Raw genomic sequence first — 223,488 nt, forward strand, 5'->3', positions numbered from 1 at the left:
TGTTACCTGAAATAAACAATACGTAAATGTAACTGGAAGGGATATAGACAGTAATATCATAGGACATTTCGGTGGCCCATCTCCTTGTTTTCATAGGCCCATTTCTGTCTGAATATCCCCCGTTATAGTGTAGTGTACCTCTCTATAACAACACGACCACAGCTGCCTGTCCCAATTTACATAATGACTCGTTGACAAACATATAATAGTGATAATTATCCTGATTAGTTTTGACTTTTTTAAAACTCTGCAGCTCTAAGTATGTCATTGTGGAATCTGCATAGCTGTTGATATCATCAATCATACTTACCATAGTTGGGCAATAACTAAAGAACTTTCTCGCCATAGTTCAAATACCATCGAGGTTTACCCAGAGTTAGGGAATTGCCCCTGCATCTATTTAACGAGTCAGGAACCTATTCGCAAACTGATGCGTAAAATCAAGTTAAAATATTTGTTTAAAATGGTTTGTTTGTCCCCAGTTTGAACAAATGTAAATATTTATGCAGAGAAAAAAGTCGCGTCTTAACTATAGGATAACATTCAGAAGTGGCAAATAATAATGGATGACACGACATTAAGTCAATCAATTATCATTTGTTTTCACGTGGAATTGTGTCAGCAGCATTCCAGTCATTGTTAAACATCATAGGATAGTACACTTGTAAGACTGAAAGCGCACGAGCTCTCGTGTGACCGCATTACAAGTTCGGGGTGTGTCCCGCCGGAGATCCAGCCTCGTCTTCGTGTATCTAGGTCACATGATCCCGGCACGAGGAAAGAGATGGCGGCTGCAAACGATTCTCCATGTAAGTAGCGTCTTTATCCCAGCAGTTTCTATTCTGTTGAACATATCATGATTTCAGAGTGTAGATTTAGTCTTCTGTATCTTCTCTAACCACGTGGCAAAAGAGGTAAATTTTCTCTCACGTGTAAAGAAGTTAAAGGGAAATCCGCATTTGACAGATTGTCGGCGGCGCACGTTTGTTTATTATAAATAGCATGCATATTGTCTGCCGGTCTAAGCTGAATTATAATATCACGTAACCGTATGTGTCGGGTTTTTATGTGAAAGGTACGATGAAAATCCACTTTTAATTTGAAAGTGGTTAGGATATTTGTGGATAAAATCTCCAGTTTGGTCATTTTCTACATTTGCATAATTTGACAGGCGCATTGAGTAATCGTGCAGTAATAATGGATTCAGCGGCTACATGCATTAACTTAGAGCGAGATGTCTGGAAAGTACGATGTAGTCATAGCTGGCAGAAAAATTGAAATAATAACCTTTTCGCATTTATTTGAGTTAAAGATGTCGGAAACGAAGGTTTCCAGACAATGTGCGCTTTTGCAGACGATGAAAATTTCCGTGAATTGTTGAGCCGAAAGTGAGTCATGGGTCGGCGCTGTGTCATTATATTATAATTATTTGTAACATCATCGCTATTAACTGATTACGTACATCATGCTTGCATCTGGTCCAGAAGATGCTATTTCTTTTTCAGCTTAGATGATAAATCATTTAACAGGTGTAAGACATGTGAAAACGCTTACAAAGGGGTCAAAGTCGGGATTCGGGTCTTCCTGAAAATTTTGACAGATGGTCTTTCGTCTTGTGTCACAAACTCATTGTGCGTGTTAAAAAGCGATTCCTAGATTTTCAATAGCTTTCTAGCGCCACTCGATGTTGACAAATTTGGTTATTTTGTGAGGTAGGGTTTACTTGGGGACACCCTAGCATCGTCCACTGTTTGACATACAGCGGAGGAGCAAACAGAAGCTGAGAAATGGTATTTCACAAGCCTTTGTCTCGCTTCATCGATAGGGCTTTGTCCAGCGATTGCGTGCCCAGACCCTCTCGCTCCTTCATAACCCCCTCTCTCTTGTTTATTGCTAATAGGGGGTGTAGTTTTAGAGCCAGCAAGCCTGGAAACCCCGGTGTCATTGTTGGGGGTCATCACTCCGTTGTGTATGACTTGTCAAATTCAACCTGGCATTGCCAGTATCTAGTTTCTCCTGTTGCCTAGGCTACGAGAGCCTGTGGTTTCTCTCCAGTGGTTGAGTATGAGAGTCACAGTTGCGATCTACACTGAGATAAAGTTCATGGGATGTTTGGAATAGTTGGATTGCAGTGAGGCCCAGGGGTCCCAGTGTGCAGGGATTGGCATGGGGGATGAAAACTGACACTCCACTGCATACAGTGCTGGGGCTAATTCTTTGGAGTGTCACAACTTGAAGTTATATATGTTGGTGAAAAATAGTGTAGAAACTAACATTTCAAGAATATTATTATTCAATGTCATTATGAAAAGAAACAAAATGATACCTTTACAACAGCATGAAACTTTTGCAGTAATTTTAAGAATGTGAAGTTTTAATGAAATGTTAACTTGCAAACATAGTGTCACCTTTTTACAAAGACCACTGGTTATTTTGAATCATGTTATTCATTTAGGTAAAGAAATGTCAAGTAGCAGTTTAACCACAATTGACTATGGTATTCGCTGTATTGGGTATAAACTAGACTGATGACCATGTACCTGGTATTGTTGGAGGGGTGTGATTAGACAGGGTGAGTTGTATGGTGTAGGGTGACAGCAGAGGAGCCTGTCCCCGCCAGGTAGTTGACAGCCACCTCCACAGTGAAATGCGTGACTCATGAGTCATTGACATATGCCATATTAACAATGCTGATGCATCACCAACATTGCTCACTGGCTGTGCAGGTTGTGTTGATCACAGTATAATCTAGATATGCCAGTAGTTTTGAATGTGTTGATTAAATTCTATTGCTTCATACAAGGAAATGAAAGGAGGAAAACTGCCTGCACTATGTAAAACATGCGGCAGTTTTCAGTATAACACTGCATTTTTTTTTTATCTCAATCAACAGATTTAATTACTATGTTGTGTGGTATATCAACAATTCCTAATGCCATGTATGGGTGTAACATTAGATTTCATACCACTTGCATTGCTGCACATGTTTAGCTGTTGATAAAACTACAACAATGTTTAAACTTGCAATAGTGTGCTGTGCAAGCATGAAGCAAAGAGTTAATGTGTATTACAATGTTGATGAAGTAACTCTTTTTTATACACTGAACGATTTTGTAAGTTACAAAGACTATGGTATATTTTTTTTTATACTGTCAATAGTTGTGTTTTCATGGTAGTCTGTGTTGGTTGGTTTTTTGTTTAACGCCACACTCAGCAATATTCCAGCTATATGACGGCGGTCTGTAAATAATCCAGTCTGGACCAGACAATCCAGTGATTAATATAATGAGCATCAATCCACGCATAGGGGTCGATGACATGCATCAACCAAGTCAGCGAGCCTGACCACCCGATCCCGTAAGTCACCTTTTACGACAAGCATGGGTTGCTGAAGACCTATTCTACCCCGAATCTTCACGGGGTTTGGTAGTCTGTGTATTGGGGGCAGTAATTATTATGTTTCTTTTCTGTCGGCAGTAGCTTCAAAAGCATGTTTCTAAAACTACATTAATAAAATGTTAATATGCATCTACTGTACTTATTAGCAGGGCTCATTTAGTTTGCTTAACTATAAGATAAGATAAGATAATATTTATTGCAGAAATGTTCCATTACGGGACAGATGCAATTTTAAAAGACAAGACATTATGATTCATATTTACATATATACAGACATACATAATTTACATTCCTGTAGACACATACAAAAACAAAATAATCAATATTACATATTTGATGATATTTTTATACATAAACTGTCAACGGTTGATTATGAAGGGGTATTTATTGTTTGAAATTATAGATATGGAAACAAATGCAGTTGGTATTGACTGCTTCATTATTTGACAGGATGTAGTGAAATAATTTATCTTCATGACTGTGGACATTTACATTTACATTTTGTCTGGATAATTTTTCAAAGAGTATATTTCTTTCTTGAGTGTGTTTAATACAGTGAAGTAGGTAGTGTTTTTCGTCAATAATGGTTGAACATGTAGAGCATAGCCTCTGATGTAGTGGGGTTGGTGGCTTTGTATGTCTTCCAAGTTCAATATTTAATTTATGGTTACTTAAAATTAGTTTAGAAAAGTGAACCCGATATTTTTTTACCTTACAGTGACTGAGATAGGGTTCTAATTTTATTTCATTTTTAACTTCCTATATGTCCTAAATTGTTTCCTGTGCCTCTTTTTGCATTTACATCTTGAAGAGGGAGTTGAATTTAGATTTGATTGTCTCTTTGAATATTGGTGATAGGAAAGCTGAAGGACTCAAATTGTGTTTTCCTAAGAAAAGATTTAGCTGGTAAACCCATCCCAATCGTTTTTTCACCAAATATGTACTTTCTGTAAAAGCGTTCTGAAGTATTATGTTTTGGGAAGAACATACATGGTGATAAAAATTTGCTATTTTGCTATTATATTAACTCAAACATACAAGCTGTTGCTGATGGTATGAAAGGTCAGAATAGGCCCCTAGTACCCAATATTTGTCATAATGGCTGAGGAAGATGAATTGTGTGGTTGCAGTGTTTGTGCTGATTGATTGTGTCATCATATCCTGATGGTGGCTTTGTCTAACCTAGATTAGTTACAGACTGCCATGATAGATAAACCTGCAATATTCTTGTGTTTGACTTCACACAACATTCACACACTCCCTTACTCAAAGCTCACATGCCAATAAGTTACAACCACAACCATTAATATTTGTTTTGCTCCTTTGGGAATATGGGTAGAAATAGATCCCATCAACCTTTTCTTGTCTTAAGGGGCTACAAATTGATTGGGTGGTCAGGCTTGGTTGATTGTGTGTCATTGTACCCTGACTATGAGGGAAGTTGCTTACAATAACAATCACTGGATTGTCTGGTCCCGACCACTGTCATACGGCTGGAATATTGCTATGTGCGGAATCAGGCAACAAACAAAACATTGTCCTTTCCTCCAAGGTGCATCAGAGCTATTTCAATATATCAGCAACATATTTGCCTCGTATACAACTTAAATGTTATTGAAAGTGGTTATGTTTTCATTGATTAAATTAAAAGAAATAATCAAACTTAGTTGTGGGTACCCTTTGTCTGCACCAAAAGTTATGAGCCTTCAAAATTTATGTCAGTCCGCTACCCTGAGCCAACAAAAATATGCCAGGAACAAGTCAAAATCCAATAATGGTTGTCCTCACACACGCATACCCACATGCACGCACACACACACTGCCGAAATTTGCATCCACTACACACTATACCATTTCATTACTTTACACGACCCTCAAAGTGCTGGTAAGGACCTTGAAAATATTTGTTGAAAGGACCCTAGTCTTGAAGATCAAGGTTGTACTCTGTGCTCATGAGCATGCCTGGCTTACATCCACACCTTGTATCATGGTGTATGGTGCATGTATCTCTCCATAAACTATTGTAATGTGATAGCTGAGCGAGGGCTTGATATAGGCTTGCTACTGTTGCTCAGATAAAGAATGAATCAACTTAGCTGGCAAGATGAGGTTTATTTGGTTCATGAGTCATTTAATTTCAAGTTTGGAAACTCCTGTTCCAAATATTTGAAATATGTGTATGACTGGTATGATAAGCAGCTGATGCCCTAATCATGTGCTAGCAGGTAATAAGATGATGTCATGTTGTATGAAACACAACTTCAAGTGATGTATTGTTATCGGGAGTGATTGTGTCCGTTATATCAGTATGGGGAGACATGTGCTGTTGTCTGCTTCAGATACATACGTACATCTTGTCAATCACCGATTGTGATCTTGAAAACTCTCGTGCAGTAGTAGTTAGTACTTACTGAATCCGCTAGGTCATATTGATATCATGAGCAGGATACGAGATAGCTACACGATAAAGCGCAAAGAATGATAAAGAACCAAACTTGGTTTATTTCATGATGAACATTGTTCTATCATAACGCCATTTCTGGAGATCCAACATGCGCACGCCACTTGATGAAGTCGTGTATTAGACGACGTTATTCTTGAGAGGGAAGTGTCTAGTAAGTTGTTCCCCAGAGATGTAGCTGTGCAATGCAGAAAAAACACGATGGCCGAACGATCACATAAAAAGGCAGGAGAGAAAAGGGATAGGTAATCGACGTGAGGATTGTGAGAATGTGCGGAAAATACCCACCTGTGCATAAAATGGACTTGTCCAACATTGCCGAGGTCAAATTCTATTGAAGGGGATCATTGTTTAAATACAGGTAAATATTTTTAAAGCTTGTACATTATATCATCATCCTTAAAGAGGGAGTAAATAATGTTAATATATCATATAAGAAATAAACGACTCGTGGTTGTTGTTTATCGTACAACAAAACACTGCAAGGAGTAGTGTTTTCCCTGTAGTGTTTTCTTGTATGGTAATTAACATCCACTTATCCGCTTATTTGCTTATTTCTTAAATAGTGTTTATAGGAATATAGTGTATATGGGATTATAATGTATATGGGAATATACATGTAGTGTTTATAATTGAATATTGTGTATATAGGAATATAGTGTGTAATGGGATATAGTGTGTATAGGAATACATTGTGGATAGGAACAGTGTTTATAGGGATATAGTGTGTGGAGGAATATGGTGTGTATAGGAATACATTGTGGAGAGGAACAGTGTTTATAGGAATGTAGTGTGTGGAGGAATATGGTGTGTATAGGAATACAGTGTGGATAGGAACAGTGTTTATAGGGATATAGTGTGGAGGAATATGGTGTGTATAGGAATACAGTGTGGATAGGAACAGTGTTTATAGGAATGTAGTGTGTGGAGGAATATGGTGTGTATAGGAATACAGTGTGGATAGGAACAGTGTTTATAGGGATATAGTGTGGAGGAATATGGTGTGTATAGGAATACAGTGTGGATAGGAACAGTGTTTATAGGAATGTAGTGTGTGGAGGAATATGGTGTGTATAGGAATACAGTGTGGATAGGGACAGTGTGTTGAGGAATATGGTATGTAACGGAATATAGTGTATATAGGAATATAGTGTATATGTGAATATATAGTGTAATGGAAAATAGTGTGTATAAGAATATAGTTTATATGGACGTATAGTGTGTATAGGAATATAGTGTGCAGAGGAATACATTGCGGATAGCAACAGTGTGTAGAGGAATATGGTGTGTATATGAATACAGTGTGGATAGGGACAGTGTGTAGAGGAATATGGTTTGTATATGAATACAGTGTGGATAGGGGCAGTGTGTAAAGGAATATGGTTTGTACGTGAATACAGTGTGGATAGGGGCAGTGTGTAGAGGAATATGGTTTGTATATGAATACAGTGTGGATAGGGGCAGTGTGTAGAGGAATATGGTGTGTATATGAATACAGTGTGGATAGGGGCAGTGTGTAGAGGAATATGGTTTGTATATGAATACAGTGTGGATAGGGGCAGTGTGTAGAGGAATATGGTGTGTATATGAATACAGTGTGGATAGGGGCAGTGTGTAGAGGAATATGGTGTGTATATGAATACAGTGTGGATAGGGACAGTGTGTAGAGGAATATGGTTTGTATATGAATACAGTGTGGATAGGGGCAGTGTGTATATGAACATGGTGTGTATATGAATACAGTGTGGATAGGGGCAGTGTGTAGAGGAATATGGTTTGCACATGATTACAGTGTGGATAGGGGCAGTGTGTAGAGGAATATGGTGTGTATATGAATACAGTGTGGATAGGGGCAGTGTGTAGAGGAATATGGTTTGTATATGAATACAGTGTGGATAGGGGCAGTGTGTATATGAACATGGTGTGTATATGAATACAGTGTGGATAGGGACAGTGTGTAGAGGAATATGGTTTGTATATGAATACAGTGTGGATAGGGACAGGGTAGACATGGTGGAGAAATATGGTGTGTAAAGGAATTCATTGTGGATAGAAACAGTGTGTAGAGGAATATGGTGTGTAAAAGAATATAGGAATTTAGTGTGTAGAGGCATATGGTGTGTATAGGAATACAGTGTGGATAGGAATAAAAAATGCCTATCAAGGACCTTCCACTTTTTCTTCGTAGAGTTGTTTTTGGAAAGAGTCATTTGTCTTATGGTTGTTTTTGGAAAGAGTCCTTTGTCTTTGGGAAAGATGGGTGGAATAAGAAATTGACAAGATATTAGTCTGGTTACTGGGGAATAGCGAGGAACCTAAAACCACTCGTCTTGGGAGGATGTATGGGAACTGCCAGAATCCTAGATTTAATTCCACGCTAGTATTTTAATTTTAAAGAGTGACCACGTAATTTATATCTGTTCCAGGGCTTAATTGTTACTGACCTCCAGTATAGAATGTTGTAGGTTTATGTAGCCACAGTTCATATGTTGAGAAAATCACATACATCACATAAATCAAAGAGACAAGTTTATCATTCATCGGAAACATGTATTCTATTAAGATACAATCTTTCAATATGCAATACAATGTTGTTATTTAGACATCCTAATTATGTGTATTGATTGAGTGAATGTGCATAAAGATAACTGTTCTGATCTGGGATAGCCCTTGAGGACTGGCCTGCTAATAGTAATACTCTGGGTACAGTTTAATCCAATGACAGCTGATGGAGGACGTAGTGGTTAGGGAGGCCTGATATTGCTGGCCTTTATGAATTATTGATGTCAGAGATGGAAACTGTGTGAGCTTATTCCATTGTTTAGTGTCTTAAACATCCAGACTAACAGTTGGGCCAGATGGTAGAGGATTATATTTTGGGTGGTGTTAGTTCAGGCAGCCATGTGATTCACTGTGAAGGAGTGATCCATAGTGTTTGGCTTGCTTCTTCTTGTGGCACTTGTAGTTGCCTGTCACATTGCTGCTATATCCCAGCATTTACATATGGGGAAGGCTACCGATAGAGGGACCACATGGGCGGTTTTGAGTAAAGAGTGGATTAATAATCTACAATGTCATCCCTTCAAAATAAAAAAAACTGAATATCTTTAAAACTGAAAGTGTAGTGCCTTGTCAAAGAATGGTATGATTAGAATTTGAGAAATCTGTTTAATGGAGAAAACGTGTGCTGACATTGTTGTGTTTTCTTTTTACTGTATGACAATAATTTTGAGGAAGTTACCCTGTGCTCATCTACATATATCTTGTTATTAGCAAAGGTATAACCTTGCTATATAGAAAAAGTATAACATTGCTCAAACAATGCATGCATGTGTAATACTGGAAGTGCTCCCTTTATACCAAAGACAGTCAGGTTTGTATAAAACGTAATCGCCAAACATGTATCATTGACAGAAACCACAGGTATCCGGTATAAAAATTGTGATATTTTGAATGATTATTGAAGAGAAACTATCTATACAACAAAATTGTATTTTTTTATACAGACAAGGATGCCAGAGACAAATTTAAATCTAAATTTAATTTAGAAGAACGTTTATTATAAAATTAAGCATAACTGTCTTTATTTTGGACAATAATTGACAATACATTCCCTTTCTCAACATACAAACACAAAAATACTGTTTTCTAGTGTATTCTTCATATTCCAATGTTGCGTCCCATGAGCCTCCACCGGCAGCTTGGCCAGACCTTATGTGGGGCAGTAAGAAACACATCGCGATCCCTGTTATGCTGTGAGGAAGGATGAAAGGTGCCTGATAAAGTGAAACTTTGCTTTCCCTGCGTGTTCTGTGGTACCTTTATGATATCGCATATTTTTACATACTGTTTAAATTTTAGCTGATTCCTCCTAAACGGTGATCGACCACGGGATCCCTTTGCCAGTTGTCTTCCCCATATTACTTTTGTGTTTCATTTATGCTGTCATTTCATAATCTATATTTTTGATAAGACTTTTTCCTCTTCATATAATATTCTGAATTGTTAAAACATTTATTACATTAATACTCTTTATCACAAAACCTTGTTAATGATACCATACTATATCACAGGAACACAAGTAACAAAGAATATTTGAGATAGGAAATTTGTATCAAGTGATTTGTGTTACACCACAAACACTAATACTGTCAGCAATTTCATTGTCGCCAATAAGTGTAGTGTGAAAATTGATAGTATGAACAATATTCCATGTTATCATGGTGTTGTGACATAATCAACACCATCCACACTATGACCGCCTTATCCCAGGTTTGGCCAGTCAAGCTTTTGACACTGGATAGTGATGATATGATAACATATAACAAAACCCTTAATAAAGGCAAATGTCTATTTTTGACACCTTAACACTTGGGCAGCTTGACAAGGAGGTGGTGCCAATATCTGATGCTGTCTTTGGTCATGTGTCAGCCAGGAGAACATCAGTACAGTACACTACATTTAGTACGAACACGCTTATAACAAACTGACGAATATAACAAACTGTTTTTTGGTCATGTTTATTTGCTGGTTATGTTTGGTCATGTTTATTTCCACGGTTATGATGAAGTACAATTAGTGGTCCCTTTTAGTTCATTATAACCGTAGTTTACTGTACTTGGTCACACATTATAAACCCAACATGTGGAATGCTACCAATTTGTGGATGCTCACATTTATATGTAGCAGGTTGTTATTGAATGCAGATAATAAAATTCAAAAGTTATATCTTGGGCATATCAGGTATCCTACTGCTGAGAATATTAATGGGATACACTTAATAGCTTCAATAATGCCATGACATTCTTTGATGCCATTCATTTCAGTTTCTGAAAATAACAGGAATGTGTCAATGTATTGGTGATTGCAATATATTTTGCCAGAAACAATGTATTTCAATATGACACAGACATATCAAAAGGATTTGTTTTATGCATATACACATTACATTTCTTGTTCGATCCATGTCACCAGTGTAAGGCTCGAGATCTACACTTTGTCATTTATTCCTGTCATTTATGCCTGAACTAAAATGTTAAAATTCCTAATTCCTTATTCCTATTACTATGATTCCTGATGCTTCTGGCTAATATGTTTAGCCTAAGGTGACTTGTATTTAAGTTGTTAACAATTCATCATGAAATACCTCTGAACTTTGGAGCATTTCCATTGTGAACCATAGAACGCTTCTCCTGTTTGCCTGGAACTTGAAGCTGTATGACTGTGTTAACTATGCACAACATTGACATACATTTTATTTCACTGCCACTCCTTCTACCAGTAAATGATTCGGGCCTGCAGTTCATTGCAGCTTCAGAGGCGTCAGATAGTTCATCATTTGGGCCATGTTTCCAGTGATGATGGACTTCCTGTGCCAAGTGTCCACCTTAATCTGGCCCTGGTGCCATCAACTGACACATGACCTTCAGCTTGTGTGCGAGTGTAATGTATATGTGCAACATGCTGTTGTCCTATAGATACAGTACATAATCACTTGCTGCAGTATTTTTGCCGTCCTACATGTCCTATCGACCCTTGAAGATCCAGGGTAGAATATGTGTTCAGCAACCCATGCTTGCTGTAAAAGGCGACTATGATTGTCGTATGAGGTGACTATCCTGATCGGGTGTCAGGCTCGCTGACTTGGTTGATTCATGTCATCGATCCCAATTGCTTGGATCGATGTTCATGATGTCAATCACTTGATGGTCTGGTCCAGACTCGATTATTTACTGACCACCTTCATATAGCTGGAATATTTTTGAATATGATGTTAAACAACAAACAAAACATGTCCTATCTGTTGGCGATAGAGATACAGTAGAAGTGTTCAGAAAGAGGTAGGGGCAGTGGGGTAGCCTAGTGGTTAAAGCATTGACTCGACACGCCGAAAGGCCCAGGTTCAATTCCCCACAGGGGTACATTGTGTGAAGGCCATTTCTGGTGTGATATTGCTGGAATATTGCTAAAAGCGGCATAAGCTCACTCACTCACTCACTCACTCACTCACTCACTCACTCACTCACTCACTCACCTTTACCGGTGATGTTAATCATTGTTTGCTGATGTGGGAGAGTAGTTTGGAGTAGCTATGTGATCCTCTGAAGTTATAAATCCTGCTGAGTATCTATGGAATGTGTTAAGGATTGACTGTGTATTTTTTTTGGTTCATTGAGGTATGAATGATGTGCAAACTGTATGAATCAGCGTAGCGGATTCTTACAAAAGTTTGCACAATGTTATCTCAATGAACTGAAGAATATACACAGTCAATACTTATAATTAAATTCGACAATGTAAAACATGTTTTATCTACAGTTGTATATATCAAAACAGACAAAAATGGCAAGATTGATAAACATTCCAGGTGTAGGAATACATACTGTGGCGTGACATGAATCAGGTGATCGTTTAATTTATGCACATAACTTGACACACCGAGAGAGTAGGATCAAAACAATGTTATTGGACCTGTCAATTAAGGCAAGAGGCGAAAAGAACTGCAACAGTCAGACTGTAACGAATTGGAAGAAATTTGTCCGGGAGAAGGCGGCTGTTTCAAATAACATGGTCAGTTACCACCAGATTCAAACATTACTTACCTGATTACGGTAAAACACAGTAGGAAAAATGCTATTCAGAAATGAAACCCAAAGACATGAAAGTTGAACTGAGGCGAGCGGGAAAAAAACAGGGGAGCAAGCCTGCACGTTTGCTGTTTCATTCATTCTTGGCCTTCGGTTTCAAAGGGTAGTTTGGAATATGAATATGCATGAAAGTCGCTAAATGTCCTGTGCATGACGGTACACATGAGTAGAAAGGGAATTCCCTCGACTGTAATATTGGGATTCCACAGTAATAAAAGTAGTGCGCCTTGGTGGGCGTGGCTTAATTTTTACATTCATTGGGAAATGAATGCAATAACACGTGACCAATTCAGCTAATCAGAATACAGGAACTTCAATGAACACAACGAAAATTTAATTATTTGATGATAAGCATGATAGTGAAGGTTTTGTGTTTAGAATCCTGTTTTATGAGGAAATATTTCTGCTGTGTTTTAAGTGTTTTTAGTTACATATGTTGCCAGTTGCTGATTGCCATATCAATGTCACTAGATCATGTTTCCTGATTATATTGACAATTGATTAGGGTGGAATATTTAGAGATCGAATTACTGTTTGTCACACCTGCCATGCCTGTGACACTAGTAGGTAATAGGTTAATACAGTGTAACACTGTGTAATGTGATGCTTGCCAGTACACCCTGTGGGACACTCTCCGTGGAGCAATTGTAGCATGAACAAGATCATTACTCCAAAACTTATGTCACAGATTCACAACAATTGTCAACATATGCCCCAGTGATATCACTGAATTGTATGCCACAGAAAATGCTGCATTATCATACCTCAATGTCAGAATGATGAGATCTGATTGGTCCACGTGATCTTGATAAAATAGTGTGTATCCTGCCTTAGAGGGGAATAAAGTTCTCAGCGGGAAAATAAATCTCTTATACCCGCCACGAGCATGTCAGGCTGCACACAGATTTCTGAGAGGCAGAATAAATACCCGTCTGCAAAGCAAAAAGCTGCACGCTTTTTATGAGTCAATGGAAGTCACATGACATAGTGCATGCTTTCCTCAGCTCATTCAAACAGCTGTTTTCTATCAATTGTGAACTTGGTTGAATTCTTTTACAATGTAGCAGGATCACGAGGGATACTACAACTTCTATTGTATTCGATGCCACAGTCATATCATTTCTTTGTATACCCCAGTGATATCACTGCATTGTTGGTGCCTGCAGTACACGTAGTCTGTCACTTGTGGACACACACATCAGTACTCAGATGCCGATGGCATTCCACACAAAGTATAAGCATCTGTTTGTTTCAGGCAGCAATTCAAGCAGTCATTATATTACTTCTGTTGCTGTGCCTGGCATACAAACAAAGTTGTACAGATATGTCATTCATAAGATAACATGCAGACCTCTCCATATGTTGTGTATTGTTTGGCTGTATTTATGGACTGTTTAAGGTACGGGTTGTTGTCAGTGTGAGTGTTGAGGCTGACAGCAGACAAGTGATACCAGGGTGTGGAATGTAGCAGCGTTCCAAGATGGACCTCACCTGTGACATTCTTATGTTAATGAACACATTCCTTTTCTAAGTAATGTTATGAATGTCTTACCTGATGCAGTATATCTTGTCCTTGATAAAGCTCATTGTAGATATTGATTCCTCAGGTAACTATTGAAAAACATTTACTGTGCACAGAAATTTATCATAAAGTTAAGCGAGTATTTCTTTTGTTTATTTACTTAATTACCTACCTGTTGATGAAAGGTATGAGCTATGAGATCTCTTCAAGTAACTTTCATATCAGTCATTTTAATCTGATCTGACAGAGATGTCCACTTTCTGCCCATGTTAAGTGTACTGTCTTGTGATTTGAGTCAGCGGTGAATGGAAATGTGTCATTGAATTTGGTTTTTGTGGTGCATTATACTGATATGTTGGTTGGTTTGTTGTTTTATGCCCCACTCAGCAATATTCCAGCTGTATGACGTCAGTCTGTAAATAATCGAGTCTGGACCAGACAATCCAGTGATTGACATCGTGAGCATCGATCCACGCAATTGGGATCGATGACAGCAAGCCTGACCACCCGATTCCGTTAGTCGCTTCTTACGACAAGCATAGTCGCCTTATGGCAAGCATGAAGAGCTATTCTACCCTGGATCTTCATGCGTCGCTTTGTACATGTCAGAAATCAGGGCTTGATTGAGCTATATAAAAAATGCACAATAATTTCACTTGGCAATTTTTTATTCAAACTTGGAAATTGTTACTGATATTTGCTTCAAACTTCAGGACATATTTGGCATCTGAGCAAGTCTAGATAAATCCATGATATGATACTGTTTGCAGTAGAGGATTGATAATAGGTCAAGCTTATTGTAAACATGGACTGCCTCCGTGGTCCAGTGGTAGAGTGTCTGCCCGGAGAGCGGAAGGTCCGGGGTTCGATCCCCGCCAGCGTCATACCAAAAGACGTTAAAAGATGGTACTTGTTGTTACCCTGTCTGGCGCTCGGCATTAAGGGGCTAAAACAAGGACTGGTCGGCTCGGAGTCAGTGTACTGTGTCTGAGTGGGGTATTCATGTTAAACTGCGGCATGGTATCTCAGTGAGCTAGCACTATAAATCGGCATCAGTCCGGACTAGTACAAGCAGCCACACACACACACACACACGTGCATGCACGTCGCTATATAAGTGCAATAATCTTGGACGCGACGTTAAAACCAATTTCACCTCACCTATTGTAAACATGGCGAAGAAGAGACAAAATCGTTATGTTCAATTAATCACTGTTCACTGGTGTTGGAAGGGAAAACATCACCTGGTTAGAACATTAATCTATTCCGATAGTGGTACTGTTTGGAGTAGTCATTTGTTGGTAGTCATTTGTCTTGATAATTATTTGTTTGCAAAGTAAACATCATTTTCTGTGCTGTAGATTTTCTAGATCTTGTAATTAATGGGTTAGTATGGTTAGTAAGATGTAACATTTCTCATGTCTAGAATTCCTAAAGGTCAATGAAATTATGATGGTCTGCGTCAGACTGGCAGGGTCGGTCAGGTTAATGGAACCATGCTATTTTTAAAGACTTGTCCAAGGGAAACTACATGATTGTATGGTTTAACCCAGCATCCTTTACAGATGTATTGCTGTCAAATTTATGATTGTATGGCAAAGTAATTGAGCAATAGTTTTTAAAAACTTTTTTCAGCCAGTTAATAATTGGCATTAGACAATAAGTATAAGTAGCTAGTTCCTTCACAGTCGGGGCCAATCCTGCACAGGAAAGAAAACACTTGCATCTAACAGTGTCTAATAAGGAAGATAAACCTTGCACACAATACTAGGCTCTGACAGCCCCTTGTGATAAAAGTGTCGGCTTGTTTTTCATTTGATGCCTCAAGATAAACATGGTGAAGTCAAGTAGTTGAATAATTAGCTCACATTACACAGTTCATATACTTTAGTCTAGTCTGTTCCAACATCAAAGTAGCATTCGTGGCAACATGCTGTGAGAGTGACAATACATTGGTTTGTAGTCAGTGGTGTGAAGGTCACAGTCCAGTCCATGTACTCTGGGCTGCCCTTCATCTATCATGTATTAGTGTGTAGAGTTTGAAACAAACTTAATGAGGAACATCGATAGCTCTGTACAACTTCTGATCCTGTTGTGAACTAAGGTCTGTTTGCAACCAGTGTCACCGTCTTAATGCTAATCTGCACAAGGATTGTATAGCTTCAGTTGACCCTTTCAGGCTGTCAAAATTAATTGGATGTTATGTCTTTTGAATAAGCCTGAACCAAACAATATATGCTTTCAACCAACTCACGCGCCCATTCACATATCTTCAGACACAGGTGACACTTTCCTGCAAGTTGACAACTTCTACCACGCAGCTGACACTCCACTGACGGGGTCACAATATGCTCCCACACAGGTGATATTCTACCGGCAGGGTCACAATATGCTCCCACACAGGTGACACTCTACCGAGGGGGTCATAATATGCTCCCACACAGGTGACACTCTACCGAGGGGGTCATAATATGCTCCCACACAGGTGACACTCTACCGAGGGGGTCATAATATGCTCCCACACAGGTGACACTCTACTGGCATGGTCACAATATGCTCCCACACAGGTGACACTCTACCGAGGGGGTCATAATATGCTCCCACACAGGTGACACTCTACCGAGGGTGTCATAATATGCTCCCACACAGGTGACACTCTAGCGACGGGGTCATAATATGCTCCCACACAGGTGACACTCTAGCGACGAGGTCACAATATCCTCCCACACAGGTGATGCTCTACTGGCAGGGTCACAATATGCTCCGAAACAGGTGATGCTTTACAGGCAGGGGGGTCAGGGGTGGTATCACAATATGCTCCGACACGGATAAGGTTGTTTCTTGTACATTAGCTGTTCCAGAAATCCTGGGTGCGTTGTGTAGAAAATGAATTTTGATCTCAAGGCTTGAATAAAACATATAGTAGATTACCATGACAACGTATCTTATAATGCAGGTATGTTGGCATCCTGCCTGGCATGCCCTGTCCTGGACATAGATTGACTGCAAATCACATTACGACATGTGAAAGCTCTCCAAAATTGCTGTAACGCCATTGATTTCCTCTGGATAACATCCCCTTGGCAACAAATCACGGCTTTTCTGGTGTGACTACCTTTCCAAATTGAGTGCGTATTTTCCCCCATGGGCATATTGTACGTTGGGCTTGCAAAGCAGCTTCATGCATATTGTACTGCAGACCTCTGCCCACGTGAAAGACCAACACAAGCTGTGTCTTTTATCTTGGTTGTGGATTAAGGTGCATCAGCTCTAAAAGCTGATGTGATGACCATGTCTTACCATAATGTGATTGATAATGTCACATATATTGATCATTATTGCTGTCAGGTACATCATTAATGGCTCATGATGGTTCTGGGGAAACCTGTAACATTCGATTAAACAAGGGTGGAATGCAGAGGTCTTTGCTGTTCATGCTCTGGAAGTGAAGTTCATTAATAAAGATATTTCTGATTACTTCTGATGAGCAAATGGACCTTTTGCTTTGTATATAGTTATGACTTTAAAATGTTGCCAGAGGCAATGCATATTTTTAATATGTTTAATTATTGCTTTCATGTCCTGGTATGGATGTGGATGGTGAATGAGTAGTGTGAGTCCATGTTTGAGTCGTGGTGCCTGCACTCCTCCCTCCTCATGTGATGCTGATGTCAGAGAGATGGGCCTTAGCTGGCTGGTATTGATTGATCTATTGGCGATATGGTCTGTCTGAGCATGTGCGGCCTGGTCCTTGGGTGTGCAGGTGTTAAAGAGGACGCGGTGACATGCTTCAGGCCGCTTGTGTCACCGGGTTCATCAGCTCACTGATGCAACCAACATCAGGCAGCTTGTGTCACCGGGTTCATCAGCTCACTGATGCAACCAACATCAGGCCGCTTGTGTCACCGGGTTCATCAGCTCACTGATGCAACCAACATCAGGCCGCTTGTGTCACCGGGTTCATCAGCTCACTGATGCAACCAACATCAGGCAGCTTGTGTCACTGGGTTCATCAGCTCACTGATGCAACCAACATCAGGCAGCTTGTGTCACCGGGTTCATCAGCTCACTGATGCAACCAACATCAGGCCGCTTGTGTCACCGGGTTCATCAGCTCACTGATGCAACCAACATCAGGCAGCTTGTGTCACTGGGTTCATCAGCTCACTGATGCAACCAACATCAGGCAGCTTGTGTCACCGGGTTCATCAGCTCACTGATGCAACCAACATCAGGCCGCTTGTGTCACCGGGTTCATCAGCTCACTGATGCAACCAACATCAGGCAGCTTGTGTCACTGGGTTCATCAGCTCACTGATGCAACCAACATCAGGCAGCTTGTGTCACTGGGTTCATCAGCTCACTGATGCAACCAACATCAGGCAGCTTGTGTCACCGGGTTCATCAGCTCACTGATGCAACCAACATCAGGCAGCTTGTGTCACCGGGTTCATCGGCTCACTGATGCAACCAACATCAGGCCGCTTGTGTCACCGGGTTCATCAGCTCACTGATGCAACCAACATCAGGCAGCTTGTGTCACCAGGTTCATCAGCTCACTGATGCAACCAACATCAGGCCGCTTGTGTCACCGGGTTCATCGGCTCACTGATGCAACCAACATCAGGCCGCTTGTGTCACCGGGTTCATCAGCTCACTGATGCAACCAACATCAGGCAGCTTGTGTCACCGGGTTCATCAGCTCACTGATGCAACCAACATCAGGCCGCTTGTGTCACCGGGTTCATCAGCTCACTGATGCAACCAACATCAGGCAGCTTGTGTCACCGGGTTCATCAGCTCACTGATGCAACCAGCATCAGGCAGCTTGTGTCACCGGGTTCATCAGCTCACTGATGCAACCAACATCAGGCAGCTTGTGTCACCGGGTTCATCAGCTCACTGATGCAACCAGCATCAGGCAGCTTGTGTTCCATCAATAATCTCAGGCCCCATGGAGGAAGTAGGGCTTGAAAAGAAATGTACAACATCAAGGTAATGTTAAGATATTGTAATGTAATGGAAATACAGATTTTTGAATAAAGAGACTGCTTTGCATTTTTATGCTCAGTCCATCCCGTATGTCTGGGGATTTAATCATTGCGATCTTTCAAAGTTTCTCTGGTCTGTGTGTATTGAATGTTATTGTTCTTTGCTAAAAAATGCGCACAGTAACATTTGTGTTTTTAGTACACTGATACAGCTAATTGTGGTATTATACTAAGACATCTGAACTTCAATAACAGAATTCAATATTTCTCTATCATGTTGGTATTCTTAATATGATATATTATTAGCTAACTAGGTCATAGGCACATTAAACTATTTTACTCACATACTGTTAAAACAAAAAGCAGCAGGGTTAAAAGTAAAACAGTATTTCATTGATTGTAGTTTCAATTTTTAGAACTTTACCTCAGAAATCTTGTTATATCCATGATCGACATGATCAGTACAGTTTACAAAGAGTGTTTTGAACAGATATGTAGAAAAATGATGTCGTCGTGTATTCTGGACTGTGATGTGCTGATTTACTTAGGGGACCGCTGGCCCTGTACGAAAATAATATTCTTGAGTCCTTCAATGGGATGTCCATATCTGGTGTCCTGTGTAGTGATATTACTGGAATGTTGGTAACAGCAACGTAAAACCAAACCCACTCGCTCATTACGATGCTCTCTTTCTTGAATAGAGGAATGAGTAAGAGTTATTTTATGCAATATCTTGCAAATGACACAATTTTTCTCACGAGTTTTTTCCCCTTAGTCATTTTAACACCGACTGCTAAATAATGTTCTCAATACTGTCAAGTTTTTTAAGGTTAAAGCAGCAGGGGGTCCAACAACAGCATGTAGGTAGCGGAAGGGCCGACAGCAGTATGTAGGTAGCAGCAGGGCCAACAGCAGCACGTAGGTAGCAGCAGGGTCCAACAACAGCATGTAGGTAGCAGCAGGGCCAACAACAGCATGTATGTAGCAGCAGGGCCAACAGCAGCACGTAGGTAGCAGCAGGGTCCAACAACAGCACGTAGGTAGCAGCAGGGTCCAACAACTGCATGTATGTAGCAGCAGGGCCAACAGCAGCATGTAGGTAGCAGCAGGGGTCCAACAGCAGCATGTAGGTAGCAGCAGGGCCAACAGCAGCATGTAGGTAGCAGCAGGGCCAACAACAGCACGTAGGTAGCAGCAGGGCCAACAACAGCATGTAGGTAGCAGCAGGGCCAACAACAGCATGTAGGTAGCAGCAGGGCCAACAGCAGCATGTAGGTAGCAGCAGGGGGTCCAATAACAGCATGTAGGTAGCAGCAGGGCCAACAGCAGCATGTAGGTAGCAACAGGGGGTCCAACAACAGCATGTAGGTAGCAGCAGGGTCAACAGCAGCATGGAGGTAGCAGCAGGGGTCCAACAACAGCACATAGATAGCAGCAGGGCCAACAATAGCATGTATGTAGCAGCAGGGCCAACAGCAGCACATAGGTAGCAGCAGGGTCCAACGGCAGCATGTAGGTAGCAGCAGGGGGTCCAATAACAGCATGTAGGTAGCAGCAGGGCCAACAGCAGCACGTAGGTAGCAACAGGGGGTCCAATAACAGCATGTAGGTAGCAGCATGTAGGTAGCAGTAGGGCCAACAGCAGCATGTAGGTAGCAACAGGGGGTCCAACAACAGCATGTAGGTAGCAGCAGGGTCAACAGCAGCACGTAGGTAGCAGCAGGGTCCAACAACAGCACGTAGGTAGCAGCAGGGCCAACAATAGCATGTATGTAGCAGCAGGGCCAACAACAGCACGTAGGTAGCAGCAGGGCCAACAGCAGCATGTAGGTAGCAGCAGGGCCAACAACAGCATGTAGGTAGCAGCAGGGCCAACAACAGCATGTAGGTAGCAGCAGGGCCAACAGCAGCATGTAGGTAGCAGCAGGGGGTCCAATAACAGCATGTAGGTAGCAGCATGTAGGTAGCAGCAGGGCCAACAGCAGCATGGAGGTAGCAACAGGGGGTCCAACAACAGCATGTAGGTAGCAGCAGGGTCAACAGCAGCATGGAGGTAGCAGCAGGGGTCCAACAACAGCACATAGGTAGCAGCAGGGCCAACAGCAGCATGTATGTAGCAGCAGGGCCAACAATAGCATGTATGTAGCAGCAGGGCCAACAGCAGCATGTATGTAGCAGCAGGGCCAACAACAGCATGTATGTAGCAGCAGGGCCAACAACAGCACGTAGGTAGCAGCAGGGCCAACAGCAGCATGTAGGTAGCAGCAGGGCCAACAGCAGCACGTAGGTAGCAGCAGGGTCCAACAACAGCACGTAGGTAGCAGCAGGGCCAACAACTGCATGTAGGTAGCAGCAGGGGTCCAACAGCAGCATGTAGGTAGCAGCAGGGGTCCAACAGCAGCATGTAGGTAGCAGCAGGGCCAACAGCAGCACATAGGTAGCAGCAGGGTCCAACAACAGCATGTAGGTAGCAGCAGGGGGTCCAACAATAGCATGTAGGTAGCAGCAGGGCCAACAGCAGCACGTAGGTAGCAGCAGGGTCCAACAACAGCACGTAGGTAGCAGCAGGGCCAACAATAGCATGTATGTAGCAGCAGGGCCAACAACAGCACGTAGGTAGCAGCAGGGCCAACAGCAGCATGTAGGTAGCAGCAGGGCCAACAACAGCATGTAGGTAGCAGCAGGGCCAACAACAGCATGTAGGTAGCAGCAGGGCCAACAGCAGCATGTAGGTAGCAGCAGGGGGTCCAATAACAGCATGTAGGTAGCAGCATGTAGGTAGCAGCAGGGCCAACAGCAGCATGGAGGTAGCAACAGGGGGTCCAACAACAGCATGTAGGTAGCAGCAGGGTCAACAGCAGCATGGAGGTAGCAGCAGGGGTCCAACAACAGCACATAGGTAGCAGCAGGGCCAACAGCAGCATGTATGTAGCAGCAGGGCCAACAATAGCATGTATGTAGCAGCAGGGCCAACAGCAGCATGTATGTAGCAGCAGGGCCAACAACAGCATGTATGTAGCAGCAGGGCCAACAACAGCACGTAGGTAGCAGCAGGGCCAACAGCAGCATGTAGGTAGCAGCAGGGCCAACAGCAGCACGTAGGTAGCAGCAGGGTCCAACAACAGCACGTAGGTAGCAGCAGGGCCAACAACTGCATGTAGGTAGCAGCAGGGGTCCAACAGCAGCATGTAGGTAGCAGCAGGGGTCCAACAGCAGCATGTAGGTAGCAGCAGGGCCAACAGCAGCACATAGGTAGCAGCAGGGTCCAACAACAGCATGTAGGTAGCAGCAGGGGGTCCAACAATAGCATGTAGGTAGCAGCAGGGCCAACAGCAGCACGTAGGTAGCAGCAGGGTCCAACAACAGCACGTAGGTAGCAGCAGGGCCAACAATAGCATGTATGTAGCAGCAGGGCCAACAACAGCACGTAGGTAGCAGCAGGGCCAACAGCAGCATGTAGGTAGCAGCAGGGCCAACAACAGCATGTAGGTAGCAGCAGGGCCAACAACAGCATGTAGGTAGCAGCAGGGCCAACAGCAGCATGTATGTAGCAGCAGGGGGTCCAATAACAGCATGTAGGTAGCAGCATGTAGGTAGCAGCAGGGCCAACAGCAGCATGTACGTAGCAACAGGGGGTCCAACAACAGCATGTAGGTAGCAGCAGGGTCAACAGCAGCATGGAGGTAGCAGCAGGGGTCCAACAACAGCACATAGGTAGCAGCAGGGCCAACAATAGCATGTAGGTAGCAGCAGGGCCAACAGCAGCATGTAGGTAGCAGCAGGGCCAACAGTAGCATGTAGGTAGCAGCAGGGCCAACAGCAGCATGTAGGTAGCAACAGGGGGTCCAACAACAGCATGTAGGTAGCAGCAGGGTCAACAGCAGCATGGAGGTAGCAGCAGGGGTCCAACAACAGTACATAGGTAGCAGCAGGGCCAACAATAGCATGTAGGTAGCAGCAGGGCCAACAGCAGCATGTATGTAGCAGCAGGGCCAACAACAGCATGTATGTAGCAGCAGGGCCAACAACAGCATGTAGGTAGCAGCAGGGCCAACAGCAGCATGTAGGTAGCAGCAGGGCCAACAGCAGCACGTAGGTAGCAGCAGGGTCCAACAACAGCACGTAGGTAGCAGCAGGGCCAACAACTGCATGTAGGTAGCAGCAGGGGTCCAACAGCAGCATGTAGGTAGCAGCAGGGGTCCAACAGCAGCATGTAGGTAGCAGCAGGGCCAACAGCAGCACATAGGTAGCAGCAGGGTCCAACAACAGCATGTAGGTAGCAGCAGGGGGTCCAACAATAGCATGTAGGTAGCAGCAGGGCCAACAGCAGCACGTAGGTAGCAGCAGGGTCCAACAATAGCATGTAGGTAGCAGCAGGGTCCAACAATAGCATGTAGGTAGCAGCAGGGGTCCAACAGCAGCATGTAGGTAGCAGCAGGGGCAACAGCAGCACGTAGGTAGCAGCAGGGTCCAACAACAGCATGTAGGTAGCAGCAGGGGGTCCAACAACAGCATGTATGTAGCAGCAGGGCCAACAGCAGCACGTAGGTAGCAGCAGGGTCCAACAATAGCATGTAGGTAGCAGCAGGGCCAACAGCAGCATGTAGGTAGCAGCAGGGGGTCCAACAACAGCATGTAGGTAGCAGGGCCAACAGCAGCATGTAGGTAACAGCAGGGCCAACAACAGCACGTAGGTAGCAGCAGGGGTCCAACAACAGCATGTAGGTAGCAGGGCCAACAGCAGCATGTAGGTAACAGCAGGGCCAACAACAGCAGCATGTAGGTTGCACCAGGCGTCCAACAGCAGCATGTCGGTAGTTGAAGCTATATTCCTTTTTGTTGTTTACAACTACGTATACAGCTATTCATGTATCTCACAAAAGAGAGGTTAACATGTTAACCTTTAATCACAATGAAGGTGTGTCCATGTGAGAAATTGGGGAGTATCCTTATTATAAATAACTACAGGGCTCAATGTAAGGAACTTGAATTAACTTGCAGCAGGTGTACCAGACAAAATCGACCCGTGAAGATCCAGGTAGAGAATAGGTCATCAGCAACCCATGCTTCCAGTAAGAAGCGACTCTTGGGATCAGGCGATCAGGCTTGCTGACTTGGTTGATTCATGTCAGCGTATCTCAATTGCATAGATCAATGCTCATGATGTCAATCACTTGATTGCCTGGTCCAGACTCAAATATTTACAGACCAAAGTCATATAGCTTGGGATGAATGAACATTCATGATCTGTAATTACTGAGATCACTAAATGATGAGGCTAAATAATGTAGTGAGATGTTTTCTTTCACTTCACAATGGTTATGTACAATTGGAAATTTGAACTGTGAATTTGTGAATGTGAATTTTTACTTGTCCATATTGTCTATTGTCTATTTGTCTATTGTGTTACATATCAAATTGGGCAATTCCAGCAACGTGTTTCCACATCTCTCCACTGTGATTCTTGGGGTCATGGGTGGCCCAGTCGTCTAAAGCGCCGCAATTTGCTGTCCCTTGGACATGCCAGAAACCTATGATTGTTGGTTTGAATCCCGGATAGCCCATATTATGTTTCTAGGTTTGTCAGCACCATACCTGTGCTCGTGGGTTTCACCGAAGTGATAAACGTCTAAGATTTGTGTCACTTTGTGCTTTCCTCCCACATTAAGCTGACATGCTGCGATATAACTGGAATGCTGTTAAAAGTGGCATTAAACCCAACTCACTCACTCACTCACTCACTCACTCACTGTGATTACTGTATAAAACTGTGATGTTCCGTCTGATACTTTCTATTTCCAACATGTCTGACTCAGGTGGTCAGATTTAGCAGAGGAATACAGTTGAAAAAGTGGTGGCTGTGTAGACATCATTCGTAGCAACCAGAAGGAAAGCTTTTAGCTTTTCTCAATCAATAAGCAGAGTTGTTGAAAACAGGTCAGGGTTGTCATGAATACTGTATTTGTTTTGTGTTAAATTGTAAATGTTAATTACTGATCCCTGCAGTGAAGAACAAGATGTATGACAGCTATGTCAGTGTCACACATACTGCAGTGAAGATCAGATGTATGACAGCTGTGTCAGTGTCACACACACTGCAGTGAAGATCAGATGTATGACAGCTGTGTCGGTGTCACACACACTGCATTGAAGATCAGATGTATGACAGCTATGTCGGTGTCACACACACTGCAGTGAAGATCAGATGTATGACAGCTATGTCAGTGTCACACATACTGCAGTGAAGATCAGATGTATGACAGCTATGTCAGTGTCACACACACTGCAGTGAAGATCAGATGTATGACAGCTATGTCAGTGTCACACACACTGCAGTGAAGATCAGATGTATGACAGCTATGTCAGTGTCACACACTCTGCAGTGAAGATCAGATGTATGACAGCTATGTCAGTGTCACACACACTGCAGTGAAGATCAGATGTATGACAGCTATGTCAGTGTCACACATACTGCAGTGAAGATCAGATGTATGACAGCTATGTCAGTGTCACACATACTGCAGTGAAGATCAGATGTATGACAGCTATGTCGGTGTCACACATACTGCAGTGAAGATCAGATGTATGACAGCTTTGTCAGTGTCGCCCATACTGCAGTGAAGATCAGATGTATGACAGCTATGTCAGTGTCACACATACTGCAGTGTCATAAAGCTACTGCTTCCCCAGCCAGATATGGCACTGTCAGTACTTTCAGGCAGAAGCATCACAGCTGTTTGAAACACAGACACAAGATCTATTAGAGTATTGATTTTCTGGTAGCCATGCAACAAGAATCATGAGAATAGCCGCAGAGCTGCAGTTTTATATAGGTGATAGTCATTTTAACCAGAGATATGCAGACTGCTCTGCAATGGCATCTCAAGGTAAACAGGTTAAGTCTAAGAGGGTCATCATGGTCACTTCAGTTAACACTGTTTATTATATTTGAGTTTTGTATTTTTTTGTAAGGCTTATTTGAATGAAGATTTTGGTAACATACAACATGTACAAGGATAGTTTGTGGTTCAAAATAAAACAAATTAACCATTCAGCCTTGGGTAAATGATTTTAATGATCCTTGGCACCACTCCCTGTGATTAACCTTTTTGTTTGCACACCCTCTTGTTTGAGTAGATCTGGTTGAGGCTACCTTACTAATTCACTGATACATTCTCCTTACAGTGGTGGTGGTCACTGGCGCCTCAGGCTACATTGCAACGCATGTGGTGAAGCAGCTGCAAGAAGGCGGGTACCGAGTAAGGGGCACTGTGCGGAGCCTGCAGGATGAGAACAAGGTGAAGCACCTTCAGGACCTGTGTCCAGATGCTGCACACAAACTGGAACTTGTGGAGGCTGACCTCACCAAACCAGAATCATGGGAGGCGTAAGTTGGTTTGAAACTTTATGATTTAACAGTACCTCAGTGCTTAGCCATCTCCAAACTATAATGCTGAAGTCATTTTATGATAGACCGGGTTTTGTCTAGATTTTAGTATGTGTGTGACAATGATTTGAAACATATATTGTGAGCCAAATCAAAATGATGGGCAACAAAAGTAATCAAGGGCAAGAGAGAAACTATATGTTTGCAGTTTGTCATCTGAATCAGATGAAAGTCTTCAGTCTTTCAGAGCTGTCTTTTTAAAGCAGCATCATACGTGAGCCCGATTCTGTGAACTTTCCACTGCCTGACGACCTCTGTTAACAGAAGAAGATTAATAGTGTGGGATGTTAAATAAATGTATGTGCAGAATATGTTGTTGAATGGTTGTGTGTATGTGCTGAAATTGAAAAATGTGCTCATGTCACTAGGGCTGTGAAGGATGCAGAGTTTGTGATTCATGTGGCAAGCCCTTTCCCTGCCCAGAGCCCCAAGGATGAGAACGAAGTTATCCAGCCAGCAGTTGATGGCACACAGAGTGTGCTGAAGGCTTGTGTCTCCACCAAGACAGTCAAGAGGGTGGTCCTCACCAGCTCATGTGCTGCTATTTCCTGTAAGACAATCATCACAGTGCCATCGCATATTTTGTTCTCATTTCCAAAAATGTTAAGAATTTTTTAGGTAATTTCATTTTTCAGCAACCAAGCATTTTGTCAGTCTTAGTTCCTGTACAAGCATAAGCTAGTAGCTTTTGAGGGCTATAATACTGAACTAGTTCTCAATACTATAATTTTGATACAAATTGAAACTGAATAAAATAGTAAACATTTTTGTCTCGTTCAAGCAGGACTATCTTCAAACACTGAGGACAAGTAGAATAAGGTTTACACTAGTCCTCTGGACAAGTCTTTTAAAAAAACAAACCTAATATCTAAGGCTGAATTCCAAGACACATCTGTCACCAGTAAGGCTTCTGACAACTCTATTCATTCTGTGCCTGCAGGGGGACCATCAGCCAATGCTGACAAGGTATGCACAGAAGAGGACTGGAGTGACCTGGAGAAACTGGATGCCTATGCCAAGAGCAAGACGCTGGCAGAGAAAGCTGCCTGGGACTTTGTAAAGGAGCTACCAGGTTTGTGAGATTTCACAGATTATCTCCCCTAATGATGAAGTAAGACAAGTTCTATGGATGAACAACTTCTTTATTACAATTAGTGCGACATTTTGGTGTAGATCCTAACACCTTTATCAAGCAAGTGATGATCACTAATTGTAAGAAAGAAGTTGTTCATCCATAGAACTTGTCTTATTTCATCACACCAACTTCTAAATGCCACTGAAAGAAGTTCCCCTAATGATGCCTAATGAATGGATAATGTCTGTGAACACCATATTGAGAGATGCAAATCAATATGATGTTGGCCTTATCATTCCAATATTTTTGACCATACATGTTAAAGTGAAATATTTAAGATCCAATATCCTAACAACATTGGCTGTATTTTAAACCACATATTGACCTCTCTCCAGTCATTGTCACATATACACAACTTACTAATCATCAACGGGGGCACGGGTGGCCCAGTCGTCTAAGGCGCCGCGATTCGCTGTGCAGAGTTGCGTCCCTTGGGCACGCCAGAAACCTATGATTGTGGGTTCGAATCCCGGTTCGCCTAGATTATGTTTCTAGGTTTGTCAGCACCATACCCGTGCTCGTGGGTTTCACCGAAGTGGTAAACGTCTAAGACCTGCATCACTTCAGGCTTTCCTCCCACATTAAGCTGACACATTAAGCTGATATAACTGGAATACTGTTAAAAGCGGTGTTAAACCTCACTCACTCACTCACTCACTCACTCACTCACTCACTCACTCACTAATCATCAACAAATAGTCACTTGTTTAACCTCATGATGGGAAGGTTTATGGATTTTGAGTTTGTATGGTCAAATTAATTGCATGCAATCATTTATTGTCATTAAAACCATGCAGTCAGACATGCTAATGATTGTTAGGAATTGTTCTATGAAATTACTTCTATTCAGTGCCAATTATCCCAGACATTCCTATTTGGTTCAATTGTGGGTTGGCATCTCTGCATATGCTGTCCCTCGGCTTCCTGGAGCCTAGTAGATATGCACCCCTTATTGCTTACTGAAGAATGAATATGTATATACATGCATTGAATAAAAACAGATTATAGGAGCTTTCAGGCTGTCATGAATATGTTGAAATGACGCTTTCCGTCTCCTGTTTGCAGACTCGGACAAGATTGAACTAGCAGTTGTGAACCCTGCCTATGTAATGGGCCCAGTTCTTCATGGATCACAGTGCACCAGTATGGAGGTAGGTGTTTTACATGGATGGTTGTGATGCTCATTACAAATGTAAGTCTTGGCAGAAGACTAATCTGCAGAAGGTTACAGAAGCTTTCAGGCTATTGCCTACTTGGTGACAGTGTAGCAACAATCAGGCCATAGGATCATACATTCTGCTTGTAGGTGTGTCCGTAATGTTGGCATGTGATGTCAGGTCTACAGTATTCCTTTGTCTAATCAAGGAATGTAACTGGTATTTGCAGGTTGTCAAGCGCCTAATGGAGCGTGCCATGCCCGTTGTTCCCAAGCTGAACTTCCCGGTGGTGGATGTGCGGGATGTTGCTACCGCCCACATCAAGGCCATGGTCACCCCTGAGGCTGCAGGTGAGTGCCAGTATGACAACCAAGTTGGGGTGTGATTATCATTGCAAAGTCATGTGCAAAAAGAAACTACTTAAAAATATTATAGGTCACATTTGCTAATAAGGATGGTTCTTTGAGAACTGGGGGCGGTGGGGTAGCCAAGTGGTTATAGCATTAGCTTGTTTCGCCAAAGGCCTGGGTTCGATTCATTAAAGGGTGCCCTGTCATGATCTGTTGCTGGAATATTGCTAAAAACTGGTATTAAACCGAACTCGCTCGAAAAGAGGTGAAGCTTGGAATGACTTGGGCAGATAATGTGAACCAATTATATTTGCTCATTGTGATAAACTGTATGTTTAACTTTGAGGAAATAGATTGCAAAGAGAATTGGAATGTAATCTCCGATGGAAATACTGACTTTAGATATGGATCATGTTTCCCTGTCAGTGAATGACTTGGTAATAAGGTAACATTGGTTTATTGAGATACATACCATAATTGAAACTGTTATTTATTATATGTGGTTTCCTTTTTTAGGCTATTTTTCAGAAGGTGAATTTTAAGCAAAACTCCAATTTCCAGATGATGGTCTGTCTGCAAGGCCCTTCATTGTTCCCAGCTCATTATGTTCCCTATAGCAGTGTAAACATGCAAGACTGATCTGTGATTTTGGCTTCAGGACATCTCAGCTGTTACAGTTATTGGCAGTCAACATACTGATTCTGTTAACACATAATGATTCTTTGTAGGACATCGTCACCTTGCTGTTAATGTTAACATGTGGATGAAAGAAATGGCGCAGGCTCTTGCTAAAGAGTTCAAACCTCAAGGTGATGTTTCCGCAGGCTGGACTGAACACTGGCAGCATGTCACTGTGTCAAGCATGTGCTCATGATGATGTCTTGTGTGCTGCATGTATGTGTCAAATGTTTGTCATTTGTATTTAGATTGCAGTTTTTTCAGTTTACTACTTTTAACAAATAACCACCACAACTCTCCTTGAAGCTACTCCCTGTCACTTACCACAACATTGACTGTACACAGGGTTTTACTTGCCCCACATAGCTAGGGGTCCAGGGAACCTACAATAAGTAATTGCAAGGCCCTTACAGGAAAAAGGTGGGTCCTGTTTGGTGGTAATCAACTGGTGTTGTGTAGTGTACTGTAAGATTTGATAATTACTTTAATTACAGCACCTTTATATTTCGTGTCAAGAATTTGGTACAATGAGTATTACTTATGTGTCCCTGAGGATGCACTATATGTTATTTTTCTATGTCCATTCTATTCGTTTGTGCTTACTGGATGCACATTTCTGCTTCATGTAAAACCCTGTGGTACATCTTCAGGAAGAAATTGTAGGATTCTTTCTGATAATTTACAAAGCACTGATAATTTGGGTGAATTGTTTAATGTCTGTTCACAATATTCACAGTTACAGTGGAAGGCACATAAAGCAAGACTGATTTTTCTTTTGTCCTTTACAGATGTTATTCCAACCTTGTTTGTGTTTAATTGTGTTGTGTTGCGTTGTATTGTGTTGTGGTGCGTTGTATTGTATTGAAGATTTGCAAACAGTTTCCATGGAGCATAATAAACAAGTAATGACATGACAGTATTAATACTAATAGGATGCTTTTTATCACGTTTCCACCTTGAGTTAGGTTTGCTGGTTTCAAGCAATGTATTCTGTGCAGCTGTTTGCAAGTCTGATACAGAACTGGCCAGGCCACCTCGTCCGCAAGGGGCTTGGACAATGCTAGTGGTTTCATTAACAGTTACTTGTTGCTTTCTGCTTTGTATTGACTTGCATGATTATTTGTATGTTTGCTTGCATGTTTTGTGCAGGTGGACGGCACATTTGTTATGCTCAGAACATGTGGTTTAAAGAAATGGCTCTAATTTTGTCCAACAAATTTGATAGCCAAGGTGAGTTTATGCAGGATTACCACAGATAAGTAATCATTATATCAATCACTGGATTGTCTTGTCCAGACCCGATTATTTACAGACCGCCTTCAAACAGCTGGAATATTGCTGAGTGCAAATGAACAAACCTATATATACATGTATATATATATAAGATAGCTATGGGATAAATCGCAAAGAACAATGAAGAACGGAGCATGGTTTATTTCACAATTAAAACATTGTTCTATCATGACATCATTTATAGAGATTAAACATGCGCTTGCAACTTGATGAAATTGAACATTATTTTTGAGAGGGAGGTGTCTAGTGAGTTGTTCCTCGTAGACGTAGCTGGGCAATGTAAGATAAATGCAAGGGCCGAACAATCGCATCCAAAAGTTGGAGAGATATGACAATTGGTTTTGGGAGAAAAGGTGCAGAAAAACGACTACATATTGTAAGAATATCTGGGAAACACCAAATTTATCCCTCCCCCCCTCCCCTGTTCATAATATGGACTTGTTCGACATTTCCGAGGTCGGATTCTATTCAGGGAGTCATCATTATTTAAATACTAGTATTATTTAAAGCTTGGACGTTTTATCACGTTTTTTTAGGCTGAACATAATATTGATATCTCATATAAGAAATAAACGAATTGTGGTCGAAGTTTATTCTCCTTGCAATGTTTTATTCTACAATAAACAATTCCTACCCGTCATATATTTCTTAAGTATGATGCAATGATTAAAGCGCCCCCTTGTCGTATCAAAGAGTACTGATTCTGATCATGGAAACAAAGTTGAAATACTTCATGTTCCCACTGTTATATTGCTGAAATATTCCCGACATGGGTACAATGTGTGAAGCCCATTTCTGGTGTCCCCCGCTGTGATATTGCTGTAATATTGCTAAAAGCAGCGTAAAACCATACTCACTCACTATATTGCTGAAATAAGTCAGTGCAAAACATTTTGTCACCGCAAGAACTCGTAGGCCATACAATCACCATTAGCATAGTGAAGGATGCCCTGACCTCAGTCCTTCACAGTATCAGAGATAAACAGGTTGTTAGAGGACTAACAATAAGTGAAACATCCAAGTTACAAAGATTGACTGTCACAGTGCAGGTGATTGTGAAACAGTTATTGTTGATATGTCTTTATATTAGTTTAGAGTGTGTAATGTCTGCTTGAAATCATTTAAAGTTTGCATGATCCATGTCTGCATGTCTGAAGTGAATGTTATGTTTATCACAGCACTCAAAACTGCTTATTTGTTTTATCTTTGTTGTTGTATGAAAGTTGTTTCGTAACTGACTTTGCAGGAAATGGTATGCATGTACACTGTTAGAGTATCAGTACCAAGTAGTAAACAAACACATCTTTAAGCTCAGTCCTTCACTTTGTAATTTGTAGTTCCTACTGTAAGCATCATAACTTCACCAAGCAACAAGTTTATGCCAGCTTCATAATGAAGTAATGTAACTGTCATCCTGCATAGCTGTGCGTTCAGTTAGTGTACTCAGAAGAGTGATATGAAGCATTATAGTGTATCCCTAAAGCATGGTAGTATTTTCTGTGGAAGTGGTAGGTTAGTGATGTTGTGTGACTCTGGCAGTGTTTGTAACGTGTGGATTGTGTGTACAGGTTACAACGTTCCCACCATGAACTGCCCCTATTTTGCACTGTGGATGACTAGCCTATTTGACAAGACCATCAAGATGATTCTACCCAATGTCAACAAGGTCTACAAGTTTGACAATACAAGGGTAAGCCCTGTTTTCATAGAAAAACCTTCTGGCATTTCTAGCCACCCAACATTAAGACAACAAATCGAAGTGAGCCTTGGCCCATCTGTCTGTCTGTCTGCATTCCACTGAAACTACTCTCCCAATCTGTCTGTCTGCATTCCACTGAAACTACTCTCCCAATCTGTCTGTCTGCATTCCACTAAAACTACTCTCCCAATCTGTCTGTAAGCATTCCACTGAAACTACTCTCCCAATCTGTCTGTATGCATTCCACTGAAACTACTCTCCCAATCTGTCTGTCTGCATTCCACTGAAACTACTCTCCCAATCTGTCTGTCTGCATTCCACTGAAACTACTCTCCCAATCTGTATGTCTGCATTCCACTAAAATTACTCTCCCAATCTGTCTGTCTGCATTCCACTGAAACTACTCTCCCAATCTGTCTGTCTGCATTCCACTAAAACTACTCTCCCAATCTGTCTGTATGCATTCCACTGAAACTACTCTCCCAATCTGTCTGTAAGCATTCCACTGAAACTACTCTCCCAATCTGTCTGTCTGCATTCCACTAAAACTACTCTCCCAATCTGTCTGTATGCATTCCACTGAAACTACTCTCCCAATCTGTCTGTCTGCATTCCACTAAAACTACTCTCCCAATCTGTCTGTCTGCATTCCACTAAAACTACTCTCCCAATCTGTCTGTCTGCATTCCACTAAAACTACTCTCCCAATCTGTCTGTCTGCATTCCACTAAAACTACTCTCCCAATCTGTCTGTCTGCATTCCACTAAAACTACTCTCCCAATCTGTCTGTAAGCATTCCACTGAAACTACTCTCCCAATCTGTCTGTCTGCATTCCACTAAAACTACTCTCCCAATCTGTCTGTCTGCATTCCACTAAAACAACTCTCCCAATCTGTCTGTCTGCATTCCACTAAAACTACTCTCCCAAACTGTCTGTATGCATTCCACTAAAACTACTCTCCCAATCTGTCTGTCTGCATTCCAATGAAACTACTCTCCCAATCTGTCCGTCTGCATTCCACTGAAACTCCTCCCATTCGGTCTGTCTGCATTCCACTAAAACTACTATCCCAATCTGTCTGTATGCATTCCACTAAAACTCCTCTCCCAATCTGTCTGTAAGCATTCCACTGAAACTACTCTCCCAATCGGTCTGTCTGCATTCCACTGAAACTACTCTCCAAATCTGTCTGTCTGCATTCTACTGAAACTACTCTCCCAATCTGCCTGTCTGCATTCCACTGAAACTACTCTCCCAATCTGTCTGTTTGTATTCCACTGAAACTACTCTCCCAATCTGTCTGTCTGTGTACATTCTACTGAAACTAAATTCCATCTGTCTGTATACATTCTACTGAAACTACTCTTCTGTAAGAGTTCAGGGCAAATAAACATTGAAAAATCTATATCTGGCTGCAAAAAAGTATATGTTTTTCACTTTGTAAATTTTAAAATGAGCACTAAAGCTCTCAGTTTTAGTTTGAAAAACAGACTGATAATTCTAAATGGCTGCCAATGCAGCCACCTATAAAGTGTCTGAATACTGTGAGTGTAAACTCTTCTATACTATGTGTTCACTTTACATGCCAGGCAATTCATGTGGTATTAATGCTCTCTGTAAGACCAGACCTGGTTATGTACAAGCACCTGGGATATAGCTGGAACGTTGCTGACAGCAACATAAAACAAGGAAGAAGGAAAACTCCATTTGGGTAAGATGATGGTTTCTGAAGTAAGTGTACCTTCTCGTGTGTTGCAGATGAAGGATGTCCTGGGCATCACTCCACGAGAGACAAAGGAGACCTTGACTGATATGGCCTACAGCATGATAGAGGGAGGCTTCATCAAGAAGTCCAAGAAGTATAAGGGCCCCAATGCTGGAGGAGATGAGGAAGCAAACAAGGAGGACGAGAAGAAGGAGGAGGAGAAGGAGGGAGATGAAGAGAAGCCGAAGGAGAATGGAGAGATCAAGGAAGACAAGGGAGATGATGATCTCAAGAAGGAAGATGGAGAGAAGGAGGAGGAAAACAAGGAGGAGGAGAAGAAGGGAGATGAGATCAAGGAGGAGGAGAAGACTGAGGATAAGAAAGAAGAAAATACTGAGGAGAAAAAGGAAGAAAAGACTGAAGAAGCTCCAGCAGAGAACAAATAAATGGCTTTGTCAGGAATTCTGTGTCATCTCTACCTTCAGTGCTGCAGCCAGGTTTATGAGCAACCAATCTATTTCATCACATAAGAATCATCTAGTCTTTCGAGGGAAGAGGGATGGTCATCAACACAACATGCTTGGAAGTCAGCATCTACACTAGCTGCTTGTGATTTCTGTAGGGAAGTTTCTGCTGTGGCCTGGCTGCAACATTGTTCCATTGAAGCATTTACTGGACTAGAAAGGAGGGAGGAAGTTATCACAATGTGGCCATATTTTTGTGCAGCTTTGGTTAGTGTGACTTTTAATTCAATCCATCTCTTCATATAATTAATGAAGCATATTTGACTACTGTGACCGTAGCTGCTATCACAACTTCACAGGCGGTCGTTCTTGACTGCGGTGACACCACTGTACCAGCTGTTTCGTGCCTCCAGTATTCTTGAATAATATTCATGTACATCATCCTGTATTACATATGTCTAGCTCTGCTGATGATAATTGCTGATATTGCTTAATATGTCGGTTTTGATGCTTATTCTGTTTTTGTTTCATAACAAAGGTTGTTGAGCTCAATTCTAAAAACCAGCAGCATGGACAACATCAGGTTTGATGTACCTGCTCAATCTACCAATGGTACAGATTTACAACCATTACAATGAGTGGATTCTAGTTATTGCCACTACGTGTCAGTGCCATACTGTTGCTAATCAAGTATGTTGACGTTAAGAACTCCCTAACATTTGTATTAAGGTGTGGTTATCCACTAACCTCTGGCTAATGTCAGGTCTCTACACCACTGTGCTTGGGTTGTGTCTTTCAACAAGTCACTAACATGTCTATGTTAGTGTTTAATATTACTTATGATGCTTGTGTCCAAAGTGATATGAAATTGTGCCATTGATGTCTTGAACGGTATTAAGATATGGGTGTTCCAGCTGATTGTGCTTGAAGGTAGCAGTAGTAGTAGCCAGTAAGACAGTGTGTACTAGATCTACATCATGCAGTGGTCTGAAATCCAATGTTATGTTCATTTCAAGTTATCACAATTTAGGGATCACTTTGGGTTCACCTTTTGCAATGTTGGCAGCATTATGATAAACCAGTGCATTGTATAGACATAGCTGTACTGCAGAAAACCTTCCATTGCTGTCCTCCTGTGTTCATTTGTCTTTGATGGTGAAACATAGGTGGGCAGGCACAGACAGCAGTCTGGCAAGGTAGTCTTTTGTGGATAAGGAGAAGGGTAGCTTATGATTCGGGGTGATCACCTCTAGAGTGTCCAGTTTCATGTGGGACTGCCCAAAGCTTGTGTGGAAGGCCTGTTCTGTTGAGTCAGATCACCTTAGACAGAAACGCTTTCCCTGGCCTGCAGGTTACCTTGGTGATGTCAACATGCTCACTGTCAGTGGAAGGGTTTCTAATGGGTTGCATTCCCTAATGAACAAATTGACCATGTCATGTGACCCCTAGTATTTTTAGACAACAGTGACTTACTCCTGGATCTGACTTACTGGAGCAGGAACTTCCTCAATAGAAGGTTTTCTGTGCGTAGGTGTTCTACTCCCTGGAGCCACCCACCTACACGACTCAGAGGAGCTTTCTCAAGATGTTTCGCAATTGTTCATCAGATCATGCAGTAACTGTCCTTGTGGTAATCCTGTCTATTGGCATATAATGCTTTGAACTGTGGTAGGGATAATGAAAGCTCCATCATCAAGCTGAATCTACATCTGTTTGTGCTGTTTTTCCTATTGTGCATCTTGAGAAGCTTGTGTAGCCACTGACGTGACTCTATGGAGCAGGCAGGGACCAAGATAGGGTGTTAGGTAGTTCATAGCAGGCCTAACTAGCAATCAAGCATTTTCACTGGAGGTGCATAAGCTCTACATGCATCCCTATTCTACTTAGCTTATTTTTTGTTTTACATATTTTCATGCGGTATTTTGTACAATATATATTCTCATGTTTCTTTACAACATGACACTTTTTCTCTTTCACCTGTAATGATGTTGATATATATATTTTTTTTATTTGCTATCTTTTGGGCTCAATGTTGCCAGAATTTGTACACCAAACGTCAAGAGTGTCATAATTCTGGACAATACCATTTTCTACTTAAAGGTCCCTGATTCATTATTGCAATTAAAGGTTCTTAAAACCATAATGGAAAGAGTCTAAAAATCCTTCTGGCTTTACATTTGCTCAAAGAAAGCATATTTTATCTGAATATCTTTCATCTATAACATCTCAGTAGATGTGTAACCTGGGGACATGTAGAATGGATATATCAAGTTAGTGTAACTAGTTACATCCACTCCTTGCTTTTTTCACATTACAAGTGGCCTTTTCCAAATGTCGGAGATGGCGTTGGAGAGACAATCGTGGTTCCATGACTGTTACATGATGGTGGGGTGAGAGATACGTGCCCAGAAGGTGCTTAGCTATAACATATGTACAGTGCTGTTACGGTAGTGACTACATGGTTTAGTAAGTGCTGTTGCTAGTAGTCCGCCACAACTAATATCATGCCAAACAATTGCGTTGTAGAGCTCAGCCCTCAACTACTTATAGAGGTGCCATTGACTGACATGTCATCAGGTCTCATCTTCAGTCAAGCATGAACCTGAATATTGCAGTTTCATGTACCATTGACAGCCTTAACATTTGGTTGTGGCATAATGTGGCCTACCCATGTATCTCACCTGCTGTAGGCGGGACCTGATGACTGTCTTCCTGCCGTGTTGTAGTGCTCAGAACAGTTGACAGTATTGTACTCCTATGTTGATATTATTGTAGCTTTAGTTAGTGATATTCACCCATATAACCCACTTCTGGTCAGTTTTGTATCCATGCCATTATTTTGCTATTTATTTTATCAACTTTGCATATACCTCTACTTCTAAAGAGATTTTGGACTTGCCAATACATTTTGATAATTTTAAGCATATTTTTATGATGTCATCAAAATATCAATGTGCTATCTTTTTATACATGTATATCATCGTTTGAAGCATTTTGGTATTTTGTATAAATTGCATTACATTCCAAATCAGGCACCAGTAGGTATTCTCATGTCCCTCGCCCAGGTGGATCCCTGGCATAAGCCAGAGAACCACCAGGAGTAGACCTGTTAGTATACAGACGGTGTATATAGGGGGTGGAACATTCATACAATACTCCTGAGAGTTTACAGAATTAACATTTAGAATCATGTTTGAGAATTCTTCTTCTGTATAAAATAAGAATGGTCAGTAGCCTGATCTCCAAACCAGGACAGAGAACACCTTTTGTGTGTACCTATAGTCCTCTGTTATTCAGCATAATGCCTGGCTTGTGCCCAGCTGTTGAGGGTTAGGTTGAGGTAACAGTGGTTCCACCTGGGTTGGAGGGGGGCATGCAGGGTGTCCACACACCTGGTTCAGGGTGATGTATCTTGCACTGCCAAAATGCCTTATTTGACTGGCCTCTTGCTTCCACTGTGTCGGCTTTCAGCAACTTTCTCTACTGCTCAATCAAATGTGCATATTTGTGAAATAAAAATTTCTGATTTGGAAATCATTGTTCTCTTTTCTGTACAGTTGGAGCTATTCAGGTTGCAGTGTGTTGCATCTAGATGTATGTTGAGCTCAAGAATTATTGGAATTCTCGATTAATTCTATAGGATAGTAATTTCAAATGTGTGTGTAATATATATATATATATATATATATATATATATATATATATATATTATAATCGAGTACACACATATTCATAAAGGAATATGGTATCTATTGCAAATGTGATGGATTGTGACATTATTTCTTTTTCTAGAAATAGAAAATACATTGAATTTTGCACATTATGTATTTCATATTTTTGGTTAGGCATCATTCCTGTTGCTTTGGTGTAATATTGCCATTAGGAGTAGATTGACTTAGGAAGACTACTTCTAGTAAAGTAGTGGCCGACTGCTAAGGCAGAGAGCCATACAGGGAGTGGCTATATGACCTTCTCCATGCAAGTCCTGCAACACTGATATGACTAAAGTATGGATTTATGAAACGTAAGACTAAAGAACTGTTGGCAATGAAAATATATAGATTTTTGGCCTTTTCTTGTGATTACTTAAAGAAAGGCAATGATTTTAGAAGCATATTAAAATACATCTTACTAATTGGAGCGTGGCCTAAGGCATCCAAGTGTCTATGAAAAGTAACTTTTACTCATAAATATATTGTCAACTTTGTAAAGACTTGACTCTGCTATGAAAAGCATGAAACAGATGATACTCTGTTGTGAGGGGTTGCCAGGTGATGCGCATTGTGTGACACTGCTTAAATCCTGACAGCGCAAGTCAATAGACATGTTTGTGGTTTCAAACACATTCTCCATGAATCGTAGGAAACGGACGTAAAATATCTCTTGCTGGCCTGTGTGTACAAAAAGATATTCTTAAAATCCTTGCTCAGCGTCTGTAGCCGAGTGGTTCACTCACTAAGCTCTATGTACGAAGATTACTACCTTGATTTCACTGACACAGACTAACATCTAGTCTGACATGTGACACATACTGGTGTGTATCTTGGGAGCAGATTAGCCAATTAAAATCAACAGTAGCAAGCACCCCTGAAATTATACATTTCCGAATGTTAACTATGAATGGGTTCCTCAGGAAATATAAAGAATAATTTACCAACCTAATTGTGGCAACATATATACTACTCAAAAGGGGTTAAGGATCACCCGATTCTTTCATAATGGTAATGTTAATCTGTCAGGACTACTCTTTTGAGTAGTATACTTTAAAAAACCCAGGTCTTCACTTGTACACTCCTGGTACGAATCACCCCAGGGTCTGTACAATATGTTCAGATATGGCGGTGATGCACACTGCTGTCACCTTACTCCATACTGTATCAGGGTGTCCAGTTGGTGGGGATTGACACAATTTTCACCTGACTTCATCCTCTGTATCAAGGTTTGTTTGTTTGTTGTTTTACCCCGAACTCAGCAATATTCCAGCTATATGACGGCGGTCAGTAAATAATCGAGTATGGACCAGACAACCCAGTGATTGATGTCTAAAGCATCGATCCACGCAATTGGGATCGATGACATGCTTCAACCAAGTCAGCGAGCCTGACCACCCGATCCCGTTAGTCGCCTCTTACGACAAGCATAGTCGCCTTTTACGGCAAGCGTGGGTTCCTGAAGACCTATTCTAGCCCGGGTGTATCAAGGTGTCCAGTTGGTGGTGATGGACACTGTTATCACATTACTCCTCTATCAGGGTGTCCGGTTGGGCGTGTGATTATAGGTGATTTTCTCACACGTGTAAATCGACTGGTGTTTCTTGTGATAGATGAATTGTCTTCTGTTCACTTCTCCATTGCATGGTATGGTATTTGTGTTTTGGGGCAACTAGGATCATGAAAGGTCTATTTGCGCCCAAAACATCAATTGAGATGATTAACCAATCTACCTCATGATACAGTTTAGATTTTATAACCGCAAGTAATCACTATTTCTTTTCTGAAAAAAAGAAGAACTCATCCCTGAGTAAAAGCAGATCAGACAAAAAGGAAGCGACTGACAACACACTTTCGACCACGCCGCTAGCCAGAAGCGGTCTTCCTACACTTCTCGAGAAACTAGCCAGAGTTGCTTCCCTTTTATCATTCTTATACTGAGTTCTTCTTAGGTGACACACAACCAAATATTTTCCCATAGACTTCTATAGTAACGTTATATTTAAAAAAAATAATTAACTAAGCAATTCAACAGCTATAACGCCTGTACGTGTGTGCACAGTTTGGCCTTAGAGCAGCAATAAAATCAAAATAAATGACGAGCTCAGCCATCTCCTTTTCCGAGTACAGGAAGCTGAACACACCACCCCCAGTTCCGCATCAAATGTCATCTACTAGAAAACATTTCTGTGGTCACATTCAGAAAAAGCCATCATGTTGAAAATGACAGTACTAAATATAGAAAAAACATGGTCAGTTTTAATAACTGGATGGATGTAAGTGAGGTGAAAGTTTAACGTCGCGTCCGAGATTATTGCACTTATATAGCGACGTGCATGCACGTGTGTGTGTGTGTGTGGCTGCTTGTACTAGAACGGACTGATGCCGATATATAGTGCTAGCCGACTGAGATACAATGCCGCAGATTAACATGGATACACCACTCAGACACAGTATACTCACTCCGAGCCGACCAGTCCTTGTTTTAGCCCCTTAATGCCGAGCGCCAGGCAGGGTAACAACAAGTACCTTCGCTCCCCGGGCGGGCGCTCTACTACTAGCCACTACCTCTAAACATGAGTATAGGCTAACAGTATTTTGCACATTGTTTTTTTTGCTGAATCAAGTAACGATCTACCTCATCGGTTGGGCGATGGGTAATCAGCTACGTCACCACGCCTTACCGCCCGATCTTCATTTGTCGGCTCTTACACCAAATATATGTGTCGGCTACTCAGAACATATTCTACCCCGAAGCCTCAACGAAGAGACAGAAAACAAAACAAGACACAATGACAATATATCTCAAGTTTAAGTTAATATACAGCTACAACATAACAACTGGAATTCCACACCTTAGAGAACCGTTACAACGCAACAACATGGCTTAACGGTGAGTTGGCTGATCAGTTAAACTCTTGGCTTAAATAATGTTTGATATGACAACATCACAATACATATAATTATCACAACTATGACAAGATTAACTGAGACATGTTTAACCCGACATAATACATGTCATTGTAGCAAAAACAAAGAAAATATACTTCAAATGAACATATCATATTAACATGTCTCTTAGTCGTGCCAGAATCGCCTGATGATGAGATGGAATCCCAGTTTCGCCCTGATGATGTTTCTTGGCGATAAATGTCCAACCGTTGCATCAGTTCGGGTTTTCCTCACACTCAAAGCGGTGACATAACGGAAATACTGCTAACAGCAACGAACAACAGAGCTCATTCATGACACATCCCTCACCCCACCCCGCACATTCTGCTTGTGTTTGGCCCATGACGAGGCATGGAGGAGATCTGTACACCGTTAACATCACAGATATCTTCACAGCCAAGGCTGACTAAACTGGAGAGTAAATTATCCACGTCACTTGCCCGTTGTCGTGCACACTTTGATTTCATTTGCTGTGAAAAAATAAATGGTATTATAAATCATATTGTGTGGTATCACAAAATAAGCTTAATGTGTATTGATTATTGATTATGTAATTATTTTCTATTGCATTTAAAATCAGAAAGCGTTAAAATATTGTTATTGTTGTTATATTTTAAAAAAAAGTATGCCTAGCAGGAAAAGAAACGCATATTCTGAAAAGTATTAAAGTCATTCAGAGATGGGTATCATTAGAGATGAATGGTTTCACAACGTGCACATTGTTGGTTTTCATCACCATCCTTTAAAGCAAAAGACGAACAGATTAAAACGTCAAAGAATCTGAAGAAAAAATAAACATGTTAAAGTCCCACGAATCTTACAAAACGTTGGACCAACATGACAATGCCCACCCACCCTCAGCTCGACTCACAGCTGATTCCCAAGTACAGAACAACACCCCTGTTCTTTAGCGCCCACATATATCCACAGACCTGACCTCAGCTGAACATTTGTGGGGCGAACTTGATGGGTGTTTATGACGCCGTAATTCTGAGCCCTAAACATTGTAGAACTTATCGTTTCATGCGAACTCGTGTGTATATTTGTGAATTCTTCTGACACTGACAATATTAAAAACGTTGATGTATCTTTGTAACCATATGAACAGCTCTTTACCTTAAAATGTCGTTGAATTCAGGTATGCGTTTCTTGTTTTAAGTGGTATATGTGATTAATAAGTATCAGTGATAGTTTTTGAGACGCAATTGGTGGCTTGCGTTAAGCATATCATTTTGTATATGTTGTAACCCTGGATCTAGGTCAATGGCCATAGTTGCACTCTTTTAATTTCACTATTTCTTTCACATTTGGGGGCTGTTGGGTAGCCTAATGGTTAAAGCGTTCGCTCGTCACGCCGAAGTCCAGGGTTCGATTCCCCACATAGGCACAATGTGTGAAGCCCATTTCTGGTGTCCCCCGCCGTGATATTCCTTGAATATTGCTAAAAGCGGCGTAAAACAATATTCACTCACTCACTCACTCTTTCACATTTGAGAATTACTTTTTATCACTGTTGTATTGATCCTTGTTGTAATTCGTTTTCATCAATACACCACTTATATAATAAATAATGATAATGACTCGGTGGTATTATTTATGATATCGTTATTATGTGATAACATTTAAAGCTTTGCACACCTTTGACCTTGGCACAATAGCTGTCATCTGGATTGGCGGTACACGCCTGCTTGCTGGGGTCGGCAGTGAAGTCACTTCCGGTACACGTGGCGTCCTGTTTGACACCTCCACTACACGTGTAGTACAGGTTACAGTTGTCGGGGTATGTGGTGGGTCTGGGGACTGCCACACGGTCAGCCGTACAGTCACAGGGAGACACGTCTGTAATTATTACAACCAGCAGGGCTTTGTTAACATATCTTGTCGTATACACAATATAAATAGCCAGCTCTGGAAGGAAATAAATCGGTATCAATGAGGGATACATTCTAGTCAAGTGATTTACAATGCACGTCGTACCTACTTTGTGTGTACATGAACATTCTAGTCAAGTGATTTACAATGCACGTCGTACCTACCTTGTGTGTAGATGAACTTCTAGTCAAATGATTTACAATGCACGTCGTACCTACCTTGTGTGCAGATGAACATTCTAGTCAAGTGATTTACAATGCACGTCGTACCTACTTTGTGTGTACATGAACATTCTAGTCAAGTGATTTACAATGCACGTCGTACCTACTTTGTGTGTACATGAACATTCTAGTCAAGTGATTTACAATGCACGTCGTACCTACCTTGTGCGTAGATGAACATTCTAGTCAGGTGATTTACAATGCACGTCGTACCTACTTTGTGTGTACATGAACATTCTAGTCAAGTGATTTACAATGCACGTCGTACCTACCTTGTGTGTAGATGAACATTCTAGTCAAATGATTTACAATGCACGTCGTACCTACCTTGTGTGTAGATGAACATTCTAGTCAAGTGATTTACAATGCACGTCGTACCTACCCTGTGTGTAGATGAACATTCTAGTCAGGTGATTTACAATGCACGTCGTACACACCTGTTTTGAAGGTAAATACAGCGCAGCCTTCCAGGTTCAGTGTCATCCCTCCGGCATCTGTCAAGTAACAGCATATCTCGGCACCATCCCAAGGCCGCGTAAAACGTTGTGTGACTTCGGATATCACAGACGATGAACATCCCTCTTGAGTCGTAATGTTTGACTGAGCGCTGAAAATGTTTTCCCTGATCACGCCAGTGTTGAACAGCACTCTCCAGCGGAGGGAGGTCGCTGGTTGCCCAAGTGTTCTCTCACAGGACAATGTTGCCTGCCACGCGTCCTCGATCAGTTTTTCTTTTGTAATTTTTAGAGTTGGCTTACTGGGTTGAACTGTAAGAAAACCATTGGAATCTAGAAATCTGCGGGGACAGTTAATGTTTCCTGTCAGAAGAAGCCATACGAAGTTCAGGGACTTGTACACATCACCAGGGTTGTGTCAAAAGAAACTGGTGAAACTAAGTTGGGGACAGAATGTCCATTTATTCTATTTACATTGGTTCCATTGAAAGGAGTCGAATTGGCAATATGTGATACTAAAATGAGGTCACCATTTGTTTGAATTTGATTGAATATTTTTAGAAAGAGTCAGCGTTTATCCAAACCTGTGCTCATCGAAAACACAGGGTTATACGTGATATATGATTCGAAAATATAGTTTTAAGGCTGGATGTTGGATGCCCTGAGATTTATCATGTTTTCACAAGAATTCTAATTATTGAATACTGTAGGAAGACCGATTTCTAACCACATTTGATTGATATAATATCCTAAACAGAATCAATAGTAGCTTCCCTGGCGTAGATTTATGAATGTTGAAATTGTCGTTCAAAGAATAGTCTATCACACGTACTTACCAAGTACTTTAACCGTGGATGTAGTCTTGACAGTTCCAAACTCACCACTTACTCGACACTCATATTGTCCCGAGTCCGAACACGTGGCTCCTTTCTTTGTCAGGGAGCATTCTCTCCCATTGACGTCAATGCTGACGTCGTCTTTAAGTTGAACCCCATCTTTGAAAAATAGGACATTAATAATTTTGGAGTCATCAGATATTGTACAAAGGAGATACAAGTCATCCTCGCCCTCATTAAAGGTTATATCTGGCATTGTCAAATATGGAAGGGACGTAGTTGTAGTCGTCACCGTCGACGTGGTTATCGTCGTTTCGGGAAGGGTTGCTGTGGTAGTTGACTGGCTTGTTAACGTTGATGGTGTTGAAGTCGATGTTGATGATGGAAACGTTGTTGATGAAGCAGGTGAAGTTGTTGTTTGTGAGGAAGTTGTTGATGTTGATGGAGAAATCGTTGATTGTGGTGAAGACGAAACTGTAGATGGTGATGTTGTTGTAGTAGTAGACACTGTTGTTGGCGATGAAGATGACGATGGTACCGATGGAGAAGTTCTTGTTTGCGACAAAGATGAAGTTGATGGTTCTGTTGAAATGAATGTTGTTGACGATGGTTGTGTTTTCGATGTTAAATCAGTTGGTATACCAGGTTTACTGGATGTTTCTGGATGTGTTGCTGGTCTGGTTGATGAAGCTTGTGGCGCTGAAATTACCACAAACAATAGTCTGTATTCATTACAGATGTCTGTATACAGGAACCAGAAAAATGTAATGATTTTGTTTTAATTATATACAAAGTGTGTCTTCACATTTCTCAGTAAGAGCCAGCCATGCACAGATCTATCTTTAAATTATTTTGAAGACGTCAAGCTATTGTTGTTGCAGTTGATTTTGGACATTCCGAGTGTGCATTATGTACAAATTCATCTAATCTATAACATTATAGAGAAAGCATACATCAAACATTTAAGTTAGATTTAAGTCAGAGCTAGATGATTAAACTGCCGGAATCAACAGATTCTTATGATTTCCACATTAGTGAATGTGAGTGAGTTTGGTATTACGCCGCCTTTAACAGTATTCCACTTATATCGCGACGTATCAGCTTAATGTGTGAGGAAAGCCCAAAGTGATGCAGGTCTCATACGTTTACCACGTCGGTGAAACCCACGAGCACTGGTATGGTGCTGACAAACCCAGAAACAAAATCGGGGCGAACCGGGATTCGAACCCTCAATCATAAATTTCTGGCGTGAAAGGACGCAACTATGGCGACTGGGCCACCCGTGCACCCGATGTCTCCATTACAGATATGAACGAATCAAATAGAAAAATGCGTACCTGTCTTGTTGCTAGCTAGGACACCACCTACAACTGCGCATGCCGCTCCAACGACAACGATGACGACGACAACTACTGCAACAACCAGGAGACGTTTATGTTCCAGAAGAAAGGGATGTTTCAGTGGACGGGTGGAGGAGCGAGTGGTGTCTGTTTCGTAGGCACTTCCTCTCGTGTAGTTCTTGTATTCCGGGTTGAGTCTTGTAGCTCTCTGGAGATAGACATGGACACACTTCAATAGCATTAACAATAAAATTCCAGAAGAGGTCATGTATTCCGGTCTAGATACCTGTGTCTATAAAACCGCCATCCTACAAGAACACTGGAACAACATGACTAAACCCCTTCCTTCACATACCTCTTGCTCAGAAGTTGTTTGATCAAGAACATTCAAGGCCTCAGTAAAGCTTTCAAAACGTGTTTATGGTAGACATGGAGACGCATTACAAAATTTGTCGCATCAGTGACCCAATAATGTCCGATGTAATGGCCTGTTTTGGGCTTGTTTACGTGTTTTTTTCAGGCGAACAACTGACCTGCCTGTGTATGTGTGGGTGACGGGTGCCACCGATGTTGTAGGATAACGCTCACCTTTAGAATAGTCTATTAATTTCTCCAGGCAGCGTTCAAGACACATCTTCAAGATCAGTATCACTCCAGTGTATGAATTTGGAGAGATAACTTTCTTACTATGAGAACGAGCCATTGCTCGGATGTTTTCACCGATTGTTAGCATGTGCTTCTTTCTTGCTAAAATGGATATGATTATCGTAAAGTTCGCTGTAATTTGAAAATTCCATGTTTGGGTCAGCGACGGGACATTATCAGTCATGTTGCCATGTGGATTTAAAGAATAATGACGTACATTACTGTATGGGTGCAGCTCTAACGACATGATTATATAGTGTATATATGTACTAGGAAAAGAGACAGCATGTGACGTTCTAACAGCATGCAAATGACCTTCTCCAGTGTTGGGGGAATCGAAGGTCCAGGTCAAATGACGCCTCGCGTACGTGACGTTTTTCTGGACAAGGTCACATAGACACATTGACGTCTGTTTTCGCCATAACAACGGTAACGCATTTTCAAGGCATTATTATCCCTCTGTGTGCTCTACCATTAGTGGCGGACATCGCACTTCTCCAAATCACAATGCCGTAGAAAACAGAGCTACCCTAATATCACCATGTGTATATATTTATACCATCACCAAAAGACACACCATCACCACACATCACCATGACTATCACCACATGCCACACCATCACCACACATCACCATGACCATCACCACATGCAACATCACCACATGTCACCATGACCATCACCACATATCACCATGACCATCACCACATGCAACATCACCACATGTCACCATGACCATCACCACACATCACCATGACCATCACCACATGCAACATCACCACATGTCTCCATGACCATCACCACATGTCTCCATGACCATCACCACATGCCTCCATGACCATCTCCACATGTCCCAATGACCATCACCACATGCAACATCACCACATGTCTCCATGACCATCTCCACATGTCCCCATCATCATCACTACATGTCTCCATGACCATCTCCACATCTCCCCATGACCATCACCACATGTCCCCATGACCATCACCACATATCACCATGACCATGATCACATGTCCCCATGACCATCACCACGTGTCTCCATGACCATCACCACCTGTCTCCATGACCATCACCACATGTCTCCATGACATCACCACATGTCCCCATGACCATCACATGTCCCCATATTCATCACCACACATCACCATGACAATCACCACATGTCCCATGCCCCCATGTCCATCACCATACATCACCATGACTATCACCACATGCCGCATCACCACAAGTCACCATGACCATCGCCACATGTCACCATGACATCACCACATATCACCATGACCATAACAACATGCAAGAACACCACAAGTCACATGACCATCATCACATGTCACCATGACCATCACCACATGTCTCCATGACCATCACCACACATCAGTATTACCATCCTACATGTCCCCGTGACTATCACCACATGTCTCAATCATTTAATGGCCCCATGACCATCACCACATGCAATTATCACCACATATCCCCATGACCATCACCACATGCCATTATCACCACATGTCCCATTGACCATCACCACATGTCCCTATGACCATCACCACATGTCCCCATGACCCTCACCACATGTCCCCGAGATCATCACCACATGCCATATCACCACATGTACCTATGACCATCACCACATGTCCCCATGACCATCACCACATGTCCCTATGACCATCACCACATGTCCCCATGACCATCACCACATGTCCCTGAGATCATCACCACATGCCATATCACCACATGTACCTATGACCATCACCACATGTCCCAATGACCATCACCACATTTACCTATGATAATCACCACATGTTCCCATGACCATCACCACATATCACCATGACCATGATCACATGTCCCCATGACCACCACCACATGTCCCAATGACCATCACCTCATGTCCCTATGACCATCACCACATCACATGACCATCACCACGTTACATGACCATCACTACACATCACCAAGACCATCACCACAACCAACATCACCACTTATCACAATGACCATGACCACATGCCACATGACCATCACCACAACCCACACCACCACATATCACCATGACCATGGCCACATGTCACATGACCATTACCATGTCACATGACCATCACCACCCTTATCCCCATGACCCTCACCATATGTCTCCATAACCATCACCACACGTCACCATCACCATGACCATCAGCATATGTCACCATGACCATCACCACATGTCACCATGACCATCACCACATGTCACATGACCATTACCACATCAAATGACCATCACTATACATCACCATGACCATAACAACATGCCACATCACCACAAGTCACATGACCATCCTCACATGTCCCAATGACCATCACCACCAGCAGCATTACCATCCTACATGTCCCCATGACTATCACCACATGTCACATCACCACATGTCCCAAAGGACCATCTAAACATGTCTCAATCACCAAATGGCCCCATAACCATCACCACATATCCTCATGACCATCACCACAAATCAGCATTACCATCCTACATGTCCCCATGACCATCACCACATGCCATATCACCACATGTCCTCATGACCATCACAACATGTCCCTATGACCATCACCACATGTCCCCATGACCATCACCACATGTCCCCATGACCATCACCACATATCACCATGACCATCACCACATATCACCATGACCATGATCACATGTCCCCATGACCATCACCACATGTCCCCATGACCACCACCACATGTCCCAATGACCATCACCACATGTCACATGACCATCAACACATGTTCCCATGACCATCACCACGTTACATGACCATCACTACACATCACCAAAACCATCACCACAACCAACATCACCACATATCACCATGACCATGACCACATGTCACATGACCATCACCACAACCCACACCACCACATATGACCATGACCATGGCCACATATGACCATGACCATCACCATATGTTTCCATGACCATCACATTATGTCCCCATGACCATCACCACATATCACCATGACCATCACCACATATCACCATGACCATCACCACATTTCACCATTGCCATCACAACATGTCAAATGAATAATCACAACATGTCACCATGACCACATGTTACCATGACCATCACCATATGCCTCATGTCCACATGACCATTACCACGTCACATGACCATAACCACATATCAACATGACCATCACCATATGTCCCCATGACCATCATCTCATGTCCCCATAACATCACAACATGTCCCCATGACATCACCACATGTCACCATGGACATCACCACATGCCTTATGTCACCATGACCATCACCACATATCACATGACCATTACCACGTCACATGACCATCACCACAACCCACATCACCACATATCACCATGACCATCACCACATGTCCCCATGACCATCACCACATGTCACCATAACCATCACCACACGTCACCATCACCATGACTATCAGCATATGTGACCGTGACCATCAACATGTCACCATGACCATCTCCACATGTCTCCATGATCATCACCACATGTCATCATGACTATCAACACATGTCCCCATGCCACATCACCACATGTCCCCATGACCATCACCACATGTCCCTATGACCATCACCACATGTCACCATGACCATGACATGTCACCATGACCATGATCACATGTCCCCATGACCATCATCACGTCACATGACCATCACCACGTGTCCACATGACCATCACCTCATATGTCACAATGACCGTCACCACGTGTCAGCATCACCACCTTTCACAATCACATCACCACATGTCACAATCATCACACGTAACTATCACTGTGACCGCTTTTCGCATTCACCACATATCACCATGACCACATGGCACCATCACCATCACAACACAATACAACATAACATATAACCGACACATTTTAGAAATCTTCAAAATGGCGACACTCGAATTACCAGCTGATTTATATTTCCGTGTTCAACACGAGCCTTCTCTGCATTACCTGAGATCTCGCGCATGTCAACCTGACGCTAGCATGAGACTACATTCACCTACCTTTGTCCATAGATACTTCTCCCCTTTCCCAGAGGATGCCAGCGCTTCATTTATGATGGGATTGGCATCATCCTGCCTCGGCTCCATGCTCCCAGTACGAGTATGTCTACCCCGGATACATCTGTTTTCCAGCACAGTGTACCCGGAGTCTTGGTCCACTGCCCTCACAATGGGGAATGTAGACGCAATCATGAACGTGTATGTCGCAACAACATACCCGTGTGCCGTATCAGTCACAGTCACTGCATTTGTGTGGCGTTCTGTCCGGCCAAGTCATTACGCAGTGAGTGTTGCTCATTCCCTGGTTTGGGCAACTAAGTAATCTGCATAATCCACTACTTATCATCACAGCTTATTGATTTATATGGTAATTTATTAGAGCGTTTCACATTTCGCATTCATCTTGCGATAAACCTCAATCCACTGCTTACTTCATACTGGAATGTCAAGACCATGCCCCAGCCGAACCCCGTTAAAACAAGAATTACAGTTAGGTCCGCTATCTGTCATAGATCGCCTAAAGCCAAGAGATGCAATAGCGAAGGCCAAACTAACTCTATTTCTGAGAGATTGACAGCTACTCGAAAGTATATAAACAGAGCAGCCAAAGATAAAAATGAAATTATCTCAATATGCGAAAATAGAAATCATATCAATACAAAAACAGAAATTCTGTGAATACCAAACTCGCAATAGATTTGTGTACCCCACTCACACACACGAGTCTCAAAGAGGGACAGGTCAGCCGAAATATCTGAGGCAGAAGGCGGACCTCTTAAACTCCTAAAGCAACAACAACGTTTCACATTTACATTGAATGATACATTTTGAAGGAACCAGGTTGAACCTTGCAACAGAATGTGGCAGCCTGATTCTGTCATATCGGTAAGATCAGCTAACAAATTTGACAGTACTGGTAGCGGTCACGGCTACGGCAAATGTTACTGTATTGGTCAATGCTCAGTAGATGCAAGAAGTTGCCATCCATAATTCTCTTCCCAATAGATGCAAGTCTGGAAACCTGTTCCAGTCACTGCCACCCATCACAACATGATATGACAGATGAATGTTTTAATCGTTTATATTGCCACAATAACGTATTTTATTGACGTACTTTTGAACAGTTGTCGTTTACGTCCAATGGAATCTGTTTTCGGTGGAAAATCGAGACTGTTTATTCTCTTAAGTTGACGAGATACATTTTATATTGCCATTTACTGAGTTATTGTTATATTAATCGGCGTATTATCCAATCTATGAAGGTATGGTATTTTAGAAGTTTGACTTGTGTTACACCTTCATGTAAACAGATGCCCTGAACTATTGAAATAGAACAATGTTTGATTATCAAAGTAAGTCGTTACTCATGCCAAGGGATTATGCACTGACTCCTGCCCAATTCGCGGATTACGCAAGGAGGGACGCTGTTCCCGGGAATGAGGCAATTTCCTTGCGGAATCAGCACGCACATATACACTTACCACATAAATAGTTCACACATTATATTTCGAAATACATAATGAGAGTAAGATTGTTGTAGCAAGACCTTACACTTGGTACAATATTCATTTTCAAGATCAACGTAATCTCTAAGGAGATGATGTTTTGCCTCAGTTGTTGAACATGTACCCTGCTGCATATTGATTTCATGACAACTCGATTTAAAATCCTATTTCGATACAAAACCACAATGGTTCATAGATCCATCACTGACAAGTAAATAAAAACAATATTTGACAGCGATCCACCGTAAACTTTTGTAACCATAAATGACAGTATTTCCACTCGCACTTTAATAAAATGTGTTGTGAAATTGTCTTCTTATCCAATTCAACTTTTTTATTATACTACATCTCATTTACTAGAACACTTGCACTAACGTCTGTATTAAATATTTCGATCCAGTGTTTATTTGATGCTCAAAAGTAGAAAATAGTCTGACATATCATATATAAATTACAATCTTCTCAGTCAAAACTATTTTTCTATCAATAATAATAATAATAAGCCTGGAATTTCCATACCTTCTGTGTATTCAATCGTAATATTTGTCTGGTGAATGCCTCTATACATCTATTTCCCCTGAATTTTGATCTTCGCAAAATATGGTTGGTAAGACAGTTTGTACTCTATTTGACATGGTTAGGAAACACATATCTTATATGATATAGATCTCCAATGAAAAACATTAAATACTTTTTACTTTGATGGTCATTCTAAAACTGTAAAACACAAGTACAACAAACATGTGTGTGATGCATCTTCTCTTCACTCACTGAGACATTCGTGTATACGCTGTTCCAGTACAATGGAACGCATGGAGTACCGTGATCTTCTTCAATTTAATAGTCTATAAAAATACATTTGATTTACCTGGGAAGTTCATTTGATGGCCATATACATAGTAGTAACACAGCGACTCACAAATAGCTAGTTATCCATTCATGCGTTTTGTGAATTCACTTGTGTATGCCCCACACTTGAGAATTCTATTTGCTTTGTATTCTGCCCTATGAAGCTGTGGTTCACTCACCCAGAACCTACTTCCTACTTGGTGGGTTTCAATTATAGCCTTAACACAGTATGTGGTTTCAAAGAAGCCGCTACGTTTTCGTGGACTTCAATTGAAGTGGTTAATCACTGAACATACAGCATAGGTTTTTGTAATTGGTTTATTTGTTGTTTTTTAAAACTTACATTCAATTCAATTCTTCATGTCTGTACTTAAGGCTAGTGGCCCATATACACAAATAATATGATAAAATAACAATGAGAGATGAGGTTGGTGCACGTTTAAGGTATTAATAATCTTTATACTTATTTCTTTTCGCAGAGGAAGGCATGTTCTATTTTATTACATTAAGTTTTCAAATATCCTGTTAAGACATGTGTTGTTGCCTCACATTTAGGACTTACGGACAAATAACTGGAACCTTTAAATAAAACACTTCTTTTGAGAAGAACTAAGATTACTAAGGATTATAAAAAAAACAATGTTCGATATAGTTTACAGGGATATAATGTTTCAAGACTTCTATCAACTAGACAAAATCATAAGAATGAAACACGCCCTTTAGCAAATGTAAGTCACATAGGGCACATGAGTGCAGACTTTATTCCACCGGCATATTGTCCTTGTTCCACAGCTAACTTGGACATACATGCCCGAAATGTGGCAACTCACTACGATACAAAACAAATAAAAGATCTGTCATATACCATCAGGTTCTTACTTAAACTTAAATGCTGAATATAAATCTTGAAATGAGAGATCCGATTGGTACATGTATTGGTACTCCTCATGTACTAATTGCCTTCACAGAGGAAAGCATGTTGCATTTAATAACATTAACTGTCCAAATATCCAGTTTAGACTGGTGTTGACGCTTCACCTTTAGGGCTTTATGGACACATAACTGTAACTTTTCAATTATAGACGTCTTTGTGAAGACATAAGATTAAATGCTAAAACAGGAAAAAACTTGGGTGCAGAAAGACTCCCTCGCCAGGTCAGATTCAAATGCCAAAACACAACAACCTAGTGCACGTGAAAGTCAGAATTCCCATGCAGTTGGTGGCAACTTTTCTTTATAAAGAAGCTTCAGACACTGTGAAGTTACACATTTCCTTAAACATGCCCCAGAGAAGACCGTTAAGCATTCGCGACAGGAGTAGGGCCATAGCGTGGCTACAAGATGGTGCATCCATAAGGAATGTTGCCCTTCGTCTTCAAGTGTCACCGTCTGTCATTCACAGACTGAGGGAACGGTTCCAGACAACAGGGAGAGTGCAGGAAAGACCGCGTTCTGGTAGACCCAGAGTAACATCTAGGGCAGATGACCGATACGTTGTGCTGCAAGCCCTTCGGAACCAGCTCACAACAGCCAGTGCTTTGAGACTGCAACTACGACAAGCAACACACACCAACGTAAGCGTATGGACCATCAGGGACCGCCTCAGAGCTGCTCCTTAAAGGTCACGTCGTCCAGCTGTACGTCCTCATCTTCGTCCTCATCACCGAGCTGCAAGACTTGCCTAGGCCAGGGCACATTTGAGATGGGATAATCAACAATGGTCCAGAGTTCTCTTCACTGACGAGTCCCGTTTCTGTCTTGAGCATAATGATTGAAGGGTAAGGGTTATGAGACGTCCTGGAGAACGTTATGATGATGCCACTGTACGAGAAAGAAACAGGTTTGGCGGTGGCTCTGTGATGGTATGGGGAAGCTTCAGTTTGCATCACCGAACACACTCACTATTGACATTGTGATTTCCAATTTTGACCCCCAATTTCTTGTAAACCTGTAAATGTTTTTGTTTTGAAGCTTGATAATCTGCTAATGCACAATTGTAATGATACGACCACATGTCATTAAATGCTCCTTTTTATAACAGAATATTTTGGTGTTCCCATAATGTTTGTGTGTAGTTATATAATTTACAGGGTGACACTGTTCTCTAAGACTCTATAAACTGGACAAATCATAAGAAAATGAAAACCAGGCTCAAGTAAATGTAAATTACACAGGACACATATGCGCTGACTCTGCATTAACCGGCATATCGCCATTGTTCCACGGATAATACATGTACGTAATTTTGTCAACTCGCGACTATATAAAGCAAATGAAGGAACTATAATCTACAACTCAGGTTCTAACTCAAACTTACATTGAGTTACCATGTCTCTAATTCTTTGTTTAAAGTCTATCAGAAATATTGGAACACTGCCCACTTCCTGGAAGATCAATGCAAAGCCAAAACCGAATCGAAACAACACATTCTAGATAGAAGTAGCCTCGTATAACGATTAGTCAAAGATATAAATCATTTTATAAACCTTACAAGTCTATTGCTAGGCAATATGCATAAACCTTATCCGAAACTTAATGCATGTCGGTAGAGAAATATCATATATAGGGTATCTTCCACATTCTCCCAAAACCATAGCATTGGGAGTAGTCTCACGTTTATTCAGAAAACGTTCACAAGCAATATAATGTACCCTCTCTGTGCACTCCTGTCTTAGGTATCCCTACATTTACGAACAACAATGTAAAAGTGGCATTATTTGAGAATCAAAACTCTTACAGTAAACGTTGTATGAACATTGGTCATAACAATACATTGTCCTCAGCACATCAAATAATGCTTTCTTGTCATTTATTGCAACGTATGTACAACTTTGAGAAAGACTAACTGACTTGTGTGGACTATCATAATACCAAGATAATTATATTGGTTCACAACTTAAGAAATAAGAACCACATCGTCGGCAAAGAGTGATAGAAATAACGCCAATAAATCTGGTAATAACTGAACACCCCTATCACTGTACCAACTCCTTCTGAAACCAATTCATTTATAAATAGAGAAAATAGAATTGGACAATCCAATAAATCTGTAAATCCTTCATTTGTCTGAACAAAAGATTTTAATACTGACCATATACTCTTAATAATCCGTAACATCTTCCAAAATATGTATTTTTAAGAAGGTATTAAAGTTTGGTCCTGTCCTCGGAGTCGAACAAAAGTAACATATAATGTACCTATTTTCTTAGAATTATATTTTTTAATAACTGCATGTAGTGTGAATACATTATAAGTGGTTGCATATCTAGTCCTAAATCCCCCCTGTGCCTCAGTAATCCTTTCACTGACGCTAGCCCACTTCGTGATTCTCTTGTTCAAAATACCAATATATATTTGACTAAATATCGACAATAAAGTAATAACCCTATACTTGTCGATTGCCCCACTTTTATCAAGCGGTACAATAATACCTGTTAAGCACTGGCTTGGGACAACACCTTGACAACAAGATCAAATACAGATGACATCTCCACAATAGCCAATACCTGATCATCATGTCCAGTCACAATATCACAATCATGTTGTGTGTGGAAATCGAGATTCTCACCAGAGGCTTAATTACTTTCATTTGACCTAGTAACCCAATTACCTAACAGACCACTTCCGGCGACGCAAGCGTTTGCAATAAGACCAAACTGTTTAAAGTCAGAGTCCTGTGCCAGTAAATATAAATAACCCACTTCTCCTTTATTAAAAAAACTCCTTTTTCTTTCTTAAAGTAGATATATATTTATTCAAAATAACTTTATATTTGCTAAAACCACGCCTGGTTTTACAGTGCCTATGCATATGGTGTCTAAGCATTCTGCTACTCTCCCTTTCCAACATCCGACATTCTTTATCATACCAGACATAAGTTTTAGATTCTTAACTAAACATGCATTGGATTTATATAAAACAGAGTTAAATATACACACAGATTTGTTAACATCCACACTAAGCATATTTGTAACATCTTGTTGATGTTTCTGAGCAGTAATACCAGAAAGGTTGCTAATATATAAATCTCTTTTTAAATCGCCCCAAACAAATGTATCTGACTCTATATATTGAGCTGTGATGCACTCCTGACTCCTTGTAGAAAATGTTAATGGCAGGTTCTTATACTCCTCTTGTTACCAAGCTCGAGCTCTGATATATTTTTTAATTGTTCTTTAAAGTAAAATAGAAAAATTCATCGCAATAAAAAATAGTAGTATTAAGAGATTCGACAGAAAATGGAAGGAATTATCAGCCTACTTATTATAATTTCTCAGTCAATCAATAGATGTACTTACCCATATCGGATCATGTTTTAAGATTCAATGAATTGCTACATGTATATACCTCATGTACCAATGTTACATATATGTCTACTGAATTGAAATAATAATATCTAAAAAAAATTTCTAATTGTTCCTCAGAAAATGCAGTATCCTATGGTACAGGTACTAGTCTCAGAAAAGAAGTAAATCCACCAGAATCGAATACTGTAATGCTAATTCAATATTGACATATTCTAAGGCTGACAAAGCTCGACTAATCTGGATAATAACAGAATCTTCATTACATCTATCAGCTAAGCCATGATAATCGAAGATATCTACTTCGTCCGCGTGCCCGTTTCTTATGATGCCATCTTACAACTTCCATGTGCGTGAATTAAATCACCCCATGACATGATAGTAGGGTCAGTTCTAAATCGTCGGAGTAACACTTACATAACGATACTATAATTCATACATATATTAAACTGGTCTGCATTACTTTTGTGACAACCAATCAATGGAAAGTAAATAATCCCTCAAAGAACTTGTAAAGCGTAAATTAACTGATACATTGATACACAAGTGTTTGTGAAACAAAAATGTTTCCTCTAGAGATGTCTCATATAACGGTGTGATAAATCTTCTTTATTTTGAATGTTAACAATTACTTTTTAAAACCCGTCATTGGCGTAATCTTCTCAAAGATATCCTATTCACATAGAACAGATATCATCAACAGAACAGATGACACAGCAACGTGCCATCAAATCACGAAAAGAAAAGATAGCACAGCATCTCACCATCCAATCACCAATAGAACTGGTTACACAGCAACACGCAATCAAATCACCAATAGATCTGGTTACACAGCATCTCACCATCCAAGCACCAATAGATCTGGTTACACAGCAACAAGCCATCACATCTTGAACAGAGCAGGTTACACAGCAACACGCCATCAAATCTTGAACAGAGCAGGTTACACAGCAACACACCATCAAATCTTGAACAGAGCAGGTTACCTAGAAACACGCCATCAAATCACCAATAGAGCACGTTACAGAGCAACACACCATCCAATCACCAATATAACAGGTCACACAGCAACATGCCATCAATTCACCAACAGAGAAAGTTACACATCAACACGTCATTAAATCACCAACAGAGCAGGTTACAGAGCAACACGTCATCACATCACCAACAGAGCAGGTTACACATCAACACGTCATCAAATCAGCAACAGAGCAGGTTACAGATTAACACGCCATCAAATCACCAATAGAGCAGGTAACACATCAACACGTCAAGAAATCACCAACAGGGCAGGTTACCCAGAAACACGCCATCAAATCACCAACAGAGCGAGTAGACGTCAACACACCATCAAATCACCAACAGAGCAGGTTACAGAGCAACCCACCATCAAATCACCAAAAGAGCAGGTCACACAGCAACACGCCGGCAAATCACCAAACGAGCGATGACCTTGGTTAGCGGACGTCCAGTGCCATATTCGTGTAAATAGGCTGAATCACAATTCAGATAATTTCATGTTCAGTATGCGGGCACTATACTAGTACATACCTACTTTGAAGGTGAATATCTCTCATCCTTGCACGGCCAGGCCCCCTCACACTTTCAGGTAATAAAACATCTCAGCATCTTCCCAAGTTGGATAAAAAACCTGCGGTACTTCGAAATTCTCAGGGGAGGAACAGATTGAGTCTTGAAGATATTTTCCCTGCTCTCTGCAGTCTTGAACAAGACACTCCAATGTAAGGATTGACTACTTTCCTATCACCAGACAATATTTAATGCAATGCATCATCAATAAGTTTTCTTTCCTGATTTCCACTATAGGTGTACTTGGCGTTGCTGTAATACTGACACTGAAACAAAACAGTTGAAATCCATACACCTGATGAAGGTCTTGGACAGGACGTTTTAGCCGAAAGAATGTGTACTAAATTTTGATATTAATCCATCTAACAGGTGATAATGTTTAGAAGCATTTACCCTATCGTTTCAGAAGGTCCAGTCCAGTATATCAATGTCTTTTCAATTTTGAAAGAATATCTGGCATTGACAAAGATGGGTACGCGTCTTATAGTTGTGTGTGCTAGGAAATCATTTGGGAATCGTGAGTGTGGGTGGGCAGTGTCATTTAAGAAAAACAACGTTTCGTTGGTTTTATGACTTGAATTACGTGTGGCCGAATGGTCTGCTGTGTTTCTTGGTATGTGCACAATGATCGTTCTTCTTCCTGAGTAAGAGCCACATTTACAGGGATAATGATTCCGCATTGACAGGGCTACAAATGCTGCCAGCCTCAAAACGGTTCGAATGCGTTGTTCCTTGATGTATCATAGCAATATCTTGTACTCTTTGTTGTAGTGTTAATCTCAGCATGATATAGTCACTGTTCAGGGGTTTGGGTGTGAATGAACAGAACACTGTTCCTTTTATACCCATATCTTTGTTGGTTGCCATACTGTAAGTGTAGCTTCAAATTCAAGTTCAACTGAACTTTTTTTCTTTCTTTTTTTTAAATATTTTGTTTGTAATGTGCATAACTGAGCAAATTGTTTTGGTTATTGATTATTTTAGGCGATTTATTCTCATCCCTGTTGTTTGGTATTTTCATTATTTTGTTTTAAAATCACCCATTTCTGTAATGCTTTAGTGAACATTCTTTCCACAGATTGAATTGGAAATGTGATTTAAAAATATCTCAGCCTCCTTTTATGAAACGAAAAATAATGTCGCAGACCCCACACAGTCCCTCTCATAACGGTGCCAATGTCGTCCTCTGGTGCTCTGTTCAGTAGCCTTGCCTGACAGAGAGTCGATAATCCCCAATGGCCAAATGGCATTGCTTCGTTGAGCATGACTTTTGTTTTTTGGGTATGTGATGAAATATATCTAGACCCTTGCACTTTTATCAACACACGGGGGTGTGTAGCACGGGAGTTGGTGGGATTCTTGGGACTTGCATTCTGCTGTTCATTTCATTTTTAGCGTCCTGTGGATAACGCGCAGTATCCGGGTTGCAATACAAAACCAACAATATGCACATTGTGAAACCGTTTATTGACAATAGTACCAATTGCTATTCTACTTTGCATAATCTACATTTCATATTTAAATTTTGATGCAAAATCACATTTGATTATTATTATTATTATTGTTATTATCAACATCATCATAATCTCCATCATAAAGTGATATTAGTTTTGTAAACCAACAATACGACATGATAATAAATATGCCACCTGTAAACATTGCGTATGAGTGTTGTCACGTGTGTGTGCTTGGATGTCAACCATGGTAATGCTATAGGTGTGTTCACATCTGATCTGACGCTAGTTGGACGTCTCACTCTGTGTCACTCTGTGTTAACCTGTCCCACTCTGTGTAAGACGGTGTTAGCCTGTGTCACTCTGTGTTAACCTGTCTCACTCTGTGTCACTCTGTGTTAACCTGTCTCACTCTGTGTTAACCTGTGTCAGTCTGTGTTACCCTGTCTCACTCTGTGTCAGTCTGTGTTAACCTGTCTCACTCTGTGTCGCTCTGTGTTAACCTGTCTCACTCTGTGTCACTCTGTGTTAACCTGTCTCACTCTGTGTCACTCTGTGTTAACCTGTCTCACTCTGTGTTAACCTGTGTCAGTCCGTGTTACCCTGTCTCACTCTGTGTCAGTCTGTGTTAACCTGTGTCAGTCTGTGTTACCCTGTCTCACTCTGTGTCACTCTGTGTTAGCCTGTGTCACTCTTTGTCACTCTATCTCACTCTGTGTCACTCTGTGTCACTCTATCTCACTCTGTGTCACTCTGTGTTAACCTGTCTCACTCTGTGTCACTCTGTGTTAACCTGTCTCACTCTGTGTTAACCTGTGTCAGTCCGTGTTACCCTGTCTCACTCTGTGTCAGTCTGTGTTAACCTGTGTCAGTCTGTGTTACCCTGTCTCACTCTGTGTCACTCTGTGTTAGCCTGTGTCACTCTTTGTCACTCTATCTCACTCTGTGTCACTCTGTGTCACTCTATCTCACTCTGTGTCACTCTGTGTTAACCTGTCTCACTCTGTGTCAGTCTGTGTTAGCCTGTGTCACTCTGTGTCACTCTGTGTCACTCTATCTCACTCTGTGTTACCCTGTCTCACTCTGTGTCAGTCTGTGTTAACCTGTCTCACTCTGTGTTAGCCTGTGTCAGTCTGTGTTACCCTGTCTCACTCTGTGTCACTCTGTGTTAGCCTGTGTCACTCTTTGTCACTCTATCTCGCTTTGTGTCACTCTGTGTCACTCTGTGTCACTCTATCTCACTCTGTGTTACTCTGTGTTACCCTGTCTCACTCTGTGTCACTCTGTGTTAACCTGTCTCACTCTGTGTTAACCTGTGTCAGTCTGTGTTACCCTGTCTCACTCTGTGTCAGTCTGTGTTAGCCTGTGTCACTCTTTGTCACTCTATCTCACTCTGTGTCACTCTGTGTCACTCTATCTCACTCTGTGTCACTCTGTGTTACCCTGTCTCACTCTGTGTCAGTCTGTGTTAGCTTGTGTCACTCTTTGTCACTCTTTGTCACTCTATCTCACTCTGTGTCACTCTGTGTCACTCTGTCTCACTCTGTGTCACTCTGTGTTATCCTGCGGGCGATGAGCATGCCTTGATTTCACCTGCTGTGAAACAAAAGTATTATCTCATCAGTATTTTCGCAGGTTGTAACAAATATCTACATACAAACCTTGAATCGCTGGCTTTCAACCATTGTTTCTGTTCTCTATGATGTATTGACCCGATTGTAATTCATTGTTAATCAATAAACCTAATTCAACAATAACAGGAACTTGGAGTACATACGATAACGTTAGAGCGTTATGTCCGTTAAACCTCTGCACACCTTGGACCTTGACACTATAGGAGTCATATGGATTGGCGGTACACGCCTGCTTGTTGGGGTCGGCACTGAAGTAGTCACTTCCATTTCTGGTGTCCCCCGCCGTTTTCCTGGAATATTGCTAAAAGCGGCGTAAAACCATATTCACTCACTCACTCACTCTTTCACATTTGAGAATTACTTTTTATCACTGATCCTTGTTGTTATTCGTTTTCATCAATACACCACTTATAACATATATAATTATAATGACTCGGTGATATTATTTATGATACCGTTATTATGTGATAACATTTAAAGCTTTGCACACCTTTGACCTTGGCACAATAGCTGTCATCTGGATTGGCGGTACACGCCTGCTTGCTGGGGTCGGCAGTGAAGTCACTTCCGGTACACGTGGCGTCCTGTTTGACACCTCCACTACACGTGTAGTACAGGTTACAGTTGTCGGGGTATGTGGTGGGTCTGGGGACTGCCACACGGTCAGCCGTACAGTCACAGGGAGACACGTCTGTAATTATTACAACCAGCAGGGCTTTGTTAATATATCTTCTTGTATACACAAATATAACTATTTTTTAACTGGTGCCGTCGATACTTACCCCCAAACATTAGTCAACAGCTATAACAAAGTGAATATTTTATGAAAGGTTATTGACAAGATTCAGAATACTAATATTTACCATTTTAAAGTGCATAAATAGATATTGTTACGATACTGTTATGTTAAGTGTTGTACTGACATTACCAAGTAAGTACCCGTAAGTAACCGGGGTAGAATAGGTCTTCAGGGACCCATGCTAGCATTGAAAGGCGACTGTTATTGTCGTAACCAAGTCGCTGACTTAGTTCATGCGTGTCATCGTATCCCAATGCTCATGATATCAATCACTGGATTGTCTGGTCCAGATAGATAATTTACAAACCGCCGTCATATAGCTGGATTATTGCTAAATGTACTGTTAAACAAGCAAAACAGCTAAAGAGCTCATAAAAACAGTATTAAGGTTCGGATGAAGTGGGGGGTAAATAAATATATGTGGGTACGAATAATATGCTCACTGAATTATGAGTGAGTGAGTGAGTGAATGACTATGGTTTTACGTCGCTTTTAGCAATATTCCAGCACGCCGATATCACGCCGAGGGACACCAGAAATGGGCTTCGCACATTGTATCCGGGAATAGAGCTCGGCGTGACGAGCGAACGCTTTAACCTTCTTGGCTACCCCACCGCCCCCACTGAATAATGGTTGAGAAAACACTTGTTAAAAGTTATAAAAAATCAAGTACGGTTGTAGGACGTGACGGATTTTGTCAGACTACACAATTGCAGGTACCTTAGACGTTCCAGGCCACAATAATTTTCCCGGACGTTTATTTATTTGGTAATCAAAGACTGGAACTCGTTCCAGTGACTACATGCTGGTTGTAAGAGGCGAGAAGATTGGGTGACTACACGGGCTTCAGTGTAAGAGTGATGGCTGATTCCATGCTTCATCATAACCTGACGGCGGCCTTCAGTGATCAAGTTTGGGCTACGTCCTGTTTATACTTCCAGGTTGCTGTGATATCATTGCTGCTGAGGACTTAAGCGTACGGCGTTAAACAACAAACACACAAACAAACAAAAACTTAAACGTAAACCTCACTGTGTCGCGCATCTACTGGTGTTTTGAATTGTGGTCAGTCTCAGTACTCTACAATATTTACCTGCCGTGAAGGTGAAGTTCTCACATCCTTTCAGATGCAGAGTTATCCCCCCATTGTCTATGAGGTAACAGCATCTCTCAGCGTCGACCAAAGTTCCATTACACGCTTGTGGCACCTCAAATCCCTGTTGATTCATACTGTTTGGATTACTTGAAATGTTGTTCAAAATGATCTGCCATGCATCTTTTAGCGTAGGTTTACATGGCTTCGCTGTAAGAGAAGCATTTAAATGAACTTGTTTGATGCTATTCGTATGGCCAATGAATAGGACAGGAATTAGAAATATTTTAGGCCACATTTATTACATAAAAAATAGAGACAAATAGCGACCAACAATATATTTTTTTTTTTATAAATGTAACATGCCCATCATTGATGCAGAGAACATGAGCAATATTTTTTTGCTAGAACATTTTGGAGTTGACATATATCTGAATAGGAAACTTGATCGGCAAGCGTCAGGAGATAACGCCATTAAATTGATTTTTAAGGATATCTAATTCAGGAAATGAAAGCAAACCGAATGGCCTGTGGTGAATAGTACTTCAATCGTATGCATAATATGTTGCTCATGATATTTAATTAATTGCCTTAATTTAATGACCATTCAACTTCAAGACAGTAAAAGATCGTAATCCCGGGCTTGTCCAATGCGTGCTTACCAGATATATTTACCGTGGATGCTGTGTAGATGGTTCCAAACTCCCCAGTCGCCCGACACATATACTTTCCCGAGTCCGAGCACGTGGCTCCTTTCTTTGTCAGGGCATATTGCCTCCCATTGACGTCAATACTATACCCATCCTTCAGCTGAGCGTCATCTTTGAAAAATAAGACCTCGGATATTTCTTCGTCACCAGATATCGTGCACAGGAGATACAGATCCTCTTCTCCCTCAAAGAAGGTCACATTTTGCATTGACAGAGATGGAAGCAGAAACGTTGTAGTTGTTGATGTCGTTGTCGTTGTTGCTGTTATCGGTTTAGTGTTTCTACTGGCTAGAATACCTACGACGGCAGCCAGTGCAACAACAGCACCGACTGCAACGGCAGTACCAACAATGACACGTTTGTGTTTCAAAAGAAGGGGAGTTATTTCCCGTGACGTCCGCTGTGTGCGTAATCGCCGCCTGGCTTTGCTTTCGGCAATCTTCCTGCGTTCTTCAAACATTCTAGAGTAAGAAATACAGTTGGACACATGATTGATGGATATGAAGCCACAGATAGCAATCTACAGTCCTTCAAACTTTCCTGAGATATAATTTTCTTTTCTTTAGGCAAGCTGAGGAAGGATGCCACTGAGGCTTCGCGACTATGTCTATCTCCCAGTACCACTCACCGCCTTGCTGTTCTGTCAGAAGCCTCATCACGTTGCTGCTCCCTAAGAGAACAAACAAAGATTATTCTTTTTTTCAAAATTATAGCTCATAGCTTTAATTAGAAAATATATATCTAGTCTCCAACACTCCAGCATGCATTACGCATGTGCGATAGAGCCAACATGGGGACGGTCGTGTCACGGGATGTGTAATGACCAGACCTGTATTACACCTTGCTGAAGGTCTGATATGGCTTGTCAATGCATTTTCAATGGATGATCGATAGCAGCCCGGGGTATTGGGTATGAAATGAATACTGCCATTTATTAACCACTAAGTATGTATGTAATAAGTATCACAAACATTATCAAATGCAACGTTCCAGCCGTTGTATAACGCCGATGAATATGGAACCCAAACTGTCATTTTCGAAGAACAAGCTGAAGTAAGTTAGTTATTAAAGGTCATCCTGAATGGAACTCATCGCCTAAGGATGGTGTCACTTGCATCCCCGCCTTCCTGCAGCTCTCAGGGGGAAAACATGAACCCATTAAAACATACAGAGTTATGTATGGATATCAAGACAAAGAGGGGCGAATTCATTTCTTGCGATAGTATGGTGTTTTCGATAAGCAAGCTGAAGTAAGTAAGTGTTTAGAAGTCATCCTGTGTTGAACTCACCGTCTAGGTCCGGTGTCACTTGCATCACTGCCTTCCCGTAGCTCTCTAGAGGAAAACACGATCCCATTAAAATATATACTATTAATTATGGTGTCAGCAGAAAAATATTGGGAAAGACGTCAGGGTTAGCAGCAAAAATATTGGGAAAGGCGTCAGCCGAGCCCAATATGTTTCTGCTAACCTAATATGACACCGTATACGGCAACTCAAGACACCATAACGAATTTATTATGCCGAAAGGTTTACACTATTTGGTATCTTTGTCGCACATGTCATGTCAAAACTTAAAACTCAAAACTTAACACTTACAACCTAATACGCGAGGGGTCTAAGGGAGACTACTCTTCAAACCTCAGAGGCGAAACCGTGTTGATAATTTTAACTTTATATAATCTTATTAAAGTCACGAACGTGATCTAAAAATCATGAACGACCTTGCACATCAAAATTAATTATATTAAAACACAAAATAGTGTCGAATAACGAATTTCTGTACCAGAATTTTCATGTGAAATATGTGCGGTGGGTGTTTGAAAATCCAAGATGGCTGTTACTGACGGTATGCGGTCTCATTTTGGTCAGTATCAACCATCTTGGATTTTTACTGACGGTACGGGCTCATGTGGGGTCAGTAGTTCTACTCTCTGATTGGCCAATCTCACTTTGAGGCATAATAAAGTCATGTATGGATATCAAGACAAAGAAAGGCGAATTTCTTTCTCGCGATAGTACTGTGTTTTCGATAAGCAAACTAAAGTAAGTTAGTGTTTAGAAGTCATCCTGTGTTGAACTCACCGTCTAGGTCCGGTGTCGCTTGCATCCCTGCTTTCCTGCAGCTCTCTAGAGGAAAACATGATTCAATTAAAACATATACAGTCATGTATGGATATCAAGACAAAGAAAGGCGAATTCATTTCTCGCGATAGTATTGTATTTTTTGATAAGCAAGCTGAAGTAAGCTATTGTTTAGAAGTGATCCTGTGTTGAACTCACCGTCTAGATCCGTTGTCACTTGCACCCCTGCTTTCCTGCAGCTCTCTAGAGGAAAACATGATCCCATTAAAACATATACAGTCATGTATGGATATCAAGACAAAGAAAGGCGAATTCATTTCTCGCGATAGTATTGTATTTTTTGATAAGCAAGCTGAAGTAAGCTATTGTTTAGAAGTGATCCTGTGTTGAACTCACCGTCTAGATCCGTTGTCACTTGCACCCCTGCCTTCCCGTAGCTCTCTAGAGGAAAACATGAGGCCACTAAAACATATACTATTAATTATGGTGTCTTTAGTTGCCGTATACCGTGTCATCTTAGGTTAGCAGACAAATATTGGGAAAGACGTCAGGGTTAGCAGAAAAAAATATTGGGAAAGGCGTCAGCCGAGCCCAATATGATTTCTGCTAACCTAATATGACACCGTATACGGCAACTCAAGACACCATAACGAATTTATTATGCCGAAAAGTTTACACTATTTGGTATCTTTGTCGCACATGTCATGTCAAAACTTAAAACTCAAAACTTAACACTTACAACCTAATACGCGAGGGGTCGAAGGGAGACTACTCTTCAAACCTCAGAGGCGAAACCTTGTTTAATCTTATTAAAGTCACGAACGTGATCTAAAAATCATGAACGACCTTGCACATCAAAATTAATTATATTAAAACACAAAATAGTGTCGAATAACGAATTTCTGTACCAGAATTTTCATGTGAAATATGTGAGGTGGGTGTTTGAAAATCCAAGATGGCTGTTACTGACGGTATGCGGTCTCATATTAGGTCAGTATCAACCATCTTGGATTTTTACTGACGGTACGGGCTAATGTGGGGTCAGTAGTTCTACTCTCTGATTGGTCAATCTCACTTTGAGGCATAATAAAGTCATGTATGGATATCAAGACAAAGAAAGGCGAGTTCCTTTCCCGCGATAATGTTGTTTTTTCGATAAGCAAGCTGAAGTAAGTTAGTGTTTAGAAGTCATCCTGTGTTGAACTCACCGTCTAGGTCCGGTGTCACTTGCATCCCTGCCTTCCTGTAGCTCTCTAGACGAAAACATGATCCTATTTAAACATATACAGTCATGTATCGATATCAAGACAAAGAAAGGCGAATTCATTTCCCGCGATTATATTGTTTTTTCGATTCGCAAGCTGAAGTAAGTTAGTGTTTGGAGGTCTTTCTGTGTTGAACTCACCGTCTAGATCCGTTGTCACTTGCACCCCTGCCTTCCCGTAGCTCTCTAGAGGAAAACATGAGGCCACTAAAACATATACTATTAATTATGGTGTCTTTAGTTGCCGTATACCGTGTCATCTTAGGTTAGCAGAAAAATATTGGGAAAGACGTCAGGGTTAGCAGAAAAAAATATTGGGAAAGGCGTCAGCCGAGCCCAATATGATTTCTGCTAACCTAATATGACACCGTATACGGCAACTCAAGACACCATAACGAATTTATTATGCCGAAAAGTTTACACTATTTGGTATCTTTGTCGCACATGTCATGTCAAAACTTAAAACTCAAAACTTAACACTTACAACCTAATACGCGAGGGGTCGAAGGGAGACTACTCTTCAAACCTCAGAGGCGAAACCTTGTTTAATCTTATTAAAGTCACGAACGTGATCTAAAAATCATGAACGACCTTGCACATCAAAATTAATTATATTAAAACACAAAATAGTGTCGAATAACGAATTTCTGTACCAGAATTTTCATGTGAAATATGTGAGGTGGGTGTTTGAAAATCCAAGATGGCTGTTACTGACGGTATGCGGTCTCATATTAGGTCAGTATCAACCATCTTGGATTTTTACTGACGGTACGGGCTAATGTGGGGTCAGTAGTTCTACTCTCTGATTGGTCAATCTCACTTTGAGGCATAATAAAGTCATGTATGGATATCAAGACAAAGAAAGGCGAGTTCCTTTCCCGCGATAATGTTGTTTTTTCGATAAGCAAGCTGAAGTAAGTTAGTGTTTAGAAGTCATCCTGTGTTGAACTCACCGTCTAGGTCCGGTGTCACTTGCATCCCTGCCTTCCTGTAGCTCTCTAGACGAAAACATGATCCCATTTAAACATATACAGTCATGTATCGATATCAAGACAAAGAAAGGCGAATTCATTTCCCGCGATTATATTGTTTTTTCGATTCGCAAGCTGAAGTAAGTTAGTGTTTGGAGGTCTTTCTGTGTTGAACTCACCGTCTAGATCCGTTGTCACTTGCACCCCTGCCTTCCCGTAGCTCTCTAGAGGAAAACATGAGGCCACTAAAACATATACTATTAATTATGGTGTCTTTAGTTCCCGTATACCGTGTCATCTTAGGTTAGCAGAAAAATATTGGGAAAGACGTCAGGGTTAGCAGAAAAAAATATTAGGAAAGGCGTCAGCCGAGCCCAATATGATTTCTGCTAACCTAATATGACACCGTATACGGCAACTAAAGACACCATAACGAATTTATTATGCCGAAAAGTTTACACTATTTGGTATCTTTGTCGTTATGTCATGTCAAAACTTAAAACTCAAAACTTAACACTTACAACCTAATACGCGAGGGGTCGAAGGGAGACTACTCTTCAAACCTCAGAGGCGAAACCTTGTTGATAATTTTAACTTTATATAATCTTATTAAAGTCACGAACGTGATCTAAAAATCATGAACGACCTTGCACATCAAAATTAATTATATTAAAACACAAAATAGTGTCGAATAACGAATTTCTGTACCAGAATTTTCATGTGAAATATGTGCGGTGGGTGTTTGAAAATCCAAGATGGCTGTAACTGACGGTATGCGGTCAGTATCAACAATATTTTGCTAAAATATTGATACTTTTACACGATACTTTAACTAATTAACCAAGCTATTTGGTGTTGTAGGCACTTGGTGGCGCTAATTATGAATGTGTCATTGAATCAAATAGCCAATGCCACTCAATATTGTGGAAACACTATATAAGCAGTCCATTTGATTGTTAACTGTTCTGGCATTTATCTGGCATTTTACCTGACTTTCAGTATGGTTGAACACACCGCAAAGATTGGACTTAACCAGAAAAAACCAAACCATAACCAATAGATTGAAGATTGAATGTTTTCTGGTTGTTGACTTGCACTGTCTTTGTATATTTACGTATTTACATAACGTGTTTGTCTGTGGACTTTAACTATTTCAATGGGGCGAAACGAGATGTGATTACATTGACTTACTCATGCTCCTTTTACAAAACAGGATTATGGATAATGCCTGCCAGGACTTTTTTTTGCACTTTTACAAATTTCTGATTTTGCACATTTCTAACAATTAACACTTTGTTTATACAGCCTGTTTGAGATGGGTAACCATTAAGATCTGGTCTGGTCAAGATCGTGCAATATACAAGAGTCAGACTGAGACACAGAGTAATCAGGGCAATCATTATCTGGTTAATATACTCATTGGAGAAGAAACAGATGTAGACTACTGTTTTGAAAACTTGAATGTTACGTACTGACGCTTTCGATTCGTTTGTTTATTTATCTTCATTACTCATAGTAACTGGTAACTGGGGTGGTACAGACGACGTCCCGGGTAACTAGACTCATTGTTCATGTACTCATTCCCCTGACTGAGCATCTGTTTCTATAGATGGGTGTGCTTCAAAGGGACATGGATGGATGTTCAAGGTGTTTGCTGCTCACTGACTGCCGCTGGTGTACTTAGTAAAATACAATAGTTAAATGATATGCAACGAGTTACTAGGGATTATTGTTTTGATGTGTTTATAAGTGTGTATTTAATAAATATCAGCATCGTCCTTGTGATATATACTCTCTCCATTATTAAGACGTAACAGTTGCTGTTTTTGTGTTAGTCAGAAACAGATCCACTATACATTTACTGATCAGGATTAGGCAGCCTCTGTCAACCATAGTCAATGCGACGCCATATTGTGGATACACTGTTTTAACGGCTATATTTGTCTCTTGGAGAACCAGTTCTAAAGCACGATTTGGTTTAACGTATTGGGAAGTCAGTGCCCCAATTTCATATGACAAACCATGTTATTGGTAAATAAACAAGAACATGTATTTCCAGTGAGTCTGTATGGTTTATTCCGCTTTTAGCAACACTCGAGGAATATCACGGCGGGGGACACCAGACATGGGCTTCATACTGGCAGTGTTTTCCACAATATATATTACGATCCAACTATGTTGAGTAATCATATTCTCAGTCAGCAGAATGCAGCAATCCTGTCGTAACTCATAAACTGACGGCTATTTTAACCACTGTTACGATCTCCTATTTTTGTAATCCTAGAAGGGACATTGTCCTTTCTTACGTGCATATTTTGAACATGTACCGCTATTTTAGTTGTGATTGAGCAGAACTATTTAAAACGAATCCAAACCTAAAAACTGGCGTTTCCACTGGTGTGCAAGGGGGTCCATCGTGTTGGTGCGTAACTGCGTTACCGTCTTGCAGCCTTCTGGAAGGAAAACTAGATTTGCATACATTTCTATGAAACAGGACCATGAGGTAAACTGTCCACTGTTTAAAATCACATCTTGACAATTCTACTTATTTCTTTCACTTTTGTGTTCACCCAAAATACAAATATAATATTACATAAGAAATTATTACGCGAGTGAGTTAAAATATAATACTTATTTGACACACATTATGCCCTAGATTAGTCAGTCATCATGGGCAACATTTAACAGTCTTAACGCAGTATAGCATTTGATCACTTTCACGAATCTCTGTTATGCCGAAATGTAATACATAGTACTCAGTTAACTTGTGTGCGTTGTTGCAATCAATCATTTGGTGTGTAACATGTTTCAATGTACTCATACCTTAAGAAAGACATTTTCACGGATGTGTATAGGTGTTCCCTGTGTTGACAAGCCTATATGTTCTGTGTTTCCGGTATGCTCACGGCGTTCTTGTAGCTTTCCAGAGGGAGAAATATAATTCGACACATTTCAAGAAACCTTAATCACAAAAACTTTCCCTCTCGCTGTCGATTTGTCAAGAACATAAGGAACATCAGAAGATCATCACCAACACTTTACATGTTAGATAATCCGTTCTGTATATATGATATAAGTCACTAGTCGATGTTTACTGCGAGTACTCGTGTAGGTGGATACGACGCACTTGTCATGACAAGTATGTACTAAAACGTATAGAGCTTGCAGTACGTATTACTATGCCATTGGCTAGACAAGAGAACAATGAAACTGCAATTAGTCTAAATCCTATTCGTCCGATGATTAAGTGAAGAATTTATCACGCGTGTTTTAATAAACTGCTGACGTAAGCATTCTATTTCGAACATCAGTATTGTAAGGCTCTGGAACCGTAGATAAAGGAGTGGGGTTTGCAGTAATAAGATATCTTGTAATAAAATTAAATGGTTCGAGAACCGACCTACCAATGAAAACTGACAGATGCAACACTAAATGTCATGTGTCTGCAATACACAGGGAATCGCCAACGAAACGAGAACGTAACCACAAACAAAGACTGAGCATCGTAAATCGGAGGCCACACTGCCGAAAACATGGAAAGGGCCGCAGATACTGACCTCAACGTTACAAACTGGGCATGCGCAGAGCAAGAGGGAAATCGATTGCCATGTCACAGGGATCAACAAACTGCGAGTAAATTTACACATTACAGCGGAATATACAATATTCTAGATGATGATAATTATATAAGCGCTGTAATATGTAAATTTAATCGCATCACATCACATACATTGTAACGCATGGATAAATAAAGATTTTTTCCAAAGCTATTTACTGCAGACTTTAACTGAGTCCACATAAACATCAACATAGGATCATAAGCACTTTGGCCTCCTGCCAAGACTGCATCTGTTTATTATCTTTCGAATCGTTTACTTTACAATTTTTATTACCAGCTCAGTGAACATCATTGCACGTGGTTTCAATTTACAAACACAAAGAATTCATTTAACAAGTTTGTAAATGGCTGTATGAGTAATAAAGTGTGGGTTCGTAGCTCATTGGGTGCAAAAAATCTTTTATGACTTTTTGATAAATTATCTATCATGTGTGATAGCTGGATTGTATTACTGTGTATACATATCTATGAGATATCTTACTACAAGTGAACTAAAGTCTTTACTGTTTGTGTTTGTACTATTTGAAATCAAATATTCATATGTTTGAGAGAATCCCAAACACAAATATGCGGTAACAGTCGATATGGTGAACACCTCACGAAGCCCTTGTCTGTTAGTTAAGGAACTTAAGGGATGTTAGAAACAAAGAAGAATAGATTGAATATTTGTTATAAAACGTGTATAATATATAAATTGCATTTCATTTTCATAATTTGTCACGATATCACTAAATAACCAAGCAACTAGCTATGTTGCCTTTCACAGGATTTTAATATGTCCTCTGCATAAACCTTTCCAGTCTCAATGACATATTCTCTCCCCGTGCTTCAGTTGAGAACAATTTGACTTTAAATTAGTTCATAAAGGGACGATTTGATTAATGTGCCAGCTTAATTATTATAATGAGCATTGCATTTCATGCTGGAAGGACACGCCTTTTAGCATCTTAATACTTAGAAGTTAGGGCATACCATGCTATTGTATATTTAATGAAGACGGGCAACATGCCTATACGTGTATGTTTTCTTAATTGTAATACAAAAGCATATGTATAAATGAGTAAAACAATAATTCATTTCCTAAAAGGAAAGATTGATAGATTTTGCGAAGTTGTTAAACAACCTTGTTTCTCTATGTTCGTCCGCGGATTTTTCAATTACCACACTAGGACTTCAACATTTAAAGCGAGATGAATAATTGTGCTGTATTCACTAATGACACTGACAATAGATTGGTAACTTTAGTGAACTACTCATGTCTCTATGCCTTTCTTATTGATAACAATCCTTTGGACTTCTAGTAAAATTCTATCATGAAAAATATCTTTAGTACCTACATCTAGGGACATTAACAATACCCTGAACCATGTCGGAAGAAAATATTCTTCAAGTCAGTGATTGTTTTGATCCAGTAACTGATTGATTTCTCAGCGGGATACATGATCGGGCTACATGGAAAATAATTGCCCACTCCCTCGCCTATCAGGAGCTAGTATTTTTATGTAAGGTGATATAAACATCCTTGTACCAGTAGGACAGTCAAAGAACCGCGTAATACTTTGATTGTTACGATTGCTGTGCATATCTCTAATTACAGTTAGATCCTTCAATATAATGCAAGACTTGTTTAGAGACGGTGATTAAAATTAGTGTCTATGGCCTACAGCACATATAATCTAAATTACATCAGACATAGAGACGTTGAAACTGGCGTTTAGGGTCACATTGACTACAACAAACAAAGTGACACTGACGAAACTGGTGTTTAGGGCCACATTGACTACAACAAACAAAGTGACACTGACGAAACTGGTGTTTAGGGCCACATTGACTACAACAAACAAAGTGACACTGACGAAACTGGTGTTTAGGGCCACATTGACTACAACAGACAAAGGGACACTGACGAAACTGGTGTTTAGGGCCACATTGACTACAACAAACAAAGTGACACTGACGAAACTGGTGTTTAGGGCCACATTGACTACAACAGACAAAGTGACACTGACGAAACTGGTATTTAGGGCCACATTGACTACAACAGACAAAGGGACACTGACGAAACTGGTGTTTAGGGCCACATTGACTACAACAAACAAAGTGACACTGACGAAACTGGTGTTTAGGGCCACATTGACTACAACAAACAAAGTGACACTGACGAAACTGGTGTTTAGGGCCACATTGACTACAACAAACAAAGTGACACTGACGAAACTGGTGTTTAGGGCCACATTGACTACAACAAACAAAGTGACACTGACGAAACTGGTATTTAGGGCCACATTGACTACAACAAACAAAGTGACACTGACGAAACTGGTGTTTAGGGCCACATTGACTACAACAAACAAGGTGACACTGACGAAACTGGTGTTTAGGGCCACATTGACTTATGTTTCAGTTGTAGGCGTGGGGAGCCAGAGAGACGAGTGGTGTTATGTATCAGTTAAAGCCACGGTGAGCCAGAGGGACGAGTGGTGTTATGTTTCAGTTGTAGGCGTGGGGAGCCAGAGAGACGAGTCGTGTTATGTTTCAGTTGTAGGCGTGGGGAGCCAGAGAGACGAGTCGTGTTATGTTTCAGGTGGAGGCGTGGGGAGCCAGAGAGACGAGTCGTGTTATGTTTCAGTTGTAGGCGTGGGGAGCCAGAGAGACGAGTCGTGTTATGTTTCAGTTGGAGGCGTGGGGAGCCAGAGAGACGAGTCGTGTTATGTTTCAGGTGGAGGCGTGGGGAGCCAGAGAGACGAGTGGTGTTATGTATCAGTTAAAGCCACGGTGAGCCAGAGGGACGAGTGGTGTTATGTTTCAGTTGTAGGCGTGGGGAGCCAGAGAGACGAGTCGTGTTATGTTTCAGTTGTAGGCGTGGGGAGCCAGAGAGACGAGTCGTGTTATGTTGCAGGTGGAGGCGTGGGGAGCCAGAGAGACGAGTCGTGTTATGTTTCAGTTGTAGGCGTGGGGAGCCAGAGAGACGAGTCGTGTTATGTTTCAGTTGGAGGCGTGGGGAGCCAGAGAGACGAGTCGTGTTATGTTTCAGTTGGAGGCGTGGGGAGCCAGAGAGACGAGTCGTGTTCTGTTTCAGTTGGAGGCGTGGGGAGCCAAATAGACTTGTCGTGTTATGTTTCAGTTGTAGGCCTTGGGAGCCAGAGAGACGAGTCGTGTTATGTTTCAGTTGGAGGCGTGGGGAGCCAGAGAGACGAGTCGTGTTATGTTTCAGTTGGAGGCGTGGGGAGCCAGAGAGACGAGTCGTGTTCTGTTTCAGTTGGAGGCGTGGGGAGCCAAATAGACTTGTCGTGTTATGTTTCAGTTGTAGGCCTTGGGAGCCAGAGAGACTAGTCGTGTTATGTTCAGTTGGAGGCGTGGGGAGCCAGAGAGACGAGTCGTGTTATGTTCAGTTGGAGGCGTGGGGAGCCAAATTGACTAGTCGTGTTATGTTTCAGTTGGAGGCGTGGGGAGCCAGAGAGACGAGTCGTGTTATGTTTCAGTTGGAGGCGTGGGGAGCCAGAGAGACGAGTCGTGTTATGTTTCAGGTGGAGGCGTGGGGAGCCAGAGAGACGAGTGGTGTTATGTATCAGTTAAAGCCACGGTGAGCCAGAGGGACGAGTGGTGTTATGTTTCAGTTGTAGGCGTGGGGAGCCAGAGAGACTAGTCGTGTTATGTTCAGTTGGAGGCGTGGGGAGCCAAATTGACTAGTCGTGTTATGTTTCAGTTGGAGGCGTGGGGAGCCAGAGAGACGAGTCGTGTTATGTTCAGTTGGAGGCGTGGGGAGCCAAATTGACTAGTCGTGTTATGTTTCAGTTAGAGGCCTTGGGAGCCAGAGAGACGAGTCGTGTTATGTTCAGTTGGAGGCGTGGGGAGCCAAATTGACTAGTCGTGTTATGTTTCAGTTGGAGGCGTGGGGAGCCAGAGAGACGAGTCGTGTTATGTTTCGGCTGTAGGCGTTGGGAGCCAGAGAGACGAGTCGTGTTATGTTTCAGTTGTAGGCGTGGGGAGCCAGAGAGACGAGTCGTGTTATGTTTCAGTTGTAGGCGTGCGGAGCCAGAGAGACGAGTCGTGTTATGTTTCAGTTGTAGGCGTGGGGAGCCAGAGAGACGAGTCGTGTTATGTTTCAGTTGTAGGCGTGGGGAGCCAGAGAGACGAGTCGTGTTATGTTTCTGTTGGAGGCGTGGGGAGCCAAATGGTCTTATCGTGTTATGTTTCAGTTGTAGGCGTGGGGAGCCAGAGATACGAGTCGTGTTATGTTTCAGTTGAAGGCGTGGGGAGCCAGAGAGACGAGTCGTGTTATGTGTCAGTTGTAGGCGTGGGGAGCCAGAGAGACGAGTGGTACTATGTTTCAGTTGAAGGCGTGGGTGGTAGGATCAGTTGGACATGTAGGTGATTGTGATCGTAAATCAGTGTGTTACAAAGCCTCCTTCTGAGTATTGTTTGGGAAGATGTCTTCCCCAGCCATGTCTGGTGTGTGCTTGATATCGGAACCATCGATTTATCCGAATAGAGAGCACATTTCTCTTCATGAGGATACATAATTGAATCAATACCGATCACATACATTGCTAGCCGTGATATACTTATGCATGCACACACACACACACACACACACACACACACACACACACACACACACACACACACACACACACACACACACACACACACACACACACACACACACACACACACACACACACACACACACACACACACACACACACACACACACATGCACGCACACACGCGCGCACACACACACACGCGCATACACGCACGTGCACACAGAGGTACAGTAGTCAGCCTTTGGTCTTGATCGATGTTCACACTGTACATCATTTGATTTTTGAAGACCCAACGACAGTGGTAATGTGTTTCTGCCATTATATTTCACCTTACAATGTTAGGCGTGGCTGAAATGTTCTAACTATGATGGACGTGGTGGCCTTGCTTGCGTATTATGTTTCAAAAAATACTGTGCCAAATCTGGTGAAAACGTAGGGGTTTCAATGAGAGCAAAGCCAAAGTCATGAAATACAGCCATGGCAACAGCGCAGGTGCCTTTTGTGAGCTTTTAATGACATTTAGCGTTAATATTCTCACGCAGCATGATCAGCATACTATTGGTCATTAATGGTCGATCTTTTGGGGGGCAGTTCACGAGTAGAACTCATTTGGAATTCCAGAAAACTGAAGCTGTCTATGGGCGGCCATTCGGTTGAAGAATACAAACTTGAAATAAAGGACAAAAAGTTCGCAATAAGAGTCAAATGTTGCTTATTTACACACAAACAATGAACTCAAAATACAAAACAAATAGCGAAAGAAAAATCGTCCTATGTAAAGAACGAACAGTGTACTTAAGAACTTGGAATTGTATATAAATAACATGGTCAAGGAAAGGTTAAGTGATCCTAATGAATTTCCAGCGGTTGCTGAAAACCTCTGAGCCTAACTATGAAGGGTGTACAGTACGCCTTAACAGTTTGCGTGTATTATGTACAGATTCCGAGGACTCAATCTGTCCACTGTCGTAGGATACCTTACTTTACTTTTGTGAACGATTTGTGGTTGTATTGAAATACAATACTTCCCTCGGTTTGATTAACTCGCACGTACATCCGTGTACTCGTGACGTTTGAGATAATGTTCGAGGTCTGCTCTAATGCCCTTCAGATGGTTCGTACTGTGAACTGTCACATTTACGTGACGAAATGAAACAAAACAAATTATTTAGTTCATTTTGTATAATTTCTTCAATTTGCCTTTGGGGGCACGAGTGGCCCAGTCGTCTGAGGCGCCGCGATTCGCTGTGCAGAGTTGCGTCCCTTGGGCACGCCCGAAACCTATGATTGTTGGTTCGAATGCCGGTTCGCCCCGATTATGTTTCTAGGTTTGTCAGCACCATATTCGTGCTCGTGGGTTTCACTGAAGCGTTAAACCCAACTCACTCACTCACTTATCTTGCCTTTGCCATTTTCACTCTGTAGGAACTTGTAGAAAGATTCATATCAATATGCATGAGTAAGTGCAGTTTTCACCATCCACTTTGACAAGGGCATTAGCTTACATATTTGTTGTGCACTCAACCACCTTTTCTTTACAAACAAGGTAGACATACGTTCAGTTTGTTTTTATAACTTTATTTACCGGATGACTTGAATGGTGATATGTTGGTACCAGTACAAAAGCTTTAAAATTTAATTATGTCATCTTCTGGATCTACTTTGAAGATAAACACCATGTAGTGAGCGCTGTATCCATCAGTCATCTATATAATCAGTAAAAGGTAATGACATGTATATACACATTACTGAAAAAGGCATCTTTGATACAAACAATTACACTTTAAAACTGAACATGCACATTAGGTCAGCATTTGCTGCAATAGCTCGTAAAATATATACACACTGGTCGTTTTAGTTGTATAGAATGGTGAGTAAACTCAATCAATTTTTTTTTACTCGTTAACAGAACACCAGTTTATGGGAGTATACCAAGCTCTGTTCAATCATATGGAACCATTTTAGCACTGCAGTATTCAGGAAACAATACTTTAATTTATATACACCTTTATCTTTTTTTTCAGATCATTAGATGAGTAATCACTGCATACTTAAACACAACATATAGCAGAATAGATATGAAATACACATACAATATTAATATACATATTACAATCATAAAACAGGAACAATATAAATAGACGTTAAGCTGCCAAGAACGTGACAATTTTCCCCTATACTGTATAAGTTCCTTCCTTACCATAACGTGGCGATTTTATTCCTCCGTGTTTTTTAACCACCCTTTTATATATATTTTAGAAATCTCTCGTCGTGATTAAGCTCATACACAATATTATCAGTCTCTATCAAGGTTAAACGTAGGTTTAATATTTACCATCATCATTTTTGTCCAAACATAATTTCCGACAAGAAAACATGTCATAAATACATTAACAGATAATTTATTTGCACAGTAGTCTTTAGTGAGATGACATTTATACATGACACTTTATACAGCTTTTGCCTATTTCAACAGTTACACTGCCGCTATAGATCAATGCATTTTGTACTTTTAGAGAGGGTTCTGTTATTTTCTATCGAGACGTAAAATATACGGTAATTCTTTCGAAACATGAAATTCTCTTCGCTAACTACTTGTGAGAGATATTGTTTTTCACTAACCACTCGGCCCATATCGACCCAAACGTATCGACCCATTGCTTGCACATACACCTTTAAAAGTCAAACGACAAAGATCGAAATAATATGCATGCATCACTCATTATTACGGCAGTAAAGCGGGCAGCATGTCACTGTGAGATAGTCCCGAAAGGTATTGGATATAGCTTACAGATACACCAGTGAACCTTCGTGGTAGCAGATGACGTATACTTTGGTGTGCTGATATGGCGTTGTGATAAGTTAGGTGTTAACATGTGCATGAAATATGTATATTTCACCTATACAAATTTCCGGAAATATAAAAGCAACTTCAGTAGTAGTTCCAGGTAATAACAGTTATAGAAGTATATTTGTCCTGACACGTCCACCAGTGTGTTGAACCAGTGCCTGCGCATTATGGTAATGGAAATGCCTGCATTATCCATGTGTCGGGCCTCTTAAGATGAAAGCAGAAAAATCCCGATGAGTGTTGATGTCCGTCCACTGTCCATTAAACATCCATCCGTGTCATTAATCTGTGTATCCTGCGTCTTGCGCGCGCATGTCTGTGAGCTTATTGTCTTCATAAGCAAGGTTCGAGTGTACCATCTGAAATATATCATACATAAATGGTAGTTGTTTTGACATATGATCAGCTGCGGGGTTCTGGTAAAAATGAAACCTAGTGCGTGAATATGTTGACGATGCCTCAGCTATCGTACAGCTATTCACTACATAAATACAAAAAAACTCGTGAGTCTTTCGTTGAACAAAAACAGCGCGTTACACTTTAGTCAGCAATATGAACGCTGTTGATATCACTATGAAACAGACAGTAGCTAGTGCAGCTTACCTTCTACATGTTGGCAGTAGTAGTCTGCGGGTATGTTTGTGCAAGGTAAGATGGCCTCTGAAATGTTGAAATACACCTGCTGTCCAGGACCACATTCCCGAGGAAGCTTCCCACCATTTACACACCAGTAGTACTGAGTGCAGTTGCCAGGGTAGGTGCTCTCTCTGGCGATGTAGGCGTAAACGCTGCAGTCACACTTGGAAGGAGGAGCTGTAAAATCACCAGGAAAGTTGCCATGACGGAACAGTTGCTCTGCACCCTTTTACCACATCTATTTTCCTACCTTCACTATGGATGGACGTAGGAAGCCCACTCGGAAAGAGTCCATGGTCCCTAGCCTGTCGTACAGACCCTGATACAAATATATCAAATACAGCCCATGCAAGTCTATATAATTTGGCAAGCCTAGATTACTGCAGTATCATAGAGAGTTTCTGGGCTCCTTTTTATTACATTTTTATTAAGATAATGGAACAACTGTTTTTTTCTGTACGATATGTTCATTTCAGGGACAAGATGTTAGTCTACATGGTCCCCTACTATACAAGGTACCATACGCTTTCAGGCAAATGTGTATACTTTGTAGAAAAATATGTAAATTCAATTGTAAAAGCTGCAAAGATTTATTTCTACTTTTTTATATATATTTCTGATTTAATGTTTTGATATTGTATTGTACAATACGAAACAATCTTTAAATAGTTATAGTATGTGTTTCATCTTGATATTTCAGTTGGCTGCACCGTTTTCATTGAAATATTATCATTCTCTGTCTCTCTCTCTCTCTCTCTCAAACACACACACACACATTCTCTCTGCATAATCATCATGACGTAGTTCACATGTTGTACTATATATTTTGAGGTTAAACTATGAAAATAGCCAATGACAAACCTCAAACCTTTAAGGAGTTGTTATGTAACCAAAGTTATATGCAGTTTTAGTTACATCAATTGATATCATGAACATAGTTTGTTGGAGGGTAGCGGTGCCATCTCCTTTCCTCATCCTGGTCTTGTTAGTTGTAATTATTTCTACTTTGTAATGACTTGTGTTAGTTTAAACTGCACGTACATAATTACTCGCATACAAAAAGTTAATATAGAGAGGTTAGCACCGTTAATGATATGTCACATTTCGAAAAAGAAATCTTAATTAGTCACTGCATTTATACATACAATATTTTCTACGTGTCGTCAAAGCACATGTTAGTATAAAACAATACACATAGCAATGAGAAAAAAAACATTATAATTACACACATGTTCATTTACGACTTGTTTTCGGATGGTTTGTGTTAAAACATAAATGCACAGCGAATTTAAGGTATGCTATACCTGACGTGGTGACGTCTGCTGGATCTATTTAACGAAAGACAATACATTGTTGAACGACGTTTGCTGTGTTCTAAAACAATATTAACGTGTACACTTGTATTATTAGAACTAAATATTATCATTTCATATCACTAGATTGCTACCGACTTGTGTGTCTCAGTTCTTGAACAAGTTTCATCCTCAATGAAACCGAGACAACTAAACGTCATTATTACCCCTAATAGTGACTGTTGCATTTGCATTTTAGTTTAAACTGCACGTACTCTATAACAAATTACTCGCATACAAAAAGTTAATAGAGACAGGTTAGCACCGTCGATTATATGTCACATTTCGAAAAAGAAATTTAGATTAGTCACTGCATTTATACATACAATAGTTTCTAACTGTCGTCAAAACACATGTAAGTATGTAACAATACACATTGCAATGATTTAAAAAAACCATCACAATTACACACATGTTCATTTACGACTTGTTCGCGGATGGTTTGTGTTAAAACATTAATGCACAGCACATTTAAGGTATGCTATACCTGACGTGGTGAAGTCTGCTGGATCTATTTAAGAAAAGACAAAACAATGTTGACCGACGTTAGCTGTGTTTTTAAAACAATATTAATGTGTTCATTTGTATTATCAGAACTGAATATTATCATTTCAGATCACTAGACTGCCACTGACTTGTATGTCACAGTTCTTCGCAATGAAACTGAGACAAATAAACGTCATTCTTACCCCTGGTAGTGACTGTTGCATTTCCAGTTGTATTACCATCAACAGCTGAAAGGGCAGATACAACCGAATTATTGGTGTGATTTAAACGGCAGTTTATGAGTAGTGTATATAAAGAAAACGCCAAAAAAAGTTGTGTTCTGAAACAGGAAACAAGCATGAAACATATTTATTGTACGTTTACCACTCAAATTCTAGTTATTAAGAGATCTGAAAAAGTGCAAGACTTCGGGATGATAAAAGTCATACTCACAGGATGGGGTTCTTTTCTGTTCACAAAATGAAAGTGCATAATCGCTGGTACAGGCCAAAGCTTGTGTCGCATTAGCGATGAAAAGGGAACTTCCCGGGCATGTTCTGTTGATGGGAGCCCCGTTTACACACCAATAATAATCCCTGCAGTGGCTTGGGTGAGTGTATTCACGAGGTATGTTGTCGCCAGTTGCTCTGCTTTTGCAGGAGAATGGATCTGGAACAAACAACGGACATGGAACATCTACCTAGTTAACAAAACGACCGTGAAACATGCTCAATATGCTACTTACAAATTTGGTTTAATTTGTATGACATTCTACACTGTCACTATTGCCAATGTTGTTGCTGTCCGATATAGTTTACATACCCCTCAGTTCACAAATGAGTGACTGGCGTTGTGTATCATTTCTATGTATATATGTTATATTGTTCCTCATATCTATACTATTTGTTGAGGCGCATGAAGACATGAAATCGATTTGGTTGCAAAAACACTCAAACAGAAACAAGTTGTCGACACTTTACTGACAAATATGTAAATCACAAGGTTGATGACGTCATGGCTTTGTGATTCTTAGTGCCTAGTAGTAGCTAATTTCTTAAGCATAGACACATATTAGGAGATCAGATTAGGTTTTGACATGACTAAGAAATTCACCTTTAATAGACCTTTGATAGAGTAATGAATAAAAATGTCAACAGAAATAATTGAAATAACATTAATCATTATCATATTGGTTGCATTGAAACAAATATGTGTTTTCATTTATATTACCTGTCGTAGTTGTTTCAGCTGGCGCTAATCCAAACAAAGAAAACGTCGTGATAAGCATGTTTTGACAAAAGAAAACATATTAAATTCTTATCGTATCTTTGATACCTATATGGACAAAAATGCAGTAACAAAATGCATAAAAGTATTCGATGATTGAGTGCTCTACGTTTTATAATTTGAATCGCAGGGCGTTATCATACATTGTATACACACAACGTCTTACTCACCGTGTCAGACCTTACTTTGCAACACCGACATTACAAACAAGAGTGAACCAGGAAAACACATTGCCCCTCCAACGTCATCCAAAACATTGCTAAGAAAAATAAACTAAATAGATAATCAGGTCTGGAAGACAATTACTTGTACGTGTGAGGTTTGGGCAATATTGGATTATACAGTTTAGAGGAATAACAAAATCAAAAGAAACATGGTTCTCACCCACGGTCGTCACTGTCTCATTTCCATTCACAGTTTCATTTGCAGCTGAAAAGTCAAATTTAGGTTGGGTAGGACACATTTAGGGTATAGACCTTGTACAGTCTTGATTATTGAAAATACGGCACATTCACTGAGAGCACAAATACCAGAATATATTCAAAGTAATTTTCAGAGTTATGATAATCCGACTAAAACCAAATCTGCACAGATAAAATTAAACCTAAACCGTGATGATGAGAAGGTATAAAGCAGATTACATAATACACGTACCCAGAATTCAAGGATTAGGATTACCTTTAAGTGCACAATATGAAAGAGCGTAATCCTCGGTACAGGCCGTAGTTGGTGTGGCATTCCCGATGAAATAGGAACTTCCAGGACATGTGGTGTTAACGGGAGCTCCGTTTACACACCAGTAGTACTCTTTGCAGTGACTGGGGTATGTGTCACCACGTGGTATGCGGTCGCCACTCACTCTGCCTTCACAGGAGAATGAACCTTGGTGAAAGAGTTACATCTATGTAGTGACTTGCTGTTTACATGGATCACCTTTATACATCCATATCAGCCACAAATCTTTTACTTTTACTTCAGTATGGCAGCAGATGTCACAGAGTCAATATTCAAATAAATATTGTTGTTAAATGTCGCAGAATGTCTGTTTGAAGATCCATACAAAATTACATACCATTTATACAAACGAATCTTCCCGATTTAACTAATCGTTGATTTAATGCTTCTAGTACATTCATGTCTTTACGCAGAGCCATTACACTAACACTTTCAACGCCAGTCAGCGTCGATCCTTCATAATAGAGCCAGTTTCTCTCAGAACCGGTACCCCTGTATAGAAATCAACATTGTTCCACTTGTCGGGTGTACACCCAAGAGCACGAATAAAGGCGCCTAATATAACGGCGTTCAAAACGGCGTTAAACGCAACTCGCTCACTCCTCTGCTACGGTTTAAATTCTTGCTTCAGTGGAACTCGTAGCAAATAATTTCTATTGAATGTATTTCAATAAGAAACATAATCGATCAAGAATGAACTATGGTTATCATAAACGTATACTATGATCAGATTACAGCAACCATCAAGGTAACAGGGATATGGAGTTTGGAATACTGGACAATGAAACAACACGCAACACATCTTAAAGTTGTTTTCAATGATTTGATAATAGAAAATGTGCACAAACGTTCATGACAATCTATCTGAATTCTTTTTAGTTGTTGTCTGGTGTTGTCTTGAAATGAATAAAATAATGCAGTTTCGAAATATATATATAGTGTCAGTATTCTGGAATATCGTTGATTAAACAGGTTACTTGTGAGGTATAGCTATTACAATAACCTATTGGAATGCGTCTGTTTACATCACATGGAACTCATTAACATACACATGTGTAGGTGTTACACAATCGTAATGTGGCTAACGATTGTATTAATCATTCATATCATGGAAATATGACCTTGGACTTTAGCAACATTATTTTCCAGAACTGGGGTTGCCTATCAGTGCACAGTATTAAAGAGCATATGAATCGGTACAGCCCAAAGTTGGTGTGGCATTCAGAAAATTTGAAAAATAAAAATGAATCCCCATTGTTTACCCCATAAAGTGTTTAGAAGTATTGTTTTTAAGATAAGTAAATAGATGAGCATATCTTCATCTCTCAAGTTTTGTAGCATTGATAAAGATGAGCTTCTGTACCTTTTGTACTTTGTTGTTTTCTATTACGTGCATATTATGTTTACTCGCGAGTCATAACGTTCTGTTGTGACGACTTCCATACCTGTTGGACCATCACTAGGTCCTGCCACACACACATCGTTCTGCAGATCAATGCAATATCCCTTCTGGCATGTCGCGATGTACACTACATCAGAGACACATTCAATCCAGAGTTGACAATTGTAGGGATGCTCAAACTTTCCAGTCTTGTTCATGCACGTGTCCGCTGAAAACAAATGACAACATAAATACATAATTATTCCTTACAACAAACATAATCGTTTTGACAGTTGAGAATATGATTGCAACGTTGCTGATAAATATTGAAATACAGTGTCTATAAAATGTATTCGAGTATGTTAAATTGTTCAATATTAATTTTCAACCACTTACATGGAATAACATAGACATCCCCACAGGCTGTTGTAGCATTTGCTCCTTCTTTGACGTTACAGCAGACGCTGGAGGCATTCCACGCCATGCTGAAGCCATAGTAAAACTGGGAGGTTGCTTCCAGGGCACACACGTCAGTCTGGTTCTCGACCACAGACTCCTGCGTGGTGAAGTTCAGTCTGTCTAGTGTCGTACCATTGGCCAGTGTAGCACTCCAGTACACCTCAGCTGGAGGGATACCCTGTCTGTAGGAGCACACAAACAGTGACGTCTCCTTCCATCTGCCTTCAACGATCTCAATCGGCAAGGTCAAGGTCGGCTTCCCTGAATGATCTTTTATAAAAGAATCCGTAAGTTGTACATTGAGCCACTAACAACTTAACATGTGTGTACATACAATAGATTTATGTAATAATGTTAAATATATCGAGTTTTAGTGGCATCTTCTTTAATATTCAATATATGTTTATAGCATGCTGTTGTAATTGAGATTAAAATGAGAAGTATTGACTACTTACCAAGAACTGTTAAATTAGCCGCCGTTGTGAGATTCCCTTCCTCGCCCACTACACGACATTCATATTCCCCAGAGTCAGTGCAACGTGGATCACTTATCATGTACGTGAACTCAGTCCTGTTCTCGCTGATGTCTGGAGACTGACCCAGGAGAGCGTTATTCTTGAGGAAGTGCACACTGCTGAATGTGTAGTTCCTGTCCATATGACAAAGGAGAACCACGTTCCCGCCTCCTTGGTGGACACTGACATCGTCCATCATCAACGTCGGCGGAGGAAGTGATATTGTTGGAAGGCCGGTGGATGAGGCGTCGTATGATGTTGGGGAAGGATATATCGACGCAGATGTGTAGTCGGACATAACAGAACTTGTCATGAAACTTAAATCTGTGTTTAGGCTTGCTGATTCGACAGCTGAACCAGTGCTAATCACAACAGAACTTGATGTTTGGACAACAACATCCGGGCTTGATGTTTGGACAACTACATCTGGGCTTGATGTTTGGACAACAACATCAGGGCTTGATGTTTGGACAGCTTCATCCGGGCTTGATGTTTGGACAACTACATCAGGGCTTGATGTTTGGACAGCTTCATCCGGGCTTGATGTTTGGAAAACAACATCCGGGCTTGATGTTTGGACAACAACATCCGGGCTTGATGTTTGGACAACTACATCCGGACTTGATGTTTGGACAACTACATCCGGGCTTGATGTTTGGACAACTACATCTGGGCTTGATGTTTGGGCAGCTTCATCCGGGCTTGATGTTTGGACAGCTACATCTGGGCTTGATGTTTGGACAACTACATCCGAGCTTGATGTTTGGACAACTACATCTGGGCTTGATGTTTGGACAACAACATCCGGGTTTGATGTTTGGACAACTACATCCGGGTTTGATGTTTGGACAACTACATCCGGGCTTGATGTTTGGACAGCTTCATCCGGGCTTGATGTTTGGACAACAACATCCGGGCTTGATGTTTGGACAACAACATCCGGGCTTGATGTTTGGACAGCTACATCCGGACTTGATGTTTGGAGGACAAAATCCGGACTTGATGTTTGGACAACAACATCCCGGCTTGATGTTTGGACAACAACATCCGGGCTTGATGTTTGGACAGCTACATCCGGACTTGATGTTTGGAGGACAAAATCCGGACTTGATGTTTGGACAGCTACATCCGGGCTTGATGTTTGGACAACAACATCCGGGCTTGATGTTTGGACAACTACATCCGGGCTTGATGTTTGGAAAACACCATCCGGGTTTGATGTTTGGACAACTACATCCAGGCTTGATGTTTGGACAACTACATCCGGGCTTAATGTTTGGACAGCTACATCCGGGCTTGATGTCTGGATTTCTACATTCTGGCTTGATGTTTGCACACCTACATCCGGGCTTGATGTTTGGACACCTACATCCGGTTTTGATGTTTGGAGAACTATATCCCGGCTTGATGTTTGCACACCTACATCCCGGCTTGATGTTTGGACACCTACATCCGGGATTGATGTTTGGACAACTACATCCGGGCTTGATGTTTGGACAACTACATCCGTGCTTGATGTTTGGACAACTACATCCGTGCTTGATGTTTGGACATTTACATCCGGGCTTAATGTTTGGACATCTACATCTGGGCTTGATGTTTGGACAACTACATCCGGGCTTGATGTTTGGACAACTACATCCGGGCTTGATGTTTGGACAACTACATCCGGGCTTGATATTTGGACAACTACATCCGTGCTTGATGTTTGGACAACTACATCCAGGCTTGATGTTTGGACATTTACATCCGGGCTTAATGTTTGGACATCTATATCCGGGCTTGATGTTTGGATTTCTACATCTGGGCTTGATGTTTGGACAACTACATCCGGGCTTGATGTTTGGACAACTACATCCCGGCTTGATAGTTGGACAACTACATTCAGGCTTGATGTTTGGACATTTACATCCGGGCTTAATGATTGGACATCTACATCCGGGCTTGATGTTTGGATTTCTACATCTGGGCTTGATGTTTGGACAACTACATCTGGGCTTGATGTTTGGACATCTATATCCGGGCTTGATGTTTGGACAACTACATCTGGAGTTGATGTTTGGACAACTACATCCGAGCTTGTTGCTTGGACACCTAGATCCGGACTTGATGTTTGGAGAACTAGATCTTGGTTTGAAGTTTGGAGAACTACATCTGGACTAGATGTTTGGACATCTACATCCGGGCTTGATGTTTTGATTTCTACATCTGGGCTTGATGTTTGGACAACTACATCTGAACTTGATGTTTGGACAACTATATCCGGGCTTGATGTTTGGACAGCTACATCCGGGCTTGATGTTTGGACAACTACATCCGGGCTTGATGATTGGACAACTACATCCGGGCTTGATGTATGGACACCTACACCAAGGCTTGATGTTTGGAGAATTACATCCGGGCTTGAAGTTTGAGTATTTTCGGCCACTGGAAAATAACGTAATTGAACAGTGCTTAATGTGAGTTCGACCAAATGTTGAAATGGTCTTCTTAACTGGATTTACATAAAATAAGACTAGTATAAATAGGATCACTTGCAGAATTGCGGAACACTGAGTTGAACTTAATATCCTTTGAATTCATTTTCAGTTATGATAGTTCAGATGATGATAAGATAATTGCTGTAAACAGTACACTCCTGGCACATTCCACAGTGTACTGTTCCTGCTGGATCACAGTATTTGCCAAGCATTAATGTCCAGTAGCTTACACAGTAATATAAAGATAGGTTAAGTTGACTTATAGCCCCGCTATTATAATTTTGACTCACCGTGACGACAATGCTGATTTCATTATGAAAACTATATTTAATTCAGATTTAAATTAAGACGTCATACTCCAAGTGTAAACTAGTAAGCGTAAGATATCCTAAATTAGTGAAGTTAAGGTCTATCGAAACATCATCTACACTTTCATAAGATTTACAATTATTATTACATATGCAACGATCAGCCCCAAATTTTCGTCCACTGTCACCCGCCTCCGTGGTAAAGTACATAGAGCGTCTGCCCGGATCGGTGGTTCGATCCGCTGGCTGCGTCATTCCAAAATACTTTTAAATATTTGTACTTGTACTAATGCCTGGCGCTCGGCATTAAGGGTACAGCGTAAGAACTGATCGGCTCGGAGTTAGTATACCATGTCTGAGAGGGATAACCATGTTAAACTGCAGCTTGGTATAACAGTGCGAGAGCACTATAAAACAGACATAAGTTTGGGCTGTTACAATGTAGCAGATACACAGACGTGCATGCACGACGCTATTTAAGCGGAATGATCTTGAAAGCGACGTTAAACTACATTTCACCTCAGACCCCAGGAGACCAAATTCGACTTTAGCCGAATATATTATTATTATTAATAGTTTTTACAAATCAAACTTGTTAATCACAAGGCTCGGGTCAACATTCTTCTCTATGCATTCATGTCAGGGGAACGCTTTGTCATCAACCTGTCTTACCGGGCTTTACTGCAGGTTTTTCCTGACTCGTCTCGTCTACAGTGGCAACAACAACTGTCACAGACTCTGAAGCGATGACGTAAATAGATATTCTCGTAGCTGAGGATGAGGATGTGGATGAGGGGGGTTTGAAGATGTTTGTCACTGCAACCTGCACAGGAGCTGAGTTTTGGGCAGTGAAGTAGAATAGAGCCACAATGACGACAGAGCCGTTTCTGCAATACAAATTGAGTCAGTGTGAAGGCAGTATGTACAACAGCACGCATTTTAAACAATGCCGAAACATTCATGTGTTGTATGTTTCCTGTTACCAGAGAACATTTGCACGAAATATATTTGTAAAAATATGCTGTTTGGTTTCGGTATGGTACCGGTCTTTACCGTTGTCATGTCATATACCGTTGTGGATATGTGCTTAGCAGCGGACACATGTAATGCCAAATGGACAAGAACAGACTCAATACTGGTACATTACATCATGCAATGAAATGTAAGCAACTACGAGTGTCACAATTTTATAACAGTTATAATGTATATATGTTTGTTTATCATCTTGTTTGGGCACATTATAGTTTCATTTTTATCCTTGGTCTCTCTTCTTCATCACTTAAATTAGCCGAATTGTCAATATGGTCAAATGAAGTTTGAATAGGTGTTAATTGCCATCATCTGGTTCTCATAATAAACCTTTACTGAAGAATGAAAAGGGTATATACTTTTTTAATTAATCGAGTTTTCTACTAACCAACATTGCATATTAGTTTAGACGTCTCTAAGGCCAGGTTTACACAAATCGTTCCAATAAACGTAATCAACAACTTTTCCTCCCACTTCTACTACTACTACTTCTCCTCCTCTGCAACTACTACTACTACTACTACTACTACTACTACTACTACTACTACTACTACTCTTGCTACTACTACTACTACTATTAAAACTACTACTACTACTAACCACCCTGCTACTACTACAACAACAAAAACAACAACAACTACTACTACTACTACTACTAAAACTACTATTACTGATTATACTTCTCCCCACTACAACTACTACTACTCCCCTGCTAACACTACTAACCCTGCTACTACTACAACTACTACTACAACTACTACTCCTACAACTACTACTACTCCCCTGCTAATACTACTAACCCTGCTGCTACTACTAAAACAACTACTACTATTACTACTTCTCCCCGTGCTACTACTACTATTACTACTAAAACTACTACCACTAACCCTGCTACTACTGTAACTACTACTACTACTACTACTACTACTACTACTACTATTTCTACTACTACTACCAAAACTACTATTACTAATTATACTTCTCCCAACTACTACTAGTACAGCTCCCCTTCTAACACTACTAACCCTGCTGCTACTACTACAACTACTAATACAACTACTAATACTACTACTGCAGCTGCTACTACTACTACTACTACTACTACTACTATTGCTACTACTACTGCAACTACTACTACTACTACTACTACTACCTACTCCCCTGCTAATACTACTACCCCTGCTGCTACTACTACTACTACTACTACTACTACTTCTACTACTTCTACTACTACTACTTCTACTACTACTTCTACTTCTTCTTCTATTCTACTTCTCCTCTGCTACTACTACTACCCCAGATACTACTACTTCTACTACTACTACTGCTGCTGCTGTTGCTACTACTACTACTACTACTACTGCAACTACTACTACTACTAGTACTTCTCCCCCTTCTACCAATAACCCTGCTACTACTACTACTGCTATTACTACTGTTACTTTCCCCCCTGCTACAACTACTACTACTACTACTACTGCAACTACTACTACTACTACTCTTGCTACTACTACTACATATATTAAAACTACTACTACTTACCCCCCTGCTACTACAACAACAACCAAAACAACAACAACTACTACTACCACTACTAAAACTACTATTACTGATTATACTTCTCCCCACTACTACTAGTACAGCTCCCCTTCTAACACTACTAACCCTGCTACTACTACAACTACTACTAAAACTACTACTCCTACAACTACTACTACTCCCCTGCTAATACTACTAACCCTACTACTACTACAACTACTACTACAACTACTACTCCTACAACTACTACTACTCCCCTGCTATTACTACTAACCCTGCTGCTACTACTAAAACAACTACTACTATTACTACTTCTCCCCGTGCTACTACTACTATTACTACTAAAACTACTACCACTAACCCTCCTACTACAATAACTACTACTACTACTACTACTACTACTACTACTACTACTACTACTACTACTACTACTACTATTTCTACTACTACCAAAACTACTTTTACTAATTATACTTCTCCCAACTACTACTAGTACAGCTCCCCTTCTACCACTGCTAACCCTGCTGCTACTACTACAACTACTACTACAACTAATATTACTACTACTGAAGCTGCTGCTACTACTACTACTACTATTGCTACTACTACTGCAACTACTACTACTACTACTACTACTACTGCTACTACCTACTCCCCTGCTAATACTACTACCCCTGCTGCTACTACTACTACTACTACTTCTTCTACTACTACTTCTACTACTACTTCTATTCTACTTCTCCCCTGCTACTACTACTACCCATGCTACTACTACCCCTGCTACTACTTCTTCTACTACTGCTGCTGCTGTTGCTACTACTACTACTACTACTACTACTGCAACTACTACTACTACTACTACTACTACTACTACTAGTACTTCTCCCCCTTCTACTAATCACCCTGCTACTACTACTACTGCTATTACTACTGTTACTTTTCCCCCTGCTACAACTACTACTACTACTACTACCACTACTACTACTACTATTACTACTACTGCTCCCTCCGTTTTGATGTTCTTTCTGTAAAACTTAGGTTACCAATAGATTCAACCAAGCACATACCTGGCACTTTTAACTGTACATCCCTGGTACCCGGTTGTAGTTTCGTCTTTATCCACAACGTTGCCCATCTATAGAACAAATAAAAACCTGAACTCAAGATACACAAATACTTCTATCAGCTACCCGCATACTTCTGTCAGCTACCCGCATACTTCTGTCAGCTACACGCATACTCCCGTCAGCAACATGCATACTCCTGTCAGCTACTTGCATACTCCTGTCAGCAACATGCATACTCCTGTCAGCTGCATGTATACTCCTGTCAGCCACATGCATACTCCTGTCAGTTACTTGCATACTCCTGTCAGCTACACGCAAACTTCTGTCAGTTACTTGCATACTCCTGTCAGCTACACGCATACTCCTGTCAGTTACTTGCATACTCATGTCGGCTACTTGCATACTCCTGTCAGCTACTTGCATACTCCTATCAGTTACATTCATACTTCTGTCAGCTACACGCATACTCCTGTCAGCTACATGCATACTCCTGTCAGCTACATGCATACTCCTGTCAGCTACATGCATACTCCTGTCAGCTGCATGTATACTCCTGTCAGCGACATGCATAGTTTTGTATGCTCTACATTATTCATGACACGCATAATCCTGTCAGGTACATGCATACCCCTGACAGCTTCATGCATACTCCTGCCAGTCACATGCATACTCCTGTCAGTTACATGCATACTTCTGTCAGCTACACGAATACTTCTCTGTCAGCTACATGCATACTTCTGTCAGCTACACGCACGCCTACTGCTGTCAGCTACACGCCTACTCTTCTTTACTACATGCATAATCCTCTCAGCTACACGCTTACTCCTGTCACCTACACGCCTACTCCTGTCAGCTACACGCCTACACCTGTCAGCTAAATGCCTACTCCTGTCACCTACACGCCTACTCCTGTCAGCTAAATGCCTACTCCTGTCACCTACACGCCTACTCCTGTCAGCTACACGCCTACTCCTGTCAACTAAATGCCTACTCCTGTCACCTACACGCCTACTCCTGTCAGGTACACGCCTAGTCCTGTCAGCTAAATGCCTACTCCTGTCACCTACACGCATTCGCCTGTCAGTTGCATTCATACTCCTGTCAGCTACATGCAGACTTCTGTCAGCTACATGCATACTTCTGTCAGCAACATGCATACTTCTGTCAGCTACACACATGCTCCTGTCACTTACACACATGCTCCTGTCAGCTACATGCATACTTCTGTCACCTACACGCATACTCCTGTCAGCAACACGCATAGTTCTGTCAGCTACATGCATATTCCTGATAGCTACACTTACACGCCTGTTAGCTACATGCATACTCCTGTCAGCTACACACATACTTCTTTGGGCTTCATGCAGACTTCTGTCAGCTACATCCATACTCCTGTCAGCCACATTCATTCTCCTGTCAGCTACATGCATACTCCTGTTAGCTACACTTACACGTCAGTTAGCTGCACGCATACTTCTGTCAGCTACATGCATACTCCTGTTAGCTACACTTACACGTCAGTTAGCTGCACGCATACTTCTGTCTGCTAGATCCATACTCCTGTCAGCCACATTCATTCTCATGTCAGCTACACGCATACCTTTGTCAGCAACATGGATACTACTCAACTACATTCTCACAAGACATGTCAAGTCCATCACTTCTAAACGTACACAGGCTCTGTTTTACCGTTACGGCATACCGTCACGGTGTCTCGTTTATGATAAAACGCTTGTCAGAATATTGAATGTTAAACTGTACATTGGAGAAAAGAAACATTTTGTTCAGACAGTATTACAAAATCATTACATTTGCACTTAGTGTTATTCTGTTTTCAAAGCAATTACAGTTATTGAATTGTCTTATATACCACTTACATTTGAACAGAAACTATTTTGAAGTGCTGTAAATTCGGGAGACGTTTTATCCGACAGTGCCTCGGTATAGTTGACATTCAATACGCGAAGCTTGACCTCCGCTCTTGCTGCAATCATAGAAGAAATGTACATGTATCACCACTGCATGTTATGCATCTGAATATACAGTCCCGAGAACCTTCTGTCCTTACAGTCACGTGTTTGTAATGACCAGGTATTTACATGTGGACTGATCGTCGAGATAGACCTGGTATATTATTTATGTGTGCACAGAACGTTATGGCAGACCAGGCATTTTTCTTCACATGTACACTGTATAGTGAACTATAGTATATCATTTCCATGTACAGTGAACGTTATGATAGACCAGGCATTTTATTAACATATACACGGGATAGAGCGTTATGATAGACCGGGCATTTTATTAATATATACACAGAATAGAGCGTTATGATAGACCGGGCATTTTATTAATATATACACAGAATAGAGCGTTATGATAGACCGGGCATTTATTGACATATACACGGGATAGAGCGTTATGACGGACCAGACATGTTATTACCATATACACAGGATGGAGCGTTATGATAGACCGGGCATTTATTGACATATACACGGGATAGAGCGTTATGACGGACCAGGCATGTTATTACCATATACACAGGATAGAGCGTTATGATAGACGAGGCATATTATTGACAAGTTCAATGAATGTTATGATAGACCAGGCATATTATTGACAAGTTCAATGAAGGTTATGATAGAACGATGATATAAACTATTATCATGAAATGTTTACTTACTGTACTGATACTTGGCACCTGAAATATTGACCAAATAATTTCTTAAGAAGTATTCTAGAGAAAGCTTCCAACGTGCACCTTTTCATGACATGTACCAGTGTCCCGGTGTAAGGTGCCAAAATCTACCCCCCTTCAGAGTATACCCGGGTAAATTCTGGGAGCTCCCAGAATCTACCCCGGGGTAGATTTTGGGGACTTCCCAGAATCTACCCCCCTTTCCCAGAATCTACCCCCAGGGGGTATAATCTGGGCGTTCCCAAAATCTACCCCGGGGTAGATTCTGAAAGGCCCCAGAATCTACCCGGGTATACTTTGAAGGGGGTATACTTTTAGACTTTACACCGGGTTAGAATACGCTCCTTGCAGACCCTTTGCTTCTTGTAAAAGGCGATTTGTTGGTTGATTGCGGGTCATCGTATCCATACGTTCTCCATAATGATTTGACCATACTATGGACGAGATTATTAACATGGAGTCGTGATATAGCTGGATAGTGCTGTCAGGAGCAAAACAAGAAATATATAACTCAAACCATTACGAATGTACAAGTGCTAGACTAACTATATGTGATGTTTAGAGGATGGGTATTTATGCATGCTAACTATGTGTTGCTGTTGCATAACTATGAAGTCCTGGAAGGGACTCTGTTACGTTGTCGCCCTTATGAAGACAAGCAAAATGTGTCAAAATTAACCTAAGTGCGACAACGAAAAAGTTTAACCTGTTGCCGCATTGTAGAGTTTTGTGAAAAAGGGGAGACGTTTTTCAAAGTTAAAATGTGTCTCGTTGTCGCATTGCCGCCGCATCAAAAATGGCGATTAAATGAGCCATACTCGTATTGTCGCCGTATCAAAAATGAGCGATGGTCGCATTGTCGCATCTCCGTTTCCTGTTCATAATTCCAGTTTATTCAGAGAAAACAACTAAACGTCATCACATCACTGCTCACTTAGGCCTTTGTTCCGTGTGAGATTAAAAGATGCAACACAAAGAAACATCTTCATTGATTATTTTGGAACGGTAGCAGCACTTGTTATGGATGCCAGGTAGGGCTTGTTGTGCGATCAAGCGTGTAGTTTGGGATGAGAATTACCTCCACCATTATATATCCGTCGACTAAAATGCAAATAAACCTTATTTAGGCGCCGCTTTCAATGTTTTAATAACGAAATTTCCATTATCCATGTTACGATCTATATATGCAAAGTTGCATATACCCATGAGACTTGCATTTAAACATACTGTTATAAGGTAAAAATGCACCCCAAACCTTGGAAAATTATAACAAACAGTTCCAATAGCGATTGCTTTCGTGAGCGTTTCGTGATTGCTTTAATGCTGACATTGCCATTTGATGAATCTACAGGGACAAAATACATACCAGTCGGTTTGGCTCAGAATTTTCAAAATAACTGAAAATCGGGGATAGTCTTTAAAATGTCATAATTGTTCACAACAATGAATACCCTGTACCCAACAATATCTGCTATTTGTTGTTTCTATTCCCATCACTGGACAAAGTTGTTTAAGAAACTATCAATTTGTTATGTGTCAAGTTGACATCTTGAACGAAGGGGGCACAACGGTAGGAGGAACAGCGTGAGCATGTGATGAGAATGTACTCTAGGAGTTCCGGTGTCTGTAAGTAAGTCACAGTAACAAGCAATAATTGACAGAAAAAGGTTTCGCAATTACCCCGAAGATGACCTTGGGGTGGTAGGATGTATAAGATACATGTACATATTATATGGCATGCCTGTAAAGGTAACTATGGGTGTGACGATGACAATGATGTTGGCTTCTTGTGCAAACTCTTGAATGGCGGGTCCTGGAACCTGACTTATTTCGACCCAAATCTTGGCCCCATCCCAAAGAAGGTAAAAGACTAAATCTAATGAAAACTGCATTGATATTTTTTGGAGAAGAGTAACCAGAAACTGTTCAGTCCAGAAGAGAATTCCCTAGGCTCATGCGGAATAAATCCACGTCACCTCCTGTCTATCATATTTGCACCTTATTTAAGAGAAACTACTTTAATTGCCTGTCGTCACGTTGTCGTACTTGTATTAATTTCACCATTTTTCAAATGTTTACAAAACTCCACAACGACATCAAAATGGGACGTTGTGTCCATATGGTGCTTCTATTAATTTCTGCATTTTTCAGTATTTTAACAAAGTGTCCCAGTGTGACACACATAGATTTTCCTTAAAATATCCGCTACGCCCTTATTCATTTCTATTGTATACATATAGTAATATAGGATCGTGTCAGTTGTAGTCTGTTCGCCAGAAACGCCCGGAGATTGAGGTGGAGCACCCCTCCCCATCAATGGCTGGGCATGAAACTCCGGTCAACGTTGAGTTTTAACTTTGTAATGTTAGACGTTTCGGCACAGTGATGCTGATGTTGTCCTTCATTCCCCCAGTATTGTCTTATTGTCCTGCTTATATTGGGTACTGCACACGTACAGTACTTTAACAAAGCGAAGCAGTGCGACATTTCATCATATGTCGCATTGTTACAAAGTCAATGCTTGAGGAAAGTCCGAAATAAGGCAGATCTGAGACCTAACTACTTTGGTGAAACACACAAGCACAAGAATGGTGCTGACAAACCAAGTAGCATTCTCAGGACGAATCGGGGATTCGAACCAGCGATGATAGGTTTCTGTCACACCCCAGAGACGCAACTATACACAGCGAACTTCGCCCCCTAAGACGGCTGGGTGAACCGTGCCCCCTCGGCGAATTGAAAAATTGTTGGAAACTGGATACAAATGATTTGTTTGTTTGTTTGTCGTTTAACCCCCCTTTCCAGCTATAAAACGGCGGTCTGTAAATGATCGAGCCTGGGCCAGACAATCCAGTGATTGACACCATGAGCATCGATCTACGCATTTGAGATACGATGACATGCACCAACCAAGTCAGCTAGCCTGACCATCTGATACCGTTAGTCGCCTTTTACGACAAGCATAGTTGCCCTTCACAGCAAGCATGGGTTGCTGAAGACCTATTCTATCCCGGATGTAAATAAAAAGCAAATGTACAAAGAGTTTGTTTTTCACCGTGAAAACACTTAACTTTATAAACACGACACCGACTACAAAGATGCATGAAATAATTTCTGAGGATACGTACTTTTGCTTCAGTATCAAGGAACTAAAAATAACCACTGGAATTTGATATGGAGTATAACCATGTCTGCGCATGCGTAGAATAATTCACTTACAACGCCACTAATGGAGAAGGACAACAACGTCACAATGCGACACTATCAATGCTCAATATTGTGTGCATTTCAACGCCCTTTTATTCAGTTTAAAGTTATAGAATTCCACATACATGTATGCAGCACATTTCCACATATAACTAAACATCCCCATTTTCACTCTCTTTGTGGTGTTCCGAGGCGGCTGTGGGATGGGTGGTAGTTCCGAACCTAAACCTGAATGCGACAGTGTCATCACTTGTACATACAATAGCCAGAAGCGTATATAAAAAACATTAACACAATCATGTACATGAGATATATATTGTCTGGCTATGCGGCACAAAGTAGCATGTCACCTCCCTACAGGACAATACAGCTGTGATGTCGTGATGGCCCAATGCACACCGCTGTCTGTAACGTATCATACTCGTGGTGAATACCCCTGCTGTGTGTTTATGCTGTTTTAACTGCCATCCCTAAAGCATGAGATATGTTAATCGATATGTACGTATGTCCTTTGTGGCCATGTTCACTTGAACACAATGGTTGCCGTGGGACAGGGATTTGAAGAGACTCATATATTCTGTAAAATTCTTTTCACGAAGCATGAACGTTTGTGACATTGCCCTGTTGTTATTCTCATTTGATCGACACAGATTACCTTTGAATAATTTAAAATTCTTTTCACATAAATTTTCATATATGTGTAGATTGATATATTATGTTAATATAGCAGTGTTACATTTATCACAGGTATGTGTTTTTTGACGAAAGTTAGATGTTCGTGACGCGGAATGTATATGTAAGGTTTTTAATGCATCTATATCATGTATTTATATCTTAACGCTTTTCATTTAAGCTGCACAAACACTGCTGTTGGATTGCGCAAGTCTAACTGGTCCCGTTAAAACACTTCAATCTGAAGAGGTTCTGCAAATAGATTCGCGTGTACATGTCGCATTGATCTTGGTCGTGCTCTGTATCACTGAATCGCAGGTTGCGTGAGACATTTCCAGTATGAGCTGGCAATAGCAAAATCTTCTTGAGGGATCAATTTTCAACTACAGCCTTGGGTCTGTCCGATATGGGGATCTATCCCACCCATATGCATTTCCATACGTACGTAGCTTCCATGTTGTCAGACAAGATTTATTTCCTAGGCTATTTGGGCACTTTATGTATTAGTGACTATCATACCGTCGCCTTTAAAACTACATTACAATTCACCTGTCGCTAGAGAGGAGATACCCACGACCTCACCAATCATGCTAGATATAGCTTCTGACGTATTTAACCTGTACACTGCTAATGGAATGACATGTTACATTTACCGAAATATTGGTGTTTTCCACACGAGTGACGATATCGAATGTGTTTTGCCTGCATTTGTGTGTATCCATAGTTCTTGATTCATGTTTGAACCCAGTCAGTTAAAACTTCTTCTATCTTTCATGTAATGACATACACGTTTGAAATGTTTAGATTTATATGTGATGGTAATTGCGCCATATAAAGATATAATAAAAACAACACTGTCCTGAAAGTTGACCTAAAAATATCTATCACCTTGATAACAATCAGACTAGTTTGAAAGTTTCAAATAAAATGGACGATTCTCACTTAGAATTTTCTGATCAGTCAATCATTTTGTTGGACTGCCATGTTGCTATAGGTTCAATTACCAGATTTAACATGATCCTCAAAGTAGTCTGTGTTCATGTACGTTGTCTGCCATTGGAATAAATAAACTGATCACTTATAGGAATTGCCTCTTCTTCAATACTCTTAATGTTGTGCTATATGTCGCGTATGTTCGAAAATATCACCTAGAATGTAGGATAGCCAAAATAATGAGGAAACAATTCACATGATATCAATGTAAATCGCTTATTGTTATAAAACTTACATGTATGGTGATGGGTGATATGTGTCGATCCCACAAATCTAGGTATATCATTGAGAAGCATAAATATATACATATATATGATATTTAATTGAATTATCTATGTAAATGGCTTGTTATGACGTAAATTGTAATAAAAAGGTAAATTGTTATACTTGCAGCAAATTGTAATAATTTTGACGTAAATTGTAATAACAACGTAAATTGTAATAATATTTGACGTAAATTGTAATACGCAAATTGTAATAAAAATTGACGTTAATTGTAATAATCTCAACTTGCAGTAAAATGTAAAAAAATCTTACGTAAATTGTAATAACCTTACTACCGTAGTGTCCAAGACGCCAACTGACTAGAAATGATCTTTGTCGGTTGAGCTTGCGTTTCACATGATGACAAACGTACAAATCTGTTAAGTTAGGGATGGTTGGTATATCGGATGGTTGGTTGGACTTTATCGTACATTCGTCATTAAAGGGTGGTGTCAACATCGATAAATTTAAACGACTGAAAGATCCATCCTCGGGTTCAAAATGATGGGTTTCACAATAACTTAATTGTGACATATTGTTCAATACTCTTATAAGGCTATTCAAGATGTTTTTTGCATGACTTGCTTCAACAGTACGTTGACCAGTTCCACACGATTGAACGAGTGATGACGAAGGGTACAAACACAGGCTGGTCAACCAGTGTGTCGATTTGCAGTGGAAACTCTATACGAGTTGATAAGGAGTATATGATCCTTTTCTTGAAACAAACGAGGGAATTTAATCATAGTTATACAATTCATTTTATTTTGACAAAGAATTCAAATACAACAAATGAGTTGACAGATCCCGTGCATACACAAATAACATCCGGTATCTTCGGATAACTCTTGTACAGTTTCAAAGAGTATACGAATTATCATAAATTTCTTGCAACCAATTGCTGAAATATATCTGCTTGTATACAAATTTATTATACATTCTGATGCTCTTTGAAACTCAACAAGACACGCCCGAAGATACTGGATATTATTTGTGTATGCTTTGAATTATGCTTTCGTGCCGTTATCATGATGGATTCTGTTTTTGTTGTTGGGGCAAGGAGTTATTATCCCAGCAAAAGTTGTCAGTAAGTTGTTGTTAGTTCTTCATGACATATAAAAGGAATCCAGACAGTTACATTTATTCATTTATTTCATAAATATACTTCTTCCTATGAAAGGAAATATTTCATGTTATATTAATTATCCATATGTGAATCATACATTGCTAAAAATATTGTCTGTTAACATGGTTTGCATTTATTGATTATTATTTCTTTATCTGTGAGAAGTTCACAGAGATCGAGAATACACAATATCTAATAGTATATGCAATGTAGGTAAAGAATATCCACGCCCCTCTTTTGATATTAATACAAATATTGTATATAATGCTATTTATCATATAATGGGTAGGTTTCTCGGCAGGATAAAGCCAACGGATAAAAACGATATCCGTTGGGGTCATATGCGGATAGAGATGCAAATATCAAAGGTCAAGTAGGGACTACTTTCACTGTTTATAAACAAACATGGCGTCGCCCTCATCATTCGGGGATCGAGTCAGAATTAACCAATGGGAATCTGGATAAACTACAGGGATAATTGCTATCATTATCAAAAGAACAGTCTAATATACTGAAATTCAGTCTCTAACTGTGACGTAGCTAAGGCATTTTATAAGTTTGGGCAACTTTAGAGATATAAATTTCGAAACAATTTTTCGAGGGCACGAGGCCTAGCCAAGCGGGATCAGTAGCCATATCTGTGCTTGTAGACCTCTGCGGCTTGAAACCTTCTCCACAAATTAAAATAGTTGGATTGGGCCGAAATATGTTTGAATTGTTACCTTGTTTCGTTTTGTCGCTGTGTGTACATCTGACTATACTTCTTAACGTTATGACAGGACAGACCGACTGTCAACAACGACTGACCGTGGCCGTGACGTCTCATAGACTAGGGTTAGAGTAGCTTCCCTTTGACAAAGGTCAGTTACTCTAGCGGACAGACAGATGGATTGCCGCGAAAGGCAATTAAAAACAATTGTTGTTTTGCGTATATGTTGCTTCGCCACTGTATAAGAAACAGATTTCAGTTGGAACTATATTGGGTAATGTCACTGTCCGACTGACACATCACTTACCCTGTGACGTAATAAATATTAATGCGCGCATTCCAGAAAAAACTCGCAATGTTTCGGTTATGTATGTGAGAGAGGGAAAGCGATTTTGAAGCACAGAATTAAAGAATGACATTATATGATAAAGAGGTTATCACGCTTGTGTGTTTGGGGATGGTAAATATCCTGTATTAGGAATAAACACTATGTATTTAGCTCGCCAAGGCTCGCTAAATACAATGTTTATTCCTAATGCAGGATATTTACCATCCCCAAACACACTCGCGTGATAACCTCTATGTATTAAGTATTCTCCTTTCCCATGCATGGGAAATCTATACTGCATTTGCTGATGACTGGTTTTTTTCCTTTGACATTGCACAGGAGATCTGTCACTCATTTGTTGTATTTGAATTCTGCGTCAAAATATAATGTATAAATACGATTGAATTGTCTCGTTTGTTTCAAGGAAACGGTCATGCGCTCCTTATCAAATTAAGTAAACCTCCAATGCAAATAGACATAATTTCAGGGTCCGGTTGCACAGAGCTCTCTTTGGTAACTCGTAACTTAATGTTATTGCAATGGACTCCTAGCTAAGCTACTATTGGATGATAAATCAATTAAGCTATTTGTCGAATAGACGTACCTAATTTAATACATCATTTTTAACCCGAGGATGGATCTTTCAGTTGCTAGAGTGTCATTCTAACAATACAGACAGGACACAAGCTGCACGGAAAATAATTGATAAAGGTAGTCCTTGCGGGTTCACATACCTACATGTACATCGCCCAGGACATTGTCATTATTTGCTTTACATCCTCCGAGCAACGTTAAAAAAATTGAAACTTGAATAATAATAATAAATTGATAATATGTATATGAACATGTATAATTCAGCTTGCACACAGACTACTGCAGAATGACATGTCATCCATTTGCTATTTTAGTTTAGTTTAAACATATTTCATTCACAGAACAAAATGAGAATTGTATTGGGGACAAGTTCTTGCAACTTAGTAAACCCCTCTCCGCATAAAATATGTACAAATATACAGTTGCAAAATAAATAAATTTGCTTCAGTCAGTAAAAGTCAGACTTTCCACATTTACAAATCAATATATTTGTGTAAGTTTGTTATGTTATAAATATTCCATTGTGTATATTACTACCTACTTTACCAAGTGAAATATGATTCCATTAGGTTAAATATGAACAATTATGGTGAACATCGTCAATAGGATATATTACAATTAAGTAAAAAACACTCAGAGTATTTCTCAAATAAATAAGAAAACTAAGTTCATTGTAATAATTAATCCTCTTCTGGACAACCATAACGTTTATATATACATATAATTATACAACAATGTACGATAACGACCTCAATCCTCCCCCACGCCCATACTTTAATGACGATTGTAGGATAAACCCTGTACCAACCCTGACAAGTTTAGGTTCTAGTCATTTAACGCCTTTGACACTAAACTTATAAGGTTATTACAATTTACCGCAAGTTGAGATTATTACAATTTACGTCAATTTTTATTACAATTTGCGTATTACAATTTACGTCAAGTTTGATTACAATTTACGTTGTTATTACAATTTACGTCAAAATTATTACAATTTGCTGCAAGTATTACAATTTACCTTTTTATTACAATTTACGTCGTAACATGGCTCCTTTTTTGTCAGTTTTTGTTTTATTGATAAGTCCTTTTGTTTTCATTCAACACAGCTATTTCTTTCAAAAGTATGTAGAATCTCCTGAAATAAATGTACATGTATTATGAACCGGGCTTCAAATATGACCTCGAAGCAAAATGTGAACCCGGGCTAAAGATAGTGGCAGGTATTATATAGGAATATAGACAACAATAAGCTGGAGTTACCATTGGTCAAGAGGACAGCGGTGACGATGGCAACGACGACGCCAGCGACAACAAGGATGACCAAGATGCAGATTACAATGTAGACAGTGCGAGGTGTAGAGCGTGATGGTGCTTCTGACGTGGCCTCACTGTATGACCCCTGCATGCTGGGGTCAAGGTCGATGTCCTTGGACGTGTAGCGGGTTGCATGCTGAAATTAGACAGAATATCTGTATTTCCGCCGACATTTCAAGGTCACATGGTTGATTAGAATGTTAAGGAAAAAAACATGAAACAGGGTACAATTGCACGAAGGTATTTTCACGAGAAAAGACTGCATACCAGTATATAAACACCCACATATCTCCCTAGAGGCAGTGTAGGATTGCTGCTTAATTCATTTACTTTACACGCCATATGTATATGATGGACCCTGGGACACAGGTTAGTGAAGACACCCTTGTCATATCAATGCAACTCCTACAAGATCAATCAATAGCTTCACGACATGGATCATTGCTCAGGCTGCCAATCGTTAGTTAACCTGGCCTATTATCAGATAAAGACATCTGTGAAATAGGTGCAAATATTCAGTATACCTAGACAGCGGCTTAAACAGCATTCTCACTCTTAAACTGCTCTGTATATATTTTTGTTTAAGAAGTTACTTCAACACACTGTGTGCTGCGTTTCGCTCCTTTTAGTAGATATGTTTTTCTGAATATGGAAGGGGTTTTGCCGCTTTTATTTTCACACCGCTAAGTCCACACCGACTTTTATGTTACAAATACCTCCGTAAACGCAAACACATATTGAAGTCAATTCTATCAATAAGTACATCAGCAATATTAACTTCCTAGACTGCTCATTACCACAAAGACACTGTAGAGAACAGTACGAAATCAATGACATGGTTCAGAGCAATAATGCAACACAAGCCCCGCCCATTTTATTAACCGACAATAGAAAAACAGTAGACAATTAGTGATCGTGGCCTAAATCTTTTTTCGGTCTAAAGAGATATAAACAAGCAAAATTCGCCAGCTTATTCTTAAGAAATATCACCCGTTAGCTCACTGACGATCCGTGACTACAGACGCCTCTTTCAGCTCTTCACTCTTCATAGATTTTGAAAACATTATTTTGCATGAAATTATTCCACCAATAACCTTGACCCCGGCAGTCATATATCTGAGCGTAGAACCAGGAAGTGTGTAAAGGGTTTATTCTTCTCCGCTGCATCAGTGTCAGAATGATAAGCATCATCCAACCAACTTGTGTGGAAACACTCATGCAAGCCTTGAAATTTCTATCGCATACTTGACACGCGTGGCACCCTTATAAAGCCTCCTATTCAAGATAGTAAAGATCCATACGCTGCACACCCGTATGCTAGCCTCGAATAGACTATTGGTGGTCGTGATGGAACATGGGGTAGCTGGAGTCGGTAGGACTATGGTTATCCGCCCAAGTGAAATAAAAAGCAGTCACAGAAGTCTGTATGAGAATTAGACACCCGTCACTGCTTGCAAATTAACTGCAACCAAGTTAACGTTTTTAACGAAACGTCGCAACGTTGTGCAAGTAAACATATTTTCTCTCCTGTTGAAGTGAGGCAATAGTATTGTTTCTACTGAAACGGCAATGGCGGAATGATATCGCTTCCAGTAAAATCTTTACACGAGATATTCTCTATAAATTAGCACATTGTGCTTCGATTTGATACTTGTCTCTGTGGAAACCGCTTAGTCCAAATGTGGGTAAGGGGAATAACTTGATGATTGTCAGCTGTACTTGTATGGCCGATGGTACTTTATTGAGTGCTGGGTTACTTGTGTTCTTATGTTATTTGTATATAAACTGGCGTCCAAAAGAAACTTTACCAGAGTTTGAAATCACTCTTGCTCAAAAACAACAAAACATACATGCATGAAGTAAAGTGTATTGAGAAGATCAATATATCAACATAATCAACACTGAAAATGACAACCATACCGCGACCGAGAATGACGTCAGAGGCCCCCAAAGTTGGGTGTGGTACAAAACTCGAGCTTTCAGAATCATGGACAATAGGCAGAGTACATAAACAATCGCTCACGTTCAATAACAAGTCATTAGTAGCGTGTATGACCACCAAATGCCTCCATACACGCAAAAACTCTTCGACGCACAGAAAAAGTCAGTCGTCTGATGAGGTCACATGGGATTTGACGCCATTCTTCTTGGAGGTCCAATATCAGTTCTTGCCGACGATCCATCAAGTCCCAGAGGTGTTCTATGGGGGACATGTCGGGTGAGCGTGCAGGCCACGGCAGGGCGTTGACGTTGTTGGCTGCGAGGAAGTTAGTGACAATTCTGGCTGTATTGGCTCTAGCGTTGTCATGCTGATAAATGACACCACGTGGCTGCTGTTGGAGAAATGGTAGGACAACTGGACGAATAATGTTATCCATGTAACGCTGAGCTGTCAAGTTTCCGCCAACGATGACCAGCGGTGTCTTCTCCTGCCCACAGATCCCTCCCCACACCATGACATTCCCTCCACCATATGGTACGACCTCCTGCACACACACGCCGCCGTTCGTTCACCCCTTCGGCAGTAAACACGTTGTCTTCCATCAGCCCTAAACATACAGAATCGACTTTCGTCAGTGAAGACAACCCTTTGCCAGTCACGTCGTTGCCAACGTCATACAGTCCGGGCCCATCTCAATCGCAGACGACGATGTTGCGCTGTCAATAGCTGTCCTCTGTATGGTCTTAAAGCCCTGATTCCATGAGCCCTGAGTCTCCTGGCCACTGTCTGTCGAATAACCCTGTGACCTAAGGCATTTGTCGCCGATGATGTCACTGTCAGGAAGCGATTTCGGAGGTGCAAGGTACGCAAGGACCGGTCATCATGGGGTCTGCCTGTTCTTGGCCTGTCAGCGGTACGCCCTGTCTGTCTGTAACGTTGCATCAAGTTGGTAACGGCAACACAGGAGCAACCGAAGGTTCGTGCAATATGGGCGTGGGTGGCTCCCGTCTGTACCATACCAAAGGCTCGTTCACGTTGTTCGACTGTGAGTCGTGGCATTTCTTTTGTGTTTTTTTATCACTGTGGATGTCTGACTTGCCGTTGCAATCGTTTTATACCCTTACCCGCACGTGCATTTGCAGTTGTCCGTGGTGCACGTGTTTTTCACTTTTTCGCGTGTTATCTCGCAAACATGTAACAGACGATTAACATTTCCTGCATACACTATTGTTGTATTTAGATAGACTTCATCGATTTTTTTTATACTTTATCTGAAATTTATATTTTCAGTTGGTAAAGTTTCTTTTGGACGTCAGTTTATCATATTCGATCGATTGGCGGGAGGAAGGAGATATTTTCACGAGACGAGAGAAACATGATACTTCATGAGAAGGAAGTCAACAGTGTAAGGGCGAGACACTTACGATAAAGGGAGATAAATGGCAATAGTTCCGTCAAAGTGTTATGTTCAGTGCAGTGAATATCAAGTGTTATGTTCACTGCAGTGGAAATATCACTTTCTCAGAAAACTCATTTTTTCACTCTGATGTATATAATAAGTACTAATAAGCACTTTTTTATAAGTAACTGACCAACACATCTGTGTGCGACCCCAGGCCGCGGCAGACCAAAACACGTTAAAAGATGGTACAACGTTGCATATAATATGTTGAAAGTGTGAAATTTACATTCAGTCAAACTGCACAACCTTCAGTATCTCAATGAATTTGTGTCCGCCTCCGTGGCCTAGTGGTAGAGCGTCCGCCCGGAGAGCGAAAGGTCCCTGGTTCGATCCCCGACCGCGTTTTACCCTGCCTGGCGCTCGGCATTGAGGGGGTAAAACAAGGACTGGTAGGCTCAGGGTCACCATACTGTGTCTGAGTGGGGTATTCATGTTAAACTGCGGCATGGTATCTTAGTGGGCTAGCACTGTACAAAAATGCATCACTCCGGACTAGTACAAGCAGCCCCAAAAATTGATTTATATTATTACAGTTATTCGAATATGTTGCTTTTAACAATAGAAACGGTCGACTGATTTAACAATTTCCATGATGACTGAGTCACTACATGGAGAGTTGTATAAAACCGTTTTCAGGTTATATCCATGGGTGTAAAAATAAATCCTTATTGTTTCTAATATTTGCAGAGTTTCTGCATGTAAATAGAAGCTGTAAAGCACGATAACCACATTTGCTGTCTGAACTGTCGATTGAACTGATGAGCCTTTCATTCGCTGCAGCCGAGCCTGGGGTGACAATGCAAAATTTGACAGAATCCACACCAAAGCTCATATTTCTATTTGAAGTGCTGATTAAAGTGTTAAAATCTCTTAATGAGCAGGCGTTAATATTGTCCACTGGAAGAGCGTCCCACAGTTTAATCGTAGTTCGAAGACACGAGTTTGCATACCTTTGGGACCTTCATTTGATTGTTTATAAATCTTGAACTGATATTAATACCCCCATTCCACTAGGCGGCGATCCACGGCGCTCCGTAGGGGGCGCCATAGAGCGCCATATAAAGCGCCAAGATCGCCAAAAGCGCTAACGGATCGCTAACAGATCGCTAACTGATCTCCATGATCGCCAAGGTCGCCGCCGGTTGACTCCCCTGCCCAAAGATCCGTGGCGCTCTGCCCAGAGCGCCATCAGATCGCTAACTGATCGCCTAGATCGCCATCGGAGCGCAACTTTATCGCCAAGGTCGCAATCGGAGCGCTATCGGATCACCATAGAGCGCCGCCGATCGCCACAAAAGCTGGCCTACCGATCTTCGGCGCTCCATGGCGATCTGATGGCGCTCCTCGGAGATGCATTGGCGCTCCGATTGCGCTCCGATGGCGCTCTGATTGTGCTCCACTGTTTGGTTCACGATTTAGAGCGCCACCCTGTGGGTCTCCAGGGTCTCACCCCAAAAGCCTTCCTTCTCCTTCTTCTTCGAGGCTGCTGGGCCAGAATGGCAATCTGCTGGTTAACGATGGCATGGTGCACGAGATTGTAAATCACTTGTCATATGGCAGCATCTCTATGGTTCATGGTGATACCCGTCTGCTGCAAAGCACAGAACTGAAGAACGCGGCTGAACGCCACAGGTTTTTATGGGATCGGGCCCCTTTGCGTCGATCAGGTCGCAATCGGATCGCCTAGAGCGCTACTTGAGCTCTAGAGGATCTTCATATATCGCACTCGGTCGCTATCGGATCAGAGAAGAGCGCCATAGATCACAATGATTGCCATCGGATCGCCAATAAAGCGCCATTGGAGCGCAACCTGATCACATCGGATCGCGAATGGAGCGGGAACTGATCGTGCAAGATCGCCACATTTTGGGGTGGTTGGGTGGCGATCAAGCGCCATCAAGTCGCTGTCGCTGTCGCTATTGGATCGCTAATGGATCGCTATCTGATCGCAATCGGATCACAAGTACCCCTATATCGCCTCATTATATGGCGATCTATGGCGCTCCTTCAGATCGCTTAGATCACCGTGGATCGCCGCCTATAAGGTGCAATACCGGCATTTATTTTATTAAAGGTTTTCAATTTGAATCAATATCTTCTTTCTTTTAGAGATTTGAATTTGTTTTTGACTCGTGCCATGAACCGCAACGCAAATAGACATTGGAGCGCGAGGTTGTTTTGCTGGCACGATAACGTTTCAAGAGTGAGTGGGTGAGTTTGGTTTAACGCCGCTTTTAACAGTCTCCAGTTATATCGCGGCGTGTCAGCTTAATGTGGGAGGAAAGGCCGAAGTGATGCAGGTCTCGGACGTTTACCAATTTGGTGAAACCCATGTGCATGGGTATGGTGCCAACAAACCAAGAAACAGAATCGGGGCGAAACGGGATTCGAACCCACAATCATAGGTTTCTGGCGTGCCCAAGGGACGCAACTCTGCACAGCGAATCGCGGCGCCTCAGACGACTGGGCCACCCGTGCCCAAGGAATGCTAAGTATGCGCCAAAGCCCCGCACCCCTAATACTGTTGTTGGATCTGCGTGTATGAAGTGATGTGTTAATGACATGTTAATAGAAATGACTTTCACCATATCATATTGCTTCAACAATGAACCTGTTATTTTTAGCTTTAATGTCAAGACCGCTTTAAACACATTTATAAGCATAAACACCATTTGTATGTGTATGTTTTGCCTGTTGCTTCACTAGCTATTCATCTCGCCAATAAAATATGAGTTTCTTACATGTATGCAAGGTTAAGCTTTATTAAGTGTTTATGCATGTTCTGGTTAATACAATGTTCTGGTTTATACAAGGAGATGTTAAAGCCCAGGTGGTCCCCTGTCACCACCATCATGGGACACATCATGCAGTAACACATTATACAGGTTATCATTGTGTCAGTCTGTGCTGGGTATTATACGTCGGTATTTCATATATAGAGATTACTACACGAGTATCTGTCAGATACCATTGATCTTACAACGAGTTGTTTCAAAACGTATCTAACGAGCGAGTTAGATACGCTTTGTAACAAGGAGTTGTAAGATCAATGGTATCTGACAGGCACGAGTGCAGTAATCTGTTTCTTACACACCCTAAAATCGCACCTTTTTAGCATCGAACCGAGGCATTTTGTCTATTCTCATGATTGCAGTTGCGCATTAATACATAACACCACTGTCATAAGTGACGTCATTCTATGTACTGCTTACTACTCATAGATAATGTGACTCTACACAAAAAGGTTTCCGCCATATATGTGGATTATCAAGGCGATGATGATAATGCAAACTAGACAAAAAACAAAGAACACGCTGGGTGCCGAGTTAAAAGTTTACGCCTCAAAGAAATTACCAAATATGTACAAAAATGTTACTTCTGTATGACGGCACTACGAGTGACCAACTTTTACAAAATGGCGTGTTCACTGACAGCAGTACGCGCGATTTCCAGAGGTGGCTTTTCGTTGATTGAGGGAACGTAGATACATAAATGTGTCACGTAAGTAATAAGGAGACATTCTGACAATCTGTGAACTGTTATTTGTTTCCTATGTAACCAAGAGAATTAGTCAGAAATGCAGATAACTACCGTCGTCGTGCGTGATTGAGCGTCAGTCATGGCGTCACACAGGACAGAAACTTTGACGGCTTCTGTTGAATTTACCACATCATTGTAATGCATCTATGTGGCATTCCATTATTAGCAACGGTACTCTTCCCATTAATATTCTCAAACGCGTGTCGAGCCAATGTATGCAACAATTAGACGAAAGTGCCTTTTACACAGTGTAAAATCTGAATTTTGCTTTGTTTACATTTCAGCAAGTACAGTTTTCCGAGCACAGTTTTCGTTTCCATACCTAATCTATTTCGCATGATTTCATCTAGATAATTTGCATTGGTGACAAAGACCATTTTTCATTTGTTTCTGAAATGTATGAGGAATTTAGGGATGCATGTATAGCAGGTGAGTTTGAAATATACCTGATCGAATAGGCGTCTCATAACCGGCATTTTGTAAACACAATCCAATATGACGGAACGTACACGTCAGCGTTCGTGTGTGCGTATTTTCCAAAACATTCTAAACGATTCTAGCCTTATCAACACTTTAACCTGTATTTAAGTCATATGTCTGTCTGTTGTTAAAGATGATCGGTATATTGCGGCTTTGAACGATATTCCAGTTATATGAAATCGTGTCTGCCTATTGTGAAAGAAGTTCGGTATATCGCGGATTTGAACGATATTCCAGTTATATGAAATCGTGATTGCCTATTGTGAAAGGAGTTCGGTATATCGCGGATTTGAACGATATTCCAGTTATATGAAATCGTGTCTGCCTATTGTGAAAGAAGGTTCGGTATATCGCGGATTCGAACGGTATTCCAGTTATATGAAATCGTGTTTGCCTATTGTGAAAGGAGTTCGGTATATCGCGGATTTGAACGATATTCCAGTTATATGACATCGTGTTTGCCTATTGTGAAAGGAGTTCGGTATATCGCGGATTTGAACGATATTCCAGTTATATGAAATCGTGTTTGCCTATTGTGAAAGGAGTTCGGTATATCGCGGATTTGAACGATATTCCAGTTATATGAAATCGTGTCTGCCTATTGTGAAAGAAGGTTCGGTATATCGCGGATTTGAACGGTATTCCAGTTATATTAGATCGTGTTTGCCTATTGTGAAAGGAGTTCGGTATATCGCGGATTTGAACAATATTCCAGTTATATGAAATCGTGTTTGCCTATTATGAAAGGAGTTCGGTATATCGCGGAGTTGAACGATATTCCAGTTATATGACATCGTGTTTGCCTATTGTGAAAGAAGGTTCGGTACATCGCGGATTTGAACGGTATTCCAGTTATATGACATCGTGTTTGCCTATTGTGAAAGAAGGTTCGGTATATCGCAGATTTGAACGGTTTTCCAGTTATATGACATCGTGATTGCCTATTGTGAAAGGAGTTCGTTATATCGCGGCTTTGAACGATATTCCAGTTACATAACAGCATGTCTGCCTATTGTGAAAGGTGTTCGGTGTATCAAGGCTTTGAACGGTATTCCAGTTACATGACAGCATATCTGCCTATTGTGAAAGGAGTTCGGTATATCGCGGCTTTGAACGGTATTCCAGTTACATGACAGCATGTCTGCCTATTGTGAAAGGAGTTCGGTATATCGCGGCTTTGAACGGTATTCCAGTTACATGACAGCATGTCTGCCTATTGTGAAAAGTGTTTGTCTGTATCGAGGCTTTGAACGGTATTCCAGTTATATGACAGCATGTCTGCCTATTGTGAATATAACAACACATATGTTCCAGATGAAGGGGTATATACATTAGACACATGTTCCAGATGAAGGGTATAAAACTTAATTGTTCTTGTTTGTTAAGTCTATCCATTGTTTTGAAAGGTATTTGTTATCATGTCAAATAAATTTGTCTTCCCATAAATAATTTTGTTTTTTTGGTATCAAGTTTGACCATTTAAGAGCCTCGATAGTAATTTCAGGGAATATGTCTAAAAAACTTGATGTTAAATCAGGGAATATGTAAAATACCTGAAAAGTTTAGGGATTATGTATATTCCCTGAGTGAATCAGACATTAGATATATTCCCTGAAAATTTCAGGGATTATATATATATTCCCTGATTATACATATTCCCTGTAACATATACATTAGAAACATGTTCCAGGGGATGGGCCTATATACATAAGACATATGAGAGACGTCATTGACTTACCCCATTAAACACATAATCGGTAGAAGGAAACCGGTGCTGCCAACTGAAATGCAAAGATGAAATACATATTGTGACTATTTCAGGATTGTATCGTATTGCACAATACAATATCAAGATATTCAACCAGAAATGTATAAAAAGTAGAAATAGATCTTTACAAGTTTCACAAATGAATTTTCATATTTTTCTACAAATTAAACATAGCTGAAAGTGTAACGTACCTTGTATAGTAGGCGTCCATGGAATCTTTCCGAGAGGGCTTCCTACGTCCATCCATAGTGAAGGTATTCAATCAACAAGTGTCTTGTGGTGGGTAAGGCGGCCACTGTAACTCTACAAGCAATGGGCGTGAAATGTGCTCTCGGACCAGGAAGTTGTGTACTGCTGAAATGGAGATATTCAATACAGGAGACAGTGAACGTTTCACAGTTACACACAGACTCTTTAAACCATTCAAATTATTGTGCATCATCATTCATGCGAATATATTTTTTCTCTCTATAAAGGCGTTCAAGCTGCATAGTATTTCTCATGAGACACTTTATGGTATGAAGCATGGTATCTTCCACTGAAGTATGTAAAACCATGCGGATCGGGTGTGGTGGCGAGGTGACTTCCTGCTTAACAAACTGCATGCACACTCTTTCAGATTGGCAGGGCTCCTGGTGCGCCTAAGATTTTGACATGAATCACCCATGCCGTTGTGACTAACCATGCTTGTTGATATACAGGATATGCTTGAACAAAAATCAATGATTGCCCTGAGCAATCTGCAAACATGACACCCAAGTTATATCTTGGGCTCCAATGAGTATGTATGTTTTAGTTTAAATATATAGTTGTCTCAAAAAATTAATTGGGCATGTTATCTCAATTGAGAACGCCATCTCCCATAAATTTACATGTATGAATATTTACAATTAATGCATAAATTGACAGAAAGGAAAGAAGAGAAGTAGACAAATGTATGAATATTTATTTCTCACTCAAACCTTTTTGTTTTCTTATATATGTATGTACATTCTAAATATCTTGTCGTTCATATGATCTGGTAAAGCTACATTGTCAACTAGCATGAAAATATTATTTGAATGTTCACATGAGTTGCCACATTGGTATTTTGCATTCTCGTTTAAACCTTTTCTAAATAAATATTTTTTTAATTCACTATCGCAATGTCTTAATTTTGTATGTATGATGGTTTTGTCTGAGACCACATGAGAAATATGGTGGAACTGTTGATTTATCTGTTCTTAAACTGGATCTAAATCGTGAGAAGGTTTTGATATTCTTTTGTTGAATGGGTAGTCTTTTCAACGATGTAATAAAGGACGGTATAAACGAGGATTCAAAAATCTTTGTACGTAATATAGGCATGGTTATATTATATTTTATTTTGTCACTGACAGAGATAGGTCCTAGATCTTTGAAGTATGACGGTGTTATATTGTTATATATTTTATAAAATAAACACAAGCGGTTTCTCCTGCGCTTAGAAGATTCCTAATATAATCTTTTAACATAAGTATCGCTTGGTAAACAAATTACAATTCATGCTGCTTCTAGTTGATGTTTTTTTCTAATCTGCCACTCTGCTCTTTGGTAGGAACATCCCAAACCTCACATGCATATTCAAATGTGATCTCATATACAATACATAAATCTTGTTCAACCCACTACGACTGAGCATAAACTTAAGCTTTCTCACTTAGTGGAAACGAGAATTGATTTTGTTTTGCTGGGGTTATAAAAACTTAACCAATATTGTTAAGTTTGTTTACTTTGCTATTCATACTAGTCATTATATATTCAATGGTATTAGATGATATGCCCAGTGATGTATCGTCGGCAAATAATCTTGTTGAAGAGTTCACTTATATCATTACTGTACACAATGAACAGGAAAGGGCCTAGTGCCGATCCCTGTGGTGCACCAGCACTTTCAACTCTTCCGTATCAGATAATGTGCCGTTTTAAAAAAAAGATTGTTTGCAAGCTGTAATCAGCCAGCAACTCTAGTAATTCATCGTTTATACCATAACATTTCACTTTATACATTAGCCAAGTATGCCATACTCTATCATACGCTCTTGATATATCACAGAATATCATACAATAGAACTCTGTGCTATCGACTGTGTGGCACACTTGATTATATAATTCCACTTGTTGGTGGACGGCATGGAATCCTGATGGGTATTTGTATAGCAACGAATTCCCATGAAAGTAATTGTCTCGTATAATAATGTATGTCTCGTGTTTTTAATAACAATAATACATACACATATAGTTGAGTATCGGTTTGAAAGTTCGTGTACATACACCGTGAAAACAATCGTGACGAGTGTTACACGTTATTTAACTAGTACATTTAGGAAGAATATGTTCCCAGGGGAGGGGGTATATGCTGAAGAATATGTTTCCAGGGGAGGGGGTATATGATGAAGAATATGTTCCCAGGGGAGGGGGTATTTGCTGAAGAATATGTTTCCAGGGAAGGGGGTATATGCTGAAAAATATGTTTCCAGGGGAGGGGGTATGTACTGAAGAATATGTTCCCAGGGGAGGGGTATATGCTGAAGAATATGTGCCCAGGGGAGGGGGTATATGCTGAAAAATATGTTTCTAGGGAAGTGGGTATATACTAAAGAATATGTTCCCATGTGAGGGGGGTATATGCTGATGATGATATGTTTCAAGGGGAGGGGGTATATGCTGAAGAATATGTTTCCAGGGAAGGGGTCATATGTTAAAGAATATGTTTCTGGGGAGGGGGTATATGCTGAAGAATATGTTTCCAGGGAAGGGGGTATATTCTGAAGAATATGTTTACAAGGGAAGGGGTATATGCTGAAGAATATATTTTCAAGGGATATAGACTGAAGAATGTGTTTTAAGGGAAAGGGGTACACACTGAAGAATATGTTTCCAGGGAAGGGTGTACAGACTGAAGAATTCGTTTCCAGGGAAAGGGGTAAAACTGAAGAATTTGTTTCCAGGGAAGGGTGTACAGACTGAAGAATGTGTTTCCAGGGAAGGGGGTACAAACTGAAGAATGTGTTTCCAGGGAAGTGGGTACAAACTGAAGAATATGTTTCCAGGGAAGGGTGTACAAACTGAAGAATGTGTTTCCAGGGAAGGGGGTACAGACTGAAGAATGTGTTTCCAAGGAAAGGGGTACAAACTGATGAATGTGTTTCCAGGGAAGGGTGTACAGACTGAAGAATGTGTTTCCTGGGAAGGGGGGTACAGACTGAAGAATGTGCTTCCAGGGAAGGTAGTACACACTGAAGAATATGTTTCCAGGGAAGGGGGTACAAACTGAAGAATGTTTTCAGGGAAGGGGATACAGACTGAAGAATATGTATCCAGGGAAGGGGGTATATGCTGAAGAATATGTTTCCAGGGAAGAGGGTACAAACTGAAGAATGTGTTTTCAGGGAAGGGGGTACAGACTGAAGAATGTGTTTCCAGGGATGGGGGTACAAACTGAAGAATATGTTTCCTGGGAAGGGGGTATATGCTGAAGAATATGTTTACTGGGAAGGGGGTATATGCTGAAGAATATGTTTCCAGGGAAGGGGGTATATGCTGAAGAATATGTTTCCAGGGAAGGGGGTACAAACTGAAGAATGTTTTCAGGGAAGGGGGTAGAGACTGAAGAATATGTATCCAGGGAAGGGGGTATATGCTGAAGAATATGTTTCCAGGGAAGGGGGTACAAACTGAAGAATGTGTTTCCAGGGATGGGGGTACAAACTGAAGAATATGTTTCCTGGCAAGGGGGTATATGCTGAAGAATATGTTTACAGGGAAGGGGGTATATGCTGAAGAATATGTTTCCAGGGAAGGGGGTATATGCTGAAGAATATGTTTCCAGGGAAGGGGTACAAACTGAAGAATGTGTTTCCAGGGAAGGGGGTACAGACTGAAGAATGCGTTTCAAGGGAAGGGGGTACAGACTGAAGAATATGTTTCCAGGATAGGGGGTACAGACTGCAGAATGCGTTTCAAGGGAAGGGGATACAGACTGAAGAATATGTTTCCAGGGAAGGGGGTACAGACTGAAGAATGTGTTTCTAGGGAAGGGGGTACAAAATGAAGAGTGTGTTTCCAGGGAAGGGGGTATATACTGAAGAACATGTTCCCATGGGAGGGGGGTATATGCTGAAGATGATATGTTTCCATGGGAGGGGGGTATATACTGAAGAATATGTTTCCAGGGGAGGGGTATATGCTGAAGTATATGTTCCCAGGGGAGGGGGGTATATACTGAAGAATATGTTTCCAGGGGAGGGGTATATGCTGAAGTATATGTTCCCAGGGGAGGGGGTATATGCTGAAGAATATGTTTCTAGGAAGGGGGTATATACTGAAGAATATGTTCCCATGGGAGGGGGGTATGTGCTGAAGATGATATGTTTCCAGGGGAGGGGGGAAATACTGAAGAATATGTTTCCATGGGAGGGGGTATATATCCTGAATAATATGTTTCCAGGGAAGGGGTCATATGTTGAAGAATATGTTTCTGGGGAGGGGGTATATGCTGAAGAATGTTTCAAGGGAAGGGGGTATATGCTGAAGAATATGTTAACAAGGGATATAGACTGAAGAATGTGTTTCCAGGGAAGGGGGTACAGACTGAAGAATATATTTCCAGGGAAGGTGTTTATGCTGAAGAATATGTTTACAAGGGATATAGACTGAAGAATGTGTTTTAAGAGAAAGGGGTACAAACTGAAGAATATGTTTCCAGGGAAGGGGGTACAGACTGAAGAATGTGTTTTCAGGGAAAGAGGTAAAACTGATGAATATGTTTCCAGGTAAGGGTGTACAGACTGAAGAATGTGTTTCCAGGGAAGGGGGTACAGACTGAAGAATGTGTTTCCTGGGAAGGGGGGTACAAACTGAAGAATATGTTTCCAGGGAAGGGGTACAAACTGAAGAATGTGTTTCCAGGGATGGGGGTACAAACTGAAGAACATGTTTCCAGGGAAGGGGGTATATGCTGAAGAATATGTTTACAGGGAAGGGGGTATATGCTGAAGAATATGTTTCCAGGGAAGGGGGTATATGCTGAAGAATATGTTTACAGGGAAGGGGGTACAAACTGAAGAATATGTTTCCAGGGAAGGGGGTAGAGACTGAAGAATGCGTTTCCAGGGAAGGGGGTACAGACTGAAGAATATGTTTCCAGGATAGGGGGTACAGACTAAAGAATATGTTTCCAGGATAGGGGGTACAGACTGAAGAATATGTTTCCAGGATAGGGGGTACAGACTGAAGAATGTGTTTACAGGGAAGGGGGTACAAACTGAAGAATGTGTTTCCAGGGAAGGGGGTACAGACTGAAGAATGCGTTTCCAGGGATGGGGGTACAAACTGAATTATATGTTTCCAGGGAAGGGGGTACAAACTGAATTATATGTTTCCAGGGAAGGGGTATACATGAACTCAACCTTGTAGAAGTGACAGCGGGTAACTGAGATGGCCAACACCCCTCCCCTTGTAAAGTTCTTGAGAGTAGAATTGGTGTCTCTTGGGTACGTTAAATTGATTAGTAAATCAGGTCACATGCGATTCGAGCATGATACCGTCACCCAGATTGAATTGTTGTTGAAATACGTTTTGAAGATTAAACTCAAACTTCGTTATATAGATAACATTCAAACAGGAAATTTCATCTTCTATTCAAAACATATGGCACAATTAGATCATATATCCTGTGAGAATTGCACCGGTTTTGTATTACGGTCTTGAAGTTTGGAGATTCACTTATAGAAAATCTATTTAAAAGGTTCAAAGTATATATTTAAAAAGATTTCTTAAAATAAATATATATTGTTCCACAAATGTAGTTCTGGGAGATGTTGGCAGGCATTATTTGTGTGCGCACTATTTTGCTAAATGTATACGCTATTGGCGTGGAATATTCGTATGGACCCAAAACGGTATCCCCTTGCTTGATACACTATGCTTCAAACACATGATGATCAGGATGGTATAAAGTGGGTTTCATAAGTTAGAACTATGTTGTTGTAGACCCGCTTTGCCTATGTCTAGATTACCCAAGATTGTTGGCATATGAAACAGTTGTGTCTATGTCTAAATAGCGATTTGTAGATATATTAATGTAAAACTGGTACAAGAAAATTGGTAATTCATCATTTCTGTCTCAGTATATATCCTATTAGTACGTGTTCGTCCATAATTGTATCTTACGTCACCTTTCATTAGAAAATATTTGGCACATATTCAAACCAAATATCGTAGTATTCTTCTCATAACTTAAAAGTACAAAAATGAGTTGTAGCAAAGTATATTAATAGTCAACACTGTGATTATATGGTTATCGATGAGTACCATTTTCGTCTGGTTTGCCCTTATTTTACAGAGAGTAGAGATAAGTTTATCCCCAATTATTACCACAACTACCCTTCCCACTAAAAATTTACTGAATTGATGTCGTCAACAAAAACACACATATTGAAATGAATTGCCTCGTACTTCAAAAGAAACCTGTATCAATGGAAATGTGTACTTTATGATAATTGTATTTTAAACGTTTCCCACATACTGTAAAAAAATGGTTATATATTGTAATCTTGGCCACGCGGCCTCCAATACTGAAATAAAAGAGTAAGAGAAAGATATGCATGGCATTAAACTGATCAATATTCTGACTGTGTACTCTGTGTAAACCTCCTACCAAGGCAGACCAGAGTAATCGGGTGACGTTCTGTCCAATACTCGTTTGCTTTCGAACTGCTGAAGACCCTTAGGGGTTCACCTTCAGCCCAATACGAAGCAGAGAGTTGTATACTTCTGAATCATGTTCACAGTTAGTGTTGCCTTTAATTTAATTTATGCAACTTTGTAACACTTATATATTGTTGTCACTCATTGAGGCACAAACACAAGTGGGTATGTCAGAATCGTACACAGCGTACAGGGCAACACAATGACGTGATAATACTACCCAGGCGGTCTCTGTCTCATATCAACTGACTCCTACAGAGAAGAATAATTCATTCAGCCTTGGTTTTCAGTGCTATTCAGTGCACCTATTTGTTATTCATGAATGAGGAATGTTCTGTATTACTTGTTTTAAGCGGGTTTCACGACTTTTGGTGGCCAAATATACGAAATCATTCTCCTTTAGAAATTATGCCAGTATATGACAAGACATGTTTCAATGGGTATATTAAAAGACACGTACCTGCTTTAGTGATATATTGTCCCTTGTCATGTCTGTATAACTAGTCTTGTTATGTATGCATATAGTAGTTGACTACGCCTCTCGACGGGGACGCTCTATCTGTCAGTAATCTGATCGGTTCTCTTTCTGCAGGCTGTTCTATCAACTGGAACGCTATGCTGTTTTACTACTGTTACAAAGCTCTAACTAGTGATTAGGAGAGTTCTTATGTACATCGTGTCTCTGCTATTCTGTAGATGCCGAGCTTGAATGTCTAGCCTGTCTGAATTAAATGTACACATGAATACAAACATGAATATCAACATGCATATGTAATAAGTATTAGTCGGTCACTCTCACGAAGTGGTTTTTGGTATGCTCGTCAATTGAGTGTATAATGATATTTGTCTGTGATAAAGGGACGGATTTATCTCACAGTTTATGTACAATCAAAGTAATTTGTAGGTTAATTACAATAAAATATCATCAACCTAATGTATTGGTTAATTACAATAAGGTATACATGATTCTGGTACTTGTGACGGTTTCTCTGACCTTGTTACTATAGAAGTGTATGTGTCTCACGCCTGGAGGACATGCAACAGTTGAGTATATACTTAAACATATGAAAGGAGGATGAAAAGTCTAAAGCTCTGAGCCTCAGTACAAGACTATATAGTATACCCTTAGCAGTTCGCCTGTATTAAGTACAATACTTTTCATGCTTACGGGCTCCATTTGAACCAGTTACACAATCAGGCAGCATATTTCTGCATCCATAATAGTGTCAAGATGGTTGTTGATGAAAACAAACAAAGGTGACAACCGGACTGTCATCAAATATTTTCAACTGAGGGAGCTCCAACCCCAACACCCAGCCATGCCGGCAACATTAGGGGACGATGATCCTTCCTTTGTCATTGGGGAAGAGAAAGAATGGAAGTAGATACAAGATCAGGGAGAGAAATGTGGGTCAAATACATGATATGATTATGGATGATCGACGACTTACCACGCGTTACATAAACAATACAGTGGGTATCTCTCATCTCTCATGAGTTGAGAACAGTCTGAGGAAAGAACTGGGCATGATAAAGGTTTCAGCAAGCTGACAACTGACCAGAAACGCTCCAGGTTCATCATCTCTCGTCAGAATAATCAGGGAGACCAGCTGATTTTGTTGAGTAATGTTTTGGGTTCACCACTATCAGCCAGAGACAAAACATCAGTCAAAGCAGTCTTGTGACGAAAAGGCAAAGTCCTTCCACTAATTGTCAGTATTGTTAATAAAGGTGTTTTGTTCCACCAGGACAAAACTGTTAGTCGCCATTTATGCAATGCATGACTGAGACTTTGAACTCATTGAACAGCCTCCATATTAACCAGATTTGGCTCCGTCAGATTTCCATCTCTTGCCAAACTGAACTTCTGGTAAGAATAATGCAAATGATGATGGCGCCATTTCTGCTTTGGAAGAGTATTAAAACACGAGGAAGAACGCCTTCTCCGCCAGTGGGACCCAAGCAGTGCAGCAACGTTGCCAGAAGTGTGAGCACCTTGGAGGGGATTATGTTGAAAATAGCGCCATCAAACGCAGTCCATCATATGCTACTCAAAGTTTGCTAAGGATCAAGTTTTGATTATATATTAATATACAAATAAAGATACACAATGATTGGGTAACCCCTATAGAACCTCAATTTCATGATGAACGGACAGAGGCATGCAATCATGGGCAGGATGTGCACGGGGTGCTTGAAAACCTGTGTTTGGATGTGTCGTGACATAATCGTTGCACATCATTATCAAAGAGCACTACAACCTTTGCTACTGAGGATTGACGTCAAAGTAGCGTCAAAGACAGGCAGATTCATGGCAATATTTGAAACTGGGTCACCACAATGTCACGTTGAAAACATCTTTGGCGTTAGCCAAGGGGCGTTGGGGTAGCCTAGTGATTAAAGCGTTCGCTCGTCACGCTGCAGACCACATGGGTACAATGTGTGAAGCCCATTTATGTTGTCCCCCGCCTTGATATTGCTTAAATATTGTTAAAAGCGGCGTAAAACCATACTCACTCACTGGTCACCATACCATCAACCCTATCGAACGCCCTGTCCTTCCGGCAACTCTACAGGCACTCGGCAATTATTTTACTGAAGAATGGAACCATTTTCCCTTGGCGACCATCCAGACACTAACTGGGAGCATGAGACGACAGTGCCAGGCATATCATGCACGGTGCTGGGGGTTGTTTTGAACAGTGAATTTGTTTTCGTCATGTGTTTAGGTTTTAATTTTGGTCAGATACTCTCATTTTGACAGGTGATCTGACTGACCATCGGTCACATTTTGTTTGTTGGCATTGTGTGGCACATTTACAACGGACTTTTGTTCATTAAATAGCCTTTCATCAATTTTTGACTTTTGCTATTTCAACAGATACTCACAATTTGACATATTACCTTTAAATGTTTGAGTTTGAGTAATATGTAGTTAGGCTCAAACTTGCCTGCCAACCCTCTTATATTGTAACTTCAGAGGTGTTCCTGTTATGTGAATAGTGTTGTCAAATATCAAATACGCCTTATTTGCTCAGGCTATATTGACATATGCCACATGCCACATTCTTACAGCAAAGCTGTTGCTGGTTTAAGATTAGGGCGCATACCACCAGCACCTGTGTATCCAGAATCAGTTTCTTTTGATGGTGGTGGTGGTGCATAAGTGGACAAAGAATATAAATAGCGACTCTACATGTCATCCAACATCTTTCTTCCAACTTTTGTCAGTTTGTAAACAATAATAACCAGAGTCTCCAGCATACAAAGTAAGCTAACCAGCTTCAGTGGCAGACAGGTGAGTGATGTCATTTGATTGTGGCGTCCGTGGTAATCGATGACGTCACCATTGTCTGCAAAGCAGTTTAATTACAGCGATATCTCCTAGGAGATATTGTTTGATCTGATCCAAGCGATATCTCCCGTAGAAGGCAGTTTTGAATGATTTATACCTGTATTGTGTATACATCCAGAACGTTTGTTGATGTGTCAGACGGAGTACATGTTGGATGAAAAACATCCTACATCACAACTTTCAAATGTGCTCATTGTTCTTTATTCATAGTTTTAAACATATTTTATAACAGGTATGTTCTTAACACGTAGATATCAATTTACTCAATCGTACCTGTTTGTGTACAGTTTCATCTTACTTTGAAAATAAAGGCGCGCCCATAAGCTTTTTAACTTTAAATATGATACCTTACGGGTAGAAATGTTGGCCTTTCGTGTTGACAGCTCTCTTCTGCTAAACATGACATTTGACTTGATCGAAAGCAGGTGTCTAAAAACTTCATCTTCATTTCGTCAGCGATAAAAAGTGTACGCGGTGAACTAAACTTTTAAGAAACATTGTGAGTAAGTACTAAATACATTTATATGGCGTGAAAATAATGTGTTCATACATTTATTTGATCTGAGTGTTAATTTCAAGCGATTACTCACTTGAACACTCTGTGCTACTTGATACATAATTACTGTTTTGTATCTGGGAAACATATTTCATTACTTTAAAATCTCTGTGAGTTAAAAAATCAAATCATATTCTGAATAACCAGACTTATTCTGTCTGTACCATAAATCGCCCCACACGACTTTTGAAACAGATGATGCATTTCCTACACACCGTTTTTCCGACTAGAATGTCCGTGTAAGATCTCTTGTCCTCACCCAGAGGCCAGTTCCACTCCACTGACCTTGAGGTATGGTTTAGCCCATTGAAAACCGTTGTTCAACACAGTGTTGCTAATCTTCAGTCTCTCACACACAATTCAGCTTTCGTTTAATACATTATGAACATATATAAATGATTATGTTTCAACTTCTCATTTCATCATTTCATAAATATGAACATTGAAAGCATTTCCTTAAAGCAATAAATTGTAGTTCAGTAATTTGAATGTTATTTCATGTTGTACATAACACGATCAAGATACCTGTTTTAGACAATTATATATGGTGAAATATGCCGTGCATATTTAATGTTAAACGTTACTCTTTTATCATACTGTGTCTTAATTCCTTGAAAGGTTACATATTGATCATATTGGCAGGGTAAAGAAAGCCTTGTGGTGGAATAGATGATTGAATGAACGAATCTACTGAGTATCTTTCTGATGGTTTCCGCCGGTAGATCTTTACAAGGAGAGAGAAGCAGAGAATGAGACTGATAAGGGATGAAACCCTACTTCAGACTTCCGAATGTTCTGTTACATGTTTCAGTGTATGGAATAGGTAGACAGTTTCACACCGAGAAACGTTTGTTTTGGACAGCAGTTTATTTTCCACATCCAACCCTCTGTACGTGTATCGGGGGAAAAAGGACCAGCTGGTGCAGAAATAACATAAGACCCCCCAGTGTCTGACGAAGTGATTACTGCAGTGAGAGGGAAGCAATGAGCCATATCGCACATTAAACACACTCGTTTGAAGACAAACATGGTATGCATTTTAATAGAAATAAGCGATGACTCAATAATTATGACATGCATATATAAATAATTCTGTGCCGATATTATGCAAGATGAATATACTTGTTCTCTTATTGAAAGATTGATGTGGAAGCAAAGCCTGAAGTGATGGAGGTCTTAGACTTGTTCCACATCGGTGAAACAAAGGAGCACGGGTATGGTGCTGAGAAACCAAAAATCATAATATGGTGTATATATATATATATATATATATATATATATATATATATATATATATATATATATATATATATATATATATATATATATATATATATATATATATATATATATACAACATGACCATGAACACACAAATTATTTATAGCAGTTTAACCCTTCGCACTGAGGAATGGGAACACTCTATTGTACATGAACAGGGAGTAATACTGTTGGTGTAGACGAGAACGAGGAAGTTCTGCTTCATATGTCATAGATATTATGAGCTGGTCGTGAATTACGAGTACATCTTCTGTTATGTATATGTGTGTTGACCATAGTCCCAGCAATCGCCCCAGTTTCAATCGATATAAGCCGCCTGACACGTCCAACCACTTCAGCTCACAATGTTCTATTTGAATATGCAAACTATAAACTTACACTTGTACGGATAGATCCAGTCTCGAGTGACTGAGCGCACCCGGAAGCCCTGCCTGTAGCCTATACTGGAGTGTCTGACTCTTTCCCATTAACTCTACACACACAGATATCAGTGTCAATAGGTAGCGTGTGCCGATAATACATTGTGATAGATTTACCTTGACTAAATATAGTATTGATAACATGTATTTACCATGCAGTGCCGCCCGTGAAGATCCGGGGTAGAATAGGCCTTCAGCAACTCACGCTTGCCGTAAAAGGCGACTATGCTTGTCGTAAGAAGCGACAAACGGGATCGGATGGTCAGGCTCGCTGACATGGTTCATGCATGTTGGCTCGATGTTCATGATGTCAATCACTTTATTGTCTGTTTCAGACTCGATTATTTACAGACCGCCGCATTATAGCTTGAATAGTGCAGAGTGCGGCGTTAAACAACAAACAAACAAACCAGGCAGTGCGTAAGGACTTCAGTTATTATGATCTACACGCTCTACGTGAAACCACACACACGTGCATGCACGTGGCTATATAAGTGCGATTATCTTGGACGCGACGTTAAAACAAAAAATCACCCCACCTTATGACTAACCCAGATGTGTTGATGAATTGAAATGGATTGGATAAGTACAAAGATTTGTGGGTATTACTAAATTGTGTTCCTGAATAAAAGCTAATTAATAAAATAACACAAAACACATTAGCGTTCAACATGACGTAATCATGTACAGGTGACCATCGCTGTGTCGAACTAGATTTGTCAGGGGACATAGTTCGACACAACCGCCGCCCTCCAACACCAATGAGTGAACCAGGTTTACAATAGCATGTACTTTCTCGTCATACCGTCACCAAAAACACATGCCTGTTTCCGTTTTTGATGATAATCTATGTGTAACACATATAGACTCAATCATTCTTTCAGTTTGGTGAAAGTTTAATTTGCTTTTGTATTTGAAATATCAGTTGTAACTTGCTATCATTTGACATCGACGCCACCAGAATACGAGACACACAATTCGAGTGACATGACTACTGAGTACACTGACTGGCAACAGAAAGTATACACTGGTAATTGGATGTGACAAAACATTACAAACCTTTTTTTACAAGTTAAAAGGCAGAAAACAATCACAGAACTATTGTAAACTTAGGGTCCAAAGGACAGCTATGATACCCGTATCAAATGTATAACACATCGAATAACCATTTCTTGTGAACCACCATCAAACATGGGTGACAAACTTTCATTGTCCCGGCAGTTTAGTTGACTTGGACTAGACATTCACTTCGAGGTCAAAGATTAAATCTGACATAACAATGTTCGAATAATAAAACGAAGCGCATTTTAAACGACCACTTATCCTACCCATATCAACACTTGACCAATCCCTGACCAGAAAGGTCAGGTCAAATGCAGCCTCAGCAACTGATCAGCTTTATACAGATAACTAGTGAAGGGAGATATCTAGGTCACTAGGGCAATAGTTATAACATATCCCAAGTCGCACAATAGTTACACTCCGTTTGGCTCCAAATGAGAACAAAGAATTTCAAAATAACTCAAACTCGGGAATAGTCTTTCAAATGTCAATACGGTACACGGCAATGAATAGCCTGTACCCAACAATATCTGCTGTTTGTTATTTTTATTACCATCAATGGAAACAATTGTTTAAGAAACTATCACGACAAAACCGTAGGAGGAACAGCCAAACACGCGCTGTACGTGGTACATAGTATAGGTCGTTGTTGACTGACAAGATTGGCTCCTCAGCTGAGGTGAAACAGTTTAATTTTAAGGTGCATGATTTCTTTTACTGTGAAGCAGAAAGAGGAAACACATGTTATGGCATAATAAATACTTGAAAGGAGCTTCTAAAGCACTGGAATCTGAACATGATTAAATGGTTACAAAATACAAGCTATGGCAACTTTTGCATACATTTGGATACAGATAAAATTCGGGCTGTGTTATGTGAACGATCTGACGTCATTCGTCTCATTATCATCGAACCATCAAGCAGAAACGTGAAGAAGGACATGGGCCTGTTTTCCCAGATGAGACGAGGGTAAGTGCCTCTCACACTGACAGCAGTCAGCGGGTACCCAGTGGGGACTGTAAGGAGTCTGTGAGAAGGTTACCAATGGGAAAAGGTGAAAGACTTATCGTTCTCCATGCTTGCTGTGCTAGTCAGGATTTTCTCCCAGGCTGTGACCTTGTCTTTCGATCCAAGGCCAAGGACAGGGACTACCACACAGAAATGAAAGGCACGGTATTTCTGGGTATAGGCGAAAATTAATGTTGTCCCTTATTATCATGGACAATGCACCGTATCACAGTATGCAGGATTCAGAGAGCAAGGCGCCGACGTCTAATAGCCACAAACAGCTATAAAATCACAACTCTATGAAATCAGCAAATCTAACAAACCTGAGCACTGTATATATATGCTTGACAATTACATCAAAAGTCAAGGTCATGCCGTCTTACGACTTCCCGGTTACCTCTGCGATCTGACCACAGTAGGGTTGATATGTTGTATCGTCAAAGGCGTTCCTCCTACCGTTTTGCCCCCCTCCGTTCAAGATGTCAACATGTACACAAAACAACATCATAGTTTCTTAAACAACTTTTTCCAGTGATGGGACTTTGGACCCTAACGGACTTCAGCGCGTGTAATGATATAAAATACAACAGGTTTTTTTCTTTGATACATGCAGTTTGTTTGTTGTTTAATCCCGCACTCAGCAATATTCAGGCTATATGACGACAGTATGTAAATAATCGGATCTGGACCAGACAATCCAATGATTGACATAGTGAGCATTGATCTACACAACTGGGACACGATGACATACTCAGGCAAGTCAATATGCCTGACCATCCGATCCCGTTAGTCGCCTCTTAAGACAAGTAATGATTGCTGAAGACCAATTTTAACCGGATCTTCAAGGGTCTCTTGATGTTATGCCCACCCAAGCCAGTGCACAAACATGCCTGTAAGTTACATTATGTTCGCCCATTGAACCAGATCAGGGTGCGAATGAGTTCCAGAAATGAGTTGATGTATGAACAAGTCTGTATAAGCAACGCCTCCTGTCCACCACGGCGCAACATGTCACCGTGACTCCATCAGGCAGGGGAAATTGACGTCATTTCTGCTTCCTCTTCTTTTGATCTCGCTTCATCCAGAGCTCGGAGGTCGGCTTTACAGAACCGGTACGTCACAGCCGCGTTGAAAGTATGGCTAACAATGTTGGTTGGTGTACGAATGCGGTCCCTAGAAAATACAAAAAGCAAAGCTCGCGAAACTTTAGAAATGTCGGAATCCAAGCGCAGCGTCCCTTAGATGTTCACCTGTTGTGTGATGTCGTTATTGGATGCTGTATATATAATGGGATGGATGATACACGTACGACATAACGCCTTGTTTGCGCCGCCTAATAGGGGGATTACTTACAGTCATATATACTAGTATTCTGGGGACACGTGGCGCGGGATTAACCAACTGGTTCGCCTTTATCCAGACATGCACGCCTTCTTATGGGCATTAGCTATGACATGACATCAGGTAATCATTACACAACTTATCTGCACGTCGCTAAATGGGGGAACGGGGTCTAGTACTCTCAGAATGTGCGGAGTTTCGTCCCTTATCTGTTCCAGGATCTGTATGTTATTGGTTCACATAAAAATTATGGCCAGGTTTCTGACCCAATGTTTGCCAGCACTGTACCTGCGCTCGTGGTTTTGTCCAAAGTTGTAAAGGCCAACAATCAATGAAGTTCAAGCGTCCTACATTCAGTTGATACGCCGCGATATAATTAAACATATATTCAATGTGTCGTTAAACGCTATCCCCTTTGTTTAGTGTTCTCGTGTGATCACCTAAGAGGTCGGACATCTACTTCTTCTGACTGTATGTTTAAGAAAAACTAAACTGACAAAACAGAGGCACGTGCTGTATCCTGTCACGCCCTGTTGTAGCTGATATACTGTTCCAAGCAGGATGATACCTCAGTCACGGTACGTCAAAGGCATGCAGCACCCATTGCTTGGCAATTGTCTGTTTGTGATGCTAAGCTGACATGTACAGTCGGGAATTACAGCGTTCTTACACAGTATGGCTGCGTGGATGTTCCATTCAGACACTAGTACTTGAGTAACTGCTCACACACTCGTGAGTATCCGACTACGCGGAACACGGTATGTACTACGTCCATTAACAAGGGAACTAAAACAAACGGGGAAAAAGAAGAAAAAAACTCTAAAGAAAAATGTCTAAACTCGGACGACGGATGTCTTCAGTCAACAGAATGGTATTGCCATTCAGTCCATTCATCGTTTTTTATGTAGTGTGTATATAATTTGTGTATTTGCTTTTCATTAGATTGTGTCGTTACTGGGAATTTGAGATGCATAGGTTCTTTTTGTTCCCTATAGCGTCACACTTTCAAGAACCACTCGACTGCAAACAAAAGGGCGATGGTCAACAGGTATGTTGGCGGACGTCAGTATGATGACCAAGGTGACGATGCTGGAACTAGGGACGGATGGAATTGCCATTGCTGCTACAGCCGTTAACACTCTGAAACATGGAGGAGGGACCGATACAGTGTTATCATACTGAAACATGGAAAACGGACTGATACAGCCGTTATCACACTGAAACATGGAGGAGGGACTGATACAGCCGTTAACACTCTGAAACATGGAGGAGGGACTGATACAGCCGTTAACACTCTGAAACATGGAGGAGGGACTGATACAGCCGTTAACACTCTGAAACATCGAGGAAGGATTGATACAGCCGTTATCACACTGAAAGGTGGAGGAGGGACTGATACAGCCGCCTCACACTGAAACATGTGAGAGGGACTGATACAGCAGTTATCGCACTGAAACATGGGAGAGGGACTGATACAGCAGTTATCGCACTGAAACATGGGAGAGGGACTGATACAGCAGTTATCGCACTGAAACATGGGAGAGGGACTGATACAGCAGTTATCACACTGAAACATTGGAGAGGGACTGATACAGCAGTTATCGCACTGAAACATGGGAGAGGGACTGATACAGCAGTTATCGTACTGAAATATGGGAGAGGGACTGATACAGCAGTTATCTCACTGACACATTGGAGAGGGACTGATACAGCAGTTATCGCCATAACATGGGAGAGGGACTGATACAGCACTTATCGCACTTAAACATGGGAGAGGGACTGATACAGCAGTTATCACACTGAAACATTGGAGAGGGACTGATACAGCAGTTATCACACTGACACATAGAGGAGGACTGATACAGCAGTTATCACACTGAAACATGGGAAAGGGACTGATACAGCACTTATCGCACTGAAACATGGGAGAGGGGCTGATACAGCAGTTATCACACTGAAACATAGAGGAGGACTGATACAGCAGTTATCACACTGAAACATGGAGGAGGGGCTGACACAACCGGTATCACACTCGAACATTGAAGAGGGGCAGATACAGCCGTTTTCACACTGAAACATTGGAGAAGGGATGATACTTTGATATATGGTTGAGGGGCAGATACAGCCAGTATCATACTGATCCATTGGGGAGGGACTAATACAGCCGTTATCACACTAAAACATGGAAGAGAACTCCCGAGGGGAAAGGGGCTTAGGGTTATATTAGTGTGTGAGTGTGTTGGGTGCTTCTAACAAATAGGTTCCGTAAAGCACTTTCATAAAACACAAGGCATGACTCTTAATATTTCCAAAATCACACTCTAAGTGAGGTTACTGAAGGCATGTTAATTGTTAATTGAAGGCATGTTAATGCCATCGGGTACACAGTAGTGTATTCCTTCAGAAGCTAAGGTGGGGTACAGGTTGAAATGAATTCCCTATTATTCATTCTGAAGTTCCAAGAACACATTTGAATGTTGTCTACGACATGCACAGACTTACTCACCCTATAATAGCCACGACGCCTGTTGTGACCTCCACGCCACTAAGATTGGCTATGAATAACGCTGCTGACGTAATGTAGAGGGCGCTGCCATCGGCGTTCAGCGTTACGCTAAATGGAATCACGAAGCGACTCACTCGGGAATCAATACCGTTTTTAACTTCACAGGATTCTAGCATCTCAGGAATAGCCACCGCACTAGAAGAAGAAAAACAGGCACACATAGACCCAGTTTCATGTATAAGACGTTCAACAATGACGGTCTAGTATTCACCATTTGACCCACATACAAACATTAATGTAGCTTATAAACATTTCCGAATACAAATCAGCGCGTGTACAAAACATGGCCATGTGCATAGCAAGAGACTGGTAGAAAGCTACACGAAAGATATCTGTTTGTAAGGGTGACACAGGTTGGAAAGTGGTACAAATGTGGTTGTTTTTTACAATGTTTAAAGTAAAGATTGGGTTATGAACACGCACGCGCGCACGCACGCACACACACACCCACGCTAAATTACATACAAAGTCACGCACGCAATCATAGACAAACACGCAGACACCCACACACACACCCACCCGTCCCCACCACACACCATACCGCACACATGCACACACACAAATACACGCACAGAAAAACACACGCACGCACACACACACACCAATACGTACATTACACCATACACACACGTACTCACGCACACACACACACACACACAACATACGTACAATATACCTCCCCCATACAAGCACGCACGCACTCTTGCACACACATCATACGTACATTATACGCCCACACACGCCCCCCCCCCCCCCCCCCCCCCAAACACACACACACAGACACACGGACGCACGTAAACATACACCATACGTACATATCATATGCCCCCCTCCCCAACCCCCCAAACCCCCCAGAAACACACACACACGTACACGCACACGCACACGCACGCACGCGCGCACACACACACACACACACACACACACACACACACACACACACACACACACACACACACACACACACACACACACACACACACACACACACACACACCATACGTACATTTTACCTCCCCCCCGCACACACACACATACACATACCCATCACAGAGGTGCATTTATCCTCACCGACACTCAACATAAACATTACAAGTATAACATTGATCACAAGTAGAAATACTACTATTCGCAAGCACAATACCATACATGCAGAAAAGCGCACACAGAATTAAATGAGTGACAAGCGTCTTTGGAAAATTTCATCAATTAACTTACAAAGAGTATAAGAACCGTGTTCACATATGAGTAATGTTATAAATTGTTCGGTTGAAGATAAGTTTATGAAATCTGGCATACATTCACACATATCGTTCATTACACCATAAGGTAAATCGTCATCCATGTTACAATCAATTAAGAAGTGGACCTTAGTCTCTACTGAGTTGAAACAAAAAGGGCAAGTTCTATCCTGAAGGGGGACAGGGGGACGACTGTACCTCATTTTTTAAATGTTAATGGGAAGTCTGCCACTACGTGAAAGTGCCAAATATTTTCTGCTATTTCTATGGATATAATTTGAAAAGACGCTAGGCGCTAGATCCTTCTTAAGCAATCTAAAGGTCCTCAGCTTATTACCATAAGGGTTATAAGCATCATTCCACAGCTCTGAAAACCAAGCAGTTTCATCCACTTGAAATCTATTTTGCCTAATGAGAGTGAACTGACCACGTGTCATCGAATGGACATCGATCAAGCCGACGACGTTTAGGTTTCTATCTAGCTTGTAAACCTCCTTTTCCCATGAGCGCCCTCTTTTACTTGACCAAGCATGAATGACACTGGGCAATCTTGCAATTTCCATACTGTTAAGGCGGAAGAATAAACGAAACACTTCTATGCGTTGCTCAGTGACACATGATTTCCAACCCATGTCTCCCTTGGCGGCGACATTTGACGCATTACGTCTAAGGCCGAGGAAATATTGACATGCTTTGTTTTGCAGAGTGTTTAACTTTTTATGTTCATACAACCCCCAGAAGGAAGCACCATATTGCATAATAGGCTGAACCAAGGATTCATACAATTTAGTATAAATTGCATAAGTAAAACCACCAGCATCAAAATATTTTGTACATAAAACACCAAAAGCTCGACTTGCCGATTTAGCCAGTTCATAAAAGTCCATGTGTTCGTTGAGCCACATTATGATATTTGGGTGTAGCTTATCTACATGCAAGTAAAAGTAACGTCCCCTTGCTCTGTGACGGGAGGCAAAGGAATACATGGTACACCATCTTTGGTGGAAAACAGCACGTGAAGACCCCCAAGCCCAATAGATTTGCGATGATTAGCTATTGATGGAATGTAAGATGTTCGTGTACAACTCACAACTCTCGTGAGCGAGATGGTTGCCTTCGGGGACTGAGGTGCAACTCCACAGAGTGTAAGGGAGGCTACTCGTGATGGCTTCGCACGTTTCTGGATCAACTTTGCTATTGCGTGGTGGGGGTTTGGTCGGCCATTTCATAGTCTAGGCTGTCACATGATGATTATAGTCACAAATTTGATGTTTTCCGTTCAGACAGAAGTGTAAGTTAAGTTACAGAAAATATGATTCTTTTTATGCTGAGTGCGTGAGTAAGTATGGTTTTAGGCCGCTTTTAGCAAAAATCAGGCAATATCCCGGCGGGGGACACCAGAAATGGGCTTTACGCATTGTACCCATGTCGGGAATCGAACCCGGGTCTTCGGTGTGACGAGCGAACGCTTAAACCACTAAGCCACCCCACTGTCCCTTTTCAGATGGAACTCCTTATTCTCATGTGTGAAAAACCTCAAACCTGAATATGACTATCAATAATATATTTTGACGTGAGTGAATACGTTGTTGTTGAACGCCGCAGTCAACGATAGACTAGGTGTACCACGGCGGACTGTAATTAAACTAGCCTGGTCCAGTCCAACTATTGACTTAACTATGAGCACCAATCAATGGAGCATGACAACACGCCAACAGCTAGCTCACTGAGTCTAACCATTCAGTCCTCTACAGTTGACCGTTATATGCGTGGGATGCTAGGGACCTCAGCCTCCCCGCATCCCCGCTGGGTGTTTAACTCATACCGACTCTCACGTGCTCGATTAGGCGACGATGAAGGAATGAAACAGAATGCCAACTGTAGCAGCGACAACAAACATCCCCAGTTGTGAGAAGGTCCCCGTGATGTTGTTCACCCCAGCCACCGACACTGCGATGAGGCTCCCGATCCCCAGAGGTGCTATCCTGAACAACAGAGGGAGAGCGTGTATAAATTACGGTGGCATCATGCCAACAGGCGAACAGCATCGCATTCAAACTTACATTATGCACATGCGCATCAGATCGGAAATGTGTAAAGCCCTTTTAAACATTACACATTTCACTGTCAACGTTTGCACAATAAAGCATTTATGATTTATTACCCACGTGGTGAAGATACAGTCGGTAAGATACTAAATCCGTACGTCACACATGTGTCGTACAAGTTTGACCTTGTTTTATTCGTTTTGATTGGATAACCGTGACCTATGTCACACCAGGGCTACTTTTTTCATTCATAGAAAATCGCGAGACATCATTCATTTTGCAACTACAAGGCAGAACTGAAGCAATCTCATGTGAGCGAGATATATTAACAAACAAATGAAGCCAGTTTATCTGGACAGATATCTAGACTTACTTGGGATGATCTGGTTGTGCCATCAGTGTCCCCTTCAAAGCGTATTTTGTTGCACTGTTTCGGGGGTTGTTTGTTTACGACTGCACGACCATATCACTCAAAGTGAACATTTCCGATACAAATCATTCGAAAACTCAGTAGAAGTGTGCCTGTTTTCTGATTATGTGGCCCAAAATATCCGAAAGGTGAACAATAACATTCCATATCTCTAGCGTAAAACGCTGAGTAGATCACAGTTGTCTTTCCCTATTACGGTGGTGACTTTGCTCTTCGTTCGAAGCTGTCACTGACATGAAAGCAGACTTGAGCATGTTGATTTTCACGTCTTCAGTAAAAGGTGGTACAGTAAACATGAATGTCTTTGGTGAACACTCTGATTTCCCTCTTCCAAAATGGTACGGACATGATATAAATTCAGCTGATAGATCAAGGAAACCGAACCATTTTGAATGCACAGACGAGACCCCGGCAGTGCGAGTGACCCGACTGTTGGCCCGATATTCAAGGCGCGGCGCCAATGACTTTTCAAATTTTCTTATAGGTGTCCTGCGTATTAACAACTAGCGCTCGTATTATTATAAGTTGACGAAATTCTTCCAAAAGGATCTTGAGCGTCGGTGCTGTTATGTTTGCAAACACAACTGCAGGCGCGTGTTGGTAATGCGTATGCATAGGAATGTCAACAATGCGCATATTTGGGCATATATCAATATTCACGCGCAACCAGATTTTGCAACCGGTTTCAGTTTGATCTGTCAACGAACAAAAGTTGTTATGTATACATACATATTTAACGTGGGTAATATATAAAATACCACACTCCTTCTCGTTAGATACTCATACTCGTTTTCGCTCGGTCAGATGCCAAAGAAAGTCCACTCGTTTCGTAAAGATGGTATCTAATTAACGAGAATGAGTGTAGTATTCTCTATGTATGAGCCTTTACATGTGACCGGGTACCATGGATATTCAATGATAGTTTCTCTTTTCTTTGTAAATGTAAAATTCACTCACAGGTTTACCTGTAGAAGTCATTACACGCGTACCCGTCAGATATCGGTTGTATTACAACAAATATTTCACTCCCTACCCAACAAGTGAAAGTGATATTTGTGTAAATGTTGAAGTAAATGTCGTGACAGTAAAACAGCCGAGTCACCAGTGATTAGTTTTGTACCATCGTTGTGATGGTACGTCCTGTTGTCCACGCTTGATTCCCGACACAGAGCAAACGACAGAGATGCCCTCCGATATACATTAAAACTGTATTTCAAATGTGTCTCTCGTGTTGTAAGCTCAACATTTCTATAATACATGTATATGAGTGCTACAAGTATGGGCTATCTTGAAACAGGTACAGGTAAAACGTATGTTCTCGTATTTAACACAAATTATATGATCCCAGCACGTGTGTACTGTGTTCACGTTTAAAGTAAGAACTCGACCCTTCTGAAAGAAAAGAACGATGCTTGTACATTTAACACAGGAGGGTTGATGATAACACCCGTTAAGGATCCACCGATTGATAGTCACTGTCAATGGGAAAATACAACAATGGAGAATGTATATTGTATAACTGACTGATTCATTTGTGCATGTGATTACGAATGAGTCATAACTTATGCCACTTGTTATCCATGCAGTGGTTGACATTGCTGAATACAATATTCGTTTTAATATTCCCTGGAAATACATCCACGTTTTCGCGATGGATACATCCGTTTGCCAAGTTTACGTTCGTGTTGTTTTCTTACCAAATTAAAGCCTTATCTGTTAGTGGAGTAATGTTTGATTATTGGAAAGGGAGCACACTTGTCTGAATGTTGCTTCCACCACATTGTCCGGCACAATATTCCTGCAACAGAAGGTCAGACAATGGTCAGAAATGATAAAATATCCATTCATAAACAATTTTCACATGTTCTTTACAGTTCTGCACAAGTAACTCAATACATTCTTGATAATTTTCTTATTTTTCAGATACAGTGGAGATTGAACTTCAGTGGGATGAAATCAATCGTGGAAGTTTTGAGATGGTACTTAAACGGCATATCTCCAGTGTAATTTGTTATGTGTGAGGACATTAATACCTTTCTGTTCTCAAAGGGTATTGAATATTTAAATGTCTACCTTTTCATACGAAAATCACATAAAGAGTTGCATCCCTGAGGGATTATGTCAATTGAAGTGGATTTCACTATCACGTTTTCTTCACAAATACAAAAGATAATTGAGTCTTTATTTACAAATGATCTTAATCAGAATGCTGACGACAGATACCCTGTGTATCGGCCATGATAGAAGTTAGTTACAACAGTTGTTGTTATATTCGAGGGATGGCACGATACAGTTACCCCGAGAAGGTGCATTAATGCACCTGCATACAATGCCTGTCAAGATACATGTGCGGGTGCGTTCGGTATTATAGAAGGAAGTGGAAATATCAGTGCGCGAATGATGTTTATGCCTCAGGCAGCAGTCAGGAAGGCAAAGAAATAATCGGACCTAGAGAGACATTGCCAGGTCCCATGTTTGAATCACCTGGGACTCGTTTGACCAATGTATCGTGGTGTATACATTGCCAGGTCCCATGTTTGAATCACCTGGGACTCGTTTGACCAATGTATCGTGGTGTATACATTGCCAGGTCCCATGTTTGAATCACCTGGGACTCGTTTGACCAATGTATCGTGGTGTACACATTACCAGGTCCCATGTTTGAATCACCTTGGACTCGTTTGACCAATGTATCGGGGTGTACACATTACCAAGTCACATGTTTAATCACCTGGGACACGTTTGACTAATGTATCGTGGTGTATACATTACCAGGTCCCATGTTTCAATCACCTGGGACACTTTGACCAATGTACCGTGGTGTATACATTGTCAGGTCCCATGTTTGATTCACCTGGGACACGTTTGACCAATGTATTGGGGTGTATGCATTGCCAGGTCCCATGTTTAATCACCTGGAAAACGTTTGACCAATGTACCGTGGCGTACAAGGCGGCCCACTTCTGTAATGTCTTAAACATCACATACATTGTAACGTATGATCACATACATTTCATAAATGAAGATCTTTTCCAAAGCTATTTACAGCAGACTTTCACTGACTCCACATAAACATCAACATAGGATCATAAGCCCTTTGGCCTCCTGCCAAGACTGCATGTGTTTATTACCTTGCCAATCGTTTACTTAGCAATTTTTATGACTGGACCAGTTAACATCACTGCACGTGGTTTCAATTTACATACACAAAGAATTCATTTAACAAGTTTGTAAATGGCTGTATGAGTAATAATGTGTAAGTTCGTTGCTCATTTGGTGCAAAAAATCTTTTATGATTTTTTAATAAGTTGTTTATCATGTGTGATAGCTGTATTGTATGACTGTATATACAAATCAATGATATCTCTTAATACAAGTGAACTGAAGTCATTATTGTTTGTGATAGGTTTATACTATTGTGAATTCAAATATTTATCCAGCATCAAAATACTATTGGAACATCAAATATTCATATGTTTGCGAGGTTCCCAAACACAAATATGCGGTAAAAGTCGATATGCATCACGAAGCCATTGTCTGTTAGTTTCGGAACTTAAAGGATGTTAGAGACAACGAAGAATAAATTGAATTTTTGTTATAATATATGAATTGCATTTCATTTTCATCATTTGTCACGATATCACTAAATAATCAAGCATTTAGCTATGTTGCCTTGCACAGGATGTTAATGTCCTCTGCATAATCTTTTCCAGTCTCAATGACATATTCCCTCCCTGTGCTTCAGTTGACAACAATTTGACTTTAAGTTGGTTAATAAAGGGACGATGTGATTAATGTGCCAGATTAATCATCATAATAAGCATTGCATTTCATGCTGCAAGAACACGTATTTAAGCATCTTAATACTTAGAAGTTGTTTATTTATTGAAGACAGGCAGCAGGCCTATACGTGTATGCTTTCTTAATTGTAATACAAAAGTATTTGTATAAATGCGTCGAATAATAATTTCCGCCTGTGCATGTGTTTATGATGGATATATTTTTTTAACACCATCCCTATCTGATAGTGATTCATTATGTAGTCATACAATGGACACTGCTTTTAGCGAGAATTCGTATGAGTAAGGAAATAATTTTTGTCGCTTTTATTTATATTTGCAGAATTTTTCACACCCTTGAATTGTTTCTATATTTTCGTCCGTGACATTTTTCAATTACCATTGACATTGACCATAAAATTTTGGTAACTGTAGTGAACTACACACGTCTCTGTGCCATTCCTATTGATAACAATCCTTTGGACTTCTAGTAAACTTCTTTCATTTGGGGAAATTTAACAGTATCCCGAACCATGTCGGAAGAAAATATTCTTTAAGTTAGTGAACAAGGATGTTCTTCAGATTTATACAACTGTTTGCTTCTTCTACCGACCTAAAATTGTTTTGATCCAGCAACTTAGATCTACACATCCGTGGTTGAGATAAGCAAGTTACCTAAGGTGTGTTCTGATTAATTTATAAGCAACATACATGATCGGGCTACGTGGAAAACAATTGTCCACTCCCTCACCTATCAGAAGGTAGTATTTTAATGTAAGGTGATATAAACATCCTTGTGCCAGTAGGACAGTCAAAGAACCGCGTACTACTTTGATTGTTCCGATTGCTATGCATATTTCTTATAACAGTGAGATCCTTCAGTATGATACAAGACTTGTTTAGAGACGTGATGGAACAAGTGTCTGTGGCCTACAGCACTTTAATCTGCAGCAGACAAGGTGACACTGACGAAACTGGTGTTTAGGGACACACTGACAACAACAGACATTAGTGTCTGTGATACAACCAGTGTCTGTGGCCTACAGCACCTATCATCTGCAGCAGACATAGATGAAGATGAAACTGGTGTCTGGCGCCACATCAACAAGAGTAGACATGGAGAAGATGATGAAGCTGGTGGCCATCGCCTACCTGCCATGATGTGGGTATGCTCCATGATGTGAGTATCATGTTTCAGTTTAAGGCGTGGGGAGCCAGAAAGACGAGTTATTGTGATGGCCATCACGAAGAATATATAAATATTAATGTCTTTATTATAAAATATGAGAGTTATGACAGCTTGTAAAAATTAGAAATATTTCCTAAATATTTCCCTGTTGTATTTTTGATGGTTGTATGACAGTGCACGAATTATATCATAATTATCCTGAGAACTGTAATTAGTTTTGCAGGTATATATCAGTATATTTTTGCCAACCTCGTTTTCACGTAATTCAATGTTTTGAATCCCGTTTTGGTAAGAAATCTATCAGAGGATCATAGCATGCTTTTATAGAGCTTCATGGCACACTGTTATCTCGTAAAAATAATCATATGTCCATGCCATCATGTTACGCATATTGTTTAGGATGTGCCAGTACCTCATAAGCATCGATGTCAACAACGTGCCTGTCAAAACGATCTTGTTTACTTGTTTCAAGAGTTTTGCACTGACCGTAACTTTTGAAGAATTCATCGTTCTAAGCACACAGTTACGCAAATTAACAATCAGATACAGATTAATCATACCTTTGTTCTTCAACAAACAGATCACAATCACTTGGCAGCTTGATATTTATCCATATTTGTGTGAATTTGTGATCAGGGCTGAGCTACGTGTTTCGCCGACGCCCGCCATTTTAACTTTGTGACAGCTAGCCTAGGTCGCGATGAAGTTACTGAATTTGGCTAATGCTTAGCATTTGCATTATAAAGTTTATTTAATCTAATGAACTATGTCCAGAGGAACCCAGAATCGTATTTGATGATATGTCAAGACGTGTATTAAAGTTCCTGTTAATTCTGACATCAGGAACTATGTAATCTTCGCTGATTTATTCATGCGCAGTATTTAGCATCACTATTTATGAACATGTTTCTCATAAATATGACATCCAGTGCTTCTGTCAAAGTATACCAGTGGCCAATTTGTGTTATTAAACGTCTTATGCATCAGATAAATTCCAATTGCCTCCTGACATTTGTAATCTTCCTCTTTGAATTGTCCATCGTAATTCCCAGTCGATGTTGCTTGTTGTTATTACGTCCTCTCGGCAGGCAGCAAGGACGTAGCTTCGACGTAGCAGGACGTAATTGTTTATCTTGTGATATTGGAAGGCAATTAGTGAATCAATTAGACAGAATTCATTGATTGGTATAAATACTCATTTTTATACCAAATTACCTCCTGAGATGGTTTGCCTTCCTCTTTATTTCAGTGTTTTTACATTGTGAAAGTAGATCCCTCAAAGGAATAAGGACGTAAAGAGACGTAATTTCTCGTAATTTGATTGGTCAATAAGAGACATGTGACCATTTTCTCACACCTATAAATACGATGAGATCCATTCTGGGTCATTCTGACTTTGGCAGTCTAAAGGTCAGTTTCAATCAAAGGGCAGATAATTCAGCCCAAAAGTTCCCCTTGTCCTTATGTAATCATTTCTATAAAAAGACTGCATTTTTGAACACAGACACAAATTGCTATCTGAGTAACTGTAAAGTTATTCAGATAAAGAAGTCATCCATATATATGTATATAGCAGTAAACTACCATTATAGTCACAGGCAATAATTATTTTGCCCTGAAACTGGTCCTTACAAATAAACCTTAAAGCTCAGAGGGATCTACTTATTTGGAAGCATTGTGTTGTCCATATAAGGCATTGTTATACCCACATGAATAAAAACTAATTATTCATTGAAAAGAAGTGTTTTGACTCTCAGTTACATCCAGACTTGAGGTTTATCAGAAGTTCGGGTCCGGGCCGCTACAAACTGGTGTCGGAAGTGGGATGTTTATATTTTTAAACATCCTTGATACGAACCAAGGGACTTACAGTTAGGACCAGTGACAAGATGGCTACAGTTTCATCTCCAGACGCAGAAGTTTCTTTTGACAAGTGTCATCAAACCACAGCAGAAGAAGGACAAGGGGACATATCTTTTGAAGAGGAGACACTAGATGAACTGTATGAAGAGGCTGAATCACTTGATGAAGAGCCAAGCAGATCCAATGGCGAGGTCAGAGTACACCATAGAGATGATGCAACACCTAGGAGACCAATGGTCATACCTAGAAGAAGAGTACCCTTCACAATCAGGCCAGATTTCTATGATGGGACAACAGACTGGGAGGAGTACCTGTCACACTTCAAGAATTGTGCAGAACTCGGTGACTGGCCTATGGACCAGCAACTCTTAGTTCTTGCTGCCAGCCTGAAGGGGGTTGCTAGGACATTCTACATGGGACTGGCCCCACACGAGAAGAGGTCACTGCACATGCTAGTTAGGAACCTGAACCACCGATTTGGGAGTGAGAGACAACAGAGCTTATGGCTTTCAAGGATAGAAGTCAGACAGAGACAGAATGCGGAGTCAGTTGCTGCTTTGGCCGATGACCTAAGACAGATGACCCAAAGGGCATACATTGACTTAGACAGCAGGGCACAGGAAGCTATTGCCCTTAATCAGCTATACAAGACAGTCTCACCAGAGCTTAAATTTCATTGCATTGACAGAGGATGCAGGACTCTTTCAGGAGCGGTGGAGGTGATTGAAAGGTTCGAGGCATTGGTTGGTGACCATCGAGATAAGAAGAGACAAGTCAGGGCAGTAGGGAACAGAAACGAAGGAGGGCTTGCTCCCTTGGAACTTGAGAGCGCACCCAAGCCGAATGAAGATCTTCAGGGTGAAGTGCTGCACAAGATCATGGGAAGGTTAGAGAAGCTTGAAAAGGGCAACAACTTCAGATATGAGAAGAGAAATGACCGACCTCAAAGTCAGAGAACTTGTTTCATCTGCAAATCAAGGGAACATTTTATGAAAGACTGCCCGATATACAAAAGGTGCCAGGAACAGATGTCCACCTTTCATGCTGGATCTGCAGGGACGCAGGGAAAAGCCATCCTGTCGACTCAGTAGGCCATGGGGAGACAGGGAATTCAAGGCCTGAAGATGCTGCTATCCGAGTTGGACTGACTGGGAACTCTAAGGGGGGTTTGGATAATGGATTCTACATTCAGGGTGTCATATATGGTGTAGAAGCAAACGTCCTTGTTGACAGTGGGTCAACCATGACAATATTATCAAAGAGGATATTTGACCAGATCAAGTTGGAAGATGCTCCTTTTCTCCAGCAAGGGACCATTAAAGTCGCAGGAGTGGATGGAACAGGTTTAAAGATTGAAGGGCATGCTGACATGGACATTATTCTTGATGGACAAAAATACACACATCCTATCTTTGTGTGTGATGTAATTCCGGATGCAATCCTGGGTCAAGATTTCCTCTTGAAGCATGTGAGTGCCATCGACTACAAACGTCTAAAGCTCAATTCAGGGATTCTTCCTTAAGTTGTTGGATTTCATCCGAAGCTAAAATGAGTTGTCGTGTTGAAGTGAGTGAGGCCACAGTTATTCCACCTCATTCAGGAGCCTGGATAACGATGAAGATACCCAGGGCAAATAAACTTGCTCCAGCTGGTATTATAGCAGGGAAAAGGGATCTTCCGCCTGGAGTCCATGTACCAGAGTGCGTAGTAGATACATCTGAAGAGGTCCAGAAATTCAATGTTTTTAACTTCAGTCCTGATGAAGTCACGCTCCACTGTAACATGGTTGTGTGAGTAGCAGAATCACTGTACATGCAGCTGGAAGAACAAGACAGATGTGCCTCAGTCCATTGCAACGTCAATGCTGATATTTCAAGCTAACAATGTACACCTATTCCTGACCACCTCAAGGACCTTTGGCAAAGAAGCTCCCAGCATCTCTCTATGGATGAGAGTGTAGATTTTGCAGTTCTTCTTGCAAGATACCAACAAGTCTTTGCAACTTCATAGGCCGACCTTGGCAGAACTTCAAAGGTGGAACATCGCATTAACACTGGAACAGCCTGTCCCATTAGACAACCTCCAAGACGGCAACCTTTCGGAAAAAGGGAAATTGAAAAAGAAGAGATCCAGAAGATGCTTAAAAGGGGAGTAATTGAACCTTCAACCAGTGCCTGGGCATCCCCTGTGGTCCTAGTACGAAAGAAAGATGGATCTATGCGCTTTTGCGCAGATTATCCCCGTCTGAATGATGTCACATTAAAGGATGCTTACCCTCTACCAAGAACTGATGATTGCCTTGATGCCTTGGCGAATTCAAAATGGTTCAGCACAATGGACTTAAACTCAGGGTTCTGGCAGATAGGTTTGGTGGACGAAGACAAGGAGAAAACAGCATTCACGACTGGACTCGGACTCTATCACTTTACAGTGATGCCAGTCGGTCTCGCGAATGCACCATCAACTTTTGAAAGACTAATGGAAGAAGTGCTCCGGGGACTGCAATGGGAGGAATGTCTACTTTTCATAGACAACATTATAGTTGGAGCAATAGAAGTGCCACAAGCTTTGCAAAGGTTGGAACATGTCTTTGAAAGACTACTAGGGGCTGGTCTGAAGCTGAAACCATCAAAGTGCATCTTCTTCCAGAAACGAGTGCCAAAAACAGCCAAGCAGATGAGGAGTTTCCTTGGATTATGTTCCTATTACAGGAAGTTTGTAGAGAAGTTTGCCGAAATAGCCAAGCCGTTATACCAGCTGGTAGAAAAGAGGGTGACATTTTCCTGGACAGAAGAGTGCTCGAATGCTTTCCAACACCTCAAGGAAGCACTGACTTCAGCACCAATTTTGTCGTACCCTATACCTGGAACCAAATTTATTTTGGACACGGATGCAAGTGACAGGAGCTGTACTTTCTCAGGAGCAAGATGGTGCAGAGAGGGTCATTGCTTACATGAGCAAGTCCCTAAACTGTCATGAAAGAAAGTATTGTGTCACTCGTAAGGAACTTCTTGCTGTGGTGAATGCTCTTAAGCACTTTTATTCCTACTTATATGGACAGGAGGTTTTACTCAGAACAGATAATGCAGCTGTCAGCTGGATGCGCAGCCTGAAGAAGCCAACAGGACAGGTTGCCAGGTGGCTTGAAGAACTCGGAACTTACAACCTCATGGTCATCCATAGGCAGGGCAGAAAACATCTAAATGCTGACGCTCTGTCACGAAACCCTTGTAAAGCATGTCTCAGACAGGAAGTAGAGCAGGAGCTGGGAGACTCGTCAGATGAAGAGGGAAATCAGATGGTCTCAGAGGGCAGCAGCCCACAAGCAGATATCTTCACAGAATTCAACCGAGCAGTTACTAGGAGCCATATGAACCAACCCAGTGAGCCATTGGTTTCTCTTGAAGGCTGGACACTCCCGGAAATCAGGCAGAAGCAGTTGGCTGATGCAAACGTGGGGATTTTGCTTGCTGCCAAAGAAGAAGGAAAAAAGCCAGAGTGGAAGGAAATCTCTCATATGTCATCCACTATCAAGACTCTCTGGAGACACTGGGATCGGCTGAATGTTTACTCAGGAGTGCTTTATCGCTTATGGATGGAAGATGATGAATCCCGACAGCAGATGATTGTTCCTCAGAGCCTGAAAGATGACGTTTTGAAGTACTATCATGACATTCCATCCAGTGCACACTTGGGCAGAGAGAAGACTCTGGAGAAAGTCAAGTTCTCTTTCTACTGGCCAGGTCTCAAGGGTGAGGTGGAGAATTACTGTCAAACCTGTGACCATTGCACAGCAAAGAAACAACCTAAGGAACCCCTTAAGGCCCCACTTGGGGAATACACAGTTGGAGAGCCTATGGAGCGAGTTGCTATGGACATCTTAGGACCTCTCCCGCTGACAAAGTCAGGACATCGCTTCATCCTTGTTATAAGTGATTGTTTCACTAAGTGGACTGAAGCTGTTGCTATCCCTAACCAGGAAGCTGTCACAGTCGCTAAAGCTTTTGTGGATGTGTTCATCAGTAGGTTTGGCGTGCCTATGCAGATACACACTGACCAAGGCTCTACATTCGAGTTAAAGCTTTTCAAAGACATCTGCGACTTCTTACAGATCCACAAGACCAGGACAACTAGCTACAGGCCACAATCAAATGGAGCTGTGGAAAGGTTCAACAAAACCCTTGCACAGATGCTCACAATGTATTGTGAGAAGGATCAGAAGCGGTAGGACGAGTACTTACCTCAAGTAATGATGGCCTACAGAGCTTCAATGCATTCCAGTACCAACAAAATGGTCTTCGGAAAGGAGATAGTTCTGCCCATGCAAGCAGTCATTGGGAGGCCAGAAGAGCTTCGGGATCAGGCTGATGTTGAAACATATCTCTTAACATTGGAAGATAGGCTGAAACGAGCTCACGAAGCTGGCAGGAGATCCCTGAAACAGACAGCAGAATATCGGAAGAAGAATTATGATCTCAAGACCAAGGGAAGATGTCTTAAAGAGGGACAAGCTGCATGGCTCCACAACCCTGTACGGAAACGTGGGGTCTGTCAGAAGCTCACTTCAAGTTGGAAAGGACCCTATCTCATTGAGAAAAGGATAGATGATGTCACCTACCTTGTGAGAAGGTCCCTTAAGCAACCTTCTAAGGTGTTTCATGTGGATCGGCTGCTACTCTACAGAGGGAAGAACCTTCCCTCATGGATCAAAAGATGTCAGCAGTCAACTTCAAGGAACTAGAAGATTAGGCCTTGAGAACCTGTCTTAACAATATCTTAAAGAAAAGTTGAACTTCAGAAGTTTGTGTTTATTGTTAACAATGTTGGAGTTTTATTACGATGTAAATAGTTGGATGGGATAATCTATGTCCCGAAGAAGGATCTTGAGCTTCAGTGCTGAAGCTATTGCTTGCATGGGTTGCTCTGGTAAATCTTAGGGAGCTGTACAAGGACTTGAAGCTTTGTTGGGTGGGACCTCAACTTGTGTCATCATACAGCGCCAGATATCTGCAAACAGAAAGAACATGTTGATGGAAGTGCTGCAGCGAACGATGATGGATCCACCATGTAACGCAGTAAGACTAGGCCTGATCACCCTGGAACCTGCTGACTTGATGTTGTTTACATTCTTTCTGTGGCATTTGATCTGGGCATCGTGTGAGAACGGAGTACACAGAACCGATGGAGGTGACCCGTGTAAAGATAGAAGCTATGATTGTCCTGTGAGGCTAAGATATTTATCAGGGATCCATGCAAACCAGTGTCAGGGTTGTAGAGTATTGACCTTAAGACATAATCAATAGTATAATTACACATGATGGCATTTAAGTTGGAATAATATGCTGCATTGTTGGATGTTTAGGCGAGTCTAAAAGAAAACATTTGTGTTACAGAATACACATAATCGTTGAAGATGGCTCACAAGTATGTCTGTGGACTCGGAACATGTGACAATTCTTTTGCAACGAAGAAAGAATTGAAGAATCATTTGGCAGCAGCACCACATCGTAAACTCAAGGTAGCCTGTATCCTGTGTCCTTCATTCCAGTCCTTTTCGAGAGTTTCAGAGTGGAAGAGGCACTGTGATGCCAAGCACAAGCTACAGCTGCAGGAACTTGATGCAGACTTTACGTCAGAAAGCAACGCCACATGGTTTTCACTTAATCCAGAATCGTATGTGAGGGTGGTACCAGCTCCAGGTTGGAATGCGGCACTTTCAGCAAAGACAAGGGAAATGGTCCTTCTTTGGGTCTCGACACAGGGCAGCATGCCAAGAACAGAGGAAGAATGGGAGGAGGTATGGCAGACGATTAAAACGGTTACAAAGACCCTACCAGTGGAGGTGCAGGAGGTACATGATGATGCTCTGTCCATATTTACAGATGGAATCATAAGTCTTTAACCGGAAGTTAACACACCACCAGAATACGACCCTTCAGAAAGCAAGTGTGGCGCCTCTACTCAACTAGAGATTAAGGACATCCTCCTCCAGAGGAATGGTGCTACTGTCCTGTTCTATACGCCTGGGGGTGGGCTTGTGTACGAGGCGGGCATTTCAGAAGAAGCCATGCAGAGTCCGAAGTCGTTCGACAACCTCACAAGGCGGATGAGGACTCTTGGCAGGGCCGAACCCAACTCCAGGCCAAGTGGATCGGGGCAGAAAATGGAGGGACCTCAACTGGAGACAAGGAAAGCCACCTTCGCATCACTTCTGGGGATAGAGATGAACCTGATCGACTCCGTTACACACTGGACATCCCCTTTTTCATCAAGGGAACCTTCCCCCAGGCCCAAGAAAAGATCGAGTAACTCCAACATGTCTCCCCATAAGGATTCCGCATCAAAGATCCCAAGAAGAGAGGAACAGAAAAGATACCATCAAAGGCCCAGCTCTCCCCCAAGGCCAAGGGAAGTGGACACCATGAGGGATGCCAAGAAGATCTTGACAACAGGTTGCATGCCACTGCTTCCCCCAGCCAGGAGGGACTGGACACACCATCAGATCCGCCTCTCTGCTGGTGCAAGGAGCATCACCTGGCCTCCTAGGAGCTGGGAGACCCTCAGTGCAGATGAGAGACTCCTCCAGTGGGAATTTGCTGCCATGACCCTGGAGGAGGGCCTCCAAGGACGAGTCCCTCGGATTGAAAGGAGCTACTTGCATGACAGATGGAATATGCTTGCCCTCCCTGGTACCCTACTGCATACAGAGGACCACTCACCATCAAGGAAGGCCCGTCTTTACGATTACCGGACCTTGGTTGACATCTCCTTGGGCAAGATAAACGGCCAGACTGCCAGGGCCATAATCCTCATGCATCAAGCCGCCCAACGCCATAGGAATACGGAAACAGACAGGATCATCAACTCTATCGATGCAGCAAGGATCGGTCTTCGCCTTGAAGCGGATTAGCAGATCAGGGGACCTGATCTTTGAAGAGGGGTATGATGTGATGGCCATCACGAAGAAGATATAAATATTAATGTCTTTATTATAAAATATGAGAGTTATGACAGCTTGTAAAAATTAGAAATATTTCCTAAATATTTCCCTGTTGTATTTTTGTTGGTTGTATGACAGTGCACGAATTATATCATAATTATCCTGAGAACTGTAATTAGGTTTGCAGGTATATATCAGTATATTTTTGCCAACCTCGTTTTCACGTAATTCAATGTTTTGAATCCCGTTTCGGTAAGAAATCTATCAGAGGATCAAAGCATGCTTTTATAGAGCTTCATGGCACACTGTTATCTCGTAAAAATAATCATATGTCCATGCCATCATGTTACGCATATTGTTTAGGATGTGCCAGTACCTCATAAGCATCGATGTCAACAACGTGCCTGTCAAAACGATCTTGTTTACTTGTTTCAAGAGTTTTGCATTGACCGTAACTTTTGAAGAATTCATCGTTCTAAGCACACAGTTACGCAAATTAACAATCAGATACAGATTAATCATACCTTTGTTCTTCAACAAACAGATCACAATCGCTTGGCAGCTTGATATTTATCCATATTTGTGTGAATTTGTGATCAGGGCTGAGCTACGTGTTTCGCCGACGCCCGCCATTTTAACTTTGTGACAGCTAGCCTAGGTCGCGATGAAGTTACTGAATTTGGCTAATGCTTGGCATTTGCATTATAAAGTTTATTTAATCTAATGAACTATGTCCAGAGGAACCCAGAATCGTATTTGATGATATGTCAAGACGTGTATTAAAGTTACTGTTAATTCTGACATCAGGAACTATGTAATCTTCGCTGATGTATTCATGCGCAGTATTTAGCGTCACTATTCATGAACATGTTTCTCATAAATATGACATCCAGTGCTTCTGTCAAAGTATACCAGTGGCCAATTTGTGTTATTAAACGTCTTATGCATCAGATAAATTCCAATTGCCTCCTGACATTTGTAATCTTCCTCTTTGAATTGTCCATCGTAATTCCCAGTCGATGTTGCTTGTTGTTATTACGTCCTCTCGGCAGGCAGCAAGGACGTAGCTTCGACGTAGCAGGACGTAATTGTTTATCTTGTGATATTGGAAGGCAATTAGTGAATCAATTAGACAGAATTCATTGATTGGTATAAATACTCATTTTAATACCAAATTACCTCCTGAGATGGTTTGCCTTCCTCTTTATTTCAGTGATTTTACATTGTGAAAGTAGATCCCTCAAGGGAATGAGGACGTAAAGAGACGTAATTTCTCGTAATTTGATTGGTCAATAAGAGACATGTGACCATTTTCTCACACCTATAAATACGATGAGATCCATTCTGGGTCATTCTGACTTTGGCAGTCTAAAGGTCAGTTTCAATCAAAGGGCAGATAATTCAGCCCAAAAGTTCCCCTTGTCCTTATGTAATCATTTCTATAAATAGACTGCATTTTTGAACACAGACACAAATTGCTATCTGAGTAACTGTAAAGTTATTCAGATAAAGAAGTCATCCATATATATATATATTTATAGCAGTAAACTACCATTATAGTTACAGGCAATAATTATTTTGCCCTGACACTGGTCCTTACAAATAAACCTTAAAGCTCAGAGGGATCTACTTATTTGGAAGCATTGTGTTGTCCATATAAGGCATTGTTATACCCACATGAATAAAAACTAATTATTCATTGAAAAGAAGTGTTTTGACTCTCAGTACTAGTTACATCCAGACTTCGAGGTTTATCAGAAGTTCGGGTCCGGGCCGCTACATTATGTTTCAGTTTAAGGCGTGGGGAGCCAGAAAGACGAGTTGTGTTATGTTTCAGTTTAAGGTGTGTGGAGCCAGAAAGACGAGTTGTGTTATGTTTCAGTTTAAGGCGTGGGGAGCCAGAGGGACGAGTCGTGTTATGTTTCAGTTTAAGGTTTGGGGAGCCAGAGGGACGAGTCGTGTTATGTGTTAGTTGTAGGCCTGGGGAGCCAGAGGGACGAGTGGTGTTATGTTTCAGTTGTAGGCGTGGGGAACCAGAGGGACGAGTGGTGTTATGTTTCAGTTAAAGCCACGGTGAGCCAGAGGGACGAGTGGTGTTATGTTTCAGTTGTCGGCGTGGGAAGCCAGAGGGACGAGTGGTGTTATGTTTCAGTTGTCGGCGTGGGGAGTCAGAGGGACGAGTGGTGTTATGTTTCAGTTGTAGGCGTGAGAAGCCAGAGAGACGAGTCGTGTTATGTTTCAGTTGTAGGCGTGGGGAGCCAGAGAGACGAGTGGTGTTATGTTTCAGTTGTAGGCGTGGGGAGCCAGAGAGACGAGTGGTGTTATGTTTCAGTTGTAGGCGTGGGAAGCCTGAGGGACGAGTGGTGTTATGTTTCAGTTGTAGGCGTGGGGAACCAGAGGGACGAGTGGTGTTATGTTTCAGTTGTAGGCGTGGGGAGCCAGAGAGGCGAGTCCCAGCCATGTCTGTTGTGTGCTTGATATCAGAACCATCGATTCATCCGAATTGAGAGCACCTATCTCTGTATGCGGATAAATGATTGAATCAATACCGTTCACATACATTGCTCGCCGTGATATTTTTATGCACACAGACACACGCACGCGCGCACGTGCATACACAGAGGGAGGGTATAGTCAGCCTTTGGTCTTGATCTATGTTCACGCTTTACTTTATTTGATTTGTGAAGACCAGACGACAGTGTTAATGTGTTTTTGCAATAATGTTTCAACTCAAAATACAAAACAAATACAAATGAACAACCCCAAAGAAAAGACGTCATATGTAAAGAACGAACAGTGTACTTAAGGACTTGGAATTGTATATAAATAACATGGTAAATGATCATGAAGGGTTACGTTGTTGAAAACCTCTGAGCCTAACTATGAAGGGTGTACAGTACGCCTTAACAGTTTGCGTGTATTATGTACAGATTCCGAGGACTCAATCTGTTCACTGTCGTAGGATACCCTTACTTTACTTTTGTGAACGATTTGTGGTTGGATTGAAATACAATACGTCACTCAGTTTGATCAACTCGCACGTTAATCCGTGTACTCGTAACGTTTGACACAATGTTCGAGGCCTGCCCTAATGCTCTTCAGATGGTTCTTTCTGTGAACCGTCACATTTCCGTGACGAAATGAAACAAACTGTGAAGCAAAATATTAAGTACATTTTATAAAATATCTTCGATTTGCCTTTTGCCATTTTCACTCTGTAAGAACTTGTAAACAAGATTCATATCCAGATTGGTCTTTTTCATTATATTTTCATTCTTGTTAAATGTCAATGTCAGCATCGGAACTGTGGGGTATAAAATGAGTATCATGTAGCAAATGTTCGATACCAAAGCTGGGCAAAAGGGCGTGTGCATATGCATGAGTAAGTGCAGGTTTCACCATCCACTTTGAAAAGGGCATTAATTTACATATTTGTTGTGCACTCGGCGACGGTTTTTTTCAAACAAGGTAGAAGTATGTTCAGTTTTTTATAAGTTTATTTACTGTATGGCTGGAATTGTGATATGTTGGTACCAGTACAAAAGCTTTTAATTATGTCATCTTCTGTATCTACTTTGAAGATAAACACCATGTAGTGTGCGTTGTATCCATGAGACATCTATATCATACATAAAATGTAATGACATGTATATACACATTTCTGAAAAAGGCATCTTTGATAAAACAATTAGACTTTAAAACTGAACATGCACATTAGGCCAGCACTGGCTGCAATAGCTTATAAAATATATACACACTGGTCGTTTTAGTTGTATAGAATGGTGAGTAAACTCAACCAGTCTTGTTTTGTTTTACTCAGTAAAAGAACACCGGTTTATGGGAGTATACCAAGCTGGGTTCAATCATATGGAACCATTTTAGCACTGCAGTATTCAGGAAAGACATTACCGTCTTAATACCCTAATTTATAAACTCCTTTTTTTCAGTTCATTAGATGAGTAATCACTGCATACTTAAACACAACATATATCGGAATAAATATGAGATACACATACATCAATAATATACATATTACAATCATAAAATAGGAACAATATAAATAGACGTTAAGCTGCCAAGAACGTGACAATTTCCCCCTATACTGTATAAGTTCCTTCCTTACCATAACGTAGCGATTTTATTCCTCCGTGTTTTTTAACCACCCTTTTTTATATATCTTAGATTGTCGTGATTAAGCTCATACACAATGTTATCCGACTCTATCAAGGTTAAACGTAAATTTAATATTAATCATCATCATTTCTGTCCAAACATAATTTCCGACAAGAAAACATGTCACTAATACATAAAAAGATAATTTATTTGCACAGTAGTCTTTTGTGAGATGATATTTAAACATGACACTTTGTACAGCTTTGGCCTATTTCAACAGTTACTCTGCCGCTATAGAGCAATGCATTTTGTACATTTAGAGATGGCTCTGCTATTTTCTATCGAGACGTAAAATATATGGTAATTCTTTCGAAACATGAAATTCTCTCCGCTAACTACTTATGAGAGATACTGTTTTTCACTTACCACTCTACCCATATCGACCCAAACGTATTGACCCATTGCTTGCACATACACCTTTAAAAGTCAAACGACAAAGATCGAAATGAAATGCATGCATCACTCATTATTACGGCAGTGTAGCGGGCAGCATGTCACTGTGAGATAGTCCCGAAATGTATTGAACATAGCTTACGGATACCCTAGTGAACCTTCCTGGTAGCAGATGACGTATACTTTGGTGTGCTGATATGGCATTATGATAAGGTGCATCATGTGCATCAAATATGAATATTACACCTATACATATTTCCGGAAACATAAAAGCAACTTCAGTAGTAGTTCGAAGTAATAACAGTTATAGATGTACATTTGTCCTAACACGCCCACCAATGCGTTGAACCAGTGCCTACGCATTATGGTAATGGAAATGCCTGCATTATCCATGTATCGGGGCGCTTAAGACGAAAGCAGAAAAGTCCTGATGCGTGTTGATGTCCGTCAACTGTCCATTGAACGTCCATCAGTGTCATCAATCTGTGCATCCTGCGTCTTGCGCGCGCATGTCTGTGAGCATGTGTCTTCATGAGCAAGGTTCGAGTGTACCATCTGAAATATATTATACATAAATGGTAGTTGTTTTGACATATGATCAGCTGCAGGGTTCTGGTAAAAATGACACATTGTGAGTGAATATTTTGACGTTGCCTCAGCTATCGTCCAGCTATTCACTACGTAAATACGAAAACACGTGAGTCTTTCGTTGAACAGAAACAGCGCGTTACACTCTATTCAGCAATATGAACACTGTTGATATCACTATGAAACAGCCAGTAGCTAGTGCAGCTTACCGTCTACATGTTTGCAGTAGTAGTCTGTGGGTATGTTTGTGCAAGGTAGGATGGCCTCTGAAATGTTGAAATACACCTGCTGTCCACCGCCACAATCCCCAGGGGTCTTCACACCATTTACACACCAGTAGTACTCAGTGCAGTTGCCAGGGTAGGTGCTCTCTCTGGCGATGTAGGTGTAAACGCTGCAGTCACATTTGGAAGGAGGAGCTGTAAAATCACCAGGAAAGCTGCCATGACGGAACAGTTGCTCTGCACCCTTTTACCACATCTATTTCCCTATCTTCACTATGGATGGACGTAGGAAGCCAAATCCGAAAGATTCCATGGTCCCTAGCCTGTCTTACAGACCCTGATACAAATATATCAAACACAGCCCATGCAAGTCTATAAAATTTGGCAAGTCTAGATTGCTGCAGTATCATAGAGAGTCTCTGGGCTCCTTTTTATTATATTTTTATTAAGATAATTGAACAACTGTTTTTTTCTGTACGATATGTTCATTTCAGAGAGAAGATGTTAGTCTACATGGTCCCCAACTATACAAGGTACCATACGCTTTCAGGCAAATGTGTATACTTTGTAGAAAAATATGACAGATACAATCCAAATTATTGGTGTGATTTAAACGGCAGTTTATGAGTAGTGTATATAAAGACAACGCAAAAACCCGCTGTGTTCTGAAACCCGCGATCGAACAGGAAACAAGCAAGAAACATATTTATTTTTACTTTTTATATATATTTCTGATTGAATGTTTTGATATTGTATTGTGCAATACGAAACAATCTTAACATATTTATAGTTTGTATTTCATCTTTATATTTCAGTTGGCTGCACCGTTTTCCTTGAAATATTATCATTCTCTCTCTTTCTCTCTCCCTCCCTCTCTCTCTCCCTCTCTCTCTCTCTCTCTCTCTGTGCATAATCATCATGACGTAATTCACATGTTGTACTATATATTTTGAGGTTAAATTATGAAAATAACCAATGACAAACCTCAAAACTGTAAGGAGTTGTTATGTAACCAAAGTCATATGCAGTTTTAGTTACATCAATTAAAATCATGAACATAGTTTGCTGGAGGGTAGCGGTGCCATCTCCTTACCTCATCCTGGTCTTGTTAGTTGTAATTATTTCTACTTTGTAATGACTTTTGTTAGTTTAGACTGCACGTACATAATTACTCGCATACAAAAAGTTAATATAGAGAGGTTAGCACCATTAATGATATGTCACATTTCGAAAAAGACATTTTAATTAGTCACTGCATACATTTTCTACGTGTCGTCAAACACTTGTTAGTATTAAACAATACACATAGAAATGAGAAAATAAACAATATTATCGCACACTTGTCCATTTACTTATTTTCAGATGGTTTGTATTAAAACATAAATGCACAGCACATTTTAGGAATGCTATACCTGACGTCGTGACGTCTGCTGGATCTATTTAACGAACGACAATACGATGTTTAACGACGTTTGCTGTGTTTTAAAACAATATTAACGTGTACACTTGTATTATGAGAACTGAATAATATCATTTCATATCACTAGATTGCTACCGACTTGTGTGTCACAGTTCTTGATGAAGTTTCAACTTCAATGAAACTGAGACAACTAAACGTCATTCTTACCCCTTGTAGTGAATGTAGCATTTGCATTTTAGTTTAAACTGCACGTACTCTATAACAAATTACTCGCATACAAAAGTTAATAGAGACAGGTTAGCACCAGCGATTGTATGTCACATTTCGAAAAAGAAATTTAAATTAGTCACCTCATTTATACATACAATAGTTTCTCACTGTCGTCAAAATAAATGTAAGTATGTAACAATACACATAGCAATGATAAAAAAACCCATCACAATTACACACATGTTCATTTACGACTTGTTCGCGGATGGTTTGTGTTAAAACATTAAAGCACCGCACATTAAAGGTATGCTATACCTGACGTGGTGAACTCTGCTGGATCTATTTAAGAAAAAGACAAAACAATGTTGACAGACGTTTGCTGTGTTTCTAAATCAATATATATATATATGTGTACATTTGTATTATCAGAACTGAATATTATCATTTCAGATCACTATAATGCCACTGACTTGTATGTCACAGTTCTTCGCAATGAAACTGAGACAAAATAAACGTCATTCTTACCCCTGGTAGTGACTGTTGCATTTCCAGTTGTATTACCATCATCAGCTGAAATGACACATACAATCAAAATTATTGGTGTGATTTAAACGGCAGTTTATGAGTAGTGTATATTAAGACAACGCAAAAAACGTTGTGTTCTGAAACAGGAAACAAGCATGAAACATATTTATTGTACGTTTACCACTCAAATTCGAGTTGTTAAGAGATCTGAAGAAGTGCAAGACTTCGGGATAATAAAAGTCATACTCACAGGATGGGGTTCTTTTCTGTTCACAAAATGAAAGTGCATAATCGCTGGTACAGGCCAAAGCTTGTGTCGCATTAGCGATGAAATAGGAACTTCCCGGGCATGTTCTGTTGATGGGAGCCCCGTTTACACACCAATAATAATCCTTGCAGTGGCTTGGGTGAGTGTATTCACGAGGTATGTTGTCGCCAGTTGCTCTGCTTTTGCAGGAGAATGGATCTGGAACAAACAACGGACATGGTACATCTACTTAGTTAACAAAACGACCGTGAAACATGCTCAATATGCTACTTACAAATTTGGTTTAATTTGTATGACATTCTACACTGTCACTATTGCCAATGTTGTTGCTGTCCGATATAGTTTACATATCCCTCAGTTCACAAATGAGTGATTGGCGTTGTGTATCATGTCTATGCATATATGTTATAACGTTCCTCATATCTATAATATTTGCTGAGGCGCATGAAGACATGAAATCGATTTGGTTGCAACAAATCTAAAACAGAAACAAGTTGACGACACCTTACTGACAAACATATGTAAATCACAAGGTTGATGACGTCACGGCTTTGTGATGCTTTGTGATTCATAGTGCCTAGTAGTAGCTAATTTCTTAAGCATAGGAGATTAGATTAGGTTTTGACATGACTAAGAAATCCACCTTTAATATTGATAAAATAATGAATAAAAATGTCAACAGAAATAATTGAAAAACTTGAATCATTCTCAGATTGGTTGTATTGAAACAAATATGTGTTTTCATTTATATTACCTGTCGTAGTGGTTTCAGCTGGCGCTAATCCAAACAAAGAAAACGTCGTGATAAGCATGTTTTGACAAAAGAAAACATATTAAATTCTTATCGTATCTTTGATACCTATGGACAAAAATGCAGTAACAAAATGCATAAAAGTATTCGATGATTGAGTGCTCTACGTTTTATAGTTTTAATCGCAGGACGTTATCGTACATTGTATACACACAACGTCTTACTCACTGTGTCGGACATTACTTTGCAACACCGACATTACAAGCAAGAGTTACCAGGAAAACACATTGCCCCTCCAACCTCATCCAAAACATTGCTAAGAAAAATAAACTCAATAGATAATCAGGTCAAGAAGACAATTACTTGTACGTGTTGGGCAATATTGGATTATACAGTTTAGAGGAATAACAAAATCAAAAGAAACATGGTTCTCACCCACGGTCGTTCCTGTCTCATTTCCATTCACAGTTTCATTCGCAGCTGAAAAGTCAAATTTAGGTTGGGTGTGACACATCTAGGGTATAGACCATGAACAGTCTTGATTATTGAAAATACGGCATATTCACTGAGAGCAGAAATACCAGAATATATTCAAAACGATTTTTCAGAGATAATCCGACTAAAACCAAATATTCACAGATAAAATTAAACCTAAATCGTGATGATGAGAAGGTATAGAGCAGAATACACGATATACATGCACATACCCAGAATTCAAGGATTAGGGTTACCTTTCAGAGCACAATATGAAAGTGCGTAATCCTCGGTACAGGCCGTAGTTGGTGTGGCATTCCCGATGAAATAGGAACTTCCAGGACACGTGGTGTTAACGGGAGCTCCGTTTACACACCAGTAGTACTCTTTGCAGTGACTGGGGTAGGTGTCACCACGTGGTATGCGGTCGCCACTCACTCTGCCTTCACAGGAGAATGAACCTTGGTGAAAGAGTTATACATCGATCACCTTTATATACCATATCAGCCACACATCTTTTACTTTTACTTGGTATGGTGCCATATTTTACAGAGTCTAATATTCATCTAAATATTGTTGTAAAAAATCGCAGATTGTCTGTTTGAAGATCCATACAAAATTACATATAATTTATACAAACGAATCTTCCCGATTTAACTAATCGTTGATTTAATGCTTCTGGTACATTCATGTCATTACGCACATGCATTTACACAAACACTTTCATCGCCAGTCAGCGTCGATCCTTGATACTAGAGCCAGTTTCTCTCAGAACTGGTGCCTCTGTATAGAAATCAACATTGTTCCACTTGTCGTGTGTACACCCAAGAGCACGAATATAGGAGCCTAATATAAAACCTAAAATCAGAATCGGGCACGCCTGATGGACACCAACCCCATGCAACCCCCTTCCTCTTCTTCCTCCCCTTACACCCATTCAGTATTCTGGAATATCGTTGAAAAAACAGGTTACATGTGAGGTATAGCTATTACAATAACCTATCGGAATGCGTCTGTTTACATCACATAGAACTCATTAACATACATATGTATGGGTGTTACACAATCATAATGTGGCTAACGATTGTATTAATCATTCATATCATGGAATATGACCTTTAAATATGTACTTTAGCAACATTATTTTCCAGAACTGGGGTTACCTATCAGTGCACAGTATTAAAGAGCATATTAATCGGTACAGTCCAAAGTTGGTGTGGCATTCAGAAGATTTGAAAAATAAAAATGAATCCCCATTGTATACCCCATAAAGTGTTTAGAAGTATTGATTTTAAGATAAATAAATAGATGAGCATATCTTCATCACTCAGGTTTTGTAGCATTGATGGGGGCACGGGTGGCCCAGTCGTCTAAGGCGCCGCGATCCGCTGTGCAGAGTTGCGTCCCTTGGGCACGCCAGAAATCTATGATGGTGGGTTCGAATCTCGATTTTGTTTCTAAGTTTGTCAGCACCATGCCCGTGCTCGTGGGTTTCACCGAAATGGTAAACGTCTGAGACCTGCATCACTTCGGGCTGTCCTCCCACATTAAGCTGACACGCCGTGATGTAACTGGATTACTGTTAAAAGCGGCGTAAACCCAACTCATTCACTCACTCACTCATAGCATTGATAAAGATGAGCTTCTGTACGTTCTGTACTTTGATGTTTTCTGCATGTTTTGTTTACTCGCGAGTCATAACGTTCTGTTGTGAAGGCTCCCATACCTGTTGGACCATCACTAGGTCCTGCCACACACACATCGTTCTGCAGATCAATGCAATATCCCTTGTGGCATGTCGCGATGTACACTACATCAGAGACACATTCAATCCAGAGTTGACAAGTGTAGGGATGCTCAAACTTTCCAGTCTGGTTCACGCACGTGTCCGCTTAAAAAAATGACAACATAAATACATAATTATTCCTTACAACAAACATAATCGTTTTGACAGTTGAGAATATGATTGCAACGTTGCTGATAAATATTGAAATACAGTGTCTATAAAATGTATTCGAGTACGTTAAATTGTTCAATATTAATTTTCAACCACTTACATGGAATAACATAGACATCCCCACAGGCTGTTGTAGCATTTGCTCCTTCTTTGACGTTACAGCAGACGCTGGAGGCATTCCAGGCCATGCTGAAGGCATAGTAAAACTGGGAGGTTGCTTCCAGGGTACACGCGTCAGTCTGGTTCTCGGCCACAGACTCCTGTGTGATGAAGTTCAGTCTGTCTAGTGTCGTACCATTGGCCAGTGTAGCACTCCAGTACACCTCAGCTGGAGGGATACCCTGTCTGTAGGAGCACACAAACAGTGACGTCTCCTTCCATCTGCCCTCAACGATCTCAAACGGCAAGGTCAAGGTCGGCTTCCCTGAATGAACTTTTATAAAAGAATCCGTAAGTTGTACATTGAGCCACTAATATTGTAAATACAATAGAACTATATAATAACTGATGTTACATATATCGAGTTTTAGTGGCATCTTCTTTAATATCCTATATATGTTTATAGCATGCTGTTGTAATTGAGGTAAAAATGAGAAGTATTGACTACTTACCAAGAACTGTTAAATTAGCCGCCGTTGTGAGATTCCCTTCCTCGCCCACGACACGACATTCATATTCCCCAGAGTCAGTGCAACGTGGATCACTTATCATGTACGTGAACTCAGTCCTGTCCTCGCTGATGTCTGGAGACTGACCCAGGAGAGCGTTATTCTTGAGGAAGTGCACACTGCTGAATGTGTAATTCCTGTCCATATGACAAAGGAGAACCACGTCCCCGCCTCCTTGGTGGACACTGACATCGTCCATCATCAACGTCGGTGGAGGAAGTGATGTTGTTGGAAGGCCGGTGGATGAGGCGTCGTATGATGTTGGGGAAGGATATATCGACGCAGATGTGTAGTCAGACGTAACAGGACTTGTCATGAGACTTAAATATGTGTTTAATACATCAAGGCTTGCTGATTCGACAGCTGAACCACTGCTAATACCAACAGAACTTGATGTTTGGACAACAACATCCGGGCTTGATGTTTGGACAGCTACATCCGGGCGTGATGTTTGGACAACAACATCCGGGCTTGATGTTTGGACAACTACACCCGGGCTTGATGTTTGGAGGACTACATCCGGGCTTGATGTTTGGACAGCTACCTCCGGGCTGGTTGTTTGTAGAACAACATCCCGGCTTGATGTTTGGATAACTACACCCGGGCTTGATGTTTGGACAACTACATCCGGGCTTGATGTTTGGACAACAACATCCGGGCTTGATGTTTGGACAGCTACCTGCGGGCTTGATGTTTGGATAACACCATCCGGGGTTGATGTTTGGAGAACTACATCCGGGCTTGATGTTTGGACAACTACATCCGGGCTTGATGTTTTGACAACAACATCCGAGCTTGATGTTTGGACAACTACATCCGGGCTTGATGTTTGGAGAACAACATCCGGGGTTGATGTTTGGAGAACTACATCCGGGCTTGATGTTTGGACAACAACATCCGAGCTTGATGTTTGGACAACTACATCCGGGCTTGATGTTTGGACAACTACATCCGGGGTTGATGTTTGGAGAACTACATCCGGGCTTGATGTTTGGACAACTACATCCGAGCTTGATGTTTGGACAACTACATCCGGCCTTGATGTTTGGACAGCTACCTCCGGGCTTGATGTTTGGATAACTACATCCGGGCTTGATGTTTGGACAACTACATCCCGGCTTGATCTTTGGATAACTACACCCGGGCTTGATGTTTGGACAACTACATCCCGGCTTGATGTTTTGACAACAACATCCGAGCTTGATGTTTGGACAACTACATCCGGGCTTGATGTTTGGAGAACAACATCCGGGGTTGATCTTTGGAGAACTACATCCGGGCTTGATGTTTGGACAACAACATCCGAGCTTGATGTTTGGACAACTACATCCGGGCTTGATGTTTGGACAACTACATCCGGGGTTGATGTTTGGAGAACTACATCCCGGCTTGATGTTTGGACAACTACATCCGAGCTTGATGTTTGGACAACAACATCCGGCCTTGATGTTTGGACAGCTACCTCCGGGCTTGATGTTTGGATAACTACATCCGGGCTTGATGTTTGGACAACTACATCCGGGCTTGATGTTTGGAGGACTACATCCGGGCTTGATGTTTGGACAGCTACCTCCGGGCTTGATGTTTGGACAGCTACATCCGGGCTTGATGTTTGGAGAACTACATCCGGGCTTGATGTTTGGACATCTACATCCGGGCTTGATGTTTGGACAACTACACCCGGGCTTGATGTTTGGATTTCTACATTCGGGCTTGATGTTTGGACATCTACATTCGGGCTTGATGTTTGGAGGACTACATCCGGGCTTGATGTTTGGACAGCTACCTCCGGGCTTGATGTTTGGACAGCTACATCCGGGCTTGATGTTTGGAGAACAACATCCGGGGTTGATGTTTGGAGAACTACAACCGAACTTAATTTTTGGACAACAACATCTGGGCTTGATGTTTGGACAACTACATCCGGGCTTGATGTTTGGACAACTACATCTGGACTTGTTGTTTGGACAACTACACCAGGGCTTGATATTTGGACAACAACATCCGGGCTTGATGTTTGGAGAACAACATCCGGGCTTGATGTTTGGAGAACAACATCCGGGTTTGATGTTTGGAGAACTACATCCGGGCTTGATGTTTGGAGGACTACATCCCTGCTTGATGTTTGGAAAACTACATCCGGGCTTGATGTTTGGACAACTACATCCGGGCTTGATGTTTGGACAACTACATCCGGGCTTGATGTTTGGATAACTACATCCCGGCTTGATGTTTGGACAACTACATCCGAGCTTGATGTTTGGACAACAACATCCGGCCTTGATGTTTGGACAGCTACCTCCGGGCTTGATGTTTGGACAACTACACCAGGGCTTGATATTTGGACAACAACATCCGGGCTTGATGTTTGGACAACAACATCCGGGCTTGATGTTTGGAGAACAACATCCGGGCTTGATGTTTGGAGAACAACATCCGGGTTTGATGTTTGGAGAACTACATCCGGGCTTGATGTTTGGACAACTACATCCCGGCTTGATGTTTGGAGGACTACATCCGGGCTTGATGTTTGGACAGCTACCTCCGGGCTTGATGTTTGGACAGCTACAACCGAACTTAATTTTTGGCCAACAACATCTGGGCTTGATGTTTGGATAACTACATCCGGGCTTGATGTTTGGACAACTACATCCCGGCTTGATGTTTGGAGGACTACATCCGGGCTTGATGTTTGGACAGCTACCTCCGGGCTTGATGTTTGGACAGCTACAACCGAACTTAATTTTTGGCTAACAACATCTGGGCTTGATGTTTGGAGAACTACATCCGGGCTTGATGTTTGGAGAACAACATCCGGGTTTGATGTTTGGACAACTACATCCGGGCTTGATGTTTGGAGGACTACATCCCGGCTTGATGTTTGGAGGACTACATCCGGGCTTGATGTTTGGACAGCTACCTCCGGGCTTGATGTTTGGAGAGCAACCTCCGGGCTTGATGTTTGGACAACTACATCCGGGCTTGATGTTTGCAGAACAACATCCGGGGTTGATGTTTGGAGAACTACATCCGGGCTTGATGTTTTGAGAACAACATCCGGGCTTGATGTTTGGACAACTTCAACCGAACTTGATGTTTGGACAACTACTTCTGGACTTGATGTTTGGACAACAACATCTGGGCTTGATGTCTGGACAGCTACATCCGGGCTTGATGTTTGGACAACTACATCCGGGCTTGATGTTTGGACAGCTACATCCGGGCTTGATGTTTGGACAACTACATCCGGGCTTGATGTTTCGAAAACCACATCCGGGCTTGATGTTTGGACAACTACATCCGGGCTTGATGTTTGGACAACTACATCCGGGCTTGATGTTTGGACTTCAACATCCGGGCTTGATGTTTGGACAACTACATCCGGGGTTGATGTTTGGACAACTACATCCGGGCTTGATGTTTGGACAACTACATCCGGGCTTGATGTTTGGACAACTACATCCGGGCTTGATGTTTGGACAACTACATCTGGACTTGATGTTTGAGCAACTACATCTGGACTTGATGTTTGGGTAACTACATCCGGGCTTGGTGTTTGGACAGCTACATCCGGGCTTGATGTTTGGACAACTACATCCGGGCTTGATGTTTGGGTAACTACATCCGGGCTTGATGTTTGGACATCTACATTCGGGCTTGATGTTTGGACAACTACATCCCGGCTTGATGTTTTGACAGCTACATCCGGGCTTGATGTTTGGACATCTACATCCGGGCTTGATGTCTGGACAACTACATCTGGACTTGATGTTTGGAGAGCTACACCCGGGTTTGTTGCTTGGACACCTAGATCTGGACTTGATGTTTGGAGAACTACATCCGGGCTTGATGTTTGGACAACTACATCTTGGCTTGAATGTTGGAGAACTACATCTGGACTTGATGTTTGGAGAGCTACACCCGGGCTTGTTGCTTGGACACCTAGATCTGGACTTGATGTTTGGAGAACTACATCTTGGCTTGAAGTTTGGAGAACTACATCTGGACTTGATGTTTGGAAAACAACATCCGGGCTTGATGTTTGGACAACTATATCCGGGCTTGATGTTTGGACAGCTACATCCGGGCTTGATGTTTGGACAACTACATCCGGGCTTGATGTTTGGAGAATTACATCCGGGCTTGAAGTTTGAGTATTTTCGGCCACTGGAAATTAACATAATTGAACAGTGCTTAATGTGAGTTCGACCAATGTTGATATAGTCTTCTTAACTGGATTGATATAACATGTATAAAATAAGACTAGTATGAACAGGATCACTTGCAGAATTGCGGAACACTAAGTTGAACTTAATATGCTTTGAATTCCTTTTCAGTTATGATAGTTCAGATGATGATAAGATAATTGCTGTAAACAGTACACTGTAGAATGTGCCAGAAGCAGTATTCCCACATAGTTTTCATGTGCTCCTGGCACATTCTATAGTGTACTATTCCTGCTGGATCACAGTATTTGCCAAGCATTAATGTCCAGTAGCTTACACAGTAATATAAAGATAGGTTAAGTTGACTTATAGCCCCGCTATTATAATCTTGACTCACCGTGACGACAATGCTGGTTTCTTTTTGAAAACTATATTTAATTCAGATTTAAATTAAGACGTCATACTCCAAGTGTAAACTAGTAAGCGTAAGATATCCCAAATTAGTGAGGTTAAGGTCTATCGAAACATCATCTACACTTTCATAAGATTTACACTTATTATTACATATGCAACGATCAGCCCCAAATTTTCGTCAACTGTCACCCGCCTCCGTGGTATAGTAGCTGGAGCGTCTGCCCGGATCGGTGGTTCGATCCGCTGGCTGCTTCATTCCAAAATACTTTTAAATATTTGTGGAACTTGTACTAATGCCTGGCGCTCGGCATTAAGGGTAGAGAACTGATCGGCTCGGAGTCAGTATACCATGTCTGAGAGGGATATCCATGTTAAACTGCAGCTTGGTATAACAGTGCAAGAGCACTATAAAACAGACATACGTTTGTGCTGTTACAATGTAACAGATACACAGACGTGCATGCACGTCGCTGTTTGAGCGGAATAATCTTGAAAGCGACGTTAAACTCCATTTCACCTCAGACCCCAGTAGACCAAATTCGATTTTAGCTGAATATATTATTATTAATATCTTTTACAAAACAAAACTTGTTAAGCACTAGACTCGGGTCAACTTTTTACTCTATGCATTCATGTCAGGGGAACGCTTTGTCATCAACCTGTCTTACCGGGCTTTACTGCGGGTTTTTCCTGACTCGTCTCGTCTACAGTGGTAACAACAACTGTCACAGACTCTGAAGCGATGACGTAGATAGATACTCTCGTAACTGAGGATGAGGATGTGGATGAGGGGGGTTTGAAGATGTTTGTCACTGCAACCTGCACAGGAGCTGAGTTTTGGGCAGTGAAGTAGAAAAGAGCCACAATGACGACAGAGCCATTTCTGCAATACAAATTGAGTCAGTGTGAAGGCAGTATGTACAACAGAACGCATTTTAAACAATGCCAAAACATTCATATGTTGTTTGTTTCCTGTTACCAGAGAACATTTACACGAAATATATTTGTAAAAATATGTTGTTTGGTTTCGGTATGGTACCAGTCTTTACCGTTATTGTGTCATATACCGATGTGGATATGTGCTTAGCAGCGGACACATGTAATGCCAAATGGACAAGAACAGACACAATACTGGTACAATGACATGTAATTAAAGGGAAGCAACTACGAGTGTCACACTTTTATACTTGTCATAATGATTATATGTTCGCTTATCGTCTTGTTTGGGCACACAATAGTTCATTCTTATCCTTGGTCTCTCTTCTTAATCACTTAAATTAGCCGAATTGTCAATATGGTCAAATAAAGCTTGTAGAGGTGTTAATTGCCTTCATCTGGTTCTCATGATAAACCTTTACTGAAGAATGAAAAGGGTATGAAGCTCTTTTGTTGTTAAAATATATCACCATTAGCAAATATGATCATTGCCAATCAATCGAGTTTTCTACTACCAACATTACATATTAGTTTAGGCGTCTCTAAGGCCAGGTTTACACAAATCGTTCCAATAAACGTAATCAACAACTTCTCCTCCCACTTCTACTACTACTACTACTACTACTACTAACCCTGCTACTACTACTACAACTACTACTACTACTACTATTACTTCTTATACTTCTACCCACTACTACTACTACTACTACTACTACTACTCCCCTGCTAATACTACCTACCCTGCTACTACTACAACTACTACTACTACAACAACTACTACAACTACTACTACTACTACTACTACTACTACTACTACTACTACTACTCCCCTGCTAATACTACTAACCCTGCTACTACAACTACTAGTACTACTACTCCCCTGCTACTACTAACCCTGCTACTACTACTACTACTACTATTACTATTACTACTTCTTCTTCTCCCAACTACTACTACTACTACTACTTCTTCTCCCCCTGCTACTACTACTACTACTACTACTACTACTACTACTACTATTTGTACTTCTCCCCCTGCTACTACTACTACTGCTACTGGTACTTCTCCCTCTTCTAGTAATACCCCTGCTACTACTACTACTACTTCTACTACTATTATTACTACTTTTACTTATCCCCCTGCTACTACTTCTACCACTACTACTACTACCACTACTACTACTACTACTACTACTACTACTACTACTACTACTACAACTACTACTACTACTTCTCCCCTGCTAATACTACTAACCCTGCTACTATTACTACAACTACTACTATTTCTAATTCTTCTACACTCACTACTACTCTTACTACTTCTGCCCCTGCTACTACTACTACTAGTACTACTACTACTACTACTACTACTTATACTACTATTACTACTATTACTACTATTACTACTACTACTACTACTACTAATACTACTTCTATTCTACTTCTCCCCTACTACTACTACCCCTGCTACTACTACTACTACTACTACTACTACTACTACTACTACTACTACTACTGCTACTACTACTACTACTACTACTACTACTTGCACTTCTCCCCCTGCTACTACTTCTATTTTAACTATTACTTCTCCCCCTGCTACTTCTACTACCACTACTACTACTACTACTACTACTACTTCTACTATTACTATTACTACTACTGCTCCCTCCGTTTGATGTTCTTTCTATAAAACTTAGGTTACCAAGATTCAACCAAGCAGATACCTGGCACTTTTAACTGCACATCCCTGGTACCCGGTTGTAGTTTTGTCTTTATCCACAGCGTTGCCCACCTAAGAACAGGGGAACAAATCAAAACCTGAACTCAAGCTACACAAATATTTCTACCAGCTACTTGCATACTCCTGTCAGCTACCCGCATACTCCTGTCAGCTACTTGGATAGTCCTGTCAGCTGCTTGCATACTCCTGTCAGCTACTGGCACACTCCCGTCAGTTACATGCATACTCCTGTCAGCTACCCGCATACTCCTGTCAGCTACTTGCATACTCCTGTCAGCTACTTGCATACTCCTGTCAGCTACTTGCATGCTTCTGTCAGCTACATGCATACTCCTGTCAGCTACTTGCATACTCCTGTCAGCTACCCGCATACTCCTGTCAGCTACATGCATACTTCTGTCAGCTACCCGCATACTCCTGTCAGCTACATGCATACTCCTGTCAGCTACCCGCATACTTCTGTCAGCTACTTGCATTCTCCTGTCAGCTACTTGCATACTCCTGTCAGCCACACGCATACTCCTGTCAGCTACACGCATACCCCTGTAAGCTACATGCATACTCCTGTCAGCTACTTGCATACTCCTGTCAGCCACACGCATACTCCTGTCAGCTACACGCATACCCCTGCAAGCTACATGCATACTCCTGTTAGCTACATGCATGCTCCTCTCAACTACACCAATACTTCTGTTTGCTACACTTATACTCCAGTCAGCTACACTTATACTCCAGTAAACTACATGTATACTCCTGTCAGCTACATGCATACTCCTGTCAGCTACACTTATACTCCAGTCAGCTACATGCATACTCCTGTCAGCTTCATGCATACTACTGTCAGCTACATGTATACTCCTGTCAGCTACATGCATACACCTGTCAGCTACATGTATACTCCTGTCAGCTACATGCATACTCCTGTAAGCTACATGCATGATCGTGTCAAATACACACATACTCCTCTCAGCAACACGCATACTTCTGTCAGCTACTTGCATTCTCCTGTCAGCTACTTGCATACTCCTGTCAGCCACACGCATACTCCTGTCAGCTACACGCATACCCCTGTAAGCTACATGCATGCTCCTCTCAACTACACCAATACTTCTGTTTGCTACACTTATACTCCAGTCAGCTACACTTATACTCCAGTAAACTACATGTATACTCCTGTCAGCTATATGCATACTCCAGTCAGCTACACTTATACTCCAGTCAGCTACATGCATACTCCTGTCAGCTTCATGCATACTACTGTCAGCAACATGTATACTCCTGTCAGCTACATGCATACACCTGTCAGCTACATGTATACTCCTGTCAGCTACATGCATACTCCTGTAAGCTACATGCATGATCGTGTCAAATACACACATACTCCTCTCAGCTACCCGCATACTTCTGTCAGCTACTTGCATTCTCCTGTCAGCTACTTGCATACTCCTGTCAGCCACACGCATACTCCTGTCAGCTACACGCATACCCCTGTAAGCTACATGCATACTCCTGTCAGCTACTTGCATACTCCTGTCAGCCACACGCATACTCCTGTCAGCTACACGCATACCCCTGTAAGCTACATGCATACTCCTGTTAGCTACATGCATGCTCCTCTCAACTACACCAATACTTCTGTTTGCTACACTTATACTCCAGTCAGCTACACTTATACTCCAGTAAACTACATGTATACTCCTGTCAGCTACATGCATACACCTGTCAGCTACATGTATACTCCAGTCAGCTACATGCATACTCCTGTCAGCTACATGCATACTACTGTCAGCTACATGTATACTCCTGTCAGCTACATGCATACACCTGTCAGCTACATGTATACTCCTGTCAGCTACATGCATACTCCTCTCAGCTACATGCATTCTCTTGTCAGCTACATGTATACTCCTGTCGGCTACATGCATACTCCTGTAAGCTACATGCATGATCGTGTCAAATACACACATACTCCTCTCAGCAACACGCATACTCCTGTTAGTTAGATGAATACTCCTGTCTATAAGCAGACTCCTCTCAGTCTCAGGCAGACTCTTTTCATCTACAAGCACATTTCTGTCAGCTTCATGCATTATCCTGCCATATACAGGCATACTCCTATCAGCTACATGCATCCTCCTGTCAGCTGCATGCATAGTTCTTTTTGCTGCACGCATACTTCTGGCAGGTACATGCATACTTCTGTCTAAATGCATGCTTCTGTCAGCTACACGCATGCTCCTTTGTGCTACAAGCATAGTCCTGTTAGCTACATGCACACTTCTGTCAGCTACATTCATACTTCTCTCGCCTACACACCTACTCCTGTTTGCTTCATACATATACCCTCTTAGCTACATGCATACTCCTGTCAGCTACGCGCATACTCCTGTCAGCTACATGCATAACCCTGTCAGCTACATACATACATCGGTCACCAATACTCACACGCCTCTTAGCTACACAAATACTTCCGCCACTTACACGTATACTTCTGTCAGCTACACGTATACTCCTGTCAGCTACACGCATATTTTCCTATCACCTATACCCATACTCCTGTCAGATACACTCACACGCCTGTTAGATACAAGTATACTTCGGTCAGCTACCCGCATACTCCTGTCAGCTTCAGAAATACTTCTATCAACCACATGCATACTCCTGTCATTTACATGCATACTTCTGTCAGCTACACGAATTACACTGTCGGACACTTGTACTCATGTCAGCCCCACATAAACTCCTGAATGCTACACGCATACCCCTGTCAGGTGCAAGCATATTCCTGTTTGCTACAAGCATACTCCTGTCAGCTACATGCATTCTCCTGTCAGCTACTTGATTACGCTTGTCAGCTACAGTAATACCTCTATCAGCTACACGAATACTCATGCCAGTTACACGAATACTTCTGTCAGCTACACGAATACTTCTGTCAGCTACACGAATACTTCTGTCACCTACACGAATACTTCTGTCAGCTACACTCATTCGCCTGTTAGCTGTATCCATACTCCTGTCGGCTACATGCACACTGCTGTCAGCTACATGCATACCCATGTTAGCTACACGCATACCCCTGTTAGCTACACGAATACTTCTGTCAGCTACATACATACTCTTGTCATCTACATGCATACTCCTATCTGCTACATGCATACTCCTATCTGCTACATGCACACTCCTGTCAGCTACATTCATACCCATGTTAGCTACACGCATACCCCTGTTAGCTACACGAATGCTTCTGTCAGCTACATACAAACTCTTGTCACCTACATGCATACTGCTATCTGCTGCATGCATACTTCTGTCAGCTACGCGCATATTCTTCTCACCTACACACATACTTCTGTTAGCTACATACATACTCTTGTCGGCTACACGCATACTCCTGTCAGCTACATGCATACTCCTGTTAGCTACACTTACACGTCAGTTAGCTGCACGCATACTTCTGTCTGCTAGATCCATACTCCTGTCAGCCACATTCATTCTCCTGTCAGCTACACGCATACCTTTGTCAGCAACATTGATACTCCTCAACTACATTCTCACAAGACATGTCAAGTCCATCACTTCTAAACATGCACAGGCTCTGTTTAACCGTTACGGCATACTACCACGGTGTCTCGTTTATGATAAAACGCTTGTTAGAATATTGAAAGTTAAACTGTACATTGGAGAAAAGAAACATTTTGTTCAGAGAGTATTGCAAAATCATTACATTTGCACTTAGTGTTATTCTGTTTTCAAAGCAATAACAGTTTTTGAATTATCATATATACCACTTACATTTGAACAGAAGTTATTTTGAAGTGCTGTAAATTCGGGAGACGTTTTATCCGACAGTGCCTCGGTATAGTTGACATTTAATACGCGAAGCTTTACCTCCGCTCTTGCTGCAATCATAGAAGAAATGAACATGTATCACCACGGCATGTTATGTATCTGAATATACAGTCCTGAGAACCTTCTGTCCACACAGTCACGTGTTTGCAATGACCAGGTATTTACATGTGGACTGATCGTTGTGATGGACCTGGTATATTATTTACATGTACTGAATTTATGATAGACAAGGCATTTTTATTCACATGAACACTGTATAGTGAGCGTATAGTGTGTTATTTCCACGTACAGTGAACGTTGTAATGGATCGGGCATATTATTACCATATACACGGGATATAGCGTTATGTTAGACCAGGCAGTTTATTAACATATACACAGGATAGAGCGTTATGATAGACCAGGTATTTTATTGATATATACACGGGATAGAGCGTTATGATGGACCAGGCATGTTATTACCATATACACAGGATAGAGCGTTATGATAGACCAGACATTTTATAACCATATACACAGTAGAGAGCGTTATGATTGACCAGGCATTTTATTACCATATACACGAGACAGAATGTTATGATAGACCAGGCATATAATTACCATATACACGGGATAGAGCCTTTTGATAGACCAGGCATTTTATTGACATATACACAGGGATAGAGCGTTATGATAGACCAGACATGTTATTAGCATATACACGTGATAGAGCGTTATGATAGACCAGACATGTTATTGACATATACAGAGGATAGAGCGTTATGATAGACCAGGCATTTTATTGACATATACACAGGGATAGAGCGTTATGATAGACCAGGCATGTTATTGACATACACACAGGGGTAGAGCGTTATGATACACCAGGCATATTATTGACATACACACAGGGATAGAGCGTTATGATAGACCAGGCATGTTATTGACATACACACAGGGATAGAGCGTTATGATAGACCAGGCATGTTATTGACATACACACAGGGGTAGAGCGTTATGATACACCAGGCATGTTATTGACATACACACAGGGATAGAGCGTTATGATAGACCAGGCATATTATTGACAAGTTCAATGAAGGTTATGATAGAACGTTGATATAAACTATTATCATGAAATGTTTACTTACTGTACTGATACTTGGCACCTGAAATATTGACCAAATAATTTCTTAAGAAGTATTCTAGAGAAAGTTTCCTACGTGCACCTTTTCATAACATGTACCGGTGTCCCGGTTAGAATACGCTCCTTGCATACGTTCTCCATAATGGTTTGACCATACTATGGACGACATTATTAACATGGAGTCGTGATATAGCTGGATAGTGCTGTCAGGAGCAAAACAAGAAATATATAACTCCAACCCTTACGAATGTACAAGTGCTAGACTAAGTATATGTGATGTTTAGAGGATGGGTATTTATTCATGCTAACTATGTTTTACTGTTGCATAACTATGGAATCCTGGAAGGGACACTGTTATGTTGTCGGCCTAATGAAAACAAGCAAAATGTGTCAAAATTAACCTAAGTGCGACAACGTCAAATTTTAACTTATTGCCGTATTGTGGCGTTGTTGCGCTTTAAATACTATTGTAGAGTTTTGTGAAAAAGGGGAGACGTTTTTCAAAGTTAAAATGTGTCTCGTTGTCGCATTGTCGCCGTATCAACAATGGCGAATGAATGAGCGATAGTCGCATTGTCGCCGTATCAAAAATGGCGATTTCATGAGCGATAGTCGCATTGTCGCCGTATCAAAAATGGCGATTTCATGAGCGATGGTCGCATTGTCGCATCTGCGTTTCCTGTTCATAATTCCAGTTTATTCAGAGAAAACAACTAAACGTCATCACATAATTGCTCACTCAGGCCTTTGTTCCGTGTGAGATTAAAATATGCATCACAAAGAAACTTGCATTTAAACATACTGTTATAAGGTAAAAATGCACCCCAAACCTTAGAAAATTATTACAAAAACAATTCCAATAGAGATTACTCTCGTAAGCGTTTCGTGATTGCTTTAATGCTGACATTGCCATTTGATAAATCTACAGGGACAAAACACATACCAGTCGGTTTGGCTCAGAATGAATACAATGAAGTTTCAAAATAACTGAGAATCGGGGATAGTCTTTAAAATGTCATAAAGGTTCACAACAATGAATACCCTGTACCCAACAATGTCTGCTATTTGTTGTTTTTATTCCCATCACTGGAAAAAGTTGTTTAAGAAACTATCAAGTTGTTATGTGTACAAGTTGACATCTTGAACGGAGGGGACACAACGGTAGGAGGAACAGGTAAACGACTAAATCTAATGAAAAATGCATTGATATTTTTTGGAAATGTGTAACCAGAAACTGTTCAGTTAAGAAATGGGCTTATGCAGAATAAATCCATTGTTGGATGTCAACTACTGTCTATCATATTTGCACCATATTCAAGAGAAACTACTTTAATTGCCTGTTGTCACGTTGTCGCACTTGTATTAATTTCATCATATTTCAAATGTTTACAAAACGCCACAGCGACATCAAAATGTGGCCTTGTGTCCATATGGTGCTTCTATTAATTTCTGCATTTTTCAGTATTTTAACAAAGTGTCACAGTGTGACACACATAGAATTTCCTTAAAATATCCGCTACGCCCTTATTCATTTCTACTGTATACATATAGTCATATAGGATCGTGTCAGTTGTAGTCTGTTCGCCATAAACGCCCGGAGATTGAGGTGGAGCACCCCTCCCCATCAATGGCAGGGCATGAAACTCCGCTCATCGTTGAGTTTTAACTTTGTAATGTTAGACGTTTCGGCACAGTGATGCTGATGTTGTCCTTCATTCCCCCAGCATTGTCTTATTGTCCCGCTTATATTGGGTACTGCACACGTACAGTACTTTAACAAAGCGAAGCAGTGCGACATTTCATCATATGTCGCATTGTTACAATGTCAATGTTTGAGGAAAGTCCGAAATAAGGCAGATCTGAGACTTAACTACTTTGGTGAAACACACAAGCACAAGAATGGTGCTGACAAACCTAGTAGCATAGTCAGGACGACTCGGGGATTCGAACTAGCGATGATAGGTTTCTGTCACAACCCGGAGACGCAACTATACACAGCGAACTGCGCCCCCTAAGACGGCTGGGTGAACCGTGCCCCCTCAGCGATTTGGACAGTTGTTGGAAACTGTTTGTTTGTTTGTTTGTCGTTAAACACTCCATTCCAGCTATAAAACGGCGGTCTGTAAATGATCGAGTCTGGGCCAGACAATCCAGTCATTGCCACCGTGAGCATCGATCTACGCAATTGACATACGATGGCATGCACCAACCAAGTCAGCGAACCAGACCATCCGATCCCGTTAGTCGCCTTTTGCGACAAGCATAGTCGCCTTTTACAGCAAGCGTGGGTTGCTGAAGACCTATTCTATCCCGGATGTTCAGGGAAATAAATCAGAAGCAAATGTACAAAGAATTTGTTTTTCGCCCTGAAAACACTTAACTTTATAAACTCGACACCGACAACAAAAATGCATGAAAGAATTTCTGAGGATACGTACATTTGCTTCAGTATCATTGGAACTAAAAATATCCACTGGAATTTGATATGGAGTATAACCATGTCTGCGCATGTGTAGATTAATGCACTTACAACGCCACTAATGGAGAAGGACAACAACGTCACAATGCGACACTATCAATGCTCAATATGGTGTGCATTTCAACGTCCTTTTATTCATTTTAAAGTTATAGAATTCCACATACATGTATGCAGCACATTTCCACATATAACTAAACATCCCCATTTTCACTCTCTTTGTGGTGTCCCGATCGCGAGTCGGCTGTTGGATGGGTGGTAGTTCCGAACCTAAACCTGAATGCGACAGTGTCATCACTTGTACACACAATAGCCAGGAGCGTATATAAAAAACATCAACACAATCATGTACATGAGATATATATTGTCTGGCTATGCGGCACAAAGTAGCATGTCACCTCCCTACAGGACAATACAGCTGTGATGTCGTGATGGCCCAATGCACACCGCCGTCTTTAACGTATCATACTCGTGGTGAATACCCCTGCTGTGTGTTTATGCTGTTTTAACTGCCATCCCTAATGCATGAGATTTGTAAATCGATATGTACGCATGTCCTTTGTGGCCATGTTCACTTGAACACAATGGTTGCCGTGGGACAGGGATTTGAAGAGACTCATATATTCTGTAAATTCTTTTTCATGAAACATGAACGTTTGTGACATTGCCCTGTTGTTATTCTCATTTGATCGACACATATTACCTTTGAATAATTTAAAATTCTTTTCACATTAGTCTGCATATATATGTAGATTGATATATTATGTTAATATACCAGTGTTACATTTATCACGGGTATGTGTTTTTGTGACGAAAGTGAGATGTTCGTGACGCAGAATGTATTTGTAAAGTTTCTAGCACATGATGTAATGCATCTATATCATGTATTTATGTCTTAACGCTTTTCATTTAAGCTGCACAAACACTGCTGTTGGATTGCGCAAGTCCAACTGGTCCCGTTAAAACACTTCAATCTGAAGAGGTTCTGCAAATAGATTCGCGTGTACATGTCGCATTCTGTATCACTGAATCGCAGGTTGCGTGAGACATTTCCAGTATGAGCTGGCTATAGCAAAATCTTCTTCAGGGATCAATTTTCAACTACAGCCTTGGGTCTGTCCAATATGGGGATCTATCCCACCCACATACATTTCCATACGTACGTAGCTTCCATGTTGTCAGACAAGATTTATTTCCTGGGCTATTTGGGCACTTTATGTATTAGTGACTATCATGCCGTCGCCTTTAAAACTACATTACAATTCACCTGTCACCAGAGAGGAGATACCCACGACCTCACCAATCATGCTAGATATAGCTTCTGACGTGTTTAACCTGTATACTGCTAATGGAATGACATGTTACATTTACCGAAATATTGGTGTTTTCTACACGAGTGAGTGTGGTTTGCCTGCATATTTGTGTATCCATAGTTCTTGACACATGTTTAAATCCTGTCAGTTAAAGTTTCTTCTATCCTTCATGTATTCAAATACACGCTTGAAATGTTTAGATTTATATGTGATGGTAATTGCGCCAAGTAAAGATATAATAAAAACAACACTGTCCTGAAAAATGACCTAAAAATATGTATCACTTTGATAACAATCAGACACGTTTGAAAGTTTCGAATAAAATGGACGATTCTCACTAACAATTTTCTGATCAGTCAATCATTTTGTTGGACTGCCATGTTGCTATAGGTTCAACATTAGATTTAAAATTATCCTCAAAGTAGTCTGTGTTCATGTACGCTGTCTACCATTGGAATAAACAAACTGATCACTTATAGGAATTGCCTCTTCTTCAATACTCTTAATGTTGTGCAATAAAGAAGCCTAATTCGGACAACGCGTATGTCGCGAAATATCACCTAAAATGTAGGATGGCCAAAATGATGAGGAAACGATATCAATGTAAATCGCTTATTGTTGTAATACTTACATGTATGATGATGGGTGATATGTGTCGATCTCACAAATCTAGGTATATCATTAGGTAGCTTAAATATATACATTTATCATATAATGGGTAGTTTTCTCGGCAGGATAAAGCCAACGGATTAAAACGATATCCGTTGGGGTCATATGCGGATAGAGATGTAAATATCAAAGTTCAGGAAGGACTACTGTCACTGTTTATAAACAAACATGGCGTCGCCCTCGTCATTCGGCGATCGAGTCAGAATTAACCATCGGGAATCTGGATAAACTACAGGGATCAAAAGAACAGTCTAATAATATACTCAGAATCAGTGCTCTAACTGTGACGTAGCTAAGGCATTTTATAAGTTTGGGCAACTTTGGAGATATAAATTTTGAAACGATTTTGCGAGGGCACGAGGCCTAGCCAAGCGGGATCAATAACCATATATGTGCTTGTAGACCTCTGCGACTTAAAACCCTCTCCACAAATTAAAATAGTTGGATTGGGCCGAAATATGTTTGAATTATTATCTTTTTTCGTTTTGTCGCTGTGTGTACATCTGACTACACTTCGTAACGTAATGACAGGACAGACCGACTGTCAACAACGTCTGACCGTGGCCGTGACGTCTCATAGACTAGGGTTAGAGTAGCTTCTCCAGGAAAACTCGCAATGTTTCGGTAATGTTTGTGAGAGAGGGAAAGCGATTTTGAAGCACAGAATTCAAGAATGACATTATATGATAAAGAGGTTATCACGCTTGTGTGTTTGGGGATGGTAAATATCCTGTATTAGGAATAAACACTATGTATTTGGCTCGCCAAGGCTCGCTAAATATAATGTTTATTCCTAATGCAGGATATTTACCATCTCCAAACACACTCGCGTGATAACCACTATATATATGATATTTAACTGAAATTTATTATCCAAACTGGCTCCCACAGGAGCATTATCAACCGGGTTTCAAATATGACCTGGAAGCAAAATTTAAACACGGGCTACCGATGGTGGCAGGTATTATATAGGAATATACACAACAATAAGCTGGAGTTACCATTGGTCAAGAGAACAGCGGTGACGATGGCAGCGACGACGCCAGCGACAATAAGGATGACCAAGATGCAGATTACAATGTAACCAGTGCGGGGTGTAGAGCGTGATGGTGCTTCTGACGTGGCCTCACTGTATGACCCCTGCATGCTGGGGTCAACGTCGATGTCCTTGGACGTGTAGCGGGTTGTGTGCTGAAATTAGACAGATGATCTTTATTTCCCCCGACATTTCAAGGTCATATGGTTGATTAGAATGTTAAGAGAAAAAAACATTAAACAGGGTACCACTGCACAAAGGTATTTTCACGAGAAAAGACTACATGCCAGAATATAAACACCCACATATCTCCCTAGAGGCAGTGTAGGATTGTTGCTTAATTCATTTACTTTACACGCCATATGTATATGATGGACCCTGGGACACAGGTTAGTGAAGACATCCTTGCCATATCAATGCAACTCCTACAAGATCAATCAATAGCTTCACGGCATGGATCATTGCTCAGACTGTCAATCGTTAGTTAACCTGTCCTATTATCAGATAAAGACATCTGTGAAATAGGTGCAAACATTTAGTATACCTCGACGGCGGCGTAAAACAGCATTCTCACTCTTAAACTGCTCTGTACATATTTTTGTTTAATTTTGGTAGATATGTTTTTCTGAATATGGAAGGGGTTTTGCCGCTTTTATTTGTACATCGATAAGTCCACACCGACTTTTATGTTATAAATACCTCCGTAAACGCAAACACATATTGAAGTCAATTCTATCAATAAGTACATCAGCAATAATAACTTCATAGACTGCCCATAGTCACAGAGACATTGTAGAGAACAGTACGATATCAATGACATGGTTCAGAGCAATAATGCCACACAAGCCCCGCCCATTTTATTATCCGACAATAGAAAAACAGAAGAAAATTAGTGATCGTGGCCTAAATCTTTTTTCGGTCTAAAGAGATATAAGCAAGCAAAAGTCGCTAGCTTATTCTTAAGAAACGTCACCTGTCAGCTCACTGACGAACCGTGACTACAGACGCCTCTTTCAGCTCTTCACTCTTCAAAGATGTTGAAAATAGTACTTAGCATGAAATTATTCCACCAATAACCTTGACCCCGGCAGTCATATATCTGAGTGTAGAACCAGGAAGTGTGTAAAGGATTTATTCTTCTCCGCTGCGTCAGTGTCAGAATGACAAGCATCCACAAACCACCTTGCGTGGAAACATTAATGCAAGCCTTGAAATTTCTATCGCATACTTGACACGCGTGGCACCCTTATAAAGTCTCATATTCAAGATAGTAAAGATCCATACGCTGCACACCCGTATGCTAGCCCCGAGTAGACTATTGGTGGTCGTGATGGAACATAGGGGGTACCTGGAGTCGGTAGGACTATGGTTATCCGCCCAAGTGAAATAAAAAGCAGTAAGAGAAGAGAATTAGGCACCCGTCACTGCTTGCAAATTAACTGCAACCAAGTAAACGTTTGAAGCGAAACGTCGCAACGTTGTGCAAGTAAACATATTTTCTCTTCTGTTGAAGTGAGGCAATAGTATTGTTTCTACTGAAACGGCAATGGCGGAATGATATCGCTTCCAGTGAAATCTATATACGAGGCATTCTCTTTAAATTAGCACATTTTGCTTCGATTTGATACTTGTCTCCGTGGAAACTGCTCAATCCAAATGTGGGTAAGGGAATAAATTGATGAACTGCAGTGAAAATATCCCTTTCTCAGAAAACTCATTTTTTTCACACTGAAGTATGTAATAAAAAAAATTAAGCATTTGTTTAAAAGTAACAAACTAACTCACCTGTGTTTAATACCAGGCCGCGGCAGACCAAAGTACGTTAAAAGATTATACAACGTTGCATACATGTTGAGAGTGTGAAATTTACATTCACAGTCGAACTGCTCATCCATCAGAATCTTAGTGAATTTGTGCCCGCCTCCTAGGTCTAGTGGTAGAGCGTCCGCCCGGAGAGCGAAAGTACCGGGGTTCGATCCCCGACCGCGTCATACCCTGTCTGGCGCTCGGCATTGAGGTGTAAAAAACAAGGACTGGTAGGCTCGGGGTCAGCATACTGTGTCTGAGTGCTGTATTCATGTTAAACTGCGGCATGGCATCTCAGTGTGCTGGCACCATTAAAATATGCATCAGTCCGGACTAGTACAAGCAACCCCAAAAATTGATTTACATTATTATAATTATTCGAATCTGTTGCTTTTAACAATAGAAACGTGGACTGATTTAACAATTTCCATATTGACTGAGTCACTAGATGGAGAGTTGAATAAAACGTTTTCAGGTTATATCCATGGGTGTAAAAAAAAATCCTTATTGTTTCTAATATTTGCAGAGTTTCTGCATGTAAATCGAAGCTGTAAAGCACGATAACCACATTTGCTGTCTGAACTGTTGGATACATGTCGATTGAACTGATGAGCCTTTCATTCATTGTAGCCGAGCCTGGGGTGACAATGCAAAATTTGACAGAATCCAGATCCAAAGCTTATATTTTTATTTGAAGTGCTGATTAAAGTGTTATAATCTCTTAATGAGCAGGCGTTAATATAGTCAAGGGGAAGAGCGTTCCACAGTTTAATCGTTGTAGAAAGATACGACTTTACATACCTTTGGGAACCTTCATTTAGTTGTTTATAAACTTGAACTGGTGCAATACCGGTATTTATTTTATTAAAGGTTTTCAGTTTGAAACGATTTCTTCTTTTGAGATTTGAATAATTTGTTTTTGACTGGTGCCACGAACCGCAGCGTTATTGGAGCGCCGCGAGGCTGTTTTGCTTGCACGATATCGTTTCAAGAATGAGTGAGTGAGTAGGTGCGTTGGGTTTAACGCCGCTTTTAACAGTTTTCCAGTTATATCGCGGCGTGTCAGCTTAATGTGAGAGGAAAACCCGAAGTTATGCAGGTGCAGATGCATAAACATAATCGGGGCGAACCGGGACTGGAACCCACAATCATGGGATTCTGGCGTGCCCAAGGGACACAGCTTTGTACAGCGAATCGCTGCGCCTTTGACGACTGGGCCACCCGTACCCCCTCGTTTCAAGAGGCCAGGTAATGCTAAGTATGCGCCAAAGTCCTTCACCCCTAATACTGTTGGATCTGATGTGAAGTGATGTGTTAATGACATGTTAATAGAAATCACTTTCAACATATCATATTGCTTCAACAACGAGCCTGTTATTCTTAGCTTTAATGTCATGACCGCTTTAAACACATTTCCTCGTTTGTATAAGCATAACACCATTGGTATTCATGTGTGTAGCTTATATGAAACCTGATCAAGCAACTTTCATATTAAATCGCAAAACTCAGTTCACTGTTTTCTTCGCTGTATGTAGATTAAAAGTATATGTGTATGTTTTGCCTGTTGCTTCACTAGCTATTCATCTCGCCAATAAAATCTGAGTTTCTTACATGTATGCAAGGTTAAGTTTTATTGAGTGTTTATCCATTTTCAATGTTCTGGTCAATACAATGGTCTGGTTTATACAAGGAGATGTTAAAGCCCAGGTCGTCCCCTGCCGCCACCATCATGGGACACATCATGCAGTCACACAATATCCAGGTTATCATTGTGTCAGTCTGTGCTGGGTATTATACGTCGGTATTTCATATTTGTCCACGACCTGATATAACTGGAATACTGTTGAAAGTGGCATTAAATCCAACTCACTCGCTCATATTTATCGTTACGGTCTGTTGTATGTGAAAAGTGAAAAGAGTTCGATTTATCAACGCTTTAACCTGTATTCCAGTGGGCATCGTATCTGTCTGTTGTAAAAGATGATCGGTATATTGCGGCTTTGAACGATATTCCAGTTATGTGACATCGTGTCTTCCTATTGTGAAAGAAGGTTCGGTATATCGCGGCTTTGAACGGCATTCCAGTTACACGACAGCATGTCTGCCTATTGTGAAAGGAGTTGGGTACAACCCGGATTTGAACGGTATTGCATTTATATGACATCGTGTTTGCCTTTTGTGAAAGGTGTTCGGAATATCGCGGCTTTGAACGGCATTCCAGTAACATGACAGCATGTCTGCCTATTGTGAAAGGAGTTCGGTTTATACGGATATTGAATATGTTACAGATCATGAGTAACATTAGCAATATGTTCCAGATGAAGGGGCATATACATCAGAAACATGTTCCAGATGAAAGGGCATATACATTAGAAACATGTTCCAGATGAAGGGGTATATACATCAGAAACAAGTTCCAGATGAAAGGGCATATACATTAGAAACATGTTCCAGATGAAGGGGCATATACATTAGAAACATGTTCCAGATGAAGGGGCATATACATTAGAAACATGTTCCAGATGAAGGGGTATATACATCAGAAACATGTTCCAGATGAAGGGGCATATACATTAGAAACATGTTCCAGATGAAAGGACATATTCATCAGAAACATGTTCTAGATGAAGAGGCATATACATTAGAAACATGTTCCAGATGAAGGGGTAAATACATTAGAAACATGTTCCAGATGAAAGGGCATATACATCAGAAACATGTTCCAGATGAAGGGGTATATACATTAGAAACATAATCCAGATGAAGGGGTATATACATTAGAAACACGTTCTTGATGAAGTGGTATATACATTAGAAACATGTTCCAGATGAAGGGGTATATCCATTAGAAACATGTTCCAGATGAAGGGGTATATACATTAGAAACATGTTCCAGATGAAGGGGCATATACATTAGAAAAATGTTCCAGATGAAGGGGTATATACATCAGAAACATGTTCCAGATGAAGGGGCATATACATTAGAAACATGTTCCAGATGAAGGGGTATATACATTAGAAACATGTTCCAGATGAAAGGGCATATACATTAGAAACATGTTCCAGATGAAGGGGCATATACATTAGAAACATGTTCCAGATGAAGGGGTATATACATTAGAAACATGTTCCAGATGAAAGGGCATATACATTAGAAACATGTTCCAGATGAAGGGGCATATACATTAGAAACATGTTCCAGATGAAGGGGCATATACATTAGAAACATGTTCCAGATGAAGGGGTATATACATCAGAAACATGTTCCAGATGAAGGGGCATATACATTAGAAACATGTTCCAGATGAAAGGACATATTCATCAGAAACATGTTCTAGATGAAGAGGCATATACATTAGAAACATTTTCCAGATGAAGGGGTAAATACATTAGAAACATGTTCCAGATGAAAGGGCATATACATCAGAAACATGTTCCAGATGAAGGGGTATATACATTAGAAACATAATCCAGATGAAGGGGTATATACATTAGAAACATGTTCTTGATGAAGTGGTATATACATCAGAAACATGTTCCAGATGAAGGGGTATATACATTAGAAACATGTTCCAGATGAAGGGGTCTATACATTAGAAACATGTTCCAGATGAAGGGGCATATACATTAGAAAAATGTTCCAGATGAAGGGGTATATACATCAGAAACATGTTCCAGATGAAGGGGCATATACATTAGAAACATGTTCCAGATGAAGGGGTATATACATTAGAAACATGTTCCAGATGAAAGGGCATATACATCAGAAACATGTTCCAGATGAAGGGGTATATACATCAGAAACATGTTCCAGATGAAGGGGTATATACATCAGAAACATGTTCCAGATGAAGGGGCATATACATTAGAAACATGGTCCAGATGAAGGGGCATATACATTAGAAACATGTTCCAGATGAAGGGGTATATACATTTGAAACATGTTCCAGATGAAGTGGTATATACATCAGAAACATGTTCTAGGGAATGGGCGTACATGTATACACAAAAGAAATATGAGAGACGTCGAACAATAGATATTTAAAGTCATTGACTTACCCCATTAAACACATAATCGGTAGAAGGAAACCAGTGCTGCCAACTGAAATGCAAAGATGAAGCACATATTGTGACTATTGTATCGTTTTGCACTATACAATATAAAGATATTCAACCAGAAATGTATAAAAAGTAGAAATAGATCTTTACAAGTTTGACAAATGAATTTTCATATTTTTCTACAAATTAAACATAGTTAGCTGAAAGTGTAACGTACCTTGTATAGTAGGCGTCCATGGAATCTTTCCGAGAGGGCTTCCTACGTCCATCCATTGTGAAGGTATTCAGTCAACAAGTGTCTTGTGATAGGTAAGGCGGCCACTGTAACTCTAGAAGCAAGTGCGTGACATGTGCTCTCGGACCAGGAAGTTGTGTAATGCTGAAATGGAGATATTCCATACAGGAGACAGTGAGCGTCTAACAGTTACACACAGACTCTTTAAACCATTCAAATTATTGTGCATCATCATGCATGCGAATATTTGTTTTCCCTCAAGGTGCATAGTATTTCTCATGAGACACTATATGGTATAGTATCCTCTACTGAAGTACGTAAAACCATGCGGATCGTGTGTGGTGGCGAGGTGACTTCCTGCTTAACAGGCTGCGTGCATTTTCAGATTGGCAGAGTCCCAATCACTCATGCCGTTGTGACTAACCATGCTCGTTAATATACAGGATATGCTTAAACAAAAATGAAAGATTGCACCGAGCAATCTACAAACATGACACCCAAGTTATATCTTCGGCTCCAATGAGTATGTATGTTTTAGTTTAAATATATAGTTGTTTTATGAAAATGAGTTATCTCAACTGAGAACGTCATCTCCCATAGGCTTACATGTATGCTTATTTACAACTAATACATAAACTGACAGAAAGGAAAGAAGAGAAGCAGACAGACATATGTACATTTACATTTCTCACTCAAACCATTTTGTTTTCTTATATATGTATGTACATTCTAAACATCTTTTTGTTCATATGATCTGGTAAAGCTACATTGTCAACTAGCATCAAGTCAATATCAACATCACGAGTAGCTTTCATTATTAACAAAAGCCAGTGCATCAATTCGTTTCTAGCTAATTTAAAAAAAAATGGACATTCAATAAAAAAATTATATGGCAAAGAATATGTTTCCAGGGGAGGGGGTATATGCTAAAGAATGTGTTACCTGGGGAGGGGATATGTGCTGAAGAATATGTTTACAGGGAAGGGGGTATATGCTGAAGAATATGTTTACAGGGGAGGGGATATAGACTGAAGAATATGTTTCCAGGGAAGGGGGTATATGCTGAAGAATATGTTTGTAGGGGAGGGAATATACGCTGTAGAATATGTTTCCAGAGGAGGGGGTATATGCTGAAGAATATGTTTACAGGGAAGGGGGTATATGCTGAAGAATATGTTTACAGGGGAGGGGGTATATGCTGAAGGATATGTTTACAGGGGATATAGACTGAAGAATGTGTTACCAGGGAAGGGGGTACAGACCGAAGAATATGTTTCCAGGGAAGGGAATACAGACGGAAGAATATGTTTCCAGGAAAGGGGGTACAGACTGAAGAATATGTTTCCAGGGAAGGGGATACAGACTGAAGAATGTGTTTCCAGGGAAGGGGATACAGACCGAAGAATGTGTTTCCAGGGAAGGGGGTACAGACTGAAGAATGTGTTTCCAGGAAAGGGGGTACAGACTGAAGAATGTGTTTCCAGGGAAGTGGTATAGATGAACTCAACCTTGTAGAAGTGACAGCGGCTAACTGAGATAGCCAACAGCCCTCCCCTTATGAAGTTCTTGAGAGTAGAATAGGTGTCTCTTGGGGACATTTAATTGATTAGTAAATCACGTTACATGCGATTCGAACATGATACCGTCACCCAGATTGAATTGTTGTTGAAATACTTTTGAAGATTTAACTCAAACTTCGTCATATAAATAAAATTCTAACAGGACATTTCATCTTTTGTTCAAAACATATGACAACAGCTAGAAAATATATCCTGTGTATCTTGATCTTCTTTTCATAAGCTATTCTAAACAGTTTATCTAAGGAATATATACAGCCACTTCGTAGCTTCGTACTTCATCTTTTATTATTAGTATAACTAACATGGGGAGAGTTTATGAAGTAACCAGTAGTATGTTAAATACGAGTTATCACCGTCACATTGCAAACCATAGGCAATACCTGTCATTGTACGATTCCCACTATAACATGAGTGTGGGTTTATGATTCACTTTAAAATTATGATGATACCATGTCTCCACGAAGTCGGAATTCTGAGGAAACAGATCAGCAGGGAGGGGACCAAAAGTGGTGCCCATGGGGATGCCTTTTTCTTCTGAAGGTAGAGATATAACTATATTTATGGTCACCACGTTGAGTAACAGATACCCTACGGATCAAGGAGTGATGTTTTTTCCTAAGTTTTATCGTTTGGCGTACAAAGTTGAAAAATCACATGTTTTGTCATAATGGAACTTAGTTTTCTGAGAATGCAAAACATCAAGAAAATTCTTTGAGCTTTTGAGAATCCACTCGATATTAATTCCTCTTGTCTCAAATACGTTCTGTGAACATAAAGAAAGTCCTCCTATGATTGTATTTAGGATTATCGTTAATCTTTGAGACAGGGATTTGGTGGTACATATATATCAGCAATATATCTCTCTTTGTGCCGATTGATATGGATCTTTATAATCCAGTACAAAAGATGTAAAGACACCTCAGAATTGAGAGTCGAATCAAACGGTGATAATGATGCGTCGTTTGGCAAATCTTTTCCTCAGTTAACATATTAGGTTTATATGCGGAATTATTTATGTGTTCCAAGTTCTTTGATCAAACAACTAAGGAAGAACTGCTAACATATAATGGTTATATCATACTCTCTTGTCGATACTGTGGGCTCTTACTGTTTGTTGTTGGAGTTGTTGGATTTCCTTCAACGACAGAAAGAAGAGTACAGCCTTGTTACTGTGTGCAGTCCTTATGGTTCCTGAAGGGGCAACACATCTTCCAAATCAATTGTATCATTTGGTCGTCTTCAACCCATTGCCGTTGACATTTCGATGGTCGTTGGCATTTTATCTGTACATCCATATGACATCAAACAACAATCGAATCTAATTATTTTCTCGGGAAATCCTTTAGGTCGACTGCATTTAATGATTGAATATGTTCTCTATTATCATAACGTTCATGCAAAGGATGTAGTGATTACCTTGATTGGACAATTATAATTTCTTCTTGTGTACATAAAATCGAAAAAATGGTTAACAATAACCTATTTAATGTATATGAACAGAATAGTAATAATAATTATGACGATAGTCTATATACATGAATATAGAACTCTTGCTACACCAGCAAGAAAAGCACGTTTCCGGGTCTTCAAATTAATGAAGCATTTTCCGAATATGTATTTAGAAACGGATGTTACTATATTTGATTTGAGAATTGCACCGATTTTGTATTACGGTTGTGAAGTTTGGAGAATCACTTATAGAAAATCTACTGAAAAGGTACAACGTATATCTTTAAAAAGATTTCTTAAAATAAATACATATTGTTCCACAAATGTAGTTCTGGGAGATGTTGGCAGGCATTATTTGTGTGCGCCACTATTTTGCTAAATGTATACGCTATTGGTGTGGAATATTCGTATGTACCAAAAAAGGTATCCCCATGTTTGGTACACTATGCTTAAAACACATGATGATTAGGATGGTATAAAGTGGGTTTCATAAGTTAGAACTATGTTGTTGTAGACCCGCTTTGCCTATGTCTAGATTACCCAGGATTGTGGCCATATGAAACAGTTTGTGTCTATGTCTAAAACTGGTATAAGAAAATTGGTAATTCATCATTTCTGTCTCATCGTATTTCCTATTCATGCTTCGTCCATAATTGTACCTTACATCACCTTCATTAGAAAATATTTGGCACATATTCTAACCAAATATCGCAGTATTCTTCTCATAACTTAAAAGTACAAAAATGAGTTGTAGCAAAGTATATTAATACGTCTACACTGTGATTATATGGTTATCGATGAGTACCATTTTCTTCTGGTTTGCCCTCATTTTACAGAGAGTAGAGATAAGTTTATCCCCAATTATTACCACAACTACCCTTCCCACTAAAAACTTACTGAATGATGTCGTCAACAAAAACACACATATTGAAATGAATTGCCTCGTACTTAAAAAGAAACCTGTATCAATGGAAATGTGTACTTTATGACAAAAATGTATTTCAACGTTTTCTACATACTGTAAAAAATGGTTATATATTGTAATCTTGGCCATGTGGCCTCCAATACTGAAATAAAAGAGTAAGAGAAAGATATGCATGGCATTAAGCTGATCAATATCTGACGGTGTACTCTGTAAACCTCTTACCAAGGCAGACCAGAGTTATCGGGTGACGTTCAATGTGTATTAGAATAAAACAAAGGAAAATCATCTGTCCAAAACTCGTTTGCTTTCGAACTGCTGAAGACCCTTAGGAGTTCACCTTCAGCCCAATACGAAGCAGAGAGTTGTATACTTCTGAATCATGTTCACAGTTAGTGTTGCCTTTAATTTAATTTATGCAACTTTGTAACACTTATATATTGTTGTCACTCATTGAGGCACAAACACAGGTGGGTATGTCAGAATCGTACACAGCGTACAGGGCAACACAATGACGTGATAATACTACCCAGGCGGTCTCTGTCTCATATCAACTGACTCCTACAGAAAATAATTCATTCAGCCTTGGTGCTTTCAGTGCTATTCAGTGCACCTTTTTGTTATTCACGAATGAGGAATGTTCTGTATTACTTGTTGTAAGCGGGTTCTTCACGACTTTTGGTGGCCAAATATACTAGATCATTTTCCTTTAGAAATTATGCCAGTATATCACAAGACATATGTCCATGGGTATATAAAAAGACACGTACCTGTTTAAGTGACGTATTGTCCCTTGCTATGTCTGTATAACTAGTCTTGTTGTGTATGCATATAGTAGTTGACTACGCCTCTCGAGGGGGACGCTCTATCTGTCAGTAATCTGATCGGTTCTCTTTCTGCAGGCTGTTCTATCAACTGGAACGATATGCTGTTTTACTACTGTTACAAAGCTCTAACTAGTGATTAGGAGAGTTCGTATGTACATCGTGTCTCTGCTATTCTGTAGATGCCGAGCTTGAATGTCTAGCCTGTCTGAATTAAATGTACACATAAGTGTGTGTATGGTTTACACCGCTTTTAGCAATATTCCAGCAATATCACGGCGGGGGACACCAGAAATGGGCTTCACACATTGTACCCATGTCGGGAATCGAACCCGGGTCTTCGGCGTGACATGCGAAAGCTTTAACCACCAGGCTACCCGACCGCCCCTAAATATACACATGAATACAAACATAAATATATCAACATGCATATATGTTGAGTGTTAGTCGGTCACTCTCACGATGTGGTTTTCGGTATGCTCGTCAAATGAGTGTATAATGATATTTGTCTTTGATAAAGTGACGGATTTATCTCACAGCTTATGTACAATCAAAGTCATTTATTGGTTAATTACAATTTAATATCATCAACCTAATTTATTGGTTAATTACAATAAGGTTTATATGATCCTGGTACTTGGAATGGTTTCTCTGACCTTGTTCCTATAGAAGTGTATGTGTCTAGCGTCTGGAGGACATGCAACAGCTGAGTATATACTTAAACATATGAAAGGAGGATGAAAAGTCTAAAGCTCTGAGCCTCACTACAAGGATATATAGTATACCCTTAGCAGTTCGCCTGTATTAAGTACAATACTTTTCATGATGACGGGCTCCATTTGAACCAGTTACACAATCGTACAGCATATTTCTGCATTCATAACAGTGTCGAGATCGTTTTTATGAAAACAAACAAAGCTGACCACCGCGCTGTCATCAAATATCTTCAACTGAGGGAGCTCCATCTCCAACACCCAGCAATGCCGACAACATTAGGGGATGATGCTCCTTCCTTTGTCATTGGGGAAGAGAAAGAATGGAAGTAGATCCAAGATCAGGGAAAGAAATGTGGGTCAAATACATGGTATGATTATGGATGATCGACGACTTACCACACGTTACATAAACAATACAGTGGGTATCTCTCATGAGAGAGTTGAGAACATTCTGAGGAATAAACTGGGCATGATAAAGGTTTCAGCAAGCTGACAACTGATCAGAAACGCTCCAGGTTCATCATCTCTCGTCAGAATAATCAGGGAGACCAGCTGATTTTGTTGAGTGATGTTCACCACTATCACCCAGAGACAAAACAACAGTCAAAACAGTCTTGTGACGAAATGGCAAAGTCCTTCCATCAATTGTCAATATTGTTAATAAAAGTGTGTTATTCCACCAGGACAAAACTGTTATTCGGCATTTATGCAATGCATGACTGTTGCTTTGAACTCATTGAACAGTCTCCATAGTTACCAGATTTGGCTCCGTCAGATTTCCATCTCTTACCAAACTGAACTCCTGGTAAGAATAATGCAAATTATGATGACGCCATTTCTGTTGGAGGAGTATTAAAACACGACGTAGAACGCCCTCTCCGCCAGTGGAACCCAGGAAGTGTAGCAACGTTGCTAGAAGTGTGTGGACCTCGGGGGAGATTATGTTGAAAATAGCGCCATCAAACGCAGTCCATCATATGCTACTCAAAGTTTGCTGAGAATCAAGTTTTGATGATATCAAAAAATCATCCAACAAATAAAGATTGAAATATTCCGGTACAAAATGATTGGGTAACCCCTATAGCACCTCAATTTCGTGATGAACGGACAGAGGCATGCAGTTATCGGCACCATGTGTACGAGGTGCTTGAAAACCTGTGTTTGGATGTGTCGTGACAGAATCGTTGCACATCATTATCAGAAAGCACTACAACCTTTGCTACTGAGGATTGAAGTAGCGTCAATGACGTCGTTTGACGACCGAATATTAGGCAGATTCATGGCCATGCTTGAAACTGGGTCACCACAATGTCACGTTGAAAACGTCTTTGATGTTAGCCAAGGGGTGTGGCGTAGCCTAGTGCTTAAAGCGTTTGCTCGTCACGCTGCAGACCACGCCTTGATACCTGTTTTAGACAATTATATATGGTGAAATATGCAGTGCGTATTTTATGTTAAACGTTACTCTTTAATCATACTGTGTCTTAATTCCTTGAAAGGTAACATATTGATCGTATCGGGCAGGGTAGCGGAAGGTCATGGGTTCGACCCCATGCGTGTCATACCGAAACACATTAAAATATGGTACTTGTTGTTACCTTGCCTGGCGCTCGGCATTAGGGGGCTAAAACAAGGACTGTCAGTATACTGTGTCTATCTAAGTGGTATCTAAGTGGGCCATAAAATCAGCATTAGTCCGGACTGTACAAGAAACCGAACATACGTGCATGCACGTGGCTATATAAGTGCAATTATCTTGGACGCGACGTTAAAATAAAAAATCACCCCTCCTTATGACTAACCCAGATGTGTTGATGAATCGAAATGGAATGGATTAGTACAAAGATTTGTGTGGATTACTAAATGGTGTTCCTAAAGAAAAACTAATAAATAGAATAACACAAAACACATTAGCATCCAACATGACATAATCATGTTACAGCTGACCATCGCTGTGTCGAACTAGATTTGACAGGGGACATAGTTCGACACAACCGCCGCCCTCCAGCACCAATGGGTGAACCAGGTTTACAATGACATGTAATTCCTCGTCATACCGTCACCACAAACACATGCCTGTTTCCGTTTTTGATGATAATCTATGTAACAATGAAACACATATAGACTCAATCATTCTTTCATTTTGGTGAAAGTTTAATTCGCTTTTGTATTTGAAATATCAGTTGTAACTTGCTATCATTTGACATCGACGCCACCAGAATACGAGACACACAATTCGAGTGACATGACTACTGAGTACACTGACGGGAAACAGAAAGTATACACTGGTAATTGGATGTGACCAAAATATTACAAACCTTTTTTTTAAATTTAATAGGCAGAAAACGATCACTGAAACATTGTAAACTTAGGGTCCAAAGCACAGCTATGATACAACTACGTATCAAATATATAACACATCGAATAACCATTTCTTGTGAACCACCATCAAACATGGGTGACAAACTTTCATTGTCCCGGCAGTTTAGTTGACTTGGACTAGACATTCACTTCGAGGTCAAAGATTAAATCTGACATAACAATGTTCGAATAATAAAACGAAGCGCATTTTAAACGACCACTTATCCTACCCATATCAACACTTGACCAATCCCTGACCAGTAAGGTCAGGTCAAATGCAGCCTCAGCAACTGATCAGCTTTATACAGATAACTAGTGAAGGGAGCTATCTAGGTCACTATAGCAGTAGTTATAACATATCCCAAGTCGTACAATAGTTACATTCCGTTTGGCTCCAAATGAGAACAATGAATTGCAAAATAACTCAAACTCGGGAATAGTCTTTCAAATGTCAATACGGTACACGGCAATGAATAGCCTGTACCCAACAATCTCTGCTGTTTGTTATTTTTATTCCCATCAATGGAAACAATTGTTTAAGAAACTATCACGACAAAACCGTAGGAGGAACAGCACAAACACGCGCTGTACGTGGTACATAGTATACGTCGTTGTTGACTGACAAGATTCGCTCCTCAGTTGAGGTGAAAGGTGCATGATTTCTTTTATTGTGAAGCAGAAAGAGGAAAAACAGGTTATGCCATTAATAAATACTTGAAACTAGCTTCTTAAGCACTGGAAACTGAACATGATTTAATTGTTTAAAATTACAAGCTATGGCAACTTTTGCATACATTTGGATACAGATGAAAATAGTGAAAATAGGGCTGCGTTATGTGAACGATCTTACATCCTTCGTTTCCGAAATCATTAACTTCGAACCAGCAAGCAGAAACCCGAAGAAGGATTTGAGCCTGTATTGCTAGAGGAGACGTGCGTAAATGCCTCACACAGCCAGCAGTCAGTGGGTACCCAGTAGGGACTGTGAGGAGTCTATGAGAAAGATACCAATTGGAAACGGTGACAGACTTTCTGGCTGTGTTAGTCAGGGTTTTCTCCCAGGCTGTGACCTTGTCTTTCGAGCCAAGGCCAAGGACAGGGACTACCACACAGAAATGAAAGGCACGGTATTTCTGGAGTGGGCGAAAAGTAATGTGGTCACTTATTATCATGGGCAATGTACCGTATCACAGTATGCAGGATCCAGATAGCAAGGCGCCGACGTCTAATAGCCTAACAGGGCTACAATAACAGCTCTATGAAATCACCAAAGCTAACAAACCTGTATATATATGCTTGACAATTACATCAAAGATCAAGGTCATGCCGTCTTACGACTTCCCGGTTACCTCTGCGATCTGACCACAGTAGGGTTGATATGTTGTATCGTCAAAGGCGTTCCTCCTACCGTTTTGCCCCCCTCCGTTCAAGATGTCAACATGTACACAAAACAACATCATAGTTTCTTAAACAACTTTTTCAAGTGATAGGACTTTGGACTCTAACGGACTTTAGAGCGTGTAATGATATAATATACAACAGTTTTGTTTTTCTTGATACATGTGGTTTGTTTGTTGTTTAATCCCGCACTCAGCAATATTCCAGCTATATGACGACAGTATGTAAATAATCGGATCTGGACCAGGCAATCCAATGATTGACATAGTGAGCATCGATCTACACAACTGGGACACGATGACATGCGTCAACCAAGTCAGTATGCCTGACCATCCAATTCCGTTAGTCGCCTCTTAAGACAAGTATTGATTGCTGAAGACCAATTTTAACCGGATCTTCAAGGATCTCTTGATGTTATGCCCACCCAAGCCAGTGCACAAACATGCCTGTAAGTTACATCATGTTCGCCCATTGAACCAGATCAGGGTGCGAATGAGTTCCAGAAATGAGTTGATGTATGAACAAGTCTGTATAAGCAACGCCTCCTGTCCACCACGGCGCAACATATCACCGTGACTCCATCAGGCAGGGGAAATTGACGTCATTTCTGCTTCCTCTTCTTTTGTTCTCGCTTCATACAGAGCTCGGAGGTCGGCTTTACAGAACCGGTACGTCACAGCCGCGTTGAAAGTATGGCTAACAATGTGCGTTGGTGTACGAATGCGGTCCCTAGAAAATACAAAAAGCAAAGCTCGCGAAGCTATAGAAATGTCGGAATCCAAGCGCAGCGTCCCTCAGATGTACACCTATTGTGGTGATGTTGTAATCGGATAATGTATACATAATGGGATGGATGATACACATACAAGATAACGCCTTGTTTGCACCGTCTAATAGGGGGATTACTTACAGTCATATATACTAGTATTCTAAGGACAGATGGCGCGGGATTAACCAACTGGTTCGCCTTTATCTAGACATGCACGCCTTCTTACGGGTATTAGCTATGACATGACAGCAGGTATTCATTACACAACTGATCTGCACGTCGCTAAATCGGAGAACTGGGGGTCCAGTAGTCTAAAAATGTGCGGAGTTTCGTCCCTTATCTGTTCCAGGATCTGTATGTTATTGGTTTACATAAAAATTATGGCCAGGTTTCTGACCCAATGTTTGCCAGCACTGTACCTGCGCTCGTGGTTTTGTCCAAAGTTGTAAAGGCCCGCAATCAATGAAGTTCAAGCGTCCTACATTCAGTTGATACGCCGCGATTTAATTAAACTCATATTCAATGTGTCGTTAAACGCAATTCACTTTGTTTAGTGCTTTGGTGTGATCACCTAAGAGGTCGGACATCTACTTCTTCTGACTGTATGTGCAAGAAAAACTAAACAGGCAAAACACAGGCACGTCCTGTCACGCCCTGGTGTAGCTGATATACTCTGCAAAGCACCGTGATACCTCAGTCACGGTACGTCAAAAGCATGCAGCACCCATTGTTTGGCAAATGTATTTAAGCTGGTTGTGTATCACAGCGTTCTTACACAGTATGGCTGAGGGTGTTCCATTCAGACACTAGTACTTGAGTAACTGCTCACACACTCGTGAATATCCTACTACGTGGAACACGGTACCTAGAACGACCATTAACAAGGGAACAAAAACAAATGGAAAAAGAAGAAGAAAAACCTTCCAAATAAATATATCTAAACTCGGATGATGGATGTCTTCAGTAAACAGAATGGTATTGCCATTCAGTCCGTTCATCGTTCAGTCCATTCATATGTAGTGTGTATATAATTTGTGTACTTGCATTTCATTAGATTGTGTCAGTTACTGGGAATTTGAGATGCATAGTTTCTTTCTGTTATCAAACTGAAACATGGCAGAGGGACTGATACAGCAGTTATCGCACTGACACATGGAAAAGGGACTGATACAGCACTTATCACACTGAAACAAGGGAGAGGGACTGATACAGCAGTTATGTCACTGAAACAAGGGAGAGGGACTGATACAGCAGTTATCGCACTGAAACATGGGAGGAGGGACTGATACAGCAGTTATCACACTGAAACATGGAAGAGGGACTGATACAGCAGTTATCACACTGAAACATGGAAGAGGCACTGATACAGCCGTTTTCACACTGAAACATGGAGGAGGGGTTGACACAACCGGTATCAAACTCGAACATTGAAGAGGGGCAGATACAGCCGTTTTCACACTGAAACATTGGAGAAGGACTGATACAGCCGTTATCACACTGTCATATGGATGAGGGGCAGATACAGCCGTTATCATACTGATCCATTGGGGAGGCACTAATACAGCCGTTATCACACTAAAACATGGAAAAAGAACTCCGGAGTGGGGAAAGGGGCTTAGGGTTATATTAGTTTGTGAGTGTGTTGGGTGCTTCTAACAAATAGGTTCCGCAAAGCACTTTCATAAAACACAAGGCATGACTCTTAATATTTCCAAAATCACACTCAAAGTGAGGTTACTGAAGACATGTTAATTGAAATGCCATCGGGTACACAGTAGTGTATTCCTTCAGAAACTAAGGTGGGGTACAGGTTGAAATGAATTCCCTAGTATTCATTCTGAAGTTCCAAGAACACATTTGAATGTTGTCTACGACATGTACAGACTTACTCGCCCTATAATAGCCACGACGCCTGTTGTGACTTCCAAGATTGGCTATAAATAACGCTGCTGACGCAATGTAGAGGGCGCTGGCATCGGCGTTCAGCGTTACGCTAAATGAAATCACGGAGTGACTTACTCGGGAATAAATACCGAAAACTTCACAGGATTCTAGCATCTCAGGAATGGCCACCGCACTAGAAGAGGAACAACAGGCATACATAGACCTGGTTTCATATATAAGACGTTCAACTATGACGGTCTAGCATTCACAATTTGACCCTCACACACGTACACATACACCATACGTACATTATACGCCCTGATTTAGCCAGTTCATCAATTGTGAACTTAAAGTCCATGTGTTCGATGAGCCACAATATGATACATATTTGGGTGTAGCTGATCTACATGCAAGTAAAAGTAACGTCCCCTTGCTCTGTGCACGGGAAGCAAAGGAATACATGGTACACCTGTACACCATCTTTGGTGGAAAACAGCACGTGAAGACTCCCAGGCCCAATAGATTTGCTATGATTGGCTATTGATGTAATGTAAGATGTTTGTGTACAACTCACAAGTAACAATGAGCGAGATGGTTGCCTTCGGGGACTGAGGTGCAACGCCACAGAGTGTAAGGGAGGCTACTCGCGATGGCTTCGCACGTTTCTGGATCAGCTTTGTTACAGCATGGAGGCTGTTTGGACGGCCATTTCATGGTCTAGGATGTCGCATGATGGTTATAGTCACAAGTTAGATGTTTACCGTTCAGACAGAAGTGAAAGTTAAGTTACAGAAAATATGTTTTTTTTCAGGTGGAGTGAGTTAGTGAGTATGGTTTTACGCCGCTTTCAGCAATAATAAATCAATATCCCGGCGGGGGACACCAGAAATGGGCTTTACACATTGTACCCATGTGGGGAATCGAACCCGGGTCTTCGGCGTGACGAGGGAACGCTTAAGTCACTAGGGCCATCCCACTGTCCCTTTTCAGGTGGAACTCCTTATTCTCATGTGTGAGGGGCGGTCGGGTAGCTTAGTGGTTAAAGCGTTCGCTTGTCACGCCAAAGACCCGCGTTCGATTCCCGACATGGGTACAATGTGTGAAGCCCATTTCTGGTGTCCCCCGCCGTGATATTGCTGGAATATTGCCAAAAGCGGCGTAAAATCAAACTCACTCACTCACTCACTATTCTCATGTGTGAAAAACCTCAAACCTGAAGATGACTATCAATAATACATTTGGACGTGAGTGAATAAGTTGTTGTTGAACGCCGCAGTCAACGATAGTCTAGGTGTACACGGAGGACTGTAATTAAACTAGCCTGGTCCAGTCCAACTATTGACTTAACTATGAGCACCGATCAATGGAGCATGACAACACGCCAACAGCTAGCTCACTAAGTCTAGCCATCCAATCTTGTACAGATGACCGTTACATGCGTGGGATGCTAGGGACCTCAGCCTCCCCGCATTCCCGCTTGGTGTTTAACTCATACCGACACTCACGTGCTCGTGGAGGCGAAACCGATGAGACAGTGCAAACAAGATGGCGGGCAGGACGATGAAGGGATGAAACAGAATGCCAACTGAAGCAGCGACGACAAACATCCACAGCTGTGAGAAGGTCCCCGTGATGTTGCTCACCCCAGCCACCGACACTGCGATGAGGCTCCCGATACCAAGAGGTGCTACCCTGAACAACAGAGGGAGAGCGTGTATAAATACGGTGGCATCATGCCGGCAGGCGAACAGCATCGCATATAAACTTACATATGTACAGAATGGCAACAATATGGATCAATGTAGGTATAAAACTGAAACGTCATCTGAAGTCTTTGACATTTAAAATTGTAGAAGAGGAAGTCATGGAGAATATAAATTGGACCAACTATCTGCGACGTCGGAAAACGATAGACGTTACGAGTGAGCACGAAAACTCCCGATTACTCAAAGCATGTTATTCCTATGACAATCACGCCATGTTTCCCTGATTCCACACAGGAGCAAGCATCATCTCCACACCCGCCAGGTAGCAGCGTGTATTACCTAGCACGTTGACACTGTCCGTCTTGCCCAGGGACTTGGTGACGTGTGTGAGGGCATGGCCGACAGAGGTGTTGGTGTTATACCTCGCCACCCCCGTCAGTGACGACGTGTACCGTGTCTGGGCCTGTGTCAACAAATGGAACACTCTGCATCATGCACATGCGCATTAGATCGGAAATGTGTAAAGCCCTCTTAAACATCACACATTTCAACGTCAACGTTTGCACAATATAGCATTTATGATATATTACCCACGTCGTGAAGATACAGGTGGTTAGATACTAAATCCGTACGTCACACGTGTGTCGTACAAGGTTGACCTTGTTTTATTTGTTTTGATTGGATAACCGTGACCTCAGTCACACCAGGACTACTTTTTTCATTCATAAAAAATCGCGAGACGTAATTCATTTTGCAACTACAAGGCAGAACTGAAGCAATCACGTGTGAGCGAGAGATATTAACAAACACTTTATCAAACCAAACAAGAAAGTCACATGCATCAAATTCGGTTTGCATCCTATATAAGTTTTGCATTGAGCTTCCACAGACATTATATAATCGAGATATATCCATTTACAATGTACGACTACCGTTCAATAGATCGAGGGTCCCAATGAGCGTGACGCACCCGACTCCTTTCGCAACTTCCAATTTGATTTAACTAAAAGTATAAGCGTTGAGAAATGAAGACAGTTTAAAGTATCTGGACAGATATCTAGACGTATTTGGGATTATCCGGCTGTGCCATCACATTTGATGATACATATTTGTGTGTTTAAAGTAGATTTTGACCGCCCGGGCCAAGTCGGACCCAACACAAGCCGAACACTTCTGATAGAGACTGTGTTGAGAATGTAGAGGGAAAAGGGCTTCACTTTGAGCCCCTTGTTTTCTTTAAATAGCGCGAACTGAGACACTATAAAGTGGTATCTAGGTAGATTTAATACTAATCTATATATGTAAACACATTTGATGCTACATATGTGACTTTAAAGTTGATTTTGACAGCCCGGTCCTAGTCGGACCGAAAGCTTGTGTGACTGTTGAGAGTATTGGGAGAAGAGGTCTACTTATATTAACGTGTCTACTTTAAATACGATGAACAGTGACATTATAAAGTGGTATTTACTTAGATATAGTACTACCCTATACATATAACCGCTATGCCGACAGATGGAAAATTGGATCACGATAGCTAGAAGTATTTGATACGTGTCAAATCTCATTTCGTTTAACGATTGCTCTTTTACATGTTACCTAGATCAGCGACGCTTACACACAGCTCCACTTTCTGGTTTTCAAGCGATTTACTCCGAATTACTTAAATATGGTGCTTTTTTTGTTTGGTGATTGTTCATTTATGTCATGTGTGTATGTTGCATGAATTGTATGTAGGTATGATGACCGATAATGAAGTAATTAGCCAATAACACTTTGGCCCGTCTTGGCCCAGCCCGGCCCGACTTTTAGGCAATGCCTCTTCAAAGCGTATTTTGTGGCACTGTTTCGGGGGTTGTTTGTTTACGACAGCACAAACAGGTCACTCAAAGTGAACATTTCCGATACAAATCATTCGAAAACTCCATAGAAGTGTGCCTGTATTCTGATTACGTGGCCCAAAATATCCCAAAGGTGAACAATAACATTCCCTATCTCTAGCGTATAACGCTGAGTAGATCACGGTTGTCTTTTCTTATTCCGGTGGTGACCTTGCCCTTCGTTCGAAGCTGTCATTGACATGCAAGCAGACTTGAGCGTGTTGATTTTCACGTCTTCAGTAAAGGGTGGTACAGCAAACATGAATGTCTTGAGCGAACACTCTGATTTCCCTCTTCCAAAATTGTACGGACATGATATAAATACAGCTGATAGATCAAGGAAAGCGAACCATTTTGAATGCACAGACGGGACCCCGGCAGTGCGAGTGACCGACTGTTGGTCCGATATTCGATTCAAAGCGCGGCGCTAATGACTTTTCAAATTTTCTTATAGGTGTCCTGCGTACTAACAACATGGCGCTTGTATTCTCATAAGTTGAAGAAATTCTTCCAAAAGGATCTTGAGCGTCGGTGCTGTTATGTTTGCAAGCACAACTGCGGGCGCATGTTGGTAATGCGTATGCATAGGAATGTCAACAATGCGCATATTTGGGTATATATCAATATTCATGCGCAACCAGATTTTGCAACCGATTTCAGTTTGGTCTGTCAACGAACAAAAGTTGTTATGTATTTACTCTTACATACATATTTAACGTGGGTAATAGATAAAGTACCATACTCATTCTCGTTAGATATTCAAAGTCGCTTTCGCTCGGTCAGATACCATAGAAAGTCCACTCGTTTCGTAAAAATGGTATCTAACGAGAATGAGTGTAGTATTCTCTATGTATGAGCCTTTAGATGTGACCGGTTACCATGGATATTCAATGATAGTTTCTCTTTTCTTTGTAAAGGTATAATTCACTCACAGGTGTACATGTAGAAGTCATTACACGAGTGCCCTCAGATATCGGTTTTATTTCAACAAATATTTCACTCCTTACCTAACGAGTGAAAGTGATATTTTTGTAAATGTTGGATTAAATGTCGTGACAGTAAAACAACCAAGTCACCAGTAATTAGTTTTGTACCATCGTTGTGATGGTACGTCCTGTTGTCTATGCTTGATTCCCCACACAGAGCAAACGGCAGAGATGCCCTCCTATTTACATTAAAACTGTATTTCAAGTGTGTCTCGTGTTGTAAGTTCAACATTTCTATAATATATGTATATGGGTGCTTCAAGTATGGGCTATCTTGAAACAGGTACAGGTAAAACTTATGTTCTCTTATGAAAAACAAATTATATGATCCCAGAATGTGTGTACTGTGTTCACGTTTAAAGTCAGAACTCGACCCTTCTTAAAGAAAAGACCTATGCTTGTACATTGAACACAGGAGGGTTGATGATAACACCCGTAAAGGATCCACCGATTGATAGTCACTGCCAACGGGAAAATACAACAGTGGAGAATGTATATTATATAACTGACTGATTCATTTGTGCATGTGATTTCGAATGAGTCATACATGTACCTTATGCCAGTTGATATCCATGCAGTGCTTGACATTGCTGAATACAATACTCGTTTTAATATTCCCTGGAAATACATCCACGTTTTCGCGATGGATACATCCGTTTGCCAAGATAACGTTCGTGTTGCTTTCTCACCATATTAAAGCCTTATCTGTTAGTGGAGTAATGTATGATTATTGGAAAGGCAGCACAACTGTCTGAATGTTGCTTCCACCACATTGTCCGGCACAATATTCCTGCAACAGGAGGTCGGACAATAGTCAGAAATGACAATATATCAATTCATAAGCAATTTCCACTTGTACTATACAGTTCTGCATAAGTAACTTAATACATTCTTGATAATTTTCTTATTTTTCACATATAGTGGAGATTGAACTTCAGCGGGATGATATCGTGAATTTGTTTAGATGGTACTTGAACGACATATCTCCGGTGTAATTTGTTTTGTGTGAGGACATACCTTTCTGTTCTCAAAGGGTATTGAATGTCTACCTTTTCATACGAAAATCACTTAAAGAGTTGCATCCCTGAAGGATTATGTCAAATGAAATGGATATCAGTATCATGTTTTCGTCACAAAAGCAAAACATAATTTAGCCTTTTTTAACAAATGATCTTAATCAGAATGCTGACGACAGATACGCTGTGCATCGGCCATGATAGAAGTTACAACAGCTGTTTTGTTATATTCGAGGGATGGCACGATACAGTTACCCCTAGAAGGTACATTAACGGCCTGTATACAATGCCTGTCAAGATACATGTGCGGGTGCGTTCGGTATTATAGAAGGAAGTGCAAATATCAGTGAGCGAATGCTGTTTATGCCACAGCCAGCAGTCACGATGGTTCAAAAATAATCGGACCTAGACAGACATTGTCAGGGCCCATGTTTGAATCACCTGGGAAACGTTTGACCAATGTATCGTGGTGTATACATTGCGCAGTCCCATGTTTGAATCACCTGGGACTCGTTTGACCAATGTATCGTTGTGTATACATTGCAAGGTCCAATGTTTGAATCACCTGGGACACGTTTGACAAATGTATCGTGGTGTATACATTGTCAGGTGCCATGTTTGAATCACCTTGGACACGTTTGACTAATGTATCGTGGTGTATACATTGCCATGTCCAATGTTTGAATCACCTGGGACAGGTTTGACCAATGTATCGTGGTGTACACATTGCCAGGTCCCATGTTTGAATCACCTGGGACACGTTTGACCAATTTATCGTGGTGAATACATTGCCAGGTCCAATGTTTGAATCACCTTGGACACGTTTGACCAATGTATCGTGGTGTATACATTGCCAGGTCCCATGTTTGAATCACGTTGGACACGTTTGACCAATGTATCGTGGTGTATACATTGCCATGTCCAATGTTTGAATCACCTGGGACACGTTTGACCAATGTATCGTGGTGTATACATTGCCAGGGCCCATGTTTGAATCACCTTGGGCACGTTTGACCAATGTATCGTGGTGTATACATTGCCAGGTCCAATGTTTGAATCACCTGGGACACGTTTGACCAATGTATCGTGGTGTATACATTGCCAGGTCCAATGTTTGAATCACCTTGGACACGTTTGACCAATGTATCGTGGTGTATACATTGTCATGTCCAATGTTTGAATCACCTTGGACACGTTTGACCAATGTATCTTGGTGTATACATTGCCAGGTCCAATGTTTGAATCACCTTGGACACGTTTGACCAATGTATCGTGGTGTATACATTGCCATGTCCAATGTTTGAATCACCTTGGACACGTTTGACCAATGTATCGTGGTGTATACATTGCCATGTCCAATGTTTGAATCACCTTGGACACGTTTAACTAATGTATCGTGATGTATACATTGCCAGGTCCAATGTTTGAATCACCTGGGACACGTTTGACCAATGTATCGTGGTGTATACATTGCCAGGGCCCATGTTTGAATCACCTTGGGCACGTTTGACCAATGTATCGTGGTGTATACATTGCCAGGTCCAATGTTTGAATCACCTGGGACACGTTTGACCAATGTATCGTGGTGTATACATTGCCAGGTCCCATGTTTGAATCACCTTGGACACGTTTGACCAATGTATCGTGGTGTATACATTGCAAGGTCCAATGTTTGAATCACCTTGGACACGTTTGACCAATGTATCTTGGTGTATACATTGCCAGGTCCAATGTTTGAATCACCTTGGACACGTTTGACCAATGTATCGTGGTGTATACATTGCCATGTCCAATGTTTGAATCACCTTGGACACGTTTGACCAATGTATCGTGGTGTATACATTGCCATGTCCAATGTTTGAATCACCTTGGACACGTTTAACTAATGTATCGTGATGTATACATTGCCAGGTCCAATGTTTGAATCACCTGGGACACGTTTGACCAACATATCGTGGTGTACACATAGCCAGATTAAATGTTTAATCACCTGGGAAACGTTTCACCAATGTACCGTCGTGTACACATTGCCAGGTCCCATGTTTGAATCACCTGGGACACGTTTGCCCAATAAATCGTGGTGTACCCGTAGCCAGATCCAATGTTTAATCACCTGGGAAACGCTTCACCAATGTACCGTGGTGTATACATTGCCAGGTCCCATGTTTGAATCACCTGGGACAGGTTTGACCAATGTATCGTGATGCACACATTGCCAGGTCCCATGTTTGAATCACCTGGGACAGGTTTGACCAATGTATCGTGGTGTACACATTGCCAGGTCCCATGTTTGAATCACCTGGGACATGTTTGACCAATGTATCGTGGTGTATACATTGCCAGGTCCCATGTTTGAATCACCTGGGACAGGTTTGACCAATGTATCGTGGTGTATACATTGCCATGTCCAATGTTTGAATCACCTTGGACACGTTTGACCAATGTATCGTGGTGTATACATTGCCATGTCCAATGTTTGAATCACCTTGGACACGTTTAACTAATGTATCGTGATGTATACATTGCCAGGTCCAATGTTTGAATCACCTGGGACACATTTGACCAACATATCGTGGTGTACACATAGCCAGATTAAATGTTTAATCACCTGGGAAACGTTTCACCAATGTACCGTCGTGTACACATTGCCAGGTCCCATGTTTGAATCACCTGGGACACGTCTTCAGTAAAGGGTGGTACAGCAAACATGAATGTCTTGAGCGAACACTCTGATTTCCCTCTTCCAAAATTGTACGGACATGATATAAATACAGCTGATAGATCAAGGAAAGCGAACCATTTTGAATGCACAGACGGGACCCCGGCAGTGCGAGTGACCGACTGTTGGTCCGATATTCGATTCAAAGCGCGGCGCTAATGACTTTTCAAATTTTCTTATAGGTGTCCTGCGTACTAACAACATGGCGCTTGTATTCTCATAAGTTGAAGAAATTCTTCCAAAAGGATCTTGAGCGTCGGTGCTGTTATGTTTGCAAGCACAACTGCGGGCGCATGTTGGTAATGCGTATGCATAGGAATGTCAACAATGCGCATATTTGGGTATATATCAATATTCATGCGCAACCAGATTTTGCAACCGATTTCAGTTTGGTCTGTCAACGAACAAAAGTTGTTATGTATTTACTCTTACATACATATTTAACGTGGGTAATAGATAAAGTACCATACTCATTCTCGTTAGATATTCAAACTCGCTTTCGCTCGGTCAGATACCATAGAAAGTCCACTCGTTTCGTAAAAATGGTATCTAACGAGAATGAGTGTAGTATTCTCTATGTATGAGCCTTTAGATGTGACCGGTTACCATGGATATTCAATGATAGTTTCTCTTTTCTTTGTAAAGGTATAATTCACTCACAGGTGTACATGTAGAAGTCATTACACGAGTGCCCGTCAGATATCGGTTTTATTTCAACAAATATTTCACTCCTTACCTAACGAGTGAAAGTGATATTTTTGTAAATGTTGGATTAAATGTCGTGACAGTAAAACAACCAAGTCACCAGTAATTAGTTTTGTACCATCGTTGTGATGGTACGTCCTGTTGTCTATGCTTGATTCCCCACACAGAGCAAACGGCAGAGATGCCCTCCTATTTACATTAAAACTGTATTTCAAGTGTGTCTCGTGTTGTAAGTTCAACATTTCTATAATATATGTATATGGGTGCTTCAAGTATGGGCTATCTTGAAACAGGTACAGGTAAAACTTATGTTCTCTTATGAAAAACAAATTATATGATCCCAGAATGTGTGTACTGTGTTCACGTTTAAAGTCAGAACTCGACCCTTCTTAAAGAAAAGACCTATGCTTGTACATTGAACACAGGAGGGTTGATGATAACACCCGTAAAGGATCCACCGATTGATAGTCACTGCCAACGGGAAAATACAACAGTGGAGAATGTATATTATATAACTGACTGATTCATTTGTGCATGTGATTTCGAATGAGTCATACATGTACCTTATGCCAGTTGATATCCATGCAGTGCTTGACATTGCTGAATACAATACTCGTTTTAATATTCCCTGGAAATACATCCACGTTTTCGCGATGGATACATCCGTTTGCCAAGATAACGTTCGTGTTGCTTTCTCACCATATTAAAGCCTTATCTGTTAGTGGAGTAATGTATGATTATTGGAAAGGCAGCACAACTGTCTGAATGTTGCTTCCACCACATTGTCCGGCACAATATTCCTGCAACAGGAGGTCGGACAATAGTCAGAAATGACAATATATCAATTCATAAGCAATTTCCACTTGTACTATACAGTTCTGCATAAGTAACTTAATACATTCTTGATAATTTTCTTATTTTTCACATATAGTGGAGATTGAACTTCAGCGGGATGATATCGTGAATTTGTTTAGATGGTACTTGAACGACATATCTCCGGTGTAATTTGTTTTGTGTGAGGACATACCTTTCTGTTCTCAAAGGGTATTGAATGTCTACCTTTTCATACGAAAATCACTTAAAGAGTTGCATCCCTGAAGGATTATGTCAAATGAAATGGATATCAGTATCATGTTTTCGTCACAAAAGCAAAACATAATTTAGCCTTTTTTAACAAATGATCTTAATCAGAATGCTGACGACAGATACGCTGTGCATCGGCCATGATAGAAGTTACAACAGCTGTTTTGTTATATTCGAGGGATGGCACGATACAGTTACCCCTAGAAGGTACATTAACGGCCTGTATACAATGCCTGTCAAGATACATGTGCGGGTGCGTTCGGTATTATAGAAGGAAGTGCAAATATCAGTGAGCGAATGCTGTTTATGCCACAGCCAGCAGTCACGATGGTTCAAAAATAATCGGACCTAGACAGACATTGTCAGGGCCCGTGTTTGAATCACCTGGGAAACGTTTGACCAATGTATCGTGGTGTATACATTGCGCAGTCCCATGTTTGAATCACCTGGGACTCGTTTGACCAATGTATCGTTGTGTATACATTGCAAGGTCCAATGTTTGAATCACCTGGGACACGTTTGACAAATGTATCGTGGTGTATACATTGTCAGGTGCCATGTTTGAATCACCTTGGACACGTTTGACTAATGTATCGTGGTGTATACATTGCCATGTCCAATGTTTGAATCACCTGGGACAGGTTTGACCAATGTATCGTGGTGTACACATTGCCAGGTCCCATGTTTGAATCACCAGGGACACGTTTGACCAATTTATCGTGGTGAATACATTGCCAGGTCCAATGTTTGAATCACCTTGGACACGTTTGACCAATGTATCGTGGTGTATACATTGCCAGGTCCCATGTTTGAATCACGTTGGACACGTTTGACCAATGTATCGTGGTGTATACATTGCCAGGTCCAATGTTTGAATCACCTGGGACACGTTTGACCAATGTATCGTGGTGTATACATTGCCAGGGCCCATGTTTGAATCACCTTGGGCACGTTTGACCAATGTATCGTGGTGTATACATTGCCAGGTCCAATGTTTGAATCACCTGGGACACGTTTGACCAATGTATCGTGGTGTATACATTGCCAGGTCCAATGTTTGAATCACCTGGGACACGTTTGACCAATGTATCGTGGTGTATACATTGTCATGTCCAATGTTTGAATCACCTTGGACACGTTTGACCAATGTATCTTGGTGTATACATTGCCAGGTCCAATGTTTGAATCACCTTGGACACGTTTGACCAATGTATCTTGGTGTATACATTGCCATGTCCAATGTTTGAATCACCTTGGACACGTTTGACCAATGTATCGTGGTGTATACATTGCCATGTCCAATGTTTGAATCACCTTGGACACGTTTAACTAATGTATCGTGATGTATACATTGCAAGGTCCAATGTTTGAATCACCTGGGACACGTTTGACCAATGTATCGTGGTGTATACATTGTCAGGGCCCATGTTTGAATCACCTTGGGCACGTTTGACCAATGTATCGTGGTGTATACATTGCCAGGTCCAATGTTTGAATCACCTGGGACACGTTTGACCAATGTATCGTGGTGTATACATTGCCAGGTCCCATGTTTGAATCACCTTGGACACGTTTGACCAATGTATCGTGGTGTATACATTGCAAGGTCCAATGTTTGAATCACCTTGGACACGTTTGACCAATGTATCTTGGTGTATACATTGCCATGTCCAATGTTTGAATCACCTTGGACACGTTTGACCAATGTATCGTGGTGTATACATTGCCATGTCCAATGTTTGAATCACCTTGGACACGTTTGACCAATGTATCGTGGTGTATACATTGCCATGTCCAATGTTTGAATCACCTTGGACACGTTTAACTAATGTATCGTGATGTATACATTGCCAGGTCCAATGTTTGAATCACCTGGGACACGTTTGACCAACATATCGTGGTGTACACATAGCCAGATTAAATGTTTAATCACCTGGGAAACGTTTCACCAATGTACCGTCGTGTACACATTGCCAGGTCCCATGTTTGAATCACCTGGGACACGTTTGCCCAATAAATCGTGGTGTACCCGTAGCCAGATCCAATGTTTAATCACCTGGGAAACGCTTCACCAATGTACCGTGGTGTATACATTGCCAGGTCCCATGTTTGAATCACCTGGGACAGGTTTGACCAATGTATCGTGATGCACACATTGCCAGGTCCCATGTTTGAATCACCTGGGACAGGTTTGACCAATGTATCGTGGTGTACACATTGCCAGGTCCCATGTTTGAATCACCTGGGACATGTTTGACCAATGTATCGTGGTGTATACATTGCCAGGTCCAATGTTTGAATCACCTGGGACAGGTTTGACCAATGTATCGTGGTGTATACATTGCCATGTCCAATGTTTGAATCACCTTGGACACGTTTGACCAATGTATCGTGGTGTATACATTGCCATGTCCAATGTTTGAATCACCTTGGACACGTTTAACTAATGTATCGTGATGTATACATTGCCAGGTCCAATGTTTGAATCACCTGGGACACGTTTGACCAACATATCGTGGTGTACACATAGCCAGATTAAATGTTTAATCACCTGGGAAACGTTTCACCAATGTACCGTCGTGTACACATTGCCAGGTCCCATGTTTGAATCACCTGGGACACGTCTTCAGTAAAGGGTGGTACAGCAAACATGAATGTCTTGAGCGAACACTCTGATTTCCCTCTTCCAAAATTGTACGGACATGATATAAATACAGCTGATAGATCAAGGAAAGCGAACCATTTTGAATGCACAGACGGGACCCCGGCAGTGCGAGTGACCGACTGTTGGTCCGATATTCGATTCAAAGCGCGGCGCTAATGACTTTTCAAATTTTCTTATAGGTGTCCTGCGTACTAACAACATGGCGCTTGTATTCTCATAAGTTGAAGAAATTCTTCCAAAAGGATCTTGAGCGTCGGTGCTGTTATGTTTGCAAGCACAACTGCGGGCGCATGTTGGTAATGCGTATGCATAGGAATGTCAACAATGCGCATATTTGGGTATATATCAATATTCATGCGCAACCAGATTTTGCAACCGATTTCAGTTTGGTCTGTCAACGAACAAAAGTTGTTATGTATTTACTCTTACATACATATTTAACGTGGGTAATAGATAAAGTACCATACTCATTCTCGTTAGATATTCAAAGTCGCTTTCGCTCGGTCAGATACCATAGAAAGTCCACTCGTTTCGTAAAAATGGTATCTAACGAGAATGAGTGTAGTATTCTCTATGTATGAGCCTTTAGATGTGACCGGTTACCATGGATATTCAATGATAGTTTCTCTTTTCTTTGTAAAGGTATAATTCACTCACAGGTGTACATGTAGAAGTCATTACACGAGTGCCCGTCAGATATCGGTTTTATTTCAACAAATATTTCACTCCTTACCTAACGAGTGAAAGTGATATTTTTGTAAATGTTGGATTAAATGTCGTGACAGTAAAACAACCAAGTCACCAGTAATTAGTTTTGTACCATCGTTGTGATGGTACGTCCTGTTGTCTATGCTTGATTCCCCACACAGAGCAAACGGCAGAGATGCCCTCCTATTTACATTAAAACTGTATTTCAAGTGTGTCTCGTGTTGTAAGTTCAACATTTCTATAATATATGTATATGGGTGCTTCAAGTATGGGCTATCTTGAAACAGGTACAGGTAAAACTTATGTTCTCTTATGAAAAACAAATTATATGATCCCAGAATGTGTGTACTGTGTTCACGTTTAAAGTCAGAACTCGACCCTTCTTAAAGAAAAGACCTATGCTTGTACATTGAACACAGGAGGGTTGATGATAACACCCGTAAAGGATCCACCGATTGATAGTCACTGCCAACGGGAAAATACAACAGTGGAGAATGTATATTATATAACTGACTGATTCATTTGTGCATGTGATTTCGAATGAGTCATACATGTACCTTATGCCAGTTGATATCCATGCAGTGCTTGACATTGCTGAATACAATACTCGTTTTAATATTCCCTGGAAATACATCCACGTTTTCGCGATGGTTACATCCGTTTGCCAAGATAACGTTCGTGTTGCTTTCTCACCATATTAAAGCCTTATCTGTTAGTGGAGTAATGTATGATTATTGGAAAGGCAGCACAACTGTCTGAATGTTGCTTCCACCACATTGTCCGGCACAATATTCCTGCAACAGGAGGTCGGACAATAGTCAGAAATGACAATATATCAATTCATAAGCAATTTCCACTTGTACTATACAGTTCTGCATAAGTAACTTAATACATTCTTGATAATTTTCTTATTTTTCACATATAGTGGAGATTGAACTTCAGCGGGATGATATCGTGAATTTGTTTAGATGGTACTTGAACGACATATCTCCGGTGTAATTTGTTTTGTGTGAGGACATACCTTTCTGTTCTCAAAGGGTATTGAATGTCTACCTTTTCATACGAAAATCACTTAAAGAGTTGCATCCCTGAAGGATTATGTCAAATGAAATGGATATCAGTATCATGTTTTCGTCACAAAAGCAAAACATAATTTAGCCTTTTTTAACAAATGATCTTAATCAGAATGCTGACGACAGATACGCTGTGCATCGGCCATGATAGAAGTTACAACAGCTGTTTTGTTATATTCGAGGGATGGCACGATACAGTTACCCCTAGAAGGTACATTAACGGCCTGTATACAATGCCTGTCAAGATACATGTGCGGGTGCGTTCGGTATTATAGAAGGAAGTGCAAATATCAGTGAGCGAATGCTGTTTATGCCACAGCCAGCAGTCACGATGGTTCAAAAATAATCGGACCTAGACAGACATTGTCAGGGCCCATGTTTGAATCACCTGGGAAACGTTTGACCAATGTATCGTGGTGTATACATTGCGCAGTCCCATGTTTGAATCACCTGGGACTCGTTTGACCAATGTATCGTTGTGTATACATTGCCATGTCCAATGTTTGAATCACCTGGGACACGTTTGACCAATGTATCGTGGTGTACACATTGCCAGGTCCCATGTTTGAATCACCAGGGACACGTTTGACCAATTTATCGTGGTGAATACATTGCCAGGTCCAATGTTTGAATCACCTTGGACACGTTTGACCAATGTATCGTGGTGTATACATTGCCATGTCCAATGTTTGAATCACCTTGGACACGTTTGACCAATGTATCGTGGTGTATACATTGCCAGGGCCCATGTTTGAATCACCTTGGGCACGTTTGACCAATGTATCGTGGTGTATACATTGCCAGGTCCAATGTTTGAATCACCTGGGACACGTTTGACCAATGTATCGTGGTGTATACATTGCCAGGTCCAATGTTTGAATCACCTTGGACACGTTTGACCAATGTATCGTGGTGTATACATTGTCATGTCCAATGTTTGAATCACCTTGGACACGTTTGACCAATGTATCGTGGTGTATACATTGCCAGGTCCAATGTTTGAATCACCTTGGACACGTTTGACCAATGTATCGTGGTGTATACATTGCCATGTCCAATGTTTGAATCACCTTGGACACGTTTGACCAATGTATCGTGGTGTATACATTGCCATGTCCAATGTTTGAATCACCTTGGACACGTTTAACTAATGTATCGTGATGTATACATTGCCATGTCCAATGTTTGAATCACCTGGGACACGTTTGACCAATGTATCGTGGTGTATACATTGCCAGGGCCCATGTTTGAATCACCTTGGGCACGTTTGACCAATGTATCGTGGTGTATACATTGCCAGGTCCAATGTTTGAATCACCTGGGACACGTTTGACCAATGTATCGTGGTGTATACATTGCCAGGTCCCATGTTTGAATCACCTTGGACACGTTTGACCAATGTATCGTGGTGTATACATTGCAAGGTCCAATGTTTGAATCACCTTGGACACGTTTGACCAATGTATCTTGGTGTATACATTGCCAGGTCCAATGTTTGAATCACCTTGGACACGTTTGACCAATGTATCGTGGTGTATACATTGCCATGTCCAATGTTTGAATCACCTTGGACACGTTTGACCAATGTATCGTGGTGTATACATTGCCATGTCCAATGTTTGAATCACCTTGGACACGTTTAACTAATGTATCGTGATGTATACATTGCCAGGTCCAATGTTTGAATCACCTGGGACACGTTTGACCAACATATCGTGGTGTACACATAGCCAGATTAAATGTTTAATCACCTGGGAAACGTTTCACCAATGTACCGTCGTGTACACATTGCCAGGTCCCATGTTTGAATCACCTGGGACACGTTTGCCCAATAAATCGTGGTGTACCCGTAGCCAGATCCAATGTTTAATCACCTGGGAAACGCTTCACCAATGTACCGTGGTGTATACATTGCCAGGTCCCATGTTTGAATCACCTGGGACAGGTTTGACCAATGTATCGTGATGCACACATTGCCAGGTCCCATGTTTGAATCACCTGGGACATGTTTGACCAATGTATCGTGGTGTACACATTGCCAGGTCCCATGTTTGAATCACCTGGGACATGTTTGACCAATGTATCGTGGTGTATACATTGCCAGGTCCCATGTTTGAATCACCTGGGACAGGTTTGACCAATGTATCGTGGTGTATACATTGCCATGTCCAATGTTTGAATCACCTTGGACACGTTTGACCAATGTATCGTGGTGTATACATTGCCATGTCCAATGTTTGAATCACCTTGGACACGTTTAACTAATGTATCGTGATGTATACATTGCCAGGTCCAATGTTTGAATCACCTGGGACACGTTTGACCAACATATCGTGGTGTACACATAGCCAGATTAAATGTTTAATCACCTGGGAAACGTTTCACCAATGTACCGTCGTGTACACATTGCCAGGTCCCATGTTTGAATCACCTGGGACACGTTTGCCCAATAAATCGTGGTGTACCCGTAGCCAGATCCAATGTTTAATCACCTGGGAAACGCTTCACCAATGTACCGTGGTGTATACATTGCCAGGTCCCATGTTTGAATCACCTGGGACAGGTTTGACCAATGTATCGTGATGCACACATTGCCAGGTCCCATGTTTGAATCACCTGGGACAGGTTTGACCAATGTATCGTGGTGTACACATTGCCAGGTCCCATGTTTGAATCACCTGGGACACGTTTGACCAATGTATCGTGGTGTATACATTGCCAGGTCCCATGTTTGAATCACCTGGGACACGTTTGACCAATGTATCGTGAAGCACACATTGCCAGGTCCCATGTTTGAATCACCTGGGAAAGGTTTGACCAATGTATCTTGGTGTATACATTGCCAGGTCCCATGTTTAATCACCTTGGAAACGTTTCACCAATGTACCGTGGTGTACAAGGCGGCCCACTTCTGTAATGTCTTAAACATCACACACATTGTAACGTAGGATCACATACATTTCATAAATGAAGATCTTTTCCAAAGCTGTTTACAGCAGACTTTCATTGACTCCACATAAACATCAACATAGGATCATAAGCCCTTTGGCTGCATCTGTTTATCATCTTGCGAATCGTTTACTTTGCAATTTTTATGGCTGGATCTGTTTACATTATTGCACGTGGTTTCAATTTACATACTCAAAGAATTCATTTAACAAGTTTGTAAAAGGCTGTATAAGTAATAATTTATAAGTTCGTTGCTCATTGGGTGCAAACAATATTTTATGACTTTTTAATAAGTTGTTTATCATGTGTGATAGCTGTATTGTATGACTGTATATACATATCAATGAGATCACTTAATACAACTGAACTGAAGTCATTACTGTTTGTGATAGGTTTATACTATTGTTAATTCAAATATTTATCAAGCATCAAAGTACTATTTGAACATCAAATATTCATATGTTTGCGAGGTCCCCAAACACAAACATGCGGTAACAGTCAATATGGTGAACACATCACGAAGCCCTTGTCTGTTAGTTTCGGAACTTACAGGATATTAGAGACAACGAAGAATAAATTGAATTTTTGTTATAATATATCAATTGCGTTTCATTTTCATCATTTGTTCATAAAGGAACGTTTTGATTAATGATCCAGCTTAATTATTATAATGAGCATTGCATTTCATGCTGGAAGGAGACGCATTTAAGTATCTTAATACTTAGAAGTTGTTTATTTATTGAAGACAGGCAACATGCTTATACGTGTATGCTTTCTTAACTGTAATACAAATATATTTGTATAAATGAGTCGAATAATAATTTGCCTGTGCATGTGTTTATGATGGATATATTTTTTTAACACCATCCCTATTTGATAGTGATTCATTATGTAGTCACGCAATGGACACTGCTTTTGGCAGAGAATTCGTATGAGTAAGGAAATAATTTTGTCGCTTTTATTTAATATTTGCAGATTGCCATACAAATGAACCAATTTGTAAGTAGCATATTCAACATGATTCACGGTCGGTTTGTTAACTAGGTAGATGTACAATGTCCGTTGTTTGCACCAGATCCATTCTCCTGCAAAAGCAGGGCAACTGGCGACAACATACCTCGTGAATACACTCACCAAAGCCACTGCAAGGATTATTATTGGTGTGTAAACGGAGCTCCCATTAACAGAACATGTCAGGGAAGTTCCTATTTCATCGGGAATGCCACACCCACTTTGGACTGTACCGATGATTATGCTCTTTCATATTGTGCACTTAAAGGTAACCCCATATCTTCTCATCATCACGATTTACGTTTAATTTCATCTGTGCATATTTGGTTTTGGTCGGATTATCATAACTCTGAAAATTGTTTTGACCGTGTTCTGGTATTTCTGCTCTCAGTGAATGTGCCATGTTTTCAATAATCAAGACTGTACAAGGTCTATACCCTAAATGTGTCCTACCCAACCTAAATTTGACTTTTCAGCTGCTATTGAAACTGTGAATGGAAATGAGACAGGGACGACCGTGGGTGAGAACCATGTTTCTTTTGATTTTGTTATTCCTCTAAACTGTATAATCCAATATTCACCAAACGACCAACATGCACAAGCAATTGTCTTCTTAACCTGATTATAATCAGTTTACTTTTCTTAGCAATGTTTTTGAAGGCGTTAGAGGGCCTATGTGTTTTTCTGGTTAACTGTTGTTTGTAATGTCGGTGTTGCGAAGTAATGTCTAACACAGTGACCAAGACGTTGTGTGTGCACAATGTGTGATAACGTCCTGCGAATCAAACTATGAAACGTAGAGCACTCATTCGGCGATTACGTTTATGCATTTTGTAAAAGTATTTTTCTCTATATAGGTATCAAAGATATGATCAGAATTTAATATGTTTTATTTTGTCAAAATATGTTCAACACGACGTTTTCTTTGTTTGAATTAGCGCCAACTGAAACCACTACGACAGGAAATATAAATGAAAACACAAATTTGTTTCAATACAACCAATCTGACAATGATTGAAATTATTTCAATTATTTTTATTAACATTCTTATATATTACTCTAGTTATATTTAATATGGGTTTCTAAGTTATATCAAAACCTAATCTGCTCTCCTAATTTGTGTTTAAGCTTAAGAACTTGGCTGCTACTAAGCATTATGAATCACAAAGCATCACAAAGCCATGAAGTCATCAACCTTGTGCATTTAGATCTGTTTGTCAGTAAGATGTCGTCAAACTGTTTCTGTTACAGTTCTTTGTAACCAAATCGATTTCATGTCTACACAAAATAGCTACTTAACCAATATTATAAATAGAAGAAATGTTATAACATATATGCATGGAAATGATACACAACGTCAATCACTCATTTGTGAACTGAGGGATATGTAAACTATATCAGACAGCAACAACATTGGCAATAGTGACAGTGTAGAATGCCATACAAATGAACCAATTTGTAAGTAGCATATTCAACATGATTCACGGTCGGTTTGTTAACTAGGTAGATGTACAATGTCCGTTGTTTGCACCAGATCCATTCTCCTGCAAAAGCAGATCAACTGGCGACAACATACCTCGTCAATACACTCACCCAAGCCACTGCAAGGATTATTATTGGTGTGTAAACGGAGCTCCCATTAACAGAACATGTCAGGGAAGTTCCTATTTCATCGGGAATGCCACACCCACTTTGGACTGTACCGATGATTATGCTCTTTCATATTGTGCACTTAAAGGTAACCCCATATCTTCTCATCATCACGATTTACGTTTAATTTCATCTGTGCATATTTGGTTTTGGTCGGATTATCATAACTCTGAAAATTGTTTTGACTGTGTTCTGATATTTCTGCTCTCAGTGAATGTGCCGTATTTTCAATAATCAAGGCTGTACAAGGTCTATACCCTAAATGTGTCATACCCTACCTAAATTTGACTTTTCAGCTGCTATTGAAACTGTGATTGGAAACCAATAATGCGGATTGTATGTGTCCTTTCAGCTGGTGATGATAATACAACTGGAAATGCACAAGTCACTACCAGGGGTAAGACTGACGTTTATTTGTCTCGGTTTCATTGAGGTTTAAACTTTTCAAGAACCAGGACCTACAAGTCGGTAGCAATGTAGTGATATGAAAAGATAATATTCAGTTCTAACAATACAAGTGTACACGTTAATATTGTTTTAGAACACAGCAAACGTCGTTCAAAATTGCATTGTCTTTCGTTAAATAGATCCAGCAGACTTTACCACGTCAGGTATGGCATACGATATATGTGCTGTGCATTTATGTTTTAAGACAAACCATTCGAAAATAAGTAAGTAAATGAACATGTGTGCAATCATTTGAGCGATAATATTGTTTCTCATTGCTATGTGTATTGTTTAAAACTAACATGTTCTTTGGCGACACGTAGAAAATATTGTATGTATAAATGCAGAGACTTATTAAAATTTCCTTTTTGAAATATCATTGGCGGTGCTTACCTCTCCATATCACCTTTTCGTTAGCGAGTAATTTGTTATAATGTACTTGCAGTTTAAGCTAATACGAGTAGTTACAAAGTAGAAATAATTACGTCTGACACGACAGTTTATACCAGGATATGGAAAGGACATGGAGAGAGACAAAGATTTTGCTACAAATTATAAAAAAGACAGTTGTTCAATTATCTTAATAAAAATATAATATAAAGGAGCCAAGAGACTCTCTATGATACTGCAGTAATCTAAACTTGCCAAACATTATAGACTTGCATGGGCTGTATCAGGATCTGTAAGACAGACTAGGGACCATGGAATCTTTCCGAGTGGGCTTCCTACGTCCATCCATATTGAAGTTATTCAGTCAACAAGTGTCTTGTGATGGGTAAGGCGGCCGCTGTAACTCTAGAAGCAATGGGCGTGAAAGGTGATCTCGGACCAGGAAGTTGTGTAATGCTGAAATGGAGATATTCCATACAGGAGACACTGAACGTCTAACAGTTACACACCGCCTCCGTGGTTTAGTGGTAGAGCGTCCGCCCGAAGAGCGGAAGGTCCAGGGTTCGATCCCCGGCCGCGTCATACCAAAAGACGTTAAAATATGGTACTTGTTGTCACCCTGTCTGGCGCTCGGCATTAAGGGGCTAAAACAAGGACTGGTTGGCTTGGAGTCAGTATACTGTGTGGGGAATTCATGTTAAACCGCGGTATGGTATCTCACTGGGCTAGCACTATAAATCGGCATCAGTCCGGACTAATACAAGCAGCCACACACACACACACACATGCACGTCGAATAACCTCACCTAACAGTTACACACATACTCTCTAAACCATTCTAAATTGTATCATGCAAATATGTTTTGGTCTCTCTCTATTAAGCGTCCACGCTGCTTGGTATATTCCTGAGACACTATACCATATGAAGCATGGTATATCTTCTATTGAAATATGTAAGAATTTAAGAACGAATTATGCCACATTATAGCTAGGACTACGATTTCATAGGAAGGTTTCGTGCGATTTCATTGTGAGACAGATACAGGGAAAGAGATTCAGTGAAATGGTGCAGAGCAACAGTTCCGTCATGACAGCTTTCCTGGTGATTTTACAGCTCCTCCTTCCAAGTGAGACTGCAGCGTTTACACCTACATCGCCAGAGAGAGCACCTACCCTGGCAACTGCACTCAGTACTACGGATGTGCAAATGGTGTTAAGACCCCTCAGGAATTTGGCATTGGACGACAGGTGCATTTCAACATTTCAGAGGCCATCTCACCTTGCACAAACATACCATCAGACTACTACTGCCAACATGTAGACGGTAAGCTGCACGAGCTCTCTGCTGTTTCATAGTGATATCAACAGTGTTCATATTCTTGACTAAAGTGTAACGCGCTGTTTTTGTTTCATGATTGATCAACGAAAGACTCACGGGTTTTCGTATTTACGTAGTGAATAGCTGCACGATAGCTGAGGCATTGTCAAAATATTCACTCATTATGTTATTTTTTACCTAAACCCCGCAGCTGATCATAAGTCAAAACCACAACCATATATGTACGATATATTTCAGATGGTACACTCGAACCTTGCTAATGAAGACACATGCTCATAAACATGCGCGCGCATGACGCAGGATGTACAGATTGACACTGATGGGCGTTTAATGGACAGTGGATCGGGACTTTTCTGCTTTCGTCTTTAGAGGCCCGATACATGGATAATGCAGGCATGTACAGGCACTGGTTCAACACATTGATGGGCGTGTCAGGACAAATGTACTGCTATAACTGTTATTACTTGGAACTACTACTGAAGTTACTTTTATATTTCCGGAAATTTGTATTTGTGTAATATACATATTTAATGCACATAATAACACCTATCTTATAACGCCATATCAGCACACCAACGATTACGTCATCTGCTACCATGAAGGTTCACTGGGTTATCCGTAAGCTATATTCAATACGTATCGGTACTATCTCACAGTGACATGCTGCGCGCGACACTGCCGTAATAATGAGTGATGCATGCATTTCATTTCGATCTTTCTCGTTTGACTTTTAAAGGTGTATGTGCAAGCAATGGGTCGATACGTTTAGGTCGATATGGGCAGAGTGGTAAGTGAAAAACAATATGTCCCTATTGAAGACAAACAATTTCTATCTCACAAGTAGTTAGCCAAGGGAAATTCATGATTCGGAAGGATTGCCGTACACTTTATATCTCAATAGAAAATAACAGAGCCGTCTCTAAATGTACAAAATGCATCGCTATATAGCGGCAGTGTAACTGTTGAAATAGACCAAAGTTGTAGAAAGTGTCATGTGTACATGTCATCTCACTAAAGACTACTGTACAAATAAATTTCACTTACTAACTACTATCTATTAATGTATTAATGACATGTTTTCTTGTCGGAAATCATGTTTCAAATTATGTTTATGTTATCAAAATTATGATGATAAATATTTAAACTATGTTTAACCTTGATAGAGACTGTTGATATATTGTATGAGTTTAATCACGACGAGAGATGATTTCTAATATTATATATTGTGGTTAAGAAACACGGTGGAATATAATCGCCACTTTATGGTAAAGAAAGAACTCATACAGTATAGGGGAATATTTCAAGTTCTTGGCAGTTTAGCGTCTATTGATATTGTTCCTGTTTTATTATTGTAATATGTGCATTATTATTGTATGTGTATATCATATCTATTCTGATATCTGTTGTGTTTAAGTATGCAGTGATTACTTTTCTAATGAACTGGAAAAAAAACTATAAAGGTGTATATGAATTAAAGTATTGAGACGGTAATGTGTTTCCTGGGTTATCTCCCATTAGTTACACGTCCCATATGTCACACACCTCTATATTCCCAGTTGTTACACAGCCTGGGAGGAGGCCAGGAGGGGGTGAATTAAGACAACACCTACTAGGCATGGACCAGTCCTTACTGGAGTATATGGGATTACCACAGAGACCAAAGTATACATATTGATTTCCAAGCTGGAGTTTTAGCACAAATGATATTGTGAAATGTTATGATATGACTAAAAGGCAACTAATCAGATGTATGATTAATCAGTCTTACAACAATATATATGAAACAGTAAGATATTCTTTTAATCATACGAATTCATGCGAGTGTACTTAAATTCATTGGGGTTATTTTCGACAGCATTATAGTTTAGTTGGTTTCTTTCTCATTTCCCATTCTGTGTCTCGTTGTTAATTTCTATACGTTACATTGTTTATGATGACTTACAAAGAAGAGGCCACGGAGCGGGCGAACTCGGCCTGCCGCATCTTGTACATTGTAGTAACATATTAAAGGCCTGCCTCCTGTCTTGTACATTGTAGTAACATATTAAAGGCCTACGCTTTTAAGTGGACTTGGCGTTCCATATACATTCCATTAATGACACTGGACAATTAAGTGACACTAGTTGTGTTTATAATACTTCAGAACATGAGCAATAAGATTGGGCAACATAAACATGCATAATAGGGTATAGGGTGAAAATGGTGAAAACAAATTGAAATAGATTTTAATAAATAAAATTTTTACTAAACAACTTTAGTATTCATAAAATTTCTCTTTTTGTGTTGATCATTTTTATCTTTGGCTGCTCTGTTTATATATGTACGAGTAGATGTCCATCCCTCAGAAATTGAGATAGTTTGGCTTCGCTATTGCATCTCTTGGCTACAGGAGATCTACAACAGAGAGCGATTCTAACTACAATTCTTGTTTTAACCAAGCCCGAACTTGACATTCCAGCAACAAGTGAACAATAGATTCAGGTTGCTTGCAATATGGGCATACCTTGTCATAGTGCTTGTTGTGAATTCCTCAAAGTTTTGTTTGTTTGGTTGTCGTTTAAAGCCGCACTCGCAATTTTCCAGATGTATGACGGCGGTCCGTAAATAATCCAGTCTGGACCAGACAATCCAGTGATTGACATTATAAGCATCGATCCACGCAATTGGGATACGATGACATGCATCAACCAAGTTAGCGAGTCTGACCTCCCAATCCCGTTAGTCGCATGGGTTGCTGAAGACCTATGCCACCCAGAACCTTCACGAGTCCATTGACGCAGGGATTTGTGTAAAGTCATTCCGACGGCATACAATGCCAAATCAACAATGATACTCAATGTTTCCTCAAAGTAATATAGTACGGTACTTATAGTACAAGTGAAATTATACTCAGGCTATGGAGAAGTTTAATCTATATAACGTGTCCTTAGTCTACCTAACAATGTAGTTAATGAAAATAATGCAAAACAAACTCAACGGTTAAATTTTTTTTATTAATATTCACTGAGTTTCGTATATTCTATATCATTACTCCTAGTCTTGCCTAAAAAACACCCGACACTGATCTGGTTAATGTGTGTCACTCAACAAGTTGGAGCAGCTTTCTCTGCCCATAGTATGTGGAAGCTCAATAATTAGTAGGTAGGACCAGGCAGTTAAACTGGTCACACTTGACTGGTCTGTTCGATGATTGGGTCGTACTGACAAATGGGATGTCTGGCAATTGCTCCTTTTATGGGACCAATTAGTTTTATGACCACCTGGCCTCGGCACAAGCGTCGTGTTGGCGTACATCACTTATGGTGACTGTTTTTC

General features: G+C 40.8%; 5 protein-coding genes and 1 pseudogene across 42 annotated transcripts; 1 reads left to right on the plus strand and 5 right to left on the minus strand.

Moving 5' to 3' along the window:
• Positions 1-669: 669 nt before the first annotated feature.
• LOC124152647 (phenylacetaldehyde reductase-like) lies at positions 670-38,485 on the plus strand. Of its 2 annotated transcripts, none has more exons than XM_046525652.2 (9): positions 670-809; positions 26,206-26,407; positions 26,836-27,017; positions 27,408-27,539; positions 28,668-28,753; positions 28,989-29,109; positions 29,838-29,918; positions 32,649-32,770; positions 34,541-38,485. In XM_046525652.2, exons 1-9 carry the CDS (start codon positions 785-787, stop codon positions 34,931-34,933), a joined length of 1,344 nt encoding a protein of 447 aa, XP_046381608.1. In that variant the 5' UTR covers positions 670-784; the 3' UTR covers positions 34,934-38,485. The 2 variants fall into 2 exon arrangements, with proteins under 2 accessions (XP_046381608.1, XP_046381609.1); XM_046525653.2 differs by lacking the exon at positions 29,838-29,918 and adding an exon at positions 30,937-31,017.
• Positions 38,486-41,454: 2,969 nt separating this feature from the next.
• Positions 41,455-51,298, minus strand: LOC125371549 (location of vulva defective 1-like). Its single transcript, XM_046525655.2, has 6 exons — positions 51,008-51,298; positions 46,335-46,545; positions 44,998-45,696; positions 44,144-44,473; positions 43,252-43,452; positions 41,455-42,083 (listed from the first exon to the last, which is right to left on the minus strand). The coding sequence occupies exons 1-6, from the start codon at positions 51,197-51,199 to the stop codon at positions 42,046-42,048; spliced, it is 1,671 nt and encodes a 556-aa protein (XP_046381611.2). The 5' UTR covers positions 51,200-51,298; the 3' UTR covers positions 41,455-42,045.
• Positions 51,299-60,705: 9,407 nt separating this feature from the next.
• Positions 60,706-72,405, minus strand: LOC124152648. 23 transcript variants are annotated; one of them, XR_007219658.1, is made up of 16 exons: positions 72,088-72,405; positions 71,640-71,717; positions 69,444-69,488; positions 69,247-69,291; positions 68,435-68,479; positions 68,238-68,282; positions 67,426-67,470; positions 67,228-67,272; positions 67,030-67,074; positions 66,235-66,279; positions 65,574-65,615; positions 64,898-65,406; positions 64,236-64,445; positions 62,834-63,034; positions 62,023-62,305; positions 60,706-61,772 (listed from the first exon to the last, which is right to left on the minus strand). XR_007219658.1 is itself a non-coding variant. In XM_048391000.1 (15 exons), the coding sequence occupies exons 1-15, from the start codon at positions 72,099-72,101 to the stop codon at positions 62,268-62,270; spliced, it is 1,449 nt and encodes a 482-aa protein (XP_048246957.1). In that variant the 5' UTR covers positions 72,102-72,405; the 3' UTR covers positions 60,706-62,267. The 23 variants fall into 23 exon arrangements, 17 of the variants coding, with proteins under 17 accessions (XP_048246957.1, XP_048246956.1, XP_046381614.2 ...); XR_006863534.2 differs by having other exon boundaries at positions 60,706-61,982; XR_007219657.1 differs by having other exon boundaries at positions 60,706-61,592; positions 61,813-62,305.
• A 6,585-nt stretch (positions 72,406-78,990) lies between these two features.
• On the minus strand, positions 78,991-122,040 carry LOC124128908 (uncharacterized threonine-rich GPI-anchored glycoprotein PJ4664.02-like). Of its 12 annotated transcripts, none has more exons than XM_048391160.1 (20): positions 121,845-122,040; positions 114,847-115,006; positions 114,626-114,668; positions 105,410-105,599; positions 96,242-96,259; positions 95,436-95,542; positions 93,559-93,626; positions 90,596-90,810; positions 87,076-89,562; positions 86,558-86,890; positions 86,226-86,390; positions 84,724-84,927; positions 84,430-84,474; positions 83,989-84,012; positions 83,212-83,427; positions 82,962-83,006; positions 82,760-82,783; positions 82,225-82,248; positions 80,888-81,097; positions 78,991-80,643 (listed from the first exon to the last, which is right to left on the minus strand). In XM_048391160.1, exons 2-20 carry the CDS (start codon positions 114,900-114,902, stop codon positions 80,618-80,620), a joined length of 4,500 nt encoding a protein of 1,499 aa, XP_048247117.1. In that variant the 5' UTR covers positions 114,903-115,006; positions 121,845-122,040; the 3' UTR covers positions 78,991-80,617. The 12 variants fall into 12 exon arrangements, with proteins under 12 accessions (XP_048247117.1, XP_048247115.1, XP_048247118.1 ...); XM_048391158.1 differs by having other exon boundaries at positions 114,847-115,009; XM_048391161.1 differs by lacking the exon at positions 121,845-122,040 and adding an exon at positions 115,210-115,271 and having other exon boundaries at positions 114,847-115,009.
• Positions 122,041-129,835: 7,795 nt separating this feature from the next.
• Positions 129,836-205,475, minus strand: LOC124152618 (annotated as a pseudogene).
• Positions 153,942-190,793, minus strand: LOC124152651 (uncharacterized threonine-rich GPI-anchored glycoprotein PJ4664.02-like). 4 transcript variants are annotated; one of them, XM_048391157.1, is made up of 23 exons: positions 190,665-190,793; positions 185,926-186,087; positions 185,709-185,751; positions 179,809-179,998; positions 174,354-174,371; positions 173,168-173,274; positions 169,356-169,423; positions 167,362-167,576; positions 165,938-166,280; positions 165,385-165,451; positions 164,480-165,033; positions 162,057-163,831; positions 161,546-161,878; positions 161,215-161,379; positions 159,746-159,949; positions 159,450-159,494; positions 159,018-159,041; positions 158,246-158,461; positions 157,996-158,040; positions 157,786-157,809; positions 157,253-157,276; positions 155,826-156,035; positions 153,942-155,583 (listed from the first exon to the last, which is right to left on the minus strand). In XM_048391157.1, the coding sequence occupies exons 2-23, from the start codon at positions 185,979-185,981 to the stop codon at positions 155,558-155,560; spliced, it is 4,752 nt and encodes a 1,583-aa protein (XP_048247114.1). In that variant the 5' UTR covers positions 185,982-186,087; positions 190,665-190,793; the 3' UTR covers positions 153,942-155,557. The 4 variants fall into 4 exon arrangements, with proteins under 4 accessions (XP_048247114.1, XP_048247111.1, XP_048247112.1 ...); XM_048391154.1 differs by lacking the exon at positions 157,253-157,276 and having other exon boundaries at positions 162,057-165,033; XM_048391155.1 differs by lacking the exons at positions 157,253-157,276; positions 157,786-157,809 and having other exon boundaries at positions 162,057-165,033.
• Positions 205,476-223,488: the final 18,013 nt, after the last annotated feature.

This window comes from Haliotis rufescens, unplaced genomic scaffold (assembly GCF_023055435.1).
Source record: "Haliotis rufescens isolate VD_foot unplaced genomic scaffold, xgHalRufe1.0.p SCAF_9, whole genome shotgun sequence".
Taxonomy (NCBI): domain Eukaryota; kingdom Metazoa; phylum Mollusca; class Gastropoda; order Lepetellida; family Haliotidae; genus Haliotis; species Haliotis rufescens.

What these genes read in the sequence shown, in the direction of transcription:
- LOC124128908 (XM_048391160.1), bottom strand. Translation starts at nt 114,902, where the DNA reads ATGGATGGACGTAGGAAGCCCTCTCGGAAAGATTCCATGGACGCCTAC. An exon ending in TGAGACAGTGACGACCGTGG is followed by an intron (nt 84,013 to 84,429) that starts GTGAGAACCATG and finishes TGTTTGGATTAG; the next exon opens with CGCCAGCTGAAACAACTACG. An exon ending in AGCTGAAACAACTACGACAG is followed by an intron (nt 83,428 to 83,988) that starts GTAATATAAATG and finishes TGTTTGTTCCAG; the next exon opens with ATCCATTCTCCTGCAAAAGC.
- LOC125371549 (XM_046525655.2), bottom strand. Translation starts at nt 51,199, where the DNA reads ATGATTGCGTCTACATTCCCCATTGTGAGGGCAGTGGACCAAGACTCC. An exon ending in CCTAGCTAGCAACAAGACAG is followed by an intron (nt 45,697 to 46,334) that starts GTACGCATTTTT and finishes TGGTAATTTCAG; the next exon opens with CGCCACAAGCTTCATCAACC. An exon ending in TGTATTTACCTTCAAAACAG is followed by an intron (nt 43,453 to 44,143) that starts GTGTGTACGACG and finishes TAATAATTACAG; the next exon opens with ACGTGTCTCCCTGTGACTGT.
- LOC124152647 (XM_046525652.2), top strand. Translation starts at nt 785, where the DNA reads ATGGCGGCTGCAAACGATTCTCCAT. An exon ending in GGCTGCAAACGATTCTCCAT is followed by an intron (nt 810 to 26,205) that starts GTAAGTAGCGTC and finishes TTCTCCTTACAG; the next exon opens with TGGTGGTGGTCACTGGCGCC. An exon ending in TAAAGAGTTCAAACCTCAAG is followed by an intron (nt 29,919 to 32,648) that starts GTGATGTTTCCG and finishes TTGTGTGTACAG; the next exon opens with GTTACAACGTTCCCACCATG.
- LOC124152651 (XM_048391154.1), bottom strand. Translation starts at nt 185,981, where the DNA reads ATGGATGGACGTAGGAAGCCCTCTCGGAAAGATTCCATGGACGCCTAC. An exon ending in ATGGACGCCTACTATACAAG is followed by an intron (nt 185,752 to 185,925) that starts GTACGTTACACT and finishes TTTGCATTTCAG; the next exon opens with TTGGCAGCACTGGTTTCCTT. An exon ending in GGCTAATTTAACAGTTCTTG is followed by an intron (nt 161,879 to 162,056) that starts GTAAGTAGTCAA and finishes CTTTTATAAAAG; the next exon opens with TTCATTCAGGGAAGCCGACC.
- LOC124152648 (XM_048390999.1), bottom strand. An exon ending in AGCGACACCGGACCTAGACG is followed by an intron (nt 66,280 to 67,029) that starts GTGAGTTCAACA and finishes GTTTTCCTCTAG; the next exon opens with AGAGCTACGGGAAGGCAGTG. An exon ending in TCTGACAGAACAGCAAGGCG is followed by an intron (nt 65,407 to 65,573) that starts GTGAGTGGTACT and finishes TTCTTACTCTAG; the next exon opens with AATGTTTGAAGAACGCAGGA.